Source organism: Excalfactoria chinensis, chromosome 1, assembly GCF_039878825.1.
Source record: "Excalfactoria chinensis isolate bCotChi1 chromosome 1, bCotChi1.hap2, whole genome shotgun sequence".
In the NCBI taxonomy this organism is placed as follows: Eukaryota; Metazoa; Chordata; class Aves; order Galliformes; family Phasianidae; genus Excalfactoria; species Excalfactoria chinensis.
The window spans coordinates 118,115,872-118,404,229 of record NC_092825.1 but is presented as its reverse complement, the minus strand read 5'-3'; the positions used below and the strand labels follow the sequence as shown (position 1 = coordinate 118,404,229).

General features: G+C 40.8%; 4 protein-coding genes across 14 annotated transcripts in view; all 4 read left to right on the top strand.

The window, feature by feature from the left end:
* SHROOM2 (shroom family member 2) overlaps positions 1 to 87,430 on the top strand; it is a 120,484-nt gene extending 33,054 nt beyond the window's left edge. The window contains exons 2-11 of one of the 10 annotated variants that reach the window (XM_072332266.1): positions 14,345 to 14,496; positions 38,059 to 38,163; positions 40,145 to 40,276; positions 45,103 to 47,752; positions 49,685 to 49,788; positions 69,004 to 69,765; positions 73,533 to 74,084; positions 75,793 to 75,973; positions 80,353 to 80,625; positions 84,607 to 87,430. In XM_072332266.1, the coding sequence (XP_072188367.1) occupies positions 14,345 to 14,496; positions 38,059 to 38,163; positions 40,145 to 40,276; positions 45,103 to 47,752; positions 49,685 to 49,788; positions 69,004 to 69,765; positions 73,533 to 74,084; positions 75,793 to 75,973; positions 80,353 to 80,625; positions 84,607 to 84,873 (5,178 nt within the window). In that variant the 3' untranslated portion in view covers positions 84,874 to 87,430. Of the gene's footprint in view, positions 1 to 14,344; positions 14,497 to 38,058; positions 38,164 to 40,144; positions 40,277 to 45,102; positions 47,753 to 49,684; positions 49,789 to 61,234; positions 61,391 to 61,484; positions 62,001 to 66,353; positions 66,442 to 66,997; positions 67,099 to 69,003; positions 69,766 to 73,532; positions 74,085 to 75,792; positions 75,974 to 80,352; positions 80,626 to 84,606 lie in introns of those variants that run through there. The other 9 variants (XM_072332284.1, XM_072332275.1, XM_072332304.1 and 6 more) reach the window with 9 other exon arrangements.
* Positions 87,431 to 98,236: 10,806 nt separating this feature from the next.
* CLDN34 (claudin 34) lies at positions 98,237 to 103,240 on the top strand. Its single transcript, XM_072340430.1, has 2 exons — positions 98,237 to 98,298; positions 102,556 to 103,240. The coding sequence occupies exons 1-2, from the start codon at positions 98,237 to 98,239 to the stop codon at positions 103,238 to 103,240; spliced, it is 747 nt and encodes a 248-aa protein (XP_072196531.1).
* A 24,610-nt stretch (positions 103,241 to 127,850) lies between these two features.
* On the top strand, positions 127,851 to 223,052 carry WWC3 (WWC family member 3). 2 transcript variants are annotated; one of them, XM_072353147.1, is made up of 23 exons: positions 127,851 to 128,367; positions 163,066 to 163,175; positions 167,694 to 167,897; positions 170,777 to 170,853; positions 172,621 to 172,700; positions 179,798 to 179,927; positions 184,957 to 185,106; positions 186,841 to 186,914; positions 195,940 to 196,182; positions 199,553 to 199,642; positions 200,762 to 201,336; positions 205,698 to 205,746; positions 206,545 to 206,619; positions 207,424 to 207,510; positions 210,399 to 210,591; positions 211,859 to 212,026; positions 212,702 to 212,853; positions 213,544 to 213,703; positions 215,096 to 215,260; positions 216,626 to 216,718; positions 218,557 to 218,787; positions 219,457 to 219,584; positions 220,635 to 223,052. In XM_072353147.1, exons 1-23 carry the CDS (start codon positions 128,156 to 128,158, stop codon positions 220,699 to 220,701), a joined length of 3,513 nt encoding a protein of 1,170 aa, XP_072209248.1. In that variant the 5' UTR covers positions 127,851 to 128,155; the 3' UTR covers positions 220,702 to 223,052. The 2 variants fall into 2 exon arrangements, with proteins under 2 accessions (XP_072209248.1, XP_072209239.1); XM_072353138.1 differs by having other exon boundaries at positions 127,909 to 128,367; positions 205,698 to 205,818; positions 218,560 to 218,787.
* Positions 223,053 to 225,934: 2,882 nt separating this feature from the next.
* On the top strand, positions 225,935 to 261,856 carry CLCN4 (chloride voltage-gated channel 4). The gene is made up of 12 exons (XM_072332134.1): positions 225,935 to 226,051; positions 235,690 to 235,841; positions 236,179 to 236,278; positions 240,098 to 240,285; positions 244,831 to 244,953; positions 246,446 to 246,652; positions 246,745 to 246,825; positions 247,374 to 247,919; positions 250,225 to 250,411; positions 252,796 to 253,194; positions 255,899 to 256,115; positions 257,521 to 261,856. Exons 2-12 carry the CDS (start codon positions 235,698 to 235,700, stop codon positions 257,609 to 257,611), a joined length of 2,283 nt encoding a protein of 760 aa, XP_072188235.1. The 5' UTR covers positions 225,935 to 226,051; positions 235,690 to 235,697; the 3' UTR covers positions 257,612 to 261,856.
* The last annotated feature ends 26,502 nt before the right edge of the window (positions 261,857 to 288,358 follow it).

The following is a 288,358-nucleotide window of genomic DNA, read 5'->3' as shown; positions in this document are numbered from 1 at the left end:
GAATAGCATTACCAAGTATTGACACAGAAGGAGGCTTGTGTTCCTTATCAGGAGACCATTTTTTAAATTGCACAAGTTTGAAAGCTCAGCCAGTTTTTCCTTGTATGCATTTGACGGGCTCTCTGTAAGAGTCCTGAAAACGTGCATTTGGATTTAGGGTGAATTAAGCAGCATTTTTAGTGAGTGAACCTTTTGTTTCCTGTTTGTAAGAGGTTTCTTCCTTCTTTTTTTTCCTCACAGCTACATTTTTACAGCTTTAATTAATATTAGTGAGCAAATCGCAGTGTTACTAAGTACACTAAGTTACCTGTTTATTCACTGCTTAGTGCTCAGCTCTTGAAAAATTAATACTGAGCTGCCCGGCTATAGTTGTGATATCAGATGATATTGCTGGCTCTATGGCAGCAGACTGTCTGGTCATGTATCTCTTAGATCTCTGAGGAGAGCATCGCATGAGTGGTAGTGCTTACAGTACTTGGCTCCTGGAGATTTGCTTACAGTGAAGCAGCGAAGGGAGAAAACTGGTAGCCTTTAATACAGTCATCACTGTAGTGGCTGTGTGTGTAGGACTGGGAGGATAAACCTCTGGAGCAGAACAAATGGACTCTTTGTAGACTTGCTTTCTTATTCCTGGTTAAACTGCTGTGCAGCACGGTTGTGTATTGGACCCCAAAAGTACTTCAGTTACTTCTGTTAATAACTAAGCTAGTCAGCTAAGAGGCCTGTTCTTTGCATTTTGTGCCATGCAGGTATGTATGAAATATGATAATCCAGTATAAGATGAGATAGAGCAGTACTCTAGGAAGAGTATATATTCTGGGTCACAGAGCAGCTTTAAACTTCATGGGAAGACCCCTGTCCAAAAAAGCTTGAAAATATGAGTTGTAAAGATGTGAAGAAATGAGAGGATATCTACTGAAAACGATTGTACTTTCAGCAAGTACATCCAGCTTTGGGATACAAATAATGACTATAGTTCATAGGCCACTCTGAAAATAATGCCTCCTGTTTATTTCCATGGAAGCTGCAGCAGATACAAAGAGTGCTGTAACTATATGATAAAGCAAGTACTTAACTACTGGACACTATTTTTCAACAGGTGACCTCCATTAGCTATGGATTTATACCAGTGCTGAATAAGAACCCATGTGCTGTGCTTGTAAAAGTCTGTACCAGTGGAGGATCCCCACCTGACAGACTTTGTGATACTTGAATGTTGCCACTGTTGTTTTCAGTGTATTGAAGCTGACATTCAGCTCCATACACAGTTCCCTGGTTGTTCTGGTGCACAGAAGCAATGTGTAGAGGGAGTTTGTTTGTAGTGATGGAAATGTGACAAGAAGGTGAAAAGAAACCTGTGGCTTGGATAACGGTGTGGAAGATGCAGGGAGGTTTAAATTGATTGTTGCATGGAAAATAAGACCAATGACCAATAACTGTTACAGATCTGTTGTTGTAGCTCTAAAATCATGTCTGTATCCAGAGAGTCTCTCCAGCTTCATGTAACTAATTAATGTGTTAGAGTAAGAAAATTTGTTTTTTTCTTGTCCAAAACCAGAAACCAACAGGTTAGAAAATGAAGGGAATTAGGGATGTTTTTAGGTACACCCTGTTTTATCTATGTAGTACTAATCCATGTGCTTCCGAGTTTAATGAAATGTTTCTTCTTGCAGTTATTTTGTACAACTTGGAAAATAAAGAATAAGAACACAGGAGGAGTCCTTACAGTTTTCCTCAGATAAATAAATGGGATTTACAGGTCTTTCATAGCACAGTTATCTGACTTCCTGCACTTCTGTCTTACTCATCCCTTGGAAACCCCCTGGTGTAAAAAGCTGCAGTTCTTTCTTCTTGTGAGTGTGTGAGGAAGCACCAGTTGCAAACCATACTTTGGCTGCTCATATCTGTGATGTGATATGGATCCAGGCCAACTTAAATGAACTCTTGCTATCCCATCTCTGCCTCCTTGTGTTTTTCTCCTCAGTTTAGTGGAAGCAGAGCTCATTCAGCTTAACAGGAAGCATTGAGATGTACTCCCAAGCAAGCGTATCTGCACCTCTGGAAATGTAGGGGGGGGGGGGGGGGGGGGGGGGGAAGAACAAGGACACCAGTGCAACTTTCTTCCAGGTTGCTAGGGCTACATGGCATTCTGGTGTGTCTGTGTAGTGTTTTTCCCCTCCCAAGGTGCCTTTGGGAGGTGCAGACCTTTATTTATGAAACATTAGCTGTACGTATACAGGAGCAACTAAGTCATGTGAATTCATGCTTCCTATAGTCCTCAGCTGTTTTTGTGATAAAGGTGCTAACAAAAGCATAGAGATTACAGATAACTCTAACAAAAGAAAATCATCAACCTGTTTACTTAGTAAGAGGTTTGTAATATATTCTTAGTTTCAGTAGTCTTTAATTTTGATCTAGAGTAATAATATGCCCTTTTAATATTAAACAGGCAAAAGTCCCAGGTCTGCTTTTAAATATACCTTTTTCTTTTGCTCGTTGAAAGTGGAATTGCAGTTGTTAGCAAAATAGCCAAGTTCATCTTCAGGAGCTAACCAATACTGAAAAGTGTACATTAACCAATCTTCAGATGCATAGATAGCACAAGCAAACAAAAAAACCTCTAACAACTTTTAAAAGCTGGTCATTGACTTTTAGTGCTTAGAGTTTATAGTAGCAAGGTGCTTGAAATAGGTAACCGAGAAAGTTCTCAGTCCAATAAGGAGCTTCTTACAGAAATAGCCTGGCACGAACGTCTGTGCAGAAAGTCAGACTTCTGCCCAGACAGAGTCAAGACTGCAGTAACAAAGTGAATTTGCAGACCACAAGAGTGGACCCTTTATTCTTTCTTCACCTGCCTTTTTTTTTGTTGTATTTTAGAGTTGAGAAGTACAAACTGCATTCTCTATAAAGACCATGCTGAAGTAGGCAGTGGCAAAAGTGATGCTTTCCTATCCTGCATGTTCTGTTCTTTTTTGAGGATTGTGGCTTGGATACCTTTTAGAGGAGAGGTGAGGGAGCGGATTTAAGCACAGATTTCAGTTCCTAGTATTAAAGCAAGAGTAAGTAATGTGAAATGCGTACACATGGATGAAAGCAATGAGAGAATCCTGTAATTACTTTTCTTTGTTACTATGCCATACCTGTCAGATGTTAGACTAAAAGAGCATGTTTTTCAAAGCCCCTTCCAAACAAGTTGTGACTAAAACATATTGCTGTGTTATTAGCAATTAGAGGATCCATCTTCAAAAAGCCAACCTGTTCAGCTGCAGTTCCATTCTTGGCACTGCTGAGGGATAGATACACTGAGCAGTGTGTATGCCTCTCTATCTATGATACGATGAAAAAAATCTTCAACTTTTTTTTTCAGTAGACCAACTCATTATGTAAGCACCTTCGAATGAAGAACACTAGGAAGAATTTGCTAGGGTTTATTTGGCTGAAAATCATTCACATGGTGAAAATTTTGAAGCAGGTTTGAGAGAGATTTCTGTAATTTCTGGTTATAACAAAGCAACAGACTTTCCTGATGGAGAGGTTGTTGGAAAGCTTGGAGTAAGTATAAGCTGTAGATTTTAAGCTTCAGCTGGGAAATGGTGGAAGACTGTGTGGTAGATTTGCCTAAGAGCGAGAGTTCACTCAAGTGTCTGGAGTGGTGTGGTTTGGCCTTAAGTGTATCTGTGAAGCTTAAACCTGCACTGATCCACAGTGAATGATCCAAAATGAAGACAGACGTGAGACAGAGGTAGGGGGCATTTTCCAAACCTATGTATTTCTGAAATTACATGCCTCTGAATACGGGTTTTATTTACAAAAATTAAAGCAAACTGTTTTCATTCTCATGATTGAGTTTGTAATGCAACTAAAACAAGGCTGATCGTATTCTTGGATCCATAATGAGCTTCACCAGGTTCACTTAATTGCAAAATGCTGTATTGCTCTACAGAAGTCTGGTCAAACCCTTTTCCCAAAACAAATGATTTGGAAACCTGTTGTCTTTTTCATTGGGAAGAAGAAAACTCACTTACCAGCTTAGTCAAATCAAAACATAGCTGAGTCCTATGATGTTTTGACTTAGTGATCTTCAATGATGAGTTTGATTTACCTTTAAATACCAACCTCTGAGTATTTGTTTACAGAAATACTACTTTGCTGTTGAATTTCCTCCTAGGTGCATAGATCTTACACGTAAAATTCAGTATTTTTGCCTAGGAAATCCTTTGTTAGCACTTTGCCATTTGCAGAATTAGGATCCATTCAGGATGTCCTTTTGCAGGAAAAAAAGCTCATGGTGAGAGTCTTGGGAATGAAAGGCAGATTTGGGGTGTTAAGCCTGCGGTGGCCCTTCAGAAATCTACGTGGCTTTTCTCGGAAGGTGGTCACAAGAATTTGCCTTTAGAGAAATTTTCTAGAGGACCAAGGAGTGGAAAAGATACTGCTTTGCTGCCAGCTCTCTGCATTCTTTGGCTCATGCTTTTAAGATCTGTCTTGTCTCAAAGGATAACAGCTGTTCCATGGTGTTCATAAATAATACAGACAGTATCTCGTGGGTTCCACTATATTCTCAGTTTCCTTAACAGTGTCAGACTCATTTCAGGGCACTGGTACAAGCAGTGTTTAATTGTCTGTCAGTTACCAGGATGTACAAGTTCAAAGTTTCCTGTTCAGTACAGTATTTAAAGCAGTCCTGGCAATGCTAACATTCTAATCCAGCGTGCTAAGATGTGAATATCTTTTTTATTAAGATCATTATATATTGCTGGGATACACAAGTCCGAGAAGTCGTCTTCCTTACTGACACAGGCAGCAGTATGAGATGTAAGCTACACACATGATGTGCATATGTGCATATATAGGGGGTGGGATCCCTTCATGAGAAAAATAGAAGTATAATTACAACCTTTTTCCTTTAGTACAAGAACTGCTGCACAAACATTCTTCCCTGAAATTCCGCTCATACTTCTGCAAGTGCTGTATGGTGGGTTGGTGAGTGTTGAGCTGCATTAGTGCGTATGCACGTATGATGAATACTTTTGCCAAAGAGAACGAAAGGTGTTTGACAAAATGATGTAATTCCGATGTAATTAAGTGCATACTCTCTTAATCAGGAAGAGCAGCTAATTGCATTCTTTAAAATGTCCTTTTTTTTTTCAACCAATGTGTTTGCTTTTAATTATGCCATCGACATCTGTTACATGGTGAAGCTTTTGAAGCGGAGCTACAAATGAAAGCCAATTTGGAAAACGTCCGCTTAGAGGAGTAAGCGTGCTTCAATTTCAGAACATAAAAATTCTCCTGTGTTCCATCAGGATTTACTGCTTAATACATGCAGCTTCTTGACGTGCTTATTTGTATACTTTCTGTAAATTTATGTTGCTTCATGGCAGTTTGAATGTATTAGTTGCAAATCCACACCATAATGCTAGAATTTCTTTAAAAAATAAATAAATAAAAAAATCACCCTTTTCAAGTAAGTGTGAATTAAATGGCCCAGTGCAATTGTCTGATTAGATAATTATCTTTAATTTATCCTAGGAAGAATTAGACCTCTGAAATAGGAAGTGACAAGATGCTCCCAGAGATGCCAAAAGTGCTTGAATGTCTGATTTCTACGGTACATTTTCTGTGAGGGATGAACTTCTTCATACGTTCCGTGGTGACCCTGGGTAGCGGAGTTGTAAGGAACTCTTTGTAGAGCAGCTACACAAACTGAAGAACCTGAAATAGTGAGCAACTAGGTCTGTTTGAAAAACTAAAAAGAAGGGGGGGGAATTTATTTGTTTTTAATAGAATATCTTTCAGAGCTGAAATACATGGCAAAGGAACACTAATGGATAGGTGAAAAGGGCAGGATACTACAGCCTGAGTGATGATTTGGGGTGCAAATTGCTATGGATTAGTGCCTCTCTGTGGAATTGGATTTTGTTTGTTTATGGTTTGTGACTCAGTGTAGGCTTAGGAAGTTGGTGCTTAGCTGTAGATGCATGATGACTGTTTCACACCCTGCTCAAATGAGTTTATGCCTTAGGTTAGGTAATTGGGTACCTTGAAATATCTTCTCATTAAACTGAATAAAAACACTGCCAAGATTTTTATTGTTATGCTTTCTGACTTTTATTGCCATGGTGTCATGAGAGATTCACTTGGGCTGTGTTAGCCGTCTCTCTCTGTAAGAGCAACCCTGTGGCGTCTGCACCAGAAGGTTCAGATTCTGTGAATTAAGAAAGTGAAACATCTTGGGCAAAAACCTCCATGCAGCCCTTTCCAAAATTTCCTTTCGGAACCTTCCATCCTCTTTTGGGAAGCAATTGTGTGAGAGTTTGTGCCCTAGGAAAATATGTTTCATATCATCTTCGGCGTTTGCTTGCTTTGCCTTTTCATTTTTGAACACTGGGTGAAAGTGGAGTGGGGAAGTTCTCTTCCGTTAACAGGCTGCAAGCAGAACAAACATGAACAGAGGAGAAACTAAGGGCAAGGTTACCCTGACCTCTTTTGCTTCTGTAATAATAGTTATTTTTGTTTTCTTGAGAGTCTTCCCACTAGCTTCAGGTTTTTGATTTCTGTAAGAAAGGACAATTGAGATTGTATGTTGAATGTACAGCAGATAGGTGGGGCTGATGGAGTGGCAACAGGTACTTGTGTCAGTGCAGGTTTTGATGTACTGCTTGCAGTGAGTGGGGTTGAACAGATTGTGTAATGGTGAGTTAGGACAGATTCTGTTTCATAGAATCATAGGCTGGTTTAGGTTGGAAAGGACCTTAGAGCACTGGGGAGGGAGGAGTTATGTGTGTTTTCTTGTTTCAACTTGGCTTTAAATGTTAGAATTGTTGAGGAAGATAACTTGGGTACTTTGTGAGTCTGACTGAATACCACATCTGATCAGCAAGCAATAGTTAATGCAAAGAACAAAACTTATCATGTCATTGTTCTGGAGGAGCTTGATCCTTCCTTTGAGACTTAGCAGAAGAATGGGCAGAGGGAATAAAAAAATAAGACATGTTTTGAAAGTCAGCACCTTAGTGAGACTTTAAAAGACTAATAGTTCAGAGGGAAATTCTTGTTTAAGAAGTTGCTATCTCTGTTTTTGGATGAGCAGGTCATTAGTTTGGAAGCTAACAGGGAATGAGGCAGTTTTTTCTGTTGCTTGGTCTTATTCAGTGCTACCTTTGTCTGGAAGCATTGCTTTTTGTTTTCATTTCTGGAAGATACTGCAGTTGGTAAACATAGGCATAGATGTAACTTATATTTTATGTAGAAGGTTAACATTTAGACTCACTGAGTAAGATAGGTACATTCTTCACTAAGTATTCAATTACTGCCTAGTAGATCTTTCAGAGGCTTCCTCTGAGGCCTGTTGGAGTTCTTTGTAGTCTGTAAGGTCAGTGAAAAAGGACTTTTCTGTCGTAATTATTGCAAATTCGCACCTGTGTGACTGCACAGACACTCCATAGTTATTATTTTTCAGTTTGTCCGTAAGTCATGCCTTTTCCCTAGTAATGCAGCAGCATTGCACAGGCTGCTGGGTTGCGCTGAGCATGTTATTGTCAAGGGCACGTTGGCAAGCTGTGATGTTATTTTCCTGGGATGAACAAGAGGGCAGAAAGCAAAGTCAGTCTTGTGGAAGTATATGGCTGTTGCAAAGTAAAAAAGCCTTGAACCTTTTGATCGTAAAGATTACTTTGTCAGGTCATATTTTTCTTTTTGGAATTCTGTTCTTGTTATCAGTTTGAAAAGATAAAATGCGAGTTGTTTCTATGCATAACCTCCTTTTTTATCTGTTCTTATCATTGTTCATGGTAGCTGTGAGTACAAAAATGTAGGCCTATAAAGAATGCTTAATGTTAACTGCAGAGATTACATACATAAACAGTCTATATGTAATCGTCTGTAAGTAAATTTGCACAAGAAAATACCTGTAAGCTAACCCTTTCAAACTCCTTTGATGGAAGGTATGTGAGAATAAGTGAACTCTACGTAGCAAAATAGCTCCTATCTTGGCTTTCTGCCAACACGTATGTCTTTCACGACATGGACATGTAGCTCCTTCCTTATATTTTATCACTTTGGAAAAAAAAGATGGAAGCACATTTTAGAAGCTGTAACGTACCCGTAAGTTCAGACCGGTTCCTGTGGTTCAAGTGTCTTAGTTTCTGTAAAATACGAGACCAAGCTCTTGGCTGAAAATAAATGAGTTAGCATTTCTCAAGTGATTCTTAAACACGGCATGCACAGCTTGTCTGGATTAATGCTGTACTAATTAACAGTGGTAGGAGAATGTCTGGATGCTGATGAGGTGCTAGGAAAAAGAGAAGTAAAACTTGAGCTGTTACCACTGCAGGGCTCAGAGGCTTCCCTTTCTGATGTGAACTGCCCTAGAGGGGCTCTTGCATAGGAAGATCCCCTTAAAAATCCTGGGTTTGTACATATATTTACTCTGTGGAGATGTCATATATAGCAGGCCTGCTATATACATAAAAGATACCGTGACAAAATCCTTCAGGTATAGTGATGGATGAGTTAGGATCAGCAGGGTCTTCTCAAAGCAGAATGGTAGTTATTGGTTTGAATCAAGTGTTGGACACTTGGTCACAAGGATTGAACAAATGCTGAAGAACTATATTGACTAACAGCTTTTCAAAATAGAATACTTGCTTTAAGGAAAATGCTGAGTGCATATGAAATTGCTGGGCAAATATCCAACTGTTTAAATACACTAAATAAAAAGCAATTAGAAACAGCTATGAAAGACAGTGCCCTACTACTGAACTCTGCCCTTTAAAAACTGTTTCCAGCCTGGTTGTGAAGCAGCAGCACTGACAGAAGGCAGTGTTCCTGTCAGACCAGAGCTGGTTTGTGCCATGTCATGCTGAGAGCTTTGAGAGCATTGCCCTGCCTGGCTTTCTGCTGTGCCTCACACCGAGGTTTAGGGAAGAAAGGGAAGCTACCTTTAGAGAAACATGCTGTCCCAGTCCAAACAGCCCTAAAATCTAGCCCAGTTTGCTGTGAAATTTAATAATTATCCAAGCAGGAACAAGCATAGGCAATAACTAGTGGGATGTGAAGTGATGACACCAAGCTGTAGTGAAACTCAGGCTTCTTTGTTGACACGGAGTGCCACTGGAGTGGATCGCTGTTAGCGGATGTTTGGCTGGTAGCAAGCGGTGCAGCCATCACCAGACTGATAGCAATGGATGGTAGTAGATAGACCTGTTTGCAGGTTGGTATCATGTAGTTAAGCTTTCTTCTTCAGGAGCTGTGCCTGCAAGCTCATTTCTGGTTGCTGACGCAGAGCATAGGACTGATAGCCTTGAGGAGTGGTTGTTTGGTGAGTGATAACCAGCTGGTGACCTGAAGGCATGTGTGAATTCCTTGCTTTGCCACGGACTGTGCTGGGGTGTTATTTCCAGTTTGGCTTCTGAACTCATTTGCAAATGGGACCATAGGACACCCTGCTCAGGTGTCCTTCCAGCAGTCTCTTTTGATGTTCAGGTACTAAATCTGAAGAGGTGAAGAGATTATATGAGTGAATATATAGTTATGTATGCTGGCCTTGTGTGCATGCCTGTGTGGGTCCTGTTCACATGTGCACCCACTGCCTACCCTTCAGTTTGGTCCCAGTACTTCATCCTGCCCCAGCTTGAGTCCTGTCACTGAAGCACTCAGAATGGATTTGCTCTGTGCTGTACTTCTGTTGTTTCCTTCAAGTTACACAAATGGCAAGTTTAAGCTATAAAGGTATTTCTCTGGAACTCAAAATAGCTAACACTTCCTACATCTCACTGGTTCTGAAGATCCCATATGAAGTTTGTTAGTTGTTGGCTGTTTTTTTTAATGCATACTAGATGCTCACAAGACAAACAATCACAAAATAATTTCTTGGCTGCATGAGAAGAGAGTTATGATAAAATAGTTTATCACAGCTGATAGCAGAATGTTGATAAGCGGAGCTGTTTTTTCCTGTGTTTGTCTCTGGGCTTGGATTTCTATCCCGTCTCCCACCCTGCCCACAGAGCCTGGACAAGACTGTCCCGATGTCGTCATGGTAAATGAGATATCTGGCGTGACGCCTCACTTCCCCAACCTGGCTCCTGCTTGTTTATACAGGTGCCTATAGAGGAATGCGGGTATTTAACGTAAAGTGTCAACCCTGGTAAACACAGAAGTTAATGGGTCACGTTCTACCAGTGGTGTACCCCCTCAACACTACCACATTTTAAAGCTGCAGACATAGGCTATTATTTTCCCTTTCACATGTGTTAGCAACAGTGGAAATCCAGACCCTAAGAGTGTCCCTGGAATGTGTTTGTGTGTCTAGCTGTTGCACTGCTCTCCGCTGCCTTGTTTGCAATCTTCTCCCCTTTCCACTAACAGAACTGCACGTGCTGCAGTACATTTGTGGTTTTTCTTTTCATTCACACCATTGTCTTAACCATTACCTGCATATACTTCTTGTATCAGCGTCTTTTGCTCTTTTGAGGTCAGGATATTTTATAGCCAAGAATGACTTTGGGATATAGCGCTTGATGTCCATATCGCTATGACAGCAGAAGCCTGTGGTTCCAACCCTCACTCATGCATGGGTCCCAAAATTTGCCTTTGTTCTTGGCCATAGGGAGGTCATCAAGGACAGAAGAGTGAGAGTTGGAGGCTGTCTAAACAGATGCTTTCCATCAGCAAACATCCTCTTCCTCTCCTCTTGAAAACACTTTTTTGTTGCAATCTCAGCATCCCTGCTAAGAATAGGAAGTCATGCTGTTTAGTCTTGTTAATTTAGCATAATAAGGGGAGTGTGATTTGTTAATACATACTGAAAAGATGGTTTGAGGGGATTTCTAGTACTCAGTCATCCAAGGTGAGCAGTAAAACTGTGCTTGTTTTTCAGAAGCTTAACTTTCTTATTTATAAGAAAATAAAGCATCAGTTTTCCTGGTTGTGTCTTGCTCAGGGCTGTCCCCCCATCACATCTGCCTGCTGACCATGGCTTGCTGACTTTTCTAGTGGAAGACTTCATTTTACAACCTTCCTCAAGACTTTGTTTTCTGCCCTTTCCTGGTGGTCTTTCTGGGCACCTGAAACTCAGAAAGAAATTGTTTGTTGGTTAAATAAACAGTATGAGCTTAAATCTTAAAATTAGGGTTTAAATTTTGCTGTATCATGGCGCATTTAACTTTGTGGGTGGATGAGTGAAATGCATTCGGGGCTGAGGTGTAAAAAATAATGGTGAGTTTTTCAATTGTAGTTGCTTGTGCTAGAAAGTTTATGTATGTTGGTTGGGATTTACGGTACTAAAGATGGGAAGTATGTCAAGAGTTGAATCAATAAAAAAGAAGGAGTAAACAGGAAAAGAGAAAACCTGGAAGAGCAACTGGAATGGCACTGTGAAAGTGTGAGCAGAGGAGGCAGATAAGCAGAGCCGTACTTTCAGATGTCTTTTCCTCATTAATCTTGATGGCTGTTTCATTAGATGTATGCAAAGTCCACTGCTTTTTGCAGTCATTATGTCTAAACTACCTGTAGTGTAACTGAAGGAACTATTTTTCCTGTCTAGCCAAGTCCTGTTTCCAGTGAAAGTGCATTGTCAAGTGGGATGATGCCATTCCTGCAGCCATACAGTGACCTGAGATAAAGACAGTAAGAAAGATTTATGTTCAGATTTGTTCAGCTCAGGGAGACTTTTCCTATGAATGGATATGTGGTCTTTATTCTCCCTATCAACAACTGATTTGGAGGCGGCGTATTAATGGAATCCACTTCCAGTTTTCAGGTGATCTGCTTCAAGACTGTGCTTAGGTTATGGTGTGCCTTTTCCTGGGTTTTAGTGTTGTTTTTTTTGTGTGTTGTGGTTGTTTTTAAAATAAATTATTTCTTTATTTTGTGTGATTTGTGGGGGTGGTTAGCGCGTTGGACAGTCAGAGTCTGGAAAGCTTGCACTGTGTGGAATGTGTAGCCTCCCTGCTGAAATGAAAACTCAGAGGAGGTAACTGAATACTCCCTGCAGTCAGTGCATTGCCAGCCTAAAGAAAAAACAAACATGCTTACAGAGAACAATGAACATTCCTTGAAACCCTAGGAGAGAGATTTTATTTATTTTCTTATTATTATTATTTTCTTTTTAAGGCAAAAAAAAAAAAGACCCTGTCAAGGTCTTCAAGCTCAGACTTCTGAGTTGTTGACATCTATGTGGCACATGAACTTCTCACCCCTTTTTATTAACTTGGTACTTCTCTGAGCTGCAGTAGCTGCAGTGGGTTGGCATCTACATTCTGTAGTTTGTAATGTGTGCTCCTGCAACATATTTTCCTTTTTTTTTTTCCACCTCTGTTTGACCTTCTTACATTTCTGGTGATTCAAATCTGCCTTTCATTAGCATTTTCCCTCTGCTGTTCTGACCTGCTGGGTCTTAGACCTCCGAATGCAGTTTATTCAGAAGCAACTTAGAAATCCACCTGGATAATTGAAAGACTGGTAACTTCCAGTTAGGAGGAGGGTCGTGATTTGTGAGTTCCCTGTTGTTTGTTCTCCCATTTACCTCTGCCTAGCTTTGGTGTTCTTCATGGGATAGCCGCTCCATTCTCAACAAAGTTGATCTCAAATCTTGACCTGCATTTAAGTGATTTCTAATGCAGCTCCTCAGCTTTCAACTTTACTGTAGATTTGATCTGAGAATTGAATATTTTTGTAAATTCTTGATGTTCAGAAGATAGGCAGGCAGGTCACAGGCAGGTCACGGCTTCAGAGCTAGATGTATCAGGATGTAGAAACTTACTCTGTCTTTCATTATCTGTGTTTCTATTAAGATAAGAAGTTCTGAAAATTCAGCTACTCAATTAGTATTAATAGCGAGTGTTTTGGAGTGGTGTATAGGATTAAGCATTTCACGTGGCATTCTTTTTGGCTTAGATTTAAAGGTCTGAAGATTTTTAAAGACCATCTATCCTGAAATTACATAAAGAGAGCTTTTATGTGTATGAAATGAGATTGCTGCGGTGCATGAGATCACCCTAATGGACTTTCATCAAGAGATATTGCTTATTTTATTAGGTTATTTAATTTAGACTTTCATTGCTGGAGTATCCCTAAAACCTGTACCGTGAGCTCTGGATTTCATGAAGTTCGGCTTCCTCGGGATTTATCTTGATGATTGACTTTGGCTGTTCTTTATGAATCTTTCTGTAGCTGGGGCAATTACAAGGATTTTTTCTTTGTAGATTCACTGGCTTTTAATAATAAGGGACTTGGAGATACTGTAGTGGAGGCAAAAATAAATGAAGACATAAATTAAAATCTTTGCTTTGAACATAAAGTGTCAAGTCTGTAAGAAGAGATGAGATATGGATTATGAGCAAGTGAGGGAGGAATAAAGAAACCTAAATGGTTGGTCATAGTTCCAAGCAACTGAGAGGCCAAAAGGTGTGTTTGACTGCAAAAGAGAAAGGAGCAGACCAAACAAGCTCAGGGCCTGAACTGAAAAGTCTGCAACATCTATATCTATGTTTGAAGTTAGTTTAAACTGTTGGTACTTGTTAGTCTGGTAGATTAAGCTATTGGGATTTCTTTTACATTTTAGAAATGGATGAGTCTTAATTGGGAGTGTTTTCTTCTTGGGAATTGCCAGAAAGTGACTGTTAAATTTATTGTGTATGTTTCACTGCATATTATTGATAGTTTAAAAATTCAGTGCATGTAATAGATGCTCATGGAAGCAAAATAGTCTCCCATTGTGTACCCCTTGGTATGGCTGTATTCTTTTGCAGTGCAACCTGCTATTTTAATGGTTTAGATCTCACATCATAATCTCTTCCTCTAAGCTGGTGACTATCTGTACGGACTGTAAATTCTCAGATATTTTCTACAGTGTTACGTGTCTGATGAAAATAAGTTTATTTTCCAGACCGGATGGTTATGCAATACTTTGAGATCTTACAGGATGCTGGATTTCTGAAGTTGACTGTATGGGTTAATGTTGTTGACTGTATGGTTACTATAATTGGTTACCTTTTCTGGAGAACTAGATTTTAAGATACCTGCCCAGAGCACTGTATGCAAGTACCATTACCCATACTGTATTGAACAGAACTCCAGATCACATTTTCTTTTGACTCCCAAACTTCCACGGAGTTTTCTGATTTTCTCAGGAAGTTTTCCCCTATTTTTCTTTCCTGTTCTGATTTTTCTCTGTATCACTATTTCTTCTTTAAAGTGTTTGTAACCTATTTCAGATATTTTAGCCACTTAATTACTGTTGGAATTATTGCATGAAGCCGAGATTGAGGCTCCATTAGCTTATTTTAAATGTGTCACTGTGCAACCTCAGTAATTCTACGCATTTGATTTAATTTTTCTTCAGATTGAAGATGGGAGTAAAGCTGCTTCTGTGGACAAGTTGCTGGCTGGGGATGAAATTGTTGGCATCAATGATGTGGGCCTCTCTGGGTTCCGACAAGAAGCAATCTGTCTGGTGAAAGGCTCACACAAGACGCTAAAGCTTGTAGTAAAGAGGTAAGCTTGTGACAATCAGCTGGAAGACCAAATGTATTTCTGTCTCTCATCTGCTGAACAACTAAATTTGCCAAGACTTGTCAAGACTATGACTTGTTCAGTGCAATTAATGTTCTTACTGAGTAGAGTTACTTCCTTCTTGAACACGGGACCATTAAGGAAGACATGGGTAGAGGTGGCCTGTTGATCAAAGCAAAAATTGAGGCAGTGCATTTTGTGAATACTGCTGTAATGGGAGGAGTAGGCACTCTGTTGCATTCTGCCCTCTTGGGATACAGAACTGAAGCATTTTGTTCACCTTGCCCTGCTTCCTCTGTGTTTGTGAGCTGACGTTGGTAAAGCTTTTTAACATTAGTTACTGTACAGGCCAGTCTGAATCTGAGGTGTGGGTTATGTATTAAGCTTCTGGAAAACTGTTTCCCTGCTTTGTGAGAATATTTAGGGTCTCCAGTGTTATGAACAGGTGCTAAAATTAGGTTAAATTGAATAATTATAAAGAAAGAAAGCTGGTAAATCGAAAAAGAAATACTCTTTCTCATTAATCACTGTGAACTTTCTGATTTTATCAGAAATAGATATCAAATATGAAAACATTGCAAGCAGTCTTTCGTGTATATTTTTGATGTCTTAGTTAGAATCAAAAAGAATTTTGTTGCAACACTGAAAGTGCTGAGAAGTGTGTTTGAGGTGGATGATAAGCCAGTCTGTAAATACAATGAGCTTTCTGACATTGTCTCCAATAGGGATCATGTTTTGTGAAAAAGCACTGGTAGAGGGCAGGTGTGAAGGCCTGCTTTTCACCTGTGGTTTGAGGTGTTTTTGATAGATGCAGTTGTGGGAGCCTGAGTTTCTTTTGCAGGTAAACAGAGTGTTCTCAGAAATGACTGTTTCCAGGAGCTCTCCCCAAACGATTGTAATCTTAGGCTAATAAAATGCTGGCAGCTTAAAAATCGTGTTGATGTTCAGTGTTTTCAACTTATACTGGCCGTTCCTGTAGGAAAAAAAAATAAATGAGTGAAGTTTACAGCAGCTGTTTCTGTCAACAAAATGAAGAACTTCAGAACTGAGAAGCTTTATAGACACTGAAGGAGCTGCCAAGACAGCAAGTCTTAATTAGGATAAATAACTTCAGACCAAGTGAAAAGATTCCCTCTTTCGTAATGCTTTCAGTTGTGTGATTGTAATTTGCTCAAAATCTGAGAATTCTCATCTATCCTTGGAAATGGCTGAAAGCTTATTCCTGATATAACCTAGCAGTAGACACACCTAAACCGTTCTCATCATTCATCAGTATTTCTCTCCATGCAGATGCTTATGGAGAACTTTCATGCAGCTAATCAAGCACTCAGCTGTGTCTAGGGATTTGTGGCTGCACTTCACAGGCAACAGAGCGCCATTGCTATGCATGCCTGCATGCAGTTTGGTGCAAAGCTGATGGATTTTCATCACTCCTTTCTCATCACTCCTCTTCTTCCTTCCTCAGCCCATGTGCAGTGGGCACAGTCAACCTAGCTGTTCTGGCCAAGAGGCTGATTTAGTGGCTGTTAGGGAAAACATTTTTGTCCTAAATGAGTGAAGAATTCTATAGCTGCTTAAACAGGCAAGAGCTTTTTAGGTCATTGGCAAACCTGCATAATATTAGATAAAATTTTATAAGAAGTACTGAATGAAATTAGCCAGAGCTTTTGTTTGGGTGTTTTCAACTTTGCTCTTTCTGTTGGAAAGTTGCCTTAGGACATCAGTCCTTTGACGGTCAGAAACCTTAAACACCCAGACTCATTTTATTCCTGGCCAAGTTGTTCTCATGCTCTGCTGTCTGTGTGCTGAAACAGCTTTTCTTTTCCTGTTGGAAGTTCAAATGATGCAGGTTTTTATAAAAGTCTTGTCGCAGAAGTTATGGTTTGAACAACAGTATTGTTTTGTGTTGTTTGCTCTAAATCTTTGGCTGAATTTTTATGAGTGCTTTAAACAGTCCTGTCTTTAAGCAAGCCAGTTGTGTAGTCTTTGTATGAGTACTCCTGCAGATCTGGAGTGAATTGGATCAGGGAACTGATCTGACTGCAAAATGACTTGGGGAAGCAGGTTTTCAGCTGGATAGGACCACCACTTTTGGAGGCAGTCTGCACATTAATTACTTACAGTGATCTTGAAATGGCTGGCTGCCTCAGCATTTGTAGACTGTTTCAGTTTTCTTTAGATCCACCCTTACTGTTCTCTTTGGAGAATGGGAAAAATCCCACCATTCCTTTTCGTTGAGTTATGCGTAAGACGATGTATTAATCTTCATCATAGCTTCCTTTTGTCTGTTTGCTCTGTGTTATTTGCCTAATACTGTGGTGCTTTTCTGTAGCATTAATAACGTTTTATTTCTTGTGGATGCCAGTGTAGTACTCTGAAGCACAGAGCTGATAAATGGTTTGAAGCTCAACAACCCAGTCCTGGAGGTTAAAAGAAGCAAAAAGGATCATAGTTTTAACCACATTTGTCCTAGAAATTGGTAGGAATTAGCCTGAAAAGGTGAACTCTGGATTTTATGTTGGAAACTTTATTTCCTGGGATTGTTTCTGTAATCAACCATTTCTCAACTTCTCCAGGCATGGGGAAAAAAAAAATGTTGTGACAAAATTACTTCTTAACCAAATCCTTCAACATTGAGAAGTTCCTGATATCTGGGATATCGAGTTTTTATTCATCACTTCTGAGGCGAACATCTGTATGAAATTCCTCTGTGCAGGTCACTATTTCATGCAGTAATGTCAAGTCCTGATCTTTTGTTCATCTAACTCTTTCTGTACCTGGGAAGTAATCGGGCATGCTAGTTCTGTTTTGGAAGCCTAATTTACACTGAGCTAACACCAAGTGAAAAAGTGTTGCCTTAGTAAGTAGCACATTTCATTCACGTAATTAACTTGTGACTGTAGCAGGTCTTTCTGGTGTGGTTGTTGTGGTTCAGCAGTGGTTCCTGGCTTGCACAAAATTGTTATTATGCATTGAACTGTACGGGAGGTGAAAGTACTTCTTTCTAAGTGAAATTGCCTGTGGTACCAAATACTAAGCATATATTTGCTGTCTAGCAGCATATGCTTTGCTTCATTTTTTATTTATTTTTTAACTTTTTTTGAACTTTGCATACTTGCATTCTAAGCAGAATGGGAACTGTGCAACAGGCTCAGCAACAAATGCAGCATTTAAATAGCTCACCAGTGCTGATGATTGAACAAGAGCAGTATACGGTTGGTCTTGGATTAACAGAGAGCTCAGGAGACTTTGTGTTGTTTTCTCACGTGGATTTGTCAAAACAACATGTCTTAATTGCATGCTGATTCTTCAGCGTATAGTACTGAATTGTTTCTTGAGTAGATTCCCTTCCTAGGAAGACACCAAGCATGCTTAGGATGTTTCTTACATGAGATGTGAATTTCTTTCAGAATAGATGTGTACGTGTTTATATAAAAAATGTAAAATTGCCATGATTGTCGATACTAAGGTGTTTGTAGTTATACATCTCTTCCAGTTCTTAAGTGTAATCTCCATTGCTCTGTACGTGCTAGATGTAAGGAAATGCCACAGAGCTGTGAAAGTTTGGAGTTATTTTTTACTTCTTGTGATTGAAAAGAGGAAGATACACGTGTCAGGTTGTGTGCAGCAGGATAGCTCAGGGCCATGTTTTCTAGTGTCTCATGTGGTGCTGCCAGCAAGTTACCAAGGCTGAAGAAGTGGAGGCAGAAACCAGATGAGTGTAAAGGAAACTTGTCCTTTCAGTGGCACAGTGCATAAAGGCCTACCTCAGAAGCACTTCCTGTGAATATGAAGGGGTTTGTAGGAGGACTTTCCCATAAAGAAGCTCTGAGTAACAGCAGAATAAACCTCTGTGGACTTTGTGTACTTGGCAGGACACTTTGGAGGAGCTGCCAAGGATGCCCCCCTCATGCTCCAGCATGTCCATGACTGTCTGTGTGGGCAGGCCTGGGGCTGACTGTGTTGCCATCACCCTTCTCCCACTTCTCCAGCTGCCTGACCCTGCACTGCTGACAGTAAGGCCTGGACATGAGAAAAGAATGTACATATAGCTTCATGTTTTCAACAAATTATATACATTGAAAGCCTCCTGATGAGGACGATTTCACCTGCTTGTCTGACTGTTGGCACAGTCTCTTAATTATGTATACGCAGAAATGGTACAAATCTGTGTTCCCTTCACCTCCATCCTAGCAATTCCACTCAGGTATTTGGGTGTTTCCCATGCCAACTGACTTTTTGGTGGGATGTTTAGCCAAAAAGCGCTTTTATTTCTTAATTTTTTGGCTGATTAGTTTCTCAGTTGTCTTAACATGGTTTGTTAGTGACATACTAGTTGACACTTTTAAGTGAACATAAGCTTCAGTTCCTTGAATTGGAGGTGTTGTCCCTGGTTTCAAAGAGCAAATCATTGTTTAGTGTGTTTTTCAATGTTTGCTTTGTACAACTGTCAGGACTCTCTCGATACATATGTTGTGACTGACATGTTTTTATATTGTGGTGACTTTCAAAATCTCATTCTTCACAAATATGAACAAATTCACTGTCAAGCTTGAATAATAGAAAGCCAAAAATATGGCACACATCACCGTATTTTACTAAGTCATCTCCATCAGGGAGATGTTTGGGGTAGTAGAAAAGGCATAGAAATTTATTTGTGGGGATAAAGTTTTAATATTCTTATTCAGCAAGTTACTTGTGTCAGTGATATTCAGTTTTGTGAAGCAGTTACCAAAATTGAATAATACTGCTTATTCTGTGGAATAGAATATGCATCCAACACTAACAGCCTGTGAGTCACAAATGTTTCCTTCCTTCAGTCCTGCAAGCACTTGTTGAAATAGTTAATTTTGAGCATGTGTAGTCCCATCGGCTTCAGTGAGCGCTCACCTTACTGAAGATGAAACGTACAAGTGCTTACAGGGTTTAACCAGAAATTTATAACACCAAATTTGTTCTTAACACTACTTTCCCCGGGTGAATTCCAGTTTAAGTGCTGGACTGGTAGACTTACCCCTTGGGTAAGAGGTGAAGCAGGTGCGCATTCAAGAAGTGGTGAGCCTGAAGGCTTAACTTCACAGAATACTTTCACATGGGCACACAGAATACTTTCACATGGGCACACAGAATACTTTCACATGGGCACACAGAATACTTTCACATGGGCACACAGAATGTAAGTGTGCTGGATAGCAGCATAGAGTGTAGATCTCTTCTGTCTCTTGACTGTAACGGTCATAACCCCATCCATGAAAGACTAAATGAATCGTTTTCTATTTGGTTTGGTTGTTTTGTGTTGTTTTGTTGGTGCATGTGCACAAGTTCAGTGTGTCGGTAATGCTTCTTTTCCAGTATGCTGAAGTTCTCCTTGTGCTACTTGGATTTTAGATTACGTATTTCACTTCCTGAAGGTAAATGATGGACTACGTTGAAAATTTGGATGCTTAAATGTTTTCATGTCAAGTAACCTGCCATGTGAAGTGTAGAGATTTTGTGTTGTACTTGGTTGTGTAACTACATGTAACACCTTCTAATTAGCAAAGATGATAAAAGATTTCTTTAAAAGTTCTGGGTCCAGCTCCTAACTCCAGAAATATGAATACTTAAAAGAAGAGCAACGATACAGGACTATTGTAACTTTAGTTACTGAATTACTGAACAAAGTTTCATCTCATCGCTTAAACAAGACGCCATTACTTTATGGTCATGGTTGCAGCATTGTACTGTTGAGCTTCGTGTCCCTTATACTTTTACTCCATTGCAGAGTCACAGTTTGGGGGAATTTTGGCTGAGTTGCAGTTTGAATCAAGGTCCATTCACTGGTCTGGCTCATAGAGTAGCCTTGCTGGCAGGCGGGGAGCCAAGCTGGAGTATGACACCTGATGGGGAAGAAAAAGAGATGGGAATGCCTTCAAAATATGATCTGGCCTAGAGCATGTCTGAGCAAAATACCTTGCCCACATAAAATCTGAAGCATCTTAGCTTCTGGGGTTGTTCTTTGTGGAGATTCAGTAGTTTGCATTGTGTGGCCATAAGGTTTCAAACAGGAATGAGACAAACTGAGTTCATGCTGTCTCCTGAAATGCCCTGGGAGTGGAGGAACTCTCCTTCCCCACTCCCATTTTTTTGATAACCTTGGACATGGTTAAGTAAATCATAGATGAAACTAGTGTGGGTAAGCACCACATCTACATAGAAATGCCAGTATTGGGAATGTGGTTTGTAAGGAAGTTCAGTTCATCTGAGCTAGCCATGGAACTGTAAGCCCACTGCGGTAGGCAGCTCAGGGGTGACACACAGCTATGTCTTCTGGCCATGAGCAAAGCAGAGTTTCCACAGTCATATGTTCCAAGGAGGTAACAAGTCCCTTTTTTGCTGAGGGCACCACGTTGGGCTGGCACAGCTGGCTGCAGACTGCTGCTTGCTAACTTTGTCTTGGACAAAGGCATTGGAGGAGAGTGAAGTCCGAAGGCTGCTCTGCTGCCTGCTTCTGGCTCCTGCTCTTTCACCTTGGTCACAGTGAGAGAACCGGAAATTCCCAGTGCATTTGGATTCCTTCTACTGTTGCTGCTGTGAGAGGCTGCATTTTTCTTCAGCATTACTGGTGCATGAAGCCTTTTTTTTTTTTGTATTCATGTTAAAGGTTAATTTCTTTAGCCCCTTGCTTTTACATAGCATGATAATTTCTGAAATGCTTGAGTGTAAACCCTACTTGAAGCGGCATTTGGAGCCAATTATTCAATATGTGAAGCATTTTAGATGTTTCCAGATGATAAAGACTTAGTAAAAAAAAAAAGTTTTATTATGTTTTGGAGGAATTCTGATAAATCATAGCAAAAACTGAGGTAAAAGAATGACTTCAGGACTTCAATGCTATCTAGACATCAAAAGGTAGCAGAATATACACGAAATAATGACAAAAAGGTATTTATGTAACATATGTGATGTAACATAAATCCCATGATCAACATTTTTGTCTCATCTCAGACATCCAGATGTGCCTGTCTAGTTCCCCAAGGCAGAGTTAGGAGAAACCGTTCCAGAATATGAAAGCTTTATCATGGTAGTCTATTGTGAATTTACCAGGCAGGAAGATTGATGATTTCTTACCTTATACTGCTTAATACCTCATTGTCAGCAGTGCATGTCTTAGATAGAAATGAAATTGCTGTTCCATCCTGCTCAAGCCTGTACAGTTGAGCTGAAGTACAAAAAAGACTGAAGGAAACTATGGTGGTTAAATCCTGATTTGCCCAAGTTAATGACTGAACTCTCATTATTTGTAAGGACAGAAAGACCTGATAATGTATTTGTGTTTATTTGTTCTCACAGTTTGAAGCAGAGTATTTTACAGATCTGTTTGGATTCTTTTTGTGTTAAATGTGACTTCCTAGGTCATGGGAAAGACAAAAAGCTCCTCTACTCTGCTGCAACAACATAATTCTGCTTCCAGCATGGCTTCTTTGCCCCATTTTCAGACGTGGTGACTGGCAGACCAGGGCTCAGACTGACTGTCTACATGACACATGCAAAAGAGAAAACAAAGAGCAATGCTGCATGTAGTCTTGTTGTGGTCAAGAACAACTGTGTTAGTCTTCGTGCGAGTTTAGGAGGCGTGAATATGTGTTTAAGGTAGGATATGAGCCTCTGCTGAAATGTTAGGGTTTAGGGCAGATACCTGTATCACAGAAATATGTCAGTAACTTTTCTGTCAAAATACTGGTTCAGTTTTCCATTTAAAGACATCTCAGTAATAATAGACTAGTTTTATTACTCCTTCACTTACTTTGCATTCCCCTCACTTCCACCAGAAGCACATAAGCTAAGCACAGTCTTATTTTATTTTTCTGTTCTCAAATTTTAGGTCAGTTGTTTTAGGGAAACTTCTTGTAAGTCATTTCCTTTTATGATAAGATAATAGGAGCTGAAAATATGAAAACAGGAACTCCTCTTGCTTTTCATGGAAGAAAATGCTGCCATTCCATTTGCTGCTTCCAGAAATGTATGCTGACTTTTTTTTTTTGTTTGTGTGTGTGGTTAGAACTTATCAATGCTTTTCTTGGAAAGGCAACTGAGAAGGGAGTACGAGATATTCAGCTAGTCAGGGCACAGAGACCAAAAAAGCAAAACCACAAACGCAGTTTTGATGTTTTAGCTCATTGCTCTGAGTTTTAGTGAGATAGAAAAGTTGAGAGAAAACATATGGTGATATCAGAAAACGGCCTGTTAATTTCAGGAGTCGCAGTTGAAGTGAGCCATTTTGAAGGTGCGCAACATGAAAAAACTGCTGAGTAATCTCCCTTGGAAAACAAAGAGAAAGAGCAGTGAATGTGTCTCAAAGTCAGCATTCAAGAGTCAAGACATCTAGAATCTCTTGGCTTCTGAAGATTGTGCCTGCAGCAGTTAAGTGTCTGAGAACTTAAATGTGCAAATAAGACTGCCTGGCCACAACAAAAGAGTTATTTTTATTCTCTGAATAGGTGCAAGTCCTTCGTTTTCCCCATGATGTAATTCTTTGCTACTAGCGCTCTCTTGTGGCTGTTTTCATTAAACAATTTAAAAGGCATTTTAACGATAAATGTATTAAGTTGGAGATTTCTTCCTTAGAATATGATCTCTTTTGGATAAGAGTTCCTAAATTAAATAGGATGTATATTTTAATGATGCATGAAGGTCATTCTAGAGAAAAGCACCCATAATGTGGGGTGAGATCTCAAAGGGGGAGCATGCCTTCTGACTGGCCAGGTTTTAAACTGTTTTTTGTCTTTATACTTAGTGAAGTTCATGTTGACAGCCACAGTCAGACAGCAGAGGGACTGGGACTGCCACCATCAGCAACCCACTGTAGAACAGATGCTACTTCATTTGTGTGATGACAATGCTCCACGTGATAAGCAGATCACTTGCCATAACTTTGGTTGTTAAAACAAGTGAAATATGGACCTGAGAAACCTTTATCTGTAAAACTGATAAGTGTGTTCCGGGTAACGATTTTTGAGAATGAATCATAGTTTTCTAGTTCTGGGGATGGCGGTGAAGCTGGAGTTAACTCTTGGCCAGTTCTGTTTTCAAGTTAGAAGGATCTTAATTCTCAGTAAGGAGCTCAAGCTTTCTAGAAGCTTAGATTGTGGCATGCAGGAATTTTCAGTGAGCTAGGAATGTTCTTTACTGCCTTAAGAAAAAGGTAGTTTTTAATGAAAAGTTTAATCTGTTGCTGTATAGACTGATTACCATCGTGATTACAAATCCAGTGTCAAAACTTTATTGTCATGCCAGAATTAATACCAAGTGTGTGAAGTTGGCTGTGGACTCCACTTCTATATATAATGCAACAAACAACTTAAAAAAATGATCCCAGGGTACTTGATTATAGCTCTCCTCTCTTGGAGAGGAGCAGGTTCATGACTGACAAAGCCTTGAGCAAGGGGACGTTTCACCTCAAAATACTGAAGCATTTCAGTTCTCCAGAATGCTTAAATCTTTGTGCATGGCATTTGTCTGGAAAAACATAAAAAAAAGCCTCTGAAGGCCAAATTAAAGTCCTATTAGCCAACTGTGTTTAGGGGGTGAGATTTTCCTTTAACATTATTGGGATAGTTGCTTTTGTTTTTCACTTGTCCTTCCTCTTTTTGACACTGTGACAATGGAATTCTAGTAGTGTTAACTCTTCAGATAGCGCATTCTGCAGTACTTACAGTATGCAATTGTATGGGAGATTGGTAATCACAGCCTGAACCTCTGATTAATCAGCTGAGGCAAGTGTGGGTCAGCTGTGGGAGCACAGGTGAGAGTGATGTAGCTGTGCTCCCGGAAGGGGTGGAGCTCGACTCCACCCCCTCTGAGACCTCATTTAAGGGCCGACTCCCACTGAGGCAGCATCTCTTGGAGATTGCTCTCCAGTGAGGACTGCCCCAGCTTCTTCAGCCAAGGCACCACCACTGGTGAGTTTCCCTTTGCTTATTCCTTCTGTACATTTGCTACCATCTGTATATTAACAACCAATACAGCAATTTATTATTCTGATAGGTTGAGTGAAGATGGACCTCTTAAATTCCAGAAACAATCCCTTTTTCTGCATGATTTTACTTTTCTGCTGAGTAGTCACCGAGTGTAGAAGAGTATCTGTGACTGCGTATCCTTGTGCATATGATAATAATAATAATGTGCGTATGTTAATAATAGTAATACTTTTAGAAGCAATGTTGGAAAAGTGACCCATGAAATGAAAGTCTATCTCTGGACTCTGTTGGTGTGCAAGCATTTTAATGTTGATAAGGGATCTTGCTAAGTTACTCTCATTCAGGTAACTCACAAGAACAACTCAGTGTAATAGCTTTAACATCTGTGAGAATGTAATACCTTCACCTTTATATAATATGCAGTCATCTTTTGATAGAATATTACAGTCTGGCTGAGAAAGTTTTAGCCCTACATCATCTTATTTCCAGCAAGTTCTGACAGTGGAGCTACAGGACATTTGCAGTTGTGTAATTCTACCATATGCTGTTTTAACTAGATTTCTGACTGAAATGCAAATATTCTTTCCTAAAAGAAGATCACTTCTTGTCCTTTTGACCACCTTCACCTCCTTCCTAAATTTGAGAACTTAGAGAAAGCAATGGTACTTCCAGCATTTCATTTGCAATTATAAGCACGTTCTCCTGTGACCAGTCCCATGGTTTGATTTCCCAGCCTTCCCCAGCTTTCCCAGATGGAAAGCAGGGCATACCATGGCCTATCTGGTGAAGTCCCCAGTGTAACAACCAAAACTGCTGTGGCCCCATGGCGTGGAGCGGCAACAAGGCTCCTTCACAAATCTAATTATAGTCTCTAAGCTGACACAGCAGCATGGATTAGTGCAGGAGGAGGAGGAGAGGCCAGTCTTTGTCTGGAGGGCAGCAGGAGTCCTGGCTCTGCTCTGCTTTGGCTGGGGCCCGGGGCCTAAGCACGCACGCACCCACGAGTGCTGTGCAGGCCTGAGGCAGTCCCATGGGGCCAGGAGCTGTCCTTGGGGCCTGAGGAGGAGCTGCTGCCTGGGTCAGGGCTGTGGGTAGGTACCAGGGGACAGAGCTCTGCTGGGCTGGCAGGAATGGAGCTCCAGAGTTCTTCAGCCCTGCAGCTGGTGATTGAACCTGGGGAATGCGAGTGGTTGGGGTGCACCTCGGTTGGCTTTTTGTGGCTTGTTTGCTGTGTGGAAACGGGAGAAGCCACGCTGTCTTGATTGTGTCTGATTAAAATTTTGCAGTAGTAACACTGAAGTGGATTGGACAGGTGCAGAAGAGGAGAGGTAACTCTGAGACAACTCTTGTTACCTCTTTGCCTGTTTGCCTCCTGTTTCTGACAGACCCAGCATCTCTGAACTCCTCATCACTGAGCAGAACCACTCATCACTCAGTAAGGCCGCATGCTGAGGCTGGTTTGTGGCTGCTACTTCAGAATCGAAGAGGTCTGCAGCCCATCTTCTTGGACTGCTCTCTTCATCCCAGCGTGCAAGTGCTGATCATCAGGACAAGCAGAGTAGCAGTTAGTCTGCTGGGGAAACCTGGATTCTTTTACTGATGTGAAAAGGAAATCCAATGGAAAATAATTTCCCTGGCTGTGGATTGTCAGCTATGGGCACAGCTCGAGTCGAGGTCATGTAGGGATGCACAGGCTTTTTACAGTGCGGTGCAGGAGGAAATTAGTTTGCATGTACATGGTGTGAGACCAGGGTAGTTGTTTTCTTATTCTGTCTGTACATCTAAAGAAGGGGTTGTGAGATTTTTTTGGGGTAGAAGTTTGTGTGACACTGGAAAAAAAGAAAAATGTTAACACACTTCTGCAGTTTTAGGGGGGAGATGCTAGATGATAAATTTGGCAGAGGGGGATTTTGTTATTGCTGCCAGGACTGTCATTGCTTCCTGCTCTTCAAGAACATATGGTGTGAAGGTGGAGTGCAGGAGCAGGGGCTCAAGGTGTGTTTCTGTCTCTATCTGCTTAGTGGTGACCAGACAGCTCCATTAGAAAAATCGTTAATCTCATGAGGCTAATGGAGCTTCCCTCCAGTGTGAATTACTCAGGCCAGGTACTGCCCATTGCATCTGTGGGGACTGATCCCAGCAGAGTTAGGGTCAGTTTTTGTGGGTTCTTGTTTCATAATAAGGTGTGATAATGTGTGGTAGAGATTGGAACATAAAAACACATCGCACATTTCTGCTAACCCCATTGAACTTCAAGTGAAGCTATAAAATATTGAACTTTCTTTAATCACTTGGAGAACAGATGTGATATCTCATGTGTCTCCTTCTTCAGTGAATGTTGTTATATATCAAAGACATATTTCTGTTCTTTGAGGCTGCATAAAGCTGCAATAAAGGGAAGTTTATACTGCCCTTACACCGTTATTTCAGTATAGCTTTGCTTTCCAGCAACAGGAGAGTAAATCAAGTATTAAAAATGCAACCAGCTGAGAAGTCACTTACAGAAAGAGGCGCATTTACCACCCCAGATTTAAAAATGGTGATGTAGTCATGACTAGCAAAGTGGATACAGTATCATTATTGATGGTGAGATTTTCCACAAATACTTTGCATCAGGATCTGTACCTTGGTTTGTGCAGAAGTGTGCAGATGAATTCAGTTAGTAAACTACTCAGTCATGTCAAGGGGTGCTGATAACCCTTTTTGCTGCTTTTTAATACAGCAGTAGGAATAATTACAAGTATTAATTACAGCATTTTTTTTTCTACTCTGTTTCATCATCCATTGTAACCGATGTGGCTCTGGAAAATCATGGATGTGGGTTCTAATTTGGTCTCTTTGTACTCAAACAGATGTTTTAACTGCAGGTTTTTCAGTTTTATTTTTGCCAGTCTGACTCTCTTGTGAAACTTAGCGGTAATTAGGGTGACTGAAGATTGAAATCTGAAGGGGTAGTGTGAGATGGGATAGAGGAGGAATAATATATTGAAGACCTGTGTAGTTATTGCAGTGAGGTGATTCTGTTTCCAGGCTTGCTTGTAAAATAGCTTTTATTTTGCTATGAAGATACCTAACTCAGCTACAAGTCTAATGATGCTAAATTGGGTGCATATCTTGGCACATTCTGTTTCTCCAAAATAAGCCTCGAAGTCTGCAACAGTGTTATCCACTAAACAATATCAGCCCTACTCCAGGAATCTCAGAAATCGGAGTTTTCAGATAACTTTTGAATTTCCAGTTCTAATGGGTTTTAAATGTTTTAAGGTTGCCATATGTCTGTTTAGTATAAGCTTATCTGTATTTCTCAGGCATCCAGAGCATGGGAAACAGCATTGCCATTAATAGATTAAGTAGGATTTGGGGGTTTTGATCAGCATAAATTTACTGATGGCTTGAGTGTGTTCCTCACACAGACCAGCAGCTCAGACTGGCAACTTGTGTGCAGCCACCATTGCTGTCCTGGAGCAGTACATAGTAAGTTGGCTGTAGTGGATGATGATTTGGCAGAAGTATTGCCAGACTGATGTTTTCACATTTACTGCCTTCCCTTTTTGTGAAGTGTCGGTCATAGTTGGCGTCTCAGTTTTTTGAATGGCATCAGGTTACTGAGAGGAATGGAGAAATCAAGTGCTTTGTGTTCAGGGTTCAGACGTACTGCTCTGTTTAGGTGTGTGACAGAGGATGGGTGGACATAGGGGATTCTGTGATCCTGTAAGTACAGCACTGTGTGCAGGGATAGCAAAGGGATCTGTCTTCTCCAAGTACAGCTGCTGGATCCTTCTCCACCAGGGCCATAGGGGGAAGAGCACACCTTTGTCTGGATGATCTGGATACTCATCAAAAAAAGATGATGTGAGGAAAAAGGAGTAATTCTTAACCCATTCTTATTTCTGTGGCCATCAGCTGGAACTTAGTCTTGCCTAACCACCTGCACTGTTCTGTAGCAGGGAGGGCTGAAGCTGGAGCCCAGCTCTGTTCCTGACAGAATGAAGTTGCAAGAAATGAAGCAGGATGTTGAGCAGCTTTAGCAGAATTTCCAGTTGCTTTCAGCCCATTCCTGCAGCAACCCTCTGCCCTCAGGGATGAAAGTGGTGGCCCTACCTTCCTCAGGCAGAGCCTCTCTACTTCAGTTAAGAGTGAATGTTGAAGAAACTGGGCCCAGGTTAGTATGCGCATAGGCAGGAGGAGCTGGGAGTTCAAGAAGTTACAGTAATAAACCTGTCTTTTGCCAGTGGAGAAATGGATAAGTATTTCAGATTGTCCTACTTCTTGTAATAATGCTGCTATGGCCACAGTTGCCTGTTGGAGACAAAAAGAGGATATAAATTGGAATTGAACGACTAGCTTCTCCACCTGAAATCTCAGCTACACCTGGGAGATAAGGAAGGAAGGATTAATCCAAGAGGTTGTGCAACTATAACTATCTTGTGCCTCGGGTTTCTAACATGTTAGGGCAGCTGAGATTGAGTGCCCAAATTTATGAGTGCTCTAACCTGCCAAGACTTAGGTCTAATATCTATTTTAATCTGAGAATAGCTTATTACGACTGTAAAAATCCCTTTTTAAAAGCAGTGCCATATATTTCTTAGTGATTTACAGTTACATAGTTATCTCCAAACACCATATCCAATGGAAGTACTGTACATGTTTACTTGATGTAGACTAGAAGGAGTCCTGCAGAAGTGGTTTTTCTATTTGTGTTTTTTTTCTTCTCTAGCACAGCAGTTTTTTCCTTTCAAATCACTTTTGCCCTTGTGAGTCCAAGATTCCTTGAGGAACACTATCTGCAGAAAAAAAAGCAAACCCAAACTCATTCAATTATTTATTAATGTGAGATATATTGTAATTTTTTCAACAGTGTTGCACTCATCCTTTGTCTCAGTTGTGGCTAAACTGGATTATACTACACAGATGCTGTGTGGTGTGGTCAGAATTTATTTGGAAGATCATTTGAGAAGCTTGGTTGTTGTGAGAATTGGGCACAAATCTGGAATAGTTAACAAATGCAAGCTCTTAAACAGAGGAGCAAAAAGACTTCATGTGGAGCCTCTTGAATTACTTTTACTTCTTATCCCAGTGACTTCTCTGACTTGAAGAACTGTATCATTGGTAATAGAGATATGTATTATTGTTTTAAATATTTGTTTGATTAAATACCATTCCTGCAACATGTCTGATTTGGGCATTCCTTTCTGTGAACAATTTTCCCACACCAAACACAGGTGAGGTTTCATCACTCTCTGTGTTTGTAAACCACCACTGCATGTATGTTTTCAACAGAGGTTTAGAAAAAGCTTTCAGGTAGAAGAGTCTTTGGTTAGGCCACAAGTCTAACCCAAGACTGTCATTCTGTTTAAATTCCCTTGCTGTTCTTTTGGTTGGTATTACTTTTGATATTCCTTTTATTAGTTCCTGCCGAACCAGAGTCATTTATTTCGTTGTATTTGGGAGGAAAAGATGTGATGTGAAACTTGAGGAGGTGTCAGAATAGCTGTGAAAAGCCAGAATTTTTCTGGTGCTCTGACAGATGTAGTTGGAGAATTGAGTTGTAGTACTAATGAAGTTGTATAAGAAATGAGAAACAGAGCTGCATTCAGTCCTTGGTGTGGCACTGTGAGTCTTGCAGTGTCAGGGCAGCTTCAGACAGACAAGAGGAGTTACTTGTTCCCTAAAGAAAACAGAAGCTGTTATTGACCAGTTTGCACCAGTTCCAGATTAGGAATAAGTGGGAAGGGGTTACTAGTGCCTCATCCTCAGTGTGTCAGTGGAGCTTCTAAGTTTCAGAAGAATGTATCATCCAGCTTCCCACAGTGGAGAATTGAGGAAATTTGAGCATAAGTTAAAGTATTTGACAAGACATTTAAAAATGAATTATTGCCATCCACCACCTTCAAGTTTTCAGAGGGCCTAGAAAGTACAGAGACATGCGGTTTCAGAGCAAGATGAAGAATGCCCATCTGAGAGAAGAACATATACTGGGGTTTGTTTTCATGCTTGGAAGTACAGAATTACTGTATAGTGTAGCCAGCTTGATTTTATGGAGTTCATTGTGCTGATTTTGAGGTTTACAGGCTGGAGAAGCCTCACCTGGCAGCTTAGGCTTTATTGGAGTGAATAGGGTGAGGTGAACTGGATCAGAGAGAGCAAAGAGAAATCAGGGATTTCTTTCTGAGGAGAGCATTTTGTCTGATGATCTTGTCTGTGTATGTCTGGAGAGCTGGGCTGAAGCCAATGGGATGAGGTTCAACAAGACCAAATGCCGGGTCCTGCACTTTGGCCACAACAACCCCAGGCAGCGCTACAGGCTTGGGGCGGAGTGGCTGGAGGACTGTGTGGAGGAAATGGACCTGGGAGTACTGATTGATGCACGGCTGAACATGAGCCGACAGTGTGCCCGTGTGGCCAAGAAGGCCAATGGCATCCTGGCTTGTATCAAAAACAGTGTTACTAGCAGGAACAGGGAGGTAATTGTCCCCCTGTACTCGGCACTGGTGAGGCCGCACCTTGAGTACTATGTTTAGTTTTGGGCCCCTCACTGCAAGAGAGACCTTGAGGCCATGGAACGTGTTCAGAGGAGGGCTATGAAGCTGGTGAGGGGTTTGGAGCACAGGCCTTATGAGGAGCGGCTGAAGGAGCTGGGATTGTTCAGCCTGGAGAAGAGGAGGCTCATGGGAGACCTTGTTGCTCTCTATAACTTCCTGAAGGGAGGTTATAGTGAGATGGGGGTTGGCCTCTTCTCTCGTGTAATCAGTGATAGAACTAGAGGGAATGGTTTCAAGCTGCAGCAGGGGAGATTCAGGCTGAACATTAGGAAGTATTACTTCTTGGAAAGGGTGGTCAGGCACTGGAATGCACTGCCCAGGGAGGTGGTGGAGTCACTGACCATGGGGATGTTCAAGAAACATTTGGATGTTGTGTTGAGGGATATGATTTAGCTGGGAAGTATCGGTGATGGTTGGACTGGATGATCTTCTAGGTCTTTTCCAACCTTGATAATTCTGTGATTCTGTGAAATGTCCTGTGGATTTTGATGGGATGAATCATGTTTCTGTTGGTAGTTACTTGTAAGTTCATAGAACAACCTACTGGGTGTTGGAGATTAGGAATAAATGTGTTGTTCTTTCACTTTCCCTTAAAGTGGACAATGCTGTACACTACTATGAGATGTTAGAGTGGGCAGCCCACCTTCTCAATTCACAGAGGTAGAAGCAGGGAAAAAAAATTAATGGGCATGTGTCATTACCTCATTCTGCAACGTACGTTTCTTTCTGAGGCTCTATAAACAAGGGGTAATGAGCTGGAGACCAGGCACAGTGGATGCAGAAGATGAAGAACCTCGGAGGTTTCTGTACCTCTGTGGACAGTGAGGAGGAGACCATGAGGAAGGGAGAAGCTGGCTCCCTCCAGGACTGGTGGGAGATGAGGCAGAGGGGAGGAGCAGGCAAAGATGGCGTTGCTGGAGACTGATGGTCATGATGCCGGGGCCTTATAAAGAGGGACTGTTTGACAGTAGGTTAAGGATCTTAGACAGGAGGAGTTTTTAAAGAAAAACACGGGACAGCATTTTCTTCCTTTCCCTTCTTTTAATCCTTCCAAACTTGTTCATTTCTTGAGGAAATAAGATTTGCCAAATTTGTAAGCAGTACAGTTACTTGCGCCCTTGATGATCTCTTATTTTCCTATGTGCACGCTCTCTTCGTCATCCACTGGTTGAAAACTTATGGAATTATCCTTAGTCCATCTTGTGTGTACACAATACATATGGTTTAAATGTCTGTGCTGTGACCCAAAAAAACCAAAATGTTATTTTCAGTAAGCTGCTTACCTAACTAGATGCTACGCTGCTGAGGAATGTGCTGATGAGTCCTTAGCAATGAAGCTTCTCAAGGGTGAGGACTGATTGCTGCTGGGCTAGTTGTTCTGATTTTCAACTGGTTTCCCGTTTAAACATGGCATCAATTCACTTGTTCTACCATGGCTTCTCTGATTGCAAGTGTTGTCACTGGTGTAGTGTTCTGTGAGTGAAAGGAGCAAATTCTGGACTTCTGTTTTATTTAATCATGCATGTATCAGTCAGTCAACATACACATCCATGCATGCTGTGTGGGTTAGAGTTTTTTAGCCATACTGTGTTGATTATTCCTAGCTTGCATATAATGTGGTATTTTTGCATGCAGATGCATGGAAATTTCATAGTTGTTGGAAGATTCTGCCCTGAAGCCTAATGTGAATTCACCCTGCAAATTATCCTTCACCAAATAAATTTTGAAAGCATTATAAAGACAAAGCATTAGTTAATTCTTAACTGAGGTCTTCAATCTAGTATAATTAAGTAGGCTGATATACTAAATTTATGACATGTTTAGTATCATATAATCATAGAATTTCTAAGGTTGGAAAAGACCTTGAGATCACCTAGTCCAACCACCAACCCAACCCCACCATGCCCTCTAACCACATCACTCAGTGCCACATCCACATGTTTCTTGAACATCTCCAGGGATGATGACTCCACCACTTCCCTGGGCAACCTGTTCCAATGCCTCATCGGTCTTTCTGAGAAGCAGTATTTCCTAATATCCAACCTAAACCTCCCATGGAACAACTTAAAAAAAGGCATAAATGAAAATTCAGAACCAAGGACTGGAACCCAAGTCATTCAGTCCACAGGAGCAGTGCTGGGGGAGTTCTCTAGCTGCTAGGTTAAACCATCTCCCTAATAATTTTTGCCAGCTCTTAGATATATTTTTACTAGGTTATTAAGTGACTGCAGTGCCATATTTCATCACTGCAACTTTCCATCTGACCCTGCAAGTAGATTTGCAAAACAAGCCTGTATGACTGCTAGAATAAAGACACTATGCATTTGGAGGGGTAGGGACAGCTCACTGCAGCTAAACCTGGGAAGGAGAACATTGGGCAGGGATGTGGGTCGGAGAGAGGATAGAAAGCAAAGGCTGTGGCAGGTGCATGTGGCAGCAAGTGATGGCCATCTCTGCTGTCTCCACGCAAAGAGGTGGCAGAGCTGCCCTCCCTGTGTGAGAAATGAGGGCATGAAAGTGGCCTGCAAGGAGCTTCTGTAGCGCAAGGATCAGGAGCTGGGTAGTCTGCTTTTAAATAAGTCTTGTTCATTACTTCATGGTTATTGAGTTGTAAACAGCTTGCTTAAATAAGAAGCAGTCTTCTAATAATAGCATGTTTTCAGTATGTTTTAACAGGAAGGGTAATAGCTTAGTATCTTAGATAGAAGGATTCGCAGAGCCTAACTTTCTGTATTTTTTTATTTTTTTTTGCCCTCATCAAGAGGGTTGAGCACATCAAGTAGGTGACAGTGAAATTTCTTTATTTTTGGTTCCTACTCATGGGTTTCTGTGTTGCATGAGATTCCCAGCTGCTCTCTCAGCTGATCACCTACTGCAGTTCGTGTATTAAATAAATAGTGTTCAATATTGGGATCAGCCTTTGGCTAATCCTGCTGTCAAAAGACAAGAGGATGTGTGCGGCAGGGCTCAGCTGTCTGCGGTCAGAGGAGAGTTTTCTCATAAACTAGGCTGATAAGTTTTCATCATTGATTCATCCCATTCCAATGAAATCTGTCACAGGGGATTTTCCTGAAAGAATAATAATTAAAAAAAAAAAAGCTAATAAATATTCCAGCAGAGTATGCTCTAACAAGCAGATGGGTTATGTGCTGCTGCTAATAGAAGAAAGCAGTCTTTACATGAAAACCCCTGGTATAACTTTGAGTGTTTCTAATAGTGGTTTGAATTCATGCATGTCATCTCAGCGCAGAGCTGGTAAGCTAGTATTAAAATTGTTATTGAGATTATTACTATTCTTTTTAATGTTAAGAGAGTCATCTTTTACATTAGTTTTTTAATGCTGTTTTGCAGTTGTGAAATACCTAACATTAATGCTTTCAACAGATTTTGTCCTAAATAAAGTCCCATTTAGGCCTTCTCTCTATTCAGGGTGTGTATGTGAAAGAGAAGTACTGTTGGTTTTGTGGTTTTTTTTAAGATCAGGAGAAAGCTGTAGTTCCAAAAGGCATTGCCTTAGAATACATAGCCAGTTGATATTTACCATTAGTTTTTCAGGTATATTTTTCACCATAAAGAAGCATTTTGCACATTTTCAGTTCAGTCTCTATTTAAGTGAGGGTGTAATCTGTGTGCCTTAGCTAGGAAGGTGTACTGGTTTTTGCTTTTGAGAAGGGATTTAGGCAGTCACGGTACTGAAAAGCTTAGAAAGTGACTTTGCGTGTATGACAGAAGAAAGAAGAGTGAGGAATAAGCTTATTTGCATTAACTGTATTGCTGATGAATGACAGACAGTGATACATTTACTTCAAAATATATTACGGGAGTTCTTTAATTGTGTGTGTCCAGGTCCTTTAATATGAGATTGCTGAATGAAGATTTTCAGAGCCTTTCATATGGAATACGGTGACATTGCTATTTCTTGTTATTTGAGAACCCTGTGGGTAACTGTAACTTCATGGTGCTTTTTCAGTGTCTGCTTTTTTCCCCAAGGATTTGGGATACTAAAACATCTGATGGTTTTTTCCCATAAATTAAGTGATTTGATCATTTTCAGTGTTTTCTTATGTACCCATTTAATTGCATGGTAGGTTGATCTACTAGTGTCTTTTAATCCATGAAGCACAGGATTTGTCAACTGAAGAAAAAAAAAGCAGAAGAACAACCACACAGTTTTGAGATCCCTAAGGCTGAGTTCCTGCATGGCTGACATAGGGCAGGTAACTGGCAATTTTAAGAACATTTGTGAGGTTTGTTTTCCCTGGGACCAACAGCTGTGGAATGACTGGGTTGGTTTGACTGTGAAACAGCTGAAGGGTACCTTGTGAGCTATATCAGTCAGTGCATGCAGTGGCTGCCTTTCGGTAGCATGTCCAAATGTGCTCTCCTCTTGCTTGAAAATGCAGCTGAATTGAGTGCTTGAACATCAGACACCTGTAGATTGTGATTTTATCTTGGTGCTGAAGCCAATTCTGGAACTCGCAGGGAAGTTGTACCATCAAAACACAGGGGCTATGCAGTAGTTTTGCAGCCTTGGGACTGAAAATGTTCTGTAGAAACAAGAGCGAGATGACTGAACACCAAATAACATATTTTTAAGAATCTTTAATATAATCATTAATACAGTTTTAACTCAGAAAATTGCTCTTGAACAGTAGAAGTCCTTATTATTCTAACAGAATAAGTTCTTTGCAGCTGTAGTTCATTTCTCACTGAAGCCAATGACTCATCCTTCCTATAAAAATAAAAATTATATTAAAAAAAAAAAAGCAATTTAGAGTAAACCAAGGTTTTATTGCTTGGTGCAGCTGATAGAGATGAACAATATAAAGCACTGCATTCAGATATACTGGCATACAATACCTATTTTTGGTTTCACTGGACATAGGGAGTCCTAATTACAAGTTATTATTACCAATCTGAAGCAGTGCACTGCATTCTACATTCAGAATCCTCCCCCCCCCCCCCAAAAAAAAAAGCAATCATATGATTTGTGCTGAGATCACAGAAGAACATTATGCCATTTTCATGTCTTGAGGAAGTTTACTGTAGGAGATAAAAGGAAGAACACAAATAAAAAGTAAACAAATAGGAGAGCAGAATTTGAGTTGTATTACTTCCAGGAGGATAACAGCCAGATTCCTTCATTCTGAGGGACTGATTACCTTTCTGCAATGAGGGGCTTCACGGAAAAAATTAAAAATGAATGCATTTATGTGCATTCTCAAATGAACTGGGAAGAAGTTCAACAAGACCAAGTGCCTGGTCCTGCACTTTGGCCACAACAACCCCATGCAATACTGCAGGCTTAGGGCAGAGTGGCTGGAAGACTGTGTGGAAGAAATGGACCTGGGTGTGTTGGCCCACGCTCAGCTAAACAAAAGCCAGCAGTGTGGCCAGGAAGGCTGATGGCATCCTGGTTTGTATCAGAAATAGTGCAGCCAGCAGGAGCAAGGAAGTGAACATCCCTCTGTACTCAGCACTGGAGAGGCCATACCTCGATACTGTGTTTAGTTTTGGGCCCCTCACTTCAGGAAAGACCTCGAGGCCCTGAAGCGCGTTCAGGGAAGGGCAACAAAACTGATGAGGGGTCTGCAGCACAACTGTTATGGGGAGCAGCTTAAAATAGCTGGAATCGTTCAGTCTGAAGAAGAGTCTCAGGAAGATCTTATTGCTCTCTGTTATTACCTAGAAAGAGGCTGTGGTGAGGTGGGACTTGGTCTCTTCTCCCGCATGACTAGCAGTAGGTGAGAGGGAATGGCCTCAAATTGAACCAGGCAAGGTTCAGATTAGAAGTTTGGAAAAATTTCTTGTCTGAAAGAGTGGTCAGGCACTGGAATGGGCTGCCCAGGTAGGTGATGGATTCGCCATCCCTAGAGGCGTTCAAGAAATATTTAGTGGGGAAATACTGATGATTGGTGGACAATTAGACTGGATGGTCTTAGAGGTCTTTTCTAACTTTGATGATTCCATGATTCTATGAACTGAAAGTAAAAATTATCTGAATTTTTACATCTGTACTTAATCTTTTCTGACTTTTGTTAGTTTTCCCATGCTTGCCCAATTTAATTAGGTGTTCAGTGTTGGTCAAAAGAAGCTTATTTCTACTCTTCATCTCTTTTTTTTTTGTTCTCCTCATACCGAATTAGTATCATTACTGTAATCTAAGTCACTAATCTCTGTAACCTGTGGAATTCAGATAGTTTCAATGACTTCCAAACTAACTATAAAAGGACAGATTTATTCTGAAGAACAATAAGGGAAAGATAGGTTTATTGCTTAACCATTTGCACATTGCGTGTCACTGATACAGCTCTAACACACTGTCTGTAACTGATAGAAATTGTTTTTTCCTCTGTATCATGTCTTCGCCACTTACTGGCATTTTTCCTTCCAGCAGTTTTTGCCGATGTATTGGTAGAAAGATACTGTCAGTGAAATGCTTTTATTAATGCTTCCATTTATGCTAGAGGTTTTCTGCATTGTAGGTTCAGATGATCTCATTCTGTCATTCAGAATTAATACAGAGATGTTACATTAGAATATAAATACTCTGCTTCCAGCATCTTCAGTTGCCTGCAAAATATTCTGGTTTTCAGGCTTTTAGTCTTTTATTCCCAGTTCTCCTACCCATTTATGCTGAGGTTTGGAATCTGAATTCAAGTATTGCTCTGTTTATTGGTAGAAAAGCAGTTTCTTGAAGTACAGGAAATACTAAATGTAATTAAATGATGTGAGTCCAACAGACAGCAATGTTTATTATTCTTAGTAAATTAGCTTTTAGTCATGCTGCAGACTTCATCAAAAGGAGGTGTCTGGTTGGTTCTGCCCTGCAGGTATCCCGGAGTATTTTTAGACCATTCATTAAAAAAAAGAAAAAAAAAAAAGCCATTATGATGTCAAAAAAACAAACAAACAAAAAACCCTCAAAAGTATACATGTCCACTGATACCAAAATGAAACAGAACTTAATAGTTCTTTTCCACTTGACTTGCCTCACATCACAACTCAGTCCAGTTTGTTCCTCCCCTTGCTTGGCTGCTCAGGAAGATGAAAGTGGTGGTGGATATTGTAGCACACGAAATGCCGTCTGAAAATGATGTTAATGAGGCGAGAAATTATCTTATGAAGATCTTGAGAAGTTCCATGAGGTATGGTACTGGCTTTACAAGTGCATCCCTTTTGTTCCTTCCCATTGACCGAATTCCTCCTACTGTATGCCAGATCCATAGCAAACCATTGCAGAAGCCCTCCTTCCCTAACTGTGGTCTCCTCGTGATCCAAACGTTGCTCGTGTTGTGCTAGTTTTCTAGTCTTGTGTTTCCTTTGTTCACAGCGCTAAAGTAATTGTCTCATAACAAGCTTTTTTTTTTGCTGAATTGATGCCTGAAAGTTACACTGAACTTGCCTAAATGTGCATTTACAGTTGGCCAACCTGATATCAATAACATTAGAGTAAGCGGCGGAAGGGAAACCCTTCAGTGCTCTGTGCAGCTGAACGATGGGATACTTCTTCCCCATACCTGAATATAAACTTGAGGTGCCTGGAATATGTAAGGACTGTCTGGAGCTGAGCACCATGTGGCTGAAGTGAAGAATCTTCACTTGTTTTCACAGAGAATATTTTGTCTTCACCATTCGCTCTCTTAGTTTCAGATCCCACCAAGGAAGAACATACTGATGCTCTGCTGAGCTGTTTTCTCTTTGGTCACGTGTGGAAAGAGGAGGCTTTTGTTTGCAGAAACAATTACTTCTTTTTTTTAGTGACAGTAATGATGCCACACTTCTTAGTGAATCTGCAGCTTCCCTGTAGAATTATTATTCTCCTTTTATAACCATGCATGCGGAGTTTGGAAAGGCAATTCATCATTGAATTCATCACATGTTCCTGAATGTACTCCAAAAAGCCATGTGGTCAAATTGGATCTGTTTTGAAGATACTGGGCTTATAATGAGAGCTGGTTTTGTTTTCTAGTGGCTGTCTGATAACCCACAATTGAAAAACAGAGATGAATGAAAAAATGTAGATCTGCCTTTAGAGTATAAATTGAGAGCTGGGAACGCTTTCTGTGCTTTGTGAATGATTTTGTAACTTAGATAAATTACAGTTTAAAAAAACACAAATAAGTGAAATACATAAGTACACTGAAAAACACAAGCCTTTAAGAGTTGAGATCCTATAATCTTTTGGTTTAGACTGCGACTTCGAAGGATGGGATTTGTGTCATCTTAAATCTGATCCAAATTTTAGCTTACAGTTTTCCCAGGAAGATCCAGAGGGAAAGGCAGAATAAATTATATTCAGGAGTTTTCTGTTTTATACCCAAGGCTATTGAGAATCTACACAAATGGCCTGTCCTGGGCATGCGTTTGCTGAGACGGAAAGAGGTGAATCCCATCCAGAAGGCTTACATAACACTGGGGAAGGAGAATGCTTCTTTCAGGAGCGTTGAGAGGCATTACAAAGCCCTTGGGAAAGGAAATGAAAGCTCTTTTTATTAGTTCTTGAGCAAGGGAAAGAAGCAGAGGGGCTTAGAACAGCTTTGCAGAAAGGTTGGGAATATATGCCCTGAAAGCTTACTGTTGGAATGATAAGTGATGTCACTCTTAGTAACCTGTATGAAGCAGTGTCATTAATCCTTCTTCCCATAAGCACATAGCTATAGAATAACCTTACTGAAGCCCCACTATACTGTTGTCATGTTCTGAAAGAGTCGTTGAAGCTCATTATTAGCTTGAGGTGTTAAAGCTCTGTACGTGTTTCAGGTACTCCAAAATTTATGTTTGTCTGTCTTGGCCACTGAAAAGAAAAAGAAAAGAAAAAGAAAAGCCTCCCCTCCAACATAAAACCTGCACTAAAACCCACAATAGCACAAACCTGGGAGAATACTGGTATTTCACTGCCTTGAGAATCTAAAGGAATGTTGGTTAGCTTTTCAAAACTGGCATGCATGGAGAACATCACCTAGTTCACTGTCACTTGAAGTCATTGTATTTCTATGCTGTCTGTGTGACTGCTGCCCTGATAGTTTGTTGGTTTCGGTTTTGTTTTGTTTTAATATTTTATTGCTTCACATCACCTCGCTGAGCTTTTTTGCATTAAACTCATACGTTCTTCCTCTCTCTTTTCAGAAGAAATGACCTAGCCTGCAGGCCTCACTCGTGGCATGCAGCCAAGTTTACAGAAAGTCAACCTGAGACAGCCACGTCACACCTTCCTTCATCCAATGCCTGCACTTCCTGGCACTCACGGTATCATGCAAGGTGAGTCTCTGCTGAAGTTACATGCAGTAAGCTCCGATGGGAAGGCATGGTTAGTGTGTGAGTGCTTTTGAAGCCCCGAATGCAGTACTGCATTTTACTTCTTTACTATTTCCTGCCCTCTCAATGCTTGAAGAAGGTACACTGGAAGCTTTACATGTGGATATTTCCAGAAACAGTGTGTGATGAGTGCATGTGACTGAAAGGTAAGAAACTAGTTTTAAGGGCAGTCAAAAAAAGTTGTGTTTATAGCTCTGCATTTCATTTCTGCGTGCAGTGCGAAGTTCTTTCTAAACCCTTCTAAGCAAAAAGAAGCCATCAAAATTACATACTTGAAATGAAATAGCAAAGGGAAGGCAAATAGAAAAATACTGTTATAAAATACTAGAAGGCCTTTTTCTGAAGGGACGATACAGAGTATTTTCCTGTTGGACTTTAAAGTATTACTGGTTTTATTAGTTGAATTATCTGTCTGTAATCTGATCCTTCCTATGGCTGTTTGTGCTTGTGGAGAGATAAACGCTGAAAGTTGTTGCGGCTGTTGTTTAAAGCACCTTAGTATTTGTTAGGTCTCATTTAGCACTTTGAAAGGAAGGCTGGCACTTGGGCAGTTCTAGTTGTAAAATTTGAAATAATGCCTGCTTGCATATGGTTGCAGGTTCTTTTGTGATTTCTGTTTGTACGTAACATTCTTCAGTATTTTCACAAGGCTTTTGTTTGTTTGTTTTGTTGCCTTTTTCTTCAGTCCGTTCACAATTTGAGCCATGGTTACACTGGGCATTAAAGTAAATCAGTCTTACTGTCACAGTTGGGAAAGTAGACTTATGCAAGTAATAAGCAGAGAAAACACATTTTCTTCAGAATGGAAGAAATTCATAATCTAAGATTTTATTTTATGCTGTTATTAAAATCTTTTTTACATTGCTTGATTTCTTTTGAAGTTCCCTGATGTTTTAAAAGTAACTTGCTATCTGCCATTACATAAAATGTGAAAGTTAACATTTAGAAAGAAATAGTTTTCAAAATGCATTTCATAACACTTCATTAGCAGAAACAAGAATCAGAATTTAGAAATTCCCCAAATCCTTAGAGTTCTGAGTTGCAATGCTAACTTAAGAGTATTTCTACTTTCAGCTTACTGAATCTTTTGATATAGATGTAAATTGATATATGCCTCCTGTGTCCTTGTACCTTGTGAAAGTAACATACTATGAGACACACCTCTGAAAGTGTGATTTGACAGGAGCTGGCAATATTTAAAGTATCTGTTTGTTTTCAATTTTGCGTGCGGTTCTCAGTGTGTTGCAGCCTAAAGGAAAAGAGGGAGAGGACTGCTGCAATTCCTTCCTCCTACATAGAAAAAATATCAGCAACTGCTGATAGATATCACTTTTAAGAAAAAGGGCAAATTCTGCTCTCTCGGATGCTGCTAGAAGAGTTAGAGGCTTCAGCACAGTCTTAATACCAGGGTTTCCAGGGTGTTGCTGATTCTGAACCCACTGATCACCTGTGCTGCCCATTTGAAAGCCTGGCTTTTGAAAGATTATTTACTTTGGAGATTTGTCACACCTGGTGTCCAAGATTATTTCCACGACTGAATTCACATGGTGGCTCCTGGAATTCTAGTAGTTCCAGAGTGCCAGCCAAGAGATTTGGTTGAGAATCCCAGCTGCTAAGTGGGTTTCCTTGGACTTACTAGCCTGAAAAAAAAAAAAAAAAAAAAAAAAAAAGCATTGAGGTGAATGTGCTTCACAGTATTCAGTAATGTAAAGGAGCAGTATGTCAGGAAGTAATACAGATAGCCTGAGGAGGGGAGGGGCTATTCCTAGCCAGAGGATCCAGATTCATCCTGGTGCTACTTCTGGAGATTCTTTTGCTTCCTCGAGTTAAGCATCTGAGACTGATCTTCACAGCCTAAAATCTGTTATGAATGTAATACCCTGGTTCTCTCTGTGAGTGTGAGAACTAAACCACCTATAAACTATGAAGAGCTCAACCAAGAGCAGAGATGCCTGTTCGTTTCCAGGCAGGATATATCTGGATTTGAGAGAAGGGAAGGGGCAGCTGATTCAAACAACCCTCTGAAAATTGTCATTGCTGTCTAGGTAGATGCTAGATTAAGGCATGGGTTGGTTTGTTTGGCTTTGGTTTGTTTCTATTTTGGCCTGCTCAATGAACTCAGACCTTTGGTGAGGTGCATGAAGCTAGAGAAGGAAAGAGCAGAAGAGACTTGTGTAAATAGAAGAGGGTGTAGTTCTGGAGCCATCATGTCCATGTCCACCACTGTGTGTGTATTTTCTATCATGTGACTTATGTACAAAAGCTGTAAAAGATCTTGGGAGTGCAGGGCTGAGTGTGGGAGCTTTAAACACTTAGTGGTTAGATCTCATAAGTCTTCAGTGCCTTAATTTCCCACTAAGAAATGCCTTCACAAAGTGGATGTACGCTTTTTTCCTAACTCACCCTAGATTCAAGTTGCTGAGTTTAGACCCCATGCTTTCTTCCCTTAGGATGTGCTACAAATGGGAAACATATAATTACTTCTTTTTCATTCTGCCCAGGTGTGTAGCTGAAACCAGTTATGTCCTTTACTTTGTTATGGCCTTAAAAGTGTGAGCATAAGGCTAGTAAGCTTTGAGAAGGCTGCTTACACTGACATTCTGAGGAAAACTGGGGTCGTGTACGCCTGATCTGTAGGTCCATGTGGCCTGAATGTTGCCTGGTTCTCTGAGTTTATATCATTTCTGGGAAGACCCAGAAGCAGAAACTCATCCACAGGTTTGAGATGGGCTTGTTGGCCAAAGTGGACAAAAGAGAAAAATTTGTAGATTTCTCGCATTTATTTTCCAGTCTTCAATAGATAATTTTGTGAATCCACCGAAAAAAAACTAAAATAAGAAATTAAGAGGAGGATAGTCTGGAATGCCACTAGAAATGGCTCTTGGACTGCCTTCTATGCCAGAGGGTGTGGGATGATTACCTCTCAAGTAAGGACCATGGAAGGCTGCGCTTCACAATAACACACCATTATAAACTTTGCTGTCCTTCCTATGAAGTTTTTGTTGCATTTATTAGGTTTCCATTAAGTGTTTTCTAACAGACCTCTGAGCTCATACACTGATTATCTCTGCTTCACATATCAGCAGATCTGTAAACTGGAAATAGAGATGGAAGTGTCCTCTTTATTTCAGTCAGTGCCATGTGTCATCTTAGTGCTGAAAAGAGGGAAGAAAACTGCAATTCAAAACCACAGCAGCTCATCCCTATATCTAGCTTAAATTCTTCATTAACAACTGAGATCCTAAGGACTGAGACACTTTTTGCATGAGCTGTAGTATCTGCTTAAGAGATAAATCAGGAGCTTTTCAAGTATCCAGTGAAATGCTTTGAAATGCTGAAAACAAAAGAACAAGAGAACAAATAAAAGTACCAGATGAGGTCACTGCTGGGTCATCTTGTCAAAAACTTGCTTTTAGAAAATAAACGCAAAGTATGCCTTCCCTTACTTCCTGTAAGTTGCTTTTGATCATGTTGTATAAAAAAATTTCCAAAGCTATAGTAATGTAAAAACCCTGTAATTCCTATGTTAAAACTGAATCCCAAAGAACTGGGAACAGTTGTCTTTTTGCAGTATATTTGAATAAGAAAAAAGACCTATATCACTCTTTATACTTTTCTTATGTGTACTAATCTTATTTCAGTAGTAGTGTTCACAAATTTCTTTACTGCACAAGACTGAATAGATGCTGCATATAATTATAGCTACAGGGAATTGGAACAGTTCTGGGATTTCTACTATGGGGCTTGGCTTGCAAAGACAGGAATTCGAATTGATATATAAATCAGGGGGGCTGGCAGTGCTGTGAAGATGTGAGAGTAATTAGAAAGACAGTTGTCTCAGCATTGATGTGTTGGATTGACAGGAGGTGGGTGCTATGAAAAATAACAATGACAAGAAGTTGAAAGAAACAAAACAAAGCTGATTGCAGTGAAGAAGAAAATACAAGCAGCAAGGTTTTGAAGTAGTACCTAGACAGATGTGACAGAGAAAGTACAGTGTCAAAGATGGCACTTCTGTACAAGACGGAGTGACAGAGAGGTGATGGTAGGGATTTTTGCAGAAAGATCGTAGGTTTAGTTTTGTCCAAGCAGAAATGAAATTGCTTGGGATTCTTGACAGCGGTGTGTGACTGGATGGAATGACATTTTTGTAAGAACATCAGACTGAGAATGGTTTGAAAGCACATTGGTGAGGTTCATGTGGAAGCTCAGAACTGTAATGCTGGAATTTGAGGCAAATGGTTTTAGTAAACCTTCATTTTGAAGTGAAAATACTGTAGGAATGAGCGGGTTTGGGGATAATCAAGACAAAGGATTAACTTGTTGTATAGAGTGAGTGTATTGAAGGCAAACAGGAGTGTGCACAAGGTTAGTGGTTGGAAGTATGAAGGTGCTTGGAAAATAAGATGGGAAATAAGTTGATGTTTGTCCTGAGAAAAAGAGAGCTAGTGGATATGAAACTGGATTTGTCCAAAAGTCAGCATGGGGAAAGGAGACTTTTGAAGGAGTTAATATTACTTAGTGATACAGGTAGAAAGGAACCATCAGTTAGTTTCTGAGGTTTCAGGTTTTGGATTGGTGGTAGAACGTATAATTAAAGCCCTGACTTTGTGTCTATACTCTCAGTTTTATTAGATTGTCCAAATTAACTACTATGAAGATGGATTTCACCAGTATTAATAAAATTAGTGATGAAATATTTGTAATTGCATCATGGAACTTTTTGCCTGTTGTATTTATACTGGGACTTTGTTTGTTTCCTACCACAGCTGTTCTTCTCATGACCTGTCAAACTCATGGGATCAGTCAAGTCTCCATCGTGCATCTGACCAATTCAGCTCTTTGGGCAGTATGGACAGCTGGGACCAAACTCCGCAAGTAGCCCAGTACGAAAGACTTTCTTCTGCAAGGTCTAATAGTAGCATTGACCATCTAGGGAGCCAAAATAAGCGGGATTCAGCCTACGGGTCTTTCTCCACAAGTTCTAGCACCCCTGACCACACTCTATCCAATGCAGACACTTCTTCAACGGAGAATATGCTGTATAAAGTAGGCCACTGGGAAACATCTAAACATGGAAATAAGTCTGGACAGTTTTTGAATGATTACAGTGGGATAGAGGACAAAACTGGATATTTGCCAGCTCCTATCCAGTACGAGAATAACAGAAGTCCCAGAATAGAGGAACACCCTGATGTCAAGCTCTCTGGCTCTGGAAGATCCAGCTTTGGGCCTGTCTGGTATGTTCCAGATAAAAGGAAGACTTCCTCTCCTCCTCCACCACCTCCGCCTCTCCGTAGTGACAGCTTTGCTGCTACCAAAGGCCATGAGAAAACCCAGGGCTCTGCATACTCTGAGAGTGCCAGCACACAGCACTTTACAGCCCTGAACCGATCTCAGACCAAGAATGACTGGAACTCAGAAGCTGTGGAACAGCAACGACGGCCTTCCAGAACATGTGACAGGAAGGTCAGTGGCTCAAATTATAAATCAGATCTCAGTTCTGAACATGCCTTTTCTGCAGTTGGTGAAAGGTACAATAGTAACGCAGGAACTGTGAGCAAGCTGCAGTCATCCTTGTCCAGCACTGATGTTCGGTTTGCACAGCCTGCTTACAATTACCACCACCAGCACCAGTACAGTGATGAAAGCACTTTTTTTCACAACACAAGAATGTTAGCTGCACCTAAGGATCAGCAGCCTTTTCTCTCCTACAGTGGTATTCAAGAGTTGCCTACTGATCATTTTCATGGATACAATCTAAACCACACCAGGCTGCTCAATGCTTGCTCTTCTTCAAGCAGTGCTGCCGAACAGAAGGCAGACAACACTGGACAGAGTCGCTATTATTGCGTGACGGCAAAACAGCCTGCTCAGGGAAGTTCAAAGCCACTGCAGCTCAAGGATGACAACTGGAAGCCTGCAGTGGGGGCTGACGTTTCTCTAGGACCTTATGAAAATCCTGCAGTTATCACAATGGTCCAAAAACCAAAATGCTATCTACCTCAACAGTCAGTTGAATCTTCTCTGGAAGGGTGTGAGAGCAATAGTCATTACACAGTGGACAGAGAAGAGGATGTTAGGTTTGCTGTAGTAGAAGGGGTTAAAAAAATGAATCATGCTGAAAAGCCTGGGCAAAAGAAAAGCTTTGAGAGCAGCTTTGAGGAAAGTGAAATGAGGTACTGTCAACAGGAGTATGGAAAGGGCTGTGCCCTTACTGCTGAAAACAGGCCTGCTCAGAAAGACTTCAGGTGGGGGAAAGATGAGAGTAGCAAGATCTCTCCTCAGAAGACCCCAATGTTGCACTCTTTGGCTCAGGAAGGCAAAAAACACTCTGACAGCAGCCCAGAAGCTGTGACAGAGCGTCAGCCCCCATTTGATAATCACTTGTCTAAACAGGCACGAAGGAGCGACCGTTTTGCAACAACCCTGAGAAATGAGATCCAAATGAGAAGGGCAAAGCTGCAGAAAAGTAGAAGCACGGCTACTTTAATAGGGTCATCTGAAACGGAGGAGTGCAGCGAGAACGGGAAGCCAGATGCAGCAGAAAACGTGAACACCTCCCCAGATACGAACTTTACTAGCACCTACAAAGATCACCTGAAGGAAGCACAGGCCAGAGTTCTGCGGGCAACTTCCTTCAAGCGGCGGGACTTGGAGCCCAGCCCTGCTGAATATCCCCCCAGGTCACCAGAAAGAAAAGCTGGTAGTTACAACTCTTCATTATTGGCTTTGGTTTCTGAAGATGTGTCTGGATTCCTTGAGGCTACGCAAGCTAAACCGAACCCTACAGGGAGTGGCACTCATCACGTTTCTCGCATTGGAGCCAGGAAGAGGTTCACAACAGAACAAAAACTGAAGTCTTACTCTGAACCAGAGAAGATGAATGAAGTAGGGATGTCAGAGGATGAGTGCCGTGCCCACTGCCATCCAGAAACATCTGAAGAAGCCTTGGGCTCATTTGCGGACAGGTGGAAATTTTTTGAAGAAACAAGTAAGCCTGCATGTAGAAAGCCTGCACAGAAACCAGCTCCACACAGCCTAGCTGAGGGACTGCCTGAGAGGGCGGACAGGAAAGGTTACGGCGGGCAGGAGGGAGACGAGTCCTGGCAAGAGAGAAGAGGTCGAGCAGCCTCTGTTGGACTTGAAACTGCACATGCTCCAAAAAGTAGCTTCCACCACGGCAGCAGCAGTAAGGCTGCAGATAGAACTGTGAGATCTGAACAGCCACAGCGACTGGGAACCTTTGCAGAGTATCAGGCATCATGGAAAGAGCAGCGGAAGCCCATCGAGGCAAGGGGTTCAGGAAGGTACCATTCAGCGGATAACATCCTTGATGTCAGCCATGAACAGCATGAGAAACCCCAGTATACCCATGAGAGGTCTAGATCATCGCCTTCGACTGACTTCTACAAACAGGTATAAGCAGCTTTTGTATTATCTTTTTTTTTGCCTATGAGAGGCAGAGGGAGGTGAGGGGGGAGGGGAGAGCAAGATAATTTTTGTGAAAATTTACAGTTCAGGAGTGCATGTAATGTGATGTTAGCCTTTCCTCTGTAATGGAATAAGTGTTACATGTAGCTCTCATGAGATCAAAGGTTGTGTAGCAAAGAACAAGTGGATAAAATGATTTCTTGTGTATTGTAGCCAACTGGAAGAAAAAAAAAAACAAAACAAAACAAAAACCACAGGTTGGTTTGATAATGTCCCCTATTTTACAGTAGAGATGTAAGAGGATCAAAGCAATCTTGCACTTGGAGCACTTCATTATTGTGGCTGCTTCCCTCCTTCCCCATCTTCATTCTTATAGCTGTTCTCTGGGACTATGAAGAAAAATATTCCAAGGGGAAATAATTTAATACCTATGTTTATGTTTCCACTTCATTGATGGTCTGATCATTTTCTATGCATTTTCTCTTCTACGCTTGCTTTGTGGAAAAGTTACATATGACAGAAGTTCAGCCTGCTGAAGTTTAGGGGGTCTAAAAAAAAAATGTATCTGTTAATGTTAAAGCTACAGTACAGGAAAAAAAAATATGAAACTGCTCAGTGTTTTATTTTTTGTCAGCTTGCTTGATTTAAGAACTGTAAATGTATTCCACAGAGAGATGCCAAATATCTGTTCAACTTGCAAGTAAATATTAAGTTAATTTTTAACAGAGCCGGGCCAAGGGAACGGCTGGCAGGTGGCAAGGGAAGTAAACAGAGAAACCTAGTCTCTTCAGTTCTGTGCTTAAAATACGTTGTTGAAAGCTGCTACAAGATTGTCTGATATGTCTTGAGTTGAAGTGTGTACAACCTGGGGTGAACTTTACCTTCTGCAAGAAAAAGGGAGGCGTGCTATGCTTTTTCTTTTTTTTTTCTCTCGTTGAAAACAGTGCATGCATTTATACATACATGTAGCACATGTGCACATAGAATGAGAATAGCTTAGAAAATATGTTGGTTTCTGAAGTTGTGGACTCCTTTTATGTATTTTTTTCTTCAGGTTTTGCAAAAGTTATTTTTGAACTTTGCAGGCAGACTTAACCATGCAGATAATTTACAAGAGTAGAGATTCCAGCCTTGGAAATACTCACCTGGAAGTTATTTTGAAAATTAAATAAACTAAATTATTAAATAATTGCCCACCCAGCAGAAAATCATCGTATAATCTATTCCATGTATGCATTTCTGGTCTATTAGTCAGTGCCTTTAAGTTCAGTATAGGCCTCCCGGGGCAAAATGCAGACACCTGTTTAGGCACCTGGAAAGCATGGCAATAAGTACATTGAAGATGCTTACAACAGTCTGAAGTAAATAAAGGGGTTGTTTTGCATATACGATTCGGATGATTTCAGGGCTAATGTGCAATTAAATTTCCTGTAGGTTTGGTGTTTGTAATGCAAAGCTATACTTTGGGTGCGGTTGTTTGAAGATAGTGAGATAATACATTTCTGGAACAGCAATGCTGTATGTTGTACTGACAAACTAAAGTACGCACTCGGGGGGGTTCAAAAGCCGGTGCATACTTGCCTGTTCTGAGATGTAAGCAAATCTGCTGTCAGTTCTTTGCTGCGTTTTTGTCTTTGCTAAGTGGAAGTTCCAGAGGTTTATAAATGTTAAACCCTTCAGCAGTTCAGCAAACTAAGCTAGAAACTCAAGTACAGCCAGGTCTGTAGCGCTGTGCAAGAGGTCACATAGCACACTGCTCCACTTAAAACCAAACAAGCTCAAGGCATGCTATGCTGTTGACTTCATGTATATTCAAACAGAGCAAAGCCACAAATAAGAGGTTCTATAATGACAGATTTTTCAGGAGTCTGTAACATGATGACTTGCTGTCTTACTTGTGCTGTAAACCACTTTTAGGAAGTCCCAGTTGAAGTAAGGAGGCAAGCAGAGGATTTAAAGGAAGATGCGGAGCATATTTTCTCTAAAATTAACCATCTGGATGAGAAGAACAACTCTGTAAGGTAAGTGTTCCTTGATTTCTGGCTTAAAAGCATTTCTTGTGACAACTCCTCTGATCCGATATTTCCCTGACCCAAATTGGAAGGTTGGATGTTGCTGTGATGTGTTCAGAGCTTTTGCAATACTTTTTTTACCTTTACTTCCCACATCTTCCCTACGTGTGTCATATAATTAATCTTGGGGCTTATGTTCTGGGGGCTCCCTAGAGTGAGCTTGAAGAAATTGTCAAGTGTTGAGTACATTACATTTCAGAGTCAGATGATTCTTATTAGTGTGCATGAAACAATTCGGATTTTTATGTTTTGTGTTTATCAGTAACAGGTTTTTTTGGCGCGGGGGGGGGGAATACTTGAGATTTCCCAGAAGCCTTCCAGTATTGTATTTGGCAAAGACGGTGTGCTACTGGAACACAGTAGCAGTGCAAATTGGACTTGACTGTTTTGTGCCTTTGCAGAACGCATTACGTGAACAGAAGCCCTCAGAAGTTGCTTTCCCATTTGAACAGTTCTGCTTCTCTGTTAATTCACATTCTAATTGAACTGTGCAATAAAAAATGTGTGTCAGTCACACGCACAGCAGAGTTATAATCCTCGAGTTCTTGTGTGCAGCAGTGTGCCCTCATTCTGGCCAGCAGTGTGCTGGAGCTGCTGTAATGTAGCCAGTGATTTCAGCAATGCTGATACTACAGCTGCCCAGGGGATGTGCAGCAGCACAAGTTGGACTGTGCACGTACTGCAGTCACCGGGTTTTATATCTCATCTTTTGTAACAAGAAACACGTGTATTGGAAAAATTACTGCTTTCCTTAATTCTGTAAGTGAGAAAATTCTGAACTGTAGCAAAGACTGGGGCTCTAGGCATGACCATAAGGACTCGTGAAAAACAGATATGTTGCATGCATATTGCCCAGCTGAAGAGCCCGCCTGCTATTTTTCTAATTCTTTGGAGCCCTTTGTTCTTAGCGTAGTGATTTCTTAATGAGGAGCACGTGAGGGTGTGAGCACACGCGCATGCGGAGGGAGAATGGGGAAGGAGGGAGGGAGGATGGGGGGAGAAGCAACACAATGAGCCTAGAGCAGGCAGCATCTCTGCGAGTGAAACAGCTCCATCCAGCACTGCTGAACCAGTCACAATAGCATGTGTATAATACACCTACGCCAGCATTTTAACAGTGTTTGTGCAGCACAATTCTTGCTTTATAGCCGTGGAATCTATGAATATCACATGACTGGGCACCAGCTGCAGTAACTTGTTTTTTGTGAACCGAAGCCTATTTTGACATGCATTTTCAGACGTAGGGTTTGACTATTTCAGTGCCTTATGGGGGGGTTTGTAAAATGGTCTCTGACACAATCTGTCTTTCACTACTTGTGCTGTGAGAGGGTTATGAGCCTTCTGTATTTAAAACAAACAAAAAAAATTCATATTTAACTCCTGTGTTGTGACCTGGCACTGAATGATGATGTATGACTATACTATGGAAGAATATGTGTTTCTGTGCCATTTTTTTTTCTTTTTTCTGTGAAGAAAGCCTTATAGAAAGCCTTCATAGAAAGGCTTAGGTTGGAAGGGACATTAGAAGTCATGAAGCCCCAGCTCCTTGCTGTGGGCAGGGCTGCCAACCACTAGAACAGGCCTGGCAGATAGGAAATAGATTAACTGTGAATGAATAGATTTTGTGATTTGTGTGTGTGTGTGTGTGTGTGTGTGATATTTCTTTTTGGTGATGCTCTAAAAGCATTTAGTTCTCTACTTTTAAAAGCTAGAAATCTGCAGACAGCTAGCAAATCGACCCAGTGTGTGATACATTCTTGAGCATGAATGTTAACCAAACTAAAAGTCTTCCTAATAGGTGTATTTAATACTTCTCTTGAATATTTTGGTTTGGCTTATATTGCTAATGTCCCTCACTTTGTGCTGCTGGGGCCAGTGTACTACAGTTGCCTTTGTATTTCCAGAGACAGTGCTGGACACAGGAGCAGCCCTTCAGTGTTTGTGTTACATGCACAGAAACCTAAGCTGGGAGGCAGATTTGGAATTCATAGATGCATTCTGTGGGTTAGAGACTGTCCAGCACTGCACGATTCCTCTGGCCTCCCTCCCCCTCAGGGCATTGGCAAAAAATGGATAATTTCATTTTTAAATGAACTCTGAAAGTATGCCATTACAGCATTCCTGCTTATTTTCCAGAGCAATACAAGTCATTTTCATACATTAAATCTAGAATTAAAAAAGGGCTGGAGATTCATAATATCAAATGGTTAAAGTGAAGATTAAGAAAAAAAAAATAAAAATTGCTTTGTAAGCATTTTTTTTTCTCCGGGACTTTTTGCTTCTGGTTTGTTTTGCTACAGAGTTTTTCTACTGTTCTTTTTCTTCCTCTTTTTCTCTTTTTTTTTTTTTTTTTTTTTTTTTTTTTTTTTTTAAGCATGCAATTGCAAGACGTAAATCAGCATTACTTCTGAGAGATTTATTTTCTTTTTTTTTCCTCTTTTTTTAATTGATGGTGATTTGTGAACTCCTTCCATGTCTTGGCTGTATTTTTCCCTTCTGAGATTACTGAGTGATTCCAATGAAGTCAGGTCGTTTCATCTCCCTTTTTGGAAAAGCTACAGTGTAATCTAATGGATTTACAGTATTTAGTAGCTTGTAGGATTGTTTATGTAGGAACTGCCAGCAGTGGTCCATAGCAGCCATTATTATCTCTCAGGCTAGAGCCAAATCACTCTTGTAATAAACTTACAGGTGTGCAGTAAGTCGTCTGGCGTGAGCTGAATGTTTTTGTACCATAGCTTGAAGTATGTTCTTGAGGGCTGCTTTGAAAGTAGAGCATGATTCTGCTGGCCTGTAAAAGAAAATGGATACTTTTATATTTCAATGATGCTACTGTATTCTCTTGCAAACCAGTTATCAAAGTTTAGCTTCTTACACATAAAGACTGTCCTCCTTCTTTAAGCAGATCTCGCTCTGTTAAATGACATAAGCTGCTTAAACAAATGACTTCCCTGTAAGTCTCCAGAATTTCTCACCAGCATAGTCCTTCAAAAGGTTAAGGATGGAAATGTGTGATCTAGCCTGTAGTCTGTGGTTTCCTGCAAAATAACATAAAAGTCAGTCTGCATCAAAAGAGTAGTACTTAATGATTTAATTCTTACGATTCTCACCTACTAGAAACATTCGCAGCCATGGCTTATATTTACGTTCTAAAAACATTTGACTTGCATTCCTCTATTGTTGCTTCCAGATTGTCTGTAAAAATGAAATAATTTCAGAAACAGTAAGGATTTCTGAGATCACAGTTCATGGAAAGTCTTTCAACACTTAGTAGGTGACAAGTAATGGAACATGTACATGTCAAGTACAGGACCAAAGCATGACTCAACTCTAATTAAACACTGTGAGAAGTTTTTTTGTGACTTTGCATGCCTTAGTAGTTGTTCCTACCTGAACTTTTCAAGACGGTGGAACAGCCTTTACCACACAAAAGCAGAGTAGAATTCATTTCTTGATGCCTGAGTTGACTAAATGCCCAAGTTTAATATTCTAAAACAGCAAGAATGAAATCTTTGACAGGACATTATTAAGAAACAAGAGCTGACAGGGAGGTTCCCAAGTTCAATAGCACATGCTTCTTAAGGAATCTGATTTTTAAGGAGCCTCCACAATTATTGGGTGGTGCAAAAGAAAATTAGATTACTTTTAAAAGTAACACCTCCCGTTTCTTACCCGGGAAACAATACAAAAAGCAGTATAACACTGTTTGATAGGGCAGATTCTCAGCTTAAATGCTAATTTTCAACATTGTCATCACCATTAGCTGATATGAGTGGATGAGCTGACTGACACATTCTTCATTTCATAGTGTGACAGCTGTGCATGGCTGTCTAGAGCATGGTTTGTCTTTCATTTCGCTGTCACCACTGCTGAAATGCACCACTCACCCTTCACTGTACCTCATATCTACTCCATAAATGTTCAGCAATTGTCAGTGAATGTCAATGGATGCCATTTCTTCTACATGGAAGAATTCAGTGGCACACCTTTGCTTCGAGTCCATTTCCATTTCAGATGCTATTTTGTCAGACTGCCCTTCTGCTGCCATCTGTCACACAGCAACAGCGTGTAACAGGATATTGGTGGGAAGGTTCAGCCTCTACTGCCATACTACCAACATTTGCCTCTGACATTGTGCATCAGTATAATAAAATGAGAGGCATTATTTTTGGAAAAGCCCTCGCACCATGCCCTTTCATCATTGAAGGAATTGCAGGAATGTGAATAATCTCATGTCTTCTGATGCAAGTGAGATGGAAAGGGATTTACAAAGCGATGATACTTCACTTATATGTGTTTATATACATATATATGTGAAGCATGTGCTTATGTTGCACATGCTTATAGAACACGTGTGTGTGTTGTGATCATTTTCTCTGAGCTTGTTCTGCATCTGTTACAGGGGTTGAGACCACATAGCTGTAAGGGCTGGCTAGCAGAAGAGAAATCAACATGACACATTTGGACAACTGTAGTTCTCATGTAATTTCATGTGGAAAAACAATGTAAGTTAGACACTGGAAGTTAAGTTAGACACAGGAAATATTCTTAGAAACTATATCTCCACTAATTTTAAGTTTTAGGTGTGCTTTTTTTTTTAACCCCACTGTCTAGCAAAAAATGGCAATATGCAATAGCAATATCTACTTAACTGTGAACATCAATTATTGAAATGCTAGAAGACCTGAAGGCAGTTTCCTTTTTGTATATAGCAAAAGGACCATTTGCTTAAATAGTTAAGCAGAATTCTGCTTTCAGGCATTCTGTCAAATAACGAATACAAACTTAAAATCTGTTTCACTGCCTGTGCATTGCTAGAATCAAGTGGAATGAATATTGCAAGGTGAATGAATCTCAGTCACTGGAGTGCTCATCAGGATATCACCGGGGGTGTAAAAGCAAAATATATTTACCCTTCTACCTTTTCTTCTTAAGGAAAAAATTGTGTAGTATTGGATAACTGGTTCCATAGACATCGATGAAAAATTACTACGGTAAACATTTTCTGCATGGAAAAAACCAGTCTCAATATTTTATGGTACAAAAGATCAAAGTTCTCTGCCTTATGTGTTACCCACAGCTGCTGATATTTTTCATGTGAACTCTTCTAAAGATGATGACTATTCCTTATTGGCTTGCTGAGTATGGAATTACCTAACATGTTCATTCATAGGAAAAAAGCATATGTACGCAGTTACTTTCTGATCTAATGTACAGTGTAATAACAATTCCTGTATTTCATTCAAGAGCTTGTGATGCGTCTTCTTTTTAAAATCAGTTTTAAGTATAATGAGGGCTTGAGTAAAGGTTTAAGTGATCTTTTTTGAATTTTGAAAATTGGTTTGAATTAAAGTGAGAAGACATGCTTTTCGTACAGCCCGAACATAGCTGTTTGATTGAAGTCATGCTTCACATGTCTGAATCCCTCACATTAAAGAAGAAAAATAAATATGCAGCTTTCTCCTACTCACAGGTTGTCATCATTTGGAGGAAGTGAAGGAGAGCCAAGATGCTCATCCTCCTCACAGGCTCCTAACAAGACTGTAAGAATATGAGCTGCTGAAGCCCTGTCTGTTTACGTTAGCATTTCTTTAGGATACAGTTAGGTAATGCATCTGTCAGGCCACCTTTTTGCCACTGATTTTATCGTATGTGTGATATGGTCTAATGAATGATCCAGTACTGTCTTGATCTGTTTTAAAGTATGTATTTATCTAGTCTGAAGTAACAGTTCTGTGGTTCATGTGTGTTGAGACAACAAGGGAGTGAGCAACCACCGGCATGTTTTCATGTATTAGATGATTAGATGTTCCCAGCCATCTTCTGTTTTCCTGAGTTACCTATAAATACTGATAATTGTTAGAGGTTTCATTGCCGTGAACCACTATGCCTTTCCTGTATGCTCGTGGATTTGACTGACTAATAATAGCTAAATAACTATCACACTTCAACGTACTGTAATGTAGAAGTGCTGTTGTATGGAAGAAGTTGATGGAAGTTGATTCTTAAAAGTCGTGGCAGGACAGGCCAAGTATTTGCCCATTCCAGTTTCCTTTGTCTGACTGAACAGTAGCAGATGCTCAGATAGAATAAAAACAAGGCTGACATGGAACTATGTTTCTGGGGATCCTTTCCCAGCTTCTAGTGACCTGCATCTAAGAGATACAATCCTAAGTATTTGTGGTTAACAGCACTTGGTAATTTTGTCTTTCAGGAAAGTATCTTACTGGTTTTGAACCCATGTTGACTTTTGACATCCATCCATAGCTTTTTGTAATGATGTGAGGAAAAGCATCTCTTTTTGAAGGGAGGCGTGTGTCTGTCTCTTCTGTGAGAGCTAATGTATGTTTTCTTCCAATCTTTATTGTCCCCCTCTGTATTTCCTCAGCCTCCTTTGTTCCTTTGGGAACTGTGGGAGGACTGCAACAACTTACGGTACACTATGAATTCATAAGGTAACAACCCCAGGCAATAATGTAGGCTTGGGGCAGAGTGGCTGGAAGACTGTGTGGAGGAAATGGACCTGGGGATTTTTGTTGATGCTCAGCTGAACAAGCGGCAGCAGTGTACCCATGTGACCAAGAAGGCCAATGGCATCCTGGCTTGCATCAGAAATATTGCTGCCAGCAGGAGCAGGGAAGTGATCATCCCTCTGTACTCAGCCATGATGAGGCTGCACCTCAAGTACTGTGTTTAGTATTGGGCCCCTCACTACAAGAAGGACACTGAGGCCCTGGAGCATGTCCAGAAAAGGGCAGTGAAGATGTGAGGGGTCTGGAGCACAAGTATGGGCTGAGGGATCTCAGATTATTTAATCTGGAATAGAGGAGGCTCAGGGGACCTTTATTACTCTCTACAACTACCTAAGGGAGTTTGTGGTGAGGTGGTGGTCAACCTCTTCTCCCATGTAACTAGGAATAGGACAAGAGGGAATAGCCTCATGAAGTTCAGCCAATGCAGTGTCACACACCAAAGTCCTGGGGATTACTTTGTATTTATTAAATCGGAATTTAGTCTGTTGTTTTATTAGCCCATTCACTCAGTTATAGGAATTTCTCTTAGCAACAACTGTTTGCCTTCTTTTTCATTCATTTTGTAAATGAGATAGATACTGAAATCTTTGTTGTTCACCATGGCAGTTAAACTTTTAGGAGCCTCTAGTGATGAGAATTTTCTAGAAATCTGTATAGTCTGTCATGCAGATTGCTGTTGTCTATGGGTATAGGTAACCTTTCTATAAAGAGTACCACGTGGGGTATGGCTTTTCTGTGCATGCCCAAATGAATAGTAGTCATCTTAACATACTAGTTAGTACATCCGCTGAATCTCTTAATTTCTTTGGTTAATTTAGGCATTAAATTTACAGATCTGAAATTCTCCAGTCTCATAATGAGTATATATATATATATCATCATCATAGTATCATAGTATTGTGCGAGTTGGAAGGGACCTTAGAGATCATCGAGTCCAACTTCCAGGATTTGAGCCCTCTGTGTAGCAGAGCAGCACTTCTACCACTTGCACCACAGGGGGGATTCAAACCCGGGCCTCCAGTGTTGCAAGCGGCGGTTCTAACACCGTGCGCCACCGGGGGCACACAATATATATATTTACTATTGTTCTCTTCCTCTTATTCTGCTTACCACCTTCGTATCTTCCCTACACAGACATGGCTTTGCTCAAACAGTGGTCAAAGTATCATACAAATGGATACTTCTACATCACAGATGCTGTTTTAAAAATTGCCTTGTCTAGGCCTGTTAACTCATGACTACCCACTTAATTGTGGACAGCATTGCTTGGTACCTTCCTAGCTGAAAATAATTCCTATGAGAGCTGTTCTTTGCTCACTCAGATGTGAAGGGAGTCATGGATATTTTATCCTATGGGTTTATTTTCTTAGTATTCTTACTACTACTCATGTTTTTGAATACTTTTTGTTTATTTGTTTGTTTGTTTGAATCCTAGGACCTTTAGGAAATTGTAATGTAATGTTTTGCTAGAGCAGTTCTGATTTTTCATTATTTGGATGGGACTTCATTTCTCTGGTGGTGCCATTTTAATTATTTTTTTAATTCAACCTTTTGAGGGGAAGAGGGAAAGAGAGGGGAGAAAAAAAAGTGGTCTGCTTCTTTGGTAGGTATTACACATTTGCTCTGAGCCTCGTGTATTGGATCTTCAGTCGCATGTTATCTCTCAGCATTAGACCATCTGGTCTGTTCCTTTTAGAAATATTCCTCTGTTATGTAGATGCCCTTTTCAAAACTAAATAGCGCAGTGTGGATTCTTACTCTTTCAAAAATGATTAATCTAAATACATGTGGTCTCTGGCACAGGGTAGCTCTTCAGTGGCAAAGTTTTGAACCAGGTTCCTTTCAAGTCAGGAGCTGTATGCTGGACTGTCCCACTGCAGTAGTCTGTTCCTTCTGTCTGTTGTCCATTTTAAAACTTTCAGGGCTTCTTGAGTCCAGAGATCTGTGATTCTTCAAGAGTAGCCCAAATGTATTATTTTGTGATCTAGGATTGTTTGTGGCTAAATGAGAGTGCTAAGGAAGATGCTTTTGCTCACTGTTATTACTTAGTTCCTGTATTTTCTCTCCCACACTCTCTTGCAAGATGTGTCCTCTCTTTCTTTTAATCTTACATGATGGGTTAGTCTTGCAATCCAGACAGCTTTCCATCCTTACAGGCTACTCCCATTGCCTTCCCATTAACTCCTAGCAGTGCTCAGCCCAGAGATGGTCAGATGCATTTCTTAGTGTACTAGGACACCAGTCTGTGAGTTCACATCCGCAAGAATATGGGTCCCGATGACATGCATTCTAGAGTCCTGAGGAAATCTGCTGATTCCAAGTCACATTTAATGATATTTGGAAGGTCATGGCAATCAGGTGAAGTCCCTGGTGATTGGAAAAAAGGCAACATCACGCACGTTTTTAAAAAGGGTTAAAACCAATGACCTTTATCAGTGACATCAACAGGGGTCCGGTGCATCCTCAGCAAGTTTGCAGATGACACCAAGATGTTGGGTACGGTCAACACACCAAAGGGAGAGGATGTTGTCCAGAGGGACCTAGAGAGGTTTGAGCAGAGGGCCCAGGAGAATCTCATGAGGTTCAACAAATCCAAGTGCAAGGTCTTGCACCTGGGTAGAGGCAACCCTCGCTACCAATAGAAGCTTGGAGATGAAAGGATTGAATTCAGACCTGCTGAAAGAGACTGGGAGTACAGGTGGATGGAAATCTGGGCATGAGCCAACAACGTGCCCTCACAGCCCAGAAAGCCAACCATATCCTGGTCTGCATCGAAAGAAGCATGGCCAGCAGGTTGAGGGATGTGATCCTTCCCCTCTATACTCTGTGCTGGTGAGATCTCAGCTGGAGTGCTGTGTCCAGATGTGGAGTCCTCAGTGCAAGAGAGATGTAGACCTGTAGGAGTACATCCAGAGGAGGGCCACAAAAGTGATCCCAAGGATGGAACACCTCTCCTACAAGGGCAGACTGAAAGAGCTGGGGCTGTTCCACGTGGATAAGACTTCAAGGTGACCTGATAGTGGCCTTTTAATATCTAAAGGGCAGCTATAGGAAAGAAGGAGACACTCTTTCTTTAGCAGGGTCTGCTGTATCAGAACAAGGGGAAATGGTTTTAAGCTTAAAGAGGGTTGATTTAGATTGGATATAAGGAAAAAACTTTTACAGTGATGGTGGTGGTGAAACACTGAAACAGGTTGCCCGGATGGTTGATGCTCTGTCCCTGGAGACTTCCAAGGTGAGGCTGGATAAGGCCATGGGTGACCTGATCTAGCTGTGCATGTCCATGTTCATTGCAGGGGAGCTGGACTAGATGATCTTTAAAGGTCCTTTCCAACTCTAAGGATTCTGTGATTCCTCATCCCCAAAAGTGATTGTTGACAAGTGGTAGAAGCTGGAGAAGCCCAAGATGTCATTCTGGATGTACTAAAACTGGATGTGATCAAGAGAACTGTCATATAAGAAATTTTCTGGAGAGAGGTGCAGAGATCATTTCATAAGCTTTCATTCCTTTTGCTGTCACTCTGGTGTAGTTGTACTGCGTTTCCTGGAAAGAGGACTAGAATGAAGACTACCCAGAGACTAAGTTCTTGTTGCATCACTTCATATCCAGCTATCTCCTATTCTGATGATATGAGTAGGGAAGATTAGAGGTACACTCTAGCGATTATACCTGTAAAGACATAATAAGCTGATATGTTGTCGATTTTATTTTCCAATAAATAATTCAGGGGAAAGCAGTTTGGAAACAGGTCTGAGATCTGTCTCAGTGCAACAGAACACATGGAGAGACTTTCTGTCCTTGCAGTAAGAGTTCGTCTGTGAGATGTCCACCGTCTCTGATAGGCCCTCAGGCAGCATGAGATGTGATTTGCAGTCCTGCATGAGGCAGTTTACACCAATGAATTTCAGTAAAGCTTTGTGTAAAAACAACGTAACAGTTCTATTTTCCATTTCTGTGTGAGACAACAGTTACCGTCTGTTAACCGGTTGCTTTGCTTTATGCAAACAGTGAAGACAGAATGAGTTTTCTTAAAGTCTTTCTTTCTGTATATTGAAATCAAATCAACAGCACTGGCAAGCACTGGGAAACAAAAAAAAATAGTGGAAGGGATTAACTGTGTCTCCACATTGTGTGATCATATCAAACCGCTGTGTGTGATTTTATGTACAGCTTAAGTCCTGTCTTCCTCTTCAAGCAAGTCATCCTTTAGAATGACATCATAATGCATATTAAAGCCTTTTCCACAGCTTTTCTGCGTCTCTAAGGTGTTCTTCCAGAAAAAAAGGAACAAAAGTGGAGCTTTGCTCTCATGAAGGCTGTGGTGCATCTTAAGATGGAGCGTGGGGGTGGTTATATGCACGAATGCATTGCGTGCTTTCCCTGCAGAACCTCCTGCAAGAAGAGCGCCTGTACGTACAGCGCATGCAAAAAAAATCATGCTGGAGGGCTGCTAATGAAGACTCACTTCTAAAATTAAAGACTTGCTTATTTGAACGTTGTTCAGAAGGGAACCCGGTAGTGTGCTGACCTTTTATTATTGTTTTAAATTCTCCACGTTTGCCGAGCTGTAACTGCTGTAGCGCAGATTGTGATTTTCACAAATGGGATGAAAAAGCCTTAAAAAATTAAAGGATTCTTAGAATCTTTTCTTTTTTTCTTTTATAACCAAAACCAGGAGATGAGGGTGGGGAAGTGGGGGAAGGGAACAGCTTTGAAGTCTTTGAGATCTTTTCCCTGAGGTCAGAAGTTTTTGATGATGTAACATACAATACAGACCAAGCCTTCACTTATCAAGGTTAAAGTTGACGGAGCTTGTATGAACTTGTCAATCATAGGAAGCAGGCAAAAACAAGCCAGCTGTTGTGAGGCATGGCTTTGAAAATCCTCTGTGTTACAGTAAATGAGAGGCAGAGGTTGAGACGCATTCAGCTCTGCGAAGCTTTTGAGCTGACTGGCGCATTTGCAGGGATGCAAAGCTCCCATCTCCAGTGAATGCGGGTAAACATCTGTAATCCTGGTAAGGCTGCCTTATGTTTGGTGCTTGAGTGCTAGAGAGACAGTGGGATGCACGAGCCCTGGGGAGCTTTTCCCCTCTGTTCTGGACAGAATATTGCAGTATGGATTCATACAGTATTTCTTTTGTTCTCTGAGTACACGCTGTGTCTTCTGTCTCTATCAGCAGAAGCTACAGTAACAAACGAGGAATGATGCAACGCTCAGGGCAGGATTTTATTTTGCATAGTGTAAATGCCTGTTGTATTGACTGATGTTTTGGGAGAATAGGGGAGAAAATGCGAGCTCCTTCCAGCTAAGATGCTCCGTGTGCATGTGTCCCTGCACACGCGCTGTTTTTAGCAGCTTTTGTTTTCACAGTTGGCATAACGCACCCTGGAATTAGACGGCAGTGCCTTTCAGAAACGTTTGTTTTCTGCACCGAGCTGCAGAGCTGCTGCTCTGGTTGAGGGTGCCAGGCTCGGGGTTCCTCCCGGCAAGGGGTGGTACGGGAGCTTCCCAGCCCATCGCTTTCCTGGCAAGCTCTGAGCGCAGGCTCACCCAGAGACCGCTCCACAACGGTGGGAGATAGTGACTGGGAGAGCAGGAGTGGATGTGACTGCTGGAAGCAAGAGGTGAGTGCAGCGCTGAGTGAAAGGTGGCTATTGAAATCAGTACATGTGCATGCTAATTAATTTCAATAACTCTGTGGGATTTTTGTCTTTAGAGGTGAGCTGTGCGTTCATTTTGGTGCCTGACTGAGAAACCCAGGTGACCCAGCTATTATTCACAAAGTGTTTCATTTTATAGCTCCGGTTACTGCATTTTTGTTCAGCTGCAAGCAGCTGTTTTCAGTAGTAATAGAAACAAGAAAATAGCAACAGCATGTCAGAAAAATATATATCTATCTAGAGGTAAAAAAGAAATCATAAGAATGGCAACTGGAATGTAGCTTTTTTGAATAAACTAACCAAAAGAAATCATTTTTTTCTTTCAGCTATTTTTAACAGGAATGTGATTTCCTTGTTAGCATTCTTTGAAAGTATTGCCTTTTGTCTCTGCAGTGGTTGCCATTTCTATAATATGATGGCTCTGGTTATACTGTTGGGAAATTCTAGTGACTGAATTTGGTGTGTAAGTACACAGCATATTAACTGGTTTGCTCATGGGAGCAGAAGTCATTTTAAATCCATGCAGCAGTCCACTGTGTGCTAGGGCAGACATGCAGTAGATAAAGGAAGCAAGAAAACAGCCATAAAAACCTGATTTTTTTTTAATCGTTGATATTTCATGTGCTGCAAAATGGAGGAGGGACTGTTATTTTTTGATCTAATGAAAGAATAACATCTCTCCCTCTCCCCTTTCCTACAGTATTCTTCCCTCCTGCATAAAGACTCCTATGCTGCATAAAAAATCTTTCCAACCACATTTGTTGTTGTGGTTGTTGTTTTTTTCCTGTGGACCTATGCATTGTGCTGTTATCCCTGACTGACTGGCCTACATTTTACTTGTCAATATCGTGTCTTTGCTTACAGCCTGCAGAATTACTGTTAAATTTAGATCTGATTTTCATGGGGAGAGAGCTAATGCTTTTAGAAAGAATGTGAAATGAAAATCCATTGTCATGTATGTTGCCATGCAGGCAGGACATGAGCAAAATTCTTGTAGGACAGAGTGATGAGGAGGACCTGTTATCATGTTTCTGTGATAAAGCCAGGTGTTTACATAGGGGTTGTTAAGCTGGAGTGACATTTTGTTTTATCACATTGGGTGCAACAACTAAGCAGTATATAGTGTGACCGAACAGATAGGTGCCATCAGATGCAGATAACATTAACAGGCATTGTAAAAAGGAATTGGAAAACAGGATACATCATGATAAGTGGGTCGTAGTGTAACCGATTTGTGCTATGGGGTGAACTTAGTGAAATATCTTGCTGGTTTTGTACCTTGTGTTGTCTTTTGCTGTGTATCAGGGCATCTTTTTTGAGAGAGAGAGAGCAAGAGATCAGCATTAATTGTTCTTTTAATCTCAAGGCATGTTTATGTTTTAAGACCTTCTGCTTGGGTAGTGGCTCTGGGATGCTAGTTGCCATCATCTGTCAACTCAGACCAAGGCAGTGAACAGCTCTCCTTTGCAGTGACTTCTGTGCTGTGCCTCTTTTAGAAGTAATTGCTGTCATACAATCATCATCATGATCATTGAGTTACATATTTTCTAGAGGATCCTCTGTTCTGTGAATTTGTTTAAAATTTCTGCATCACTTCATATTCCAAGGTCTGATTTGTTGTCTCTAGAGTTGTTTTCATATCCTCTATGTAGTGTATAGTGCATACTCTACAGAGTCAGTCTTAACAGTAGACACGGTGCTTGTCAGAAAAATGGATCTCTGGTAACAATTTCCCTTGTATTGGACATTCAGACTGTGGTGTTGTAGTGTCACTGTCTACCTACCATTGTTACAGCAAAACCAGTTTGAGCGTCAAAGCCTTAATGGCTGCTACTGGAGCCACTGAAAGAAAAAGCGCGTGGGACTGAGATGAGGATTTAAGTCCCTAATCTAAGTAGATGTCTACATGAAAGTGAAGTGCCTGCTGTAGGTCTAATCCATAGAAATCTTGATCTTGATTCGGTTGGAGAAACTCAGGTGTCTGGAGTGGCCTGAGTTGGCCTAGTGTGTCCCGCTTGGCATGGAGCTGCCAACTCTTAGGGGGATGTGTGTCTTTCAGTGATTAAAGTTTCTGAAATGTTTGGGTAACTAAATTGATCTCCTACCAATGGGCAGTTAGCTTGTAGAGGCTACTTTAGTGTGAGTTGAATCTCTTAGATTGCATTGACTGTATGAGTATGGATTAAAATGCGATATTAAACAACTGCCTCACAGGTAGGCCTTCAACTTTTTTTCTGTGCATCCTGTTCTAACTTTGTAGCATCCTGTTGTGGTCTCAGGCAGAATTGTACTGGGTAGGAGAAAGTACTTTTTATTTGCAGGCTATTGCACAAGTGCTTTCGTATCCCACTGTGCAAAGTGCCATGCAAATACACAATGAAAGCATAGTTTCAGCACATAAAGTTCACAGCTGAAAAAGCGGCATAACAGCAAAGACTATGCCTATAAACAGGGTTTTGGCATAAGCAAAGGCTGTTTCACAATTGCTGTAAGCCACATAATTATCTGTTTTGAGCCAGGTCAGTTCCTTCATCCAATTTTCTGTGGGGCTGTGAAATTTCTACTGTTAATATAATGAAGAGAGCAGGAAGACAGAATTGGGGTAGACTGTGACTGCCTCTTTAGGCAAAATATCTGCATTTAGATCAGCTTGAAAGGATTGCAAAACTGTGGCCTTGAGTGTGAGAGGGTTGTTATAGAACGAGGACTCTTAGGGAGGATTTTTGCTTCAGTATGAAGGCCTTTTTTTTCTTGGGTAGCTTGTAGAGTTTCAGAAGGAATTTAAGCTAAATCAGAAACAGCTACTCCATTTGTTTTCTTTTGCCAGTTAAGGTACCGTAGTACGCTTTGCTGCTTACATAACCATTCTTAACTTTTATAGTTACACTTTTGCGTGTAGTTGAGGTCTTTAACAAACAGTACATTTTAAAAATGTTTGCTGATCAATTTTTGCCGAGGTCATTTAGTCTGGGATTTTCAAGTTGGACCATTTTGTGGCACTGTTTGGCTTGACCTGAAGCATTCTCAAGGAATTGTTAGATAAGAAGATAGCTAGAAATCTGATATGTTGGATTGACTGGATTGATTCCTATTTATTGAGATACAGCATTCAATCAGATCGTTCTACGTTTTTGTCTTGCGTTTTTGTTCTCTGTTCTTGTTTTAGTCAAGTCCTGAGTATGGGACAAAAGAAGGAAGTAATTTGGGGTTGTTTTTTATGACAACCAAAAATGTTATCCATCCGATAGGTATCTGTAGCTATTGATTCATTTTGGTAATTGCCCATTGACTCCACCAGCATGCTCCTGTTAGCATGTGCATGTGTATCTTGTACATTGTTGTTATGTTATTACTGGGAGGTAGCAGGATTGAAGAGGAGGCTTGGTTGGTTTCCCTGAGAATTTCTATGGCTTTTCAGCACTCAGTGTGCATGCCTGGAGCTAACAAAGCTGAAAGGAAGCTGGGAGATTTGCTTCTCCATTTGGGAAGAAAATATTAATATCATTCTTTAAGATGCATCTTTCCACTGTTGTGGTGGGCTTCCTTGTTCAGTTGAGTGACTTTAACCAGTGATGGAAACACGTGAGCCACAGAGCTGAACCAGCTGATGGATGGCTGTGAGCCCCTGGGAGAGCTGAACCCTATTCTAAACGAGGTTCTTGGAAACAAAGCGATTCCCTTTTTTTTCAGTTGGAAGCACTTTCATTCCACCTCCACCCCAGTTTAGGTATATGAAATCTCCTGTACTTAATCACCTTGGGCACTTGCATGCCTTGAATACCCAAAGCAGGAACAGTAGGAAGTGTTTGTGTTAGCCCTCTGTGCTAGACTCACTCTTCCTGAATACTGCTGAGTATCATCAGCATAAATCTGTTGATTATACTTCCTTTACAGTTCAGGGTAAGTGCACATTATGAGAAGCCTGACTATCAAACTTGGAACATCACAGCCTGCCAAGGATGAGAAACATGGCAGTAGCCATCCTGACTTCACTGTGTTGGAAGTGCTCGTGGCATTGTGTCATGGGGATTGGGAAGCTTTGGGTTTGAAGATACTTTAAAGTTTTTTATTACGAACATTTTGTTGTCTAGAATGAAAGCCGTAATTGAATCAGAAGTCATGTTCTTACTGTATCTCTTCCTTTGTGATGTTTGCTTGTAGATGAGGTTGTTTCGGTGGTATGTTATCCCTAAATAATTCATTGGGCCTCATTTCTGAATTGGCTGTATTTGGGGCATACCATTACATGAAGCATAGACAAATGCTGAGTAGCTCAGCGGACTTCTTTCTACTGTTAATAATCTAACACCTTTGCAGGTTCTTTCCACTGTGTTCTCCTGGGGCTTGAAGCTTGCTTTCTTTTCCTCCTTTCTTGAACAGTAAGCTGAAATCTTTCCAAAATAAGGTGATAAGCATGTTTTGCATGAAGATTCACCCACACTGAATGCAAACTAGCCTCAGTGTTGAATGTAGGCACCTTTTCCAAAACCCATTTTCTGTGGAACTGCATAATGTTTGATTTTCTGGAAAGTGTATGAAAGCATGTATGGAATCACTTATCTCCACATTAGCAACCATAGTGTATCTAAATTCATCTGTGCTGTGACTCCTTATTTCCTTGAACTTTATTTCTGTAAGGTGACGAGACTACCAGAGCATTCATTCCTTGTGAGCCAGGGTAACAGTAAACAAATGTTGCTACTTGCTTTGGGTATGTAAACGTGTCAGATTAGTGGTGTGCTCCTGTTTGCTTCCACCAGCACACCCACTTCTGATGTGCATGTTAAACTCAATGTGTACTTAGCAGACTGGCTGAGGTAGTGCATGTCATTTGTCTTTGCAACATTTTGTGCCATGCCCTTGATTTTTATGCGCACCTAAGTGCAGCTATTATACTGTGTAATAATATGGCTCATGTATGTGAAGATGAATAGGGAGGCATGATTTTTTTTTTGGCACAGGTTAACTGGAAGAAAATTATGCTGTGCATAGGTTATCAAGACAAGGAAGAATGCTGATTTAAATACAGTGCTTCGCACTTAAGGCCTGAAGACTTCATTTGGTAAATATTTCCATTAAAATTAGGGGAACCATTTACAGGCTCAGTTCTGCACCATAGGGAAAACCATCTGACTCCAGAGATGCCACATAACCAAGTCTGAATAGCAGGCTTGGGTCTTGGTCTTTCTGGCCTTAAAACACTTAATTTAACAACACTGTCCTTAGTCTGACGTTCAAATGACAGTCAGTAAATACTATCTTTATAAAATAGGATTGACTCAGAATTTGTCAGACAACTTGAAGTTCTCTGAACCAGCTGCACTTAGTTAAGAGCAGTGTGAGGAGACCTAACTTGAAACAATATTCATCTCTTAATTCATGTTAAATAAAAAATGTGCATGTTGAAATCGAGTTTAAAAATGTAACACCGCCTGAGAGAGACTTGGGAAGTACACTGAGAAAAAGCCATCTCTCATAGAAGGACAACGCTGTTTTATTATTGACATGTAAAAATTCATATGAATTATGATTTTAAAGAACCCCATATATCAGGCAGCTTAATGAACACGTCCAGGGCTTTTTTTTTCCTATTTTTTAAGAACTGTTTTCCATAAGTACTAAAACACTCACAGACCCAAGGACTAAAAAGAATACTTTTGAATGGGACTTGATTGCACAGATGTGAAAAATTGAACTTTTAGCTTGTTGTCTTTCCATAAAATGTTTGGTTTTTTTTTAAGTTTATTCTTTGAATTTAATTACAGTAGTAACACCATGTTTAATTCTCCTTTTTGTTTTGAATTAATGATGTCTCTAACCTGTTGCTTGTTTGGTCTTATCTTATCTCAAATGTAATTTTCATATATACTGATGTTAACCACCTACATACTTACATTCAAACTGGTGCGGTAGGCTCAGCAACTTGCTTATATTGAAAATCGCAGTTAACCTTACTTCACAAGTAGGCTGGGAAAGATGACTCTTTCACAGTCCTCTCAGAGGACAGCTTTGGCAGTGCACATCTAAATGTTGGACCCATCAAAATGCAGCCCAGAGCTATCAGTAGCACGAGACATTAGTAATTCTCTAAAACCTTTTACTTTTCTAAGCAGCTTCTTTTCTAATCTCTCAGTGTCTCCTCAGCCTCCCTTAGCAGAGAGCAAACCTGCTTCCTTTCAGGGCTCCAGGGGTACTTTATTTTTTCTCTTTCTTTCCTTCTTTCTCAATCTGTCTCTGTCTGGTGAAGACAAATGAACTGCATATCTTGTGGCAGAGCACAAAGCCCGGAGCTGCTAAAGCCCATTTCCTAACTACACAAACATAGAGTACACAATTGGAATAAAATAAATAATATCACCATGTAGAATAAGGCCTTTTTGGCCACTGTTTGTCATTTATGCTGACATTTAGCTTCAGCAAGCATTTTGTTTGCACTTCATTTTTCTCCAGTTAAGCATATCTAAAAATTCAACCTCAAAAGTTCCTAATTTAAATTCACAATGTTTAGTTCTTATTTAAAGTGACATCCAGGTATTAATTTTGCATGTACAGAAGGAACACATTTTTTGCACTTTGTTGGTGACTCTGGAACAGAAGTGGAATTACATTTTAGAGCAGAAATGGAAGAAAAACATTTGCATGTTTGGCTGCACCACATACATTAGTGCTTCAGCTTTGCTATGCATTTAGCTCTTCCATGTGGACTGCAGTGCCTCAGGTTAACTCAAGGTTGCGTCGCATCCTGTGACACTGCATACCCTAATTTAGCATGACATTATGCTTTGACTCATCATGTTAGATTAGGAACACAGAGAATGGTTTTGTGCCATATACTTACTCTGAATTGCAGGAGTTAGTGTTAAATGTTTGATGTGATCTCGGTGCTCAAGCTTTCAGGTTTCCTAGATCATCTGTGGCCTCACAGAAATAAAACAGCAGCATGCTAATGATGTTTTCTTCTCCCTAGGCAAGCTGGTATTGGGGCCCTAAGAGAAAACCCACGGGAAAAAAGGGATCAGCTGGACCAGAATATAGGCCACAAGTGGAAGGCATCTGTCAGACCTTTGCATGCAAGAGAGCCGACGTTTTTGTCTCACGAAAGCCGCGGGAGATCTGGGACATTGCCTAGTGATTACAGATACTCTCAGGAAAACGTGAATGAGAAGAGCAAGGACTGCAGTTTGCCTCATCTCACCTGTTCTGAGCCACAGCCCTTGAACCAGAACCACTCCAATCTGTCCCAGGGTGCCGGAGAGGAAAATCACAGAACAGAGCCAGCTCTGCTCAATAAGAAACGTGGACCTGCTCCTCAGAGGCCTCCACCACCTAAAAGAGATAAATACAGGAGACCAGATAATTCTGCACCATCGCTTGGTGCCTCTTCTGAATCCTTGCTGGCAGTGCCCAGCCACCCCTTTCCATCCCCTTCCCCCAGCTCTGCTCAAGTGTTTACGAGTCATTCGTCTCTCTGTCAGAGTCCCGCAGTTTTCAATGGAAAACTAAAGAGTGATAATCCACAGGAACTTCTGCAGGCATCATCCACAGAGAATGTTTGTCAGCACTTAGAAGAAAAAACGCACCTTAAGTCCGAATCTGTGTTAACTTCCAGCAAGTATCGGTACCTTCAGAAACCTCACATGGAGACATCAAGGTCCCCTTCTCCTCAGTTTGCACCACAGAAGCTCACTGATAAACCTCCTGTGTCTGTACAGGATGACAACCCAGCCAGGTACTAGCCCTAATTACTTCATTATTTTAATACCCTTGTGCCCTCTTAGGCATTATTAATGGTTGATTGTTCTATTTCTTTGCTAAATGCACATCCTTTGGGTTCATTTCTAGTATATCCTAAAAAGACTTAAGATTTCTGTGAAATTCCACTAAAATCCTTCAGCTGGTCTGGGGTTTCTTTTAGATGGCTGATGCTTAATAGTGAGGGATGCTGCTCAGGAGTTAAAGCTGGTAGACAGTAGAAAACAGAAGGTTAGATTCTAATGGATTTTCCAGTGTCTGGATAGAATCAGAACTTTTGCTTACTGTTGTCATTTCCTCTACCTCAGGCTTCATGTGAATATGAATCAGTGTAGGGACAAAGCAGATACTGGAAGGGAAGCTGTAATCCGTTGTGAGAGCATGTCTGGTTTGAAGCTCACACAGTAAGGTGTTCTGCCAAATTGTGACTATTTTCATGTTCCTTTTACAATGAAATTTGGCATTCCAGGTAGTCTATTGAGGGGACTGCAGTGCTCTTCGTATTGAAGTGTGTTGAAGGTTCTGCAAGAGAATATCCATCTAGATAAACTCAGGATTAGACGAGCCAGCTGAAATTAATTGATTTCTGTGATTGTCATATGTTGCTCATATAATAAAAGGTTATTCTCCTGCCAGATAATGAACTTGTCATGAAGCTCAAGAATATTAGTTTTCATTATTCTTTCAGCTCTATAATTCATGGTTAAAGAATGAAAATAAAAATCCAAGCTATATGAATGCTGGGATTGTTCCTCTGTGCAAAAGCAGTTGGAGTTGCTTTTCTTTACTATAGTGCAAATGACTGAATAGACTCACTCACCCTGTTTTCCAATGCCTTATGATAGTGAAAGCATAAAATCGTGGGGTTTTTTTGTTTGTTTTGTTTTGTTTTTCTTTCCTGGATATTTTCAGTAGCAGAAAGTGACTTAATTTGGCTTTTAACAAATCTCTTAAAGCCAGCATCAGTTCTCATTCTGTTTTTGCCTGGATAACAAGCTGGAAGGCCTGAGTTGACGAAGTGAGTTTGGAGGCTGAGAGGGGCCAGAGATGCTGGATGCAAATTTAACTCAATTTACTTTGTGGATGTTAAGCATGCCTTGACAATTTTCCTCTTCAAAAAGGAGGTAGTAATAAATTTCTCCCTACAGTGTTTTTTAAGACAAAGAGAGAATACAGTACCCTAAGCAAAGTGTGGGGTGTTGTTGTGTGATCTCTGGCACCCATCTGCTAAGGGAGGTGACAGTAGTGACTTCTGTAAGGTACTGTTTTAGGAATTGACACAGAGGACGCAAAAAAAAAGCTAATTGTATGTGGCCTTCCTTTTCACACAGCTTTAATGCTCAAATGCTCACTGAGGTGTGCTTTATTACATGCCTGTGTCAGAATGATATTTTGAAAGCAGTTTTGAAAGAGCTTAACCCAGCATATCTTTCAATGACATTTTAAGATCGTAAAATCCATTCTCAGTTGCTAATTACATTACTTAATAAAACAGGTGTTAATGTCAAAAATGGAAAGAAATGTAGGCCATATCTTGAACCTTCTGTATGACATTTATTTCATATGAGTAAAATGTGAAGTAGATTCAGGTTAATATGTGATTAATTCATTTTGACTTCTATTAGTTCCTTGTATGTGAGCTCTCAGACGTGTCAGTATTTGATGTTGCCAGCATGTAGCTGCTTACTCTTCTTTGAGGAAGGTGTCTTGTTTATCAACAAGGTAAACTGAGTCAGTGTGCAAGGCTTCCTGCAACATTTTAGGTAGACAGTGTGGTGTGGGAAAATACTGAGCATATGTAGAAGAACCCAGTTATTGTCAGCAAAGAATATTTAGCTGTGATAAAGCTGAAAAGAGTTGCATCAGTCGATTTCCATTAAACATACACTCATACAGTCTTATGCTACGCTGAGAGGAAAGTACCTAGAATCCCAAAAGAGATGCCGATCACTTTAGGTAAAGAATTGCCATGAACTAATCTAATGTCCTCCAAGCTGCCTCTCTCACATTTATCCACAGATGCTGTAATTCCCCCAGATTCAAAATATGTTCCTCTTGGAGTCTTGTTGGATCTGAAAAGTGTGGGCTTTAATTAAAAAAAAATAAATTATAGGGCAAGGGGTGACTTAACGTGATTCAGCCAAGAACACTTTCAGCAGATTGCATGAAGAGAACAATCATACTTACAGGGAGCTCAGACTGAAAAGCAGAGATGAAATCAAGCTCTTGAAAATAACAGTCATTCTGAATGCAAAAACCCTCATCTGATGGCAGTGGAGGAGCCAAGGAAAAAGGGTGTGCAGAGTAGGACTGCGCATTTAAGGAAGTGTTCTGTTGGCTATGTCAGAACACTAATAGTAAATGGTAGCTTGTGCCTGCATTGCTATCACTACCGTACCACACTGCCTTATCTAAGCTTGCTTGGAAGCCTGTGAGAATTGTTTAGTGTTCAACACAGGATAGAAAATCTGCCCAAAATGTGTGCAAAACCCATGTATCCAAAGCACTTGAGGAAAATAAATGTCTACTGGGAGGCTATTTGGAAGCAAATACACTTTTAAAATATAAGATGCTGCTTCTGGAAAAGACAAAGTCTGATTTTTCTGTTCTTTGCAAAAGAAAAGCACAGCATGGAAAAGTATAAGTTTATATTTAAGAAAAGTGGCACACCCATGTTTAGAGGAAACAAGCTGTAGTATGTCTTGGTCACTTATATGGAAGGTGGCAAGCAAGCAAGCCAGATGAAACTAGATATTTTAGCTAGTAGGCAATGTTCCTTTACTTGCTGTAGGGCTTCCAAACCCACATTATGACAATAATTTTAAACTTTCTGCAAACTCAAAACCACCAAACTAGATTTTAGTTTCTTATATGGTTTACATACAGTACAAATGTTTTAGTAATGTTATTTAACATATTATTGTCCAATTTAAAATCTTAGCCACCTCTTTAAGTAGGTTTCTTTCTTGAATGCCCAAGGTGGCCCTTTGTATTACACGGTGCCCAGTTTTGGCTATAAACTTCCTTTAAAAGGAATATGGAGAATTGTGTATGTTGTCCTTTAGTGTAGCTGATTTTACTCTTTTAGGTAAAAGACTAGGATGCATCTGTGGGATCTAATTACTAAACTTCTGTATCTCTTAGGAAATTATACAAATACAGATTTTTTTTAATCATATAGTTACTTCTTGAGTGATTTCTGGGTTTTTAGTGCGTGACTGTTGCAGCTCAGCAAAGGCCTAGCATGCGGGATGCTTCCATCTGGTCTGCTGTCTTTTTCCTTGGAAGATCTAGGAATTAATGTGCAGCAGAAACTACCTGGACAGCTGAATAACCTGTCAGGCCAAAAACTGAAGCTGCTGTTGAATCTGCAAGAAGCCAGCGAGTTTGAACTCGAGGCACGTTGTCCTTTGAATGTGTGGAAGCAAAGGATTGTTCAACAGCACCATTTGAAAACTAGGGCCTGAGGCTGGACCCTTGTGTTCACAGAAATGAACAGAAGTCCTGTTCAGTGAACATCATGCCAAGCTGATATTAAAATTACTGACAAATGAACTAATGCTATTAAGAATGTGTAGGCAAAAAAAGAACATGCAATTTCAGGGTTTGAGATGTGGTGTAAGGAATGTTCTATTACTTAGATCCTTCATCTGCCTGTTTTTATATTTGGGCTTCCCCTGATTTGTAGATAAGGACTAAGATACAAGGTTCTTAAGTTTCTCATTAATTTTCCTCATTTTCTAGAATCGAAAGAGTTATAGACAACAATACTACAGTGAAAATGGTTCCCATCAAGATAGTTCATTCAGAGAGCAGTGCAGAAAAGGAGAGTCGGCAAAGTCTTGTGAGTACAATGGAGCCACCTGCTTTACCCAGCGGTTTGGAAAAGGACCAAATTAAAACACTCAGCACTTCTGAGCAATCCTATTCACGATTCTGTGCTTACACCAGGCAAGGTGTAGAGCCAGAGCCAGAAACCAAAACCAAGCCAACTGACCTTCAACCAGCTGAAGAACCTGGGAACAACTTGAAAGACAGCAGTGCTGCTGTGCCAGCAGTCAGCTATGTAAAGGCCAAAGAGAAAACCTTGGAAGACTTGAAATCAGAGGAACTAGCCAGAGAGATTGTGGGAAGAGATAAATCTCTAGCAGACATTCTGGATCCTAATGTGAAAATAAAAACAGCAATGGATTTGATGGTTGGAATATTCCCAAAAGATGAACACCTCCTAGAGGAAGCTCAACAGCGCAGGAAGCTCCTTCCAAAAGTTCCTTCTCCAAAAATTTCAGAAGAGAAGTGAGTATCGCTTTCTGTAGGCCAGTAGTTCCTGGCAAGCTGCTGTCCAGGGTGCATGAGTTTTCCTGGGGGATGAAGATTTCCCTGTTTAACCTTGCAACATTTGTAAGAGCTTTCCTCTAGAATAGCAATCAATAATGAATACAATTTATTTCAGAAAAAGAAGTGTTGTACAATCTGACACTTGGCTGAAAAATATTCATGTGACAATTCAAGGAATGATTGATTTCTTCCCTGTCATAGTAGTTAGATATTTTATCAAGATCATCCAGTTTGGTAACCTGATAGGAAAAAAAAAAAGTTCAATAATTTAGTAATTATTATGTGATGAAAACCTACAAAGACAACTTAAAGTAAATATGTAAAATTCCATAGAAAGATGTTCTTTTATGTTCTTTTGGTCTTTTGTTTTCCCAAACTAAGGTATCAAATTAAGTTGTAGATTTGTTGAACAGTTTGTGTATAGTTCCATAACCAAAAAGTTTCAACTATAGTATCTATCCTATATTTGGCAGCTTGAAAGAATACCCATCTGACACTGAAGTCTTTGCATGATTTGTTAAAATAGAACTTTACATTTCATGACACCAGGTTGGCAGGAAGAGCTGATCTGCCTGGGGGTAGGATGGCACTACAGAGGTATCTGGACATGCTGAATAGCTGGGCTGAGGCCAGTGGGATTAAGTTCAACAAGACCAAGTACCAGGTCCTGCACTTTGGCCACAGCAACTCCAGGCAATGCTATGGGCTTGAGGCAGTGTCAGGAAGACTGTTGAAGGAACAGACTAGGGGGTATTGGTTGACACACAGCTGCACATGAGCCAGCAGTATTCCCAGTTGGCCAAGAAGACCAATGGCATCCTAGCTTGAATCAGAAATAGTGCTGCCAGCAGGAGCAGGGAAGTGATCATCCCTCTGTACTCAGTTGTGGTGCGGCCCCACCTCAATTATTGTGTTCAGTTTTGTGCCCCTCACTACAAGAAAGACACTGAGGCCCTGGAGCATGTCCAGAGACGGGCACTGAAGGTGTGAGGGGACTGGAGCACAAGTATGGGCTGAGGGAACTGGGATTATTTAATCTGGAGCAAAGGAGGCTCATGGGAGACCTTCATTGCTTTCTACAACTACCTGAAGGGAAGTTGTGGTGAAGTGGTGGTCAACTACTTCTCCAATATAACTTGCAGCAGGATGAGATGGAATGGCCTCAAGTTGTGCTAGGGGAGGTCCAGGTTGGATGTTTGGAAATACCACTCCAGAGGAGTGATCAGGCACTAGCATGGGCTACCCAGGGAGATGGTGGAGTCACCAACCCTGGAGGCACTCAAGAAGTGTTCAAATGTTGAACTGAGAGACATGGTTTGTGGGAACTGTTGGCGATATGTGGACAGTTGGACTGAGTGATCATAGAGGTCTTTTCTAACCTTGGTTATTCTGTGTTTCTGTGAATTCCATTTGGAATGTCTTAGTTCCATTTCCCTCACTATAATGGTGAAAGCTCTTCTTCGCTACTTCAGTTTTCTTTTTTAGTGGGTATTTGTTGAATTCACACCCATTTTATTTACAGACAGTATTTATTTATCCTGTTTCCATACGTAATTGCTTTCTGCTTGAGCCTTCAGCTTGTTGGTGAAATGATGGCTTGAGAATATTGTCCTTTTCAGTGATTAGGATGTCAAGACATTTAATGAGAGCTTTAACTTTTTACCAGGAAAGAAGAGCAGAATGCGCCGTCTGCCATCTCCCTGACAACCAACTCTACTTACTACAGCACATCTGCACCAAAGGCTGAACTGCTGATTAAAATGAAGGACATGCAAGAGCAGCAGCAACAGCAGCAGAGTGAAGATGATTCTGAAGATGAACTGGATCATGATTTGTCAGAAAAGAAGGTAAAAGACATTTCTAAGTGGTTAATGCGATGCTCTTAAAGTCACGTGCATTTCATTAAACAGCAATTTGATAGCGTAGGAACTCTAGATAAAAGGTCTTCCAGTTGCAAAGGGCCACTTGAAAAGTCAGTCTGTTTTTAGAGGGAACTGGAAGGGCAGGGAAGGTGGAGAGGGGGGGAAAATAAGTGTCCAACTTTGAATTTAGGAATTTCACGTTGGGTGCTTTCTGCAGCCTGAGACACGTTTTTGAAGGGCCCAAGGGGAGACCTTTAGAGAGGTTTATTTTCAGTGACTGTTTCTCATTTGAGATATTAGTCATTTCTCTCACTTGCTGTGCACAAAGAAACATTAATGCTTATATATCCCACTGTAATTAGTGGTGATTTTAGTTGCTCTACATTTTCAAGATTTAGGTCAGGGATTTCAGTGTGTCATGAGAGGGAAGGTGTCTCCCTCCTCCTCCCTTCCCCTGCTCTTTTTCTCATTTGTTTTTATGAGCAGCAAGCCACTTTGCTCTGGGTTTCTCCTACCTCACAAAACAGAAGTAGTAGCGGATGGAGAGAGCTAATCACACTGCTGGATGCCGTGGAAGTTACTCATCACAAGGGAGGGAGGCTTCTTGACTCTTGTTCATCCCCACCCTCACTCCCATCCTTGGGTGTTTCTGCTCTAAGGTCAACACAGTATGCTAAGTCTGAAAATAACAATATTCTGGCATTCCGGTAGTTTCAGACAGTGCTGTTCTGTGTTAAAGTTACCACCCTCGTCTCATTTGTAATTTGGCAGAAAAAAATTTGATGTAGTTCTCAGTACAGATAAGCTGAAGGAAATGGTTTGTTTGTTCAGTAAAAGTGATGAATTTTAACTCTGTTTGCCTAAGCCAGTAATGCAGTGGTGATTGATTTTTTTCGCTCAAGTCAGCCCTGTGCTTAATAATCAACTTCCAATTTTGTGATTCAGTCTTAAGGAAGTATATATGAATTAAACACTAGGGATATATTTAGTTCCTAACACAAAGGTTGAGACGTTCATAGGGGACTCTTACCCCTGCCTCAGTGGCATACAACTCCTGCATTGAATTTGAGGAGTTTTCTGTGTTTTCTGCTTCAGTGTTTTCTGTGACCACTCTTGTCTTTCGCTTCCTTTCTCTGCCCCCACCACATTGCATGGCTCACTACAGCATGTTCTGCCAGGGGCATGACATGGCTACTGCTGGAGAGCTGCCCTTGCTCTCTCGCCAGAGACCCTGCATCCGACAGCTGTACTACTTAGACAAATTAAGCATTTCATTGCATTTGGAATAATTCATTTTTATCTCCTGCTGCATTTGATGGTCATGTTTATCATTTTTGCTACAATTAGTTTGCTTCTCATTTAATCTGTAATGGAGGTGAGCTGAAGGTAAATTTAAGCCTCTCTTGAGTGCCCAACAAACAAGACATTACAAATTTGTAAGCAAAGCCACTCTTTATCTGTGTCTGTAAACAAGAAAAGCATATTCCCCTTTGTATTTTCTTCCCCCTAGTCCTCAGTTTCAGTATACACCACTAGCTGTATGAGAAGGGAAATAAAGAAGAGCTTTTAGCAGAGCTCTCCCATCTTCGTGGTCTATATATACTGTCATACATTGCTGTTTACTTTTCTCCCTGCTCCTCTGCGTGCAGTAGGATTGGAGCACTCAGTTCAGCAGGCTTTCAGCTTGAATCTTGTCAGAAAACATGTATAACTCATGGTAAGTGGGTCAGGGCATCTTTATTAAACAGCCAGGATATGCAGCTTGGCCCAACTTAGCAACAGCCTAACAAAGGGTCATTAAGGACCCAAACACTTCAATAGCACACTTTATTGACTTCAGTTATTTTAGAGGAGATGCATAACCAGAACTTGTTTCTTGATTTCCTAATTTTAGTCTTATCAGTATCTTAATTTCACTCAACTGTAGAATGACTCTGCTCTGCAAACCTGAAATGTTTCAGGTTTGTTTTTTATCCTATTTATTTTTTCTTTTATTAGCTGTAGTGATGGTGTGACTTTGAAAAACTAGTTTCTTTTTTAGGCCTGAGATTTATATGAAGCGAAGCAGTGAGCTAAAAGGAGAGTAACTTATGAAAACATGCTAAGCAGCACCTGAGTGAACCACCTGAGAAGCACTCTGCTCTGCTGCTTTCTGTGTTGCTAGTCAGGTCAGCAGCAGTTGATCAGGTTCTGTTGTTTTCTTGTTCACTAGTGCAGAACTCACAGGAGTAAATTATTCATCTGCCAGTTTTCAGATATAGACTGGAGATCTTTTGGCTCGCTGAGTATTGAGCATCATGCAGGTTTTCTGCTGGTTAGCCGAAGCATGTGGTGAGCTCACAGTTGCAAAGCATGCAAAGACTGCTTTACCCGGACAGGAAGCAACCAGTGAGCATAACCTTAAAAGATATGACAGTCTTAAGGAGGGGTTAAGTGTCTTCTCACCTGCAAAACTGTTCCTTAAGAGCCTTGTTTCAGCTACTAGCAGGTGCGTAATTAGGATGTCTCTGTGAGGATGTTTTTTTCTGTTATTTTTTAAGAAAGAAACCTGGTTGGATTCCTGATCTGGACTGCCAGTCCTGACTGGTAAAATACTGTGCACATTTACAATCTTTTTTCATTAGTGAAAGTCACAGAATAGCTACAGAGATGAAAAAACTGAGATAGTAATGTAGAACAATATTCTGTTGTTGTGTATGGTAAAACAGCAGCAGTGCATCTGCATGTCATCTGAGGGAAATAAGAGCCTGGCACTGTGACCTACATAATCTAAATCAAACTGCGCATTTGCACTGAAAGGAGAAAGGGGGAAAAAATCAAATCCTGCAGATTAATCAGTCAGTAAAGCAGGCATCTGCAGAACTGCTTACTACCTTAATCTTTTGGACACCCAGGCTAACAGATAACTGAAAACCAGATTAACCTGGCCTAGTGTATTAAATCAAAAAGGGAAATACCAGCCCAGATAATCCACGTGTTTGAATTTCTACCTTCAAAAAAGCTGTTTAATTACTCAAAGTATGATTGCCTTTGGTTAAGATGGCAGACTTTTCTTTGTTCCCAGAATAAGTTGACAATGACTGTTCCATGACACCTGAAAGCCATAGCCGCCACCAGCATATTTCTCTGTAATCATTAAGGCTTGCAATCAGATTTTTATTTAGAAAGGCTTCCTAAAGAATGTAGTTTTGTTTGTTTGTTTGTTTGTTTTTGCAAAGAAAAAAAAAAAAAAGAGTAATGATTTTTTTAACCTATTCAGTTTTCACTTATAAATGGCAATAATAGATATATGTTTAAAGAACGCTTTTGGGGGAGTTTTCATACCTGAAATTAGATGAATACCAAATATGCATATACATATAAATTAATGGGGTATTTTTGGAGGGTGATTCATGTCATGTTAGGGTAGATAACTGACTGTAAGGAGCTCCACCCCTCATGCACAACTGAAAGCTAATGGGGGTATCTGAAACAAGGCCCTCTCACCCAAATGCAGGGAGGTGGCAAGGGTGGAGCTCAGGTCATTAAGGGAGGATGTTGGGATTCTTGGTCTGGCTCTACCAGTAACCCAACTAGAATGATTGTTCCAAGCTAAGGCGTGCACATTCCAGGCAATGGGAGATTATGCAGGAGAAACTGACAAAACTGCAAATTAAGTAGAATTTTTGGCTGGCATAGTAAAGCATTAGTCAGAATTGTATGGTCCTCTGTGAGAGCCACTTTGCACGGGGCTGCTTTGTGTGCTATAGAACTAGATTTTGTTTCCTGTTCTGTGCCACAGGGATTACGGTTTCCCTGCAGAAATGCTGTATGGCAGTGATAACTCTTAAGATTTTCTGAGTGTGAAAGGACTGCTGCTTGGGGGGGGACATTAATATTCTGCAGGAAGGAATAAAAAGCTTAGTAGCGCCCTAGTTTTAGCTGTCATGGGGAAAATACGGGATTGTTTTTCTGGTGCTGTTTACCTTCTTGAAGTGTAGCTCTTCAGAAAGGTAGTACAGGCACAGTATTTAGAAGAACCATGTGCTGTGCTTCACGCTGCTCCGTAGTAGGCTTTGAAGATGTTCAAAGGAGCAGCAGTAATGCTTACTTAAAAAAAAAAACATCTTTCATCTTTTTTTCCACAAAGGTGAGTTGCTTTAACACAGGTCTCAAGCTGAGCATTATAGATGTACATTCTGAACCTTTGAATCCAGTGATGCTATAGTTACCTTAGACATGTATTTATGTATTATGTACATGGGAGTTTCAGTGTATTAAAGAAGTCACATGGCGGTGCTAGATTTCTGACATGACTTTCAGAATTAGAAGTGGGGAGAAATTGAGTAGCGCTAATAAATTCTCACCCCCTTTATGTTCCACAGCAAGAACTTATTGACAGCATTAGCAGGAAGCTGCAAGTGCTGAGGGAAGCTCGGGAGACACTCCTGGAAGACATCCAAGCAAACAATATTCTGGGGGAGGAGGTGGAGGCCATTGTGAAAGAAGTCTGCAAACCAAATGAGTTCGACAAATTCAAGATGTTTATCGGAGACCTGGACAAAGTTGTCAACCTCCTGCTGTCACTTTCAGGTCGTCTGGCCCGGGTGGAAAATGCTCTTAATAACCTGGATGAAAACACCTCTCCTGAAGAGCGGGTAAGAAAGTACAGTAGGAATGTGACCACATTTAATAAATCTGATAAGGTTTTTTCCTTGAATTCATCTAAAATATAAAGGGATAATGAATGGATACATCTCACAAGGCCGTTTTCCTTAGATTTGTTAAAACTTATCTCTTTGTTTTGCTTTTGCTTGGAATACTAAAACTACAAGTGGCTTGGCAGACAAGTGGTGTTTTGGGTGGCTACTGGAAAAGAATCTCCTTAGAAAAATATTAACAAAAGAAGAAAGCTACTGATGAGAGCATAACTAATGAGATAAAAATACTGTTCTCTCTGGCAGTGCAGAAGATAGGAAAAGGAGTAAGTGTGACTTCGTGTTGAAATACAGAAAGCTTTCACATTTCTTTACACTCAGCAAGAATCGTGATTTAAAAAGAGATTGTGAGACTGTAATGAGTTTCTTGTGTGCTCCAGCTTCCTCTACTACACCTAGCAGGAAAGGACAAGTCTTAAAGGAGGGCTAGGGGGAGGCACCACAAAAAGGATTTTTCAGTACAGAGCATCTTTTACCCAACCAAAATAGCCTGGTAATCAAGGAGTTCCAGCAGATGTGAACATTTCAGAAGCACTCACAGTACTCTTACCTGTTGGACCCTATGGTGGACTACTTCATTTAGTTTCAGATCCCAGCAGGCCTTAGCTGGGAAGCAGATCGCGAGGGATACAGATATGCACTGAAGAAGAGATTCAGCTGTGGGAAAATTACAGGTCAAAATGACTATGGGAGAGATTATCTGTCAAGTCAGTTTAGCCTGTACAGTTAAATGAATGTGAAGTGGGATTTGTGGCTTGTAGCCGAGAGCTGAAGTGCCAGCAGCATTGTATCAAATTTTTTGCCCATGTGCTGTGGATTTATGTTTTTTCCTCAGCATGCTCCATTGTCTCATCAGTAAGTGCTGCAACTGGTTGGAAGCTGTGTTTTTGCTTTTTGGCTGTAGCTGCTGCCAAGCATATTTGCTTAATGGCTGTCCATACTCCTTTTTGAAAGATGCAGAGGGAAGGTATTTGGCAGCTTATTACAGGGCAGATCAAAGCTCCTGAAACTTAGAGAAATTTAATCCTCTTTTAGATTTTTTTCTAAATGTGGTTGCAGTTTCCTAATGCATTCAAAGATGGGAGTGTAAGCTGGGGAAGAGTTACCAGAAACATAAGCACATAGGAAGTGCAACTTGAGCGCTGCTAAAAATAACTTATTTAGCTAGATATGGAAAAAAAAAGAAGATAAGTTGATGGTGTAGTATAGGTGGTCAGAAATTGTGTAATCGGGTTATCTAGATTTATCCGTGATAGAGGCTGCTGCCCCTAGAAGGGGAAATGAACAAAAACAACGGCAGCAATCTAAGGAAAAGAACTTATTTTACTAAATACGAGACACAATATGATACAATATAACTACAACTACTATATCAAACAAGGCAGAGAAAAAGAAAGAGAGAAAAAGAGTCCCGGAGAACCGGGGGCCTACTGCAATCTCTAGGCAACAGGCTGGAACGTTGCTGATAGAGCGAGACAGCAGGGATGGAGCGCTCCAAAGCGATAGACAGGGCGAAAAGAGGGACGTTCCAGCCTGGGAGCGAGATTATATGTGTGTCCTCCTCCTCTGGTGATTCATGTCTGGCCGCGTTGTCCCCTGGGATATGTAGTTTCCTCCAAGGGCTGAGTACTCGGGATGCTGCCATTCCACAGATCTGGAGCATGAACCTTCCACACTTCCGCATACCCTCTGTTACACTTCCGCATACCCTCTGTTACACTTCCACATACCCTCTGTTACACTTCCACATACCCTCTGTTACACTTCCACATACCCTCTGTTACACTTTCTTATACCACCAAAACAGTTCATACCGCACATGATGTCATGATGTAGAATATTGACAGCACAAAACCATGACAAATTGTGTTTTCTGCTATCAAATGTAGACTGACAAAAATCCAAACTATATTCCAGTCCTTATTTGCCTTCTCATGCACTGACACCATAGTTTTGCCATAGTAACATCAGATGCATGTCCAAAGTGTCAGTCAGAGATGCTTCTCAGATTATGTCCCCATGTACTTGTGACTGTAAATATAATTTGTCAGAGGAACGTGTGTATATCTTTGAGTTTAGACTGGCATATACGGCTTCTTTTGATCATCATTTGTTATTTTGTAGATCACATGATTATATTTGGTGTACTACTAATGCATCATGTGAATAAAATACAGGGGAGATTACTTCCATCCTAGGATCCCTAGTGATCACTGGTTGTTTGGGTTTTGTTATTTGTAAGTTCATGCTGTCTATTAATCATTTCTCTAGGAAATGCACGTTCTAGGAACCAGCCAACAGTTTGGTGGACTTGTAAATAAGCGGCACCAGCAAGCAAATGATCACCATTGAATTAATATTCTGTCTATTAGGTGGTCTGTTGTAGGTCTCTTTTGCTATGAGAAACAATATCAGGTGTTTCAGCTTTTGCTTCTGGAAGTGATTTAATCTGAAATAGCCACCAGCACCCTTCATTCTATACAACTAGACCAATGTCTTCCCATGACTTTCCTTGTCAACCAAAGTTGATAAACCAGAGTTTAGTGAGAACCCTAAAGCACTGAATGAACAGTTCACAGATTTGATCGGGTGTGTAGGCTCACAAGACCTGTTATTGCTAGACTAAGGACAAGTAATAAGAATAGCAGCTTAGGAAATGGATGCTGGGAAGTCACATAGGTGGAAGAAGCCCCTTTTCGTGTGGTAGTGGTTCAAAACAGCAGTTACTGAGAAAGGCTCTTAATAGGAAGAGCCAAAAATAGTTCCATCAGAGCAGCTTCAGATAATCCTTTATATGGATTGGGCCTCAAATCAATGTTAACTGAAAAAAAGAAAAGCTTTCTGCACTCTGCTTTGTGTTCATCAGTTAAAGTCCATCAGATGGTACCGACCTGTAACCCATCTGACAGTGTGGTGTGTGTACAAGCTGTTATACCTGTAGGCCTGAAGAACTATTTAACCATTACTCGAAGAGTCTCCTCAAGAATGGCATCTTGAGCTTAGTAATGTTCCACTTTACCCTTCAAAACAAGCTTTCTGGTGTCAGTCATCTTTGACAGAGGTGAAATCAAATTTGAGATGGATCTCCATTTGCCTTGTGCCTTTCTGTATGCCCTTATTTGAGTCATGTCACAGACATGGTAAGAAAAAATGGTACAACTTAAATCTCAGGAATTTTTAAAGGGATTAACCATCCCACCTCAGAACTAGGCGCATTACTGTGCAGCTGAGCTAGCAACTGGTTGATATATGACTTCTTGTGTTCATCAAATTCCAGTTCTCCTGCTGCTTCTCATCGTACACAAACAGCAAAGGTATTCTGTTCCCAAGTGTTGGCTTGGTTGCTATTGAATTTTGGAGAGGAGACTTTCCATCCCTTTGCAGCAGATAACTCTGCTTGCAAATTACTTGAAATGGTTTGTTTTTTGTTTTCTTTTCCCTGGCGTACACTCAAAAGCAAACTGATCTGTCTGATAGTGTATAATTTCTGTCCATTCTTTCAGTGGCTATCTTGAACCTTGAGCTAATCTATATTTTCAGTGTACAAATAGCTGAAGTCTTACAGTTTTACATTCTAAGCATTGACTGGTCTGTACAAGAAGACATCATAGGATATGTTTGCAACTGATATATATCTGTTACAGCTCACTGATGTGCAGTAATCTTTAAGTAGTCTTTAACTTTTGTGCTACTAAGGCCAATTAGAAGGCCTGGCGCATTTTTCACTGACTAAGTACCATCCCTGTTTATTGATATGCTTTATTAGAATAATCTTTAAGGAGCAATCTTATTCCACCTCTCTATGCATATATGAAATTCTTTGTCTTTGCAGTAAAAACAGACAGGTGACTTAAACACTGAAACTGTTGTCTCAAGCTGGTGAACACAGTGAATTTTTAACTGTTCTTCTTCTCTCCTAAGCGGACGTTGGTAGAGAAGCAGAAGCTGCTGACCCAGCAACATGAAGATGCAAAAGAACTGAAGGAGAACCTGGACCGCCGAGAGCGCATTGTCTTTGACATTTTGGCAAACTACTTGAGTGAGGAGAACTTAGCAGACTATGAGCACTTTGTAAAAATGAAGTCGGCCCTCATCATTGAGCAGCGAGAGCTTGAGGACAAGATCAAGCTGGGGGAAGAGCAGCTTAAATGTCTGACCGACAGCCTCCAACCTGAACGGCTCAAATGAGAGGACAGGGTTTGACCGAGGATGTGAAATACGGGGAAGAAGGAAGGGATGGGCCATTTCCAAGTGTGTACACGTGAATATCTTGGCTTTTCTGAGTGTCCAGTAGAGAAACAAGTGCATAAGAGAAAAATAGCTTTCACAACAGCAATAATCTTTCATTTTTGGGATGATGTATTTAATTTTTTAGAGTATATTTTTATTGCTGGACTCCACAGCCACTTATTGCTTAAGTTACAGAAAGCTCCACAGAGAAGGATAGACTTTTAACCTTTCTACTCATTAAGCTGAAAGCCTGTGGCAGTTGTGCATGCAAGCATTTTTTAGAATAGAATAGAATGTATACTTTCTTTATGTTCTGATTCTGTACAGATTGCCGGGAAACCCAACAGCAGTTTCTGAATGCACACAAGTACAGAAGCTCTACATATAGTGGCTTTGGCTTTTTAGTTTGTTTTTTTTTTTTAAAGACATTAAACAGGGGAAATGTGCATCTTATAGCTAATATATTCAGGTTACTGAAATGCAGTGTCACTCTGATCCTGTGGCATCAGACACTTCTTTGTAATATTGTATGTAGGATTGCACTTCCCCCTCACAGAAGTAATTCTGAAGCCAGTCTCAGTTGAACAATTCTTAAACCAGCCTGCAGATCACCTACTTGCCATTTGCTGAAGGTTTTTATAAAGAATTAAATTCACAAGATGTGATTTTATGCCATCTCACTGCAATACAAGTTACCTTCTTTACTAAATTAGCCTTGATCAAAGAAACAGGCTGGAAATGCTGTGCTGATTTTTTTCCAAAACATTTCTCATCTAAGTTATTTAGGAAGTTCAGTTGCTCTTTCTTGTGCTTTTTATGCATGTTCTTCTCTTTCTTCTCTCCGAACTGCTACATTTTATGGAAACAAGTGTAGGGTAAAGATACTGCTTCTGTTCTCTTCTGATGACTGAACATTGTGACTTTTTTTTTTTACAAGACAGTTAAATTATACTGAAGTTGACCTTCGTGATGCTGTTCTTTCTTTCTACTTTCTCAGACTACCAAATGCAATATAAGCAATGTCTGCCATGTAAATACAGTGCGTTACCTGAAGCGACTCTGCTTTGTAACTGTGAACATAAGTGGGTTCTGTTTGTTTGTTTTTTCATTACGCAGCGATAAATGAGAGGATGCAGTTTTGCAGTATCAGATTACTGGCTGTGTTTTAGTAATACTGCCACTGGCTGTAAGGTTTGATTTCCAGTAGCTCTAAGAAGAGCTGCTAACTTGTATTTTAGCGCAGTAGTAGGTTATGCTGACTTGCTCAGATACCTACAGAGAAATTCTGTAGTGTCTGGATGTCACGTTTTAAAGATGGAGTTGAGTAGGCACAGGAGAGTCTTGGATGACTGTAGTATATTCCTTTTCAGTGTAGTAAGGAAACCATTTATCTCTCCTTAAGTTAAACAGATTGCTCAGCAGGAACCCACTTTGGAGGCCAACGTGAATGCCAGTCTGTAGTGAAACCAGTCAGAGATAGAAGTAGCTAGATGTTGAAAAGAGAGAGAAAAGCATCCTTTTTAACCACTGGTGCAATGGCAGCATTCACAGAAGGTTCCTGTTCTCACCTGAATAAACTTATTCACGGAGAGAGATCCAGATTGGTTCTCTCTGGGAGTTGGTGCAAAACTCTTCTGGAAGCAATTCTTTTGCAGACAGGTGCAAACGTTAAAAGGACCGCTACCCCATTGTAGTGCACTGCGTTGTATACCTGGACCAAACCTGTAATGAAATTGTTTTGTCTGAGTTGAGGTCACATGGAGCTACCGTGTTAAAGGACCTACAGCTGACCTTAGTTTCTTCCTCCTAGTTCTGAAATTTACTCTTTGGCATCTCACAATTACTTGCTGCTATGTTACTTGGACAAGCGATCCCTTTTGTCCTTACTTATCCCTTAGCCATAACAATCCCAAAACTAAACAATTCCCGAATAAATTATGCTCGTCTTTAGCTTGGAGAAGTGTGCATTGTTTTATCTGTGGCATTTTAAAGATTTTACATATTGTGGTTACTCTGAAACGTGTATGTGAAATGTGAATAATAATATAATTACAATGTGTTTGTATACAGTACTTTGATTTAGCTCTTTCTGATAAAGGTAGCAATATCGTGAATGCTGAATATATTTTCCTTTTCACGGAACGATTGTGTAGACACCATTTTCTCCTTTCCTTTTATAAACTTGTTGAAAGCCTCTCACCCCAGGAGCCTGCAGATGGTTGCCTCCCAGTGTTGTATGTAAATCTGTAAATAACTCTACTGTTGCTTTTATGAAAAAATCTGGTGCTAATGTTTTGCCTTTGGCATCCTGGAGATGGCTGTTCCTTCACCTTACGTCGTTCTCAATTTTAGGATCTCTTTGTATAGTGAAAGACTTCCACTGTGTTCCTCCAGTTGTTCGGATCCCTCAGCCCAGAGTGAAAATGTACAGTTTTCCTGCTTAACACTTCACACTTACCTACTGAAAAATGGTATTGCTTGACTTGGAGAAAATAAACTGTATATTTCAATGTACGGACGGACTCTGTGTGTGCAGTTGTAATGGTGAAAACCTGTTGTTTTGCTGTGTGATGCTAAGCATTTCATGGTGCGTTTCAGCAGGGCCTATAGCTTTTAAAGGCCAGTTTGGCTTTCTCTTCACAGACTGTTTAACATGTAGATTAATTGGTCATTCTCAGGTCCCCAGTACAAGTACCAGATATTCAGGGCATTCAGATTTTTCTGCTTGGGTGATTACAGTTCCAGTTTCACCTTCATCCTGCATTTAGAATGTTACTTTGTGTGGAAATATTTGGAGTTGGTTGTTCTCAAAGTTTTCCACGAGGTGGCTGTGATCTCTCCATCTGTAACGGGCTCCACGGCAACTTTTGATTTCATCTTATTGGGAAACAAAAAGAAGTGTATGCAAATCTGTAGGACAGATGACCATAGATAACGTATTATGGCTTAATAAATCATCATGGATGTGAACTGTCCGTGAAGATCTTCGCTGTAGGAACAACGTGGGAAAAGGAAGTTAAGGATGGTAAAATACATGGGGACTTGTGGGATTTTTCTGAATCTCTGATGGTGCTTTTGCACATCATTCTGCTCTCCCTCTGCAAGTGCACACATCCCCCTCATTGTGCTTCCAGGTCTCTTGGTCTATTATAACATTACATGTAAAGCCAGGTGTGTACTGCTATAGGCCGGGGGAAAAGAAATATGGCTCCTTAACTGAAATCAGGTTCTGTATTTTTTTGTGTTAGGGTATTTGAGACCTAACAAAGCTCTGTTGATCAGTTTTGGAGTACTTGTTTCAGTTTCTACACATTAAGTGACCTCCTGGCAGTCCAGAAGTGAAGCCTCACAGTGGGTCTGCAGTAAAACTTGACACGCTTAATGGTGATCAGTCATTTATTGCAGAAGTTTGTAGATTTGTTCTCATTAAGGTTTCTCAGTTGTGGGGTTTTAGAGTATAAATTGTTTTCCTGCTTACTTGGACAGAGCTTACCCAAACAGTTGATGCTATTAAAAAGTGATAATAATTACAGCTTAAAAAGGATAAGTCTACGTATTGTCAATGATGTCAGCAGTAGTAAATTGGTCATCTCATTCACTTACCACAGTTCTAGCCTATAACTTAACTAATTGTAATGATCCATCAGTAATAGGTTGTGTTACCCCTGTGGTTTTAAGTATCACCTCTAAAATCCTGGGTTTCATGCTCCCTGCCTCCTGATTTGATATTTTTCCTATGAATAACGCTATTCTGTTTAGAGTAGGTTAATTTAATGTATCTCAGGAGAAAAATTGAATGGAAATCAGTTCAAATAGCAGAAGGTTTCTCTCCCAGGCTGCCACAGCACCTACAAGCAGAGTAGGCGTAATCTTTTCAAGATGGGCTATTGTTCGGGGCCTTGTTCACACTTGTAACCTTGTGGGACACGTACGTTATACAGCTGTGGTTTGCCTTAAGCTGAGAGTTGAGTCTTTCCTGAGAACATTTCTGGTGAAATGCATTTTGTTTTCTCCTCTTTTAAAAGTTCTCACAACTGTTTTGTTTCCAGGTGCGTTGGTACCTCTGTCTTGGAGGTGGTCTCCTAAGTCTGGAGATGGCGCTATTCACTCCTGCCAGTTGCACCGATTTTAGAGGTAACTACTGCTGTGAATCTAATTCTCCTTTTCTCCTAATTGTTTTCTGGTTGCAGTGAGCTGCTAGCTGATGAGGTTAAAAGCAAACTTAGCCCCTCACTTTTGTTATCCATCATTTCTGACAAGGCTTTCTCATTCTGGTTGCTGCTGTGGATGGAGTGCTGAGAATATGTGGACTAGAAACGCAGTGCCTTATGACATTCTTTCCTGGGATGCAGAAGGACAAAGAATTCTATGCATCTCCTGCTTACAAGGTGTGAGTCCATAGCATAAAATACCCCAGCACCATTAAAGAATGCTCAGATTCCTACCACAAATCCACCTCTGTTGAAACGCTGTTATTTGCTATTAGCGACTGCCTGCCCTGATAAAGGAGAACATTTAAATAAAGCAAAGAGTTTTGTGAGAGTAGCTCCAAAGATTTACAAAGTGTCGGAAGATACAGAAGAAGAATTATTTTTGGTAATAGAAGTTCCTAGCAAAATGGTAGCTGAGGTGGAACCTCCGTGCTGCATTGTCATGGGTGAGAATACTCAAGAATTTTAGCTCTCTGCTGATTTGTTTGCATGGAGTCAATGAAAGAACGGCTTTTCTTAAGTATATGCTGAGTTGCATCTGTGTTACCTAGCCTTACTTACTCCAAGTAACCTCTGTAATACAGCTCGAAAAGCTGACTGCTAATTTAAGCTTGTGTTTTTACTAAGCAGGAATACAGTGAGCAAACATAGAATAAATAATAAGCAATGGAAGATAAGGTTATTTGTCTCAGCATCCAAATACGAAAGGGTGGTTTGTGTGAACAGCATTCACAGCCCCTCCCAGGGATCACAACTGCAGTAGCTTTCACATTCAGGTGTAGTTCTTCCACAGGTAAAAGGGGAAGTGGGACTGTGGTGATCGAGGTGACCAAAGCCCATCTGAAAGGGGTGGAGCAGGTCGAATGTTTTTTATTAATAACAGAGTGATACGGATCTAAAGGAAGTGAAAACCAAGAAAACAGGAGGAAAACAGGGAGAGAAACTAAATGAGCGTGAAAGTATGTCAGGCTGTTTACTTCTCTTTCTCCACACGTGAGACAGAAAAGCTCTGTTGTTCCTGTTTGGTATGGCAGGCATTTCTCATTACTGTTGCGGAAAAAAATCCTCAGAGCATCACTGAAATTTAAATGGATGGAGAAAAACTCAGAAGAATTCTTCATTGCCTCAGGCATGTCTGGAGGACACCATTGCGCTGTTGTTCAGGAGCACCCTTTCTTGACTCCGGAGGCACTGGCACAGCTCTGGCCCTGATGGCCACTCACCACTGAGGAAGAAGTCATCCTTTCATTCAGTCTATCCTAAATTCTCTAAGCGGCCCTGTTTGCTTGAACCACCTGTACTGTATGATGCACGTTTTCCGTCTTGTCTGTTGCCACCAATAGGTCACTTACCAAGTGAGCAGCCAGGCTTTTCTCTGGGATTTTGCTTGCGCAATTGCCACCTATTAAGAGCTGACTTTATCATTAGGAGAGCAGAGCAATATCCAATTCCTGCTTAAGCTGCATGCCCAGAAAGCAAACCAGGAGCCAAGCAAAGCAAAGGCCAAGGGGCATCCTTGCTCCAGGGCCCTTCCTGTGAGCCCTCAGCTTCCAGGTGATGCTGGGGTGCTCTGGGCAGCATGTTTTGGTCAAGTGTCTTTTTTCTTCCGTTACAGACCACCTTCACACATGCAACTACAGGAACTGGTCAGTTGAAAGATCACAGTCAATCAGCATCCTTGTTCAGCTGTGATGGGAACTGGCAGGAAAGAACTTTTTATGATGTGAGTAAAGATTGGGAGGATCTTCTCGTAGGCAGCATCATAACCATAGAGTGAGTCATTGAGCGATAGAATGGCCTGGGTTGAAAAGGACCACAATGATCATCCAGTTTCAACCCCCCCATTACGTGCAGGGTTGCCAGCCACCAGATCAGGCTGCCCAGAGCCACATCCAGCCTGGCCTTGAATGCATCCAGGGATGGGGCATCCACAACCTCCTTGGGCAACCTGTTCCAGTGCTTCAAATGATCAGGTTTAATTTCAGCTAATGAATTGCGAATCCCCAGTTGTGCTCCTAGAGCTGTGCTTTAACAGTGCACTATTATTTAAGCAGCAAGCTGCACTTCAAAGCTTTAAAGTGCCATACATTACCAGGTTAAGGTTTGTATTGATATCTCACTTGTGTTCCCATTAATGAAAATTTATTGGAATTTGATTTTCTTGTGACTTCTAATGACTGATAAGAGCAAGCTGCAAAGTCAGTTCCAGTGAAAGGAAATAAAGCCTGGTGTTTTGGCACTGCAGGGCTTTCACAGCACAGAAACACAGCCAGGGCAGAGTGAAAACTGAGTGCGACATGTTGATATCCTCCTCTCATCAGGTGGTCTTCTCCGCTGGCTCTGACCTGTCAACAAGTCTGAGGGAAATGTCTTGGTTAGCTTTCAGTGACCTACTTTTCTGTATCCGCGGATAAGCAGAAAACTGCCCAAACCTCAAGAGTGGATCTAATTTTAGAAACCCTCCATTTTGTGTGTGCGAGCTTTTGAGTTCTGCGTCTCCAGGAAAAAAAAACAACAACACCAATTTCCCCTCAAGACAAAGAAAAAAATCTGTTGTTTTTAATCAGCCTCTCGTTGAGTTGCGATTACGGCAAAGTCGCACCTCTCAAAATTATTCAGTCCATAATGGACACATGAATTTTCCTTCCCAAAACCTGAGCCCAGTGGGAATTCCTGCAAGTCTTCTGTCTCATTTGTAGGGGCAACCCGGGGGAAGCTGAGGAGAAAAGAAGAGTTGCTCGGTGTCACTCTGAGGACCCTAAGGGCAGCAGTGACGGTGAATGAAAGGTGGCTGATGCAGCTGGGTAACAATTAACAAAAACAATTAACAAATTGGTATGGGTGTTAGTGCTGAGCAAGTTTGTTTGGAAGGAAGCAAGCCAGGATGTGCTGAAGTATGGACTCCTCAGCTTTCAGTACCTAGAATTATCATTGAATGCTGTATCTCTTGCTAAGAGGGAAAGCATGTTTAATGTTTTTTAGCGCCTCAATTAATGTCACAATCTCAAGGAGTGTTGCACTAAAACGTTGGTCAGAAAGTCAGAAACAGAAGGAACAAAGGAAGGTAGGTATTGGGTGTTGAGGGTGGTGACACAATGGAACAGGTTGCCCACAGGGTTTGTGGACACCTCATCCTTGGAGGCATTCAAGGCCAGGTTGGATGTGGCTCTGGGCAGCCTGGTCTGGTGGCTGGTGACCCTGCACGTAATGAGGGGGTTGAAACTATATGATCATTGTGGTCCTTTTCAACCCAGGCCACTCTGTGATTCTATAAAAGAGAAACCAAAGCCTCCAAAATGAATGACATGGTCGGAGCTACATCTGAAACTAGTACCGAGACAGCTTCTCTCCCCCTGTATGTGCAAATAAAGATTTTAATCATTATTTTCTTGACCATCCTTGTATCCTGGAACCAAAGAACCTCCCAGCTGTTGGGGTCAATCATAAAAGCAAGCAGCACCAGCTACTGCCAGATAACAGGGTGAGTATGGTTTGGGGTGGTGAGGAGTACCTGATTCTGTTGTCATTTGCCCACTGAGCATGGCAGCAGGTAACTGTCTTTAAAGGCAAGCCTTGGGCAATCTCTGACCACTGCATACTCCCAGCCTTAGCTGGGCTTGGCAGGGCAAAATCACGGTAATAAGCTGCCAGGGAGCAGAAGCCAAGCCCAACAACCTTTGCCATGCTAAAAAAGAGCACCCAAGCCCTGGGCCATGTTTAGGAACACAGGAAGATCTTGCAGTGCCCATCCCACCACTGGTGTCCACCTCCACCGGGCTGCACCAACAGGGAGTGAGTGGCCTGCCCTCCTGGAGGGTTCCCAGCCTGCTCTCCTGTTGCTTTTTTCCCCACTCCTAAGGCATGCATAGTGAAGTGTTGGGGGCCTTAACCCTTTCAGAAGGGGTTCTTACTCTTGGGTATTTATCATTGCAACAGCCCACAATTGTCCAGCAGCTATGGAGGTGCCCAGAGGGTTGTTTACAGTGTAGGGTAATGCTTTCTTCAAGGTGATTGTGCACTCTGTGATCGTATAAAACCTCACCTTTCTGTACCTTTCAGTGTTATTTAATGTACTGTTGACAATATGTTAGTGATCTGAGTTTGAGGAGACCTGCAACATGGGCAGATAATCTGCTACCTCTGGGCTAGGAAGCACTTTGTCACAGGTGTCATTTGACAAAGTTGTCTCATCTCTGAATTTCCCTGGCTTCAATGGGCAGTTGAGTTTGGCTACAAAGGCAAGCAGTCAGACAGGTGTTTGTGCAAATATTCTTCATTGACTTGCGCCTGTCCTCAGGTGCAGAATTGGGTTTGGAGAGAGGTTTGTCTGATGATCTGCAGACAAAGAGTGAGGATGCAGCAACCCTAATCCCCAATTCACCCTGGCATGCAGGAAGACAGCTGGGTTTTTTGGGAGAAGTAACCTTTGTCTTGAAACAAAAGGCAAGGAAATACTTGTGCCTCCATTTCTGAGCCGTCCATAGGGTCTGCCTGCTGCTTATCTGGGACCATTTGCTCAGCAATATATCTTGCAAGGCATCTTGGTTCCTGGCTGTTTGCTTCCAATGTGGCAAACGAAAGGAAAAATAGCTTAAAACAAATATTTCCTGTTCTGTGGTATTCAGCAATGAAACTGTAAACCACAGAAGGGACTGGGCCTGATCTAAAGGTCTTTGAAGTCGGCAAAACTGTTCCCACTGATTTCAGTGCACTTTGGCCGAAGGAGGAAGAGAGCAAATGCTTCCTGCTCAAAAAAGCATTAACCTTTGGTGTTTAAAGAACAATAAAATCTGATGTGTGAAGTGTGTTCCTTCAAATAAGGCAGCCAGAAACGTTATTTAATTTTCACCTGCTTCCCAGCACTTTGCCACTATTGCTCTAAAAACGAATGTCTGCAGAAGTCATAAACTCATATGAGGAAAGAGATTTTACTCTCTCATTTGCTGCTTCCAGTCTGTTTTGTGTGCATTGCATTTCTCACTAATGCGATGAAGCTTTTTTTTTTGCTGGCTGTTTTATCGAAGGGCAATAGACTTCCACTGGGTTTACACTTCATTGCGCTGATGTCAGTTGACAAATACATCGCTATTTTTATTTTTAATTATTTTTTTTTCTAAGTGCAGTTTAATCTTCAAATACCACAGTGGTCTTTTGGGACTGGGAAGAACTAGGTCAGAGGTACAGATGTATACAGGTTTGAGCAGCAAAGAGGAGTTGTTCTGTTGCTGCTTCAATAGCCTGGTTAGGCATATAGCCTGTGTGCAGCAAATTCACAGGCAAAATCAGTGATAGGTTTGCCTGCAGATTTTGTCTCATACTCCTATTAAATCAAAGAAAAAAGAACCTGCCTCCCAGCTGCCTAATGCCAAAGGATGCTGTCCTTCCAAATCAACAGACCCATCGTTATGTCAAAAAAAAGCTGTACTCAAGTCTAATACACAACAACAAGCCCATGAGGGGGGCTCAGTGTGTTGGAGTGTTTACATGCACAGCCAGTAGTGATGAAACACCTCCACCTGGCCGCCTTCTGCAGGGGACACCCAGCCCCATGTGCTGCAGAATTGCCACAGCCCATGGAGCCAGGCTGTTACCGGCACCAGCACCAGTGAATCATCGTCAGCTGCAAGATACCGCAGGAACTGGATTAAAGGTGGCGTGGAGAACTGAAAGATATGGCTTAATGCTACTGTGCAGCCTTCTTCAGGGGTGGTAAAGAACAGCCATGGTGTTAATTGCAGGTGAGAAGAGTTTTTCAAGGAGGATTTCCCTTTTCAGTGTACTTCTGTGGAATAAACTTCCTCATCTGTCTATGCCAGCCCTGGAAATCCCTTCCCTCTGCAGGAGCCAGTGCATCTTTTAGAGATTAGCATAATTTATCCTAGGTTTCGAAGAGAGGAAACCAGAAGGGAGATGAGAGATCTTGTACTGTTTGTGAGGGGAAACATTTACATTCGTAGGAAAGCCACAGAGCGAGGCATAAGTTAAAGAAATCAATTAATAAAGGTGCCAAGTGTGGCACTATTTGCATTGAAGTTTGCTTACTGTCAACCACAGCCCAACGAGAGCACCATACTTTAGGTGGTGTTCCACAGTAATTAGAAATGATGGCATATGGCAAAGCTTGCATATTTTTATAATATGTTAATGATTAACTGACTTCTTCCATCTTTATTGACTTAGTGGGAGAGTGACAAGGAACTGCGAGGTACCTGTTTGGTAGCACAAGCTTTGCAGGGGCATTTATTTTCACCTCTCTCCTGGAACTTGCTGCATCCAGCTGACACCGCTTCAAAGCCTTGGGCAGCGCTCAGCCCCACAGAAGTAAGTCTACTTTGCTTTTTGTACGACTTCTTTTATGAAGTGCTGATGAAGAACAGATGGGGAGATATTTAAATATTTATTTGTTTCCTATAAAGAATGTTTTCCCAACTGAGAATTGAAGAATTAAATTGTTGAGCATTAAATCACAGGGATATTGCTAGGAAGAGACCTTCTTAATTGCTCCCCTGTTGTTTTTCTTCTGCTTCCTTGTTGCTGCAAGACGTGGATTGAGCAAAGGATTTGGTCGGTAAGCCTTGCCCTGTCTAGGCCAATAAAGCTGCATCTTGGCTATAAAACTTCACAAAAGTGGGATTTGAATGTTAATTTCAAAATGCGTGTGGTTACTGGCAACATCTACAGCTAAAATATTTGCTTAAAACATTAAAAAAAATATATCTAAAGTAAATGAATTCCCGCTTACTCGAGCTGGGAAAAATAACCTTGTGCATATGTTGTGTAGGAAGAGTTTATCGGGCACTTTCTCGTCAAGGTGGTTACAGCTGCAGCAGAACTCCTAAGGCAGGGTTGTTCAGCAGCTGATGGAAAAGTAAGGATCTTACTTGGTTGTTACAGTTTTTAGTGCACTTTATCCTATCTGTGCTAGTATTTACAAAGCGACAAGTATTGTCTCCTGCCCTTTTGGAAGGCTTTCAACCACCCACCCTCTGCTTACAGATTGAATCACAAGTTGCTGTGTGAGAGCTGTGTGCTCCCCAGTTCCCCCTTTGCTGACAGTTCTCTATGAGGTACAGGGAGTGCTTACCGCTCCTGACCGGGTGCCATGCAGCGTGTCCTGGGCTGATGCTCGGGATGTAGCCAGTATTCTGCACTTCTCCCACAGACAGCAGCTGGTCCAGTTCCTTTGGCTGGATGCTGACTCCTCTAAGAAGCTTCTTCCCGTGCCCTCAGCCCCTGCTCAGTGCCCTGCTCTTCCTGTTCTGTGAGCTCCTGGAGCCTGCCCGTGGCTGCCTCCTGACAGCGTAGCTGTGTTTGCTTTGTGCCAGACAGGCCCATGGGTTTCCCTCTCCTCGATGGAGCTTCCCAGGAGGATGCCATCTCAACATAGTTGATGAAGCTGTCCTGTTCTTCCAGCAGTTGTAATTCTGAGCAGATTCTACATTCCTATGTAACTGACTCCATTCAAGCCTCAAGGCAAAGGTGAAACAATCCAGTAAAATATATGTAAATCATAGTGAAATCTATGATAAGGATGTGTCCTGGTTCAAACCTACTGCCATCACACTCCATGCAAGCCTGCAGTGTTTCCTCTCTTTGATTTTTAGCTTCAGATGGGCTCAATCTCAAGAAAGTAAAGTTGGGCCTAAAAAATCAGTGAGCTATATTCAGAAATTATCGGTTTTCCTTCATTCTGGCATCAAAGAAAACCAAACAAAATCTGTTACCAAAATGGGCAAAGAGCTTTTACACAGCTCAGTTTCACTGTATTCTTCTTTGGTGGAACAAATGTGCAGGCTGCTTTGGTTTGTTTATTTTGAAACACAAAGAGGGGGGAGCAGTGAAATTCATTGCACTGGATGTAAACATATGAGAGGAAGGGGATGCATGGAATCTTAGAATTCTAGAATCACAGACTGCTTTGGGTTGGAAGGGACCTCAAAGCCCACCCAGCCCCAGCCCCTGCCATGGGCAGGGCTGCCCCCCATCAGCTCAGCTGCCCAGGGCCCCATCCAACCTGGCCTTGAGCACCTCCAGGGATGGGGCACCACAGTTTCTATGGGCAGCTGTGCCAGCACTTCATTGTCCCATGAGTAAAAAAATTCTTCCTAAAACTTCAATCTCCCTTCCTTTAATTTAAAACTGTTCCCCCTTGTCCCATCACCATCTGCTCATGTAAAAGGTCAGTCTCCTTCCTGCTTATAAGTTCCCGTACTGGAACACTACATTTATGTCTCCTCAGAGCCTTCTCATCTCCTAACTAAACAAGCCCAGCTTTCTTCATAGGAGAGGTGCTCCAGACCTCTGATCATCTCCATGTCCCTTCTTTCAACTCACTCCAACAGCTCTACATCCTTCCTGTACTGCAGGCCCCAGGCCTGGATGGCTCCAGATGGGGCCTCACAAGGGCAGAGAAGAGGGGGACAATCCCCTCCCTCTCCCTGCTGGCCACCCTTCTTTTGATGCAGCCCAGAATACAGGGCTGCAAGTGCACACTGATGGCTCATGTCCAGAGAACCCCCAAATGCTTCTCTTCTGGGCTGCTCTCAATGAGTTCTTCTCTCAGACTACATGTGTTTCTAGGATTGCCTTGGCTCAGGTGCAGCACCTTGCACTTGGCCTTACTGAACCTCCTTCGGTTCATGTGGTCAAATTTTTTAAGCTTGTAGATGACTGTGTGGTTTGGGCACTCTCTTAATGCACCCTACAACTCGAGCCTTTGGCACAGAAACTCACTTTGGAAGGGAGTCAGAGACCCACTTCCATTTAAGTGAACCAATTCAGAAAGCAAGCTAACTAGTGTCCTTTTTTCTTAGCTTCCTCGTTCACCTACAGGGTTTTAATTCTTTTTTATTTTCTTTTTTCAGAACCTTAAGACATGTTAATTTTCAGAAAGCAGACCTGAAACCCAGCTGATGCATCCAAACTGCTGAAGGTAATTTAAAATGGTTTACATGGGGCCTAGTATTAGTTCCAGAAGCAAAATGTGTTTCACAGCTTTGGGAACTGTTAGCACAGCCACTGCCCTCTGTCAGTATTATTGGTTACTGAAGGTAGAAGTGTTGACAAAACGTGAAATGCAGCTCCATTTTTTCTCCTGCAAACATCAAGAGATGGGACCAAGGAATGATATTTATCTCTCAGATGGTAGCATTTCACTTTATTCTTTCCAAAGGTAAGCCTGAAGCGCTGGTGATCCCTAGGTCACCATGTAGCCATGTTCCATTTTCTCTCCTAGAAGCAAGCCTGTGGCTGCAGGAAAGTCATCACAGCTCTAAGTATCCTCAACTGTTCCTTGTAAGGAGGAGGAATGAGCCATATGTCATCATGTCCCTGAAATACATAAGCAATAGCTCCACACAGTTCTTAAACAGTTGCTCACTGTGCACTGATTGATATAAATGAAAATCTGCAGTAAAACAGAAAGGATCCTTCAAGATTTTACATTCGGATTAATTCACTAGCACCTACCACGTTTCATTGACCTCTGTCTTCATGCAAATTTCCCTTGAACCCTATCAAGTTTCCATTTTAATTTTAATAGATTGGGGCATTTGGTTAAAAATATATCTACGAAGGAAATCCCTTCCAAATAAAAGAAATTAAAGGTGTAGTTAAGATTGCAAGTGATAACAGGGGATTGTGAGAGGAGGAGCCAACTATATCCTGGGATGCATTAATAAAAGGGGTGGCCAGCAGGGAGAGGGAAGTAATTGTCCCCCTCTACTCACAGCTCTTGTGAGGCCCCACCTGCAGTACTGCATCCAGGGCTGGGGCCCCCAGTACATGAAGATGTGGAGCTCTTGGAGCGGGTCCAGAGGAGGGCCACTAAGATGATCAGAGGGCTGGAGCACCTCTGCTATGAGGAAAGGTTGAGGGAGCTGGGCTTGTTTAGCTTGGAGAAGTCTCTGGGGAGACTTCATTTTGACCTTCCAGTACTTGAAGGGAACGTATAAGCAAGAGGGGGAATAACAAGGGGGAGTGGTTTTAAACTGAGACAGGGAAGATTTAGGTTAGATATGAGGAGGAAGTTTTTCACACAGAGGGTGGTGACACACTGGAACAGGTTGCCCAAGGAGGTTGTGGATGCCCCATCCCTGGAGGCATTCAAGGCCAGGCTGGATGTGGCTCTGGGCAGCCTGGTCTGGTGGTTGGTGACCATGCAGATAGCAGGGAGGTTGAAACTGGATGATCGTTGAGGTCCTTTTCAACCCAGGCCATTCTACAATTCTATGAGCTTGTGGAAGCGACTGTCCTTTTTTGGCCATTGTGTCCAGACTTTGAAAAGAAATGTCCCTAGAAGTGCTGCAGATATTTGGAATGATACTGTTGATGTGACTGTGGGACACCAAAGGTGGAAACTATAGTCCCCTCTTAACACAGTCCTCTTGCTTCTTTGGGAGAAAACATTTTGGGTCAGGCCTGTGTCTCCAGACACACACGCCTCGTGGGCCTAGCTGCTTCCTCCTGCCCTACCAGCTTTGGAGTTGACCATCTCATGAGGTATCTAGTACGTAACCTCTGATTGCTGAAATCTGCAGCTTCGAGTGAGCTTCCTAGTCAAGAATTGCCCACCAGGAAAGCAGCTAGTGGCTCAGAAGACCTCTTGTAGCTGATTGAGTATGAGTTCATTTGCCTTAGGAGATTTCCTGTAGTCATCACATTACATCATTGTGTTATTCAGATTATGTAAGTAATCTTAGTATGCTAATTAAATTAACTCCAGATATTTCTGTCCTTACTGAAGCACAAAATCAGCAGAAAGATGATGCCATTTAGCTGTCCATGCTAGAGCAGGCTGCCTAGTCATTTGTGCTTTGAAGTTTCCACTATAGCTGTAAGCACGCGGGGGCTGGACATTCAAGTTTTCATCTCACAGGTCAAGAAAGGACATTTGCACAGGGACCAAGAGGTGTAACTAAAAATCTGTTTGTTGAGAATATCAAGTTAGCAGCAGATTCTCCCATCCCAAAGGAGATGGGGATGCCCTCTGCAGATCGCTCCTGGCTCCACCAGGACCTGCGAGTGAAATGGCTGCTTTGCCCATGCTCCATGGTTTCAGAAATGCCACGGAGGCCCTAGGAAACAGGGTTTGCTGGGTGTGAGTGGGTTTTCCTAAAGCTTTTTCCCATGGGATGTGCAGATCCTTCAAGAGGCACAATGCAGCCCAGAGGAATGTGCTGGATGGGTCATGTAAATGCCGTGTGCCAGACCTGCAGGCAAAGCACTGAGTGATCTGACAAATATAAAATATTAAATCTGTATTGAAAGATAAGCTTGGAAATGCCTTCTAAGGCAGTGCACAGGCTCCAGATTTATGTGAGAAATTTGATACTAAGTACGGTCTTATCCAAAGCCGGCCCTTAAATCAGTCCTTCCGGCAAGTGATGCATACCCATTCCAATTTGAAGAGAGCAACCAAACCTACAGAATTTATGTTAATATTCTCAGCAATAAAGGCAGGAAACAGAAAACAGATCACTGTTTTGATTCTAATATGTTTTTGTATGGCAAAATGTGTAATTATGTATTTTCCTTGCCAATCTCAACATTTCATTCATTATACTCTTGCTGAGTCCCAGTAGGAGTAGTCATGAGTGCAGGCTTCTGTTCGTTTAGTCAAAGCAGCCGAGTACAATAACTGTAATTCAGCTTCACCACCTGATCTCCAAAGTACTTCTTTTCCATCCAGATTTTTCTCTAAGTCAGCACTACCACGTCAGATCAGGTGAGATCCAGTGAGCAGGTAGAGAAAGGAGCCAAAAAATGAACATCTATGATGCCATGATAAGTACTTCTATGCGTTTGTAGGCATTTGTACCTCATCTAAGCATGAGACTTCCAACTTTGTTACCTGGTTAATTTCCATTGCTTTTAGGATTTTTGTGTAAGCTCTGGATTTTCTCATCCTAAGTGTTCTCTTCTGTATTTTTGCTGAATCTCACAGGGGGAAAAATAAGAACTTTTCCTATTTTTCAGTTTTAAAATTTAATTCTCAACCCCACTGAAGTAACGTAGCACGTAGAGGGTTCAGTAATGGATACAATCATCTCATTTAATTCTGCGAGAAGAAAGGTGGACAACTTCAACTCATAAAGATATATTCTGACACCATACACCTAACAGCTCTCAGTGACACTGAGCAATGCAACTGTCTGTCCTCTATGAACTTGATATCAATCAGTTGACTGAATGAGTGTTAACAGAGCCTAAGAACAGTGTTACAGAAATACAGGCTCTGGGTATTTTGACGTGATTCAGATTTAGCCTCTCTGTGTTCAACTGATTCAAGCAAAAGTAGAAGGAAATAAACACAAAAATATTTTGATGGCTCTCTTTTTTTGTTTTGTTTAAGAGAGATCAACTGGTGCTTACAGAAACAACACTATTTTAATGTGGAAATGTGTCAGGGAAAAAAACCAACACATTTCTAACTTCATGGTTATTAATAGCTGTCTTTTTTTTCATATATATATAATCATTCTGCACATGAAATATCAGATTAGGAAAGCATTTATAAATTGGTTTTGTTTTAAGTAGATACCATCACAAGAGGATATTCTGGAGCAAATTTCTCCATGCCAGAAAGGATTAAATGTACATTTGTAATAATCATAAAATCATAGGATGGTTTGGGTTGGAAGAGATCTTCAAGATCACATAGTTCCAACCCCCTGCTATAGGCAGGGACACCTCCATCTAGACCAGGTTGCCCAAAGCCCCATCCAGCCTGGCCTTGAGTGCTTCCAAGGAGGGGGCATCCACAACCTCTCTGGGCAACCTGTTCCAATAGTTCACCACCCTCCCAGTAAGGAATTTCTTCCTAATATCTAGTCTAAATCTACCCTGTCCCCTATTATTCTGTCTTGAGTGCAATGGAAACAGGAAAAAAGGTGTTTCAGATGATTTATGGAATATAAAGATCTCTACAACCTTCAGGTCTATGCAATGAATTCAAAGCCAGATCTTCCCTACTGGTAAGTCACTCCTGTTGTTATTCAGAAAGCTGTATGAAAGATGTGGGGAATTTAAGATATTTTTCATTAAAAAGGAACCCTTAGTTCACATTCAGACTACAGAGTCAGCAGGCAAAGACAAACTTCAGGGGTACTGATTGTATGCAGTGTGTATGAGGGCTTGTGGAACATAGCAGTTAAATAGAGGGAGAAAATAACTTGAAAAATATGTGAATTTTCCTTTTATGATTGTAAAATAGAGATTGTGATGGGAGCTACACAGAGGCTCTTTCTTCTCCTTCTGATGCAGTGAGATATACAGAATTAAAGCTTAGTGTTATTTGTCTACCCTGAGATTATCACTTCACTAGTTAGGGAGGGGTGACTGCCAGCCTCCTCCGTACATATACTCTTGCCTTTCACTGGCAGGTGCACCTGGTCACACTGTCTTGGTTCTATGCTGTGTTTCCTTCCAGCACTCCTCCCTGGCTGCATGGCAAAGCCCGTGGCAGAGAAGGTTCTCACAAGATGAGCTCCCTGACTGGCAGCTCTCACCTCCAGCTGGCTTCCTTTGTACTGGGGATGATAGGCTGGATTCTGTGCACCATTTCCATGGGACTTGTGGATTGGAGAGTGTGGCACGTGGACAACACCACCATCATCACCTCTGGCATCGCCTGGGTGGGGATTTGGAAAGTCTGCTTCATCAGTTATATTCGTGTCTCTCCTGGTTATGAAGAGCAGTTCTGCCATAAATTCAGCGGTTATGACTCCTCCATCCCTGGTGAAATCTATGCTGCTCAGGGTCTCCTGGTGATCGCCATGGTCACGGGATTGCTGGGACTGACTGCCACAATATATGCTCTGAGAAACGTTTATATGGGAATCAGCCGTAAAACTCCCATTACCCGTTTCTTCCTGGTGGGGGGCTTCTTCTACATATTTGCCGGTCTGTGTGTCTTGATTCCAGTGAGCCATAACTTCTATTCTGTAACTCATAACCAGAGCATCGCCTTCCCTCCCTCCTACCTCATGCCGTCCAGTCCCGTGGCACAAGAAGCTGGTGCTGCCATTCCCATTGGGATTATAGCTGCCATCCTGCTGCTGCTGAGCGGCAGCTTTTCTCTCTCCTACAGATTTCCTGTAACCACAAACATGTGAAATCCTGATGGGACGGATCACTCCATAGACTTTCAGAGTATGGTCAAAATACAAGGATGGCAGCACAAGTGGTTCTTCAGACAAGAAACTACAGCACTTTAGTCTACAGTAGCCAACATATGCTGTTATATGACTGAACAATCATCCTGATTGCCATGTGTGACCAGAAGTTTGTCTTTGAGATCATTGCTGTTGAGCCGCAGTGGTATTTATTAAGCTTGTCCTCCTCATATATATATATATACACAAACTCTACTGATTAACTTATTTTTTTGTGCCAGATGTTTACCTTGTTCAAAGAGCTGCCTTTGATTTAATTGTCATGTTAGAAATACATGGAATGTCATGTGAAATGTGAACTTGTTTCCTTCTTACTACTAAAACTTTTTGTCCGTTATTAAACAGTATTTGTAGCAAAGTATATTTTGTGGCAAGTCGAGACTTTTGATACAAACAATATAAGTTCCATCCTGATTGTGTCAAATGAGTGTTTCCCGAATTGTCTTATGAAGATATCTAGCCAGTTTCCCCTCTTGCTCTAGGGCACGTAAAGAGCTGTTTCTTTATGCTTCTGTTTTTCTTTCAAGCTATTTGCATCTTGTGTTGCAACACGTCTGCCTGTGGGCAAGGTGCGCTCTTAGTTCCTCACCTGTGCAGAGCCAAAAAGTCTGCAACATATGTTTCTTCATCAGACACTTCCCTGAATCCAAAGGTATTGCAAAAGATGGAAACAGTGTCTACAAGTTACTGCAAAACTGCTGCCAAAATCAGTGCTCTTAGTAACTGGGAATATTCAGTACAACTTAGTAAGTGTGATTCATCTAACCTGACCCAGACATCTGTACCTAAACCAGTCACTTTAGTCTTTGTTTATAGTCAGTGCAAAGAAAAAGACAGTCTAGACAGAAAAAGACATCTATCTAAAATAGATGCCTAGAGTAGCTGGAAGGTGACATGCTCCCCCAAAAATCTTTCTCTTCATTCCTTGTAGTGACTAATAACTACGTTGTAACAGAGGTGCACACAACCAAACTTTACCTACAACAGACTAAATTAGGTGAAAAGAATCTGCCATCTGAGTGACATTTCCTGTGTCGGTAACACTGAAAAACAAGAAAGGAAGAGAGGAAGGAAGGAAAAAAAATGCCCCAAACACAGCAATAAGGGAAATCAAAGAAAAATGAAAATCAGGAGGTTGTAGAGCAGGAATGAATAGATGGTGCTGACAAATTGACAACCCGCTGAAAACAGGCTCTACAAAAAGGGATTACAGTTTCAAGGAGATGTAACAAGAATTTAAGAGATCTAATTGTACTGGTTTAACTGTCCTTGATTTTCTTATCGATTCAGAGAAATAAAATAAAATAAAATGTTATAAAAATAAATAAAATGCCAGCAAGCCAATTCACATTGCTTGTGGCTGTCACTCACAACAAGTACTTCTGCTGTCCTTAAGTTTTGGAGACAAAGAACAAAAAGCAACTCAATGTTTGGCAAGCCTTCCCTTTTCTCACCTTCAGAGAGAAAGGTAACTCTCCAGGTTCTCAAACTGTCATCAGCTCTGCTGTCTGTGCTTGCTTTCTCCCAGGATCCTGGTTAATATTGCCTCTATTGACCCACTGAGATTGCTGTTACTTCTGGCTTAAGTGTCACCCCCACTGAAACCATTACATGTGTATATAGATCTAAGGAATGCAGTACTTTATTACTACCTCATTTTCCCTTAGCATTCAGTTATTTCTTCTGCATCTTCCACATGGTTTTGTCTTTGTTCTGCCAGTTTCCCCTACAGAATCCCTACAGCACATCCATTCCCTCTGGTCTCTCTTTTCCGAACCAGTAGCCTATATCTGTCTCATCATTTGTAACTGACGAGGTGCAGTTGTTTGTCTTTGGACTGTTTGCAGTGGTGTACAGGTAAAAGCTCGTGCTTTCATAGCTTGTTTATTCAATATTTTTTCTACTTTGATTTCTGTTGTGCATCCTGTACTACATTGGTATGTTTTTAAAATGTGCACATCAACAGAACTGTTTTCTCTTCCCACAGGGATTACAGTGATATTAGATATTGTCTTTTTGCTATTGTAAGGCAGGTAAGATGTATTCATCTGCCAATGCCAACATTTCCCTGCACAAATGCAAGACCAATATTCTCTCACGAGGAACTTGAGCTTTAACAGCAAATCACTGATTCTACAACATTTTTTTGAGCTCAGATATATACAGGAATGTATATTAATTAGCTACATTTACTAAATGACTGAGTAGTGTCCACATTTAGTCATCTTAGCTCGAAGAGAAAGCAACAAACAGTGTCCCATAGCTGTTTCCCCCATCCTGATCTGTGACTGTGAAACACTCACTGTGGGTCAAATGTAGATGAGGTGCTGAGGAAAATGCCTAGTCAGATACTGGCATCAATTACCTAAGGAGGTATGTGTCTTTTAAAAGTTACCTTTTGCTAACAATAAATTTAGATAAATAATGCTGTGCACAGCATGGATATGGTTAAGCCTCATGGCAGAGGAATGGTGTAGTTGACCTCTTGGTGTCCTTTCCCATTCTACTTCCAAGGTTTCTAAAGCAGGAGACTACCAATCGTTACATGGTCCAGATTATAATTTGGTATGTAATAACTTGTAGCCTATGGTCAGATACCAGGGACTATTAAAACTCAGTAATTCCCTGAAGAATAGATAGGAGACAATAAATCTTAGCTGAAAATAAGAGGCAAAACTTCTATTGGTTTCAATGGTGTCAAGCCTGTCTAATCTTGACCCCTCCAGGCTGTATGATTGATTATATTCTAATGGATGTTTACATTCATTAAGATTTTCAAACTGGAGGAAAGTAGATTTCCTCTGCTTTTAGTTTGTGAGTGAGGAGGCACAGTCACTGTGTGCAAATCTTCATGATGCATCCTTTAGAGAAGGTAAAAAATGAAATTACCTTTTAGTAGTTCCATTTGTTACCATTTCACTTGGCCTCGTACACCTATTTTAGGGATGTCTGCAAAATCAGACAGCTGAAATGATCGGGATTTAAAACTAAAAAGTGCTGAACTTTTCCAAAAGGCTATTTTTAAGCTCAATTATGTTAGGAAGCTACTCTTCAGCACCATCATTTATAGTAGGACAACTGAGGACAGGCAGTGAGCTGCAGCAGCAAAGCCAGGAGTGAGTAGTCAGAGCCTTGAGGGAGAGATAAGGCTAAGAACCGCTAAAGCAAATTTCACCACAGAACAGATGATATCGTGAAGCTACATCTCCAGCTTCAATGCAGACTGGGACCTGCTGCATCTCCAGTGACAGCTCTGCTCGTTCTGTGGGTTCCACCCTGTCTAGGAATGTCTCCACAGTGGCCTCAGCCTACATGTAAGTCAGCTTTTCTTTATTTTTCTGAGTTGACAATAAACAAGTGTCTTGTGATTAGCTCACATGCCTGAACGCACTGCTGGGATAATTATCTGAATACCAAAACCCTCCTTCAATTCTGCATAACGATAAGGCATCCATCTTTGACCTGCAGAACATACTCCCAAATGATATTGTACCACATGATGCATTTTGTTCTCTTATTTCTATTTCTGTCTACCGTACCTGTTTATTTGTGGCCACAGACCAAAATGTGCATGAATACATTAAATACTCCTCTAAAAATACTTAGTACTGGAAGAAGTTGAAAACACCTAACAGTGAAACAAGCCAATGTCACGTGTCTACTGGGATTTCCTTCCTAGGTGAATGTGTAATTATGACCTATATCGCTTTTGTTACTGTTAAGTAAGAAAGAGGAACAAAGAGACCTTGTATTAGAAAGTAGGTCATCAAATTATTTGGGTTACATCAATAAACATTTATTTTTATTTTTATTTAATTCAAGTCAGCAGTTTTACATGGAAATTATCCTAATTGCTGACTTTAGGTTCTTCAGTTTATTGAAAACAACGGTAGTCTCAGAAAGCAATGTCTTTGTTGTCACATGGTTTATGGTATACTACAACAAGAGAAAGAGTGTTTTTCAGGAGAGCTATTTTTAGACTTTGGAATGTTTTTCCCTTAGAATGGAAAAACTGAAATGTCACAGGCAATTTCCTGCTCTTTAGGCCCTTAAAATACTTCAGGACAAAGAGTTTTTTACTTAAAAAATGTAAGTCTAGCTGGCACAGTGTTTAACAGCAAATTGTTTTCTTAAAATAGGAAACCAACGTACATTAAATTAAAGGCTCCCAGAAGAGACGTTCTCTGTGAAAATACACCTTTCTCAAAACCGAAATGGAATTCCTTTCATTCTTGTCAATATCTGTATGGTCAGATCCAGTATCAGCTATTAAATACATATTTTTCAACCACTGTATTCCCTTCCCTCGTGTAATCTACTCTATTATTTCCCTAGCAGAAGAAAGGCGAGATTGTTCAATAATTACTATGGTGCTTTGAAGCTGCCAATAACTGTGTCAAAACCAACTACATGCCAATCAACAAAATGTAAGTCAATCTCATCTCAGAATTACAAAACCAATACACAGCAATAAATACTGGCTCATAATTTGGAATGGATTATAGTATGCACTATTAAGTTCCAGTTAAGTTCCAGTTCCCACAAAGTCACAACACCTTTTCTCTTGGAACATGTATGGAAAAGATTACTGCACATACAGGATGCTTTTCAGCAACTGAATATGCAGATCCATTACTGGCTAAAGCAGCACATGTAAAAAAACAGATCCTGCTTTGAATGTTGCCAAAATATTGGTAGGTACCTGAGATTAGCTGGTGTGGGCAAAAGCGATGTGTAGAACTGGAATTATTTTACTTTTGCAGATGTTGGAAGTGCAAATTGAAACAGCTTTTCATCTCTACACTCTTGGTGGAACTATGTCATATCTAGTAGTTGCCACTATCAAAAGAAAGGACTGTGTCTTGGAGGGAATTTGAGATCACACAAAGCCCGATTCCTAGTGAATTGCTCATGTAAAGATATGGCCATCAACATAATGGACTTTCAGAAGGCCTACTGAAAAGCTTGCCAGCTGTCCATCTCCAGCATGCAGAATAATTGATTTCATTGTACCTCAGTACTTTATTCCATCTGAGCCTTGTTATTACAATTATGTGTAAAATATGACCCATAGTTGTTCTGTGTAACAGTTTCCTATTTGTAAACTAAATCACAAAATCATAGAATCACAGAATGACGTAGGTTGAAAAGGACCTCAGCAAACAACTGCTTTCAACCCCTCTGCTATGTATAGGGCGGCCACACCAGGCCACCCAGAGCCACATCCAGCCTGGCCTTGAATGCCTCCAGGGATGGGGCATCCACAACCTCTCTGAGCAACATATTCCAGTGTGTCACCACTCTCTGTGTGAAAAACTTTCTCCTCACATCTAATATAAAGATAGTATAAATTTATAAAATGTTACGCCAATAAATACATTAAAGATTAGTATGGTGGGAGCTGCAAAGGGCACTGAGATAGATCTTCTGGAACACTAGGTTTTGTTTAGCCTCACTCAGATATACAGATAACCCATGCATGAAGATATGTGTGTCATTAACAAAGCAGATAGATAGAATCACAGAATGATTTGAGTTGGAAGGGACCTCAAAGCCCACCCAGCCCCAGCCCCTGCCATAGGCAGAGCTGCCCCGCACCAGCTCAGGCTTCCCAAGGCCCCATCCAACCTTGCCCTGAGTGTCTCCAGGGATGGGGCACCACAGCTCATTTCCACCCTCTGAGGAAAGCAGGAAGACAAGAGGGAGCTCACAGAGGTCACCAGACCATGCCCTGCTTGGCCACCAAGAGCCACCTCTATTGTTAAGTGGGCTGGGCTGGATGCTTGGGGACACCTCCTGCATGCAACACTGAGTGCTCCATACCAGCACTTCCACTTATAGGTCTGTAACAGAACTGGGTTCAGCCGGGACATTATCCCCCATGAAATATTTGCTGCTCAGGTCCTTCCACTGGCAGCACTTGGAAAAGATTATGGTCCTTGCTCTAAGCAATTTTAATAAGAGGAATGCTCAAAATCCATATACCAGCTTTTTCAAACCTGAGGGATGCTGAAAACTCTCCTTCTGATATCAGCAACTCTGGATGCCTGTGAGACATGGGTTTAACTACATGATAAACACAGTAGCTGAGTGACTCCACCTGCACCAGGAGCTCTGTGGGTTCAGCTGTAGCTCTTCAGAGACATTTGTAATTTGCTGTTTGAATTCAGGGGAACAGAAACAAGCTGTGTGATGAACGCTTTTATCCAACAAACTACCCCTATTAACTAGCTCCAGGACTCTGAACCACCGCTGTGCCTTGGCTGGGGAGCCGAGTGTTACTGATTCGTGTTATTTCTGAAGTGACCTTCTGCATGTGGGGATTTTGTTTTTGTGGTTTTTATTTGGTTGGTTGTTGTTGTTTTTCAGACGTATGTAAATTCAGTGTTTCTTTACTTGAATTTTGCCTACAGTGCAAGTGAACGCGTCACTGGAAAGCAGCTGAGAGGCATTTTGTTTGATAGCATCGTCTTAGGACAAACCTGTGCCAGTTCATGCAGTTCTGGAGGACAGATGTGATATGATAAGTATAGTTTTAAAGAAGAAAATAACCTGTGGTAGGAGTAAAATTTAAAGCTAACGGGTATAATAATCTTCTGGCAGGAAATGGCTCATCACAGGCCAAACCATCCTGCCTTTCTGACTGCAGACAGTGGAAGCATCCCTGTGAACCTATCGATGTGATTAGTTACGAGTGTTAACATTTGATCTTCATGTTGCTACATCTCAGAGATGTCTGCATCCACCAGCACCTCTCACCATAGATAGCCTCGTTTCCAGTGATAACTCAGGAATTCTGAGAGTTACATTTTGCAGCTGTATACTGCAAACTTTGCTTGGCTTGCTAATAGTCTGGACTTCCCAACTGGCTGTGAAGTTGATGCAGACTGTCACCAAAACTGGTGGCTTCCAGGGTCCTTCCAGCCTCCAGGTTGCTTACTCCAGGCCTCCACAGTGGCTGTTATGTGCTGTTCTCTTTGTATTGAAACTGGTCACCAAATGATTTGAAGAGAGCATTGGCAGCAGCCATTCGCTGAGGCAGAACAATTTCTGGACACAAATTCCACAAGCTTTGGCACAAACATTTCAGATGTCTGCTGAAGCTGAATTCATATTTCACATCAGAAAATTGCCTCTTACGTGGATGATAGTAAACTGGGAAGAGCAATTGATATGCAGGCAGGCAGGGGCTGTCATTCAGACAGACCTCGACAGGCTGTAGGAACTCATGGGCTAATGGGGCCTTGTGAAGCCTGACCAAGGCAGAGCGCAATCCTGCAGCTGTGTTGGGGCAGTCCCACATATCAGAAGAGTCCAGAGAACCACCAGGCAAAAGTGAGGGGGTCCCAGTGGGCAGCACATTGAACGTGGGCCTACACGAAGCAGAGCACAGCCTGCAGGCCAAGGACACCAACCTCTCCCCTCTGCTTGGAGCTGGTGTGACGCTAGGCCTAGTGCTGGGCTCCCAGGAGAACAAATCTACTGGTTCCAGCTTGGTGGGCTGGAGCATGGTGTGCCAGGAGGGGCTGCTGAGCAGTGTTCTCAGTTCTACTGAGTACCAAGGGGGCCATACTGCTCCTTTCTTCTTCTGGGTGGGAGCTGAACTACCCACCATTTTTCAAGCTTTTTTTTTCACACGATGCCATATGCTATGGAATATCCCTTTGGCCAGTTTAGATCAGCTGTGCTGGCTTTGTCCACACCCATCTCCACCACTGGCAGGGCAGTATAAGAAGGTGAGAAACTGACACAGCCTTGGCTCTGGGCAATGCTGCTCAGCAGCAACTAAATGTCGGTCTGTTATCAACATCATTGTTTTTCTCCTAAAGCCAGAAGGTGACATCATACCAGATACTATGAAGAGAAGATCAACGCTGCCCCAGCTGAAACCAGGACAGATATAAGGACTGGGTTTTTTGCCATGATGGCAGCTAAGCACTGAGAAGGCTATGCAGAGAGGCTACAAAAGCTTACTTTTTACAGGCATTCATAACTGGACTGCACAGCTGCATCTAAATCCAAAGTTGAACAGGCACTCGGAGCAGATGAGCTACAGAGGGTCATGCCGCCATTACTATCTCCTTATTCTATTTGCACATCATCTTGTTTCTAGAGAACGTGACAGAAAGTACTCCATTTCTTTTTAAGATGTTCTAAATCAAAACAACCCTTTTGGCAATGACCGCTCCCGTGACTGAAGAGATCAAAAAGATTTTTTCTTGTCTAAACAACCGGTGCAAACTGAAGATTAAAAGTGAGACAAAAGAAGACGGAAGCAGACGAGGAATGAAGGAGATGCTATGGGAGGTATAGGGGAATGGTAACAGCAAACAGAAAGATAATAAGAAAAAGGTTTCTGGGGGGTAAGAGAAAAGAAATTGGAATGAGTCACTAAGGATGGGACTGTGAGAAAGGCAGGAAAATGCAAGTAAGGAAGAGTGAAGCAGAATGGAAAGAGGAAGGTGGTTTAACAGACACAGGGAACAGCGGAGGATAAAGACCAGTTGGGAAGTAGGGAAAGCATAGGATTTGTCCATATCTTCTATGCATAGTTCCAACTGAAATGGTCTTTTACTCAGAAAATGAGGAGGGACAATTTTACTTCAGAGATTCAAAATGAACACCAAATTATTAAGTTACACGGAGATAGATATAATGTGACCTCACGGCTAACCGGAGACCCAGCACACAAACCTGGGGTGCTTGGAGTTGGTACATATGGTAGTGAAGAAGGCAAACGACTACAGATTTGTGTAAGACTTATGAGGTGTATTTTACAGCACGCAAAAGCCTTGGCAGTTCATGTCTTAATACTACTATTCATCTGCATAGACCTGTTGAAGTCTCGCCTGCGAATTAACTTCTGGAGTTAAGAGAGGTATGCAATGAGATGACCAACATCTTATTTGGGGTACCTTTTTCTTCATCCTGAGAAGGTATGTCTGTGCTGGTTGTTCTCAGCTGGCAGCTTGGTGGATCCATTCACTGTAGGCTAATGAATTATGCTGCAATAGGAAGATTCAGCCCCAAAGCCAGCAGAGGAAGCCCAAGGTAGCACAGCTCACAGAGGGAGCTTATGAATGTTCTCCCTGATGGTTTCAGTGCTGGTGATGAGCAAGAGAACAAGAAGTCCCAATGAGAAACAAACTTCATTTTTCTAAAGCAGAATCAGTTTACAGCATGGTGAACGGACTTGATAAGAGCAGCTTCTGCTTTCAAGGTTTTACAGATCACAAGTGTTTTGTATCAGATGGCCTTGGCAGTGTGGTGTTGGTGACCAAAGTCTGGGTTAGGAACCACAAAAATGCAGTTACCCAGCTCCTGTGGTAAGTGATCTCACCGCTGAGCAATGGCTGGACGGAGCTGCGGGGAGATGCTCTGTGTCTGCCAAACGTTCACAGAATTGTCTGCATTGTTCAGACAGCACCTGGGCTGTCAACTAAGGATGGGTGATTTCATGCCATTAAGAGTGAGTAGTGAGCAAGTATCTACAGATACCAGCCTGGTTTTAGGTCTGGCTGCTTTGTGCCAAATCATCAGCAGGAAAAGATTATCAGCTGACATCATGGAATGAAACCAATGGAACACTGGTTGAGAAACTACCTCCTGTCACACAATAGGCACACACAAAAATTAAATGTGCTTAACACCTCTGCTAGCCTCAGTTCAGCCTTCTCAAAGTAGCCATCTGGTAACAACATTATGATTAAAAAAAAAACTGTAATTTGTGGCTCTGCTAGTTATCTGAGCCCTCTTTTCTTTACCACTTCTCATACTTGTCTTACTTTGCATGTGAGCTAATTATCTTAGTTTTTCCCCCCCGTGTTTTGTTTGGTTTTGTTTGTCTGTTTTATTATGGTTATTTCTGATGAGCTGAACTGTACCACCTCTGCCTGAGAAGTGTCAGGTGATTACCAAGAGGAGGAACAGACCTGAGCCTGGGGACTCCTGCAGAAGGAAGTTGTAAAACCTAAAAAGAAGAGGATCTTGACTGAGAAAGTCTCTGCTCTCATGAAAGAAAGTTTTCTTCTTATGAGTTTAAGCAAAATAGACCAAAGAGAAAAATTCCCATTAAAACAGTTTGGTTCAGTGTTTTAAACCACAGATGCAATCACGGCGCTGTTGACTTGTGACTGCCATCCGCAGCTCCTTGCTGCGTTCCTCTGATGCAAATCTGCCTCCTGTAAGCATCCCAAGGCAGATTAGATGAATTGGTTTATCATTTCCCGGTTAAGTAGCAACAAGAAAATATTAACACAGTCATTTTAAGGCTTTCTTTCTTTATAGCTGAAGCCCACTGGAGCAAAGTCGAGCAATTATTCACGATTGCTACAAGTCCCTGGAACTCCTTCTTTGGATTACCCAATAAAAACCAGGGCTGGGATGAAGATTATTGTGGTGCCAATTTCTGTCACCAGTTTGGATGCCCACAGGTTAACATGCTCTAAGGTATGAATTTCAGAAGCCCAGCAAACTGAATTTTTACTGCTTTGTTCCCAGCACAGCGGGAATAAAATTCATCGATCAGTGCTAAAACAAAATAGAAGTACTACTACTACTAAACACACTTTTGAGCCTTACGCACAGAGCAAAATACCACACAGAGCTAAATGTTTGGAAACTCTGGGGAAATCCCACTCCTCTGTTCTGTGGGTCACCCAGCAGCAATGCAAGAAATGCAAGACTGGGATCATAAAAGACAGCAGGGCTGCACAGACAATAGCAGTGCTGGCTACAGAACCTGTCTTATTGCCCAAGAGTAGGAGAGCCTTGAACACAGACTCCCCCACCTGAAAAAAGGAAGTGAGCTCTTATGATTGAAAAGGATGACTAACATCCTCGCTTACATTATTTAAATCAGCTGTGAGCATGTGTTGTGAAGAACACGATCTGCTCGATGAAAGTCAAATGTGCTTTGTCTGCAGCTGCTGGAGTTCACTTTATTCCTGAGATCTGGGTGAGTGCACAACATTTACACAACGTTTAGGAAGGTGCGTGTGTAACACGGCGCGTGGCCCCACGGGGCCCTACTGCCTTGCAGTGCTGCCTAAGCGCCACCAGAGGGCGGCAAAGTGCGGCTCTCGGTATCCCAGCGCGGTGCGGGCGGCAGGGGGCACGCGGGGATACATCCGCATCTCTGATGGACGCACGCTGGAAAACCCTTCCCTTCCCTTCCCTTCCCTTCCCTTCCCTTCCCTTCCCTTCCCTTCCCTTCCCTTCCCTTCCCTTCCCTTCCCTTCCCTTCCCTTCCCTTCCCTTCCCAGCTGTTACACCTTTTACTATTCTCGATGTTTATAAAGTGCTCCCGTGAGGTCAGATTGAGTAGGGGAATAAAGATATCCTTCATACCGTAGCATTTGTACTAACCTATCAATATGTTTTGTTCTGTTCCACTGACTTTTAAGTTCTCGTGCTTTCATTTTGCTGGTGCTTGACGTTTTTGTTTTATAATAACTTCTGTTTCTCTCACAGGTGCCACTCAGAAGAGCCTTGACACAAGGTAAGAACCATGTGATTTGTTATGTTCTCTCTTCTTTCAACCTACCATTAAAGCATGTGGGTAGCAGGAGTTAAGTATGACACCAACTTGAAGCTGTGGCAACATTTCAGAAGGACTCGGGTATTTATATGTTACAGAACAAAGATAAGAAGTTGGTGCAGAAATCTTAGTGTTAGCAAGGACAGGTACCAAGTTGTTCTTTGCCACTATATTTTACTGCATACTACTTGAGCTGATGCATTGTGTGTTGATTTAAGCAAGCTCGGGAGGAAAAGCTAGCTGCACAGTATGCTCATGTGTGTTTTGGGATGGGATTTTTCAGAAGGATGGTTCATGCTAAGCTGCTTTTGAGCAGAAGCTCAGAGTTTTCTTTGACTAGAAGTTGGTATTGGATGTCTGTATCTCTAAGTTCCCTTACATTCCTGAAATTCAACTGAAACGGAAGGAAGAAACTCTTTAACAGGTAACACTAATAGGGTACTGCAAAACAGAGCGGAAAACAAGCTATGCAAGACTAACACTGCCAAAGAAATGAAAGGGGCTACACCCAGTTTGTCTTGGATGTTCTCATGACAGCTCTCATTTGCAGAAGTATTACCCATACATCTTCTTTCTAATATAGACCTACAAAGCTGGACAGAAATTGCGGTACTGTGCAGCAAGAGGGAGCGTTTGTGTGTGCGTAGGTACGTGCTGTGCGCTGCCTACTGGCATAAGTGTTTATCCTGGCTGAAAGTTTTCAGGCTAAGTCTGCATTCCAAAACAGATTGAGATGTAAAGGAGGAACTTTGAGGAACATTAATACGGGGAAAAGATTTTAGACAGATGCAGGCAGCTGTGGATAATTACAATGATATGAAAGACGGCTAAATATGTAATATGAAATACTGAATTCAACCAACGGACTGAACAATGGCACAGGTAAAACTTCTGTTCCGTGTTCATGATTTTCAGTTATGGACTGGTCAGCAAAATGTGTTTGCTGTGTGTGTGAGCAGCTGCACAGACATAAGAAGTAAAGTTAGTGTTGAAGACTTTGTAGGACTGTGGCCAATACTGCAAACACACTCAAAGAAGTTTTTTTTACTTAAAAACAGGAAATAAAATCCCACAATCCATATTAGTAATAAAATTGGTTTACTTGATTTACTTTTAATTAACACATATAGAAAGACAGTAATTAATTCTTTGTTTTTCAATTTGGTGCTGCAGTAAGAGTCTGACTATTTGGCTTCTTTTAATGATTCCTGAAGACTGCAATTCGGAGCCTCCGTGCAACAAAAGTGATTGCCTTCAGTTAGTTGGTTTCTTCCTTAGTTTTCTGCATTGACTTTAACCTGCAGCACCATGAGCAGGCAAACCGAAGGCTGTGGTTGGTGACTCATGCCACTGGTTTTGCCTCTGGTATTGCTTGGGCAGGAGTACGGAAAACCCATTTCGCTCCAAAGTGAAGCTGTCTGTTGAGTACGATGTACTGCACTGTCTTGATTTTCTTTTCAATGAAGAGGTCTTCCATCTGGAAATACATGTTCAGACTCTTGCATTCCAAGTATGTTTCTGGGGAAGATTGGGAACACTTCTAACTTTCTCCTCGTGGAATGTATGTGGGCTGTTCCATGGAAACTGCAACAGTTACAAAGAGCACAATAATGCTGTTTGATAGTAAAAATTCTCAGCTACAAGGCACTATTTTTCAACACGGTCACCATCATTAGCTATGCATTTTCATCAGAGCACAAGAGTCTATGTGCTGCGCTCATCTGCACTGCTGTCCAGAACATTGCTTATCTTTCATGTTGCTGTTGAAATGCACCACGTACCCACTCACTGTGCTCACACCCACCATTTTTTCCTCTGTAAACATTTAGCAAGTGTTGATAAACGTCAGTGGGTGCCATTTTTTTCTGCATGGAGAAATTTGATGAGGCACCTTTCTTCCATCCTCCCCGCCTTGTCACATACCGCTGTGTCAGACTGCTGCCATCTGTCACATGGCAATAACATGTAACCGAATACTGGCAGGAAGGTTCAGCCTCCACTGCCATACCACCAGCACCCACCTCTGATGTTGTGGGTCACCGTAATAAAATAGGAGGCATTACTTTTGGAGCAGCGCTCATGTTTAGAGAAACATTCCTCAAAGACCAGTTTGATATGGATGTGTGAGGCGGGAATTCATGAATTTCCTTGTATTGAACCTCCAGGCCTTGGTGCCTGTGAGCTGAGTTTTCTAAGCAGTGGATGTCTCTCCTCTCTGCTTTCTTTCTGCTGGCCTTCCACCCCAGCAAGGCAATAACCTGGCTTTGCTAATTCTCTTAAGATCTCTGTGGCTTCCTATCACTTACCTGCAGGCTCTTTCTCCAATAATCTATGAAGTTTTCTGCGATGACAAGTGAGAAATCTGGTGTTCACTACACATCAGATGTCAGTTGTGAAAGGCACCCTCTGATGTGGGAGCTAGAGGCAGGAAGCTCCTTGCCCTTTAATCCTACCTTTCTACTTCAACAGGACGTAAAATCTGAGATAGCTGTGAGCAAATGAAGCTGAAGGTTGGAATTCATGAAAAGAGAAGCGTTGTTTTTGCTAACTGGCAAACATTCGAAGTGTTTGGCAGTGTGATTACCAGCTGCTATAGTTTGCAATTGATGTCACCTTCTCTTTGTATATAAACATTAGTCATTTACTAAAGAATGTGAAAAACAGGTGTTCCCTGTTCATTGGAAACCTATTCTTTTAATGGGATACTGCAAGATAGCACCTGACATAGAACAATCCCTCCTACGTTTGCTGTTATTAACATAACACACTCGAACAGTTCCTTATGCAGTGCCATTGGTATGCATAGCACAGAAAAGATAAACAAAATGACAGATGCCTAAACCAGATGAAACTACAATTAACCTAATGACAGACCAAAATAAAGGAAGTGTGGCAGGAAAATGTGAAGGAACATAAAAAATCACTGCAAGCTGCGCTCGTTAACTTTGTTCCTTTTTTCTTCTTTAAGAAGTAATTCTACAGTTTGTGGCCAATACAGGAAGTGAAGGTTGAAGCTGTAACCTTGCAGAGGGAAATTTGGCTTCGAGACGTGACTCTTTGAAAAGGTTCTGAAACACAGGAGCGCTTTGCACACAGGATGAGAAAAGACATTGAAGAATAAGCAGTTTGCATGGAAAAAATACCCCTACCATGATTAGCGGAAAAAGGGAATAAAGCTGTGTCCCATAGGTGTGCCCTCTGGAGAGCTTCAACTCAGCCTTCTTATCAGCTGTGGAGCACAGCAGGAAAATTGATACCGTGGCTCTGTCTATACTCAAACTGTTATGTTTAGCTTGAATTTCTGTGAACAGATTTCTTTAGAAAATTTCAAATGTATGCACAAAATTAAATTCAATAGGCATTAAATAAAATATATCTAAGTGAGAATGTACTAAATACAAAACAGCTATTTGTCTACAGCAGGCTTTAAATATTCCCAAGCAGTGTGTTCAAGGACATTCACATTGAGCTGCTTTGGAAGAGCAGAGGCTCACTAGGTCAGAATGAGAGCCTCTGCTTCCATCAGTAGAGCTGCTGAGTGCTGGCAGAGCACTGGACTCATCTAGTGTGCTCTGGCTGCCCCCAAGCCAGCCCGAGGGCTAGTAGCTCAGCTCCCAGTCTCACACTCTTGTGGGATTCAGTAATCATAAAACTGTGTTCTGAAGACAGAAAATGGTCCAAGGGATGGAATACCTCCCCTACGAGGATAGGCTGAGACTGTTGAGGATTTTCAGCCTGGAGAAGAGAAGGCTCCAGGGAGACCTGGTAGCGACCTTTCAGTATCAAAAGAGGGGCTGCAAGAAAGAAGGGAACAGACTCTTTAGCAGATAGTGATAGAAAATGGTCGCAAACTGAAAGAGGGGATGTAAGGAAGAACTTAAGAATAAGGATGGTGAGACACTGGCACAGGTTGCACAGAGAGGTGGTGGATGCCCCAACCCTGGAGACACTCAAGGTCAGGCTGGATGCGGCTCTGAGCATCTGATCGAACTGTGGGTGTGCCTGTTTGTTGCAGGGGAGTTGGACTTGATGGCCTTGAAGGGTCCCTTCCAAGTTAAACCATTCTAAGATTTACAAAGATTAGAGGGGTAACTTTGAAGATCGAGGTTACAATGAGATGAGGCACGCTCAGAACAACACAGTTCCAAATTAAAAGAATGGTTAATTTTTGTTCTCATAATCACGCTTAAGTTTTTAATGACCTAAAAGCGCCAAGTTGTTAAATAGGTTAATTTCTTCTCAAAAAGTGAGGAGCGCTCAGCTGGGGGTGAGCAATCAAGCAGTGCCCCAGTAGAGCTAAAACATTTCTCTGGGTTTGTGACAGCATCTTTTAGTTTTTTTCTGGTCTGTCACAAATTGTCATCGTCTCACAGCCAGAATTGTTGGGATTTTTTCCATTGTGCACGAAGCATTTTTAAACAATAATTCCATCTATTCTTAGCGAGATGTTCTTTGGTGTGAATTCTATCTATTGTTAGAAAGTGCTTTTGAGAAAATATGATTCTAATCTTGTGGCTTTTTGCCTTGATATCAAGAGACTTACTACCAAATATGCAGTCATATCTTTTGTTAATAAAACTAAGTTACAGGATCTATTCATAGAGCAGTAATAAATAATGGTGGCAGCGGGGAGGAATATCTGTCATTTTAGCTCTAGAAAACTGATACCCCCAAAGGATTATGATATGAGGAAAATTAGCTGCTGTTAACCTGGTTCATATATAGTCTGTCTAATAGGGAAAAAAAATGTATTGGAATAAACTCTGTGGAAAGAAAAATGACGTTTATAAGTTTTTCCAGCCAAAAGCCATTTTTTTTTTCTATTTCAGCCCCAAAGCGTACCACTGACATTTGTGTCAAGGGGCATATTTAGACATTTAGTACAATGCAGTCCTAAAACTTTATCAGAACGTTGAAAGCTGTTGTGAACAAGGAAACCAAAGTCGGGAGTCTCACAACAGAAAATAGAACAACACCTGAAATGGTTGTTGCTCATTTCCTAGGCTTTTGTTTATTCCCACAGCAGAGTACAGGCCACCCTAAACAAGCTGATTAAAGCTGTAGAGGAGCTAGCGGTGACTGAAAAACACATAATAATGATGTATGCTAAGTGGAAGGTGACAGGGAGACCTGACGGACTGTCGTGCTTTTCACATACACAGCTTCCACATTCTAAGTGTAACTTCCCTCAGTGTGACTCCTATGTTGCTCTACCAGACCTGATAATGAAGTTAAATCTGTCCAATCCTTGACCTCCGATTTAGGCAGAAGTTAAAATGATGTCTCAGTGCTTCTCATGCACATCTCATGTGCTGTTTTTTAAGTGTCTGGGTTTTTTGTGCTGATTCGGTTCCAGGAAACATGCAGTGGCCTACAGATTTGTTTCCCTAGCCATGTCAGCAATTGGCATCAGCGGTGTCCAAGACCTGCAAACCAAGGAATAGTTTTGTGTTGCAGCCCACTTTTTGAGGACAGCCAGGCCAGAAAGCTGTGCATGGCAGACTGGATGTCTGTAGGAACCAGCAACGGTGAATACAAAAAGGCTGCAGTCCCTCAACTTCTCCCCACAGGTTTCCCCTGGCATTGGATCTTGTGAAGGAAACACCTGGCCCTTGGACTACACAAAATCTAACATCAGCGGCACTGATCAGTGCTGTGCTGGTGAGCCAGAAAGGTCTGCAGCACGCTCACTGCCATTTTAAACCTTTCAGCTTTGGTTTTGATAGAACTTTTCCTGTTTCATTTATGCATTCCAAAAGCTGAAAGCGTCTGGTGAATAAAACAAGAAACTGCACAAGGAGAAAGTCTGATGATACAGTCAGCTGCCCCGTGCCCCAGAGAAGTAGGCTCTGGCCCTGCCCTACCTGCAGCACTCTCCATTCCTCACACTGATGGCCAGCCATCTGACTTTACTGAAGAGCAGCACTTGCATCATCAGCCTCAGGAAAAGTATGACTGACACCTAAAAATCCAGAGCTTCCAGATCCAGAGGCACCTCATTGCTGGTAGAAACAAGAGAGGGAAATACATTCATGTTCTAGACAGGCACTAGAGAGAAATTCTCTGCTTGAAACAGGACTAAATCTCCCGCTTCATACATCGACATGAAGTGAGGAGTAACTCAGCCCTGCTCTCTCCAGCATCACACAGCTCTGAAGGTACTGACTTCGACAGACATTTTTTTATTCAGAGCGGATGAGTCATTGATCAAGTAAGGAATAAAAATAAATGTATTTACTTTGTGCCACATTGCTCTGATCAGTGATATAAGCTCCCTGCTGGATACTGATCTTAATTCAATATCATGAACTCGGCAGATCCTTTTCCTTAGTCTGTACTAATGTCATACTGAGTATCTTTGTGTTTTTTACCATATGAAGCATTTCTGAAACTTGCAGATATTCCTACGGTAAGGACAAAACAAAGCAATATAGGTTTGATTTTACAAGTTTGGTTTTAAAGGGCTGAGAGATTTTAGGATTAAATTTTAATAGCCAATTATAGATTATTAAACAGTGAGAAAAAAATTTAAGCAATTAAAATAATCATTTAAACCTTCCTTAAAATTATATGTGATCCACTGAGAATATCAGTCCAGCTGTATTAGAAAAACATTAATTGGAAGTCAGCTCACATATAAATGCTAATGTGAACCAGAACGTGAGGGTTTCTGAACTGGAAAAGCTCTCAGAGCTCACAGAAATCATCTGTCAAGGTGGTTTTGAGACAATCATGTATATTAGGGGATGATGGAGGGCAAAAGTTACAAAGGACCACTATCTGACTAATTCTGCTTACTTCTGTTTTCTTGGTTTGAACATTAGAAATTCTCCACATGTATCCTATGTCTTCCAATGATTTGTTACACCTCTGTAAAATATTGATTTCATTTCTAAGGCTGTTTTTGCCTTAAATGAGCAGCATCTATCTGGCTCATTTGGCAGTGCTGACTGGAATAAAAACAAACAACAAACAACAAAAATAAATGAACAAAGAAATGAAAAAACATCCCTGATCAAATATCAGTAACCGTTACAGAATAGGAACTAAAAAAGGGGAGATTCAGATTAGATGTTACACAGAAATCCTTCACTCAGATGTTGGTGAGGCACTGGCACAGCTGCCCAGAGAAGCTGTGGTGCCCCATCCCTGGAGGTGCTCAAGGCCAGGATGGATGGGGCCCTGGGCAGCTGAGCTGGTGGGGGGCAGACCTGCCCACAGCACAGTCCAGGGCCACAGCCAACCTGGTCCTGAGCACCTCCAGGGATGGGGCAACACAGCTTCTCTGGGCAAATGAGAGGTAATGTTCCGAAAATGAGTAGATAAAGATCTTTGCCGTATTTATTGTGGATGATAAAGCAACTGGATTAATTCAATAGGGAAAATCCCATGGGAGCTGTTAAATACAAGGATATCGGCTCTGGGTTGGAGCACCCTTTGCTGGAGATTGGAAGACAGTTGTTGAAAAATGTCACTGATTTGTTCTTCTCCTATGGGCAAGCTGCCAGCAGCCACAGTTAGGAATATGGTACTGGGCTGGAGGAACATTGGTTTGACTTGATACAATCAATTTCACGGAGTTTTCATAGCATGTTTCCAGTACCACAATTACAACGTGCACTGCAAGTGTTATTCTCCTATTACCGAACTGGAATGTATATTTACTGGTGTGCGTGCAAATGGGAATGTTTCTCTAGAAGAAGAATGGAGGAGATTGTGGGAGGTGGTTTTGTGTTGTTTATTTCCCTAAGAGTATGCAGTGCCACAGACAATGCATCTTTGGATGGAAGTGAAAAAATGTGCCGTTGTAAAACAAAATTGGGTATATTCTGCACAGCAAACAGCTTGTGCTGGAATAAATATCTCTCGGGTGATGTCAATATGAGAACAAGCACCACAGTGTTGTTGAAGTAATTGGGAGTTACTGAGCAAATGTGCCGGCGAACACTGCAGAAGTCTATATATGGTAATTCATCTAGAAATTTCCCTATTTCTGTTTTTAAAAAGCTTTATGCAGGAGGATGAACACGTCTACCATCTTTCAAGGCAACACAAGACTTGCACCGGCCCTCAGCTCCCACAGCCCTCCAGCAAGCGCTAGAACAGCAAGGATGGGCCTGCCTCCCAGGGACAGGAGGGGAGGCAAAACCAGGACCAGCTGGGGCCAAGATGTAGGGTCTGTGGTTGACAGGTGTATTAAAGCATGCTGGTATGAAATGTCAGTTTTTCTTCTGGTGAAGAAACAGTTTCTTTCTTTATGGTAACTTGTGACAGTGACAGAAGTAGCGCAAAACTACCATTGCAGTCACTGAAGCTAGTAGAGAATGGGCTAAGTATAGCACTATATGCCTAAAGTTATAACCTCGTGGAGTTGAAATGCATTTCGCACACTTGAGTTTACAGTATCCTTTGCTTGCATCAACACAGGTTCTCCCTTGCACTCACCACCTCCTCCTCTCACCCTTGGGCCCTCTAGTTCAGCTCTGAACTCCATTTTGTTCTGGGCACGTGACAAGTCTGAGCTCAGACTGAGACTGTTTCTCAACATATTTTTTTTAATAAAAATTCATAGCAGCATGAATAATGTGGCAGAAGGAATAACGTGCCAGTATACAATCATGCTGCAAATGGTTCGAACCATTAAACCGTTTTAGGTCCTCTGTGGCCAATTGCTGGGACCTGGATGGAGAAGGAAAAAACAATCGCATTCTGCCAGGAGAAGTTGTTAAATTCCTGCGAGTGAATGCGGTCCTGACTTAATTATCACTTCCAAGAGCCTATTTATAGTTGTCTGGGAAAGCACTTAAGAGAAATAGGCTTAAGTTTGCAAACAGAGTAAGACTGTGAGTATTCCCAGCAAAGACAGAGAGGGGAGAAACAACCCCCTGCCCTTCCAGTCCTCGCAGTGGGATGTCAGTGCAGGAATTCCACGCTGATGGGACCAGCTCCATGGCTCACCAAGTTCATAACGCCACATAATTATAAACATCCAAAATGCTTTGCTAGATGAAATGCTGAATCTGTACCCAGAAATGGTTAGCAAGCTAAGCAGCAGGACAAATAAGTGAATTTGTCTGGGGAAACGTGGCCAGTGGGATTTCCTGAGTACAAGCACTTACACTGCTCTCAGCAAATACTGACAGCTGATAAATAAGCACAGAGACATGGTATATCGGGGACGAGGAAGAGAAATTTACATTGCCTTTATCCCAGGCCATTTGGAGACAAATGAGTAAGTGCTATGAAATGGAGAGTCAGAGCAGGATGTGTAAGCTGGCTGTAAGCAGGCCTGCACATGCAGAGGAATTGATTTATAGTCAAATCCATTGCTACAGTTATTTAATACCTGACTACTGTATATTTCATAACATCTCTGCTCGTAGCTGATAAACTCTTAATAATCTGTGAAGCATGGAGGAGCAGCATATCTTACTGTTTCTACATAATATGGTATCTTTAAGATGTTCCATTCAATAACTCTAGCTATATAACATGTATTAAATCAATTTGGCCATGCCACAGAGTTTCAAATTTGCATTACAAAAGCACATTACGCACCTATTTCAGTGTTTCATGGGCACAGTTGTGTGAGAACAAATAGTTACATATACGTTTTATTGCACCAAGTATCTAAGCACTTAATTTGTGCTCATGCAAATGCTAACTACAGCCTCAACCCTTGAACTAACAACACTGGAAGGGACTGTTCTCTCCATGTCTTCTACATCACCTGTCATCTACTTATACGGTGCACTATGGTGGCACAACTCTTGGGCCTTCATTTCCCTACCAGAAAGTGAAGCATAAAACAACAGCCTGTGGTTATTTCATTGTCTGCGTGTGGACTACTGACCCAGAAAGCTGTAACTATAGATATTCCCAGTTCCATTTAATAGGAATAACCACAAGGAAAAGAAGGGAGGAGAAAAATATCAACGACTACTAAAACTAATCAAACTACTGCTCCTTTTCTCAGATGGTCTTGTTCCTACTGGAGGAATAAGCCTTTTCCTAAATTAACATCTCCTGAATAAAATACCCTTGCTTGTGGAATCTTTCAGTAAGATTTCATGTGAGATTCAGACTTATCCTCTATTTTTTCCACTGATTTTAGGTTTTCGGTCTATACCCTGTGTGGAAATACCCTGCCTCAAGAACTCCTCACCACATCTGTTGAGTGTGCAGAGCCACTTGCCTCCTTTCCCTGTACGCACACACAGCTCCCTCCTCTGTCACACCCAGTGACTTCACACTTCTGCTTTGCTCCTCATCACCCTTGGGCTGAAGGATAATCACCGACTGACAGGCCTTCTGCTTCTGGAGCAAATGAGGCTTTGTGGTTTGGGTTGGACTAAAGAGATTTTCAGAACATTTTATTTCCTTTACAGCAGGTGACTGTTGGTAACACATCCTACTTCATACTGCGTCTCTTCATGTTGTCTGTTACACCATTGCTGAACTTCTACATCATCCACGGGGATTTCTGCTTGTCCCTTTCCGTGCCATCTCAATTGCTATCCAGGACAGATTGCTCAGCAGAAAAGCAATTCAGCCAGCGAATGGGCTGCTATATACAGCATGCAGGTTTATTCTTTCTGGAGAGGTGAGCCCCCCACAGCTGTCCAAGCTTGCCAGATGAGTTTGATAGCTGGCCGTCAGCATGGTGGTGATGATGAAGGAGCCTTCCTTCTGCCACTCTCAAATACATCTGTGCTCACAGAGAAAGTTGGAACTTGTTATGTACCGCCTACAGTTAGAAGAGTTTTCTACATGTTTGACTGAAAATATTACAGCCTAACATATATATAATTATGGGCTTGGTTATAAGAGCATGCCTAATGGAGCAGATGCGTACATAGAATATTTGACAGTGAAAACTGGTCTTGAGCTTTTCTGGCTCTAACCTGAAGCCATAGATAAGACAATAACTTAGTTAAAGTGCTGTGAGCTGAATGAAATGTTCTGCATTCAGTCCTGTCATTTGCCCGTTGCTGTGTTAGCCCCATGCCCTCAACTCAGAATCCTTTTGCTGCCTCCCTGGTCAGTTCTGCATTGTTTTGGCAAGTTCCTCACTGAACATGACCCTCCCTTGAGACTGCGAGAAGGGGTGAGGAAGAACCAGCCTATGCTGCAGGTTGATATTGAATGTATCTCAGCAGGGTTAATTAGTCTTGGTGGATTATTATAACAACCTGACTCTAATGCTTCCCAGGTACCACAAACTAGTGCGGTGTCCTGACACGCTGCTGTGCTGTGCAGACATGGTGCTGAGGAAACTGCTGCCAGACAATAGAGGGCAACAAAAGGGAGAGCTGAGCTGTGGTGCACAGAGGACAGGGTTCTTTACTTAAAACAAGAAAATCCAGAGTCCAGAGAAGGATGGGATGTCACCCAGAGGGACCGGGACAGGCTAGAAAAGAGGACCCACGAGTGCGTAGTGAGGTACAACAGGGTCAAGTACAAGGTACTGAACTTGGGTTGAGGCAATCCCAGACGTGTACAGACTGGGAGAAGAGCTCCTTGAGAGCATGCCCACAACACAGACAGCTCAAAGCTCCTGGAGAGTGCCGTGCGCCTGCTGCACTCTGACCACAGGGCAGCCTCACAGCGCTCCTTGCTGAAACAGAACCTCTGCTGAGATGAGCTCATCCTGTATATAAGCTCTTCTGTTTGGGAGGTCAACTCTTCCGTACAGGAGTAGCTTTATTTTTGCTAAATGTTACTCCTTTACCTCATTTTTAATGTACTTCACCACCGCCCTTGGAACAAAACACACGTTCTGCTTTCATCATTAATGCAATCTACCACACCTCACTACTGCCCTGGTCAGAAGACCACAGTCTGCTGCTGCTGCTGAAATAGCCCACAGAACACACGTGAAGTACCCAATCTGTACTTTGATCCAGGTAGCTTTTCTCGTCCACTATTCTTTTCTTTGTAACTAATGCTTTAAGAAAGAGGAAAAAAAGAAGGCCTAAGAAGTCAGGATCATCAGTCCTCTAATTTCCTGCATTTATAACCACGCTGCTGCAGTTAATGTGCATACAGCTATAATTTAAAATAGCAAATGCAAGTGGAACAGAATTGGGATTGCAATGCAAATCCTGGCAGGGTCTTGCCGGTTTCAGGGGGCTGAGTTAAGGTTGTACTAGAATGAGTTGCTAAGTCTTTTCTTTGTTTTCAGAGACTCGGTTTGCCTTCCCTTAACTCTTTTATTTCCTGGTTTTTAAAGGTTGAGCACCCTGCAAAGGCACAGGGTACCGTTCTTCCGAGGACCTTTTTTCTGTAGGGTCACTGGAGCCATATAGAAGTACACTCCAGTCATTACGGCCCTCAGCAGGCTCAGTTCAGGTCTGACACTGATTTTTTTTGCGCTGTGGGATAATGGGCAAGGTTAGGATGTCAGGCAGGGCAGAGGTACAGTTCTTCCCCATCCCCTGCCCAGGCGCACCCAGCACCACCGCTGCTCCCACGTCTTCTTCAAAACGATCGCGGCGAGCAGGCGGGGTGCGGAGCATCGAACACCTCCCGGGCAGACGGGACGGCTCCCCTCCTCCTCCGACCTCCGGGACAGCACAGGCACGGGAAGGGGACGGGACGAGCGCCGCCGGGCCGCAGCGCCGCCGGCTCCGCTCTCCGCCGCCTCCCGCTCGGCCCGAGCCCAGTCCGGAGGCTGCCGCCTCGTCCGCTGCCGACGTGCCTGAGTTCGGGCCCGGCTTCCGCGGCGCGGGGCGCGGCCCGACCTCGCCGTCTCCCGCAGGCCGGAGAGGAAGGGGCGGCGGGTCCGAGCCGGCAGAAGGGGCCGTTGCAGGAGGGAAGCGCCTCTTCCCTCCCGGGCTCGGCCCGGCCCTCGGCAGCGTGGGAACGGCCGGGCGGGGCGAGGCGAGGGCCGGGCCCTGGCGGAGGGCGGGCGGGAAGATGGCCGGGGCCGGCGCCGGGCGGGAGCGGTGGGAGGTGGCGGGGCGCTGAGCGGCGGGGCGGGGGGGCTCAGGCCGGAGGGCCGCGCTCGAGGGCCGGGAGCCGCGGCGGCGCGGGGCAGGGCCCGGGCGGGGTCAGGAGCCGCGGCGGGGCCGAGCCCGGCGCGGAGCGGGGCCGGCGCGGGGGAGGATGAGCCCGGCGCGGCGCGGCCGGAGCCGCCCGAGTCCCGCTCCCCGCGGGGCCGCCTGTTAGTGCTGGAGGAGGAGGAGGAGGAGGAGGAAGAGGAGGAGGCGGCGGCGGACGGCCGCGGCCCGGGCGGGACGGGAGCTGCCCCGGCGGCGGGCGGGGAGCGGGTTTCGGCCGGAGCTGGGCGGCGGCGGGCCGGCAGCGGAGCGGCCATGCCGTGGCTGACCGGCGGGCGGCGGCGACAGCGGCAGCAGCAAGGGGCGGCGGGGCAAGGCGGCGGGCCGGCGGCGGGCGGGCAGCGCGGCCGGGAGAGTTCGGAGCTGCCGTTGCCCGCCGGCTGGGAGGAAGCGAGGGACTTCGACGGGCGCGTCTTCTACATCGACCACAACACCCGGCAGACCTCGTGGATCGACCCCCGCGACAGGTAGGACGGCGGGGAAGCGCGGCGAGCGGACGGGCCCGAGGTGGGGGCGAGCTCCGGGGGACGAGGGCCCGGCCCGACCGCTGCGCTCCGGCCGCGGGGAGCCGCCCGACGCCAGCCCGAGCCCGCTGCGGTCCGCGAGGCCGGGTGCGCGGGGGCCCGTCGGCTGCCTCTGTCCGGCAGCGGGCAGCGTGCGGGCAGGCGGGCGGGAGCCATCCCGATCCCCGTGCCGCGCCCCGCCGGGCCCGGACTCCTGCTCCGCTGCCGGCTGCGGCCCTCGGCCCCCGGGGTGCCTCACGCCGAGTGGCGGGGCGGGGTGCGCGGCCTCCAGCTGCCGGCCGCCGGCTCTAAGTAAAACTACGGAGGCGGAATGAGGGCTACGGTGGGCGTGCGGCCGCAGCCCAGCTTATGGAGGGGAGAGGTGCGGGCTGGGACGAAGCGCCGTGTTTTTGTTTTCCGGTTTGTGGAATTGTAGCTGGAATTGCAGCATTGTAACCGGGTGGCTCGCCCGTATTGATTTATTAGCTGGCTCGAACTAATTGGAGGCAGCTTGAGGCGCAGTGCAGTAATTTGGTAGATTACCCTCTCGTAAAAGATAACGCTGCGTAGAGGTAAGCGGAGCGGTACATTCCTGGGCTCAGTTTGACAAATACACGGCCTGCTACAAATTGCTGTCTGCTGCGTTCCAGGACAGTGCTCCGCCGTCTCCCAGACCTGGGGCTCGCGATAGGGTCGGGTTGGCCTCTTCATTTCGATTGCAGTCGGTCCATATTGCCGGGTTTTGATCGAGTCGTGCTCAGCCGGTAAAGAATGTGCTACGGCTTTAAACCTGCGGGAGTGTGGAAAAGTCTGCAGCGGGGCCGCCTGATAAATACAGCCTCACTTGAAAGCCTTCGCCTAAAAATTTCCACGTCGAGTTACTGAACACAAGTGTCAGTATTCAAGGTGTCTGCGAAATAAGAAACATATGTCTCCGTGTATGCTTTTCTATATTAAACAATGTTTTTATAGTAAGTGAAAGTTGGACAAGGACAGTTTGAACCTTGGCCAGAGCTACCTTGCCAGAGCTATGCCTGGAATGTTAAGCAGGCCACAGAAACATTTAAGCGCAGCCTGGTTAAAGGCTGCAGCAATTTCAGCAATTCTCGCTCTCGCACAATGATACATAGCAGTTCAAATAGCCTAAATATTTACCGATGGGATCAGGATCTTTTGTCTCTTTGTTTAGACATATTTATGCATGCACGCATGTTTTGCTCATGTATGAAATACTTGCTGGTTGACTTTTGATAGCGCATTTTTTACCTACCTGTACTTTCTAGCGTTCAATTACTTGCAATGCTCTGTTTTGAGGGAAACTAATAACATAACAGACTGTCTGTGACTTCTCTGCATGCCATCCCTGCCATTGCATTTCAGAGGATGAGCAGTTTCATCCTCTGCAGTCTCTTACAAATGGATAACAAGTAAAAAGATTTAGCAATTCGCTGCAGCGTTTGAAGGCAGTTCGAATGCAGCACCATTCAACTTAAACGGCACTGCTAAACTTATGACTTTATTTTGGAAAAAATAATTGAAACGCTCATACAGTGCTTGAAAACGTCTCTAAATACTTTGCAGCTATGTTTGGTAAACAGTTATTTTTCACATTGGGCAAGGAGGGGCTGCAGAGCAGCGATTGAGACGTCTGCACTGAGGCAGGTAGAAAAGACACGGTGTTTTGACAAATGAACATCAATAGTAACTCCGGAATTCGAGTAGCAGAAGCTAGTTTTAGTCTTGGGAAGTTGATCTTCTATTGTGAATAGGCAGCTATTGTTGCTGTAGGGAGGCTTCTCTCCTGTATAGGGAAAGGTGGCCACAGTCTTTTGGCTTTCATTGCAGCTGTTTCTGGGGGCAGCAGCAAGTAGGGATGGATCAGGTTAGTTGTGTTCTGTCACAGTTTGGGAAGGAAAGGTAAAAGCATCAGGGAAATGGCACTGAAGTTGTTTGTTTGTTTCTGCAAAGAGAACTTGAAAAAGTGCGGGATAGGATAACATGCTTGTATTGTATCTCAGCATTCTCTATTTGGTAGCCGGGTGCCTCGTTTCTGCATTCATGGAACACTTTCATTTCTATCCAGGAGGAACTGGGCAGAACTGTGGGACCTCAGGCCAAGGTATGCACATGATCAGGGCTCTGCGAATCAGCACCTCCGAGCTTTCCTATGGGCAGTACTCCTGTAAGCATCCCCACAGGCTCTTCTTTCCCCGTAGCAAACTTAGCATTTGTTTTTCTTTCCAGCATTCCCTTTGAGATTTCTCAGCCTTTTGTATAGTTAGATTAGTGCACTTAATATGAAACAGTTATTTGATTTAAAGAGAAACAAAAAAAAGCCCCATTCAAGCAAAGAGGAGAAAGGAGGTACTAATTGGAGATGTTAATGAAGGAGAATTGTGTTGTGCGAAGGATTTGGGAGTAGAGAGTAGAAAGGGTTAAAGAACACAGGAGTGGGTGCTGTATGATTTTTGTAGGGCAAGAAAAAGTGGAAGAAACGCATAAAGAAAAGGGAGAATGGAAGGAGAGTGATGAGCAGATTGGAAAAGCCACTTATCTTTGGTATCAGATCAGTGGTTACTTTGATGGAGATTGTTGTGTTGATCTGTACAGATTGCCAGGTGCTTGTATGGCAGATCCTGTAGATCTTAACCTGGAACTGTTGAGCGCGTGCTTTCCTCTTGTTGTAATAGTCTTTAATCTTAATAGATTGCGAGTTCTTCAAGGCAGCAAATGACCTTTTTATCTCTTGTTTGCACAGCACTTGGTATATTGAGATGTAGGTCAATAACTGAGGATTGTAAATGTTCTTATAAAAGACTGACTGCATTTATGGTTGATATTGATGATCCCCGTGGCACCACGTCTTACTACAGTTGCTGTCACAAGGCTGTGCTTTTAGGGGATTAGAGCTTAGCCAAAACTGCTGGGAGTTGGGCAAAGGTGTTCCACACTGAGAGGTAGTGTTGTTTTTTCAGAGCAGCACTGGGGAAGGTAAATTGTTTCTTTCAGCTTTTTAATGCGAGTTGTCTTGTTCGTTAGTTTATTTGAAGATTTACGTGCTTTGGAATGAGGGCTTTAAACTTGTAAGGTAAAACAGCGCCTTTGCATGGAGAAATGATCCATTTGGGCCAGTCTGGGAGGCTTTGAAAAATGTATGTGGGTTGGGCAGGGGCTTGGATTTTTAGCAGCTATGTTTTGCAGAAGTTTCCTGCAAGCTGAAATGCTGATGTCTTAATTGAAACCAGGGAGCTTTTCTGTCCTGTATTCTCAGCAGTGATTTCATTCTGAGACTTCAGATCTGCTTAGTTTGAAACCAGGGGAAGGAATCTTGTAGAGGATGTGAGTTGGAGCAAGGAGAATGGGAACAAGCAGGATTGGCCTTGGAATTTGACAGATGGAGGGATGTCTTGGTAGTAGGCTGAGGAGAGCAAAGCAATATGGGGAGTAGGGAGAAGGCACCTGAAGCCTGGGAAGCAAAAAGTAGGGGAACTGGCCTGAAAACCAGTAGCACAGGGAAAAACAGGTAAGAGGAAACCGGTCTGGTGAGGGTTCAGGGTATGAGGGTGTCAGCTCTTTTCTTGGCTGTGCTGGGAGCCCTGAGGGAAAAGGAGTGCTGTAGTCTTAGGAGTCAGAAAACGTGAGTGGAAGGAAGCCTACAAGAGTCTTGGAGAGGAGAATTGGGAAGGGGACGGGTAAGAACAAAGTGTGAAATGTGAGGCAGGGATCCAGAGGTGTGAGATATGCTGGGTAAGGAGACTAACAAAAAATCCAAGTTATGGAAAGTGGGAATAGCAGGCAAGACTCATAGGCTTGAAAGGAGTCAGCTCGAGGAGGTCAGTAGGCAGGTACATATTATCAGGGGTGAACTGCAGAAGAGAGTGAGGAAATAGAGTAATGGATAAAAAAGTGCAGAAGTGCTGACTGTTTCTCCAAAACTATTCCAGGGCTCCTCATTCTCATCAGGTATTTGCTGTATTACCCAGTTTGCATCTTCTTTAGGTGAAGCAGGGCAGAAGCTGCCGCTGCTAACTACTCACGTAATCTGGCAATTAATGTTAACAGCAAGTGGCAAAACGAGGTGTGATGCCGTGTGATGTGGTTTCTCTTTCCCCAGCTTGGTTTTATGAAGGAACAGGAGATTGCAAATGAGAAGCTTGAATCAAAGAATACTTATGCCAGATATTCAAAGCTGGAAAATTCCAGATTAAAGTTGCTTAGCTATTATTGCTTTTGTATTAAGTGAGCGTTTTCAGTGATAAACATCTGCATACATTTTCTTGCCTTGCTTGACACGTGGAGAGGAACAACTCTGAAGACAGATCAGGGCTGGCAAATGAAATAGGTTGGGATGGATACTCAAACTTTTGACACGACTGAAAGAAGTGCCTCTCTAGTAAGGCAAAGGAAAGGAGCACCTTCTGGAGCTCGTAGGAACCTCTTTCAAAAAGGCAAGAGATTGTCTGCTAGAATTGGACTACATCTGTCCAGCTGGCAGTACTCGGCAGCCCACTGACAATCAGAAGAGTCATTTAAATCAAGATTTTTCATGGACAGCATTTTTCTAGGTTGGGCTTCAACTCCTGCACCATGAGTTACAATCGGTGTCATTCAGCATTTTCATTCATAGAATGATAGAGTACTCCGAGTTGAGAGGGTCCCATACAGATCATCAAGTCCAATTTTTGGATCCATACAAGACCACCGAGAAATCAGACCACAGAGATGAGGATACCGACATAGATAGTACCACTGCTATTTTGGAAGGTACGCTTCACGTTCTTATGTACTTTGAGAGTTCTCTTGGCCACTTCATTTTTGTTGTATTTTAGTTATCACCTGCATTATCTCATATTTTTGTTTTGAACTGATGCTGTTTGTAGACTGGGAAGAAAACAGAGTGTTGACCAGGCAGGTTTAAGTCACATGCTTTCTGTGTGTGATGCGGAATGTTCATGTCAAGAAGTAATCTGTAGGGTGCAGAAAAGTACTTTTTGAAGTGATGCTTGAAAATGATTAAAGGGAAGCAGGTTGCAATTGGGTAAATGTACTCTCTGGGCTGTCAGTGCTAAGTGTATGAGAGACGAAGATGGTTGTCCAAAAACAAAACAAAACGAATGGAGTGAGTGCAGATCTGGAGGATGTGCTGTCCCATGAGAGATGAAGAGGTGTTTAAGAAGTGGCTTGAGTACCCATTGTAGAAAGAGATGATACCTGTGACTGCAGAGTTCTTTTGTTTAGTAGATGTACAATAATATCTGACAGTTAGAAGTTGGAAACAGAAATACAATATGTTTTTAATAATGAGGGATGTTAAATGTTGGAATAGTTTTTCTGCTCTTAGCTCTTTAGATGAAACTATCTGATTCAATGGTTTTCTGCCTAAGTCAGCTATTGGTTGAAGCCCCCTTGTCTGTGAGCGTCTATCTTTATTGCCTCCACTGCATGGTACATCCTCTGACCTATATATAATATATCTAGCTAAATATATCTTATATGGATTGGGAGAGCAGCCATCCTTTCGTTAGAAAGTGGAGAGTTTATCTGCCAGCTTGTTCCTCTGAACACATCAAGGAAGAAATCCAGTCACTTGAGACACCTGAGACACCGCAGTTGCATTGTTCAGTTACTCTAAACTTGCAGTAAATGCAGTGGACTTGATAAAATTTATATTAAAACCAGCGCATACAGAGTACTACTTGAGCTCCAGATGTTTTGAATTTTCTGTGCAAATGTCAAGCCTGGATGCATCCATGCTGAGGATGGGAAAGCTGTGCAGCTGCTCTCTGGCATCTGGCTGGGAACACGGTTGCAGCACAGTGCAATAAGAAGGGGCTGCACTGCCCCTGTTGATCTATGTACTTTTTGAAGATAGTTCAGTAATATATTTATAGGTGCGTCGTAGCTGGCATTTGCTTGGAAAGTGTCTTGTATAGATGCCACCATATACCTATTTGTTTGCCTTTTCAGAAGAGAGATGCATTTGTGTATCCGTTTTATCATTCTGGCTGGTATAGGCAGGTATTTAACATTTATATAGGGACTTGCATGAAGTTGTTTGTGATTAAAAATAAGCACAAGTGCAAGTGTCTCAGAATTAACGTTAGTGCCAGGTGTGTATTCAAACTTAGTCTTCGCTTTTGACTGTTAGATTCTGATAGCAAGTCATTGTTAATGACCTGGTTCGTTATAAAGCATTTAACATTATTCTTGAGTTGGGTATTTTCAAGAGTAGTTTTTAATTTCTTGTGAAATTTCTATTGCTATGGAAAAGCAATGTCTGTATGAAGTGAGCCTTCATATTTTCTGGTAAACTGTTCTTGTAATGCAGCATTGTCAAAAATGAGTGCTACGCCTCTGGTCATTGATGATTATGAAAGCTTTTGTATTGCGTCAGTGTCTTGGAAAGTAGAGGTGGAAGGCATCCATTCTTTCTTCTGAAAAATGGAAGGTTTTCAGTCTGTCTAATAGTAGTTAGTTATGATTTAGCGTTTTGTTTTGTTTTTCTGGATAAAATATATATAGTTTGAAAATCTGGGTAGCATAAATCTGTGAGACTAATTCACGTCTGCAAAAGCAGCCAAGCAGCTATTCAGCTGAGATTACCTCATTAACAAAGAGCATTGTTAAGCTTTCTAAGGCTTTGTTAAAGGTGAAGGTATTTATTTATTTTGCTGTGGGTATGTAGTTTTTGCTGGCTTTTAAATGGATGTATTTTCAGCAATTAGACAGTGAATGCAAACACCTGCCTTATTGTGTTTGTGTGCTGGCTAGAAAGGGCTAAATTAGGGCTTGTGACTTCAGTGTGCTGCGGCAATACAATGGCACGTGTTGTAGGGGCTTATTCTTGAAGGGGTCTGTGGCTGCCTTACTTTTAAGCTGGATCTGATAAACCTTCAACTGTCACAAGTTGTTAGTGCTCAAAACTACCAGAAAAGTACTATTTCTTCTATGTGTAAACCAATGTATATCTGAGTTAATATAAGCATTAAACACCACTGAGCGCTGTCAAAGGCAAATCAGATGTTTGCATTAATGGCTTCTAAAGGGAGGATCTGTGATCCACAGGTTTGCAAAAGCAAGATTTGAAATGTGGTGAGGCTGGGGCAGGGCCTGAGTTCTATGATATGGAGAGAAAAAAATGTCATGTAGACTTGGTTTCTAATAATCAGTTTAGTTTGAGATAAGGTTTTTGGTTTGTTGTTTCGGGTTTTTTTAGTGAACGTAAATTAGCGACAGCACTACGCAAACGTAAGAACAAATGACTTGTAGGTGATAAAATTAGGAAGGTATGTATAACATAGAAAGTCCACTAAACAAGTAGAAGTGTCTGTTAAATGTTGTGTTGATTTATAATTTCATGTTGTTTACTGGAAGGTAGAATTTTGTGAAGTTGCAAGTGAGGCTGAACAGAAGTATTTTGCTGGTATTTTGGTGAAACAAAGTAAAACTAATACTTTTTCTGCCCAGAGTTAAAAATAGAACTTCCTGAATGCCTTATCTGCTACAGATGTGACTGCTCACATTCAGCAGTAAAGCTGGGCAGTATCACAGCTTCATGTAATCTTCAGCCTGTTTCTGGCTGCAAGAAGCTGACTGAAGAGGAGAACATCCTTCCTGTAGGTATTTTTTGTACCTCCTATTGCAGAGCAAGGTGTGTGCTCAGCAAGGTTTGGCAATCTAGCATTGCAGAGTGGGTGGTTACCTGCTTTACCTGCTGTCAAAAGCATCATGTCCTCCCCTCCAGCCCCGTGGTCTTGTACCTCTTGCACTGGTATCCAACCTCGTGGAAAGCACAACCAGCAAAAATAAACGGTTGAGCCTTGCATTTTTCTGGTTTTGGGGAGGGTGAGTTTTGGCTGGTTTAGCTCCTGGGGCTGACTTGCCTTCAGGGCAGATGGATATTTAAGTAGCTTATGGCAATTAAGTTTAATTCAGTAAGGAACTGACTTAGGCAAAAGTGATGAGTCAGTTTTAAACCCTCCTTCTGTAAATCATTTTTGTGAATAACAGTCCTGACTATGGGTTTCTAAAATATTCCCATGGTAAAACAACACATCTCTAAGCAAGCTCCAAGGTACATTTCAAATTAAGAATTCACTTTTCAAACATAGGACAGATATATAAAAACCAATATAAGAGACATAAGTGGGTTTCAGAGTAACTTCTTCCGTTGGGTAGCAGTGTTGAAATGGCTATTTAGAAGTGTACAGAGGATATGTGTCCAATATAACTGATCTGGGTTTTTAGTAGCAGCTTGGAAGTGCTCAGGAAGGGTTGGTGAAGTTGGTGGTGAGTGTTGCTACTGCTGGCAGAGGATGAAGGATGTGTATAGGATCAGATGGGAATCCAGGGAGGGTGATGGCTGTGCCGTGCCTTTGGAAGTGCGTGAGCGAGTTGAATCTGAGGTCAGCTGGGTAGTGGCAGGATGCGGAGAACTTCCAAAGAGGATCTCACCTTGGTGTGGAGACAGGGTTCTTGGGGCAGGGGGTAGAGAGAAAAGGCATGGTAAGGAGACAGCAAAACAACATGGCTGTTGGAAGGGCTTGGAAGGTGCCTTCATCATCAGTGTTTCGGGTTACTGCTGATCAAAAGGCAGTCAGTCAGACTGGGCTATTTTTAAGGGGCCTGAATGGACTGAAGTTTAAATTTTCAGGCTGAAGAGGAGGAGGTTGTAGTGCTGGAAATATACAATGTGCAAGGCATTTTAGCACCACTTATGGACAAGGGCAAGAACCCTGATGCCACAGTTTTATCTGGCTACTAGTCCTGAGCCTATTTGGTGGAAATGGAGCCCTGGTTCCAAACTGTTCATTTCTGACAAGGGAGTAGGGATGTAGGTTTAGTTCTGCCGTGCTCTGAGAGTCTTGATAGTTCCTTGATTATATCCTGGTAGGAAAATTAATTTGAATGTGGTGGATTCCATGTTAAAACCAAGGAAAGCAGCTTCTAAAAGTTGATGGATCTGTTGCTTTTCATGGCACATTCTATCATTTCAGCCAGCGATTTAATACAGCTCATACCTAATGATCCTTGCTTGAGGTTTATTTGCATTTCCCAGTAAGTAAGCTGGAGTATTTCTCAGTTTGTCTTTTTCTAACTGTCTTTTCTGTGGGTGTTTTGGTGGAATAGGAAGGTCTTGTGTGTCCAGCGATGAGTCTGCTGTCTTCCCTGGCAGTGGACTGAGGAGATGCTGCATTGTTAGCTCTCTGGCGAATGGAGCTGATCCTTGTCAGGGGCTGAGTTAGTGAATGAAGTTACTGCTTTTTGTTTGTTTTTCTTTTCCATTTTTGTTTTTGAAGACTTTTCTTCTTCAGGATATTTAATTGGCATTGGGACAAAAGGTAAAGTACAACGATATCAATACCCTTGAACTGGCAGTAGAGATTCAAAAGCTATCTTCCATAGCTTTCTGAAAGAACTATTTTCAGGATGAAATATGTATGGAGAATGTTGAAACTATTTTGATTTATATTGTACTTAAGCTTATTCACACGTTCAGGATTAGGATTGTTTATAGCGAAACGCAGGGTTTGATATCAAAGCTGGAAACATACAATATTTCAGAGTTGATTTATTTGATATTGGATTGGAGTTTAAACAGCTAAAAATGAGTCTTTTTTTTTTATTTTTTTTTTAAACCTTAATACGCAATGCATTCTTAGAAAGAGTGGCTGACCCGTGCTTGGGAAAACAGCTGAAATACTGCATGACTGTCTAACTCTGTAGCATAAACAAATTGTGACGCACTTCTCAAAGGAGGATACAGTCCAAAGTTGGACTCGAGCACATTCTTAGAAGAGAACTTCAGAGTAAAAACTAAATTAACATTTTTATTTTCTTTTTGGTAATATAGGGATAATTTGCAGATGGAAAAAGTATTCTGCGTATGTTTGGAAGTTGCTGTTTTAACACTTGCGCGTCTTTTGTTTCCCCCCATCTTTTGATTAGAACTAAGTTTTGAAATATTAAATACATGATACAGCGTATAGATAAAAGTATCTGAAACCCCAACCTCAAAATAAATTAAGCTCAAAACCCAAGAAAACGTGATTAAAGGAGCATCACAACTGTTGGTCGTAGGTCTGTTGGAGGAATATCTGTCTAACTAGTCTGTAAGAGTGACTGATGAGGAACACAAATTAGGATGTTGGTTGTCCATTATGAACTAGAGAAATACAGGCTGACTTGTACTTGATGGGATAAAATTGAAAATACATTTATAGTGCTTACTAGTAGGTAATTTGTCAAATTTCAGTTAAAAAACTTGCATGTTTGTACTGTGATGTACAGAGTGATGACATCCATATAAAAACTTTGCATTCATTTGAGTTCACAGACTCATAGTTGTCTTAGCTTTTCCACCAGCTTTTAGTTTACTCAGGGCAAGACCTTGTGCTCTTGTGGTTATGGCTGTACTGAGATTTGTGATAAATAGGCACCATGTGCTCAAGATTCTGCATAGACATTTGATTTCTGTGTTTAATGTAGCTGCTCAGATGGACCGATCAAATTACAGAACTATTTGTTTATAAAAATGTTTACTAGTACCAGCTTGCAGAGCAGATGGTTAAAATGTTCTCCTTGGAAATCACAGTCTAATTTTTCATATGTTTCAAGATTCCTTCTTGAATGCAGTCCTTCCCCAAATCCTTCCTCAAATACAGCTATGTGTGTGAACTTAATTTTTTTTTTTTTTTAATTAAAAAACAACAAACCAGGTACTTTTGCATCCAAACTGATTAGCCATAAATTTATGTATTAATCAAAAGAAGCTCCAACATAAATAGGAGACTAAAGCTATGAGATTTCTTAAGTCTTCTGCCTTGGTCAAGGGGAGCGTGTGCAGAGATGAGGCACGGGAGGTCTGTTACAGTTGGAAAGATTATGGTGGGGGAATGGAAAAAGGGAGAGAGAATACTCACACACATCTGAGGATCTAGGCTCACAGTGGAAAACTCCACAGAGGAGGGATCTCCAGAAAGAGATCCTTTCCTCCCCTCCATGGCAGTCAGCCCTTAAATGTGGTCTAGGAGAGGTGCAGCCAGGCTCCACCCCTTCCAGTCACACAGCTGAATTGCCTTCACCTGTTATACCGTGACTGACCAAGTCCTTTCCTCAGGTGCTCAATCAGTGGTTTAGGCCGTGACTCAACAGTTCCCAGATCTTGTCCTGTTCCTGTCCATCCTACTGTTTGCATCTAACTGTTCTCCTTGCTTTGGCAGCGTTGCGCACTGACTGGTTCAACTATATTTTTCCTCCACTTCTCATTATGTCATGCAGTGCACTGAATTTAACAAATATTTTCTTGGATAGTAATGAATACTTAGCTTCAGTTAAGGCCCTCTGAATTGATTTGCATTGTGGAGTACAATTGCTGTCCTTGAAGTGTGCTGATTACCAGTCTTCTCAGGATGGTGGTTTTGAAGGAGGGAAGTTAACCATTGAACTGCCTTGGTTTGTATTTGGTTTGGTTTTTTTTGTTTTGAATAGTGCAGGCTTTTCTTTGTTTTTCCCCTCCAAGGTGCTATCTAATGATCAAAAAGTCTTCTAGTACACCAACATGTATCCAACACAGGTATGTAGGAAGGATTAGGTGAATGTTTCGTGCAATGTCATTTAACCATCGGAAACTTCAGCTGTAGCTTCAGTGCTTCTGTTTTATTTCTTTATTTCTTTATTCTCTTTCACTTTACAATTCTGAAAGTTGGAGTTGGGGAATGGTCTGTGGAAGTTTTGCCATGACATGATCATTAAAAAAAGAAAGGAAAAAAAAAGAAAAGACCAAAAAGAAAAAAGGACTGCAGGGTTTTCTGTCGTTGACTATGGACAGCAATTAGGAACCTCCTAATCATTTGTATTCAGTCTGTTCTTATGGCTTCAAGGGTGTGTTAAGGAGCGATCCACTGTTTTCACTTGTAATGCATTTGCAAGTATGATAAATGTGGGAATTTTGGCACGGTCTTTGATATCCGAGATTTATCTCCTAGCAGCATCATGTGTTTAAGGAAAAAAAAAAGTTTTCTTAGAAGTGCATTTTAAAAACTGTGAGCATTGAAGCAACCCTTCATGAACCTACGTTCATGCTAAACCAGGTTACAGGATATCTGTCCATGACTCTGTGAAAGGCAAAAGCACCAGGTGGTGCATTTAGGTGAGATTTTATTATTATTTTTAAGTGTTTGTAAAATTTGTGACATCCTCCTCAAAATCTGACATTAAATGAAACTCCAGTGATTATAGAAAACAGTCAATTTTTGTAAACCTTCCACTGAAACCTGAAGGGCCCAATTTAGGAAGCTTGGTACAGGTGGAGATGAACTTTCTCATCCTGCGGGAGTCTGTAACACACACTGAGTTGATTACTTCTGGGAATAATCTTGTAGATCAGCCCATGCCTGTTTGTGGCTTCTGTTTGGTAAGAGGGATGATGGAGCTGGTAGTGTTCTCTGGGCATTGGCCTGCTAGGGAGAAGCTGAGTCCTCCCTACTTGCGCAGTATCTGACAAGCAGCTTGAAGATGATAATATGTTTTCATTACCGTCCGTACTATTGACCAGGTCTCAGTTCATATCCTTGGATTAAAGACTTCACTGCTTTCTCTGGAAGCTTTTTAGCCATTACCTGATTATTTTAGAACTGGTATCTGAATTACAACATTGATTATGTTGTGTGTTTTTCTTTTTCTTAATGCCTTACATTTAGAAAGGTCAGAATTTTTAAGAAGTCCTGTTGTTAAAGCACAACTGCATCATATTGTCACTAAAACTTACTCTAATAAACTTTTGGAATCTCCTTTGTGTAATTCTGTACTGCGTATCTGGGGTTTTTGAAGTTATGAGCCTATGACTGATTGCCTACATTGTCTTACAGACATTTGGCTTGTTCCTTCCTTGGAGACGATTGAGAAAGAAGATCACATTTATTCTTGACCTTAATCACAACCATAGGTTTCTTTGCATTTAGAAGCCATGGAGCATTTATGAAAGACTTTTCTGTTCTCCTTAAGAATAAATTAGCCTGTATCTGAAGCTCTGGTTCCATTAGAAACACCCCAAAACTGTGGACAGTGTCCTGGCTGTGGAAACTCTTTCCCCACCCTCCAGTCCATGAATGGTGTTCTTCAGAATGCAGCTCTGTGGGGATCATATGCTCATTTTTCTGTCTTTGACTGTTTACATACATAGTCCAGAGCTTATTCCTCAAACGGAATGAGGATTTTCATATTAGCACCCATAGATATTTTTAGAGTACATCTACTGTGAAGGAAAAAAAGGTCGAGGTGTTATAAAGGTTAATAGGCTCTTCCTGTAGGTTTATTTCTTGTTGTTAGCAGTTTACATTAAAAGTGATATAGTTTCTGTCTGAAGTTAGAAAAAAGAAGGAATATATTCCTCCTGATCAGTGAAGATGGTTGAATGCATTTCTATGAGAGTAAATCCCAAACAGTTGTCAGAGCGCTTCACTTAAAGAATTATGAAGCATTTTCAGACACTACACTTGGTATAAATTAAAAGAGGAAAACTTCTTTTTTTGTTGTTTTTTCTTTTTTGGGGGTGGGAGGAGGGAAGTTTGTGCTATGAATAGAATGCTAATACTGGAGATGATTTTTCTCGAATCCACATTTTACCCGTTTTATATCCTGTCTATATGCTAGTAGGCATGCTTGTAAAATACTGCCTTTTTTTTTTTTTTTTTTCCCTACAGTAAAAATAGCTTGCTGCTTATTGAAAAACAAGGCAGACCTGTGCCTCAAAATCCAAATGAAACTGCTGCTTAGCTGAGGCTCTAAAGAGGGCATTTATATGTTGTGGAATGAATGGCATGCCTGCGCTAGCTCCCGCGGGCCGGATATTTCCAAGGTATCAGACAGAGCTGTATGAACTGCTGTCTTCCCCCTTTGGGTAGCAAGGCTTCTCCCTCAGCAAAGGCTGAAGGGACCCCGTGCTACGTTGAGAGGAATGGGGTGGCAAGGGGGATGGAGGAGGGCTAGAAAATACTTAGTGAGGTAATTGTATGTGTTAAATTTCTCGTTTTTATTTCTTTTTTTTTCCCCACCCAAAGTGCCCTGCGATAGTTTGCAGGCTCCTTGTACTTTGCAAGCTGGCGTTGTTTTTTTAATCATTGTTCTTTGAGCAGCGTAGCTAGGAATTTCCTGTTCACGTTTTACTACAATGGTTTGTTTAAAATGACGGACCGCAGTCTTTTTCCTGACCTAAAACTAGATTAGCCTTGAATGCTGGACAAGTCAGACAAATAAAGAGGACAGACGGTATTTGCTTATGTCATGGAGGGTGGCCTTTTAACCGGGCTCAGTTGTATCAAATACCACAAGTCACGTTTCTTAAATATTTATTAAGACAAATAAACACAGTTATTGTATGAACTGGCAAGTCTCCAAATTCCTATCTCTTTGATTCTCATGGGTGGGTCACTTTTAATCAGAAGAAATGTTTTTAATAAAGACTTAGATATTTACTGCATGGCCGAATCCAGGGTTAACTCGGTTCTCCACTCTCCCCCTGTTGTTATATATTTACAAAATGCGACAAAACAGTCATCAGCCAAGTTCAAGTTACAAAACATGGCAGCAAAACAGTCAGGAAGTGCTGAAAATGGGAATGAGCGTGTAGTTTCTCAATGCATCTGGTGCCTGTTCTAAACAAGTAGTGTAATCTTCTCATGTGCCATTGTACATTTGCTTTTAAATTAGGGGAGGAAAAAAATCTCCCAAGCCCAACAGTGTTTGATTCAGAAGGGACTGCAGCATCCTTACACAGCTTCTGTTTATGTAGGACAGGTTCCTTGTATAACAGTGCTAATGTATGCAAACTGCACAGCTGTATGGATGGGGCAGTACAGGTAAAACTGCCATTGATTTTTATCTGGAAAGTGATCAGATCTCAGTGTTTAAAAACAAAGCATGACCCTGGCTTCAGATTTTTGCTTTACAGAAGAGCGTGAATTGTGTGCATTTCTCGAGGGATGGTGCACAGACTGGTCTTAAAGGGGCTGCAGAGACTCAGGCTCCAGAGTGTGCACCTGATACAGTGCTCTTAGGTATTTTCGATGCAAGAATGTCTGTGCAAATGTGCATGTAAAATTCCAATAAACACGCTAAATTAATTTTCAAGCTGGGAGATGTCAGATTTGTGAAGTTGTGGTGTCTGTAGCTGATATGACACACAGGCATGTCATTACAAGGGTGTTGCCAGTTAAAATACTCAGCTGTTATGGTATTTCCAGCTTAGCATCTAACTTTGTTCCACCCAGCAAACAGTCACATAAATAGGACTAGCTGTGGATTTTTAAAGGAAATATTTAATGTATTTTTAAAGAAAATAACTTTTGGAAGGGAAAATATTTGGGTAGTTTGCACGTGAATGTCTAGGGTAGGGCAGGGAGATGCCTTGCAGGATGCCAAACTTGCTGCACTAAAGAAGCTTGCAGTAGATGTGGAAAATGTCACCATTTATATAAACTGGGTATTTCCTTGAGTCCTGGAATGAACAAAGCCTGGTTTCCTGTGGATTTGTGTCTTACAGCTGACTGGCTTCAGCATCTGGAAAGGTGAAGGTTCTGCTGGATGCTCTTTACCTTGCATCTAGGGTATTTGCATCCGCTTGCTCCCTAGTGGTTCTTCTGATACCTGAGGAGGTGTGAGCGTGAGCTTCTCTCTGTGCTGGGCCCCCTGTGTGCTCCAAGCTCCATAAGTACTTGAATTGCTAGGGGGCTTTCAGCAAAATTAGAAGTTGATTGAAGGAGTAAAAGCCAGATAGATTTCGAACACTACTATTACAAACAAACAAACTAAAAAAGCATATCCATATTTTGGTAGGAAAATGGACTCCAAGACCTTGACGTGTGTGTGTGTATGTGTATAGATAGATGTAGATATATAGAGATATATAATGTCTCTGCCTGCTAGCATTTGGTAGCCAATTAATTGGAACAAAAACCAAGTCCTAAAACTAAATAATGTTTCTATCTTTTTCTTGATAAAAAGAGCAATAATTAATTAATATAAATACGTTTTGAAATTACAATTTGCCGCATCTTATGATATAGGTTTGGCTGTCACCATTCTGTGGAGTGCTTGTTCACATGGTTGCGTTATTACCAGAGAAAGGACAAATGTAAGATTACTGGGCACCTACTGGGCAGCATGATCTGTGCTATGCTGCCAGACTTTTTGGTCCGAGTTCACCTCAGGTGTGAGCAAGCAAAGCAACCTGAAGAAGAGATCCAGAGTCCTGCAGCAGATTTGCTGGTGAAATACGTGCTGGTAATGAACCTCCTGGAACTGACAGCAGCCTGTGTTTGTTCCTGTGGATCAAAGGTTTATGGTCTGAAATGCTCTTGAGCATAGAGGTTGACATCAGTTTTGCTGTCAGCAAAGACTTTTGTTTTTGGCCTTCCTTGAACATGAATTTTTCTACCTGGAAAAGTAGGAGTTCAGTGAGCTTGGGTGTGAATAAGCAGTGCCCTAGATCCTTCATGTGAATGCTCCTCATGTAGCAATACGGGTGAGTAGTTTATTCCACTAGATGAAGTAAGTGAGATGAATAAGATGAGTAAGCAATTTCATTATGAGACTCTCTCAGTTGTGTCTAAATGCTATGTTGCAAATTCGGCTCGTGCTTTGAGCTGGTTGGGAGCCAGGTAACTGCGGTTAATACATCTCTGAACCTGAACTAACAAGCTCTGTGAAGGGAGGTTCTGTTAGATGAAGTGCGGTGCCACGCTAAGGTAGCTGGAGACTGCATGCATCCAAGTGGGGGCTCAGCTGCTTCGGGTCTACCCTAAAGAACATTTAGACAAATTCTAGAAGAGTCTACCTGTAGCACACTGTGCATGAATTTACAGTACCTCTGCCAGAATATTACTTTCTTTAGAGATCAGCAACCTTCACTTTCTTTTGGATAAGTTGGGAATGCTAGTCATGTCTTGTGTTTCTGGACATTAAATGTATTTCAGCTTAGTATTTATCACCGTGGGTTCATTACAGATGCTTTCATAATTTTCTTATCTCTTGATTGGCAGTAGTACAGTGTTTTGTATATAATAAAATGCTGTTAAGAGAACTTTGAAATAAAGCCTTCAGGAAGGTTTGTAATATTATCTGGTCGCAACAGAGACTTGGAAGGATAAACTGAATCTCTGAAGTGGATGATTAAGTTACTCTTTTAAAATACTTAAAATAATGTACAGAAAAGGGCCTTTAAAGTTTTATTCTCCCCTGTCTTCCAAAACCTTGCTTTAGGCTCTCAGCTTTACTAGTAGTGGTGCCTTTCCTGATCTCCTCTCACAGCTGTTGTGAAACACCAATCTCAAAGTGTTGTTTCAGTGTTTTAATTGCGCCTCCCTGCACCTAGAGAGAGTTCAGTGGTACTAACTGGGGTTTAGGAGGTAGTCCCAAAAAAAAGGTCTGCCACAAGTTTTCTGTGTAATGTTGCTTCTAAACTCCCCAAGAAATTTTTAGCATGGGTACTACTGATGGTATTCCTTACCTCAGGGCTCTGAGCACCCTGATCAAGCTGTAGATGTTCCTGTTCGTTTCAGTGGAATTGGACTCAATGACCTTTAAGGGTCCCTTTCTAACACAAGTGATTCTACAATTCTACCTCATGGCGGTGTTCAGATTATAAATGAATAATGTGATTGTATGAATGCATTTAAAACAAGTGGAACATAGAGATTCACGGCTTGTTTTTGGCTTTGTTTGCAAACTCTTATAAATTACTTTCTAAAATCATTGGTACTTAAGACACTCAGTTACAGCCTTTCAAAGACAAGACTTCAGCTTCTGAATTGTGTATTGCTTTGCTGCTGATATCAGGAATGAGCAAGCTTAATTTAAGGATAGAATTTTGTGGTCCTTCTCTTTTGTTTCCCCTCGTTTCTAACTTGCTACCAAATGCAGTTTTTCAAGGAGCGTTAGAAATTGTTGGAGTTTTTTGATCTTAAGAAATTTATGCTACAATTGCAAAGCATGATGCAGTAAACAGATATGTCTTGCATTTTCTTTATATGCACTTTGTCCCATCTATCAGCTGTATTTTTTTTTTTTACCTGTGTAGCTTGAGTTACATGTTTTTTGTTAAGTTGGTGGGGGTGAGTATTAAGTGTTCTCTGTGCAGCTCTGCTCCGTTAGCAGTTCAGCAGCTTAGCCTATGAAGAATTTGCCTGGGGAAAGCTGTAGCCATAAGGATATCAGGCAACTTTTGGAGGAAAGCAAGATAAGTGTGACTGTTGTCAGCGTGCAGTAGGAAAACCGGTATGATTTTATATTGTCCCTCTACTGTCTCCTCCATCATGAAGTACAGTCAGTGAGTGCTGCTCCTGGTGGAACCTGTGGTGTGAGCTTGGAGTGGGGCTTGAAGGGTTGCCGCTGGAGCTGGCTGTCCTGTGGTTTTCGTGGCAGCCAGCAGCTCAAGGGGCTCTGGCCATGTGGGTTTGGGAAAGAAAGAAAGTGCTGCTAATAAAGAGCGTTCTTTGCTGGTTTTGACATTAAGATATTTAAACTAATTTGCAATTCAAGATTTTAGTAATTAAAGTATTGAAATGTTTTTAGTAGTCATGTATATGTATACAATCTATTGAATAATGGCAGTGTAAAAGGAACACAGTGACTTTTTGCCACTAACAAATGTGTATGGGGAAGCCATACATATAGTGAGATACTGGTGTTCAGTCTCTACTGCTGTACCACCAATATCCAACATTGTGAGTTAATGTTACAGAGTACTTTTGGAGCAGCCCTCAGACTTGGGGATGAATAGTTTCCTAAGGACAACATGAATGTATTTTGATATCTGCTTTTAAAGAAAGTAAGAAATAAAAGGTGAGTTAATGTTGTAGCTCTGAAAACAACATTCTTTTTCTCTTCTCATGTTAAAATTCTGATGGATGTTTAAAGGTGCCAGAAGAACTTGACCAAGCTTACTGTCATGCTGTGTTAGGAGTTGCTGAATTTGTTTGTTGAAAACGTTTTAGACAAGCTACTACTGAAAACAGCATTTGTGTAATTTGTTTTCCTTTTAAAAGCAATTAGTCTATATGCAAGAGCTCTTAAAATATTCTTGTTTACTTTCATACTGTTCTTGGATCACATAAAATGTTACATTGTGAAATAATTCTGGCTCAGCTGTCCCCAAATTGCGTCTTGTCCTTTCAAGAATTCTGGATTTGTATTATGGCAGCAACAAGGCCATCCTGTCCATTGCTCTGACAGCGTTCATTTTCTGGGAAGAAGTAAATGTGGAATAGTTCCCCTTTTCTGTGTTTTCTGGAATTTTGAGAAGTACATATTATTCAATCAGAAATGTGCTTGCGTCCATGGATGTCTGCCCTTTGCACCGCTGTGGTGCCACCTTGGAAAGTAGCATGTTTTAGAGATGTCCCGTGTAGCTTGTATGGCGCCTTGCATTTTGTTCTCTAGGATATATGGTTTTTTCCATTAATCTATACCGAGTAGTTTGGTCTTTGGCTGTGACTGCTTTCGGTGTGTGTTTTTTTTTCCCCTCTAAGTGGGATGAAGATCAGTGTTCCACTTAAGTCTTGACTAATTCTTTTAACTGTGTACTAATCAGCGCTGCTCCTTCTGCAAGGAGCCTGGGAAAATTAATCATCTGCAGAAAAACTAACTTTTGCAGGAATTGGAAAGGCTGATGCTCCACATTAGTAATAAGATGCATTGCTCAATACATGGCCAAAGGGAAGGGGGGAGGTCTAGACCAGTCATATCTATAAAACTTAAACTTCATTGAAACAAAGCAGAACAGCAAGGCTTAACTGGGTATGAAGTGAGTACTGAAGTGCTGGAAGGCTGATTGGAAAAAATGCAGAAGATGAGATTCAGCAACACTGCTGTTCAGCTTGGTGATTAAAAATACCTTGTTAATTTTATAATTTTTTGCTCTTCTGATGATGGCTGTAGGGGAAATAAATCTGGATGAAACTGCAGTAGTGGTAGTCCCTTATGGAGGAGGTGAAATAGATTAAATTCAGTAGGAAAAAAAGGAACAGTTAATTTAATCAGTGGTATCTTCATTGTACTCTAGCTAGAATTTGAGGGCAAAATTATCATGTTAGTTTTTAACGTCTCTGTGATGTTAAAAATTCAGGATCAGACTTTCAACCATGATGAGAAAGAAGGAAAGGAAGGACCCTTTGGTACGTACCTTTACTCTTCTGACAACTGCCATCTAAAGTAACTCCTTTCTGTCATCCTGGGGCACTAAGGAATTAGAAAATCCAAGTTGTACAAAGAAGAGTCATGTAGCTTTCCCTTTGGAAGAGCTGAGTGTGGTGATGTATGTAAACATCTGAGTTCACTTACAGGTAGGTAAGGCATGCAAAAGGAAGCTAGACAAAGGGTCGTGGCAGAGAAGATGGGTTTCTCTGGCAGCAGATGCAGACCAGGGAATGGTGAGAAAATCTTTTCTTCAAATTAATTATGTGGTTTTGACGCAGGCAGAAGGGTTTAGTTGTATTTTCTCCTTTCTTTCTTTCTTTGTTTTTTCCACTCAGCCGCCTTCTTGCCTAACAGGTAAAAGTAAAAGGTTTTTAGAAAATGATACAACACGAAAAAGTGTGGAGCGGAATAACTACATACGAGTCATTACCACATTTTCCCTGGAATTTCCTGTCATGCTTGCATGATCTCCTGCCTTCCCCATGCTCTGCTGTTTCCCTTTCAGTTCATGCAGTTTTCCTAAGAGCCTTTGAGTAGCTGGTGGTAAATTTTTGTAAGTCGTGGTCCCTTAAACAGACTTTAGTCACAAAGTTTTCAACACACATTAGGCGTCTGCTGTCTGGAATAGCAATCGTGGTTTAGTCTGCTTCATGCCCTCCTTTTACGGGTTCTCCTGAAGCATCGCTTAACTCAGCTAAACAAGCAGGCTTATAGTGCTTCTGAAATCTGTGAATTTTCTCTTTCAAGCTACTTGGAGATTGAATCATTCCATCTTTCAGTAATGAGAAACGGGTGGAGTTGTTGGGAAAAGTCTGCCACCTGCCTCAGATTTTGACGGTCAGCTCTGAAAATTCAGACAATTCTATGTACTGTCCTTACTTCAAAGCCTGAGAGTCTTTGATGGCTAGATCTTTCCCACAAGTAATTTTGAAGAAAGTAGTTTGGTAGCACTTAAAGAAACTTGAAGTTCAGATGCTTCCCCTGCTAGTAACAACAAAGAGCTGTGAAATGCAGGGAACGTTTTCTTTGATAAAGCTTCATATTATCCCTGTGGGATTGATAATTTTCTTTAATTTGAAACAAAGAAAGCATCACGTCCCTTCTGGTAGCTCTGGGAAGAGTTTAGGTTTCTACTCTGTCCGACCTAAACCTCCACTGCTCTTACAAATCCATCTGTCCAATGTGCTGTTTGCTGTGTACCAGACAGGCTCCTTGGAAGTATGGATATTTTTCTCCTTCCTCTGTTTCTGCAGAAGTTCATTGAATCTGCATCTCAGACATCAATATACTTGTTTTTCTTCTTCTTGATGTTGTGTGTGAGTGTTGTCTGCATTAAAGTTAGACTTGTTTTTATTTGGGAAAATAAAGGAGAGGAGAAGCTGGCTGGAAATTTTAATTGCAATTCCTATGAAAAGTTTTTTTTTTGGAAGCATATTGTTGAGGATAGGTTTCAAACTACAGTAGCTGTCTCCCTTTGCACACCTTCCTTCTAAGGGTTGTTTCTCAGTCATTTTAGTAGTTCTTTTCCTTTTGAATATCTGATCATTCCTCAGGTAGCTCCCAGGGTGATGGTATTGTTTTTAAGCAAGTCTTAACAAATAAGTGGATCGATTTGGTGTTTTCAGAACATCAGCATCAAATTCCTGTATTGCATCCTGACATTCGCAAACAATGACAGAAGTGTTCATATTGCGGATCACTGGTACTGGGAGCTGTTACCATTATTTGGCAGTGGGTATTTAGAAATGCTTTTTGGGTTTTAGTTTAACATTTGCAGTTGCATGCTTGACCATCAACGAGAAGAAGAAAACTTTCTTCTTTCCCCAAGATTTAGAAACCTAAGACACGTATCCCAGTGCTCAAATGAACTCTTCCTAATTGAGATGCTTTTATGATGCGTGTATGTCCGTTCTTTTCATATTTATTACAGTTGTATAGTCAAACACAGACATATCCTAAAGTACGAGAATTAAGGTCTGTCACTGTTGTGACATTGCTTTAATTTACGTAGTTATGTTCTGTTGTGATGACTTTTTTCCCCATAAGGAATCTTGTAATGATACAAAAACTTGATTAATGGCTTGTTACCAATACTGGGAGGTGTTGATAGCCTCCCTTTTCCTCCACATTGTCTCAAAGTGAATCATAGAATATTCCAAGTTGGAAAAGATGTGCAGGAATCATCTCATCCAACTCCTGGCTGCACGTGGGACCACCCAAAATCAAACCCTGCATCTGAGAGCGCTGTTCAGATGCAAGTTGAACTCCAGCACTGGGGGCCTTACTCACAGCCCTGTGCAGCCCATCCCATGCCCACTGCCCTGTGGTGCAGCCCCTTTCCCTGACCCCCAGCTGCCCCTCCCCTGACAGCTCCATGCCATTCCCTCGGTCCCTGTCGCTGTCACACAGAGCAGAGCTCAGCGCTGCCCCTCCTCTCCCTGTGGGGAGCTGTGGCCGCCATCAGGCCTCCTCTCAGCTCCTCTGCTCTGCGATGAACACAGGGACCTCAGCCACTCCTCATACAACTTACCCTCCATACCGTTCACCATCATAGTGCTATGAGATGATGACATCATGTAGAAGTCTGTGAAGAGGCATGGGATTTCTCCAGTTCGGTGGTACCAAGCTGGTAACGCAGCTTTCAGTTTGGAATTTATGGTGTAATTGTAGGTGGATGACCATGCTGAGTGTGCACAGAGGAGAACCAAGGCATTGGTCTGCCTTGGGTGTTCAGAGTAGAGGGATGTAGAGGGCAGCATCTGACATAGACTAATCCTGTCCTTCCCTGTTCTGTCTGTAGGCTGCTCACACTGTTTGCAGCCATTCTCTTCTACAGCTCTGCTGTTAGTCCTCTCCCTTTGCGTCTCCTATTTCTCTGTCCATACGTCCCTGCACCACTTCTGGCTTTCTCCTCTGACATCCTCCTCTTCTTCCAACAAGCCTCATCCTTCTGTGTCATGGTGTACCTGCTTATTTCTGTTAGTCTGTTTTGTTCAGGTACTGAATGAATAACACTGAGAGTGGAGAAAGAATATGAGTAAAGTTTCTGCTCCAGGAATTCAGCAGTCCTGGGCACAGAGTGAGGAATAAGGGTATGCTGGAAATGTTTCTTCTCTTGCAGCACTGTGCAGCTGCTGGAACGTGCTCTGTGATGTCCTGGCACGTGGGAGCTGGGAGGGGTCTGGAGAAGCCAACCCATGTTCTGTGGAGTTTAAATCCACAAAGAACGGGGCTTTTGTACTTAAGAAGATTACCCTGAGCATGTGCAAGAATACATTCTCACCCTTCCACTCTCCTCTGCCTTGGTCAAGCTTAAACTCTTTTCCACAGTAGTAGGAATCCTGAAATGTCAGGGCTCGGTGTTTGTGGTGGAAATTGTCTGTGAGTATCTACAGGAATGCTAGTGTGGAGGTGAGAAGGGACAGCTTTTTTCCTATTTTATTCTTTCAAGTGGCTGAGCCTCCTCAACCGAAACTCTTCACCAGGGATGAGAATGAGACATGCCCTGTGGGAGAGAGAACTTCAGTGAGAACAATTTCAGTCTAGCAAAATAAAAAGCAATCAAAAAATTTCCTAATGAGGTAATGCTTTACAAAGCACACCAGGATGGTTGGCACTGCATTAAGGTGATGTAGATGATACAATTTTATACCAGACCAGTATTTGGGTTCCTGCTATTTTTTTTTAATGCAGTATTTCCAGATGAGCAGTTCAGATACTTATTCTGCAATGTACATCTTTTTCAATGTAAACTAACACCACTCTTAACCAATATGGAAAATATGCTGTAGGTCAACCACAAGATGTTGGGCTAGATGCAAGAGTTACCAGCTAGAGTTTTGTGGCCAGTGTTATGCAGAAGGTCAATTAGTTGATGACAGTGGTTCTTTCTGACCTTGAAATATGGACCCGGTCAGCTGGGACTGCACTGTGCTGTGACAATGGAAGTCAGAGTCTTCCCATGGCTTCTGACTTCTTTGAAGGCTGAGGGCCATGGAGGAAGGGGTCTGTAGCTGGCTTTCTTTGACTCTTTCTCTCTTGCTCAGAGAAGATAGGTTTTCCTGGAGCTGCTCTTGGATGGGGAATTGAAAGCTATGCCCCCAAAATATCTGTGGTGATTGACTGCAGAGGAATGCTTAAATATTGAAGTGTAAGCAAGATTACCCCCAAAATACGTTACTTTGCAGTGCAAGGCACCTCTGGGCAAGTAGTGCCCAAAGGGACACTTTCTAAGAGGTACCCATACCTTCTAGAGGGATTTGTGATATGCAAACAATAACAAACAAAACAAACCACAGAAGTTGATTTCCTGAGTTGCTGTAAATGGAAGCATGTTTTTAACACTCCTTTTCCAACACAAATGTAGGAAGCTGGCAAAGCAGCTAATTTCAGTGCTCTAGAAAGGTTTAAAGTGAAATAATCTACGGAAACGGAAGCCTCTATTTTTAACTTTCTCAGTCATGAGAGATGGGGAGGAAGAAGAGGAGGCCATCTACTGTCGAAGTCTCATCAGCATGTTACTCTTTAAATTTAATCTAATTTCCATGCTGTTTTGATGTAGTTACTGCGTGTGGATGTTCCCTTATGTACAGATTTAACATTGGTGTAGATCTAAGGACATGTGCTTTCTACTCTAATTTCTCTTGTTGATTTTTCTTTTTCCAGTGTTTTGTTGTGTTGAAACTTTATACTCTAAAAACATGTGATGTATGGATTATTGAACAGATGGTCTTGTTTTTTTTTTTCTTATTTTCCTACTATTGTTCGTAAAAATTGCATTATTTCTGTATTTTATAACTACTTCCTTATACTTTTGAAGTATTTTATTGATGTAGCTTGAAATTGAAATACCACGCATTGTGTAAGTACCAGCAACTGTAGAAACAATACCATCAAACTTCATAACTTCAATCTCTTGAAAAATTCCAAATGAACATAGATCTGCATAACTATCCTTTTTTTTTGAGAATGTATTGCTACGTCACTGAATTGATTGCGGAATACCCTGCATTAGTTTGCACCTTTGAAATTAAGGAGGACTGGAAGAGATGAGTATATTTGGAAAACTGCAGTATTACTGGCATAGCCACTGTTATCCTGATTTTTGGTTAAGTTTTCCTAGAAGCAAGAAAAATGCACATTGTTGGTTAGGGGTGGCAATCTGGAGTGTGGAAGCAGTTAAAAACAGGTCTTAAGAATTTAACAGGTGTTAAGAATTTCAGACATACCCTTCCCCCTCCCCCACCTTGTTGTCTGTATGAACATAAAATATTTGTAGCTTGCCTGTGTTTGCATTTGTGACTGCAGGTTAAGAACGTTGAGAATAAAAAAAACCTTAGAAAGTTTAAAGTTTAAAGTACAAATAATTTGACAGCTATGTATGTAACTTTAATGTCAAGGCAAAGAGTGAGAAGAAAATGTAGCTAAGGCTGCACATCACTGCAAAAACGTATATATATATATTTTTTCTTCCTTAGGCAGTTTTAAAGAAGTAATGTTTTTAATTTTAATTAATTAACTAATTTATAGCAAAAGAGGCAATTGCTCCAATGGTATAAAAGAGCAAAGATTTTAGGGAAATGCAGTCTTTTTTGGATCTGCTGATAAATTTGGAACGTCATGGGATTTTAAGCACATTTCTCCTTATTGAGTTTTATCTTCAGACCACCTTTAGTGTCTTAAAGGTAACCACTAATTGGTTTTGTAACAATAGTTAAAATATAGTTTACTGGAGCATTTATTTAAGCAGTTGAATGGAGGTTTCCTATGTGCGTGCTAACATAGAGAATATTCACAACTGACCCATCCATCACCATCTCTAGGCAGCTGACGCACGTGCCCATATCTGCTTGACTACCTTCTGGAGGAGCAAAAAAGAAAAAAAAATAAAGTTAAATAATGAGGTGACAGCCATAAATTGCAAGAAATTGAGACTGAAACCAAAAGCATCAAAGATTATGTCAACGTATTTCCACTGTGGTTGCTTAGAGCTATGCCAAATTTTTTAGATCTTCAGAAGAACTACTGAAATGATGCCCTTGGATTGTGTGTGTGCATGTGCCAGGTTGGTTGCCTTCACTCACTCCTACATCAAGTATTGCTTTGTTAATAGAGTTCAATGACTGAAGCAACAGTCTGGAAAGCCTGTTTCGCGGATTTGGACAGGGCCTGCTGGAACACCATGGGACACCCTCTCTGATGGCCCCATGGGTGCCCAGCATGGGGGCTTGGGCCCAGGGTGTGTGACCTGGGGACAGTTCTGCAGGCAGCACTCCTCTGCTCTGCAGGCACTGAGTGTGTGGCAGTGCACGTTAGGAAACATTAGCAGAAATGGTGTGGGAGCCTATGAAACTTGGAGGAATGAGGTAACTAAAGGAGTTTGAGAAATGCCATACATGGCACTTCTAGGAAACTTACAGCATTGTTTTTGAGGAGGATGGAGAATGAGTGAAGCTGTTCTCAAAAGTTCAAATGAGAAAATCTTGAATTTCTAATATTAGCTGACAGTATAGAGTTTTCTGAATGTGAGACGTCTGTTTGCTGTTTTACCTCACAATTTGTTTTTAATAGGATGTATGTGAAGCCATGGTATGCCGAGTCTTTTGGCAGTTATCTACACATCACTTTGTTCTGAGACTTGAAAAGAATGGTCTCTTGAATATATATTTTTTCCAACCATTGTTTTATACTTAGTTCAGTTGCATTTACTTTTTCCTCCCATTGTTAGTTGCTTTCTGCTTTATTTCTCTAGAACCTGTTTTTGGTGATTTGTAAACTGCATATTGTATTTTTTAGGTGTGATTGAGTAATAATTATTGCTGGAAATAGTTTAATTAAATTAATTTCAGTGAAGTTCAATTGAATGTACTCTAAGTGTGTAGCAAGTTTTTGGAGGATTGGTACTTAAAATATTTTAACGCAACTTGATACTTTTTTCATAGGAGTGCTGAGTGTGTTTGTGCATATATAGACATGACAGGTATCTGTTTGTAATATTACATTTACCTCTTGGGAACACCAGTAGTTAAGTATAGTTTGGCTGTAGTGTATTCTTCTCTCAGACTGCAGAAGTATAAAATACCATCAGCATGGTGTTAGTTGACCTAAAACTTTATTCCTAGGCTGACTGGTTGCTAAAGAAGGATAAATAAAAGGGTTTTCAGGAGAGCAAAGCAAACTGTAGCAAATGTATGGAAGCAAGAGTTACCAGTGGCTGCCGGAAAAATCTGACTTCAGAGTTTTGATGAACAGTGTAGTCTAGCAAGGTCAGACTTAAGGTTTGCTTGTCAGTGTTTACTCATAACCTTTTTGGATGTAGGATGCATGAGGTTAGTGAGAGAACACAGTAGATGGGATGGCAGCTGTGAAGACATTCTGTTTTTGCTTTTGTGTTACTCTAGAGATAGGACCACTGAAGTTGGAAATGACTTCTAAAAGCAGCATTAATAGTGCATTGATGTTTGGTTGTTGGTGATTGATGGAAGCATGCCTATGAGTTTTCTTTTGTTTCCAGTTCTCTTCCCCCATTTCACCTGGGTAGTTGAGCAAATGGCCATGTGATGTTGAGCTGCTGCCAGGTTACTCTACCAGTTATATATAAATATGCTCATAAATGCATCTTCACAGAAGCACATTTCAAGATCCATTGTCCTGGTTATTCTTAAACAGTTTTCCTTATCCTTCAGATTAGGCTTTTGATTCTCATCTCTCTTATTTTTTCGGTGTCTGCAGGCCTCTTACTAGCCTTCTTTTTCCTTCTGAGTGTTTTCTGGTTCGAGTTGTCAGGTCACCTGCTGCCCAGGCTTTGGCACTCCAGCTGCTGTCTCTGCCCTGCTGCTGATCTTAGACTCTGGCCAGCTGCTTTGTTCCCCATAACTTCAGCCTGTCTGTGCATACCCAAACAAAACATGTTTTAAAGTGTTCGTGGACAGCCTTACTTAACCCATCTGTCCCCATTTTTTTCCTTGTTTAGCCTCTGCAAAGACAATAAATAATAGAAACAAAAGCAGTTTTCTTAAAAAACTGACTTTTAACCCAGCTGTGGCTTCTGAAGAACTTTGCTTGTCTTGGTGTATTTTCAGCAAGAATTTACCATAATATTTGTGTCCTGAATTTAATTGTAACTACTGCTCAGAAGTGTATAGCTGCTTGAAGAACTTGGCTGTATGGCATATTTCAGCAGTTACTGAACAGCCAGATACGTTTTATGAGAGCTATAACTGGAAGCTACATACATTCTCTTTTGTATTTCAACAGAATTACCCCATATTTCTTAGCTGCTTTGATTTTTGGAAGTATGATTAAGGAGAAAAATATATTGTTGTTGTTGTTTGTTAGTAATTGCTTACTGTTTCTGTAATGTTGAACAGAGAGTAGAATAGAAAGGGTCATAGAAAGGGTCCCTAAAAAACATGCATGTAACTTATCTCATTATTTCTGGTCACCTACCCCATTTTGGATTATATGCAGCAGAAGGGACATTTGGTGCATAGTGGAAAAGTATTAATGAGACTTAAAAACTCTGAGGTCCTGATCACACAACCTGGTCTTTGCAGTGAATCCTCTCAGTCTGTATTTAATATCATTTGTGGATGTGTGGTAGTAAGAACCATTTCCTGCAGATCACATTTGACAGGTAGTGTCTTTGTTTGCTCATGTTCCATTTTGTGATCCTGTGGTGCTGCTCCACATAAACTTAGGTGATCATAAAACAAGGATCTCAACAGACTGAGGGCTAGGATGGCTTATGAGATCACTGTCCATGCTGTCCTGTTGGCTGGATATTAAATCTGTTTTTAGCCAACTCCTGCAGCATTGTAAATAACTAGGCTGGGGTTAGAGGGACCTGTTGCCAGTATCTTCTATGACGGTAAACACTGGCAAACCATGGTTCAGGCAGCAATAGTCAGGTGTTGGTGAGAGTGAAATGCTAGTCAGCTGTCGCAGCGTAGGTTGTCCAAGTTTGTAATACGGCATGTTAAAGGCAGTTAACTGCTTGTACAGTTATACAGTTGATAGGTAAACAGAGCTTATACAGATGTTTGTGCGAAAGATTATCATGATAGAAAGATAATCTATGATAAATGGAAATCACCAATGTTGAAGGTTCACAACAAACTCCACAAAGGAGTGATTTCCAGAGAAAGAGATCTTGCCTTAGTGGTGGTCAGCCCTTAAATGAGATCAGGGGGAGGTGAAGCCAAGCTCCACCCCTTCTGGTAGCACAGCTGAATTGCCTTCACCTGTGCTCCTGCAGCTTGCCTCATTGCTTGCCTCAGGTGGTCAATCACAGGTTCAGGCTGTGATCAGCAGTTTCCCATACACTGCTGTTTTCATTAAAATAAAAAGTTAGCTAACAATAACCAGACTAATTTTGTATCCATGCATAAAGATGTTGATTCATTATTGTAGATAACTAATTCTGTTCTTTGCCTTATTTTGTAAGTTAATGTATGCTTTTGCTTATGTTACTGTATAAAACTTTGAGTCAGATATACTGATTTGGCACTAGTAGCACTCTTCCCATGTGCTTATTGCTTTAAAAAAGAATGTAAATTACTGCAAAATACAGTGCAGTCCTAAAACGACTGAGTCTGAAGTGACCTTTAGAAGAATGAGTGCTATTATTTCCTTGCTGTAGGGTAGTGTTTTATTTCTAGGGGAAGTATGTCCCAGCAATGACTTTTGAATATAAGGTACCTTCTTCAGGTCTTTGTTCCAAGCACAGAATTTCATTTGTACAAGATTCCATTTAGCCTTCTGTACTCTGGATTTGTTTTAATTATGTATCAAGCAGATGATTAAAAAGTTACTTTATTCTCAATGTCAGATTGGGTTACGTGGTAAAATGAAGATATATGTCATTTGTATTAGGAAAGTTGCAAGGGATTTTTATCTATACATAACGTTTGGTAAAATTTCACTGTACTTTTGACTAAGCGGTATGTAATTGCCCAACCTTGTTTTGAAATCCAGCTTATTTTTATGATTTGGAGATGTCACTTAATCCAATGTATAGAATGGACAGTGAGAGCTCAGTGTCTTGCAGAGCGCTGTAGCACCAGGCCCAGCATTCATGGCGACACCTGCCTCAGGCTGTGGTGATGTCACCTGGTAGATGGCTCCGGTTTTGAGTTACTGTGACAGTGCCAGGCCTTGGCACCAGCAGGGTATATTCATTGTGTGTGTGTACTCAGTTGTTGGAGGCCTTTCTGGAGAGCACTGCGGGCAGGGTATGGGTGGCCTCAGGGCTTCCTTCTCCAGCGAAGTCCTCAGGCCCCAGGGTACCCTTCAGAACTGGAGGGTGACTTCTGAAGGCCGACAGCCACTCTTACCCTCCTCTCCCCCAACTGTGGAACAGCAAAATAGCTTTCTGCTTTTTGTCAGACTCCTGATTTCTTTTTTTGCCCCTGATACCGGGAGAGGTACAAGCTACAGTGCAAGGTAAGTTGATTAGCTGAAATTTATAACAAAGGGTATAATTTAAAGGCACATTAGGAAGGAATTAGAAAAATTGGTGGCAGAAGCATGCACATGATTTCTTGTCTTGTGACTCTTCAGTAATAGGTGTAATTCTTTGGATAAACTATTGCTAAGTTTGTCAGAATGGTTAATTCTTTCTAGTTACGCTGTTACTTATTTACAAATTGCTTTTTTTTTTTTTTTTTTTTTTTTTTTTTTTTTTTTTTTTTTTTTTTTTGTGCTGTGGATTGATACAGTTTCCTAGCCTATAACATGGGTTTGTCAGGCAAAAACATTATCCCAAACAGCTGCTCTTCAAATCGTGGTTGGACTTAAGAGGCTGTTTCTCCTTATTTATTGAGGAATATCAAATTTTGATAGATGTTTCCTGGCTTTGCTTTGGACCTGTACAAAATCAGAAGCAAAACCAAAGCCCTCTTGACAGTTGTTCTTCTTTCCTTCCATTCATTCCATGCAAGTGAATGCTTTGATTGAGAACTTGTTGGTACATTTTCAAAACCTATGAATTGTAGCCTTTGGGTTTGGTATTTTCCTCTCAGTCTTGGCCCAGTCTTAGAAGACAATGGTACCCTGGGTGTCATTTAGGCACATCATAGTATCATAGTATCATATCATAGTATCATAGTATTGTGCGAGTTGGAAGGGACCTTAGAGATCATCAAGTCCAACTCCCGGGATTCGAGCCCTCTGTGTAGCAGAGCGGCACTTCTACCCCCTGCTCCACAGGGGGGATTCGAACCCGGGCCCCCTGGTGTTGCAAACGGGAATTCTACCGCTGCGCCACTGGGGCACATAGTCATAGAATCATAGAATGGCTTGGGTTGGAAGTGACCTCAAGGATCATACAAGGTCCAACCCCCCTGCCGCAGGCAGGGTTGCCAACTTCCACATTTGATACTAGACCAGGCTGCCCAGGGCCTTGAACACCTCCAGGGATGGGGCATCCACAACCTCTCTGGGCAGCCTGTGCCAGCACCTCACCACTCTCTTGGTAAAGAACTACCCCCTGACATCCAGCCTAAATCTTCCCTCCTTCAACTTAAAAACATTTCTCCTTGCCCTGCCATTATTTATCCAGATAAAGAGTTGAGTCCCCTCCTGTTTGTAGGTTCCCTTTAGTTACTGGAGGATTAAAATGAGGCCAACCCCACAGCCTCTGTTGACTGAGAAATTATGGTTTAAGCACCTGGGTATTGTCTGAGAGATGGCAGTTGGTATGCTGTGGAGTTTCTACTTTGGAAATGCCTTTTTGATTTTCTGGTCTAGATCTTGCAAAAGAACTTTCTGTTTATCTGCATTTGGTTTCTCTAAAACATTTTGTAGTTTTTGCTCAGTCAGACCTAAAGATGTCAGGCAACCAGGCCCCTCTTATGTGCCATGGGTGGCCTGAGAAGCTCTTGGAGAATTTTCTGAATTGCAGTGTTTTTAGTGACCTCGCTCTTTTTCCAGACTCCAAAACTTCCAGAACAAAGTTGCCACCTGTATTAGCAGTTGAACTGTGGTTTGTGAGGAGTTGAAGTATACCTTTTCTTTGATCCAAGAAGTGTTTTGTCATTATTTAAAGGTTGAATTTTCCTGGGCTTTAGGGGTTTGAAATTAGATTGTTTGCAAAGTATATTAGAGCTAAAAACAGTTTTGCTGTAATTTAACTAAAATGGTGTCCTGTCACTGTGTGTTGCTTTCCTTCCTACCCACTCTCTGCCATGAACTAATACAAGACATTCCTCTGGCTGTTCTATATTCAGAAAGCTGCAGTAGCGGATTACAGAAGCCTCATGGATATGTGTAATGGATAAAGGTACAGCATAAACTGGCAAGGAAATTGTATTCTGTTTAGCTTTGATTGATATAGAAAGCATTAATAAAACTTGGTTTTTTAGAAATGTCTGTTTTATTGCATACTTCTACTACTACTTAAGGAAAACATTTACTTTGGACAGACTTAGAGGGGAGAGGAGCAAGACTTAACTCAAAGGTTGCTCACTGAGCTTAGTTTGCAGAATTTTGGTGACAGAAGCATTGCTATGTATTTCAGTATCTGCTTTTGAAGGGTTTCTGAGGCCCCAAATGAGGAGTGTCTAGCAACTGAAGAGCATCGTTACTTTTGGAAAGGGTAAAGATTTAAAGATAATGAAGACTTAGAGGAGCAATATGAAATTATGATCGGCTCTTTGACATGTGCAAAATTGGCCCTCTTGTATGACTGTTACTTACACCTCAGCTGTAAATCCAATGGCCAGGAGCAGTTAATGTGGAAACTGGTGCCAGAGGAATTCTGCAGTTGTGCTCGTCAAACAAGAAATGTGTTTTTTCAGTCGACTTAGTTAAATCAGTGCAAAACACAGGGAGAAACTTTCCATTCTTATTTTAAACTTTGTGTGTTTTGAGCAGTTGTGTGAAAGTTCAAACTACATATGTCTGAATGTGACTCAAATGTGAATCAGTGTTATGCTCTGTCTGAAAGAAGACCACATTGGAGCAACTTTGGATGTGATTTAAAATGAGCACCATCAAGTTAATATTCTGCATGTCTGAAAGACAGCTTTTTCTATGTCCTTTTTCTTATAAAGTTTCCTTCAAAACCATTAATTAAACTGTTAATGCATGCTTTATAACATTGGAATAAAAACAGGTTAGGCAAGATGCCTTGACTTTCTTTGATCGTCCTTCTCCAGAAAGAGCACATTGCACTTGCCCTGGAAGCTGGTGCTGTGACGGGACCATGGAGAGTGATGAATTAAACTTCTTGTAGTGTGAAAGGTTAGAGTATGACGTGTAGGTTTTATATAGGAATAAAGGGTGAGGGTGTGTTTGTATAATAGGCAAGCATGTCTTATAACTTGTTCCAAAGAAAATCTTGTCTATAGAATGGCAATTTAGGAACTGATGTCTAGACTGCTTTGAGGAATGGTAAACATGATGTCTTCAGAACAAAACCATGAGGGTTTAAAGTGCTGCACTTTGTATCTTTAGTATGTGACTGAACACCAGGGAGATCATAAGTATTTCAGCATTGTTTGGCCTGCCTGACTGCTAGATTAATTACTGAAAGAATGCATATGCCAGCTTATAGTAACATCTTGAATACAACAGTTCTGCATTTACATGAGTACGTGGCATGAACTCTGTCAGTAATGGAAAATCTCTGAATAGTGGTGCATGGGTTTATATACGTCTTCATTTTATTAAATTGTTTATGCATGTTTGAGAATCCATCAGACTTTTTTCTTTGATTGAAATAACTTGATCTTTGCACTGTTGTCAAAAACTGATCAAAACATTGCAGTTGCAAACTAGTGAGGATAAATATATCCTACTAATGTCAGTTTTAAACACTTCAGTCTGAAAAGTGCTAGAATAGTTTTAGAAGGTGGGCTAATGCAATTGTTCTGCTTGCTGTGTGAAGTTGCATGCATTTCGATAGCGATTGCCTGGTGTACATATCGGACCACTGGAATGGCTTGTTTCCCCTTCTTTCTGCTTTGGGGGAAGGAAGAAATTTGAATGGGTCAGGACCAAAAGAATATAATTAATAGTTGGAAATTAATAATTGAAAATAAATGTGTTACGGTGTTATTGTTTTTGTTTTAATTTTTTAAGAACAAACAGTTGTACTGCTTTGACATCATAAAGAGGATAAAGCCTATAAAGCTTCTGGTATTTTTTAGCAGTGACAAACTCCAGCTTTCATATTTGTGTTCTTTGCAGTATGGGAGAAAAACTGGCAAGACTGCATGCCATAGTAATTAAATTGTTAAACATAGAAACTTGAAGGGAGAAGCTTGTCTTACTTGTTTGGGGAGTATCTGTCAGCATATTTAAATGAAATTTTATTTTGAAACTGTATGTTTGTGATTATTAACACATTCCTAAGCAGCATAACTATTTTGTGATCAGATATTGCGATATCTTCAAAACATATAAAGACACTCACGGCACTGTAAGCTGCATCTTTTGTATTCATTTATGTTATTTTTCTTTTTGCAGGATTACAAAGCCATTGACATTTGCTGACTGTGTTGGTGATGAGCTTCCTTTAGGATGGGAAACTGTTTACGATCAACAGATTGGAGTGTATTATATGGACCACATAAATCGTGAGTAGATGTGTGATTATTTTTAGGAACACCAGCAAGCTGATGTTAACTGATGGCACTATCTTTGTTTCCGATACTATTTATGCAACTCATGTTACAGCAGGAGAATGTATACAAGTAATTTCTTGCACTGTCTGTTTCATCATCTTTTAAATGGGGGCACAGCCCTTCTTTCCTTTGTAAAGAATTTTATAATTGATGACAGAGATATAGTGTGTAGAGTTGCTTTGTCCAGCTATGAACAGTCAGTAACTTTCTTGCTTTCTGCATATACTGAAATTTCCATGCTATACTCTTGCATTTCATGGCTTTCTAGTGATTGATGCTTGACTCTTCTCTCTTGAAAAACAAAATCTGTTCTGAGAGAGGAGTGCTGATTTTTAATCAGAAGCACCAACAATTACATTAGTGTCATCCACTCTTACGCAGCCTGTGTTTTACACTTCAAAGGTACTGTCACAAAACACAACAGATGACTCCTTGAGAATGGGAATGATATCCATCATTTACCTTTTTGGACTGTTGCTGAGCTTTATATCAGTTCTGTTTGGCACATTTTCCAGTTCTAGTTTTAAAGTAGTGTGTCTTATCTTTACAGCTTTATACTACTGTTGCTATTACTGCTGTGTTGCTATCATTAAGCTTCTTATCACCAATGAGTGAATGCTTTCAATATTGTGGGAACTGGCAGTTGGCGGGGAGGGAGGAAAGAAGAAAGTGGTTATGAGAGCAATCACAGTAATGGTAAACAGTATAATCTGTAAAAACAACCTCAATATTATCTACTTGAAATCTACTCAATTGAAAAATAAAAGCATAGAATAGTTTTTGCCTTCCTGTCGTCACTGGCATCATTCGTCTATTGTGATTGAACAGCTACTTATTTAAAGCAAGTGAACAGGGAAAAAAAAACAACAAAACCAAACCCATCACCGACAGCAGAATAACAAATGTTCTCATGGCATTGTTTGACCCTCACAGATGCTTATTTGTTGTGAAATTAACAAATTAACAGAGACACAAATTGAATAATAATTTTAGAAGAGCTGTTAATGCACAAGGATAGATGTCCTAGCCAACTGAAAGCTGATAGATACAGATTGTTTCTCTATTTAAAAGAAATAGTAGTTTCGGGATAGCTGTTTAAACTGTGGTGGTGACTTTCATTAATGCTGAAATTAAATGCAAAGTGAACGTTGTGCTGGGTGTACAGTAATAGAGTGCACTTGTAGCAGTGTATGGGTACTTGAAGGGCACACGTTGAAAACAAAAGAAAACATGAGGATATTGGCAGCTGTTACTCCCATAAACATTTAAAAATGCCCTTAGACACCACTGTCGATGATGGGTAGAACATGAACTCCCACTGCAGTGCTATGACTAAAAGAGTTAATAAAGGATTCTAGCTGTAGACATCTTGGATAGGAACAACAATCACCTCTGCATGCAAAAGAAATCACTCCCTTTTGTTTTTCAGACTTTGTTGTTAGCTGTTCTACCGCAGATATCAAGTTGGAACTACAGTAAGGATATTAATCATTGTAGACATGTCAGATCTGGCTTGCATTTTTTTTTCTGTGCAATCCTGAACAAAAACTGTAGAAGAGGGTCTTTGCAGAGAGAAATTAAATTCCCAAATGCTTAATAGGAAGGCATAGCAAGAGAAGATTAATACAAATGGGTCTGAGGATGTACATCTAATCTTATTATGAATTAAATAAACATATTATATGAACAGATGGATAAAGACTTCATACGGCCAATGCTGAACTGAGTGAAAGGAATCATTCTGCAATTAACCAGGTTGCAAAATTTGTCTCTTTCATGATAACTAATTACTTGCAGCCCACAGATATTATCCTAAATGGTAATTCAGCCGTCATAGCAAAATGGGTTTGTCACCCTTAGGCTAATGCAGTGCTTGCTTATACAAGCAAGCTTTATATTCAGAGGGAAAACAAAATTGATATTACAGCTGGATAATCATTACTCAAGAATTACTGGGATAGCTGATCCAGTTTTAAACCATGGACAGCAAAAGTACCAATCAAGGTGACATTAACCTCTTTTGTAGAAGTGAGAACTAATGAGTAGGCAATCATGTGCATCATGAGACCATGTCAGACAGGTGGCAGAGATGATCGAGCAATGAATAAATGTTTTTCTGAAATGATTCCCTTGCATTATGTTCTGAATTATGTCTGAAATACTTGAAAAGCAACTTCCAAGTAAAAACAAGTTGATTATTTAAACCTTTCCAGGATGCATTTAGTGGATGATCAGGTTTAAATGCTTTAAAACAACAATGTAACTGTGTTAATTGGGAAAACAGTATTGCTTCAGTTCCAAGAAGTCCTATGAGAAAATGCCAGAGATGATTCAAATAGATTCTTTTAAGAGCTGTGGTTATTGAGGAGCTCTCGTGCTTTGTGTATCCTCAGCTTTTTGCTCGTATCACTTTTAAAGGAAATAAGTAATGCATTCCATTTTCTTTTTTTTTTTTCAAGCCTCTGACTAAGTTTGTTTACCTAGAAAGTAGTAAAAAGCCTTGTAGGCAATGCTTTTCCATTTATATTGAAAATCTCCAGGAACAGAGGAATCTTCAGTAAATCTCCACGGTGCTTCCAACCCTGATTTCCATCTTGTTCTGTAAATTCAGTACTTTGTTGACACCCTTACTAAGCTGCTCTTGGCTCTGGTCCAACCATTGCTTAAAAACCCGTGGTGGCTGCCAGCCGCAGAATTCCTTTCCCTCCTCCTCAGTGTCTTGAGAGCTTTTGAAGTCTCCTTTAACCAGTTGGGCATTCCCCAGTGGGGGAATAGTAATCTATTCCCTGCATTTGTCTGGGGCTGTTCTCGAATTACTATAGTTTTGTATTCTTTTTTATAAATTGTCTATAAAGAAACAAAGGAACTGAATTTTACCATCCAACTTAGCTTTAGTTTCAGTTATTACGTGACAAACTTACGTAGAAATCCAGGGCAAAGTGTGAAGACTAAATACTCATAAATCAGAAGAGATTGTCACTGCTGTACTAAAGTACCTTTCTGTCTCAGAAGAATGCTGCTAGCTTTTGAGAAGGCTTCTGAAGTAATCTGTGAAGTGATGACATACCCTGTAGTGCAGGACCTCAAAGCTCAATATGCAATACAGTGTAATTTAGCTAGTAGTAGATCTATTAATTTTCCATTCAAAAAGAGATGCTTACTATGATATAGTTTTTTTGTCTCATAAATATTAGATATTTTTGCACAGTTTCCATGCAGGATTGTAGCTTTTGGAATATTAAGTTTTCACAAATATCAGGAATGCTGATGGATGTGATGGTGTTGCAAATTTTCATGCCCTCACTTAAGGATGGGCTATGGTGTGAACTAAGCAGTTTTCTTTTGCTTTCCATGCATGCAGAAACTAGGTGCATAAGCATTTATGGAGACTGGAACAAGTCACAGCACATCCTGCTCTGGACTGCAGAAGTAGGTTGGGGATGTTGGAGCAGAGATATTTTGGAAACTGGAGGTGCTGCTGGAAAGGTCACTGTGATACAGGGAATGTACTGGAGGAAGGACATAATTGTAGGTGTGAGCTTCGTACTCTTGCATTGTGAAGAGTTGTGGCAAGAGTTACAGCTGAGTAAAGGTTGTTGGGAACATAGTAGTTTTGTTGGGAGTACTGCTTCATGTTTCTATCTACTTTTCAAATGGCTTGTAAATGGTAGAGCTGGTAGTATAACCTTGACACCACGAGAGTTATTAAATCATAAGGGTCAACCTTTTATAGTTTCACATTTAGTCATGAGCACCAAAATTCTGAATTACTTCATGCAAGATAAATACTAAACATAACTGGCTTTCATCTCTTATGAGAAACTAAGTTTGGAAAAAATGACTAGGTATGCCTCCTGACTGCGCTGCACTTTCTACAACTGCTTTGAACACTGACATAGCATCTGCAGTGACTTCTTGCCATTAAAGCATTAACAAACAAACACCATTAGAAGTGCTCTTCTGGATTTGGGATTAAAATGCTAACTTCTCGGTTGAACTACTTTATTCTTCTCTGGGCAGGTATAGTCACTAGCCTTTCAGAATGTTAAATGTGTGAAGTTAATGTGTAATATTTTAAAGTTGTTCCAACTGCCTCTAGGTACCTTCTGTTTTCCTATGTGGTTCTACGTTTTTAGGTAATCCTCAGAATTTTCAAGCTGGCTGCGAGGGAAAGTGAGCATAAACACAGATTCTTTTCTTTACAAACTAGAGCATGCCCAGAGAAAACAAATGCAAATGCATTTTACATTTCAAAGGGATTTTCTTGTTCTTTCACTCTGGAAAAATCACTCAGGATGGAGTGATTTTGAACACTGTAGTGTTAGGCAGACTAATTGTTCAGCGACTTCATATCCAGTTTTTTGAGCATGTTACTCTTAATCTGTGATGTAGACCTGCAGAACAGACCTTAACAAAACCATTTGTTCTTTGTGGGATAGTGTCTTATACATTTGTTGTTTTTCTCCTTAGAGCTTACGCAAATTGAAGACCCAAGGGAGCAATGGAGAAGGGAGCAGGAACGCATGCTAAAGGAATATTTAATAGTTGCCCAGGAGGCACTCAATGCCAAGAAAGAGATTTACCAAATAAAGCAGCAGCGTTTTGAACTAGCCCAAGAAGAATATCAGCAATTGCATAAAATGTGTGAGGATGACAACCGTTCCTATGCGAGCTGTGAGTTTGCTGTCCTTTCCTTGATTTATCATGAATACATAACACAATATATGGGGTAAGAAAGTGTTTTCACCATATCCTCCTCTCAATGAAGACTCTGAAAACAGAAGTGAGGCACAGCCCTTTATCTCTGTGATTTGGGGCCTTTGGTTTCCTGTTAGGTCTGCTGGAATATAACTTTTTAACATTAAACAGGAATACCTTGGTGGCAGCCATGCTGATGCTTCATGAAAGGCAACAAAGTTTGAATATTTCTGGGCCAGCCACCCACTTTCCCTCCCAAGTTCATAGATTATTCAGTACTGAAACTGTCATCTTAAAGAGAAGCCTTCTGCAGATCCGGGGTCAGTTTATTAGCTTAAAAAAGATTTAGGGAAAAGGCACTGTAGACAAATGTGTCTGATGATACCAATTAGAATAAGTGTCACACCAAAAGATTCCTTTGATAAAGCAGGAAATGACTTTTCGACGGTGTTCTTGGATGTCAGCCTCTGACCCTAATGCAGGAACTAGGTTGCAGAGACTTGAAGTCCTGCTCTTTTTATTCTTCTGAGACAGCTTTGAATAGATGATAACGCTTCTTCTAAATTCTGAAGTTGTGGCACTGCAATCATTGTTGATGGCTGGTGCAGAAAGGGGTGTTTTTGAGGAATCAAAACAATCCCCTTCAAAGGAGAAGGGTATGAGATTGATACACCCACGAGCAGCGTGGAAACTTAGTGGGATTTCAGTGCACAGGTGGTTTTTCACTGCCTGTATGTACAGCCACTGTTCAAATGCAGCAACTGCTGGTAAATGCCAACTGCTCGATAAGTATGGGAGTCTCTACTTACTCCTTTCTGAAACAGTTCAATAAACATGGCTGTGAGAAGTCAAAGTAGGCGCTGGGCTATAAGTGTTTAGATTCTGTATTTATTATTTTCAGTGAATTCATTCATATGCAAAACTCCTAAATGAAAGATGTTTTTGAGGAGTGAGGTGGCCTAGATGGTCCTGACCAGTCTCCATCGAGCATTCCTTTACTGTATAAACTGGAATTATCTCTTCTTTTTATTTAATTTTAAATATAGGTGTTTCCGTATTTTAATTTGTGACATAACAGATGTAACTGGTCTTATTGAAGACATGAAGAATGATTAAGAAAATGAACTATTTTTCAAGTTTCTATATATTTTTTTAATAGAAAAGCTCATTTAAAGAGTTTGCTACGTGAAGGCTTGGAATGGGATAAAAAGACTTATCAGCCATTTAAAAAAATCTATATTTGTTTCAATACTTTTCTAGGAACTTGAAGTCCTTTAAAAAACAAACAAACAAACAAATTCACAGTAGTTCAGCGGGAGATCTTGTTGAATTTTACTTCAGGTGAATATGCAGAAAGAAATTTCTTTGGAGGAAGATAAAAGTTAGAAAAACACAACCTTTTTCTTATGGGTCTTAGAAAAACAATTTGCTTGAGACACCATCAAAATATGACTGAAAATGGCAAAGTGGGAGGTTACATGTAGCATGGACGTGAATGTTGTATTAAGTGACTTCTTCCCTTCTTAGTCTTTGGGTAGATTTTCTGCGTGTCTCCATGTGTCTGTGGAATTGATAGGATACTGTAAAACTAACCTTTTAAGTTGTTTTGTTGAGAAAATATATTTTATATTGTTTTAAGGTCGCATGCATCAGCTATGAGGAAATGAGACTGGCTGATTAGTCCTTTTCTCTTTTAAATCCCTTTCACGATTATTCATATTGTCTACTTGAGATTCCCTAAGGCTTCTCCATTTGTTTTCCTTAATTTTGCCACTCCCCTGTGCTGTGAGATGCTTGATTCTCCACTTTTTATGCAGAAATCTTTGACTCCTAATTTGGGTGCAATTAAAATGCCGAAGGTGGGTGCTTATGTTGTGAATATTCCTGCCTCCACTACCAGGTCTTTAAATCTGTTGCCTTAAAATAACTAAAAGTACACAAACTGTTTTCCTCTCCTTTGCTTGTGGGTGCTGTCATTGACTCAGTGCGGTGTGCTCATGAGTGGGAGGCAGCATGAGCTCAGCGGTCGTGGGCTGGCAGGGAGGTGCCCATGCAGCACTTCTGTGACTCAGTTGTGATCAACAGTGTTAAAAAAAATATTATAAATAATCCATAGAAAATCCTGGATTTAAAGAATTAGTCTGGGCATGACTACTCATTTTGGCAAGTTTCTGCACGCTTGATATGACCTTGGCATTGCAGTGCTCTTTTGAGAGTGGAAAGGCTCTGTGAAATGTAGACATGGATATGAGTTTCAAAGCAGCAGCCTCTGGCTTTGCAAAAGGATGGTAGGTCTAACAGTACAACCCAATCCACTTGCATACCGGGCATTTTTCAGCAGGCCAGTGCTGCCATGAATGGCTCACTCAATAAATCATGGCTGGTCTTGCCCAGCCTGTGCTCTGGGACTTTTACTTCATCTGTTTAGGGTTTAGCTGATACCGTCACAGCTTGAAATCATTGCCTGGCTCTAGAGGTGCTGTTTTAAGAACTCACTTGCAAGAAGTTTCAATTTTTGTAATGTTAATGAACTTAGAAAACAAATAGCAATTGTTAATGTTACGCAAATTATTGCATCAGTAAATGCCAGCATCCTTTAGTGGAAGCTGCTGCCTTTTGAGCAATATACAGTGCTGCTATATACAGTTCATTTCTTTTCTGTTCAGAACTAAATAAGAAACTTCAACCAGACCAAAGATAATTCTTCTGTTGCACTTGAACTGAGAGAATTATTGTAAAGACAAGTGACTTGTAACACAAAGAATGAATGCAGCAGTCTTTTAAACAGTGCTACATCTTAACAAGTGTGGTAAAGAAAAGAAATAAATATAAAATAATGTTTTCCATCTGTTTAGCATTCTCTGGATTTTCAACTAATACCAAGTATGACCCATATCAGATTAAAGCAGAAATAGCCAGCCGTCGTGACAGGGTGAGTAGTGTTTTTTAATTTTGTTAAATGTGAATTAGGCATGGGGAGGGGAAGAGGGCTGTGCTTCAGCTGACATTTACACTGGGTGCTGCATGTGTTTTTGAAAAGAAAATGTAAAAATACACTCGGAACTGTTGCTTCGTTCAAAGAAGTCTACATTTATTGCATTTCAGTGACTTGGAAAGCAATGCTGTTTCCATGTTACAAAGCATAAAGTTTTTGTCATAGATGACAGAGGCACACTCAGCTAGGCTTTCAGAAATTACTTTCTCTGTGCAAACTGCCATAAGTAGTAAATACTCTGCAGCAAAATTCCGCCTTGATGGCGTACAGTTCAATCCCGCTGTCTTTGTATTTTCTTATTTACCATCTTCAGTGGAGTTCTGTGGATGTCATTGAGCTCCAGACTTAGCTTTTTGTTTCTAAGTCCATTGGCAAGTTAGTAGACATGCTGACCAAGTAGATAGTTTCTGACCAAGTAGATAGTTTAAGCTAATTTTTATCCAAAGCTTTTGGGGGATGATGGAAGGAATGCAAGTCTTTTGATAGTTCTGGGCTTTTGTGGCAGTTCTGTGGTAAAATGTTATAATTAATAATAATAATGTAAACAAAAAGCCAAGAAATTAGAACCATGATTTTAGTACTGTCTTGTCTGAAAGAATAGTTGACTTTAGAAATTGATCTTGTGCTGCAAAGATTTCAAATCTGAAAGTTGTTTAAAACAAATTGATACAGTAGTCACGAATGGTTATAAAAAGCAGCTTACAGCATTGAGCTTTAAACCCATTTTCTAAATTGCGCATTTTTCTTCATTAATAAAAATCGTATCTTTGCAGGATGGTGCTCTGTTTCTGTTGTAGTGACTGCTTTTCACATGAGTGCCTCTGAAATTAAATCCCGTTCACCACCCTTCAAAGGCATTTATTCTATTTGTGTATGTTTACTACGTGCTGACCAGTGTTTGCTTGTGTTACATACTCTAAGTGTCAGCATAGTCTAAACAAGAAAACAAGCCTTGTTTATTTAAATGATATTTAAAGAAAACAAGCAAGGTCTTTTAAAACTATTCGTCTCTTTTCCTACATCTCAAAATAAAATGATTTCACAAGTGTGTTGGACAATCTGTTCAGCTTAATGTGTGCGTGTGTGTACATAACTGCTTCAAGTAATAGAATCAATAGAATAAAATGTGTAGTATCAAGCCGTTGTAGATATTTTTTGAGTCACTACTGTTCTTTCATTTTTGTTTTATATACACTCTCTAGATAACGATGATTACCAGAGAGGGCAAAAGGCTAGACAGTATGAAAACAGCCATAGCAAATCAGGCTGCCATTTCTGGAAGAAGGATGCCAGTGACTTTATTGTCCTAGACTGAAAAACTAATAGCATTAAACTTTCAGTGTTTCTTGGTTTGTTTTCATTTTCATTTTTGGGTTAACTAAGGAATTGACAGTTCAGTGGCATCTGTTTGCTACAAGGGAAGAAGGGCAGTCATATGAAGCTCTTAGCTATTCATATAAGCTATTTGAGGTGGAAAATGAATAGAAAAGATGAGAAAAAAGTTGAATATTGTGATTAGGTCCTAGGATATTTCAGAACGTGTGTTATTTTATTGCAGGTCTTAAAGCAAGAAAGAAGAAAACTTACATTACAACTTCCATTTATTTAAAAATGACTTAAATTATTGTATTTGAAACAGTTATTTTTTTTATAAAATAAGTTTCCGTTACGTATTATGACTTTAAATTATTTTGGTATATTTAGCTTTCTAGGCTAAAACGAGAATTGGCACAGATGAAGCAAGAGCTGCAATATAAGGAAAAAGGAGTGGAAACTCTGCAAGAGTAAGTTAAGGGTTTGTGGGAGGCTGGTTCCCCCTCCTCCTTCCCCTCCCTCCCCTCCATCTTGGAATGACTTGCTCAGGAAACTATTGCAAAAAAATAAAGTAGAAAGTTTCTAAATTCTCTGCTCCAGATTTTCTGCTCTGATAATGGTACGCATTGAGAACAGTGTGAAATGATGGAAGAAGGATTAGACAGAATTAAGTGGAAAGGTGATTTCAGAGATCCACATGTAAAAACAGTTTTATAGGTAGTCTTTCCATTCTGCCTGAAAATGAGTCAGATTTTTAAAATGTACTCCAAGCATCTTCTGAAGGTACGTATTGTCAGAAGCCCAGTCAGAACCGCTGTGCAATGGGGTAGCGTTTCTGTGAGCAGTACCTAGGCTTTCTGGCAGGGCAAACTATTTCTCCAGGGTGGGAGCCTGAACACTGCAACGCTGTTTCTTCCTTTTTCCTGGTGGTCAGACCTTCCAGTTCTGGGCAGCACAGTTGATGTGTTCATGTGTAGTAGATCTAATGCTCTGTGAGACCTTGGATTTTGTTGCATGTGTGCAGAATGACTGCATGTAAATATGACCCCTTGTTTCCTCTCTGGAAGGAGAAGTAGCTGAGGGAGCTCAGGGCAATTTGCCACTGCTCCCAGACTGTTAAACAGCCTATGCTGTTGTTTCCTTCACGCTTGCTGGTGGCAAAGGTTGCAAACTGTTGTGGTAACCCTCTACCTGCCACTCTTCCTGCAGGCCATCAGATGGGAACCGAGAGACTTCCATCTGTGTGCTGCTTAGTCACCTGCACACATAGCATGTATGTGGGAAGCCCCGTGTGATAGGGAGAAAGGTTACCAGGCCATGGAAAAGGTGGCAGGTAAACACACATTGTGACTTCCAGATCTGTTCAACAAGCCCAGAGCAAGGCTGTATGTTGAAGAGATCTTGGATTTGCTTTGGACATGTGGCTGTGCATTTAGAAATCTTGGCCATCCCTCCAGCATGCACGCAAACAAACTGCCTAATGCAAGTGCTTCTTGAAAACACTGGAACTGTTGCATGTGTAATGCATTTTGTAGCATCTGTGGAAATACTTTGAAGCTTTGGGTTTATTGTATTGGTGCTGTAAAGCACGAGCACACATTTCTGCTTTGGGAATCCTGGCAAAGCTTCCAGAGGTCCCAGAGCAATTAGGTTCCTGATTTTCCAACTTAGACAAAATTAACCAAACATGACATTACATTAACTAAACTGTATAAAGGAAGATACTCAGTTCTTTCTGTTAAAGAAATAGCCTGTGCATTTCATGTTTTTCATTCCATTTTACAAGGTTCTTTTGTTCTATAATGAATTTTAAAAGCTTCAGGAGAAAAAAAAAAAATCCAACAAAATGTGTCCAGCCAAAATCCTTCACTGGCAAGTGGAATGTAATCATTCTCAGGCATAAATATATTTTATTGACTGCACAAAACATTTACAGTTAGTTGTAGGAGAATTAACTGAAACTTCGTAATGTCGAGCAGCCCATGTATTGAAACTGCAAATATTTTAAGGCTGGTCAATGTTTCTGGGTAGTAGCCCAGTTAAGTAAGATGAGCAAAAACAATTTTGTCATAGTGTTCTCCATTGTATTTTCTTTGAGTAATAATTGTCTCGCCTTTTCTGCTTTAGTTATTTGTTTTCTTCCTCATGACTACCATGCAATTTGAAGATTATAAGTTCAATTATTTATAGGTTCAGTGGCTTTTATAAAAAGGCTACCTGTTTGACTGGGGAGGTGAAAGTATTTGAAGGCCATTTGAAATTCAAGATTGTTTTAATTAACATAATTAATTGAAGATAGCCCAGCGAAGTAGTGCAAGTACTGAAAAGGAAAGTCTGCAAATGATTATGAATACAAGTGTTTGTCTTGGATTTTAGCCCAAGTTAAGCTGCCTGTACTCAAGGATGGGGATACAGGAGAGACATTCAAGAGAGGAGCTTGTTCAAGGCAAGCCCTGTGTACCCAATCAGTCAGTGGTAGTAATAAATCAGCTGGTTTAAGAGTTCAGGCATGACAGCTCAGTGCTTCAGTGCTGCTTCTCATTGCTTCTGCTGCAGTCACTCCGTCTGGTAGTGCTCTGGGTGGTGGTCAGTGCCATTTGCTGTAGCTGGTGACAGCATTTTGCCAGCGCTCTATCAGGTATTGCAGTGATTTGTGTTGTGATGTTAGTGTTTGTGCTTTGCTGAGCTCCACTCTCTGAGGTGAATTCTGCTTTTGTTTTGGTTTTTCAGGTAATTTTTCAGTTGCTTTTCTGGTGCTTTCTTAGAATTACTACACTTCCAGTAGGAAACAAGCTTATTTGGAGAGTGCTTGTGCTGTCTAACAACTGCAGAGAGGAGTTTCTCTAGACTCCTTGTGTAGTCAAGAGAGAGGATGGTTTTGTAGGTGGTTGGCCCAGGCTGTGAGCCTGCCTGTGCTCTGGGCTGTCCCTGGCCTCTCTCTCCTAGCACTCGTATTCGTCTAGGGGAAAGAGGCAGTCCAGTCAAGTGCCGAAGCTGAAGAATTTTACTTTCTGCATATCCACAAAACAAGTGTGCTGTCTGAAAAGAAACTTGTCATTCTTTTTCTAAAAGAGAAGTAGTTTGTGTTGCTTTTTTTCCCTTTTTTTTCTTTTTTCTTTTGTGGAGACTTGCACATTCCAGGCATTTCTCCCTTTTGTTACTATTTCTAAATTTTGGGTCTTTGTATTTTTTTTTGTTCCTTCTTGTGTTAGGTCAAATCGTCAAGTAACTGCCAAACGGAGACTGGCATACATCCTGTTCAGATCTTTTAAAGCTGTGTTCTTCACATTATTTTAAGTATGTGCCAAGAACAACACTGGAAGTTGTCACACTTCAGGGTTTATATCTGGCTGAAGGCTTGCTTTGAACCTCTAAGCAGCATAGTTCCAGGAGCAGGTATCAGAACCAGCACGGTTCTCTGTTCAACCACTGCTGAGTTTTTAATAGCTCTGCAATTCCAATATAGTCAGAATTCCGATTTCTGTAGTGCTGCAGCTTTTCATTAGGGCTGTATTTTCTCCACTTTCCTCCAAATTTGGCAATGTTATGATAAGCCTTCAAATGTTATGGTCTGCTCTCACCCACTGGAGACTTTCTGGAGCTCAGTATTTCAGTCCTGCCTCTATCCCACCCGGTGTGATCTCTTTCACCGCTCCTTGGTCTCTAGGGGTGCATTTGCCCCAAGGTGCAGCCGATTCTGTTAAAGCCTGGGGTTAGGGAGTTAAATCTGAGCCTTTTCTGGAACATATTTCTTTGTCTGGCTGTTAGGGATTGAGGATGAGGTGCAGCTCCTTCTCTCCCATGTGTTTTCAGTGACCCTTCTGCTTACCATGAGGAAGAGCAGAGGATTTTGGAGGAAGAAGGCGTTTAGCAGCAAAGGAAATGAAAACCCAGCCAGTTGGCTGCGAGAGCGGAAGGAATGCTCAGAGAAAATGAGGAGAGATGGGGAATTAGGGCTGACTAAACAATTTATAGCTATGCACGAGTTCAGAGGATATGAGAACCGACAAAAGCTTTAAAATCAGATTTAACTCAACTACAGACATACACTTTAATGAGGATTAGGGGAGGAGACTTATGTATTTGAACGATGTGGTTGGAAACAGAGTGGAGACTGCTGTATGGAATCAAAACTATTGTGAGTGTGCTCGTAGCCTGCATGTTCTGGAAACACCTTCCTCAGAAAATGTGTGCTTCATTCATAGTAGGGTATTACTTGAATGTTCTTCCTGTTTGTATAAAAGGCTAATCTGTATTTGCATCATGCTCTTTCCCATTAATAAATGGAAGATTCCTGTTAACTTTGTAGCTTTCAAAACTAGAGCTTTATGAAGAGAAGAAAAAAAAAAAAATTAATGGCCAATAAATAACATATTTTTGTAAAATACTTAAGGCAGCTTGGATGTACAGCAGTACTGATTTAAGCTGTGATATGTCTGGCAGTAGAGCCTTTTCTGATTCTTTACTTAAACAAACACCAGTTCCTAAGTTGGGCTCCAAAGTGACGTCCAGGAACATTAATTTGTGGGTAACTGGACAAAAATCTGTTTGAAATTAAATAATTTCCTCTTCCTGTAATGCCACCTTGTACCAGCCAAACAGTATAATGAACAGTTGTGTAGGAGACGTTTCCTGGTTTAGAATTTGGGTGGAATCTATGTTTTTAGCATTAACATAACCTTCAGATAAAACCACATTATCATTTTCATGAAGCTTGTAGTGAATCAGAGTAGCTGTTTTGCCACAGTTTTACCTAACCTTTTCAGGATTTTAAGTAAAAAAGAATGAAAACTCCAAGCAGTCATTTGAAAAAACAAAGCAAAACGTTAAGGTGCATGATTTAAGTATTTTCTGTTTTTTGAAACATAAATCATAAAGGCTCATGTATTTTCATATGCAACATGGGGAAAATTGTGCTTAAGCGGAAAGTTGAGGTTCAGGCTTACACTTTGCGTTTTGTCCAAAGTCAGGACCTGTCAGAAGAAAACAAACAAACCAAAACTGTAGAAACCCAGCCTGCAATTTCTCCTGAATGTTGTGAGCTACACAGTAAAACCACAGGAGTTTCATTCAAGCTTTTGAGTTTTTCTTATTATGGATTTAATATTTTAATTTTAAAGAAAGTAATCTGCTGCATGTAGAATTCTAGTGATTTGATTCACTGACAGAGCAGGCTGAGTGAGAGTGACAAAAGTGTAGTTTAAGCTGCAAATGCATTTGCATTCTTGGTATCGCTTAAGTGTTCTAAGAATAAAAGACAGTTATGAGGTTTCTAGATTTATCTCCTATGGTACTACAGTGCAAGGAGGTCTTTTAGTGACAGTCTGTTTTTTCCAGACTAGAATTTTTGCACTATTTTTATGCTTTTTTTTTTTTTTTTGTCATTTTTATCATAATATACCTTGAATTTTGAATTTTGAGTTATTCTCAATAATATACAAAATTTGAGTATTCTTGTCTTGTCATGATTATATCTATCTGATAATAGAATCATATAATGGCCTGGGTTGAAAGGGACTACAATGATCATCCAGTTTCAGCACCTCTGCTATGCACAGGGCTGCAAACCACCAGACCAGGGTGCCCAGAGCCACTTCCAGTCTGGCCTTGAATGCCTCCAGGGATGGGGCATCCACAACCTCCTTGGGCAACCTGTTCCAGTGAGTGATAATGTCTAGAGACAATGGATGATATTCCAAGATAATAGATGATATTCCAAGATGATTCCATCATCTATCAGCGCTCCTTGTTAACAGGTGAGGTCCCGGAAGACTGGAGGCTTGCCAACGTGACTCCCATTTACAAGTAAGGTTGTAAGGAGGATCCGTGGAACTACAGGCCTGTTAGCCCTACCTTGGTGCCAGGGAAGGTTATGGAACAGATAGTCTTGAGGGAGATCACGTGGCAGGTGTGGATGACCCGGGGATCAGGCCTAGCCAGCACGGGTTCGTGAAGGGCAGGTCCTGCTTGACCAACCTGATCCCCTTCTACGATCCTGTGACCCGTCTGGTGGATGAAGGAAAGGCTGTTGATGTGGTCTACTTAGACTTCAGCAAAGCCTTTGACACTATCTCCCATGCTATTCTCCTGCAAAAGCTGGCAGCCCATGGCTTGGATGGGTACACTCTTTACTGGGTAAGGAGTTGGCTGGAAGGCTGGGCCCAGATAGTGGTGGTAAATGGAGTTAAATCCAGCTGGCGACCGGTCAGGAGTGGTGTTCCCCAGGGGTCAGTGCTGGGGCCTGTCTTCTTCAACATCTTTATTGATGACCTGGATGAGGGCATTGAGTGCACCCTCAGTTAAGTTCTCAGATGACACCAAATTGGCGGAGAATGTCAATCTGCCTGGTGGTAGCAAGGCCCTACAGAGAGATCTGGACAGGCTGGAGAACTGGGCCAAAGCCAATGGGATGAAGTTCAACAAGACCAAATGCCGGGTTCTGCACTTAGGCCACGACAACCCCAGGCAGCGCTACAGGCTTGGGGCGTAGTGGCTGGAGGACTGTGTTGAGGAAATGGACCTGGGGGTACTGATTGATGCTCGGCTGACCGTGAGCTGACAGTGTGCCTGAGTGGCCAAGAAGGCCAACGGCATCCTGGCTTGCATCAAAAACAGTGTTACTAGCAGGAACAGGGAGGTAATTGTCCCCCTGTACTCGGCATTGGTGCGGCTGCACCTTGAGTACTGTGTTCAGTTTTGGGCCCCTCACTGCAAGAGAGACCTTGAGGCCCTGGAACGTGTTCAGAGGAGGGCTACGAAGCTGGTGAGGGGTCTGGAGCACAGGCCTTATGAGGAGCGGCTGAGGGAACTGGGATTGTTCAGCCTGGAGAAGAGGAGGCTCAGGGGAGACCTTATTGCTCTCTATAACTTCCTGAAGGGAGGTTGTAGTGAGCTGGGGGTTGGCCTCTTCTCTCATGTAGACAGTGACAGAACTAGAGGGAATGGTTTCAAGCTGCACCAGGGGAGATTCAGGATGGACATTAGGAAGTACTACTTCTTGGAAAGGGTAGTCAGGCACTGGAATGCACTGCCCAGGGACATGGGGGTGTTCAAGAAACATTTGGATGTTGTGTTGAGGGATATGATTTAGCTGGGAAGTATTGGTGATGGTTGGACTGGATGATCTTCTAGGTCTTTTCCAACCTTGATAATTCTGTGATTCTGTGATCAGACAGAAGTTTTGGAAGAGATGTTCAGATGTGTAGTTATGCATCTGAATAGTGTTGGCCTGGTTGCCGGTGTCTTTTCAGTTATTACTGTGTAGGTTAGTTTTAGATTGATTTTACTTCTGTCGTGTAAAGTAATCTGCAAATGTTACTTGTGTAAATAAACTCTATACCAGGGGAGGTTAAAAATGAAATATTGTTGGTTTTGCAGAACCTGATTAGGTAATTGCATTGTTCTAGCTTTTGAGTGTATTGGACACTGAGTGCTGTGCTTCTTCCCAGTAGAATGTCATTTTATTCTTGGAAATAAAGTGGTACACGCATAAACAAAAGGTCTTAAAATGTTTGTGGTGTTTTTAATTATGTGAAAATTCTTGAACTTGTCTTTGTCTTTTCAACAGGATTGATCGTAAGATGTCGAGTTCTCATACAAATTATAGACTGGATGAAGCGCAGGCTATAATGAGTGAGCTACGAACTATAAAGAAAGCCATATGCACAGGTGAAAAAGAGAGGCAGGACCTTATGCAGGTAAAAAAACACAACAAAACCACAACTGCTAAAATGTGCAGTGTATTTCCATTTCCTCGTTGGTGATTGTGTTGGGGTTTCCAGGTTTAAATAAACAAGCATGGTGGCCAAATTTGATCCTTCTGTTTGATAGCTGACAATAGCAGGCTATTCAAAAGAAGTAGATAAGGAGCCTTATGTTCACAGTATACACGATATGAGTTTCATATTTTTGTTGTAAATAACATACTATTCTTAATGTTGAGAGCAGTGTTTTTGTTTAATATAAAATTCCACTGCCGCAGTGTCAGAGACTCCTATGGAATTATTATGCTGTGTTTAAAAACAAAAAGGAGACCATTAGTGTTTGTTTTACACTTTGTTTGTTTAATGTCCCCTTGTGTTCCCTATGAAGAAGTAGGTCTGAGAGTCCATGCTCGAAAAGGTTTATCAGCTTGTCTATCATGTTTTCCTTTTATAAGCTTCTCACATAACTGGATCTCTGTCACTATGTGACAGTTTGGCAGCTCCCTTTTTTTGTGTTTTTCTTTTTTTTGGCCTCAGTTTTTCCTCCAAAATGTTTGTATTAAGACAAATTAATTTCAAATGTCCTCATAAAACCCTCAAATGATTAAGTAGAGCATATGCAGATATCATCGTGCAAGCTTAAAATTATTGTTTTGAATCTGAGCGTGATGACTAAGGAAAGATGCTGGGTCACTGCTTGGGCATGTCTTTGAATGGATTCTGCATCTGCTCTGAGCTCTTACCTGCTGTGTCTGCATTATCAGTGTGACAAGACCTTTTCTGAGCCATGATCCTTTGTTACTGCAGGAACTTTGGTACAGACTTGCTGAAACATGCTGTGGATACAGTATTCCTCACCTCATCCTGAAAATGCTGTATGGAAAAGAAAAAATTACCTAAGTTTTTGGGACTGCATTAAATTATCATTGCAATCCATTTATTTTATTTTTTTCATTTTTTCTCTGCAATAGTCTTTTGCTGGCATTTTTATTGTTGTTAAATGCTGTGGGTAGCTTGTAATCTACATACAATACATCTCCATAGTTATACAATTATTCAATCTCCAAAGTATTACCCGAAGGTCAGCTGATGGACCACAAATCCTTGTTCAAGTAGACAGAACACTTAAGTCACTACTAAAAGTTTCTGCCTTGGCAGCTTTTAACATACTTGATATTTTGTGTTGGCCAGGTTTTAAAGCGATTCTCAAGTCTTCCACATGCCTAGCTAGCAAGAAATGATTAGAAAGGCAGTTCTTCATGGATGCCGTGACGCACATTTTAGGAAACTAAAGGGTAATTTAAAGTCTTGTGTGTGAGACTTTGGAAAAGCTTAACTGCTGGCCTTGTTTTGACTCTCTCAGTAGGTTTTTTATTTTTTCCCCCCATTTCTTTAGATTTTCAATTTTCAGTGGCACTATATCCAGGGGTAAACATTAAGACGCCTTAAAGTCACATCTTATAAACCAAGTGCAGTTGCATACTCTTTAAATATGCAGAGGTCACTCTGAAAGCAGTGCTTCTTGTTTATTACCAAGGAAGTTATATCAGATAGAATAGAAAGTGCACAATAACACTATTTGATAGAGCAGATTCTCAGCTACAAAACTTGGTTTTTCAACATAGTCTCCACCATTAGCTATGCATTTTTGCCAGCCATGGACAAGAGCCTGCATGTTCTTTTATTTATTATTATTTGAAAAGAGTTGTTTAGCATTGGCAAACAAGTGGAAATCTGTTTAAAACATCTTTGTAATGAGTTGAGAATTTGATCTTTTTTATTTTCCCTATGGATTTGAAAACTGAGTTGTCCACAAAAGTGTTATCTTTAAAAGCTATTGTTGGTAAGACAAGCTTTCTTAGGGAAAACTGTCTGTTTTGAACACTGTTTATAGATGAGTTGGAAGTATTCTGTAAACAGCTGGGAGTTTATTTCAGAGAAAGGAAATAGAAAATTTCATACTACTTCTTAATTTAAATCTGGCCAGTGTAAGCAACAGAACTAAACATAGCAAAAGTGACTCAGTCTTGTGTAGGTGCTTGGAAAATTGTGGCTGTCATAGAAATATGATAATTGGGTAGAGCTGTGTGGGAGAGAAGTCTGACAAGGCAATCAGAGGGTGGTCGGATTTAAACTGGGTGCTGTGGTTACAAATATACAATCTCACAGCTCCAAAAAAAAATGGACAAACTTTTTATATAAGATTAGTAATCAAGATGTGTGCTTATGTTCCTGAAAGCTGAGTGTGTGTCTCTTTTCTCTCCCCCTTCATGATTGTTGTGTCTCTTTTCCCCCTCCCTTCATGCTTTAATTTCTGTACCAGCATATTCATATCCTTTAAAAACGTTCTTTCTTAGAAAGCATTGGAGAGTGTTTTTGTTGTTTTGTTCTTTAATTTCTATTATTTTCTAATTTATTATTTCCTTCTTTACCATTTAAGTAAGCCAAATAGGTTAGATAGGAATTGTATTGAAATGTTGTGTGCCACCTAAATCAGCTAGCAACAAATTAATTATGAGATGGCAGTGCTTTCTTTTTGATAGATTTTGACTGGTGTGTCTGCAGCTTCACAACCATGCATAAAGTGGTCTGTCACTTTCTCTAAGATTACCATAAACAATCCGTAAACCTCAGATGAAAGAGGTTCTCTCTTCTATATTGCTGGGAAGGGTCTTTCTCCTAGTAGTTGATCTAAATTGTTTCTATGGAAAAGTGTGTTAACTTAGGTTGTAATTTTTCATGTTACGATCGCTGGAGGGTATGCTTTTAATTCATCCAACTAAGGACTCAGAGGACTTCCATACTTACCATAAAGCACAGTCACCTATGCACGTAGATGTAAGTTAAGGTGATTGCCACCTGCACAATGCTATGTAATTTGTTAGTAAAACCCAGAGTTCAGCAACTGTGCCCAGTTAGGAAACCTGGCCAGCATCCAAGCAGTCCCTTACTACCTTCCAGGGAGATGCTGGAGTTGGGAGGTCAGGAGCACAGCAGGAGTGCATGAAGTAGCTGAAATATGGGCAAAAGTTTAGATTTAAGTCTGGCATCAGGATCTGTGGTGCCTGTAACATAATACATATACCTGTAGCATAATGTATGCTAGCCAAAGGTACCAGATGGACGTAGCTTATTTGGGGGATACTTCAGGCTTTCTGAATCCCTGGTGGTCATGAGATCAGCACTGCTTTACTGGAAAAAAGAACATATTAGACATTTGATATTTGTGCAGCAACAATTTAAAATAATTATTTCCATCTCATAAATCCACTAGGGATCCATCTCAATTCTCCATGCAGCAAGAAACTGACAGGACTGGGTGATTTGCTGTGAGTTTTGGAGCACTAAGTAGAAAGACAGTATTCAGTCATCTTAAAATGGCAGACGCTCTGGTTTTCTGTTTGCATCTTTGTAGAGCTGTTCATCTGGCAGCAAATCTTTAGAGGTTAAAGGGCCACTGGCTAGGGATTTAGTGGCAGCATAACTCAAAATTGAAGTGTGATTTCTTAGGATGGAAAACAAACTATTTCATTTATCCATCATGATAAGATGGCCCAGCTAGACTGGGAGGTAGCAGAAGAACTGGCTTCTTTTGGGTGCACAAGACAAGCTGAGCCCCTTGGTGTGGGTGGCCATAGTTGTTTCTGTTGGCTGGTTTCAGGCCTGCTGCAATTCCTAAGACTGCTTTCTGGACTCAGTAATAGGATGTCTTTGTCTTCAGGTGGCAACAAGGTGATATTGCAGCTCCTGAGAGCAGCAGCCAGTTGCTGTTACACAAGCTCATCTTCCCGATTCCATTAGTTGAATTTGTTGTAGGAAAAGGAAATGTTGCTGTATGATCCAGGGTATCCTTTTTTAAACTGCTCTTTGAAGGCTGAAGACTATCTTGGTAACTGGATATGCACAATAACTGGGGGTTGTAGCAAATTGTCATTTGTCAGAGGCACTGAAATTCCTGAGGGTCGGCGTGTTGCCGTTGAGCTGCATCTGCTTAGTCTCTGATTTTTTAGTTTGGCCAATGGAGCAAGCGGTTTTGAGGTATTTTTTTTCTGGGGTATTTTTGCAGTCATCTGACTTGGTTACATTATGATCTATGAGCTGATACAGTTCATATAATTTGTTTGCTTTTTCCCCTTTGGCTGGTGGGGGGGGGGGAGAACTTATTTTTAAAGCTTTTTTTAAAAATTTCTTTTGCTGCAGAATACTCAGGGTCTTGGTTGTAAGCGACAGCCTGCGTAGCAGCTTTGTCATAAACAGTACAATATCTGTGATTTTTGAAAGGTAGAGAATGCAGAAAAATAAGTGGCAATGACAATTACACCTTTTTATGAAAGGAATTTTAAGAGCCTGCCAACCAAGTTCTTACAGTCAAACAAACTTCTCTAATTTTGTTTGACTTTGTTGCTCCTTTTCTCCTTTAAGACTGCTCAAGGGCTCTGCTTCACCCGCACAGTTTATGTCATTGTCTAGACATTTCAGAGATGTTGCTTGCTTAACCCAAAGTGTAAAATATCTCTGTGAACGTTGGGTAAGGGAGCACAAGGGTGAAATCAGCTGCCATAAGACGACAATCAATACAAGCTATTCATCAAGTTGTATGTGATGGCAGTATTGGCTGAGGAATGTAACCTGGGCAGAAGATGGCAAAAGGGCAGGTTGAATCACATTCGTCTTTCATACCAGTGAACTTGGTATGGAAGTTGACAGTTGCTAGATTTAAAGAACTGCGAGCCATACAAAAGCTAAAACCTTCATAGGCCTACAATAAATTGTGAAAATTAGATTTAAAGAAAAAATATCTAGATGCACCTTTGGAAGAAAAAATTTATTGCAGCGCAAAGGTGCTTCTTATTAGCTGATAGAGCTGATAGCATTATAAATTTTACTTAATGTAAATAGCTCTTTTAAGGCAAGCTGCCTTTATGAAGTCATGTTCTCTAAGCAGAATTCATTTCTGTTTTTCTGTTAATAAAGGTATTATAAAAATCTGTTGTTATTATTTTTTTAATGTCTGTTCTCGTAGAGCCTGGCCAAGCTAACTGATGGATTCAGGAATAGCTGCTGCATTACAGATTCCCTACAGGATCTCCAGCACAATTCTAGTTCACTCAGTGATTCCTGTTTACCTCAACAACACTGCGATGCTTGTTCTCAGACTGACATCACTGGGGAGGTATGTATTCCTGTGTGAGCCATTTGCTTTAGAAAATAAGCTGCTTTTTCTACTGGAGTGGTACTTTGTTACTTCCTGCTTTAATTCAAGACATGTTAGCTGTGGCAGAACAAAAAATCCCAATAAATATTTGATGGTGAGGGATTTGCATTTTCTTATTGTTCCCAGAGCACATGAATGGTGGGCTTTGCCATTCTGCTGCCTGAGTATGTTGTAGCTCACAGGTTGGCAGCAGGTACAGTCAACCTGGTAATAGAGATTGAAGGTTTTTTTCATTTAATCTTGTTTTTATCTTGTCATTGTTCGTACACATCAAAGACGGAGAGTAACCCTCTGTTCCTTTCATTTTCCTGTGACAAGGAAATACTTGTTCACATCCCAAAGTATTTTTCTTAAAAAACTAACAAAGTTTCTGATCTACTTTATTATACTTTTATGTTCAGATATGCCTTTAAATAAGGTGTTTGAAAATACCTTATCATCAGTCTTCAGAGATAGTTCTGTGTGAATAGAAGAGTATATTTCCAATAATAAAATTTTGGCTTACTCCATAACAGTGGCTGCCTAGCATATGCTTCTTTGGACAAGACTGACAGCAGAGCAAGAAGAAAACCTGTCCGTAGTTTGATAGTAACATAGTTTGGGTGTTACGTCACATTCAGTTATTTCTATTGAACCGTGTAACTTCTAACCATAGGCTTTTATCATTTCATTTTTATTTCATTGCCTTTTACTGATCACTAGTAGCCAAGTTGAATGTCTCCAAAGCACCTCTGCATAAGAGGACATCTGTATTTTTAAGAGGTTACTCCTGAAGCATCTAAGAAAATCTATTTAACTCTAGGCTTTCTTGCAGGGTGTTTGTTAGATGGCGCCTTTGGGGTGCTGTTTTTCAGGCTGATGCTGGATGTGATTAACGAAATCCAAAACAAATTACCTAAAGGGAAAATTGCAACATTTTCCCTTTCACAGTATACATTATGTACAAGCCAACTGTAGTCAGAAAATTGTTTTTGTTGGATTTGGTGTTTTTTCTTAGGAAAATAAAATTGTATAATGAGGTTAATTATTTTCCTGAATTATTAGTGATGGAATGTGAGTAAAGAGGAGGTGGATTTTTACACATGTGATGATGAAGAGAGCAAAAGAAGCAGTTAGATAGCAAACGTAGGGGTTCAGCAATGAAGAGGGCAGCTACTGATGCCTTAAGATGAAGTTGCTGTAGAAACCAGCCTGTTTAGGACTTGTAACATATATGCATTTTCTGTGACTGACTTATTCAAAGAACAGGTAATGTTTTTGTAATAGTGTTTAAATCACACTAATGATCTAAGTGCTGGGTAACACATCACAGTATATGCAATGCAGTCTGAATTATTTTTTATTAAACTATCAAGTAATAAAACATTTCAGTTAAAATATATTTGTTACATTTTAGGCTTGCATAAAGTTAAAAAGCTTTGATGTTTTGTAAGTGATACCATTTGCAAACCCTTCGTTTCCTGTATCATAATGTGTTGAAAGGGCTCACTTATCTTTTATATGTTTAGCTACTAACCAGAGTTGTATGTCTAAAGCATGAAATTGATTTTGGTTGTTGTTATTCAAAACATTGGTCAATTTTTAGTTAGGCCAGTAGGAGAGACTAATTTAACCCCTTGTTTTGAGAGTACTTTTAAAATCTCACATCTCCTTCTATTTTCCTCCCACCCTTACTCTTCAACTCTGCAAAAGTTTGGGTTTGATGATAAAACAAGACTTGTCGACAAAGTAAGACTCAACTGGCAGTATGAAGAGGCCAAGAAAAGGTAATTAAAGACAAATTTGATGTTTTTTTCTTTTTATTCATGTTGTCAGTGTTTTCAAAGTAGAACTGGAGCCAGTCTCCTAACTGAAATGGCTTGAGGAAGATTAATATGCTTACTGTGCTTACTTGTGATAGTTTGGAGGTAATAAAAGCTTGGGTAAACGTAGGACTTTATCAGAAGATTATTATATTTGTTTGCATAGATAAAACTGAATGTCAACGCTATTCTATACTTGTACAAACAGAAAGCTGCAGCAGTTTAATTGAGCTGTTCATTTTTCCTTTGTTCTTCTCAAGCCTCACTATAAACAGTCTTTAATATACTCAGCTTATATGTGGCTGTTTCTGTCAGTTTGTTCAGACCTTTATGTACCTGTGATCTAAATTCTAGATGCTGAAGTAGTACATTCAGTGTGAAGACAAAGTGAAAAAAATTATTGAGATAAATAGACATTCATAACTGAATAAAAATACACATAAAAATAAATTGCGAGGATGAAAAACATATGATAAAAAGGTTTCCAAATTAACTTGAAATTAATTCTTTATCAAGTCTTTCAGCCGAATTACTTATTTCTTTTGTGAAGTCTTGCAGGTTTTTTTCATGGCTTTGTGAAAGTGATCTATCTGATGTAGAATTATTTTAAAGGTCTTACATACCAGTGTAATTTAACAGGCTCTCCTTTAATCTTTCTGCTTTCAAACTATTTGTCAATAGTTTAGGACAGTGGTGTAGGTGCAGATGATAGCTTGAACATTATGCAATTATGATTGCGTTAATTTGCTCTGGTAGGATGTTCTCTAATTGAAATTGACTGGCACTTACAAGATCCAGTTACAGTCAATTATGAGAACCTTATTTTATTGGATTTGTTTTTCAAGTTTGTTTTTTTTTTTCTCTCCTTTTCAATTTTGTCTGTTTTTCCATCTCTAAGAAGAAGGGGTAAAAACAAAGTCCAGTACTCTTGCCTGTTTTTCCTGCAGTGATGGGTTTTTTTTGAGGAAAATTCTAATGTTGTCATATGTCTTGGCACAGATTGGAAGCCTTACGGGCAGTTCGCCATTTTTTTTTTCTTGGAAAGTTTACCCACATTTGGATGCAATACAGGCATAGAAAAAGAAATTGATGCAAGCACATTAGAGATACACAGCTAAATTTCTTCAGCCTTTGTAACTGGAATAAAAGTCTGCATTGTAAAATGCATTGTGTACGTACCAGCGACTATTACCTATCAAAAATTAACTAGCTGGGGAGAAAAAGGGGCAAAACAAAAGGCCATATGTGTACTGTTTGGTCAGAGGTTAACCCTTAAGCACATCGCAGCCCAACAGTAATTTAGGAATACATGACAGTTGTTGAAGGAAAAAGAATAGCATTTAGTTTTGCACTTTTCAGTTGAGTAGAACTACTGGTGCCCTAAAGATTGCATTAGAAGTTTTTAATTAAGTTTTCTCAGGTGGAAATGCTGACTGACTGTTTATACACAGAACGCGGTATTTCTGAACATGGGAACTGATCTGGGTTCTGACATTAATTGAATGTAGAAAGTCTGGGTAACTAACCTTTCAAACAGAGAATAGTGATTGCAGTAAGGGTAGATTTGCTGTCCCAGAATAGCAGCTCCAACAATGCTCTGTTATCTAGCAAAAGCATGTTAGTTCTTTTAAAATAGTAGCCTTATTTTGCCCAGTATGTTGTACAGAAATAATCAGCTTTCAGCTTTTGAGTGGATCTGCACAAAGCTCATTGCCTCTACCAGTTATCTCTGTGGTTGCATTCTTCATTTATCATGCATTCCTTCCCCTTAGCTTGCTGGCATTTCTGTAGGGCTTTTGTCTCTACTAAATATCTTTGTGCTCATTCTGCCTTGGCTGCTGAAATATCTACTGTTACTGCGCAGTGTGGGTGACGGAATGTGCTGCCATGGATTAAAATCTGCTAAGTAGAAAATCAAAATGCTACAGTATATCACAAGTGTAAAACAGTATATTATGACCATTTGCTTGTCAAACAGGGTGTAGAAATGTATAGCAAACAAGTTCAGCAGGCAGACTGTGCCTGTATGTCCAAGTTTTAAGGTAGGGCTTTGAAAGTACACTGGAAAAGTGTCCCTGTTCCCTTAAAAGAAAGTAAGGGTGAAAAAACGCACTAACTGAAGGGCAGCATGGTGCGTTTTTGCCATAGATGATAGTACACCCTTAGATGCCAGCAGAATACTTGCCGTGTGTAGTGCAGAAGCTTTTAAAAACACAAGTACATTCTCTGCGTATAGTAGTTTAGTGAGAAATTGCAGTGTTGGGACTTCTGACTGGCCCACATCGAGAAATTCAGGAACCTAGTGATAGTGGAGAAGTTGGCATATATTCCCCAAATACCTTTCCTCCTTCGTAAAATATACTTTGATTTTTATTCCTCCTTTAAAAGCCTCTCAAAGCGTAGTGAGTGGTTTGGTCTTTGCATAAATCAAGACATGCATTCGCAGAGCTTTTTTTTTTTTTTTTTCCCTTTTTTCTTTTTTTCCCTTCAGCTTCCCACTGGAAGGAAGTCAGATAATTTGCAATTTAATTTTTCCCATGAGTATCTTCAGATGCTGTGAGCTGTGGCTTCCGACAGCTTCAAAAAGCTGGAGCAATCATCCTTTATCCTGTGTCTGCTCCAGCCTCTGAGGGGAGATGTGGAAACTCCACTTTTTCTTTCGGCAGTCGTGCTGAACAGAGGCTCCTGCTCTTTACCATTCTCTTCCCCCCATTACTGTTAAATAAACTGTACCTTATTTCCGTGAAAATGTTTCTCTCAGATCTGTCAGTGTGGCCCTCCAGAGAAGCAGGAGGGAGGGAGGACGGCATTTTTGAGCAGACAGCCCCAAGCTGCCTGGATAAATACTGTTTTCAGTTCCATTTGCTATTTCAGTGAGACCACCTCTCATGAAAAGCATTTGCATGCTGGAAAGTGTCCCCCTCAAGCATTTTTTTTCTGAATAGGCTGTTTCATAGAAAGAGAAATCAAAAGCAATTTGTTTTTCTTTGATACCTCAAAGTCGTACGATTTAGTGTAATGACTACACAGAATATACTGGTGAGTGATGATGAAATGTCACTGTTACAGCACCTCATGCCCCGGGAAGTGAATTAATCAACAGATGAAGAAGGATCCCTCCAAGAACATGCACTGATTTTTATTTATGTTTTTAAATCTAGTCTGATGGCAGTTGACTTCAGTGAACAGGAAAATCCAAGCACCTTCAACTGGTTTATCTAATTTGGGTTCAGGAAGAGTAATTTCTTTACAGTCACCTGCATTTTGAACTTAGAGATGTTGTTTTCTAATTCAATTGTTTAGAGCATACGGAGGCCTAAAAAAGCAAAACAAAATAATAATGTATTTTTCTGTTAAAATTTATCCTGTGAAGGCAAGTTACAAGTTTAAGGTGTGCCCCGGTGGCGCAGCGGTAGAATTCCCGTTTGCAACACCAGGGGGCCCGGGTTCGAATCCCCCCTGTGGAGCAGGGGGTAGAAGTGCCGCTCTGCTACACAGAGGGCTCGAATCCCGGGAGTTGGACTCGATGATCTCTAAGGTCCCTTCCAACTCGCACGATACTATGATACTATGATACTATGATAAGGAAGTTTATTTGCTTAATTTTTAGTGAAATTCAGTGGATTTGTATGTTTTACTTTGCTAAACTAATCTGAAAATCTGATTTAGGGATGAAGTAATTTGTCTGATATCCCATAAATATCTTCTTAGGAATATTAGCTAAATGTTTAAATCTCCCCAGTATCAACTTTTAAACATATGGCTGTCTTTCTCTTTGGATTAGTTCAATAGCATGGCTCTGTGCCCTCTATGGCTTTTAAGTTTTCATTGTACCAATTTAAATGTGAGTTAAGGAAATCCTAATTCCTCTCCTCCATTGGTTTTAGCAGACTTTATTTTCAATGTGAATAACTTTACTTTTTCTGCAAAATGCCAATGGACTCTAAAGGTTTCATGACTATCTTAAGCCAATTTAAGACCTCCTTGTTGAAACAGGCTGCCAGAAAGGCTGGATATTCTACAGAGTGTACTCGTGTTGTCCGCCAAAGCCACAGTGGCACATACTTGCAGGAACAGCCAAAGTAGACACAGTGGAGAAATTTTATGAGTTTTTGGCTGAGTTCCCCAACTTCTTGTTCTTTCCATTTCTCTTTTCCTCTTTCCCTGGCCTTCCCCTTTTTGAATATAATTTGTAATTCACTCTCCCAAGGGCCTGTAAATACCAGAAATTGCCTGGTTTTTACACTATTCATTATGTGTCTTCTGTCCAATAACCTTGGTGTTATATGTGGTAGAAGTTGCCTGCTAGCTGGAGTAGCAGAGAATTGGGTTAGGATCTGACCATAAGCCTCCTAGTGTCTCAGGACCTGGTTCTGCCTAGAGAAAAGAGTAAGCTGGGCTGATTTATTTTTGCATATTTGTGCAATCAGTTGCCATTTTCCTCCAAATCATAACTATGGGTTCTGGTTTTATTTTTTATTAACACTATTCCTATTCCACAGGTAACAAAGGCTTCAGCTGTAGAGTAGTCTGGTGCGTCACCCAAAAGTCAAGAAGTGTTTTTCTTCTTTTTCTTATTTGTTTTCGTGGAAGATTCAGTCAAAGTATATTCAGAGAGCTTGTTTAAGCCAGGATGATCAGTGCCTGTAGGTTAGGAAATACTTAGTGTTATTTTGTCGCTTTGATGAATATAAATTAGGATGTTGATATTCCTTTAGAGTATTTATCACCCCAAGACACCTGCTTTGCTCATAATGAGGAATGGGCTTAATTGTAATGTCAGCAGTTCAGGTTATTTCATGTCATAAAAAGTGATTTTACTTTAAGGTCGCTTGGAGGACAACTCATGCTAGACTTTCATAAATAAAACCTTCTAAAATAGAAGTTCTTGAGCTCATCAGCAATTATTCATCCACGCAGGGTTCAGATAGCAGTCTGGAAGTAGAAGTTCTGAATGCTAGCAAAATCATTTTGTTTTCCTCAGTTATTTCCAGTGACAAAAGCACGGGATCATAGGAGTTGGAAGGGACTTGTGTGCCCCCAGTGGTGCAGTGGTATAAGCTGCTGCTTGCGGCACCGGAGGGCTCGGGTTCGAATCCCCTCTGTGGTGCAGGGGTAGAAGTGCCGCTTCGCTACAAAGGGGGCTTGAAACCCGGGAGTTGGACTTGATGATCTCTAAGGTCCCTTCCAACTCGCACGATACTGTGATACTATGATATGATACTTCTAGAGGTCATTGAGTCCAACCTCCTGCTAAAGCAGGTTCCCTGCAGTTGGTGAACTGTTGCTGCTCTGTTGTCTAGAGGAGCCTATGTAGAAGTGTAATGATTGAGACATGCTGTATCACTCTGAAAATAGATGCTTCTTCCACCCCATGGTGTAGTTTGGATGATGCTTGGAAAATTAATGTTTGTCCTGTTTTCTACCCTTGTGCCATGCCTGTCTTGTCGTGGTCTATGTGTGCATCAAAGCAGCTATTTCACTGTGACCATCAAGTTTTGCCATTTCAAATCTTAGTTTACTTTGTATCACTAAGGTTAAACCTTTGCTTCTCTGCTTAATAGGAACTGTTATATTCATTTCTATTAGAAATTTTTAAATATTGAAATCAACAGCAAGTCAGTCTTGCCTACCTAGGAAACCAGTCATTTGATACCACCTACTCAAGCATGGAATGCAAGCTCCTCAGTGCTTGTTATGCAAGGATGGGAATGGGCAAAATGCCTGGAATGTTGATGGTTTGAAATTAACTGTTTTTTTTCCAGGAATATGTTAAATTGCTACATCAGTAGGGACCTGGGTGTATTTGGTGCTAGGCCAAGATAAAAGGACTCTCGTAGTGACTAGACTTAAGAAGTGGTATCTGAAAAATACACAGTAAGAAGCAAAAATGTGTTTGGAAGGAATTAAATTGCTACGCCTGTCAAGTCATTGATTTACATAGTGTTTAAGGTAGATGAAATATATACATTGAAACAAGGCAAAATAGCCACTTTTTGTAAGAGATGTTTGGTGTAGTATGGGCATTAAGTCTGGCATGGACAAGCATGGTAAATGTGTTTATTTATTCCATTCAGAAAAAAAAGCTTGCATTGCAAGAAACAAACTGCAGGTATGAAACATGCTTGGAAGGGTTTTTCTTATTAAGCTTTAGGGTGAATTCATTATGTCTCCTATCCTCAGATATGTTTCTAAGGTTTGAGGTGAGGGAGACTGTAAAAACCCTGAGGATGTTTTCCAGCCAAGGAGATTTAATTTTAACAAGTTTTATCACTAGTAGCTTTTGGGGGCAATATAGTACATAGAGGTGTCCTTAGTGAAAGACAAGCAGCAAAGTTCCCCAGAAAAGTTTGGTGTGCTTGCAGGAATTGCAGGAAATACAGGTTGCAGGAAACTGGCTTACTATTGCTGAAGTTCTCCCAACAGATTTCTGCAGTTTGTAGTGTTATGCAAGTGCTTTGTCTTTGCTTTAGGGGAAGAAATGGAGACAGGAACTGCTAGCATTAATGCTGAGAGCATCAAGGGAATGAAATTAAGTACCTAATCAGATTTTGGAACTTTTCAGTTACACAAGCCTGGTCCACTACAGTACTTTTTTCCTTTAATAATGGTACGATTAAGTTATTGTACCACAACTTCCTGCTTTCAAAGCATCTTCTAACAGAAATTTGGGGAGAAAAACTTTAATCTGGAATGACATATACAGGAGAGTAACGTGTGCTTAGCAAACACAAGAGTCTAAATTAAAACCTCCTGCATTTAGAGTGTTGTCCTGATCAGCCAAGCTGATTTGATGGTGAAACGGCACTGAAAGGAGAGATCACATCCTTCCTTCCTCCGCTTTCCCATCTTGCCTTCTGGCATTTCTCTCTTCTTTGCTGCCTGTGTTAGCATTTATTTACTTCAGTGGCCAGTACCGTAACCAGCTCAGTCTGCACTAGAAAAATACCTAGTAAGACAACTGTGAGCAGGTCACTCCTTCAGCTGTTTCATCAAACTGAACCCAGAGTCTTCACTAAACACATTTCATCTTTCATTCACAAGCCACATGAGAGTTTGTGAATGTGGCCATTCCAGTGCGTTGCCAAGGCTCAGCTGATTCACACTCCCAAACTAAGTTATGACCATCCAAATGTACTTGAGTTTTACAATTCTCTCAAGCAAACCTTGGGTTCCTGTTTGTTTCATTTGGCACTGAACACTTGAAAATCAAGCTGTATACACGTTCAGAAATGTTTCCTGAATCTTTAACCACTTAGCAGGGTGGGTGAGGGAGAAGAGGGAGAGTGAGTGGCCCCGACATCCCCGTGAGGGGATGAGGTGTTCATCAGGAAACTGCCTCTGGAATTCACACACAGTAGCTGAGGAGTGAAATATTTGAACTGCATGTATTGATTCAATGGTGCTTCCGCTAGCTGTTCACAGGAAGTTGGGTATTGATGTAAGGAGACTGAGAAAGTATTGAAGGACTTGATAAAGTATTATACTTCAGGCTAAAATGTAACATAATACCCAAGTTCTTTACTTGTAAATGAAAAATAAAGGGGAAGAATGGTATTTGTCAAAATTAACAGTAAAATTCCTGTTTATATATGAACATGTAAACTAACTAATGCTGTCAATGACTTACTTTAGCACTTTATTTCCCTTTCCGTGATTATAAGATAGCCAAAGTTCCAGTTGACAGTCTGAAATAAATACTGCTGTAGGTTAGGGTTTAGGAAAAATCTACCTTCAGTGTGTGTGCCTTTTCATTTATTCTTGGGCAGACGTTATCATGCTGTGGATTTTCCTCTTGCTTGTTGTGTGCTTTTAACAATACTTTGTTCATTCATTTCTTTTATTACCATATACTTTTTCCTTTAAGGGCAGTAATTTTTTCTTCTGCCCTTAACTTTGAATGCTGCCGTTTCAAAGTGAAGATGAAGCTGTGTTGTACAAACACCTAACTTTGGTACAGCTTAGTTTCTTACAAATGTTCAAAAATCAGAAAGCTGGATTTTCTTATTTACTTTTCATTTTAACTGTAAGCTTCTGGAGTGCCTTAAATTGATAACTGTAGGACACGCATAAAAAACCAACAGTAACAGAGTGTTCTCCCGGTTACGCTTATATACCTTTTGGTTTTGCCAAAAGAAACAGTTGTGAAATTTTTCGCTTTAGGGGTTGGTGTAGTGTTTATTAGAGCTCAGAATTTCTTTTTAGCAGATCAGTTTCTCACAGTGTCAGCTGTGGAATCAGAAGACAACAGTAGTTGCAAGAATGTTACGCTTCAGTGTATGGAGAATAAAAATAACAACAACAACAACAACAAAAAAAAAAACCCAACAAACCTCATTTTGGTTATGAGGTCTACAACTAAAAATAACACTGAAGTTAGAGTATCTAACTGTTTTGATGATGGGTCCATCTGAAGCCATCTGTATTTTCCAAACAGTAAATCTTTTTTTCTGGACATACATTTTTCTGTTGCTGATAACAAATAGGCTCTTAAAACTTTGTTGTCAGTCAGGACGTGTTCCTCTGTTGAGGTGTAGCAGGACAATACAGAAATTCTCAATGGCCAACACTTCCTTCTCTGCGTTTCTCAGATCCCAGGTTAAGACCTGATAATGGAAGAATGAGTAACAAAAAGGTATTCACATTCATCGGCTTGTACAGACGTACTTGAGCTCTAAAATATCAGTTGGTTTTTCTATAAAATGACATCTGTGAAGACAGATACCGACTACGTGATAAATGTGTTGTAGTTCTCATACAGTTACACATTCATGAATACTTGCCATTCTTTACATTTAAAACAAACAAACCAGGAAATATCCCAAGCCTAGAAACAAATAAGCCTCCCAAAGAATGCTAAGTTTTTTTGTTTCAGAGTTCAGATGAAATTCACTGAAGCGGACAGGCTTCACCTTCTGATGTTTTTCCTTTTACGTGTCTTCATCTTTGTTTGTTCTGTGTTTTGAAATATATTTATTCTCTTTTAAAGAGTTTCAAATATACAACAGCAGCTGGCCTTGCTAGACAATGAATCTTGGCCAGGAATGGCTGAAGCGGACAGGGACCGTCTTCAGCTCATCAAGGAGAAGGAGGCTCTTCTTCAGGAGCTACAGCTCATCAGTCAGCAGAGACGATCTCCAGAAGACATTGCACGTTTGGAGGAAGAAAAAAGGCGTTTGGAGGATGAAATTCAGCGTGCTCGTGCAACCTCTGCTCATGGGGCCACTGAAAGGTTTGTGAACTTCCATCATTTTCTTAACCACTGAGTAGTTTCAAAATGAAGGGTAGAGAATTTCGTGTTTTTAAGAAACAAACAAAAAAACTTAGTAATTTGTTTGAGTGAAGGAAACGTTTGCTCCTAACTCTGCCATTATTTAATTCTGCCTGTCTTGAAGTTCTGTGGAAGACTGTTAGTGATGTTGACTGGCTGGCTTTTCTTCGTCTAAATGGTGGGAATGGAAAGAAGAGATTAGAATGCTTGCATCAGATACTTAGAAGTCATCTGAGTGAGGCTGCCAGATAAGGATATGACAAACGGTAGCACCTGGACAGAGGAAGATTTTTGTATTGTTTTACGATAGGGTAATGATTGTCTTCAAATTCATCAGAACAAAGATCCTTCCCCATATTTACTTTCTGTTTGAGAATGGGAAAGTTAAAGGATATTTTTCACCTGTTTCATCAAAATTTTTTCTTTTAATTTGCAATTTTTGCAGCACGAGCACATCTGAACTCTGACAGTATCGTAAACTGAGTCATTCTTGGAAATGTAGTTCAGTGTAAAGTTATGTGTGAGAAGAAACAAACGAAGAAAAACATTGCAGCAGAAGCGCTGTTGATTTCCCAATTAGACATTTTTTCCTCTAGGCAAATAAATGGACAAAAATTCTTTATATGTTCTTGTTACCATAGACTGCTTCCAGTGGAAGGCATGGAAGTACTTGTTTATATTTTGCAGACTTGCCTTTTCTTAAATAATTGATACATGCATGATATATAAATGTCAGAAATGCCATCTTAAAACCTTACAGTGAAGAGGTTTGTGGCCTTTTAAAATTAATTAATTTACTTATAGCAGAACAATACTTTTGTCCCATTTGAGGCATGAAAGGTTTGTCTTTTTTGCTGTTCTTTTTCTTTCTGAAACAAACTGAGACATGAACAAATGGTAAAAAGCCAGGTTTAATACTAGGGAAAATGATGAGAAACAGATCGAATGTGATCCATTTTAAGGCTAATATTTATGCAATTGAGAAACCGTTAAATAGATTTGGAAGCGCCTTCCACATACAGACTCTGGGAACTTTGGTTCCTTTGGACGGACTTCCATTAGATGGTAAATTCAGGCAATAAAAACAGAGAATTAACAGCCACCCTGCAGTTCGGTGTTGTGTATTTTGCAGTTTTCTGCAATATTGTCAAACAAGCTTTCCAGCGTGAACTGACAGAGATGGGAGTTCACTTTACACTGCAATGTAGTACGCTTTATTTGTTGTTCTTGGGCTCTCACGTTAGGTACTGCATACTGTGTTGGCAAGAAGGCCAAGCTATTTTTCCATGTAGTTCATGCAGTGGAAACCAGCATTCCAGTGTGATATTTGATATTTCAAATGCTAGCAAAATGTAGAAGTTAGAATAATATTTAAGGGCACTCTTTTTTTTGTATAACAAATTGGAGAAAATCTTAACTATTAGTAACTCTATTTTATTTATTTAGTTTAGGCTCAAGAATAACCAAAACTATTCCCAGTTCTACTTTACTATTTCTACTTCCTTCTAGTCAGAAAATAGAAAGAAATTTCCTGTTTAAATAATTACCAGTTTTGTGCTGTTGTGGAGTTTGAAATGTGCTGTGTTACGGATCAGAGCTAACTTAAAATCTGTATGACAAAGGGGTCCCTGCATGCAGTGATCACCTGAGTGATAGAGCAGAGCTGCAGCCTTCCTTGCACCACTTGGTTGATCTGTTATGCACAGAAATGGGAGAAAAGCTTTGATCTTGCACATGCTTTGGTGTGGAGCTTCTGCTCTGTGCTTGCAATGAAGGGAGCCTCCCCAGAGGGTGGGAAAGGTTTGCTGGAGCATGGCACTGCAGACTCCATGCCAACATACTGAATTAGTGCAGTTGCAGGCCAACAAAATTGAGAGATTTCTGTTTTTACTCTTCACAAAGATATTTTGTTTTGTACCTTTACCATCCACATTTCACTGAAACGTTGCCGTTTTGTTTTATCCAAAAGGGTTCCCCAAAAGGGTTTTTTTGTTTTGTTTTGTTTTGTTTTTGTTTTTTGTTTTTTTTATTTTGTATCCTGCCCTTCAGCATGTTGAGTTGTAGCAGCTGTCTGCAGTTGGTAGGGTCTGACACATGAATCTTAAATACGTTTGTTATGCTGTCTCCAGACTGTCTGTCAGAATCACAGTTTCTGTTCAACTTATAAACACAGGTCTGGAGCAGTAACTTTCCTGCTCCAAGTGTACAAATGTATAACATGAAATGGGTTATTATGCTGATTCTATTTTGAAATTTAGTGATAGGGTTTGGAATAATGAAGCACCAAGAATACCTGTCATTCAGGAAAAGAATAAATGCGCATTCATAGAATCATAGAATGGCTTGGGTTGAAAAGGACCACAATGATCATGTAGTTTCAACCCCCCTATTACGTGCAGGGTCGCCAGCCACCAGATCAGGCTGCCCAGAGATGCATCCAGCTTGGCCTTGAATGCCTTCATGGATGGGGCATCCACAACCTCCTTGGGCAGCCTGTTCCAGTGTGTCACCTTCTGTGTGAAAAACTTCCTCCTAATATCTAACCCAAACCTCCCCTGTCTCAGTTTAAGACCATTCCCCCTTGTCCTATCACTATCCTCATAAACAGTCATTTCAGTAGAGCATTTAAGAAATCTTCTAGTCATGTAAGGCTGACAGCATTACAGGTACATTCTACTTGTGGCAGTGGTGCTGAGTAATTCAGCTGCTTGTTATTAGAATGTGCAAAAAATTAGTCACAGTAAGAGGGTTTTGTCCTTGTTTAGTATTCAAAATGTTATATTTTCTGCTTAAATATATAAACTTGCTTGAAACAAGTAGAATTATGACTTGAACTTTTGTTTTATGGTAACTGCTTAACAAAAATTTTCAGAAGCTTTTCTTTTTACCTTAATTTGCTTGAATAACAGAACTAATTGGAATATTTTTTTCCTGCCAGGGCAACTAGTCATATTAGTTTTCTGTATTTTACTGGCACAATTACATTGACACAAAGGAAAAAAAAGTCTTGTAGAGTCTAATGTTTTTATGTAGAACTTTTTATGACTTTGACAGTTTCTGTAGCGTGTTTTTGATGTCATGATGCTTACACTGTGCCTCAGCTAACTTTTCTTGTCTGGGAATTTGCTAGTCTTGGTTCCGATGTTCCTGGTGGAGTTTCCTTTGCTGCGTATGCGCAGAGTAAATTCAGTCTTTTCATTAAACAAGAAAGCTTCTTTTTATGTTCTAAACTGCGATGCAGTGGCATTTTTCTATACTTGGAAAGCACCTTGCACTTCTTGAATACTACTGTAATAAAGAAAAATGATAATACATATCTCTTTAATTACAGGATACTGTTACAGGAAAAGAGGAATTGTTTGCTTATGCAACTGGAGGAAGCTACACGTTTAACCTCGTATCTACACTCCCAGTTGAAAAGGTGAGCTGAGCAGAAAGAGTAGGTTTTGAAGTTTAAGTGCAGCAGAGAATAATATTGGTAATGGAAGTTCGCCTTCCAAAATTTCCTGTGTGTGTGCTGGGTAACTTATTCAGATTGATCTGTGGAAATCTCTGATTTCAATGGAGTTCTGTAAATAGTATTAGTAATGGCTGTTTGGGGTAGATTATTACGAATATCAGGGAATTCTGTATGCTCCCTTTTGTTCTTTTACAAAAAGGAGTAATCAAAGCCAGTAGTAAAATTGTGAGATTTACTTTATGTGAAAACAAAATTCTTCTAAATTCTGTGAAGTTTAATATCCTGGTACCTTCTCTGAAGGAGGTGATTTTGATCCCTGATGAGATGACAGAATTCTGTCATTTGAATATGAGAACGTGCTAAGACCCACACAGAAGCCCAGAATGTTTTGCATATTCACTCTCACAGCTGCCTTCTTCGGTGCAGCTCTCAGGGATTCCTCAGCTCAACACCATGCCAACATCAAAAGCTCAGTTCCTGCTGTGTCTTACTTCATCTCTGTCCGTCACGTACGCTATTCTCTCTGTAGCCATCTGGGAGTGATAGAAAGATCTGAAATAAGATTCATGCTAAAGTTGTTTTCATTTTGCATTGAAGAAACCTGTGGGGGTGAGACTTAAGCAGCAGTTTGTTAGGCCTTTCCCAGTCTGTTCTTGCTTCTTGTCCCTGATACATTTATGATTCATCATTAACACCCATTCAGGCTGGATCAAAGCAATCTACCATTCCTAGCTTTATGCTGAGTCCACTTACCCAAGCCTTCCTGTTTCCTCTTCTTTGCCAAATTAGTGCTGCTTATAATTCAGAGCAAGGAGTAGACCTGTCCTGTTGTACTCTGTCCTGGTTTGCACATAATTCTGATTAGACTGTCACTTGTGCTTTTCCAGTCATGTCTGTGCTTGAGATCAGAACAAGAAACCCAAGCTAGATCCTAAACAGACAGATCATCTCCCTATGTCATGTGCTGAATGTGTATAGAATTGCTTATATTAGATGGGCTAATGCTTTTATGTCTGTGCTAATGCTTGTGATCATATTTGAAAGGTGTTTTTTTGTTTCCTTTTCCTTTGCCTGACATAGTCTGTCAGCTAGCACCCTCACAATGTCATCTGGCAGCAGCAGGGGTTCCCTGGCCTCCAGCCGAGGTTCTCTGGCCTCCAGCAGAGGCTCCCTCAGCTCAGTCAGCTTTACGGACATCTATGGCCTTCCGCAGTATGACAAGTCAGACAGCGTTACAGACTACGGGCAGCATTTGCGCTTTGACATCATTCCCTTTGAGTCTCTGACAAAGGACGTGCCGTACGCTGATCCCATTGGACATTCAAATTTCAATAAGCAACGGAGGTCACTGGATACCCCTCAGTCCCTGGCATCCCTGTCATCACGGTCCTCCTTGTCATCATTGTCCCCTCCAAGCTCACCTCTGGACACCCCGTTTCTCTCTGCATCCCGAGATTCTCCCTTGGCTCAGATGTCTGAAGGCTTTGAGGAGATGGCAGGCATGGGAGCTCTGGAAATGCTCAGAGCTCAGACCGCAGCATTGGGTGATGATGATGCACAAGGAACAAGTTCATCTCAGATGTCCTCTTATCCTGTCGACAGTGAAGGAGTGCGAGAAATGGGCCCACAGCTGACTGCTGTCCAGCCTACTGGAGGTGAGTTTCTGGACTTGATCATTTTGTCACGTGAGGCACACAACCCTAATCATACTGGCACAGTGGACATTGTTACTCTGTTCGATTTAACTTTGCTCAGTTAAAAATTGCATGGTGAATGTTAGGTGTTGAAAAAGAAAATGAGAGGACTTCCTTCCCTATTCTCCCCCTAAAACCAAATAAAAACAAAACAAAAAACCCTTTTGATTTAGGGCAGAGATGAAATGAGGAAATTTTGTGATAATTTGGATGGAAGGAAGGGAAAGGAATGTGAACTTTGTTGGAGTGGAGCACATGAAGATATATGTATTTTAGTCTTGCATGAGGCATTGGTAAAAACACACATGATTTAATACATCCCCTTTTCTATCCACATTGCCATTATTCTGATAATTTCCAGCAACACAAACCCAGAAGATGTTGTTGGTTGCTTTGTTTCAGATTTTTTTAGAACAACAAAAAAAAAAGTGAGGAGGGATGCATGAGGTGATTGCTGCTGTGATGGTGCTTGAAGGTTGGCTGGCGCCGTGCTGAATTCATGCCCACTCCAGTACCAGGTTCCCATGTCTGCGTGTTGTGCAATGGGATGGGAACCACAGTGGCAGGGTGGTGCTGAACACATGATAGGCTGTGCTCATGAGTTCACTACTTCAGAAGCTGGGAAGCATTTTTTGCGGGGGATGTGTGAGGAGCTGAGCCTCCACTAGAATGATTTTTGTTGTTATCTTAGAGCATGTGCTCTGCGGTCGCAGAACAGACTCAGTTACCATGCACATACTGTTAGGGTTTTCTTTTCCTGCTTGAATGTGGAGTTGATGGACTTTCCTCAGCTTGTGTTGTTGGAAGCTTCTGAGGTGCTGTAGATGAGAGTGCGTTAGAAACTTGAAGAGATCAAAAGATGAAACAGAAACCTTAAAAAAATAAACATTTCATTTCTTTTCTTATTTTAATCAATTGAAGAACTGCTCTTGAAATTTTCCTTCCTTATGATATTTTTGTGTGTCAACATGCTGCATTTCTAATAGATACCATTATGGTGGAGAAGGGCTTTTAGAGAATATTATAAAGATTATAATTCACATCTCATTTCTAATATATGTGTGGAATACTACATTCAGGACTTAGAGAATTGGGGATACTAGGAAATGTAAGCAGAGAATCTGTTATCCCATCAGATCTTGATTGTCAGGAGATAATGAAAAGGAACACGAACAGTCTCCAAGAGAAAGATTTCAGCTTTCTATTTTTTATGAAGAAAAAGGCCATTACTGTGCTAACAACCCTGCATTGTTCATACGGAATTGAGTGTAGACGTACTTTCCTTAACGCAGCTCATACTGCCAGAAGATAGTGCTGCAGTATTTGTTTACTAGACATAAACATTTCTCCTGCCCGTATTGCGGTATTCTGACCAAAATAAACAGAATTCTGGAGACCAACATGTAACTCTGTGCTTAAATTAGTGTCATGCAGAAGTTTCCTGAGGCTTTCTTTAAACCTCAGATCAGACCACACCGTGTCTTCACCCACTGTGGTAAGTGAAGCTACGCTAGTAGTTCATTTATAGCTCATATGTGTTTCCTAGAAATGAAGGCCCAGTCTGAGGGCTTAGAGAGCATTAGGATGAGGGTCAAGTGCTGCTTCAGTTTTCCTTTTCCCCCTTCTCTGTAATGTTTTTACATATTTTGCTTCTTTTCTTTCTGAAGGCCTCTGGCAGAACATGTCTGTGATGCCTCTGTCACTACTGTGGTGGCCGGTCCTGCTCCTAGTTCAGGGTTTATGACTTTTCTCTGTGTTTAACTTAGTGCTTTCTGTTCCTTTTTGAATGTATGACTAAAAGGTCTTGATGGATATTTTCTTTTTTGAAGTATTTGGTTTTTGAAACAATTGCCAGGGAAAGAAAAGCAAGTTTAACCTTTCTGATTTTTGGCTGGAGTCACAACTGCTTTCAGCTTGGCATCCCCTACTTGGTGGGTTTGCTGTTGTAATGCAGTTGTCTCCATCTATCAGTTGAACATTTTAAAATCACTTCAGTTCAGTACTGTTTTCTTGAAGAATCCGATGGAGCATCAACCTCATACAGGACAGTTTGGGAATCCCCAGATGTCGAGGGCCGTTTGGTTTTACTGAATTACTATTCTGTATGCTTTGCTGCTGCCACCTGATGGTCTAGCAATGTAAAGCTAATCAGCAGGGGCGACTCTGGAAAACCAGGAAGTATTCAAGTCAGACAAATTTGTCACCAGTTCCTCCATCAAACAAAATATGGGGTGATTTCCCAAATTCCAGAGGAATAGCAGTACATTGTGTATACTCTGCTTTGAAGCAGTACTCAAGCATGGTCAGGAGTTCTCCAGAAACTGATTTTTTGATGCTTTTTTTCCTTATTTGTTATTTTCCTTTTCTGTATCTCTTCTGGGGGTGTGTACATTGCATTTGTAAAGCTGGGGGTGGGAGGAAAAGTGCTAAGATAACATTGGTCTTTAAAGATCTTCACTGTGTCTTCTTCTCTGTCCTAAAATAATTTCTTGAGTGTTAAATTTCCCTCAGTGCCCGAGTAATCTAGTTTGCAAAACACTGACCTAATGATAGACCTAAGAGATGATTGATCACTGTGTGCTTTTCATTTTGTCTTGTTTCTCATGCGGCACAACAGAAAAACGCACTGTAAGTGAACTTAAAATTACTAATTGTGCTCTTTTTGCTTGTAATTCCCAGTGTGATTTTTGTGTATGAAGTGTTTTTGTACAAGATGCATGTGAAAGAAAGAGGAAATGTTGCTAGATTTGACTTTGACAGAATGCTGTTTGATATCAAGTTGTATCTATTTAATCATTATGGCTTACTTAAATTTTGGCTATGTCAAATAAGCAGTATATCCATGGCTGTGGTTAAATACCTGAACAATGTTTTCTGCAAGGTTCAGCTTTATTAGAACATTGTAAGGCCTGACAGCATCATGGTAGGTGAAGTCTGTTCATGTCTCTGTTTTAGGTTTTATGACGGTGTTTGCCTCTTTTATTAGCACATTTTGAGCAGTTTTCTGGCGTCTGTTTGAGTCAGGTACAGGTTGGCTCTCATTTGCAGAGAGGATGAAATGAGCTGTATGGCAAAATGACGTGCTGGACAATAAGATGGGATGTTGTAATTAGGGAGAAATAGGGTAGTTCTTTATCCAGGTACAGAAACAAATGCAGAGTGGAATGTTCTTGCCAGCAAATAGATGCCCTGTGTAACTGAAGATGGCTAAGTTGCTCACTGAATTTGGAGGGGAGGTCCATAGGGCCGCTGATCCAAAAGCACAGATAAATGATTCTGCAGACATACCTATGGGAATCTTAGCTTCAAACTGCTGCTGCTTGCCTTCCTGTGATGTGTGCTGTGCCACTATCACTCCAATAGTGTCTGCTAAAACCTAAAATACTTCTAAGACACCTGTTTACTTTCATGAGCACAGGTAGAAGAAATATGATGCTTTCCCTACTTCTAAAAGGGGCATCTCTTTGCCGTTGCTTTTCTGCTTTGAGGACAAGCGTTGATCCTAAGCAAAAGGGGGAAGTTGGTAAAAGATACTGCAGTTCCACAAGTCCATGTGAGGATTCTCTCTAGGATGTGAAAGAGGAAAAACTCAAGTTGCAACCTTTCATTGAAGTCTTGAAACCTTACCTATGCAATTCTTGAGCATTATCACTTGTGCACATACCTTAAAGGATTTTTACATTCTGTTTCTACTTGTATTTGCATCATCTGGTGCTGGTGATTTAGAAGAGATGGAGGAGAGGGGGGGGAGTGTTGACTTTTTCTTCCCTCTGTCAGTCTGCAAAGTCATTCACCAAGAACTGCTGTGAGTGAGATGAAAAGCACTGGTTGTTTTGGCTAACATCTCTCAGGCTGTAAATAAAAGTTGCTGTTATGAGATGATATAAGCAATGTGCTTTGAGAATTCATACATGGGAACTCCTGAGAACAAAACCTCACTTTGTGTTATCTGATAACTTCTTAAAAGAGTGAGTCTCTGTTTATTTTCAAACTATTGAATAATCAGTAGGTAAACCTTAGATGTTTAGATTATCATGTGTGCATGTACTGAATTAATGTAAGCCTCCAGAAGAACACTGTAATAACAATGAGATCAGCTTACGTTTAGTCGTGTCGTGGAGAAATTAGCCTTAATTCTTTCACAGAAAATCTCTGGTCCACTGTATCGTAGGCTTTTAAAGATAGATGACAAGACAATGAGCTGTGTTTGTACCAAGTGTTTTGCTGCTAGTTGTACTGTTTGCTGCTCATATACTGCTTCTTGCTTAATCCTTAAGAGATTGTCCTGAGCTGATGTCGCCTCCTCTTTTTCTCCATAATAGCTGTAACTCTGCGAGGAGACAGTGGTCGAAGATCGGAGAGGAGAGCCAGGCGAGTTTCAGCATGTCTCTCAGATCATTCACTGGCTAGTGACAGTGGCGTGTTTGAAGCTTTAAGCAAAAGGTCAGGTGTATAAATGCATAGTAAGCTGGAAATATTCCTGTTCTGCCACACGGCCTGAAAGAATTTATAGTAAATTTCTGGATATGCTTTCAAAATTGCTGATTCTTTGTAGTGTAAGAATATTAGATTGCATGTGTTAAGTGGATGAAGGTTTTTACGTACAATTCTTCTGTCATCTTCATAGTTGCTAAGTCCTTTTCACTTGGTTGTCTCTAGCATTTTAACATCCAATACTTCTCACCTGAAAGATGTTAGTCATAAAGCGGTGATTTTATTTCAACCATCTCTAACAAAAGAAAATGATACAGTTTAGGACTTTAAGTTCTGAGACATAATTAAAAGTATACATCTTCCTATGATGAGGGGAAAAATGTATATGAATTGCTGCAAGGCTAAATGTGCAAGTTGATCAAGTGACTGAAGCAGGGTAAAGACATTTTATACTACTGTTACCACACAGTAAACAGTTACTGGGAAGAAGATAAGGCATTGATGATTCTGAAGAGTAATGGAAGACCGAACAAATACAGAACTAGCCTTAAGAATTATTCTCAGAGCTTTTTCAAAATATGAATTATTGCTTCTCTTTTGTTCTTCTTAAATATATCTCAGTCTCCCCCTATATTACTGAACAGTCATATCCACAAATCGTGAAATAAATGTTCATTCATTATGCTTCAACATCATAGATCAGCTTGTAGTTTACAGTCCTTTCTGTTTGTGCAGGAATGAAGATCTGGAAGAGCCTGTTTATGGTGATATTGCCAGTAATGAAGAACTACAAATACATGTTGGATTTCTGTAAGTAGTGTTACTCCTGTTTTTGAACTGAAAGTGGTTGGATGCAACAGTCAACATGCCACTTTTTGCTGGGGCAACCACTGTTCATTTGGTGTCCCTTCAGTGCTGACTAATTAAGGGGCTTTAGTTACATCTTTCAGTAGTATTTTCACTGTCTGGGCCATTAGTGTGAGCGGTGATGTGGGGCTATGTCTCAGTGTCTAAGATCTGATTTTTTTATGCCTGATGAAAGATGATTACCTTAGGAAAATCACATCTGAAGAGATAAATACAAATGAGACTCCTAAATGCACCTCTGAAATGCTGTGCTTGTGTCAAGCTATTGTTAATTGTGCAGGTGGTGTGGGAAAGGGCAGGTGGTAGCAGTGCATGATGAGATGTCTTCCAGAATGCTGTCTATCCCTGGGTTCCCAGGGCCTGGAATTTTCAAACTTCAAGCAGGTGTGATAGTTCTATCTCAAAACTCATGCTGTTGCAGAAAATAAGAGTATTTATTTTACATTTTCATTAATCCAGGAATGTTTTATAAAATTTGTTCGCCATCAAGAGTCATTCTAGGCAGTGTTCTTTTCCACCCGAATAATGTTAAGTTCTCTTTGCTCTGATAAGTTTGTTAATGTAGTTAATGCTTTTATAGTTCTGAATGTGATACCCTTAAATGCGTTTGATTCAGGCCGACTTGTACAAGTAACTCATTTGACTGCAAAAGGCATTTTTGTATTCGTAAAGTCTTGGTAGTATTTTTTGTCTGTATTTCTTAGGGAACGTATTAATGGTGACTAACATAGGAAATTTGTTTTTCAGGCATGACAGTGGAAGCGAATGTCTCTTAGTCCATGTACTACAGCTGAAGAACTTCACTAGTCTAGTTGTTAAGGAAAACTGCAAAATGTAAGCTTACATTTTACCAAAAGACCACTGCTTCTTTTGTTTGCTTTCATGCAAAATTAAACCATTATCTTAACTTACATGGGGAAGGCAATAAGTGTCCTTTTTATGGAACGCTATATAATATTTATATTTATATATAAAAATAAAAATATGTATAAATTTATATTTATCTATATTTATAGATATGTAAATATCTGAGGTGTGGGGGGCAAAGTGGTGAGGCCAGACTCTTTTCAGCAGTGTGTGGAGACAGGACAAGGGGAAATAGCCAGAAACTGGAGCACAGGAAGTTCCGCACGAATGTGCGCAAGAACTTCTTTACAGTGAGGGTGACGGAGCCCTGGAACAGGCTGCCCAGGGCGGTTGTGGAGTCTCCTTCTCTGATTCAAGACTCACCTGGACGCCTACCTGTGTGACCTGGTGTAGGGAACTTGCTTTGGCAGGGGGGTTGGGCTCGATGATCTCTGGAAGTCCCTTCCAACCCCTACAATTCTGTGATTCTGTGAGTGCCAACCTCTGTACTAACGGTGAGATAGCAGATATAGTTCCCAATGACATATGCTTTAATGTATTTGATATACGAGAAAGATTGTTCAAGGACACAGGTCATTCTATTGCCTCATGACTTCTGTACAAAAAATTATCTACAATATTCATAGTGTTCTAGAAATGCTTCTTATAAATCTTATCTACAATCTGTTTGTGATATATCATGGCATAAGCTTAATGTAATTTTCTTAAATTCCTGAGGTAGCTTCTATAATGATTAGTAATAGAGAAACCTTGCTTTTTATCAGGAAAAAGTAGTAGATAAATAACCAATTTCTGTAGCCATGATAATATTCCTGGAATACCTATGAGGCATCTTCTGAAAATAATTTTAACACAAATTGTTTGTACTGACTCTCAGCTAACATTTTTTTTTTAACTTCTGGCTGCATGTACTGCTGCTTCAGATTCCATATCACAGAGAGCATTACTTAGTTTATTTTAATAAGCATTTTTTAAATAGCAGAAATGTTGCCATAAAGCACAGTCCTATCTAGTGATGTGTCAATATGTTTTAAAGGAATATGAGTATTGTTGAACTTTATTTCTGTTAGAAGTTGCTTTAAAACTGTGGAAAACGGAGTTGTGATAATGTTGTTCTATTGTAAAATAAGTCATTAAGTGGGAGTTCTTAAATTGACATCTGTCTCACAGAATGAGACGATCTTTGTTCAGAAAGCTTGACCCTGCAAATGTTGCAGACTTGGAGTGGAAATTTTTCATGTAGGTCATTGCATTAGTGGCAGTTCTTTGTTTTCAGTACGAGCACTAGGGCATGCTGAAGGGGAAAAGCGTGAATATTGAGTTGTGCTCAACTATGTTGCCTCGTGGTTAGAAAAAGAAATGAATGTCATCTGAAGAAAATCAAATATAGTCACCAAGGAAATGAATGATTCTGGAGGGTTTGTTGGACATTGTCATCAAGGTAGTCAGGCATTTAAGTGACACTAAAAAAAAAAAGCAGCTCTGTTCCTCATTCTTCTCTTGGGCTGGAATCTGGAGATTTTGTGTCTGCAAGATAAATTTATTGATTTGACTAGTCAAAAAATAAATAAATAAATAAAATACCAGAAGCTTTTTAGCCAGATTAACGAGCTCCTCCAGGCATCTGTATGTCCATTGAAACTTGATTGCATAAGGGCAGAACGTGGGGGGGAGGAGGGGAGGTTACCTGCAGCAAGTGATGAACAGAGGAACTGGTTCACTTCCTTTTTATGACATGAACCAGTTTAGCTTAACTAGTTCCCCACTCTCCAGCTGTACGGTTCCACCATAATGAGTTCTATCATTTGTCTTCTAACATTTAAGTGTCTGCCAGTGTCACCCCCTCTGCTTTTGGCATAAGGGTTCCTGCAGTGGTGTGGTCAATTGGAGTGAGCCTCTGAGCTGGATTTTTCTTTAATCTGCAAGCCTTTTTTTCTCTCTGGGTTAGTTTGTAAACCCAGGTGAGGTTTCTAATCTGGTTCACAACATAGTTGCATGAACCTCTTTCTGCTGACACAAGGGAAGGCATGGTTGAGTCACCGTCCCTGGATGTGTTTAAGAGCAGTTTGGATGTGGTGCTCAGAGATATGATTTAGCAGAGGGTTGTTAGAGTTAGGGTACTATGGTTAGGCTGCAGTTGGACTTGATGATCTTTGCGGTCTTTTCCAACCTGAGTAATTCTATGATTCTATGAAATGTGGTATTGCAAGGGCTCAACAGGCGATCAGAATGAGGAGAAAGCAAACAGTTTTTAAATTGGTGTGTTGCCTTTTGTCAAACTGAAATGGTTGCAGACTTTGATTTTGTTATGAAGCCTAAAATGGGAGGATATCAGATATGTAAACTGGCTTTTTTAAGGTGGCAAATGGTTGTGATGTGGAATCCTTTGCTGCCATTGGGTACTGAATTTCTTGGGTGGGGAAGGAAGAAAGGTGTGCTTAGTGGATGGAGACAAGAAATAGAGGAGCAATTCAGTTACTTAAACACGGATATATGTTTCCACTTGAAACCTCACAGCGTAGCACCTGGCCTCCAGCTGCTGCTGGGCTGTAGCTCTCCCACAGATCTTATGTTATAGTTGCTAGCCCCATGTAGATGCCTTAGATACCTCAGGGCATCTCAAGTGGCACTTCGTGACTGTGCTTAATCACCAAGTTAGAAAAAGGTTGGTTTTTGAGAAAGATACATTTTCCAAATGAGCTTTGCTCTGTTCCCTGCAACAGAGATCCCAAAGCAGGTTCTTAATATGGAAGTTTACAGGTATTTTCATGTAGCTTGATTTTCAGAAATGCAAAATACCTGAAAATAGCTTTCTTTATCTGAGCTGTGCTATTTGTCTATTTTACTCTTCCTAGTCATGTGAGAGTTTATTTGCCACCACTCGAGTCAGGCACACCAACCACTTACTGCTCCAGAGCTTTGGAATTCCAAACTCCGCTAATATTTAATGAGGTTTTCCGCATCCCTGTGCATTCAAGTGTTTTGAAACTGAAATCACTTCAGCTGTACATCTGCTCGGTTGACCATCAGCAACAAGAAGAGTTACTGGTAAGTGGTCCATTTTCTTAAAAGTCTTGTGATATGGAAAACCAAAGTTACAATCAAAGTGTGAAGACTATTTTGTAGTAATGTGTGAAGTTTTAAGTTGGGAGTAATTGTGGTTCTTGGTTCACGTGCATCGTTATGGTAGTGTTATAAAAAATACAAGAGAAGCTCTCAAAGCGTGCACCTTCTATACTACATAAAGATTTGGAAGTAATTAGCAGTAGTACTAGTAGCTTAGAATTGGAGTATTTTAAGCAGTGTTGAAAGTACTGTTATCCATACTATTAATAAAACTGTTTGTTAAATATGATATCTGTTACATTGCAGAACTATATTTAAACTTGATATATTACCTATATTCATTGCTATGGGATTTAGTAGATGAGGAGGTGTTGGTTTTATTTTATTTTTTAATTTAATCCATTTTCTACAAATGATTGCTTTGGGGAAAGCTGAAAAATCTGCAGTTGCTAAATATTGGTGTGAGAAGAGCATGCTGTAAACTTTTATCCCAGAGACTTCACCTGAATGCTTTCAAACTGTGCAGTGCTCAAGACTTGCACGGCACCGTCATTCATGTGCAATGAACCAGTATCTGTACAACAGCTTCCTAATAAAAAGATAGCGAATACAAACTGATCGTCGCTGTGTAATAGTCGTGACATCAATCTTAACTTGGCTGCAGGGTAACAGTGAACCAGGCCAACCAGTTGTTTTACTTAACATTTAACTGATGGAGGCATCTCATGTAGGTGAATTCAAAGTAGTATAACGTTGTTTAAATAGGTTACATCTGTTAGCTATGTTGACCTTAGATATGTTAAATGTTAGTTTAATTTAATTATTTTCAAATGTAAATTTGTTCAAATGAATGTTTGTTGAATGTTTTGAAGTCAGAGGGATTTGAATGCATCAATTAAATTTTTTTTTAAGCCTTTAGACATAGTTAAGAGATACAGGTAGCACAGTGTCTTGTTAAGCAGTTGATAAGAGATGATTATTTGAGCACATCTGGTCAAGAATTTTTGTTAGTCTACCTTGAAAACCTAGGTCATGGGTGTGAGCCTCGCTGAGTAAGAGGAGGCAAGAAATACAGCATCTTAAACATCATGATAAAACAGAACAAGAGTGTCTCTTACTAGAAGACTCTATTAGTTTTTCATAAAGCATTGTTTTTTCCATCACAAATGGAGTACTCGTTAAATGACAAGGCATCTATCCTGCTGTGTATGTTTATCTTATTGTGGTGAATGCTTTTTATTGCTTACAGGGCATTGCTCAGATAAACCTGAGTGATTTGGAGAGTTCTGGTGAGATGCAACTTCAGTGGTATTCTGTTCAAATCTTCACTGGTTCGGATCCCCAGAGGCCAAAGAACAAACACCAATGTGAAGAAAGTATTCCCCGGTCTTCTGGAAATGTAACCACAGTTAAAACGGTATGAAACTCTGAAAAAATTATTTGTTTAACTTTATTTGACCTGATTGGTGGTTGCTTGGGATCTTGTCTTCGAGTCACTTTATTGTGGCAACATCTGGATTTTAAAAGAATAATTAAAAGCTGGGTCATGTCTGAACATGATCTTGAAATATACTGTGTGTATTTTCATATGCACGCCTCCAGTTCAACTCACTAAAACTCATTAAAAAAATCTGCCACTGCCCTGGAAGAGGCTGCCACAAAAGGTGGTGCCGTTTCCATCCATGGGGATTTTTCAGCATTGTGGCACTGAGCGGCCTGGTGTGACTCTATAGCTGTTCTTCCTTAGAGCAGGATGTCAGATTAGGTGACTTCCAGAGATGGACTTGGATCTAACTCACTGGATGGTGCTCCATAGTGAGATAAAGTCTCCCAGTCCATAAATAGTTTTGACTCAACTTCTTAGCTTGTGAGCTGCTGCTTAGTGCAACTATGAAGTGTTTACTTTTGGCCCAGTTTGCATGAGAAATTGCATTATTTCTTGATCATTATCATTCAAAACAGCTTTTTTTTTTTTTCTTTCTTAAATATGAATATACAACGATTGTGTTTTCTATTGTCTTCTCTGAATAATATGCATTAAATACAAGAGCTTGTACAAACAGGTTTGTCTGAAATCTAGTTTACCTTCCAGGATGCAGTGACAGCGCTGTTAGCTCGGACGACTGCCCAGCTGGAAGCAGTTGAGAGAGAGCTGGCAGAAGAGAGGGTGAAACTGGAGTACACCGAGGAGGAAATCCTGGAGATGGAGAGAAAGGAGGACCAGGCAGAAGCCATATCAGAAAGGTACAAATAGTTAAAAGACCTAATCTGAAGCATGTTTAAACTACAGTGGTGATCTGAAATACAGCAGGAGAAGCAGCAGATTCTTGTTCTGAGATCTGCTCCCTGTTGGTGCTATGGGTGTAAAATTCTTCTGTAGCGTGATGATGCACAAACAGGAAAAACTCTCATTTGAATAACTAGATGAGTTTATAGGACTTGGAATTTGGGGGAGAGGGAAAACACTTGTTTTGAATCAAGCAGATACACTGTTAGGGAGGCAACTGCACTGTACTTTTTAACAAAGATACATGTATATGTAGTGACACGGGAAAATGCAAAAATACGCAATGCAATGCTTGCAGAGCAAATATGTCATACTGCTCTAATTCGTTACTAATAATACTCCTCTTTTGTTAAGTGAGTTATGCTTTTCTTTGTGTTACCGATTTCTGTGATTGTTACAAGGACCAGAACGTATACTTGGAAGAAATTACAGAAGCTGATTTTTTTTTTCTGTCATGAAATTTATTTGTTTTTCTGTGCATCTACAGAAACACGTATTCTGTATTTCTATTGCAGAAATATTCTTAATTGAGAAACTGAGGAGGAAGTGTACAACTATTATTCGTAACTTGATGGGTGGGTTGGGTTTTTTTTTGTTTTGGTTTGTTTTTTAATACCTACAAAATCCTTGTCATGTTCTGACTTCAGGAGTTGGCAAGCAGAATCTGTTGACAGTGGATGCAGTAATTGCACCCAGACTAGCCCTCCTTATCCGGAGCCATTTTGCGGGGATTCATTAGCTGGACACATATTTGCAACTCAAGCAGGCCAGTACAGTTCTGGAAAACTCCAACCTCCACCAGTAAAGGTAATGAGAGAAGGCACTGAGTATGGGAACTGCCATGATGTCTGGTGCACGCTCTGTATGTTACTGCTGCTTGTTGAGGTTAAGTGCAAATTGATCTGGAGAGAAAAGAAATGAGACTAGCAGTCCTGTGTGAGCACTGCCTTGATGACAGCGGTGTGCCTCTTGAGTGTCCTCTGCAGGGCTGGTGGGTTTTTTGTTGGTTTTTGTTTTGTTCTCTTGCTAGCTACTTCTAAATAGAGCAGCTTTTACATTAAAAGGCAGGAGAATTTTAACTGCTACCTCTATCTAGTTTTAAATATGCACTTGCATCATTGTGTTGTGCCAGAGGAGCTTTAGATTAGACATAAGGAAAAACTTTTTCTCCCAGAGAGTGGTTGGGCACTGGAATGGCTGCCCAGGGAGGTGGTGGAGTCACCATCCCTGGCAGTGTTCAAGAGGCGTCTGGATGAGGAGCTACAAGAGATGGTTTAGTGGCTTGTGATAGTAATGGTGATGGGAGGACGGTTGGACTAGATGATCTTGTAGGTCCTTTCCAACCTTGTGATTCTATGATTCTATCATTTATTGCCTTGAAATTGTAACATAAAAGATCATGATGAAATTCCATTGCTCTGAGAACTTGCAATTCTCAAAGGAAGAAAGATGCTTAATGTTTTAAAACTTCGTTGCTGTTACAGTGTTAAAAGAAACAGAGCTGAGATTTTCATAATAATGTGCTGAAACGGAGGTATTTTAAATCTTTGGTATTCAAGATACGAAACATGGAAAATAATTCTGACAAGCTGAAATAAACAGTTTCATTGAAGTATAGAGAAACATGAGCTGTTTGGGTTACCTTTAGGGATGATCCTACTGGATTATCTTAAAGTTCTGATGCTATGATAGAGCAGCATATCTTACCTGTACTTCCAAATAGCTTAATGTTTTTGTCTCATTGTTTCAGCAATCTTTTATTGAAGTTTTTGGTTTTTTTTTTTCTCTTGGTTTGAATTCCTGAACTTTTTAGGTTCCTTCAGAGTCACCTTGCTGTTTGAAACGTGGCTTAGTTTTCTCTTTTTGTTGAGGCTGGGAGATCAGGTGGTAGCTCGGTTAATGCCCAGTTGTTAATAGTGAATGCAGTCTTTGTCTTCTGCAACTATGATTCACGTTGTAACTGCATCTTATAGTTCTTACTGTTCCAGGAAAGGCTCCTGAAAAGTTATCTCCTAATTTTGAATGACCTAAAGTAAAAACTACTGAAAATGAGGTGCTTCGTTCTCTGTTCTCAGGGCTCATTAAAACTTTAGCCTAACTAACAAGCCAGATTGTTTACTTTCAGTGGTGTTGAAATAAAGGGAGAGGGGAAATAAATAAATAAGTAAATAAATAAAAATTCCTTCATTGTAATTTTAGGTGGATAAGGAAACTAATACTGAGGATCTGTTTCCTGAAGAAGTTGCTATCCTTCCAAAAGAGAGAACCAGCCGCAGGCCACGGGGTTCTGCTTTTGTTCGCAGCAGCACAATTGTTCGTTCCCAGACCTTCTCACCTGGAGCACGAAGTCAATACGTTTGCAGAGTGAGTATAGCTTAAATAGAAGACAGAAGGAGACGCCTTCACATGATTATTTTATGTGGTTGTGATAATTTCTTCTTAAAACTTTAATTACAAGAAACATATATTTTTTTTTATGATAATGAATGTTTCATTGATTATAAGCATTGAGGTGGAGGGAAAAGGTCCCTTTGTTCTTGACTTTAAACCTGAATTTATTTCTGCTAAAATTTAAGAACCCACCGTAACTTGAATCTTCAGCTCCTTTACTTGGCAGCCTGTGATGTTGAGCTAGTGATTCATTTTAGAGTTGTTTCTCAGTATTGCAGATCACTACATCAGTACTGAATTTTGCAATATTGGTGGAATGCACATGGCTTTAATTGCAGTCTTTCCTATGTTTCTGAGAGCTTGAGTTTAAAAGTGCCATAGTGATTTTTAAGCCAAGAATCAAGAAACTGGATATGAGCCAGCAGTGTGCGCTTGTAGCCCGGAAGGCCAACTGTGTTCTGGGCTGTATTAAAAAAGGGGTGGCCAGCAGGGAGAGGCAGGTGATTGTCCCCCTCTACTCAGCACTTGTGAGGCCCCATCTGCCATACTGCATCCAGGGCTGGGGACCTCAGTAACAAGAACAGTGTGGACCTCTTGGAGTGGGTCCAGAGGAGGGCCACTAAGATGATCAGAGGGCTGGAGCACCTCTGCTATGAGGAAAGGTTGAGGGAGCTGGGCTTGTTCAGCTTGGAGAAGAGAAGGCTCTGGGGAGACCTCAGTGTGGCCTTCCAGTACTCGAAGGGAGTGTTTTAACAGGAGGGGGAATGGCTGTTGATGAGCGTGGATAGTGATAGGACAAGGGGGAATGGTTTTAAAATGGGGAAACGGGGAAGGTTTAGGTTAGATATGAGGAGGAAGGTGTTTTTCACACAGAGGGTGGTGATGCACTGGAACAGGTTGCCCAAGGAGGTTGTGGATGCCCCATCCCTGGAGGCATTCATGACCAGGCTGGATGTGGCTCTGGGCAGCCTGTTCTGGTGGTTGGTGACCCTGCACATAGCAGGGAGTTGAAAGCAGATGATCACTGTGGTCCTTTTCAACCTAGGCCATTCTAGGCAATTCTGTAAATCTTCTTGGTTTTGCCCTGTTATTTATGTTGCATACAGTGCATCTGTGAACTACTTTACATTTTCAATACAAGCTTTATTATATATGGCTTTTTCTTAATAAATAACTAAAGACAAACTTGTGATTGAAAATGGAAAAAAAAAAATCATTTGTTTAAAAGCTACATAATTTCAATGGTTGTTTTGTATTAAAACTCAAAATTAAAAAAAGAATCCTTATTTCTGAATGTAGATGTTAGCAAGCTTTATATTCAATATCTTTTCTACCCAGCTGTATCGCAGTGACAGTGACAGCTCAACTCTGCCAAGGAAATCACCATTTGTCCGGAATACATTGGAGAGGCGTACTCTACGGTATAAGCAGGTATGGCTGGGAAATAACTGTTCACTGAAGTTGCTGTAACAATGGCACTTCCACACCTAAGCTTTAGATGTTTTACTTACGCGTTCTGATCTTTTTGGCAAATACACAACTCTTCTGTAATGTAATCAATGGTGTTTCTGTTTGTTTTAGTTGATTGTTTTGTTTTAATCTGAGAAGTAGACATAGGGATTGTGAGTGATTGCTGAGGAAAGGACAAGGTGTGACAGACAAAAACTTGTTTAACTGGCACTAGATTTGTATTGATTTAGGTGTAAACTCTGTTCAGTTTCTAAAATCTTGTTTATGATAGAGAATGCAGTCCCACAGAAGCCTGTATGAATGATGGGAAAACATCCAGCTCCCCTGCCATGCAGCCTAGCAAACAGCAGTGTTTGAGGCCCAGCAGTAGTATGTGAGGTTTTTGGAACAAAGGGGATCTGGATAGGCTTAAAAGGCAGGCCCATGAGGACTCGGTAAATTCTAACACGGCCAAGTTCAAAGTACTGCACCTGGAATGGGGTAGTCATGTGTTCAGACTGGGAGAAAGACTCCTTGAGAAGCAGCACTGCAGAGAAGGACTTGGTAGTTCTGGTGGGTGAAAAGCTGATGTGAGCCGACAGTGTATGTTGGCAGCCTGGTAAAGCCAGTTGTATCCTGGGCTGCATTGAAGGAAGAATGATCAGCAGGGATCAGAGCTGAATATCCTGTTCCACACTGTTCTCATGAGACCCTACCTTAAGTACTGCATCCAGGCCTGAGGGCCACAGTATAGGAAAGATGAGGAGCTGCTGGAGTGGCAAGAGCCACAGGGATGCTCAGAAAGCTGTGAAGAAAGGCTGATGGTGGTGGACTTGTTCAGCCTTGAGTAGCCTCCAGGGAGACTTACTGTAGCCTTCCTATACTTGAATAGAGCTTATAAGCAAGGAGAATGTTTGTGGGTTGGTTTTGGTTTTTTTGTTTGTTTGTTTACATGATCTGATAGTGATAGGTCAAGGGGGAATGGTTTTAAACTAAAAGAGGGGAGGTTTAGATTAGGCGTTAGGAGGAAATTCTCTACTCAGAAGGTTGGTAAGACACTGGAACAGGTAACCCAGTGAGACTGTGGATGCTCCATCCCTGGAGGTGCTCAAAGCCAGGCTGGATGGGGCCTTGGGCAACCTGAGCTGGTGGGGGACAGCTCTGCCCGTGGCAGGGGCTGGGGCTGGGTAGACCTCAAGGTCCCTTCCTACCCAAAACATTCTATGATTCTGATAGCTTAAGTTGTTCTTTCTCCACTCACCATACAGAGCAAGCAGGTGTAGAAGGGAGTGTGGGAAGTTAATATGATGTTGATAGATGGCTTACAGTTTAGCCTGGTAAGCAGATACTGGTTTCTTGATGGTATATGTAGATAGATAACTGTGCCTTCCATTTTGGTTCAGAATATATTTTAAAAGTAATATTGAGTAAATTCCTTTGATGTGAATCTATTGCTCAGTATGTTGTTTTCTAGCATCGTTATTCAGTTTTGAGTTTTTCATATTGTATGCCTTTGCTTATTTTCACTACATAAGAGTTTAGTTTATAAACTGAAATTACTTAAATATTTATAAGCCGAAAGTAGACTGTAAAGGACTATTTTAAGGGGTATTAATGAAAAAAGTTGTATACTGTACAGAAAAATGCCCTTACAACTAATTAAAATTTCACTGTGGGGTATAAATATTCTCTCCGAATCTTTGCATAAGAAAAACTTAATGTAAACTACATAAGTGTATGCTCTATGTACCTAAAAGTATACCAGTGCACCATGTTGACAATAATGTACTGTGCATTGTATTTGAATCCTGATAACTCAGCAGTCCTGCAGATCATCTTTGGCTGAGCTTATGGCAAGGACATCATTAGACCTGGAGCTGGATCTCCAGGCATCCAGAACTAGACAGAGACAGCTGAACGAGGAGATATGTGTCTTAAGGGAGCTGAGACAGCGCCTGGAAGATGCCCAGCTCAGGGGGCAGACAGATTTGCCTCACTGGGTCCTTCGGGATGAGCGATTCCGAAATTTGTTGAAGGAAGCGGAGAGGCAGGTAAGCGAACGTGAAGTAGCATTCAGCTTCTTTAGAAACATTTCAGTTCAGAATTCCTTGGTTGTAAGAACTTCTCTAAAGAACCTGTTGATTTATTTATTCACTTACTCAAGCAAGTCGAATAATTCATGTTGCCTCCTATGTTCTTGAAGTTACCGCAATGAAAATGATTGCATTGATTGTTACCCTGCTGTGTGTTTGTTTGAAGGCGGTTACTGCAGAATGTCACTTCCTTTTAGATATTTTATGGCTGCAACTTTAGCGGTTTCATTAATAAAAGAAATTTTGCTTGTTTGCTATTTCACTTCTTTTAGAAGTATTTGAAATGTTCCTTGAGTATTTTTCCTCTTCTTGGGCAAAACATATCAACCAGCCGTTGGTTATCGGAAACAGGGTGAGCCTTGCTTCATTTTGAGGTCTTGCTTGAGAGAGCAATGTGCGGTAGATTATTTGAATTTAATGCATACCTAGTAAAGAACACTAAGAAATTAAATAGTACCGTTAGTCTCTTGCATTGATGGTTCTTAGGTGTTCAGCTATTTCAGACAACGTAGTGGTGTGGTTTTACTGTGGTGATTGGAAACAGTCCACCTCGTTAAGCTGAGTATTTTTCTGTGTTATTTATTCACGTTATAATTATTAGCATTATATTCTTTGCCTCGTTTTCAGACACGACAGACCAAATTTGAACATCACCAGGAGCAAGCAGCTGAAAAGATGCTAAAGAAAGCATCGAAAGAAATATACCAGTTGCGTGGGAAAAACCAGAAGGAGCCTATTCAGGTGCAGACTTTTAGGTGAGTGACAATGTGCCCTGAAATAACATAACAACAGTTCATTACAGAAGTTAGAGCTCTCCAAAGCAGTTAGCTCAAATTTTGCGTGTCTTGAATGTAGCCAGTAATTTCTAACCACGTAGTGATTTGAACACTTGAAGTTTCCTACGAATTACTTGTAGTGCAAAGAGGTGAAGTTGAGGTAAAATTACAGTGTTAGAGCTGTAGAATACATGAGGAAAGAAGTCTTCAAGTATGTACAGCATACCTTGGGTGATTCTTTCAATTTAGCCTAGCTGCTGTTAAGTTGAAATGATCTCTCCACTCTTCAATTCTGTCCTATGGGCCTGAAGTTTGTTTAGTGTCATGCATATACATTATTAGAGATGCTGTCTCTGAAAATTGCTCAATAATCCTCCAGCTTCCTCTTAAACGTTCTGTTTGGGCTTTGGTTCCTGTTTCATCTGTGTTCATGTAGCGTGTGTGTCCTCTCTTAGATTTAGTTTGTGTCCAGGTGTCAATATAAACAGTGTGCACTTTACAGGAAGAATTTAGCACTAATGGTTATAAGTATTTTTAGGGTAGGTGTAGGCATGGGGGGAAGATCAGCAGCAATTTTACATGATACTGCTTCACACAGTGTTCAGATTGTTTAGAATTGGTTTGTGAGGAATACTTAAGTAGAAAACTTGTCCATTTTCTAATATTGGAAGGGGAAAGGTCTTCCTCACAGATGTGGGGAGGAGTTAAGAATGGAAATTCTGGGGTTGTTTTTACATGATATGTTTCTGGTAAGGACTGAATATCTGTGATTATAAAATGATGTGGGAAACTGATAAAAACGAGATAATTGAAGTGAAGGGTAATTGATTGTATAAATAACTGAGTTCAGGGGAGTGCTCCAAAAGTGTATGGTGAGTAAGTTTGTAAGTTACTTGTGCTCAAGTAAGCCCTTGGGTCAGAGCGTGAGAAATAAGAAATAATAAGTAAAGGAGTAAAGAAATGGTTATGGCAAGGGGTGGGGAAAAGCAGGACGTGCATCTGACTTCTTCTCATCTTTTTTGATCGCAGAGAGAAGATAGCATTTTTTACAAGACCAAGGATTAACATACCTCCTCTGCCGGCTGACGATGTATGACGTGTTACATTGTAAACATGAAGTATTTATCGCTTTTATTTTAATGAAGTTATTAGATTAGCCAAGTTTCTTTAAAAAAAAAACAACAAAAAAAAAACCACAAAAAACAAAGCAAAAGTGCAAAAGCTAATATACACGTTTTGTAAAAAATAAAAAAAGGAAAAAAAGTAAAAGTAAACAAAAACATATATATAAATATATACATATATATATTTTATAATAGCGACTGCAACGAGGCTTGGTTTTTCCTTGTTGTGAAACTGACATCTCTGAAGACAACTTATTTTATAAAAGATCGACTATCCTGTTAAGAGCGTGTACAGTTTTTATGCTGTTTTATTTGACTTAAAGGCTGGAAGACAGAAACAAAGTGAGTTCAGGCAAATTCACTGTAGTGTAATTTATTTATAGTGCCTTTTTTTCCTTGAAGGAAAATACCTACTTTAAGATGTATTTTAAGACTGAAATTTTGTTCTTCAGTATTTGTCATACAGTAGAATGGAACCATTGAGCTGGTTTTGTTTCTGATACCTGAAATGAAAATACTATGTTCTAAAATTGTCACTTTTTTCAGCTTTATTATCTGTAGCTTATTATGTACATTGTATCCTTTAGCACCGTCTGTGTCATAGCAAAATATTATCACCTGCAGTGTGTTTAACGCTGATCACGTTAAACACCTCAGCATTCGTTTGCATGTTCTTACTGTGCACTAATAGAATGTTTTCATTTCGGTTGTCTCTAAAATATCTTTATATTCTTAACCAGATGCTTGATTTAAACGGAGGAAGGAAAAGGGTGACAGATCTTTGTTTTGCTGTTTAAGGGAAAGGGAATTAAGAGAGCTCTGTGAGCTAGCTAAACTGCTAAAGGGATACAGCAATTCCTATGGTATCGAGACTCTGACCTGATTCAGGAAAACGTGCTCATTTCAGAAAGCAGCCGTAGTAAGGAAGGGTGCTTAAACACGTGTTCTTTCTAAAGGATATGCCTTGAGGTTATTGCATGTGAGTTCTTTTGAACAGTGACGCTTTCCAGGAAGGAGAAATTCTGGACTATATAATTCAGGAAGATGTAGCTCACTTGATTGCTGGTTGGACGAGCTGAGATCCAGTAAAAATAATTTTACTAGTTTGTTGTCATGAAAGACTGTCGCTCTGCATTCCCGAGAATGCCAGTTTTGTGTCCTTGCATCCTGCAAGTATGTAGAAATATTTCTTTACTAAGCTACTATAATAGAGTTTCTCGTATTTTTCTAATTACGCATTACCTACAAAAAAAAAAAAAGAAAAAAAAGGTGCCCAACACAAAGCTAACTTTTCAAATTGCTGGAATTGCCTCAAAAGAAGATGATGCTCTCTTTTCATCAAGGGGATGTGCCCGGGTCAAATTGGCTTCAGATTTTTATGCCGGGAAACCAAAGCAACAGCAGTCAGAAGCTAAGCAGACTCATGAAAACCTCTGATCAATAGGAGTACTTCAAGATATTTTGTATGCGTTTCTTGCGAGTATCAAGAGCTTACATTCTGTAAGCTTGTCAAAGATAAGGAAAACCTGAAAGTGAAGCTGATTGGCTTCTGTTTGCCCAGTCTGAGCCCATAAGTGCTGGATATGGGGAGTTAAATCTCAGTCATTAATCAATGAGGATGGTTAGCAAAGACAGTTAATTTTAAACTAGCATTTTGGAAACTATACAGTTAAAATACAAGTAAATCACGTAAGAAATTGTTAGTGTTTGGGTGAAAGTCTAGGGACAGCGAGCTTTCAAGTGCTTGTTACTTGAAATGATCGGTTGTTCAGAATTTCATGTCTCATGATCAGTGGAGGCCCTTTCATAGTAGTATTTATCATAAGTTACCATGCAGTGCTTCCAGAAATACTTGCTATGTGCTAAGAATAGACAACATCGTGTTCTCATGACAGTGTTTGAATACTGGAAGAGGTTGCCCGGATATGTTGTGAGGTCTCTGTCCATGGAGGGATCGAAGACTTGATTGGGTATGGTCCAGGGCAGCATGGTTGCATTAGACCCACCTTGTGCAAGGGCTGGGATAGGAACCTTCCTCCCACCCTAAACTGATCTCTGACCATTATAACAAAGGGACAGTGTCTGGCGGCTTCTCTGTTAGGGGGTTCCGTTGGTGTTTTTAATTAGTGACCGCTGTGAGATGTCATCAGTTTATCTCGTGAGTCTGTGATTCTGACTACTGTAATGAGTTCTGTCTTGATGTGGTAATGAGTTATCATATTCAGTATTCATCTCTCTTGTTTTTGTCACAGTTCTGTATGATTGTGTCATTTTTTGTATTATTTGAAAGTATTTCTTCTACAAAATAAAATAATTTGCCATAAACAAATAGAATTCTGTTTGATGCCACAGAAGAAGAATTTGTTTCAGGGGTTGGTATTTGCCGCATTTATGATCCTTTCATAAAGATGTCGTATATTTGCGTAATGGTGAATGTGTTCAAATAAAAGAAAGAGGAAATCTGTGAACTCGGAGATTCCTGAGAGGTTACACTGAAGACCTGAAATGGATACGGAGCATAAAGAATGGCAGATCCATTTTCCCGTGTGGTTACTGCTCACAATAAGTTGACAGCTGTATCTGAAATTCATGGTTGACTATTCCGAATTCCTGGGTGGCTCCTCTCTCACAGACTGAGTTGTCTTTCCTTTTTTCTAGCAGAATTTCTTACTCGGTAGATTTGCATTTGAGTTAAGCTGATGTTATTATTTCTGTAGTATATTAGTTTGTGACTAGTCTCAATCTGGAAACCGCTCAAAAGAATGCACATTTTTAGGCTGAGCTTTACTGCTGCTTTCCACCTTAATATTTGTAGGAAGACCTTTGTTTGTTTGTTTGTTTCTCTCTGCAACCCTGAGCTGCAGGAGCACAGTCAGAATTGAAGTACTGACACATGACACCTTTCTCTGTGCGCTATTTGCAAGGCGTTAAGGGTACGACAGAGTTTAGGTTATTTTTAAAATGGTCTGCTCGAAATAGTCATTCGGGATACCAACCGTCTCGTTACCATCAGGATCAACTACAAAAGCTACAATGGGTATGTTGGTATGGATCTTCTGATATAAGAATTAAGTCTCATGTATATTTCTTGCTGTGAGTCTTGCGAGCGCTTTGCAGAACCTCAAGGTAAGTGCTATATAAAAAGAGCAGATGGTTTTTTTAGGAGTCAGACGAACGACGTGTTTTGTGTCTATTTTCAGCTAGGTGCAAAACTAAGATTAGAATTGTGTTTTTAGGGAGGAGGGCATTTTACTGCTTGTTTTGGATCCCATCTCCTTTCTAACAATAGAGTCACAGGGATTAGAAGGAGAAAAATGTATTTACAGAGAGACTTGAGAAACTGCAAGCAAGCAAAACCAAGAACTGGTACAATACAATAGCTATTTTGCGTCTAGGACGTGGTATTTATGTTCTGTTATGTGCCTTATGGCACAAAAGGTCCCAGGTATGTATGGTTGCATCTGACTAATTCATTGCTGCTTGCTGTTTTCCCTACACTCTTACATAACGTGATCAAGGAAAGTTACAGATAAATTATCAAAGAAAAAAATAAAATAAGTGCTAGTGTTTAACTTCCTCCACAGAATTCAGCTGGCTTATTAATGTTGATTTAATGGGAACAAATAACAGACTCTGGCAAGAAGTTAGGCCTTTCACGTTTCTCCACTTTCCTGATGTGATTATAGCAGGTCTGCAGCTGTTACCAATGCACAAATAATAGAAGAGTGTGATCTGTGCTGTTATGTAAAGGGCATAATCAAATCTCTTTCCTAAAGGCGCGCTCCTTGCTCCAGAGGGCTGCAGGAAATTTCAGGTGAAGCAAGCGAAGTGCTTAGGTTTCACAGTAAAATGGAAAATGTGCCTTCTGTCTGGGGAATCCAGAAACAGGGAATTCAGGAACTTGCTCCGGTTCACAAACAAGATCTGGTGGATCTGTGGAGCCATTGTGAAAAGGTTTTGTGCATGCTGTACCAGCTGACTTGCTTTCTTGGGCTGGGCTGTCTGCTTAGAGCATCCCCAAGTATGTGTCTAACCACACTGGGACAAGAAGACCTTCTGGAGCTGTGCTCCTCAGCCTTTGAAGTAAGTGGAAGCCATGCATGCTCCTTCAGTCACTCATGGGTATTACCATGTGTGCCCGGACAAGGTCTTCCTCTACCTGTACACCTGCTTGGTGATACAAAGCACATCCCTGAATGCCCTCAAGTACACAAACAGTCTGTGCAGTGTTTGGATAAGGTGAACCAAGCAGTAAGGCGTGTGTCCTGAAATAAGGCACAGCACTGCGTGTTTGCAAACGTGTGAGTGTTTGTATGCTGTCTCCTTGAAGAAGAGTAATAACCCTGCACTGCACGGCATGCTCCTCGGACAGGGGGTGCAACACTTGTACCATCAGCTTTCAAAACAGTTACTTTGCTGTAGAGCCTGGATGCACTGCAGGGTATAACAGCAGAACAAAATGCAACAAAACAATGCTGAGGTGTAATGCACGGTTAAGCAAAATGATGAAAGATAATCGCTGCATTTGAATGAAGCATTTTAGGATGTTCTAATGTTAAAGTACTTGATAGGAGGATTTAAGGCCGAAGTTTTGAAGAAGGAAAAAGAAGCTGGCATGGAAGAGAGGACCTTTAAAGCAGCAGTGGTTTCACTGATGAAAAAAAGGCAGAAGGCTGCAAGTGGGGTGATTTCAATGAGTGAACAGGATGGAGAATCAGGGACTAAGCCTCGGGGGCAATTTTGCAAAGCTTGACTATGACCCAGCAGATAGAGGGAAGACAATCTGCTAAGCTTGAAGTGGAGTGTGAGGAGAAGGGAAACTTGCAAGGGATGGCGGGACTTGGTTTGTGTGATTTCCAGGCTGCTGTGATTACGTATTGCAGAGAGATGAAATAGGATAATTAAAACTCCTGGGTGCTGCTGCAGAGTCAAGAAGAAAGTGTCTTAATTTGTACGCTGTCTGTAAATTGCTTTTTCCTCGTGAAGAATGTGTTTGTTACTGCTGTTGCAGCAGAATTCATAAACCCTCTGTAAAGAAAAAAAACCACCACTTTTCAGGTGAGGGGGAAGGAAAAGCACCAGCTGCTATTGCAGTGCTCAAGGATAGGTAGGGAGGGATAAAGAAGCTTGCGGTGTAATCCTGCAGGATTACAGCTTGCGCTCTCTCTGCCCCGTCTCCTATCAGATATCCTATAGACGGAGGATGCAGTCACATGACCATTACTGCTTCCTCCCCATGACATCAGTGCTTTGCAGCCATACCACCAAAGAAAGGATGCTTTTAAAATCTTTGGGACTGGGCTAAATGATGTTGAATTGCAGGTAAGCAACATTAATTCTTCAACAAATTAGCATGCCAGGTGTTTGTGTGCTGCCATCCTGGAGATCCGGCTCTGCGAGGCAGTGTTTCTGCTAGAAAAGGAAGCAGAGCAGGTTCTTTGCGAGCAGAGGGCTTGCAGGTGCAGAGGCTGCTTGCTGCTGCTTGCTGCTCTTCCAGCTGACATCTCCAGCAGAAAGGCTGCCAGCTGGAGCCTTAAAGCTGAGGAAGGCCCTTTGTCCCTGCGTTTCGATATGGCTCCATCATGTGTCTGCTGAGCTTTATTTGCGGGAGCAGCCATCATCGTGCAGCCATGCAGGGAGAGGAGGGAGCAGCAGTACCGTTTTCATTGCATTGCCAGTTTTGTGGCTTATTGCTGTGGGCTTTTTCTCACCCTAAAGGCTGCCTAAAGGAAGTTGTGGAGAGAGAGAGATGTGTCTGAGCTTAAAAAGGAATGAGGATTAACTTGCTTAGGGGGTGAGCAGATGTATTTGGGGAAAGAGGCTTTTCTTCATTAATTTTTGCTGACGTGGTTTGCAAGTAGCCGGTCGGACAGGTTTTTTGCATGATGTGCTGTCGTGTAGGATAGGAATCGTTTGTCGTCCAACATGAACGTGAAAAATAATATTCCAGAAAGGACATAGGAGATGATGAGCAGATTTCCAGCTCTTACGCAAGCTGCAAAAAGGGCTTTGAAATATCCCCACTGAATGGATTTTTCGGAGAGTGGTATTGCTGTGCCAAAGTCCAGAGCCTGTTTTCATTTCCTACAATGATGCACTGTGTACAAATATACGGAGACACAAATTTGCAGAGGGTAGCTTTCGTGGCCTGTTTTTTTTTTCAATTCAGGATGTATTTTTAAACATCTGTTGGCTTTTTATTTGCATTGCATTATTATTGTCCTTAAGATGAATGGTAGGAGCAAGAAGCTAAACTCACGTTTGACTTCATACTGCTCAGAGAAGTGAAATTGTGCTTGTTGATTTTTGCGTTAAGAATCCTGATGAATAAACACGCGCTCTTGAAAGAGAACGGAGGATGACTCAGCTGCAGCTCCACAGGGCAGGCAGGCAGGTGGCATGTCAGTCACAGCCTGCAGAATGTGCTCTTCTTCTTGAAAATCTTCCTCTTACAGTAATTTATGTTTTGCCCATCATTGAGAAATACGGAAGCGTGACATGGCTCGGGTCACAGCTAAACACATGGGGAGATTTTGCATCCATGCTGTTGGCCTGTAGGGTGCACATCCTGGGGAGAGGTATGTTCCGGTCTCAGGAAATGAGGTATGTGGTTGTGTGAGAAAATAAGGGGAAAAAGAAATATGGAAAACAAAGCTAACAGCGGTAGTAATGAAACTCTGGATCCAATGAAGACGGCAGTTTTTAGAAATAGAAAGCCTTTTTTTATTATTATTTCTTCGAATAGAATCTTTGCTTTTTCCAGATCTCTCCTCAAAAGCAATAGAAGCACAAGCTTGTCATTTGATGAGGTAGAAGGCTGTATGCTGATGGCACCTGTGCTGAATTTCCTCTTTTTAACTTCCTCTGAAGCATCACGAGAAGTGCTGGCTCAATTCTTTCTAGCACTTAGGAGTGCACCAAGTTCAGTTCCTGCTCGCCATGCATGCAGGGACACGGCCCTTTGCCCTCATGAATTGCACAACCCCCCAGCTGCCACACACCAGTGTTACAGACACAACATGTTTTTTTCAGCAGCCCTGATCATATTTGAGTGCTTTATGGAAATGTGTATAAAGCAGTTGTTCACCTGAGCTCCTGATTTGAGTCAAGGCCTTTTTGTACAACAATGGACAAGGTACTGGCCTAAATGCTTGCTGGGGCAACTCTGGAACAGAAGAACGATGGTCTGCCTGGAGCAAACAGATGGGGGAACAAGGACAGGCTATAGATGAGAAGTCTTACCATTTCTCAGCACATATGCATACTTGCACAGAAGGTTCTGGGTTTGTCCAGATTTCTTCCTCTCTAGATCAGAAGAACCAACAAGCACATATGACTGGCAGTTAATGCTAACTGAGGAAGGCTGGTAGGTTTCCTGCAGGTTGCTGTTCCTAAAGCACCTGTAACGTGCTGCTGTCAAACATTATCACAAGGGAGGGGGGTGGTTTCTCCATCTTGCAGTTGAGGGGACTTGGAGCTATGAAGTCACCGTTCTGGAAGCACACAGCCCACCAGCACCAAGCGCTGCTGTACAAACCAGTGCCCTCTGAGAAAAACATGAAGCTCCATCTGTGTTGGAGCAACTCACTGCCTCCACTCAGATCATGAGCAGCGTTTTTCTTAACAACAGAGTCCATTTTGAGCAATGCGAGTGCAAATGTTCCACTGGACATTTTCGGGGTAGAATGAGGTTCCCCCTCACCCCCTCCCTTCCTGACGGAACTCAGCAGCTGAACTAATTTTGCTCCATTTTTCCAAGAAACTTTGAGTGGAGAGCAGACACGTGATGTTTTGTACTGAAGGAACTTGCCCTCCAAAGGAAGACTCACAATGGGAGGAGCTGGGTTGCTCTGGTTGCACGGGCCTCTGGTGCTGAGGGTTCATGCCATGGCCCAGAGGCCTCTCAGGAGGTTAAGGGAGCAGGCCTAGTTCTGCTGTGGCTGCTAAGTCCCCTGCCACAGGAGCGAGGTACCTCAGCTATTAGTTACAGCTCCCACCAGCTTTGGGGCGCATGGGGTGCCCAGGCTTCCAATCAGGCCATGCTGCCCCATCATCCTGGGTTCCCAGCCTGGCATCCCCTGTTCTCCAGGCCCGCTCCCCATATTGCTGCTGTGATCGTACCCTTAGCACGTGCGGTGGCTGAAGGGAGTGTTCAGAGACTGCGGTTCAGTCTGGAGGAGACTTTGGGCTTCAGTTTTCCACCACGTATCCCAAATATTTCCCCCCTCTGCCTCCCAGGCCCTCTCCCCTATGATCTGCTGCCCTGTGCTTTCTGAGCTTGGCTGTAGCTTCATCGTTTTTTCCATAGGGGTTACTCAGGGTAAAGCCACACGTCCAAGATTGGCTGTATGTAGCTTGCCCGCGCTACCACAGCAGAAAGCTCCTTCATGTGTGGTGACGGGGCTGTACAGTAACATGCTGCAGTGTTTTAAAGTTTTGTTCCAGATATGGCAGTCTGCCTGCGTTTGTGCTGCGGGAGATGGCAGGGTTTCGCAGTATGGTTTACTCGTATACTGGGATCAAGCCATTAATCCTTGAGCTGTAAGAAAGGGATTTGCCAGTTTTAATATTCATTTTCATTTTCCCAGTTTAACTGCTCTATGTTTTATTTTTTTGCCAGTGCCACGTTATGTTTCCAGAAAAGCCTGTGACTGAGTTGAGCAATTTCTTACTTTTCAAGGAGTCCTTGCTCTGATCCTAGGCCATCCCTGTGTTTTTTAAGCACTACTGTTAAGGCAGAGGGTCAATAAATGGATCTCCTTGTTCAATCTGAGGCTCTCAAGATGGACAGCCCTATATCGCTCATGGATACTTTTCAGACTGGAGAAAACTGCACATTTAACTCACGGTTCAGCCTCTACTGAAGACATCTTTCTTGTAAGATGCTGTTGGGTGATGATGGTCTCATAACCATTTTACCTCCTTCAGTATCTTGTAGGATGTGCTGTTTCTAGGTCATATTCTATGTGGCAGGGAATGGAGGTGGAACTGCATCTGTCCCCCTTGACATTTTTGATTCCCAACTATACAAACCCTGTGCTCTCACCACTCCCCAGAAAGGCATATTGTGCCCCTAGTAATCTTGCTATACTTCTTATTCATTTATTACAAAGCAACTTCATAATGCCTGCGCATGCTGACACCCTGTTCTATCAAGCCTATTTTCTCCTGCCATGCAGTGCTGAAGGCTTCTGGTGTGACTGTGCTTTGATCTGGGACCCCTCTCCTGCAGCGTGGGCCTCAGCCTTATCCCCCTATGGCTCTTTCTGAATGCTGACTTCTTCAGCTCACTCTGCTGGAGCAGTAGTGACCTGCTGCCAGCATGGCACCCAGCTCTCCAGTTGAGATGCTTGCGCTCAGCAGGTCACACTGAGAAGCTTGTGGCAAGGACTATGGCTGGCCATGAGGCAGGGGCTCTGCGCTTGGTTTCTTTGAGCACTCAGTACTAGGAACGTTCAGTACTCAAATCAAGCAGAGAGTGGCGATTCATCTATCGTTCTATCTGATTGCCAGCTGGTAAACCAGTAAGACCGTGCTGTTCATAATCAGATCTACAAAATATAAGTCCCAGAGATTTTCATGTGCTAAGTCACTCCAAACAAATACAGATTGGGCAGTTAGGGTTCTGCTTTTCTCCCACATCCACTTCTTCATGCTACAGCAGAGGAGTCATTGGCAGAGGTGTGCTTTGCTGCTTGCATGGTGTTATTTTTCACATAGCAAACTCCATGCTGCTACTTTTACAGCAAACAGCATAAAGATGAAAGCGTATAGGGGAACGTTCATCTGCTAGAAATGGTGTGAGTGTTGGAGTAGTTCAGTAACTGCGATCTGTTCAAAGTAACTTAAAACTTGTTAGAAATGTGTTTCAAAATGTGCTGTGTGTTATGTCCAATTGAAACAGAAGGCAGGATGAGGAGACCGTAGCACATCTAGTAGCAACAGGCAAGGGCCAGGACTTTTCCTTTGATGACTGTTCAGCTCGTTGTTTCTCATCAGTGCACTTTTCAGCTTCTTTGAATCATGGGATGATTTGGACTGTGCTTGCCGTGTCAAGTGCATTTCAGATCAAATCAGTCAGTTAATGTAATGCCTACAATGTCAGTTCATTGATACAGCTCTTCTAGCTGCGGCTTTTACATTTACAGATGCTGTAGCAGTGCCAGAAAGCTCAGAGGTTGTCAGCATTTGTATTTATGTAATTTATCGCTTTTACATAAAACTTATCTTCATGCTGCTGTGTTTCATACAGCTGACTTGAATCCCAAGATGAGTTTACTCACTGTGGGACCTGCAGAAAGAAAGCACGACCTTGAATATGACTGTACTACAAAAAACAGAAGAGACCTAAGCTATAGTCTGTATGGTATCTATTGTGCTCCTGGACATATCCCAGCCCACCAGCAAGCTCACCACAGCTTCTGCAGGCTGTATGCACTAATCCATGCATTGCTTTCTTTATATGGGACGTTCCAGAGATTACTTAAATATTATCTGGCTTTATACCAACATCCAGTCCTACGGACTAATATTTGAACTGTACTTCTGATCCTTGCCTCCATCTCCTCTCATGCAACACTTGACATGTTTATCGGTTCCAATAGGTTTGTTTCTTCATTCAGCTTTTAGCGAGAATCACTTTACAGTTGCTCAAGCAGAATATTGACTAAAACATCCAGTTGTAGATATATTAAGCTCTTCAGTGGCAGAGAGCTGAAGAAGGCTCTTTCCATGCTGAATCGCAGGGAATGAAATGGGAAATGTGACTCAAGGTCAATAAAGAGAAAATGATGGGGGTAATGACCCTAAGATCCCACAGAATGATGGGCTTCTGCCTCTCGTGGAGTACATCTTGGAGTTACAGCAGATTGCTCATGGAAAATGTTGGATGCATGCCCTAAGCTAAATGAATGCCAGGAGTTGTTAGGAAAGAATAGGGGATGAAGCAGGAAACATTTGCTGCTGCACAAGTTGTTTCATCAGCACCTGAAAAAGTAGTTGAAAGGACAGCAGCGACATCTGAGACATGGATCTGCAAAGGGACAACATGCGCACCCAAGAGTCACTCAGCAGCAAAACAACATTCAGCACTGTCCAGTGTGTACAGGCTTTGCTGGAGTATCCAAATTTCTTAGATATTTGAGTCTTAGGAGAGGCTAAGAGTTGCATTTATTACTAATTCTGTGTGCAATGATATTGCAATGTTTTCTTTTGAATTAATGAGGCGGGAATGGCTACTTCTGATATCTCTGTGATCTGTGGCCAGAAACTGTCACTTATAAGGAACAATCTGTCATCTTATAATAATGCAAACATCTCAAATATGTGAGATAAGTTGCCTTTGAATAGCGTTTTTCTCTCATCAGCTACAAAAGGAGTTTAGATTCTAGTGTCCAGAGCCTAGTGCAGATTTGTGACGCTGGATGAGACAACACACACTGTGAGTATTTGTCCTCTTGCTGTCATAAGAGTGGATTGCTACTGTGCACCTGGCTACAGTCTGTGTTTGGATGACATTCATTTGCCCTTAACATTTGTGTATTAAATTAAAGTATCCATAACTAAATTGTTAGTGTAAGGCTGTAGTTTTGCTGGCAGGACTGGAAAGTTCTCTGCAAGAACCTTGAGAGGACAAGTTAACCCACCGATAGAAGCTTTGGAGACTGTCTGAGAAAGGTGAGATAAGTAATTGCCAATAAAGAGAAGGACAGTGGTACTTAAATGGTGCTTAGTGCCAGCATATAAAAAACATGGAATCTCTACAGCCCAATTAAAAGCATTGGAGTCAGAATTGGGCTTTGTGTAATCTGACATCACATCTCTGCATTCAAACGCATGGCAGCTGGCATGAAGTTTCAGGCAGATAATCATCCATCTAGCTGCAGTTCCTAGATGCTGAAACTATCTAGAATTCAAAGTTTGTTTTCCGAGTCTTCCATGGCCTTGCAGTCTCTAGCACTTCCTTGTATCCCAGGGCATGCTGTGCAACACGTATGTCTGGGATAGATTCAGGCTAAGATTGTAATTACCCACATACTTGTGGTCTGGCCTGCTATTATCCATCACAAAACTGTCATGTGCCGGGCATTGACAGCATACTTAAGAAGCTATTTATTATGGGATATAACCAGCATATTGGGTAACTTTCTTGTAGCATTAAGGAGAACTTGCCAATTCTTTCAACACAGCAGTTTCCAGACATTTTTTATAAAGCAGCAGGATTGCCTGGGCTCAGGCAAGCTGTCTGAACTGCGTGTTCCTTACAGGTACTACTTTATGGGAAGAGTAGGTTGAAGGAAATGACCTGTGTGCTACAAAATAACAGCACTGTCCGATTCTTTCTCTTCATTCCAGCTTTCTATACCAGCTTCCCATTTCAGCCCCCAGCCATGGTTTACAAGATGTTGAACTTGAGATCACTTGCAGCTTCAGCTCCATAGCTGTAGCATCCTACCTTTGGACTCCCATTTTCCCTACCGGGGCAGGAGTGTGCTCTCATCTGCTTTGCTAAGTATTGCTATTTTCAACTGTCACTCTTCTTTTTAACCACTTCCATCTTGTGGCTCCTTATTTGTGCTCTGCAGCACCACATGCTGCACCTGCTCTGCATTTGGCCACCTTCCCCAGGCTGAGACTGCCCTGCTTGATTCTCCTGCAGGCAAACACACTCAGTTTGCACACTTAAAAGAACTTCAACAGAATTATAACAGTGACCTGCTGTTTGCCTGTAAGATAATGTCTTTTTCAGCTGCTTGGGCTGAGCACGCTGGCTGTGTAGTCCCAAAAGTCCTCCTACTCAGTGGAGTGCAAAGAAACAGACACTGGTGGAGCTGAGTATTCCTGCTTGTTATATTCCTCGTGTCAACACTGGGGAAAAAGATTAAATGGATAAGATTCAAATAAAACAGTTGAAAATTGGTAAAGTGTGGAAAAAAGGCAGTGAACAAAGCAGGCTGAGCACAACTGCAGAGTGCATGGATGTTTGATTTAAAGCTCATCTGCCATGTTTTTTTCCTGTTCTAATCATAGAACTGAGAGATTTCCTCACTGCTTCAAAGGTTTAAATTCTGCATGTGAAATCACTGTCTCCGTATCTGAAGGAGGAATGTGGATAGCAGTTTTTAGTGCTGCACTGGCCTCATCCATAACCTGCAAAAATTACATCGTGTCTGTCAAAGGATTACTGGCTCTGCAGAGTCGGTTCTATAAGACTCAAAGTCTGCATCCATCACTAATTTTCTTGTATATTTTCTTGTTTGTGTGTTGGTTTTTTTCCCTTGTGAGGTGACAGTAGCCTAATACCCTGTTGCCCTTTTCCATCATTTTATTATTATTTTTATGCTTACCTTTTCAGATTGCAAATTGTAGGTACTCTCCAGAAGACCCTATTACCCACACACCTTAGGATGGGTGACACTATATCACTCTTTAGGGCAACACGTCCTTCTCTGTCTCCAGAGGCAGCCTAGGTAGTTCTTATGGTCTAGATACCAAACTTTCGGATGGATGAAATTAAGTTGCATCCTGTATGCCTAAAATACTTACTTGACTCTCTTACTACTAAGGGTTCTGTATGTTGGGAATGATGTCAGCCTTTTCTGTACCCTGTTGTATTAGTAACTGCTTTGGGACTTGACCCTGTAAAGGAGACATTCCTTCTTGCGTATAGCCAGATGTTTCTGAGGTCTCTGTGGGAAAGAGAGGTACAGTAGTTACAAGGTAACTTCATCCTGTGCTGATGGAGATCTTGTAGAATCACTAAGGTTGGAAAAGACCTCTCAGATCAATGAGTACAAATGTAATCCCATCCCTACCATGCCGTCTAATCACGTCTTTCAGTGCCACATCCATGCATTCCTTGAACACCTCCAGGGATGGTGACTCCACCATCACCCTGGGCAGCCTGTGCCACTGCATCACCAGTTTTTCTGAGAGGTATTTTTCCTAATATTCCATTACCTCCCATCCTATCACTGGAGATTACTTATTACCTGGGAGATGAGGCCAATCCCCACCTTGCTATAACCTCCTTTCAGGTCATTGTAGAGTGATAAGATCTCTGCTGAGCCTCCTTTTCTGAACAATCAATCCCAGTTCTCTCCTCTGCTCCTCGTAAGACTTGTACTCCAGATCCTTCACAGCTTCGTTGCCTTCCTCAGGACATACTCCAGGGTGTCAATGTATTTCCTGTAGTGAGGGGCCCCAAACTGAACACAATACTCAAGGCGTAACCTTGACACTTGATCTTGTTGTACCTCATACAATTGGCTTCAGCCCAGCCATCCAACCAATCCACATCCCCATGTGGGACCTTCCTACCCCCACCCCCCACTTCCTTCCACCGTGGCATTGTCTGGGAACATACTGAGACTGCGCTCAATCCCCTTGTCCAGGTTGTCAGCAAAGATATTAAACAGGACATGTACCAGTATTGACATGAAGTAGGTATAGTTTCTGAGGCTTCAGGACAATGGGCATGGATGGTTCTCTGCTTTCATTTCCATAGTCTTGAAAACTCAGATGAATGATAAATAGTAAATTTTAGTGTATTATTATTGCTGTCTTCTGAGTTAGTAACTTTGTCTTCTCAGTAACCTCACTGCAGGTAGGGCACTTCTTCCAGCATGTGATCAGCATTTAACTTTGCAGAAGAAGAAGCCTGGAACCATCCTGGGTTTTGGGGCACTATTTGCCAAAAACAAAAAGATGGTATTTCTACACTTGGGCACTATGCTTTTTTTGTATTGGCTTTTAAGAGTTTGCCAAGCTCTTGAAGTAGTCTTCAGCAGTATACTTTTCCTAGTGGTAATGCATAGACTTCAGTAAGTTCCCACTAGAATTGCTGAGCCGTGTTCTCTAGAGTTTGTGGTTTGTGGAGGGATTTTGGAAGACTTGATTCCAACGTGTCTGGCAAAGCTGCATGAATTTACTGAAAAACTTGTTTTCCCTTCTATATACAGACCCTAATATGGTTAATGCAGGAGAAATGAACGGTTCTGGCAACCTGATGGATTTTCTGGACGAGCCTTTTCCTGATGTCGGGACTTATGAAGATTTCCACACTATTGACTGGCTGCGGGAGAAATCACGTGACACTGACCGCCATAGGAAGGTAACGGCAGCTGGATTTGGTGTGTCACAGACCTCAAGTTATGGCCATCCCAGTTGCAGAGGAAAAGCAGCAGTTTTCCAATGCTCTGAATTCCTACTCTGCAGTATCATTTGAGGAGAACTTATAAAAAGTATAGGTGTGGTATATCCTGAGTTTGTAAACGTGGAAGTGTTTTCTGCAGTTTATAGTGGAGCACCTCTACAGTGTGGTTGGGACTGGAGGGAGTAGAGAGTAGAATAATTTTTTAGCCTACTTTTGAGTAGATTAATTTACCCTGATGCACTAAAATTGTGTTAGCCTGGATCAAAGACACAACTGTATGTACGTATCGTTTCAGATTACAAGCAAAAGTAAGGAATCCATATGGGAATTCATCAAGAGTTTGCTGGATGCCTGGTCAGGATGGGTTGTAATGCTTCTCATAGGACTACTGGCAGGTATGTGTGCGCTACATTACTTTTTCCTGGAACCACCTCACTCAGATTTGCTGCAGTACCATTTGTTTCTCTCTTTACTTTGTTCTGTGTTCGCTGCTTTTTCAAGCTAAAAAACCAGTTACGTATCTATACAGTTTTAATACTTAATAAAAGCAGTCCTGTTGAGTGCTGGCTTAGAAAAAACACTATTAATCTGTAGAGGGAGTTTCCTTGAAAATATGTTTGTAAGTACTTTACACTCAATCAACTGCTTTTACCTTCTGAGTCTTCAATTCACACTGGCCAGTTTTGTTGTAGATCTTTTTTTTTCCCCTTGTGTTCACTTAGCTGCACTCTCCAAGTAGATGTTGTCATGTCGGGAAAGAAAATGTTCGTCGTGTACAGTCAAGAGGGAGCTTTGTAAATCATTATGTCCACTTGGTTATCTTTTTATACATGCACGAAGGGAAAATACAGTTTCAGACTCAGTTCTGCATTTGCTCTCAAGCCAGACAGACATTACATATTTAACAGCCTGTTTGAACTCAGATGGCAAATTCATTAATTGCTCACATTGCTCCTGTCTTCTGCATGCTTTAGCATATCTTCCAACTTGGAAAGCTCTACTTCTATTACAAAGTTGAAACAGCTGTCATTTTTTTATACTTTTCCAGTGATGTCAGGGTGCTCCTGTTTGACAGTGCTTGGTAGAACCGCCATGCAAAGCTTCACAATTTCCAAGCAGTGTGAATCTCTTTTTTGCTATCTGTTAGGTTAACACATTTATCATAGCTGTTCAGCTGTGTTAGAAGTGCTGGGGAAAGTCTTAAGAAAACATTGCTGAAGTGACATTTTGGTAAATTGTTCCGCTATATCCATGTTTCTGTAGTACTTTTGATGGGTGAATGAGATGGGAGGAAAGAGAATGTCCAAGGTTTGTTTCAGTTCCAGTTCACAATGAAGAAAGCTCTGGCACCCTCAGGGTTACTGAAACCCAGAACTGAATACCAGTAAAGCTCTGATGCTCGTATGTCTATCCTACATACTGAAGGTTGAGGGTAAGCTGGAGCTGAGGAGCAAACTTTGTGATGATGCAGGTGCAGAACAGCACATTTTACCACAAAGAATAGAGATTAGTCTGTTTTTTAATTGGGCAAGGAGTTGTGAGTCAGAAAAAGAACAAAAATTATCTGTGTGCTCATTATCTGGGCTGTAGACTTCGTCTACTCTTGGAATGATACATGTGCTCTGTGCCTGTCAAAGATGGAGCCTTGGCTCAGCTGCACAGCCGTGGGGCAGCTCTTGGGCAGCTGAATCCAGGCATTGCCAGGGGCAAGGATGGGAGATGGTGAGGAGGGGGAAAGCAGCAGCAGTAGTATCCAGGGCATGAGGGGACTGTGCCCCTGCCACAGCCTTAGGGGGGACAGAGGCCAGCAAGCTGGGACTTTTGGGGAAGGGGATGACAAGAGCCTCCTTGTATTTCCAAAGGCACTTGGAAAAGCTATTCAGGCCCAGGATTTTAAAGTTAGTTTACATTTTTTTTTTCATTTCAGGTGGAGGATGTGTAGACCAGGAGACTAAATTCAGTTCCTTTGATGGAAAAATACGGAAATAAACATGTGCTATATTGCAGTTTTGCAGTGACATGTCTAGACAGCAATGTTAAGGTGTCTAGCTTAACAGTTAAAGGACTGACCTTCTGAGATGCTGAGCAGTCTGCAGCTTCCATTAATTTCACTTGAAGTTGCAAAGATTTAGAACTTGGATAAAATCTAGTTCTGGTCACTGGAGTTATGAATCAGTAACTGTTGTACTATTATCATGCAAGCACAGGTTTTTTCCTCTTGTGATTTTCTTCTCTGTAAAATATGTGTAGGAAATCGTAGCATTTTTCTCTTCATGTGGGTCCCATGTAGCAAATGAGATTAGTTCAGCGTATAATTAAGCACATTTTCTTAGAGGCATTGTGGTGCATGGAAGCTTGTGTTGGAGAACTGAATGTTACTTTCCCACTCTGTTATGCACTTGATTAGGGGAAAAATATTCTTCCTTCACTTGCTCCTTCTACTAGATAGCATGAATATTAAATTGTCTGATTATGGATATGTGAATTTCAAAGATTGGAATGGCTACAGAGAATGATAAATGTTCACCAACAGATGTAAGAGGCACAGGGATTGGTGCTTATGCTCAAGGGATGAGGATTCTTTGTGCTACTTCCTGAAAGTTTCAGAAAATGGGAGGAGAATTTAAGAGTTTACTGTAAAACTCACTGAGTTATGCCTGCTGATGTTACTCACAACATGATGATTTCTGGTCATCTAAAAACATATTTCATCATTTCCAAAGAAACCTGGGGAAATGGAAAGAGAGTGCAAGACAAAACCAAGGCCTACAAAGAAAATCACTGATACAGACATCACAACTCCTATGGCCTGTTTTATTGTGGTCTTGTCTGGTATCTGATGAGAAGTAAAGGCCTTAAGGTGCACCAGGAGAGGTTCACGTTGGATATTAGGACAAATTCTTCTCATAAAGAGTGTTGATGCAGCGGCACAGGCTGCCCAGGGAGGTGGTGGAGTCACTGTCCTTGGAGGGGATGAAGAAATGTGTAGATGTGGCACTGAGGGACGTGGTCATTGTCATGCTGCGATGGGTTGATGGTTGGACTACATGATCTTAGAGGTTTTTTCCAACCTTAGTGATTCTATGATTCTGTGTATAGTTCTTCATACTCTTCCATTCCATCAAAAATTCTACACACAGTTTGTGTGTTGACAGGTATTCTTCCTAAGGCGTTAAGAATATATGCTCGTGTGTAAAGCCCTGTGGATGTGTGGAACACTTTTTGTTCTCTGAATAAAAAGCAGGTTGTGTGTGCCTGAATTATTGGATTTTATTATTGTTATTATTATTATTTCTTCTTATTTCACAGAATTAAAAAGCAGAAACTTTATTTATATGTCAAATGAAGTGACTTCTAGGGAAAAAAGGGAGCAATCCCCCACACCTCCTCCCTTTGGTTGATCAGATACTTAGCAGGAACCAGAAAAATAAAAGTTTTGAAACTATCAAAACTATCCATTACCTTTTCCAAAATATTTTAATCTCACTGAAATTCCAAGGACAAAATAGAGTGGAAAAGCAATGTTCCCCTTGGGGTCACGCCACGTGAAATTCATGCGTCTTCTGGCCACTGGATGTCGCTGTAACTCTGCGTAGTTACTGGGAAAAAGCTTGAATGGGGTTTATGTGTGCAAAGAAAGTATGAAGAGTAATCTTAATCTATGTATTCGGATTGGCAATGAATGTACACATCAAGAGCCTGATTCTATTAAGTTCGTAAGTCAGAATTTGGCATCCATGTTGCTTTTGCACCGAAACCATCCTTTTAAAAGGTTGCTGTCTTGGGACCATAAAGCCTAAAGGAAAGCAGCGGAGTCCTCCTCCTGTCCACCCCTGAAATGCACACTGTGGGTTGGGCCCTGCGGCCTAGCCCTTACACACTGCCCTGCTGACCTGTATTAGATGGTATGCCTGCCTGGTACAGGCTGCAGGAACAGGCCCTAGTGTTACCTAGCCCCTCCCTCTTTGTCAATTAGCCAGCACGAAAATAGCCAAACATTTTGGCATGGCCATTTATGTAGAGTTTTCCCACTGTTTCTTCCACTTCTTTCTTATATCCTTGAGTTCCAACCTGAGCAATTCTATGATTCTAGGGTATATTGCAGTTTCTTCCCCAGAGGATGTATTTTTGCTTTTAGTATAAGCAGATGTATTTTCCTCATGGCTTGGTATTTTTTGATGCCACGTCTCTTTTTTATGCATTTCCTTCTCCAGGCACGTTAGCCGGAGTGATAGATTTAGCTGTGGATTGGATGACAGACCTGAAGGAAGGTGTCTGCCTGTCTGCATTCTGGTACAGCCACGAGCAGTGCTGCTGGACGTCTAATGAAACGACCTTCGATGACAGAGACAAATGTCCCCAGTGGCAGAAATGGTCTGAACTTCTTGTAAACCAGTCAGAGGTATGGGGGACCTGATGGGGGTGGGGTGAAGGAAGGCCAGGGAATGCCTCTTTTTCATACTTGCTGATGCTCACTCCAGAAAGAGAAAACATTATGAATGGAAAGTGATGTGTTTTCTGGTTCGGTTGATTGGTGCTGTTGGTTTTTGTTGTTGTTGCTGTTTATTTTTAAAGGTATTACCACAAGCAATGTCTGCACCATTCAGGATAGGTCCCGTTGTTATAATGCCATCTGTGATGGAAGCTGGAAAATCTCTCTCCTTTTTTTTCTTTTTAAACTGTAGTTATTTATGATACAGGTAATAATGTTTCAAAGCAGAACGTGTGGAAGTTTTGCATTCTAAGCTATTCCTCCTCAACCCCTTGCGGCAGATGGTACTTTCATGGTATTTTGCTTTCACCTCAGCTATTCAATGTATTGAATAATATCGATTCCTTCGGAACTCGAATTTTAGGGCAGAATTATTGTACTGAAAAACATCCCCCATTTTTACAGGTGACTTGGAGGCAAAATTGAATATGACATTCGGTAGGTGGGATGGATGTATCACTGGAAAGAAAGGCCTTATGTGATATCCAAGTCCCTAGTAGAACCAATAGAGGCAGAAAGATCTCTGTACAGCTTCCAGTCCACAATGCCAAACTTCCCTTTGCCAGAGGTTCTCCAGGCTTGCACAGTTCTTCATAAACAGATGGTTCAGATGGGTGTATCTTTGTGATGGTGAAGAAATATTACCGCGGTATAAAGTTGCAGGACTGGGGACAGGGTTGTAATTTAAGTGAACAAAAAAATGTGGCAAATCAAAAAAGGGTAGAATGTTACAATTGTTATGGGATTTAGAAATCCCGTGCATGTGTTTGACATGCTGTTACTCTGAGAACCGGGAATATTTAAACAGAGCATTTCCTTGAGAAAATTTATTGCTTTCACCTGCAGTGCAAGCTTAGCCGTGAAGACTGTTGTATACTGTGGCTTATAAGAAAGGTATCGTCTAGGTGGACAGTGTAAAAATTAGCTCATTTATATCCAGATTGGGCTTATGACCTCCTAGTATCATGTCACTGTGGGAAAAAAAAGGTTATTTCTTAGTTTTAGTCTTATTCTCACAGCACAGGAGGCTCTAAGGTCCATAGCTTTCTGGCTGCCATGATCCAGTGTATGCTGCAATATCAATAAGAGGTGTCTGTTATTATATACCAATCCATGTCAAAGATCAGTAATATTCCAACAGAAATGTGGATTTGGCAAGTAAAATTTACAGCCTATTGCAAAAGGTTTATGATGTGGGCAAGTTCTACCTGATCCCTGTATTTCTAGAGGACTCTATTACTGAATGTGGCTGTATTGCTTGACTTTGCATTCCACATTTGGGTAGCTGCTCTGTAGAACAGCAATGCACAGGAGGAGTAATTTGGATTACATTTTAGACAAAAAGTTCTCAGGGCAATTTCCCCAAAAATACTTTATCAGACAAGTCTACATTTTTAATGTGTGCCTGTAACTCTTTCTCATCATAGACAACTAAAGTTGACATTTTGAGGACTAAGATTTAGACCACTTCTTCCTTGTGGTTTTCCTGATTTATGACTGATAAACCCTGTACATGTGTTCTCACTGATAACTGTGACATTCCCTATAGCATCTCTTGAAAAACGATTTAATTCTAGTTCTATTAAATGAGCCTAAAGAAGTCTTGATGTAAATTGTTATGGAAAACATAATAGTGCATCAGAAACATCCCAGACTGTTTTCCCCTGATCACTGCTTTGTAGACCAACAGTATTTTTCATCTCTCTGGTTATGAATTCCTTCCACAGAGCTCGTAAAGAATGTTGTGATACAAAAGAACTTCAAAAACCCAAATTCACTGGAGCTATGGATGTTTAACATTACACAAGATGACACCCAATTCAGCCAGGTCTCTACCCAACATCTGGTGCCCCAGAGCTCCTGCTGATCCAGGTTGGCCCGTACTTCAACTACACTGGAGCTGAGGGCCCTATATTTTAACACTTCATGTGTAGCCAAGCTAGAGGGAAGGAACACATGTCCTCCATGGCTCGTGATATTGGATCTGGACATGGCTTGTAACACAATCACAGGATGGCTGAGATTGGAGATAATCTGGTCTACGGGAACAGATTACAGATACAGCCCAGGACCGTGCCCAGGCTGCTGGATCTCCTGTCATGAAGGTTGCAAGCCAAGGAAGCCTCTCTATATCTTGAACCCACTTCACAACTTTGCAGTCTTAAATCTGCTAGAATCGAACCTTAAAGATGCATATTGCTATAAAGTCCACAGAAGGAAGCTAGGACATCTCAAGCTGAGTCAGAATAGAGCTCTTTGCCTCTGTGAAAACAAGTATTGGTCAGCAATGGATGGCATCCTGAGGGATGTGTCTTATTTCAAAATCTTAAATTTGTGATAATTGTTTTCAATTATGCTCAATTTGTTCCTAATCTGGACTGAAACCAGACCTGAAATGTTGCTAGGTACTTGTAAACTTATATGTAAAGTTTTGCTCTGTTCCACTGCCTGCTTCATCACTATTGCTGCCAGGGTGAGTCCTTAGAGCCAGTGCTGGAAAAAGTGTTAGCAGGATCGTCTCCACTGATGAGCTTTTTCACTCTGATTCCAGTATAGATGTTTTCTGGTTCAATGCATACAGTGAATGAGAAATGAACCACTTGCTATACTGAGTTACTACTACTTCACTTCCCAAAGGATTTATTATTTTTAGTTATTAGGAACTTCTGCAATTGGATCTGTAGAAAAACAGAGATCTGGAAAATGTAACAATGAGAGTCGTCCCGAGGGATAAGGCTGAACTGGCCACATAGACTCCTGTGAGGTCTTGCCACAGTGCAGTAGGTATATGTGTGACTGCAGTAATGAGCTGACGTAGTTTTCATCTGGTTTCTCAGATGTGAAAGAAGCGGAAGTAAGAAGAAATTTAGTTAGTTAGACTGAAGCGAATTTAGAATCAGATCTGCAGCTTTATGTCAGTGTTGTAGGGCCACCTTTTTGTGATGGCATTGGCCTTTGGAGCTAATCCAGGTTCACAGTATCTTGTCCTGGGACAACATATCCAGAGTTTTCTTTGGAGGGAGAGTAAATATTGCCATAGCTGTTTGTAATTGAAAGCACTAGGTGAAAACACTCATGAAGAAACAAGGCTGTCTTCAGCTGCACCAACATACATCCATGATTAATATAGACAGATGTCAATCACTGTAAGCGTCAGATCCATGACTGCTATGTTCTCAGGGCACTGCAGGATGATACTGTACTGTTTTTATTAGCAGGGCCAACTGCTGATGTCAGCAAGCATGAAAGGAACTTAATTGTCCTTCTTTCAAATATATCCACAAGGGTAAGGGCAGTGTTTTTTTTCAATTGGATAGAGGTCAGGAAAATGAAGCTTAGCAGGGATTCATGTTGTTAAGGGTTGATTTCGTTCAAATTTGTAAACAGAGACACTTCACTGTACTAGGGTTTTTGTTGTTGTTGTTTTTTAATGACTGGAAACTGGGTCTGGCCAATTTGATTAACAGGAGACATGATACAACTCATTAGAGCCTATTTTTCTACTTGATTAACTGCAACGTTGATATCCACGCTGCTATCCTGCAAGAGCAAAGAAAAGCGCCTTGATGTTCTTCAGCAGCTGGGCTTGCATCCGGTAGGAAGAGTTCACTGGGAGGTGAAGAATTCATAGCAGTTAATGCACTGAGTTTCATCTTGGCTTTTATTCTGTAGTGTCGTGTTGCTGGAGATTGTTTGAAAAATAAAGCTCCTTGCATCAGTCCAGATTCTTCAGCTAAGTTCTCTGTTGTCCGTGTAGGTGTGGTTTTTGAAATCTATCTAAAGATTTTGCTTGTTAAGAGGGAGGGGTAGTTTAAGACAAGCTTCAACAACAATTTTGACTTGGCTATTGAGAATGGTAGAAAACTTGAAGGTCACTGCCGAATGTGCTTTCATTCTGGTCCTGAAAAGTCAGCCACAGCTCATGGTCACTACTGTTTCCACTCTGTCAGTAAAGTAAATAGGTTTAGTCTGCAGATGGCTTTAATTAATGACTGGAATACTTTTAAAATATCAGGAATATGTGATGTGTGAGAGTGGTGCCTGGCAAGATGCTGTGTTTGCAAATGATTTTCAACTCATAGGTAGTATCATATAGAAAGAAAGGATTTATGCTTTCACCCTTCCGCTCCATGAGCTGAACTGGCTACTAATATACGTAGTGATACAGTTTGGAAGGATAAGCATTAGTATGGAGAGCTGCTCTTTGAATATCCTTTATGTCCCTCACAAAGTGACTGAATGGATTAGGTTAGATATATGTATTAGTATGCTGCTTCTTCATGTGGATAGTAGATTTTTTTGGAGTATATGAGGTCATTTGTCCTTTCTGATGCAAAGCAGCAGCTAGCATGTAAATGAAAAAACCAGGCTTCATGCCATCCTCATCCATAGAAGAAACATAAGACTTAGTGTACTGTATTTGTCTAACAATATTTATTACTGTCATTTTTCTAGGGTGCGAGTGCTTACATTCTAAACTATTTTCTGTACATTCTATGGGCTCTATGTTTTGCTTTCCTGGCAGTCTCCCTGGTCAGGGTGTTTGCTCCCTATGCTTGTGGCTCCGGAATCCCAGAGGTGAGTTTCTCTTTACAGATGAATATCTAAAAACCAAACCAAAGAAAAGATCATTTGCTGCCATTTCTTCTTCCAGAACTGTACTTATGAGTTAGAATAGAACCAAACCTCACGTGCCTTCATTCCTTTGTCTAACCTGTGTTCATGGTAACAGTCAGAACTTTTCATAGTAGAAGATGTTCGATGTTCAAATGCCACTGTGACTTGTTAACCTCTGGCAGTGAAGAAGAACGTATATTGAATTAATGTATAAAGTATTGAATTCAAGTATATTGAATTAAAAATCAGCAGCTCCTTGTCATCAGTTTATAAAGTCCAACTTATAAGAATAAGAGACTATACAGTGTTTTCCTCGGATGAAAGTACTTGGGCTGGTTATAAACAACAGAAATTTTTAGGTTATACTTTAAGCAAGAACAAACTAAAGGGAGAGGATAACAAACCTAAGATTTCCTGAGTAACTGAAGATTTGAGATGCCCTGAAAAGCACCTGGCTGCAAACTGTGTCCTTATATACAATGTCAAGCTGCTATGACAACAGTACAACAGCCAGAATCTCTGATCAGTTTTACTATTTTGCGCATTGAGCTTAAGTCCATAAGTAGTTGTTCAAAGTGACCCCTGCAATTAAAGTAGCGTAACTACTCACAGTTTCTGAAATCAGAGCAGTCTTTCATTAAAAGCGCTATAAAACCATGGAGATTATTACTTAAGAATATGTCCGAAAAAGCTAACAGTTTAAATTTTAGAAGTTATTACATACTGATTTGACTTGCAATGACAACACAACTCCTTATTCTTGTTCCCACTGCTAGAAGTGCTAAAAGTGGCCTGCTGCTAAAAGTGGACATGGCTTTCCAGTCCCCACTGTTATTGTTATTGTGTGGGGAAACACATGTGAAAGTGACACTCAACTGTAGTCTGTTTCCAGGGCTGGTTTCCAAACCTAAATCCCCCTGCAGTCTCTATGTAATGCGTGCACACTGTGCTCTGTGTTAGCCACTTACATGCCAAATTAAGAGGAAATGTGTACAAATAAGATCTTTTGGGCTTTCTAATTTCATAGTACTGGCATGCTTTTGTGTCCTGGCCATTCCAAATGTTTAGAACATTTTATTTCTTGTTTTAACTGGAAATGGCTTGTGATTGTTTATTTGCTTTCCCCTACCTCCCCCGCCACTGCTTTGTTGAAGTTCAGTCTAGTTTAACTCTGATCCTGTAAGCCAAGATGATATGTAAGAGTTTCATGTTTCTACTGATCTCTGTGAGACTCCCTACCGGCTCAGGGGACCACCCATAGTAACAGTAACAGTTCTCCCCTGTTCAGATATCACTGTGGGATAGCTGCCCTACCTTGGATTTCTTTCTCTCCATCGCTGTCTTTTCCCAAGCAGTCTGTGATTTTTAACTCTGCTGAGGTTTTAACTCAGTTTGCAAGCTCAGAGTAGAAAAGGTTTCTTCAGCTCTTCAACATGTTCTTCCTGCTTTCCAGATAAAAACCATCTTGAGTGGGTTCATTATTAGGGGCTACTTGGGCAAGTGGACGCTTTTGATTAAAACAGTCACCTTGGTTCTGGTGGTATCTTCAGGCCTCAGCCTTGGGAAAGAAGGGCCCTTAGTCCATGTGGCCTGTTGCTGCGGAAACTTCTTCAGCAGCCTTTTCTCAAAGTACAGCAAGAATGAAGGAAAGAGAAGAGAGGTGAGGTTGGCTCGAATCATCCTTTATTTCCCTTTCTGGATTCTCAGTGTTTCAAAGGACTCACGCTTTGTACATGAATGTTTGCTTTGTAGGTTCTTTCAGCTGCGGCAGCTGCAGGAGTTTCTGTTGCCTTTGGGGCTCCAATTGGCGGTGTACTTTTTAGCCTGGAAGAGGTGAGAGCTGGCAATTCATTTGTTTCAATAAATATATATCTTCTTTTAATGCCTCTTTCTAAGATTCATCTTTATTTTTCATATACTTACATGCTTATTTTTCTTGTAAAGCAAAAATAAACTTTGATTTTTAGTAATAAGATTTAGCCAGGTATTTTAGCATAATTCAAATAAGAGAAGCTCACTGGCTTTCTGGAAACATGTGAAATGATTCAGTCTGTAAATGCGTCACTGTGCTGAGCTTCCTATGGCTTTAAGGCAACTGCTGCATGGACAGACCTATGAAGCATCTGTCTTACCTTCTTTAAACTTTGAATTTAGATTTGTTGATGTTTCATTGATTGTTGCTCCACATCCAAACCTCAAAATGCCCTTTCTAATGCCTTTGTGAATACGTTCTGGCTAACTTAACATCTGGTGATCCCAGTACAGTCAGATGCAAAGTCACAGAAGAAACAAACTACAGCAGCCTACTGTACTCAGGTGAATAACTAAAGCCAACAACCTCTGACATGCTCAATTAAGTGTTTGCTTGTCTCTGGTTTTAGGTCAGCTATTACTTTCCCCTGAAAACCCTCTGGAGGTCATTTTTCGCTGCTCTTGTGGCTGCCTTCACACTGAGGTCCATCAATCCTTTTGGAAATAGCCGACTGGTCCTTTTTTACGTGGAGTACCATACCCCCTGGTACATGGCTGAGCTCTTCCCCTTCATTCTTCTTGGTGTCTTTGGTGGCCTCTGGGGGACCCTCTTTATCCGCTGCAACATTGCCTGGTGTAGGAGGCGAAAAACCACCAGGCTTGGGAAATACCCAGTCCTAGAAGTTATTGTGATAACAGCTATCACTGCCATCATCGCCTACCCCAACCCATACACCCGGAGGAGCACCAGTGAGCTGATCTCAGAGCTCTTCAATGACTGTGGTGCTCTGGAGTCCTCCCAGCTCTGCGACTACATCAATGACCCAAACATGACTCGGCCAGTGGATGACATTCCTGACAGACCTGCTGGCCCTGGAGTCTACACTGCCATGTGGCAGCTCGCCTTGGCTTTGGTGTTTAAAATCGTCATCACAATATTCACTTTCGGAATGAAGGTAAACTGGGGACTGGTGCAGAGCTCACTGTGGTGCTTCTCATTTAGTACCAAATCTGTCTATATATCCCAAAGTACAAATGGGTTGTAGTCAGCAGCTCAAGTCTGTATTGCATGGTTTGGGTGCCTCTGACTTACCTTCAGGTGTGTGTGGGCTATTGTGATACCTAGTGGTCCATTGGCCTGCCAAAACCTTGCATTCCTGCACCTTTTAGTTAATTTCAGTTTTATTAAGAGAAAATGGTATCTAGAAGGATATTTAAATTGACTGCTGCAAAGGAGCAAATTCAGCTTGATTCCCACTGCAGCTGTCTTTCAGCTCTGTCGGGGATACAGACTGTTAACACTGTTGTTTGTCTTGTTGGATTATTGTCTTAATGTGAGTCAAGCTAACTACGCTCAGGGAACTTATAGATTTCAGTTTACAGATTCACACATTTAAAACCTAACAAAGATATAAAAGTAGGTGAAAACTTCTGTCTTTGAATCCTTTTAAGCACTTTAGCCTGGAAAAAATCAGGAGTGGGAGGACTGATAGATACATAATTTGATTATTCTAGACTCACGGGTTGTTTTTTTCTACCAGTCCTTCTCCTCCCCATAAATGGGCGATGAAAGATCCAAGAACAATTTATCCAAGCTTTCAATATATACAAAACTGACTGTGGAGAGTTCTGCGTGTGTGAGTGCTGCAGCCCATATAAAAAAAATATGTCTGTCTACATCTCCTGTTATCTGAGCATGTAAATCCAGATCCGATTGCAGCAGATGATATGAAGTTATTCTGAGCTTGAACTGAAGAACTATGCTCTAGAAAGCTAGTTTAAATATATATATATATATATATATATATATTGCATTTTATATTTCTTTCGTGATTTCTCCTGATGGGATACCCTTGATAACAAGAGCAACGGAGTGATGCTCACATCAGTCAGAACTGGTGACTAAGTCCAGCTGATTTCTTGAGCATGGAGAATGAGCGGGAGTTTAGGAGTACTTGGATATTAAAGATATCCAAAGGGAATTCAGGGGAAGGACTTGAAAATAGAGGCCCTTCACAACAGACTGTGATTTGTACTGGGGCTAGGAGACAGTTTTTGCTATACTTGGTCATTAGCTGAAACTTCTGTGTTTGGTTCTTTACTTGGCATGTAATTCTTAATTTGATATATTAAAAAATTGTTAGTTTCAACTGATAGCTTCAACTATTCTGAAAAGGAACAGTTAAAATGGCCATATCCAGCAAATTTAGAATGCTCAATTTGACTCTATCAGGAAAATTAACAGTATATTGGGAGAGAGATGGCTCCTGCATCTGGACAATGCCAAGATTGTTGGTTTCACTCTTTAGGAAGCTCAAGGTGTAATTTCAGAATTATGCAACAACATCATAGAAAAATCTTTGTCAAAAAACCACAACCTTGATGCTTGTGGGCCCTTTGCAATTGTTTTTGAGTTCCCTTCTCCAGGAGATTTGTCTCTGATTTGACTTCTAAGAAAAAAAAAAATCACTTAGGTGAATAGAAATGGCCTGTTGTTTTTGTTGTATTCGCTTATTTTTGCTTGGTTTGTTTGTTTGTTTGGTTTGGTTTTAGTATTGTTTGTTTGTTTGTGGTTTTTATTATTTATTTATTTATTTATTTATTTTTAGTGATCTGTGACTTTTCTGTTTAGCAGACATGAAGGAAAAGATTCATTGATCTTCCAGGAAAATTTATAGCAATCTGAGATGAAGAAATATCTGCCTCTGAGCACTCGGCCTCCTTTCCTTAAATTTTTATTCTATTTGACATTTAATTTAAAATCTGGTTTGATTTAGCCCGAAAGGCTAGTAACAAAGCTGTAAAATATTTCATGTGATAGAGATTGAACTCAAGATGTTATTTTCGGTTGAGCTTATTCTTGAGCCCTTGACAGAGACATCAGCGGCTTCTGATGAGGAAGCAATAAAGGAAAAACCAGGAATATCTTGACTTTAAAAACAGACTATGACTCAAAGCCACCATTTAACTGTCAAATTCAGTGTGATGCAGCAGGAAGAGTTCTGAATGGCTTCTAAAATGCATTTGAATTATATAAAGATATTAATATTCATGCAGCCATGCAAAGTCACTGTAGAAACCTATGGGAAAACATGAGGAACGTCACTATAAGCTGCCAAGAAAAGTATGAACTTCTGATCTAGCTTTTAATAAAGACAATGGGCTTTCATATTGCCAAAAATAAATACCTAATTGCTTGGTGTATAATTTCATTACTGATTATTTTTGTCAGTGTTCTCATGCTTCTGTATTTTATTCAAGATTCCTTCAGGTCTTTTCATTCCCAGTATGGCTGTTGGAGCCATGGCTGGCAGGATGGTTGGAATTGGAGTAGAGCAGCTGGCCTATCACCATCATGACTGGATCATCTTCAGGAACTGGTGCAGACCTGGGGCAGACTGTGTCACTCCAGGACTTTATGCTATGGTGGGAGCGGCAGCTTGCTTGGGTACAGTATATGCTGATCATTGTGCATGGGAAACACCAACATTTGGGAACCTATAAATTGCTTAAGCGGGTATTGTATTTGTGTTAGGTTTCATGCTGGTGTTTCTGAATGTAATAGATGTGATGGGCTGAAGCATGGAAGCTTCTTCAAAGGGTCTCCCCACTGGTCAACAAGAGAGAAGGCAACAAGTGGTGTCTACAGGTGTAGACAAGTCAACAAGAGAGACTTGCAGTCACCAGCGTTTACTTGTAATCTGCCAAAAGAGCACAAATGAAGAAACTAAAATAAACTTAGGTTACAGATTTCCAAGGAGAAACGATGGTGGTAATTTGTGTTGCTTGCTTGCTTTTTCCCTTAGATATAGTGAAATTCACTGTAGCTGAAGTAAAGCTACTTCTTGTTTAGATTGTATTCTCTCTCTAGTGCCAGGGAATAAACTTCTCAGGTCTGGCCAAATCTTAAGCTACGCAGAAGTAAAAAATTGGGGTCTTATTATGGCTGTGTGTCAAACTCTGGTCAACTGAGTTGTCTTTTTGTTTTCATTTTGGCTGTAGGCCAACATCTGATTACATTAAATTGCTGGGATTCATTGGATTTTACAGGAATGACCTGTTAACTAGTAATGCTAGGTTACTGAACCGTACCTCACATATTAAATTTCTAGTCATAAATCTAACAGGAATGTTGAAGAATACCATCTGAGTGCATTTTTATCCTACCATGCCTTTCCCTTCTGTATGTGCGTGAGGTCCTTTTGTTATCATCATGGATAGAATCATTAGGTGATGAAATAACAGTGGGAAAGATACACTCAGAGAAGAGCTGGGGACATTTCAGTTTCAGAGTGTCCCGTTAAAGAAATAGGATTGTTTGCGTGATCATTTACTGAGGAACTGAAGGTGGGATTTGCTTGTCTAAAGTTACTGTCTGTATTGTAGACACTGACACCTGAGATGCACTGATACCCTTCACAGTCCATACATTAAAAATGAGATACTGCAAAGTTCAGTCTCATCTGGCAGTAGAAATCAGGTGAATTTATCCTTCAAGGTGACTGTTCTTTCCAGAGGCTATAAAAGCAATCTGGATGACTGCTACAGCAATGCAGACGTGTAACAACAGCTAGGATGAATCTTACTCTCAGCAAGCATAAAGCACTTTCTCTTATCCATAAATGATCTTAATGTTCATAAAAGAAATAACACAAATTTTTTCTGTGATATTCCAGTTCATCCTCTGGCCGACAGTCACTTCCTCTTCAAAAAGTTCAAATCAAGGTGCAGTGCTTTTAGCAGTATGTTGAAACATACAGTGGTGTGGTCAGAACTTATTCTTAAGGCCAGTATTCTGTCTTACTGAGGGAAAGGCTGTAAGAAACAAAGGAAGTATTAAATGATCCTTACAGTGGTATCTCCTCTCAGCTTCTCAGACTCAGTCATTAAGACATTCCTGAGACGAAAGTTATATCCAGATCGTCGTGTTAAATAATCAAAAAACTTAATTTTTGTGTATGTTGTAGAATAAAAACATTGTTTAATGACCTGTTTGCTGATTCCACTCATCTAAAATGTTGTTGTATTGTGAGGACTAAAAATAGCAGATTTATTACGTTTACCTTTTGAACAGAGGCAAAGATACATTACCTAATAATTCAGTGATACATACACACTTGTCTGCAGATACATGATTATTTTTATCCTTTAATGTAAACTGAAAGAGGAAGAAGTTTGCTTATAAAATGAAGAGACTCAATTGAAAAATACAGCTACAACCCTCTGTAGAGCTGCATGCCTAAGTGGCCTAAAACCAAGTTGTCTCAGTTCAAACTGTGTGTTATGCTACTGTAGTGTAGCTTGTAGTGGTCCTACATAGGATTTTGTAACTGTGACATACTTGAGGATAATGCTTCGATTTCTTTTCAGTATGAATGCTATAGGTCACCCAAAGTGAAGGCCAGCTGTCAAAGCTTCCAGAGCTGAAATCCTGCCCGTCTCAACCATGGAACTTTGATGATGCTTGGAGTTATTTTTGAGAGTGAACAGCAGGATTCAGTGTTAGTTTCCCAAGAATCCAGCATAGCTGAAGTTTTTGCATGCCTTCTAGATTGGTAGCTCAGTCCTGTAGCATTAATTCTTTGCTTTTCCAAGTTCACTTCTTTGGTTTGAGCAAGTTTGCTCAATCTTTTTGATGAAAATTGTAGCAGATGAATAATTTCTTTCTTCAGTTAAATAAGCCCCCCAGTACTTCACAAAGTATAAGGGCAAAGTATTCAGCATGAGTAATTTTGTAACTTTTAGACTGCAAGACACAAAAAGATAAATGAGATGCTTAGTAGGTATGCTTAAGGAGAACTGAGGATATGTGACTGCTTTCTTTGTTACCAGGTGGCGTTACTCGAATGACGGTTTCTCTGGTGGTGATTATGTTTGAGCTAACTGGAGGCCTGGAGTATATTGTACCTCTTATGGCTGCAGCTGTCACAAGCAAGTGGGTGGCAGACGCCTTTGGGAAAGAAGGGATCTATGAAGCTCACATTCATCTGAATGGTTACCCGTTTCTAGATGTGAAGGATGAATTTACCCACCGAACTCTGGCAACAGATGTCATGAGACCAAGGCGTGGTGAAGCTCCTCTTTCTGTTCTGACACAGGACAGCATGACTGTGGAGGATGTTGAGACATTAATCAAGGAAACTGACTACAATGGCTTCCCAGTTGTGGTCTCAAAAGACTCAGAGCGACTTATTGGATTTGCACAAAGACGAGAGCTCATTCTGGCAATAAGTGAGTAGAGAGTATCAGTATACAAGTAAATTTGATTTTGATAGCGTGGGACGTTAACTGTGTTATTCACAATTCTGTTAAGTGGAAGAATCTGAAAAGCAGAGTCAGGCTCACAACTATATTTCTTTTTTTTCCCAACATTATGCCCTGCAGAATGCATCCTCAGTTTGAACTAGCATCAGTACCACCATAAAACGACATGTCATACTGTATAGAGATACACTTTCAAGTAAGAAGCCTCAGCTTTCTCTTGCTTGACCAGTTGTGCATCTGCAGTGTGCTGGCTGAGGGAATACACTGGAGAAGTACTCCGATTCCTTCACACAACTGACCTCTTGGATGAAGGCAATAACTATTGAGTCTTGCATAAAATGCTGGTTCACACACAGCTCTCTGCATCACAATCTACTTCCACACCATTTCTTTCTTACACCGTGGATCACCAAGTAATCTCTATAAATGTCTGGTCCTTGTAGAGCAAACAGCAATATGACTTCTAATTGCTCCAAAGCACCTCCAGGAGGATTGCATCCCTCTGTAGGTCCTTGTTGAGCAGGTAGGCAAGTCAGGGGAACTTAGGTGGTCAGTCACCCTCTGAGAATATATGTGTCCATTTAATATGACTTCTGCTTTACAGTGTTTGACTCCGTAAAACTCTTCTTATATTTGGCCAGCTTCTTAGACATTGTACAAAAGGCAGAGTTTTGAACACAATCCAGGTGACCTGTATATTGCATTTTCCCCAGTGTGGAGTTGGAAGAGCAACACAGTTAATGTAAGCTGTGAACTGTGAACCCCTGAACATGAGAGGCCATTTCACATTTGGGAGAATTAATTCACTCTCTAAGACAAGAGCCTTCTTCACAGATTACTTTGTAAAGTCACTGTCAATCATTTGTTTTGCTTCTTCTGCTAATCTGTATCTGTTTTTCTTACCCACTGATTGCAAAAAATCATCTGTTCATCTGTTTCACCTTTAATTTAATTCTCCATCCAGTGAGACTGCACACAAAGTCCACCATTTTTATGATACCACTGAATTTACTCAAAAGTACTACATCATTCACATATCTCTAGAGAGATGTTTGGCTTTCAGGAGTGAAGTCATGGCTTTGGTTAATCACTGTTGTCCAGAGTCATTGCTGCCTTGGGAGCGGCAAAGTGGTAACTAAAGTACTTGTGCCTGTTGTTTTGGGTGCGTGTTCAGGAAGGAAATACCTAGCTGTCAAGGGTTTTTATCAAAGGGTGGAAGTTAATTTTGATTAATGTTACCTCTTACCACAGATCGTATATCAAAGAACTATGCAGCATGTTCACACTTGAAATTAGACGTATGAATCAAAACAAGATGAGACAAAGTTAGCATCATTCCTATAAATTGCAATAAGGCTTGTAATATGTGGGGTGAGAAGGTTGAGAATCATATAATATACTGATATTAGGTTTGAGCCAAAACTGCTCCAGTTCCAGAAATATTACAAGACAAAGATCATTAAAAGGAAAAAAATGCAGCTGGAACATGTTGGAAACCATTACTGTCTACACATTACAAGTCACAGAAGCAGATTTCTGCACTTTGATTGATGGAAATGACCTCCAAGAATATATACATATGCTTTGAGTATGTCTGATTTGCTGTACCTCTCAAGAACAGAAGCAACTTATATTAATCAAAGATAATAATTCCTACCATTTCCAAGAATTTATACAGAGAAGGAAAAAAAGAATAAAAATAAGAAGAAAAGAAGAAAAAATATAGCCCTCTGAGCCAAACACAAGATATGCTAGTTCTGAGGAGAGAGAAGTTGCTTACCATTTGGAAATCTATCTCAAACCTGTAATGATGAGTAAAAATGAGGTAAACACTACCAAGAAAATAAATCACTTCAGTGCTAAGAATTCTTGTAAAGTCATACCTTAAAGTAGAAGGTTTATATTGATCACGTAAGTTCCTAATGTAGTGTAAGCTGCATAGTTCGATCAAAGTATGTATTGAAGATTTTGACTTTTTGAAAAGGTTCAAATACTTGTTGTTGAGAAAAATATATCAGACTCATTTCCTTCTTACACTGTTTTCCATTAAACAGGAGACTTACTTTTCCTGCCCTTTTAAAATGCGAGTAAATAAACTCTACTTAAGGAATTAAGTGTGAAACTACATAATTCACCCTGGATCCCAGAGTTGTGCCAGTCTAGAATAACACACATACATCTCCTAGGTCCATAGGATGCGAATTAGTCTTTTGCTGCCTTTTTACAACACTCAGATTTTCTCAGCTCCCCTCAGAGATCTGCTAGCAGACATACATACAGCTCCAAGATGACTGGAACGCCTCTCCTTCAGGCATGTAGTGGAAGTTTCTGTTGTGATTCTAAGAATAGAGGAAACTACATAAAGTCTTTTGGATTTGTCTGAGACTGAATTAGTGATGTTAATGAATGTAACGAGCCCCATTTTTATTTAGGAAAGCATTATCTCAAACAAGAAGAAGTACGCTTTTGTAAATATATCATTTGCTTCAGACGTATCAAGGAAACAATATCTCAAGGAAATTCAAGTTTTTTCCATGACTTCAGCTTCCAGTACTTCAGAACGTTTAAGTCAAAAGTCCACTGCTTTCCAAATAGGGATACATTGCATTGTTGATATCAAGCCTGTTTTCAAGCCTGGCTCACCTTCTCCCTCTATCTTTCTGTTGCACAGAGAATGCAAGACAGCGTCAAGATGGAGTAGTGAGCAACTCCATTGTGTATTTCACTGAAGATCCTCCGGAACTGCCACCCAATAGTCCCCATCCTCTGAAGCTGCGGCGTATTCTCAACCTGAGCCCTTTCACTGTCACTGACCACACACCGATGGAGACTGTGGTAGATATCTTCCGGAAACTTGGACTCCGACAGTGTCTTGTCACTCGCAGTGGGTAAGTATGGTTCAAGAATCTCAGGAGATTTTCTTTAGCATTAACAGAAACACTCTTTTTCTCATGTAAAGCCAAGTACAGACAATAACTAATTAATCAGTACCTCTGAGACACTCAGTTGAATGATTTTATTCTATTCTGTTGATGAAAAAACTAGGAAAAGTGCATCTGGTATCTCTTCAGGGAAGAAAAAACATCAGACTCACAACCAAAATGGCTTTTACCAGGTGCTCATGCCATTCTCCCAAATTCTTCATTGTATTGCCCTTTAGATATGGTAAAGATAGGTAAATACAAAGTAAGTAAGTTGTGACTCCCACTATAGTTTCTTATTCAGTAAAGGCAAATCTGGCAAGTAGTACTATTTGCAAACGATGTGTCTTTTCTTAGACATCCAGCCGTAATAGATGCTTATGAAGAAATGAAAGTCCATGAAAAACTATTGAAGGAATGTGGGCAAACATGAAATTAGAAGAGTAAAAAGCTGTATAGGGATGCACTAGAAATAACATCCCATGGTTCCAGTGGGGTTTCAGTTATTCTTGGAGCACTGTTCACCACATGATCTGGTGATAAGAAGAAACTTTATGGCAAGATAGCAAAAAGAGAGCCATCGATTTCAAATGCAGAAGATTAAAATTGAATCTTCTGCAAAAACATTTTCTGTTATTATATATATGGTATATAATCTGCCAAGGCATTGTGCTCAGCCATAAATATATAAGGACCATTAATTGGTCTTGATTTGAGGTACTCAGATTTGGAAATTTTTATCTCAGTCTCTAGGACTACATGTGGAATAATTCTAACAATGACAGCTACAAAACTCAGTGCCTCATTGCCTTCAAGGATTGAAAATAAAAGCCCTGGAACACTGAATGTTCGGAAATTTTTTACACTTGCGGCCAGATACTCAATAGGCTTCATATTTCTTAATCGATACAATTCATTTAGGATCACATAAATGAGAAATTATTAATCAAATTGAAAGTTATTATGATGTCACACAGTGAGAATTTCATAAAGTCCACGCTTTAGCATAATTTATGTACTATTAAACTCTATGCATGTCCTTGGTGCCTTGGTTTTGTGCTGCTTATGCTTGCAGCCTGAGTGCAAGGAAATATATTACTTTGTCATGTGAAGTGTCAATAATTTTAGCTCCCCACTGAATCATGTTCCCAACAAAAGGAGATAACAACCCAAAATATTTTAGTTAACAATCACAGTTGAGGTAGTAAAAATACATGAAGTGTGAATGTTTATTATAAGAGATAATCACTGGAAAATGGAGAGTATGTACAGTGTTAGATGGAAGCACTAACAAAATGTCTCTGTAGCTGAATAGGAAAACACAGATGATATATGGACAATCATTGACCTTTCCTTTCCTTTTCTCCTCTAGGAGGCTGCTGGGTATCATAACTAAAAAGGATGTATTACGACATATGGCTCAAATGGCAAACCAGGACCCTGAATCTATCATGTTTAACTAGACTGTTAAAGGAATAAGAAAGTAATCCCAAAGGAATCCCTTCTAGATTAACACAGAGGTGTTCAGTGTTTCTTTTTATTTCAAGGGAAAACGTAATGTGTATGAGGAATGGTCTAATGCGTCTCTGACAGAGGGTGTGGATGCAGGATGGCACTTATTTAATGAGGAAGGCAGTTTAGAAGCTCTGAGCAGCTGCAGACATCAAGCTGTGTTTTCTTAATGAGTTTCCTAACAGCTCAATTGGTGCATTGGTGGGTGTAAGTGATGTGGTGCTGAGAGACAAAGAGCCAGGAGCGCCAGAGGGATGCATCAACATTCAGAGGAACTCAGGAGGCAGGTGTGAAGACTAGCAGACACTGTTTTTGTATAAACTGTTAACAAAGATTTGTGTTCCAAACTAGAGAGTGTGTGAGCAATGTCAGTTGTTCTTATTACTGAAAGCCATGGCTATTTATTTGCTGTTGATTTATACCATTTTCATGAGGAAAAAAGAAAGTCATATTTTAAAGTCAAAGATTTTGTCACTTTCACTTATTTTTGTAAAAGTTAAGTAAATTCAGGACTGAAATGAAAGGAGCAAGAGCATGTTTCAATTCACTTTCAAATATAGTGGCTGCTGCTCCCTGCTTTAGTCCTTTGAATTTTACAGTTTATATATCTATACAGTTTATAGGTATACGGTTCAATATTTCTGTCAATCAGCTTTTCTTTATTAATGTTGAAATGTGACTTATTTCTTAGGAGCATGAGGAAAAACTTCTTTCCTGTGAGGGTAATGGAGCACTGGCACAGCTTGCCCAGAAAGGCTGTGAAGTCTCCTTTCTTTGGAGATATTCAGAACCCACCCGGATGTGATCTTGTGCAATGTACTTGAGCAGGGGGATTGGAATAGGTGATCCTTAGAGGTCCCTCCCAACCTCAGCCATTGTGTGTGTGTGATTTCCTATTTCTCTATGCAATTTTGCGTGCAGATACTGTAATACTTAGTATTATGTGGTTTGCTGTGACAATAGAAAAAAGCATGAAAGCCCGTGAAGGAAATTTAAAAGGCACAAAAGGGAGAATGGTATCCAGCTCTCATTCGTGCTGGTGATAAGGCTTCACCTGTCACTCCTTGCATAAAGAGAAATTGTCGCTTTTCACAGAAATTTGAAGTTCCGCATTGATTCCTGATTCTCCACTTAGTTCCCTTCCTTCATTGGCTTTTCCTGATGCTTGTCTGCACCTGCCGAGGGATTGCTTAAGTTAATTTAACAACCACAGACGCTTATTCTGTAGCATATTTGTTCTTTATTCTATATCTGCCAGTCACAGGACTACAGAATCCCTCCCCACTGCACTGTGGAAGGGATAAGGGATCAAACGGACTGAGGATGCAGTCAACAATAGAAAGGCTTTAATTATTTATCAGCTTGTAGCAAGAAAACATGATTTAACACCCCTACATAGGGGCCTCGGAGCCACTCAGGTAAAAATGTTACATTTTCTTGCTTTGGTCCTGTATGAGATACATGGAGTCAACACTTTCTGTGATAATACACTAGCACTTTAGTCATTACTGATTTCAGTAATAGATGACCAATTTCTACTCTCAGTAACACCTAATCCATGCTGCCCAGTGTTTGGTTTGTGAGCTTGAAGATAATGACTGGATGATAATTTAGATGCTCCATCAGGAGGGCCAAGTCTCTGAACAAACCATTGATTTAGGCAGCTAAAACCTCTACTATTTTGCTCAAAATTATACAGATAACAGAAACTTGAGTCTATTGCACCCAAAAGGTTTTCAAGGACAGAGATGAGAAGAATATGCCAGAAGAACCAGACAAAAGCCATACTATTGAGCCAACTTGAAGGCATGATCGCTGTGTCCCTGAACTGAGACAACTAACCAGGTGCACCCTAAGTTAGATGCCCAAAGTTAGAAATTCCTGTTCTTATCTACAGTGACCCTGCTTCCTTCTGGCTGGCGTCCTACTGCATTCAGACAAAGTATGGCCCAAATTGTTTAAGAAAAAGAAAGGGATAGTTTTAATTTGCTAAGTACGGCACTTAACAATAGTGTTTGCAACAGGCTGACATAAATACATGTAGCTCTGACCAAATCCCATGAATAGTGAAGTGCGTATTTTTTTGGTTAACTGAACAGCTGCAGCATGATGTGTTATTAAAGGCATATTGTTAAACATAAACCATGGGTCTGAGTAACCCTTCTGCAAATAGGAAATGCAACATAATGTTGTCGTTTCTTTTGTTTTTCTATGAAGCAGTCATCAATGAAACTCATAAAAAAGCAACCAAGTCAACCACAAATCTCATGAAAACTGGATTCCATCATCTGACGAGGGTTTTAAAATTCATTCTAAAAATCAGTGATTTCCCAAATGGGGTTTTGTACAAACGTCAAGTTCTGCTCCAAATTACTAGAATCTAAATAGACTAACTTCTGGGGGCAATGTTTTATTCTGAAATTAAAACGGAAAGACTGTGTTTTACTTTTCACTTTTATGGCTCCTAACATTAATGTGTGCTTGATGAACACTTTCTCCATCTCCTTTTATGTATATATGGGAAGTAAGTATGCAGACTCTCCCCACTTCGGACTAGATGATCTTGTAGGTCCCTTCCAACCTTGTCGTTCTATGATTCTGTGATTCACTTACCACTTCTAAATACCTCTTTTGCTCACAAGACAAGAGAAATAAGTGCATTTATTTGCTATTTGAAATGAAACTCTTTGTTTCACATATGTCAAGGAGAAAAAGGAGGTCTTAAAGATCTCTGTGTTAGCCAGGCAAACTTCAGTCCATGCCCCATTAGACTTTATTCCACAGCAGATCTAACTCTGAAGAGCATTCATGAGTAAGTATTTGCTAAGAAAAACGGGGATGGTACATCAATGCTGAAAAAATTGGTTCTTGAGAGAAAGATTTTGCATTAGGTAAGATTAAATTTGTCACAAACGTAAACTCATTTAGATACAGAAAACCCAAGTCTATCTGTTTAAACTCAGTCCATGGCTATGCACAGGCCAATTCTCCATGATACCCAGTGGCCTGATCCACTAAAACAAAGAGCCAGCTCTATGATGTTTTCTCAGCTCACCTTACTGTATATGTTGTATATGAATAGCCTTAAGGGTTTAAGAACAGGATCCATAAAACCATCGTGATGGTTTGTAAGAAACAACAACAGAAAGAACTGCTTTGACTCTAGGACTACCACCCAAACAGAAGACAGGGAAATGGGGGTTCACATCTTTTTAACAAACATACTCCTCTTTAGAGCAGAGACTAAAATCGAGTCATCAGAAACAGCATAGCAATAGCTAACTTCATCTGCTTGGTATTATCAAGGCTGAGTTAAGGCTAGAAAGGCAACAAGGCTTTGAAACAGGAGAGGCTTTGCTCATCAGAAGACTTCCAGAAATGGTATTTGGCTGTACCTCCTGTGAAGTTCCTCCACTATACAGTTTTCATTGCTCATATAGCTTTAGTGTCTGAATGGGGAACATTCTTAATAGAAATTAATGACATGGTTTTCTCAAAAAGAAAAAAAGAGAAAAAGCAATTCTAATGTAACAGTCTTAGGTCATTCCCCATAACAAACCCACCACCGTTATTCACCATTTTCCATCTATATTCCCAAATGTGTCTCAGAAGTCACTGAATAGACTCCAAGAGGTATAGACCTCAGCCTTAAGTATTTGAATTGATACAATTCAAAATCATAGTCACATAGCCTGATGAATCTGAAACTGATATATATTAGTACACAGTGCTTTGCTTATGCAGCCTGTGAAATCCTCACGTTCAAACGGTTGGACTTTGATAATGTCAAACTAAATAAGAGAGCAAAAACCTTTGAATGATGCAAATTCAGTGTTGTACCTTTGTTTTGCATGAACTGTGTTCAGTTATATTCAGCTTCTGATGTGCGCGTGAAGCAACCTGTACCAGAAAGTTTATTATTAAAATGCAGGACATGGATGGCTTTAGCCATATCCTTCGGCTGTCACAGTGACACTAACTATTAATTATGCTTTGATGAAGCAGATAAAGAATGTTTAAGAATTACAGAAGACCCATTGATTCCGTGTTGGAATGACGATACAGTTATGAATATTGTTTTGTTGTTGTATTTTTATTTTATTTTATTATTATGGTAGAAAACAGTATAGATGTTGCACCTTATCAAAAAACATGTTTGGAATCTATTTTTTAAATAAAACTGATGACTTACAGGACTGGGAATGTTGCTTGAATGTATTAATAATTGGAGAATTGTACCTTTTAATGGCTCTGTACAATTTTGATGTTTTCCTTTTCCACCTGTAGAAATAACTGAAGTCTGATGGATAATATAGGATAACTAATTCAGTTTTAGGTTACCCAGCATGAAGTTGAGAGCTAGGAAGTCCAAATTTGGTAGCATAAAACCACCCTTGAAACTTTGTCAGAGGAGAACTTTTGTCTAATAGCAAAGAATATTGGATTCATCTGATTAATGTACTAACTTGTAGATAAATACAAGCAAATAGAAAGGCACTATGGCTTTATTTAAACGAGATAATGATAAATAACTTATCCCAAAAGGTATTTGAGATTTCAAGACCAAGCTCCATGGAACAAATTTGCTAAGACTGACATTTAAGCAATATCCTCATTGAAGATAAATTACCTACTTTAGAAGTTGGTGCTGGAGTATCAAGGCCCACAGCTTGTTCCATGGATTGCTGTAGCCCTAACATGGCCCAAGAAGCCCACACCAAAAAGCTGGGAGGCAACAGGCTTGCAGCAGCTTAAACAAGCAGTAATAGTTTCTTTAGTTTGTAGTTGGTCATGAGGGATTGAGCCCTCGACCTTCCTGTCATCACTTCTGATGGCAGAGGCAGGAAATGGAAGAGAAAATGTTGAGAGGAATGCAGTGCTGCCCTGTTACAGCTGTGCACTACGCACTTGGCCTAGGTGCTCATTTTCACTAAACCAAATGGCTGATTGCCATCTAGGTGCCTTTTTGTTCCTTCAGGAGCCCCCTCCTTCCTATTTATTTGCTGCAAGAAGCATTATTCCCCATGCTGTCCTGCTCCTCTGCTCCAGCTCCAGATGCAATCTCGCTTCCAGTCCCTCCCCACTGTGGTAGCTCAGCCCTCCAGACAATGTCCGACAGACTGCACCCCACACAAAGATGTTGCACCTGTCATTGATGCACGCAGGATTCTGTATTGGTCCCTGTTGGAGGACATGAAAAATCTGGTAGTGTTATTCACAGTGGTATCCAGCACTGAGTTTTCTGATTGGTTTTTGGCTGATATCTTAAAGCAGTACCAAAATGATGAGCTTTTCAGAGAAATAGTTGCTGTATTTGTACAGCTCGATCTACACATATTCGCAGTCTCAAACGGTGAATCCACAAAGAATGCAAATGGGCTGGGAAGTGGTTTGACAATTGTATTCCTGAAACACCGACTGGCTCTTAGGCAGAATTTAACAGGAAATATGGAGCTGTAGCTGCAGATTTAGTCAGCAGCTCTGCATCCCTTCTTTCATCTTGCTTGTATTCTGGGCATAATTAATGTGCTCAGTTTGAGCATATTACAAGCACAGCTTGAGCACAGTTAATGATTTCAACCCATGCTATCTTCAAAATGATCTTCTATAGTCAGGGTCAGAACAATCTCCGTATTCCTATGGATACAGTGTCACCCATCTTCTTCACCTGTGTTTCACTTGAGAACAGATTCTGCAGCCTGAAAAACAATGCTCAGCTCCCTGTGGACATTTGTAAAGCCCCTGCAGTCCATCTCTGCCTTGCACAGCCCTTTAAGCAATGTCTGCTTGGGCTGGCACACATTTGATGATTAAGCAGCCTTAATGCCCCAAGATTCAATAATGGGCGTAGGAAAAATATCCACAAACATAAGAAACATGCAAATTGTTTAGGAAGCAAGACAGTCAACAATTTTAGTTACGGAAGGTAGCTTTTTATTGAACCGAATGGGATGCAGTAAGGCCAAGTGCAGGGTGCTGCACTTGGGTTGGGGCAATCCCAGATATTTATACACACTGGGGGAAGATCTCCTTAACAGCAGCCCTGTGGAGGACTTGGGGGTCCTGCAGGATGAGAAGCTGGTTATGAGCTGGCAAGTGTGCACTTGCAGCCCAGAAGGCCAACTGTATTCTGGGCTGCATTAAAAGAGGGGTGGCCAGCAGGGAGGGGGAGGTGATTGTCTACTCAGCTCTTGTGAAGCCCCATCTGCAGTACTGCATCCTGGCCTCAGTACAGGAAGGACATGGAGCTCTTGGAGTGGATCCAGAGGAGGGCCACTAAGATGATCAGAGGGCTGGAGCACCTCTCCTACGAGGAAAGGTTGGGGGAGCTGGGCTTGTTTAGCTTGGAGAAGAGAAGGCTCTGGGGAGACCTCAATGTGGCCTTCCAGTACTTGAAGGGAGTGTATAAAACAGGAAGGGGAATGGCTGTTCATGAGCGTGGATAGTGATAGGACAAGGGGGAATGGTTTTAAACTGAGACAAGAGACATTTAGGTTAGATATGAGGAGGAAGGTGTTTTTCACACAGAAGGTGGTGACACACTGGAACAGGTTGCCCAAGGAGGTTGTGGATGCCCCATCCCTAGAGGCATTCAAGGCCAGGCTGGATGTGGCTCTGGGCAGCCTGGGCTGGTGGTTGGTGACCCTGCACATAGCAGGGGGTTGAAACTAGATGATCACTGTGGTCCTTTTCAACCCAGGCTATTCTATGATTCTATGATTCTTTGTTGTCTCAAAGTTAAGTCCACAATGGTGTTTCTCAGAAGTACTATCCCCCTGTGCTACACTTGCTAGCTGCATCACTAGGAAGGAGTAATAAGGAAAATAAAGCTAAATCATAGGTATTTCTATCCACCTATGTTATAGTTTTATAGTAAAACACAATTTTTTCACCTCTGTCTTTGAAGTAAGATCTTTCTTTTAACAGTTGTTAGTGAAGAGTGTGACAGTGCTGTACAGCTTGATATGGCATGCCTCTAGGCTGGACCATCAAACACTGAGCATGTTGCCTTTGATAAAGGCAGTAGAAAGGAGTGCCTGGGATAACTCTGCCATGAAAAAAGGCAATTTCAAATAATTAAAGTGACATGGATAGAGAAAAACTTAACGCTATCAATCATCTCTTTTCTTTTAAAGTTTGCCACCGGGTACCATGGAAATATATTTTCACATTATGAAGCCCTAAGATTTATAAACTATGCTGAATTTGACATCATTGTTACAAAATTCGCATTTTGTCTGTGACAAATTTCCCTCACCTAACATCCATATTAAATCACCATGAGACATCCACATCTCTGAATAAATTAGAGGGGATGGATAGCCAGATTCTTGATGTCTTCCTGCCTGCTTAAAGAAACCTCTAAGCTCTGCTGTGCTTCGCAGATGAGAGAGAGGACATCATAAATTCTACCAAACCTAATCACAATTCCAGTCAGCACTAAGTTCATGAAAGCCAAAGTACAAGAAGTGTCATCTCCAGACCTTACCTTTTTCACAGCGGACTCATGATCAGAGATTCCTGTGTTCTGGTAGGGCTGGGATGCAGTTAGCATCTTAGGTAAATGTGCTGATCCCCGTCAAACTGGCTCTTCTGGGTACTGAGTGGCAGCTGACCTCCTTAGGCCAGCACAGCTCACCCTTTTCTAACTAACTGCTACTCTGATTGGGTTTTTGCCAAGTTAGGAGCAGCTCTGTCCTATAAGCATCTGCAGACTTCTTCTCAAGATGTCTCAGATGATGGATGCTCTGAGTGACTCTGAGATGTAGACTCTATATCATGATTTATTTTATAGGGAACTCAGGCTCCTGCTTGGGATCTCATAATCACTAGACTGAGGTCAGCCACATTTTCAGTCATTGCTTACTTACAGTAAGGATACAAGCATAGAATAGATGATGTCTGAGTTTGCCTCTTTAAAATTTCTCACTTCTTAAGGTATCTGTATATCTTGTATCTGGACTTCTAAGCAGTTGGTTCACAGTTTTAGATTCCTGAAAGTATTTCTCTGGTACTGAATACCCAAATGGTCAAATGACTGGAAAATAATAATAATAATAAAAAAATTCTAGCAAATCAAGCCCAAGAACAAAACGTCTAATTTCCATTCGATACTGACCAGAATTATTTCACCATCATCTACGCTATCACTGCTTGAGATCAATCATTATTTCAGTTGTTGCAGTAATTCATGATTTTTAATCTCCCTGCTTTTAATCACCTGTTTTGTGTGTATATTATACATACGTATTCAAGTGTTACTATAATTAGAAGTACAACAGAAGTATATACTGTTTGGCTGAAGGTTTCCATGTCACAGATATTCAACGTTTAATCTGAATTATGTTTTGGCCACATCTCAACTTTTAAGGAGTGCTCCCACAAAGCACTAGTCACAGAAGCACAAGGAACAAGTCATAATCTGTGCTGTACCTCTCCTTTCCAAGCCGGGGGGAACACACATGAAATCATTCCCTTTCTCTCTGCCAAGTTGGTTTTGGGCAACAGAAATCCCTGTACTTTCAACAGCTACAGCAACTCGAGTTTAGTAAAGCTCAACATGCCAGACTGCTGCCTTCCAGATATAAAGGCACCATTCCAAGTGTAACAGTTCTTTCTCTCTAAGGATAACCAGGTATGGAAGGTAACACTCTTATCTCCCTCCTCCTTTTCTTACTTCCCTGATCTGCTCTGGATACTGCTGCCTTTCCCCTCATTCAGCCTCAGGTTCCCAGTCCACACTGTCTCTCTGCTGCAGCAGCTTTTTTTGTTGTTTGTTTGTTTTTAGTTATTACAGAAAAGCCCAAACTCCAAACAAATCAACATATTTGCCATATTTGCTCTTCCTGTTGAAGTGGAGCTGCTGCCCAGCCAGAACACAAATTGGCAAGGAGGAAGGTCACTAACTGAGCGTTATTCTAGTTGCCAGCATTATTTACATAGAATAAACATTCATTGCTGGTGAAATGTAAAAGACAACCCGTCAAGGGGTCAGGACTGATTTACCCATCTGACGGCCTGGTATCTACTGACCACAGTGACAGATTCCTTCTCAAGTTTCAGTGCTATGGAGGGAGAGGGGGAATTATTTGCTATGCCACGATCCCTTTTTCTCAGATCGTCCTGCTCATGATGATATTTTGAGTTGAACGATCTCTCCCTCTCCTAAAGAAGTGGAAAAATTCTCAGTGAAAACAGCAGTGGATACATTATCTAATTGGATGGAGAAGCAAGGGCAGAACCCTAGGCTCCTGCCTGCCAAGGGACTGCCAATACCACTGAGACATTTGTGTTAGGGCAGTGGGTCTGTGTGTGCAGGGAAACAAAGGAACTGTGAGAGGAGGCTGGTGTAAGTGCCAAAACCAAATGCTGTGAGATCTGTCTGAAAATTCAGCCCAGAATGAGACCTGTGCAGAGGTGATGTTTTCTGCACATCCACCCTCCATGTTTCTAATGGGCAGCTCCACACTGAGATCGGCTTCTGCTGTTTCTGTTCCAGGTGCACAGATTTACGTAAGATATAACATAGGAAGCATGAGGTCGTCATGTCAGCCTACTAACAGTATTTTCTTCACTATAAAAACTGTCAGCAGCTGTGACAGACACAGCAAGAGTGAGGGGTAAGACTAAAATTCCCTACTAGCGTAAGGGGGGATGCTGCCTGCTGCCTGACAGCCAGCCTCTCAAAGAGCAAGGAACCTGTCTTGTGGATCATAAACACGGCTCCAACTCTTTCCACCCCTGTACCTAATGCCTCCACCCTGTATGCTCCTTCAGCAGCATGCATATGTATCCATGCACTTGGTTCCTGCCACAAAGCTGTCCTGGCAAAGCTTGCACCATTCCCTTCCCTCACTCTGATGGCACTTTACCTTTGTCCTGTTGCTACCAGCCCTTATATAAAGTTCCCCCCCAGCATCAAAACTGCCCCACAGTCCTCTTCACATCTAGATTTCCCACAAGGCCAAAGAGATGACCTTACTTACTGTAAGGGCATTCAAGTACCTGAGGACTCAAAAGAGTCCTCCCACCATTGTGAGGAGGAACAACCTGTGTGAGGAGGAACTCCCTGTGGTGCACTCCTGGCTGGTGAAAGACATTTTGGGCACCGCAATAAACACTCCCCGAACCCTTTGCTGCAGAGCCGGTCACCCTGCGGGGTGTTTGGGAAGTCACTGAGCCACGTTGGGGATCTTGATTAACAAGTGCCAGGGTGATGAGCCGGGGTTTCAGGTACCGGAGCGGCCGCAGACTGCAGAGGCCCGCCAGGCGGCACTCACGGCCTCGGTTTGGGCGCGCTGCATCGGGCTCGCTTTGACAAAGGCCGTGCGGCTGCTGCTGTTGACTTCTGGTTCCCGTAGAACAAGCTGTACTGTTGTTCTCTCTCCGTTTGCGATTGCACTCGTGAATTTGCCTAGGTGTGCCAATTAAGAGCTAATGCATACATAGGTATCGTTTTTTTATCCTGGTGTACTGCCATCTCCACAGGGAAAGGGGAGAGGAAAGCAAGCAAGCAAGCAGTCTTCCCTTTGTTTGCATGATTTGGCAGGGCTCAGGCATGCCTGTCTGTTTTGGCTTCTTAAGCCACATATCACATCTGTAAAAACACAGTGGCAAAAGGAGGAAAAAAATAATCTGTAGTGCTTTCCTGGTGGTTTCTGTGAGGCTTTCATGTAACCAATACATTTTCATCAATTATGCATTTAGGTCACAGGAAGAGCTGGAAGAAGGAATTCCTTTGCCATTTCAAAGTTGCTGTCGGGAAGAAAATCTAGCTGAGCTGATGGAGCTAGATGCAATGCAGTGTTGTACTTCTTTTTTTCTCTTCACTTCTTTTGTTTGAAACCATAATTTCTATTTGCACAAGCATTATCTATGGCACAGCAAAATCAGAGGCCCTTAGAGCATGGAAGTCTCCTATATTGTAACAGCAGTTCTAAAACGTATGTAAATACTACTAGGGAATTGAATAAAAGGCCTTCCCTGCGAAGCATCTCATCAATTTTGGAAAACAGCATAGGCTCCTTGGTAGGCAGCATTTCCACATGTAACCCCTAGGCTCCCATGTAATTTACAACCCCAAGTTAGGTGCTTAAATACCCTTTTAAAATTATAATGAGAATTAAATGCTAAGGAATGGGTTTCACTGCAGCCAGCACGCAGAATAAAAGTCAATACTAGGCACTGGGAAACACCATAGAAGACCTTAAAATATTTCCCCTTCCCAATATTAGGGCTCACAGGAGCCCCATGTCCCTTCAGACCATATACCTGAGCTAATTCTTACAGTAAAGATTACTTGTGCACTCTTGTTAAAAGAGTCTGAGAACTTGTGGAAATGCTTCTGGTGCTTCTGTCTGAATCTCATGTACACTTCAAGCAATGAGCAGGAAGCAGCCTATGAGGGCTCAGTGCTTTTTGTTTATTCCCTCCAGCAAAACTTACAAGGGAGAGGGAGCAGGAGAAGGAAGCTCTGCATTCCCACCCCTTCTTCCAGCTTATGTGTTTTACTTACTTTTTTGTGTATGTAAAACCTATTACCAGTCTCAGGAGCAAGGACAGAGCTGTAGTCTCCCATCTCTGATGTCAAAGCAATTAGGCTAGAGAATCATGTTTCCCTTTGTGTACTGCCAAAATCATGCATTCCTGTGGGCCAGCTTCAACATAGAAGGTGAAGAGAGCTTTATTCTCTGCTCTTTCCTATCTCAAAGGTCAGGGTTGTGCCTTAAGAGTCTGTGGGTGCTGCTAGTACTGCCAGGCTGAAGAAGATCTTTCAGCTAGCTGCTGCTCTTCTGAGGCATTGCTTCTCCCTTCGGTCATGCACTATAAGTAGTTTGTGAAATTCAGCAACACTGGAGCACTAGCTCAGGCTGGGAAGAAGTGAGAGGGCTTATCCGTCCCTAAAGGTCCCTCCTAGCCAAGCTAAACTGCCAGTACTCAGTTCTCCCATGTGCTCCAGCATATCTCTAAAAAATTGAAGAGGTGATGGTAACACAAAATACACTTATTTAGAGATCTCTAGCTGACTCTGAATAAAAAGCTTTATTTTTATTTTTACAACAAGGGTAATGAAGCACTGGAAAAGGAAAAAGGTTACCCAGAGAGGTGGTGGATGCCCTGTCCCTGGAGACATTTGGGGTCAGGTCTCTGAGCAGTCTGCTCTAGCTGTAGGTGTCCCTATTCATTGCAGAGGGGTTGGACTAGATGACCTCTAAAGGTCCCATCTCAAGTGATTCTATGAATCCAGATCCAGAACGGGAGACAACACAACTCATTGCTTGTGCTGGCCAGCCAGTATGCTCATAACTCTTGTCTCCTTCCTTGGAGGGTGAAGAGAAGATTAACAGAAGGTACCCTACCTACAGAGATGGAATTCCCAGGGGCTGGGGTTATCCTCTTGGCATAGCACATATTACCATATACCAGGTTGTTAGGCTGTATCCAGTACTAAGTGCATTGATTCTGAGGAATCAGAAATAGCATGAAGATTTTATTGAAATTCCTATGAAATTATTAGGGACAAAAATTACAAAGCAGATACCCGGGCAGAAGTATCTCTCTTTTGAGTCTTAAATAAGGAGTATGTTGCTTTAATCAAGAACAAGTTTTATTCTCTTGGTTTTGATTTGGAGGTAGAAGAGCTAAGAGCTCCTTCAAAGGTCAAATTTAGCATACTTGTACTATGTATACACACTATCACTTAGGATATTTGATTTGTTTTCTAAAAATATTCTTCCTAGTAAGTAGAAAAAACCTCCTAACTAGCTTAAAAGAAAGACTGTTAAATTCTGCTTTAATTAAGGTCACACATGCAAAAGTTAGCAGTTTGCTAATGTTTATGAAATAAATCTGTCCTGTGAGACGCGGCATTTAGAGGCAGGGCTCTTTCATGCCTTCCTCTCGGAGGTGCCCTACTTTCAGTGGAATACTTGAATATTCATCTTGCAGGATAAGAGTGACTTTATGGAACAACCTGTAGGACTTTTTCCTAAGGACTGTAGTTCTGCTGTTCATTAGATTTCTCTAGTAGATCATTAATTATTTAGTCAGTGTTGACCAGCTAGAGCAGAAGAAATTAAGGCTCCCTTGATATCATCTGTAAGTCCTGGTATTCTCCTGAGGATGACTCCTAAATCACCAGGCTGCTGCCTAGCATTAAAATCAACAACAACAACAACAAAAAACTGCACACCAAAACCCAACAAAAAAGGCATTTCCCAGAGTAAAAGCCTCCATTTCCTTTACTTTTCTTGCAAATACAATGAAGTGGATCATGTGAAATGAAATAAAATCTTTTTGTGACATTTTTGCGAGGAAAAAGCATTCAGAAATATTGCAGTCTCCCTCCACCTGAGAACTTAGTTTTATTGCTTAGGCAAAAGCATCAGTCATTTCTACAGCCCCTCTTAACCCCTTGTGAGCTCTTGGAAACAGATCTTCCTATTACTTCCAAGGGTCTGCCTCACTAAATCTGAGGAACAAACTGATGTCCTTTGTAAGAGTAAGTATTAAACCACCCCTTTTGTTTTGATGGGCCTATGCTCTACCAGCCTGTGTCTGAAAGATAAGAAAAATCAGGGCTGAAAATTCCTACTGACAGATTTTGCATCAGTGAAAGTATTAAGTCTGCTCTTGCAGCAGGTACCTAATTCAAATAGTTCTGTTTTACTTCGCACTTAGCTGAGTTAACTTCTTATTTTCCAGTGTTGCTATCAGCTAGAAATTACCTTTCACCCTAGAACTGTATTTTTTCTATTTCCATACAATAGTGTATATATATTGCAGTGTGTTAAGAACTTTTAAGCCATAGACTGGCAGGTGCTATGTAAATGTTTATCTCTGTTATGTTTGCTTAAAGCAGACTGCTCAGAGGTATAAAAGAGAAAAGAAAATTAAGTAGCCCCACCTTCTGCCCTTGGTTTTCAGATCTATTTAATAATCAATTCAGTGAGAGAAATCCCTCATAGAAAGACAAGATCCAAGCACAAAACACGGGTAATTTTAATCCACATTAAACTCCCAGATTTATAGTCACAGTTGATTCAATTTTGAAATGGCCTACTAAGCAGTTTATCCTGGAAAAAAAAAAAAAATGTAACTGAAAGATTTCATAATAAAAACTTCTATATTTTCATTTTTGGAATTATTCTGGATTTTTGCTTTCTAGCTTTCAGTGAATCGGTGGTGTTTGTTTAGAATGTTCAGTCTGATGGGATGGTGGAAATAGGGAGGATGTCTCTGGTGGAAAAGTCTGTGGCACTTAACAGAATGGGGATTCATTGAGTAGTTCTGCTTGTCTTATTCAATGACAACTAGGGTTTACTGTCTTAGGAAAAATAAAAAAAGAAAGAAAGAAGAAAAAAGAAAGATGCCAGATGCCTTCTATTACATGCTCGAGTGTTTCTTCCTGAACAGGATGCTTTTCCCATTAGAGTTCTGTCCCACTTTCCATTTGAGGTTTGTTTCCTGTTCCTTTTCATTTCACCTTAGCTTTTCATACAGTGACATCCAAATAGAAAGAGACAGTTATTACCATGGCTCTCACTCTAAAACTAGACTTCCTGGCTTTTATGGCTCATAATCAATCCCATAATGTCCTGTGATTTCTATGTTTGAGTGGCAAGAAGTAAAAAGGAGTTCATTTTGCCCGTATGCAAACAGGCCAACTTTCACACATTAGTAGCAGCAACTAATCACCCACAACATTTTCTAATGTTTATGGTGCTGGCAGACAGCTGTTTTCATTCCGATATGATGGTTTCTTTGCGGACTCTGCTGCCAGCAGCGTCTCAACCACTTTACTACAGCTCCATGCCTGTATAGCCCCTTTCTGCCTTATGTACACAAAAGCAAACTAGGCTGCCAACAAATACTAAGGAGACAGACATGTTGTTCCTACAGACATCTGCTGATCTGCTGTACCAAAGGGAAATTTTAGTTACCTGCACCCAAAACAGAAAGAAAACAGACAGGTAGGCATACATTCCAAGTCCCCCATCCCAAGAGTTTCCCGAAAAACATTTTGGTTTCTGTTTTTTCTTATTTTTTTCTTTTAAATCTTGACCCGCTAAGGGGTAAAAAGGCATCATTTATGATATAGCCATTTTAAAAGAAAATTATCTACACTCTCTGAAAGTCAACCAGAGTCACTGAACACACACAAATCCCAAATGTGCTCTAGAGGTAGAAGAGTTCGGATCTTGCCTAAATAATCACTGATAACAGTATTTAACAGGTATTTAATACTTGATTAGTGTGCAGCTTAGGAAACCTGAGAAAATACACCCATTCTTTTCATCTCCGCAAAGCTAGCTGCTTTGTCTGTAATCTCCTATCCTGCAAATTTGTTCCAGAGTTCCATGTCTTCAAAGACATCAAAAGTATATTCTTGGAGCTGAAAATAAACCCCGCTGTCAAATATCTGTTTTTAAAGAGATCAGCATTGGAAGACTGGTATCTAATGCCACAGAAAGCATGAGACTGAGTTCACAGAGGCTGCTATGAGGCACCTATGTTCCCTTTCACCAGTTCAGCCTAATGATTGGCAGCCTGCAGTTATAATCTCCTAGGCATAAAAAAATGGCAAAGACTCAACAAATTCTGTAGATGTCTAAATCACTATCAACTGTTAAATAAAGAAGAAGAAATAAGTGAAATGGGGTAATGGGAAGAGTTCCCTTTAATCTATTCCTTAAGTTAATATTTATGATTTTTTACTAATGAGGTATTAAAATTGGAATATTTGAAGTATATTCTTTTTTTTTTTTTCCACTCTTACTGATACAGACACATCTTAATTATGCATATTTGTTCAGTACAGACATGATGTTTCTAACTTCCATCTAATCACTGTTTATGTCATTATAGTTCCTAGGAGCCCAGTTACAAACTAGAAGGCTACTGTGCTAAATGTGGAAGACAAACAAAGCCAAAAAGTGTAGAATCCCAAAGATTACAGAAAATATGTCCATTTACATCAATGTCATATTTCCAGTCAGTTTTATTTTGTCTAATTATTTCACTATGTACATCCTTCCCTCATAGGGAAGAATTTCTTCCTTATATCCAATGTATATATACCCCTTTTTAGTTCAGAACCATTACTCCTTGTCCAGTCTCTACATTCCATGATAAGTCCCTCTCCAGATTTCTTGTAGACCCCTTTAAATGTGGAAAGTCTCTCCTGAGCCTTCTCCAGATGGAACAAGCCCCCTCATCCTCTCCTTGGAGTCATCCCCGTGGCCTCCATGTTTTTATCTCCATGTTTTTCTTGTGCTGGCAGCCCCAGACCTGGACACGTTGTTCCAGATGGGGACTCACAAAAGCAGAGAAGAGGGGACCAATCATCCCCCTCTCCTTGCTGGCCACCCCTGTTCTGATTCAGTCCAGGACACAGTTGGTCTTCCAGGCTGCGAGAGCACATATACTGGCTCATGTTGAGCTTTCCATTCACCAAAACCCCCAAGTTCTTCTCTGCAGAGCTGCTTCCTGTACATTCATTACCCAGTCTGGATATGTGTTTGGGACAGTCCTGACCCAGGTGCATGACCTTGCTTTTGGCAGTGTTGAACCACTATTCACAAAGACCCACCTCTCGAGACTTTCAAGTTCCTTCTGGATGGCATCCCTTCCTCTCCAGTGTGCTGATCACACTACAAAGTTTGGCATCAATGGCAAGCTTACTGGAAGTGCACTAACTCCCACTGTCCATGTCTCTAACAAAGATAGTAAATACTGGTCACCATACCCCTGTGAGACACTGGTCTTCACGCTAGAGATAGAAGATCGAATGATGTGGAAGGAAGGTGGAAGGAAGGACAGGACATACGTTACAGCTACATTTTAACTACTAATTACAAGGTATAGGATAGGCACATTTGTGGATGCAAGTCCAGTAAATATAAACAGGAACTGGGAAACAATCTGAGTTGAATCCTGCTAAATATGACAACTGTATTGATACTGTGACTGGCATCGTGTGGCTTATTTGAGGTATTTGAGGACTCAGGCCACATTAAGCACAGCAGCACTTCAGCCTGCAGCACCATACAGCCCCAACAGGCAGTGCAGCCCCAGCAGTGCTTCACTGAGCATGATGTCTCTCCTCCCCTCCTGTGCTGTGCTGTCAACCAACAGACAGATTTCTCTTTGCCCTTAGCAAGACTAACATCTACCAGTGCTCCTTCCAAAATCTCAGAGGCCTCCTGCTGTTAGCTGTCTGCCTGTGGAAGTTCACTGTGACCAGGGCACTAAGAACAGAGATACGGGCTCAGAATTAAAGGCAAGAAGCTGTCACAGATGAGGCCCTCCTACAGGGACCACATGGCAGCTTATGTCCTATGATCAGTGCAAAGCCAGACTGGTAACACCCAAGAGGCAAATATTTTCACTGTTCACGTCAGACATCTAATTTGGGTATGTGGGCTCCTTTGTAAGCCTTTCCTCTGAACTACCTTCTGGATGCACGTGCCATTCCTTCCCTGGTTATATAGAGAGGCAGCATGCTTTGTCTACACACGTGAAGGTCTGAAATGCTTTAAGTAGATGGCTTGAGCAACTTCCTCCTCCAACCCACCTCATCAGCAAGTTGGAAATTGATGATGGTACATGCAGGTAAGAGGAGAACAAAGGAAATCACCTTTGTTTCTGGAAGAAGAAAAAAGAGGTTCTCTTCTTTTAAAGCACAAAGGATTACTGATTCATTTATTCACAGTACTTGGTTTTTAATATGTCAGGGAATAATGACCCATTATTTTATACTTATGGGAAACGACACTTTCTAGTACTTGGTATTTGCAGCTGTCAAATTATATATGTCAGCATCTGTCATTCTGCAGTAGTGCTTAACGAATGAGTTTTGCATATCCCAGTGAGTTTCTATGAGAACTGAGAAAAATATTAACACCTTTGCTGGCAACTGAAGGGGTCGACTGCTTTTTCGGCATGTCCATATATCCTTACATACACAGTCTGGACTGAACAGTCTGAATTGTTGTAACAGATCCAATTAAATATACTGACATACAGACTTTTGCCCATAAACTGAAGAAGGAAATATCCTCCTTTCCCAATTCAAATGACTTTTAAAGAAAATAAATAAATAAAAGCATCAAAATGAAGTATGGTATCTCTAGCAGCTTGAGGTTTCAATAAATAATTAAAACCTTCAGGGATCTGTCCAGTTAGTTTGAAATGAAAGCAGTCTTCAGTAGTCATCAGGCCCTTCAGGAGACTGTTTTGTCCAGCTTACACCCTTCCTTGAGAGAGACATTCTTTACAGGCTAACAGAAAGTACTGTTTCCACCCTAGTTTTTCATGTTTTGTATATTTCAAACTGATACCAATTTTATAATAAACCTACTGCAAAACATAGCAGTTTACCTGGACTTTATTTAACAGTATATGGGCAAGTACATCTTTATCACACAGGAACATCTTTGTTCATAAGGATCACTGCACCACTGTGGCTTATGCAGAGCAAAAGTACTGAAGCCAGACAGAATGGAATAGGCAATCCTGCCCCAGGAAGGAAGTATACCATTCCCTCATTCACTGATATATATATATAAAATAGATATAAAAATATGTTTTCACTCTTTTATAAAATATAAAGAAGTCTTCCATGACAGCTCATATTCTTCACTAATGAGTTTTCCAGTATTGCCAGGCTGTCTAATCTCTTCATGTGATCTGCAGACAGGACCTTAGACTTGTCTTAGAAAGACAAATCTGTCCACAGACTAGAAACTTCTGTAAGGGCAACATATGGGACTTTATTCCATGCTCTCACTGCAGGATAGTCCATAACTTGACCCCTTGATTTTTGTGAGGAGAACTACGTTATATCAAAGTAGCCATATTTTTTAGTGTTGGGTTTTGTGTGTTATAATACAGTGTATTATCTTTTCCCACTGGAAATTCAATGGAAGAGAAGTGTTATTTCCTCAAGTGAGTCATGCAGAGGAAACTACTTGCTAAGCTTACATCACCAGGCACAGCTGCTCCTCATTTGTATCAGTTATAAAAACTGAGTATTTCAGAATCGTAGACTTTATATTTTTAAAGAAGATTCTGTTTTCTGAGACTTCCTACCTCTGATGCATGGCAGTCACCAAATCCTTCAACATTATAGGTACTTAACAAGTCTGTGAACAGATATGCTTTCTATGGCTGAAAAAGGAGGTGGCAACAAGTAGGAAAGATCTGCCAGGAGAACATTTACACCATATTTCCTGCGTAGTCCTACTTCTCTATGATTCAAACAAGGCACCATAAAGGAACACTAGTTAATGAATATTTGTTTACTCTGTGTAAAAACATAACAGCATAGCTGAGGGCTGAGCGCTAGAGATTAAATGCCTTCTGTTGATAAAATTGGTGGATGCCACCCACAGGCAGACAAATCCATACACCGTGTACATCTACAGATGCTATGAACAGACAGCTTGGAGCTAGAGGATGAAGGCAGTGAGATCCATCATCCTGCAACAAGCCCTAGGAACTAAAGCTGACTCCTAGGTCTGACTTATTCACGCCCACAAATATGAGAATGATCTGTATTGTTACACAATACTGTTAATCACAGAAATCATTTCAGTTGTTTATTCAGTTGTACAATTTTAACAACTGAGAAAGAAAAAATAAAAAAATCAGCCCCAATATCTTTTTTCCCCCCATAGCATTATGTATGAAACACTATATGTCAATGAGCTAATAGCCCAAGCAGGAAGCCAAGATGAAGATATAGAAATACTACAAAAGAAAATAAATCAATGATGTCATGACCTCACCAAGTATTGCTGTTCAAAAAGAAAAACTATCTTCTGAAATTCTCCTTCCATCATTGCTCCGGCCAAAATTTGTTGTCAAATTCAGAGTGGATACATGAAATTAATTTATTCCCTGAGATAAAGCTTTTCAGCAAAATTATCATTCCTTAAAAAAGATTTCTTGGAAGAAAAAGAAAAAAGCTTCCTAGAATTAAATGCGATACACCCTATCAGCAATGATTCCAGTTATTTCTTTTGGAAGCTGATTGACAAGAAGTTGTATCCTAAGTCCTTCACTTATACTTGTATTGCTAGTGAAAATAAACAGTATTCACTGTGACTAGTCCATATCTTAATATTTCAGATATTAGCCATGGGATTAATCTGTCTAAGCATATATTTCTGCACTACAGATGTCTTCTACATCCAGACTAATCACCTTGAGCTTCCTCTATATAGAAATGCTTTACAATACAATCCATATCACCTTCAAGTTATCATCTAAAATATACGTATCACCAGTGAGTCTCTCCATGTTTCTAACTCTTTTTGTTAATGAAGGAAGAAAACATGGAGTAACTACATGATCGCTAATCACCTATGACAGAAATCTGAAGTTAAATGAGAGGAATTCTATCATCAAAAGATATTAAGATTAATGTGCATCTTGTATTCAGATTTATGGCAATCAAATCAATACAAATGAGCAGTGAGTACTCAGGTTTCCATTTAAGTACAGACTACTGTATGCAGCAGGCACTATCCAAGCAGCACATTCAATAGGGAACAAGAGAGATGGCTACAACATTAAAAACAAGCAATAGTAACGTTCAGCAACAGCAATGAGTAGATAGGAAGTAAATCACAGTTGGTAAAGGATCCAATAAAAGCCCTTCATGGAAATCACTGATAGCAACCCACAAAATTAGAACACTGACCTGAATATCAGGCTAGGTCTAGAATCACATTTTTACCATTCTAAACTGCTTAAAGATGGTATTTCCCATTTTGACTATTTGGATGTTAATTCACCTTATTTTAGAGCACTCACGAAGCTTTATTCAATTGGGCAAATCACTGAGCAGAATACAAAAGAGTGGTGAACTAATGTAGTTTATGCAGCGTTAAAGCACACGCATGATAAATTTGGGGTTTTAAATACAATAAATCAGTCATTTAAATTTAATATAAGCTGCATAATTTCATTCTGCTTCATTAGCCTATATAAACACAATAAAATCTGTCAAATGCAAACAAAGGGCCTCCTAGAGGTGATATTTTAATTGTAATAAAACTGTCATCTAGATTAAGAGGCCAGCTGAACAATTCATTTCTTCACAGAAGTTAACGCTATTTTAGGAAATGAACATTAGCCTTGATTTCTTCTGATGCATTGGTGCTGAGGAAACAGGAACTTAGTTTCTGTTCTCCACTGCAATGAATCTTCTCCATGATGATAGTGTTACATAAAGAAAATGGAGTTAAATCCAGTTGGAGACTGGTCATGAGTCATTGACCCTGGGGACATTCAAGGAACGACTGGATGTTGTGTTGAGGGACATGGTTTAGTGGCAGCTATTAGTAATAGGTGAACGGTTGGACTGGATGATCTTTTGGGTCTCTTCCAACCTTGGTGATTCTACGATTCTATGCAAATAACAATAATAGAACAAACAGAGGAGGCTAAGTTACAATACTAAGCTCTGCCTCCAATAGCCAAAACACAGTACTTTAGTCAGGTAGAAAGATTTTCCCCCCACCGATTTCCACACACACTTCAGCACACCACAGTAAGTTCCCACCTGCTCTGGACATGTTTCCTCCCATTTAATACTGACACAGTACTGAGGGGGCAGCAGCCTCCAAGCTAAGGCCAGACACAGCTGTTTCCTGCACTGCCCATAGAGCTTACACCTCACCCAGAGAAGGCTGAAGCCCTACAAACACAGAGGGGGTTGTGGAAGCCTTCCTCTGCCTCTGGATGGGAAGAGCTCTGCATCAAGGAAGGGAAACCAGCCTGGCAGGAAAACACTGTAATTACCACAGATGCTGACAAACTGTAGCTGAATTTCCTTCCTGTTACCAGTAGGAAGAAGCATATTGTTTTTTCTTGTTATATTCTTCTTTTCTCGCATAAAATATTAGTACAACTAATAGATTGTTTAGCAAACTGAGAAGCAAAATGTTCGGATCTTCTGCTAATTGACTTTAATTGTTTTCCTAGATGCCTTTCAGCTGGTAACTATGAAGTATTCACAAGGGATTTAATCTAATTCCAGCTGGGAGAGGCAGCTATCAGAAACTAATTTTGCCAACCATATCCTGTGCTGCATCAAAAGAAGCACGGTCAGGAAGTCAAGGGAGGTGATCCTGCCCTTCTACTTTGCACTAGTGAGACCTCACGTACATCATGGAGCCCACCTTGATGTGCACTGGAAATGGAAGTAGGGTATGTGGCAGAGATCACTCACCAGATCACTCATTGTCACACTGCTGAGATGGGTGTTTGCAGCACCAGAAGCATTCCAGATAAAAAACAGTTCCACAATACAGCTTGTTGTGTTGATTTTAGTGGAAAAACTAGCAGAGGAATCTTTCACACACATAAAGTATTTAATGAATCCAAACTGAAACATTTCCAAGTCCTTTGAATCTCTCTGTTAAGGTTTTCTCAGCCCTGAGAGAATTCTCCAATCTTCAGAAGTGAAAAGTCAGTGTATGAAAATAAATATCTTAGACACTTACCAGATGGATGGGTACAAACCCTTGTTTGTATACAAAAGAAGGGTAAGCACTGTTTGTTTGTGCAAAAAAAGAGAAAGAAAAAAAGCCATAAGATATGGGGATAATTTGAATGAGTTTAAGATGCTGCTTATCTAGTTGTGAGATGAGCTGCTGGGCAGCTAGAGCACACAATGACATGGAGAGAGGAAGAGGAGAAGGGCTTGCTGCAGGGCATGCCTTCTGAGCTACCTCCCAGGGTCAGCCTGTGGCACCTCACTGCTGGTCATCTCCTTGCTGGGGAAGCTTAGTGCCATCTGGGCTGGGAGGATGATACACTGCCCAGTAGCCCAGGCAAGACAGCTGCCTTGGTACTTTCTCTGCCAGGCACAAATCTGGGGAAGGACAGCTTCTCCACAGGGACACATTACCTGAGAATGAAACCTCCTTTGAAACATGGAGGGCAGAGGGTATTACCCCCAAAGCACAAGCAAGACACTGTTGCTAATCAGGCCAAAGTGATCTTCACTCTCCTTTTAACCAAAGTAAGCTTTCCTTAAGATTAGGTGGTATGCTCTGCCCTTTCCATGCTGTTTCACTGTCTGCACTGTACTCGTGGATGGTGCAGCCTCCCCCAGAGACCTGCTTACCACTTTTCCCCAGGCTGATAACAACAGTAACTCAGCCACCATCATCAGTGCCATAGCAGTCACAGTTCCCAAATGTTAGTTTACAGAATGCAGGCTGTGCTTTTAAGTTTTTACAGATAATTTTGGCCTTCCATAAAAATATAAAGGCTGCCTCTATACCGATCTCATGCCATCTCCATCCTGGAGTGCACACCAGCCTGGGCCTGATCCTTCTCTGACCCATCCTTGCCTGATTGCCAGTACAAAACCCAGATGCACAGCTGAGATGTCTCCAAACGGCTCTCAATGCAATCCCAGAGAACAAATCCTTTGCTTTGTATGCTCCATCAACCTGAAACCAGCTTGGGACCAAACAGCCTACAAAGTGCTTTTCCTTCCATAGTCCCCATGCTGACGTGATTGTGTCCCTTTTAGAAGGGAGGTTGCTTTTAGCTAGCCACTTCAGGCAGGAATCCATATAAACACAGCCCTGTGTAAATATATATAGCCAGTGCAAACATTTGGATATTATGCATGCAAAAAACTGTATCATTTAGTTCTGTCAAACTCAGAGGTCCCCAGAGCAAACATTGATAATCGCCTGTGTGAGAGCATGATGATATTTTTCCAGTTGAATTTAATTAATTTAAGTTTAATGAATTTAATAAGTGACAGCAAAACTTAGCTTCCAAAGATTTAATTTCAGAATGTATTACCACGGAGGCTATCAAACTGTGATCATTTTATGCAGAGCCAACACTGATTTTCTACAATAGAAGAAAGATCAATACAGTCAGCTGAGGACTTTTAAATGGTGCTGTCAGCACAAATCTGTTGTGTAAGGCATTTATAAGAAAACTGTGATTGGAAAATATTTTCCTTGCTTTGTGCTCCCTTTTGTTTTCCCTGCACTTAAAATTACCTTGTTTGTGTGGCCCTTTCATCCAGCAAGAGAGAGATGAAATAATTTCTGCACCTTTTTATAGCAGGGAGTAAGGCTGAAAGTAAATTCAGTTATAAATCCGTCCTTTAGGGTTTTAAGTTTGTCACAGAGAGTTCTTCCTAAAATAGCAGCAATTTGGCATATTAGACATTTTGCCTGTTGGGAATCTTCAAACACTCGCTCACATACCTTTTGATTTAAAGAGTCCAACCATAACAGCAGGGCTGCCACCAACCATTTCCAGCTCCTTGAAATTCAGCAAGCCTTTTCTCTGATCGCTTCATATAGCCATTAGTCACATGAAGCACCTGTATCTGCTCAGCACTGTTAGGTAAAGTACCAGCATTGACATCTTTAAGCACTGACACTGGTATTAGCGTGCTCTTTGGCTTTAGAGAAGTAACAAGGTCTAGTAAGTATATCTTAAAATCCATTCAGCTGCATACAAACCCACTTAGTGCTGAATTTTAGTGGCACTAAAATGCGGTTGGACCTGATGATCTTTGAGGTCTTTTCCAACTTGGGTAATTCTACGATTCTAATTGTAAGTACGCTGGCTTTGTTCTGCAATTCAAAACAAATATTCCTGGCCCTAAGATGCTGTCTATTACTTATCTATCAAACATTTTTACTGTTGCAGGACCTCCAGATAGAAGTTAAAATAGTAAAGACAACGAATAATCTCTATTTTCTTTGAGCAACAGAACATCATGTTTTCAGAGTATCAGCAGCCTGATGTATTTATCTTTGGGCTGGGAGGGAAGGGGGGGGAAAAAAGGAAAAAGGAAGATGAATAAAATGGAAATAAAATGGATTGAGGATACTGTCACATTTACAAATGCTAGGGATGCTTTCTGACAAAATGCTAACAGTTTGCTAACTGTCTAAGCATGCATGTACATACAGGATGACTCTTGGAATGACAAGGAAGAGCCAGTGCCAGTACCAAGGGCAAGATTTCTGTATTGAACTTGTTAAGCTTTCCCAGCATTATATATGTGATGAAGTATGTACTGTGTTCTCTCCTAATAGAAGAGATGCTTAAATGACAGATTTTAACTTTGCATACACTCACAGAGATGTTCTCATTTCAGTTATTTCAGTATGGTTTTCTGACTGCATTGCGAGGACTTTATTTAATGCTGAGACTTCTGTGCTTACATTGGGAGCACAAGAAGGAAATGTAGGTCAAAACCGACAAAACTGGCTGAATTGTCTCCTGCTTTGTTTCACCTTCACCTTTCCATGGCATAGATCACAGGAAAATTCTTGGATTCAAACCAGTCTTCATCCATCATCTAGAAAATGGAGAAGCAGAAGTGTTGTGGGAACATTCAAAGGTCTGTTTTTTTCAGCTGTACTTGAATTTAACAACAGCTGGGATTTTCTCTGCAGATAAACCAATGAGAAAACGTATACAGGAGAAATTTTGGATAGATAGTCTGGAAAAACAATTATAGATCACAGATCTGTTGAATCCTGGGCATGCTCATATTACAGGATAATGAATTTTTACAATTGGAGAGCTTAGAATTTCATTTATACCAACTTAATTCATCTGTTTTCCCACAGAAGGGTTAAAAACCCTTAGAACATGTAAAAGGGTATATTCAGAGATTTCCAATTGTTCCAAACATTTTCTCCTTAATCCAGAATTGGACACCACACAGCTTGTGTGTACTGTATGCTCTACAGTAGTCAAATATCTGACCAAAATAAAATTTAAAAATAAAAAGCATTTGAAGAAAATATACCTTCCTACTGAAGAAAATTAAGGTTCATATGTCACTGAAGGTTATTACAGCTGGGCTCAATGCCATTTTTGCATTAATCCCTGGGATTCCAGTAAAAGATTGATTGCTCTTTTCCCAACAATTAAACTCTCCTGCTTTATTACAGTCATGCAGAATGATACAAGTTAGACTAGTAATAAATTGCTTGCATTTTTTCTGAGCATGAGATCAGTTGATTTTGTAGTACTAAGCATTTTCTTTCTTTTCTCTGTCATGTATTTTTGGCTATGGTAAACCATATGGAACTCGTCATGTGTTTGCTGTATGACAAATTAGCTATTAAGAAAAACCACACTGGATAATTTGGAGGTAGAAAATGTGGACAGAGCCCACCATTGTGAGGCTTTATCTTCAACTTTTGGGTGTCTTTTTTTTCTTTTTTTTCTGATAATTGTTCTCAAAGACAAAAAAAAAATTGCAAACAAAGCTATTTCTCTGGAAAACTGAAATATTTTGTTTTGGATGGAAGATATAGAACAAAGCCCTCACCTGTGCAGGAAGCAGTTCTGTGTGATGAAATGAATGAATGCACAGTTTATTTGGTCACCTATGAAGAATTACACACCATAACCTTTGTGCTCTTTAGTATCTGAACTGACGTTATATAACTTTTTTTCATCCATATGCAACATAGCTGCATGCTCTTTTGGTGAATTCCATATGCATAATGACTGTCAACAGATCTGACCAGCAGGTCTGTTCTCTCTTAGAGAAAGGCCATCAAGGTCCAAGAACACTGTGGAGGCAGTCAAAGATCAACTATATGGAAAATTAAACCTTTTTCCAGTATTTACTGTAATATCTTAGTATAATCCAATCTTTTTAACCTCTGTCCCACTACAGGGCAGTTAAGAAACACCAACATCAGTAGCTGATGAAGTGACTGCCTACTATTCTGCTCTTCTGTGCAGCACCTTGGACACATTGAGAAGTGTGGCAGTGTATTAAGATAACATTGCTACTCATCCATCTTGCTCCCTTGCCACCTTCCTCCTGTTTAATGTTGCTACAAATGTTTTCATATCTGTATACACACAGAAACTCCAGTGAAGGAATTCCTTCACAGACCAAGTAGTCAGAGACCATGGCTAAGTGGGTAAGCTGCTCTGTCTCACATTTTTCTGAGATGGGGATACTTGAGCTGGGGCAGCTTGGGTTGGGGAAAGATTCCTGGAGATAAACTTCTGATCTTGTGCAGGTTGAGGTTGCTGGCTGAGAGACAACAGATGCCTCTGCCTGGAAATTGCTTTCTCAAAGACTGTTTCAGCACCTCGTCATTGCAAACCTTCCAGTCAAGCTTCCTGCATTCAAAATCCCCTTATGAATCCTTCAAGCCTTGCATTAGTAAAGCAGATCATTGTGCAGACTGGTACAGAAATTTGTATCCATGCTCTGCTTTATCTGGTATATTTTTTAATAACTCATTTACATAAAAATGTAGGGATATCAGCTAAATTTCTGTTGTTCTTCTTTATTGCACAGTTCAGACAGCTCCAAGGCAACCAGAAGGAAATAGATAGAAAAAGCAAAAAATTAACATTGCTGCAAATGTTAATATAGTCTTCTGTGAGTCAAACCATAAGCTTTTTCTAGGCTCATGCATATTCCTTTTCTAAAATGGCTGTGAGGAAACTTGCCCGTATTCTTTACCTCTTACTCAAGATACTCACGGTGTTGCTGCTTGCATTAACAATTCACTTCCTTTGACTATTTTTTGACATTAAAGAAAAAGAGAGAAAGAATTTTGGTAACAGCTCCTCTCCTGTCATCTGGGTGTTATTAGTTTACAAACCCTCAACCTTTGACCTGGTATTTTTGCTGAAGTCTGTGTGAAGAACAAGCTCCCTTTGAAGCTCTCCACATCGTGTACCAAGGAATGCAGGATCGCAGGCACTGTGACTGTTTAAAGCCTGGATGAGTTATTGAAGCAGGTTTTACTGGCTCAGGATGGGGGCAGGGTTGTTTCCCCTCATGATCTATCAGAAGGAATCCATCTCATTTAATTTTTTTTTCTCTAGAAAAGTAGACTATCTATCCTCAATATTCACAGGACACCCTCAGTATGCATTTCTGCCTTCATGCTAGGATGTGCCTGGTTTATTCCTCTTCACTGAAGACCAGGCTAATAAATTCTGAGCAGATGAATCTACTGAGAAAAGGTGACCAAAATCTTATTTTTTGTGTTTACAAAAACTACTAGCAATGCCATACCAAGACATCCAAAGTTCATGCAGAGGAAGACTGCTGTTCCTATAGAAAAATCATCTGATCATTTTACACAGCTTTAGTATAAACCATTACAAATTAATACTTGCTTTTTGCTTCCTCTTTTACCAAATAAACAAAAAGGGCTGAGGGAGTCTTATTTCTTATCAACTACAAGAAGTTAGTCAAATCTTTGTACTCTGTACTGGCAGCATTGCCAGATTTCACAACTAACCAATTTCACGGTAATTTACGCTACATATACATGTCTTGAAACCATCAAATATGTAAGACTTCTTTAAGAAAAGAAAAAGTAATGTATTATCCATCATGTAGAGAAAAGCTAGGATATCTATATGTGTGAAGTGTACTTCAGAGAAACGAATGTTAGGTAATGTAATATTGATTATTTTCCAAACCCATGTTTGTTCCATTCTATCCTATTTCATTCTGCTTTTCTTTATTTTTTCTCAGTCTATTTACATTAAAACTCATACAGGTGCTAATACATAAGTGTTTCTTTTTTTTTTTTTTTTTTTAAGAATAAATTAATTAAAGCAAAATCAAAAGCACAAGCAGCACGTATAAAAGCAGTCATGCATGAAGAGACAAATGAATTCCAGAGGAGATGTGGCTGTGCTTGAAAACTTGTAATATTAACAACATTTTCCATGTTGCCTCACTGTGTATTCTAAAGATACTACTCTAAGGACCTGTGATTTCCCACAGACATGTGTATCAGTAAGCTTATTTTTCAGAAGTATGAGCTTCCTTCCTATGTGAGTTAGTGCAGAGGGGAAAAAAAACAAAACAACCCTAAATACTGGGTGAAAAAAAAAAATCAGAGCTGTTGTTTGGAATTGTGCTATGTTTATAGCCACTTTGCTATGCAGGGAAATTAAGAATTTATATTGGATTATTTCATCCCTGCTATGAAAAAAAAAAGGCAAAATGCAGCAAATGAAAAGGACCTGGTAAGTGAATCATGACTTTAGAAATCCTGGACAGCTTTTGAGATTAGAAGAGTTCCTTTCCGAAAAGAAAACAAAGCCCATAGCACTGGCCACATCTCCCTTCTCGTTCAAACAAGAATCCTAGTTCAATGCATTTCAGTATGTTAAGTTAAAAGGCACAGGGCAGTGGGCACAAAAGCCCTGTGTGGTGGTGTCATTTGAAATCTGGGAAGAAAACTCTCTAACACCAACGTGGTGTTAGAAAGCAGCCTTTATTCCTCACAATAACGTATTGGGTGTCTTGACAAATCAAATTCTTGCCCTCGGAGTTCAAGTCCTACATTTAAATAGTTAAGGCATACATATGTAATACATTGGCATACATATGCATTCTCTTCCAAGAAGTCATTAATATAGGCTAGGCTAACATCCTTCTGGACATGCATGGTAGGGGCCTATAGTGATCTTAAATCACTTACTTTCTCCTAATTTTTCCATCATCATCTTCATCACAGTGACTTTTGGCCAACCTTTAGCTGTTTTAACCCAGTGTGGCAAATTTCCATTGCTTGTTATGCCATAATACGAAACTTTCTATCTTAGTGCACTATCGCCCAAAACAGTATATGTGAAATCTGAGGAAAAAGTCCTTGCACCTCGTGGATGCAAAGATAAAAGGAGTCTATTGTGACTCTAGTGCTCCCATGAAGCAGGACTGTTGAGAAAAACAAGGCTGTTCGCACATCAAGCAAAGCTAAACTGGAAAGTTTTAGAACTATCACTTATTGATTCCTTTTTCTAAACTAATAAATTAGCCCTTAAACTAATATACTGATCCCTATTGCTAATCCAGCCTATATCAATGGGACCGCCAGAATCCTGGAGAGGGACACAGCTGTGAAGGCACCACTGGCCCTGCATTTGTGTTCTCCAGCAAGATCCAGCTTGTGACATCAGGCAGCCCTTTCCTCCTCACAGCTGCATCCTGCATCAGCTATCTCCTACAATAAGGCTTCCAATCTGCTGAGCAGCCTTAATGACAGACTGTGGTGCATTTTATCTGGAAGATATCCCAAGATTGGACAGAAATTTACTGTATTGCACAGGACAGCTCAGCTAATTCACTGAGGCTGAAATGGAGAGACAGTGGTGTCAAATGTTGTATAAGAGAGAAAAAACTCTTAAAGGGCAGCACATTTAGGGATACTATCAGAAAGGAGGCAGACAGGGCAACAAGTGCAGCTAAATACCTTTATACCAACAGGAAGCAAGGAATAGCAGCAATGACCCAGAGGTTAAAAAAAAAAAAAGTCACCTCCTAGAGTTTATGTTTCTTTAATATAAAAAATAAACAAAAAAGTTAATAAAGTGGTGGCCTCTTTTATGTGAGTTTTTTGGTCAAATGTCCAATTGTATGAGTGTAATGCTACTGCTTTGTCAGAAAGAGTGAAAATAATAGCTGTATCTTCAAAGATGAAAGGTTTGGTGGTGGGTGACTATAACGTACTGATGTTTCTTGCTCTTGGCCCTGTGACACAGTAGGTAAGAAAACTCCTGAGAAGATCAAGAGGACTTTTTTTGTTTGAATGCAATGCTTCTTTTATCCTCTGTTCTCAAAATCTGTGTCTGTTTTGCTTGATTGAGATCTGTTGGCTGGGGCATGCTCTGTGTCAGGATTGCCACCA

Excerpts from the sequence above, each read along its gene's own strand:
- CLDN34 (XM_072340430.1), top strand. The coding sequence starts at position 98,237 with ATGGGACCAAGGAATGATATTTATCTCTCAGATGGTAGCATTTCACTT. Across the intron at positions 98,299-102,555 it reads TCACTTTATTCTTTCCAAAG|CACTCCTCCCTGGCTGCATG; the intron begins GTAAGCCTGAAG and ends GTTTCCTTCCAG.
- WWC3 (XM_072353138.1), top strand. The coding sequence starts at position 128,156 with ATGCCGTGGCTGACCGGCGGGCGGCGGCGACAGCGGCAGCAGCAAGGG. Across the intron at positions 199,643-200,761 it reads CTACACTCCCAGTTGAAAAG|TCTGTCAGCTAGCACCCTCA; the intron begins GTGAGCTGAGCA and ends TGCCTGACATAG. Across the intron at positions 212,854-213,543 it reads GCAGAAGCCATATCAGAAAG|GAGTTGGCAAGCAGAATCTG; the intron begins GTACAAATAGTT and ends TTCTGACTTCAG.
- CLCN4 (XM_072332134.1), top strand. The coding sequence starts at position 235,698 with ATGGTTAATGCAGGAGAAATGAACGGTTCTGGCAACCTGATGGATTTT. Across the intron at positions 247,920-250,224 it reads TATTCACTTTCGGAATGAAG|ATTCCTTCAGGTCTTTTCAT; the intron begins GTAAACTGGGGA and ends ATTTTATTCAAG. Across the intron at positions 256,116-257,520 it reads TGTCTTGTCACTCGCAGTGG|GAGGCTGCTGGGTATCATAA; the intron begins GTAAGTATGGTT and ends TTTCTCCTCTAG.